Raw genomic sequence first — 288,358 nt, forward strand, 5'->3', positions numbered from 1 at the left:
GCACGTAAGTACAGAACACGAGGGTGTCCTCCCCGGCCAGGTCACACTGGAACAAGAGGGTTTATGTTCTCTCCAGGTCCAGGGCTTGGTGCAAAGGCTGTCAGGCCACTCCTGGCACGGAGACTCCTTAGAAACACCAAGGCGACCTCACCGTCTGTAATAACGTGTCTGACTCCATTTCGATCTTGGATGCTTCCCAGAAGTCCCTTCCTCACACCCAGCCATTCTGCCCTTAAGAGAAAGAATCTAAGAGCACTTGGCTCTGGTGGGGAGTTGGAAGCCTGATGACCTAGCCAGGGTGCAAGAACTCTTAGTCTAACCACAGGGTGTGAGATGTGTTAATTATATCTTTAGCTGTACATTTTACACTGGTAGGAAATTTAATTTACTTTTTGCCTGTGTCTCTAGAGATCTCTGAAATGTAAACGACTAAATATCCCGAAGACAATTGATTTTTCCATGTTCACTGACAAAAGAAAAACAATAAATGGTTATGTAAATTTGGGACGCATCTGGAAACTTTCTCCTCTCTTCCAGTTTTATTAAGGTATAATTAACAAATCAAATTGTCTATATTTAAAGATCACAACATGATAATTTGATATATGTATACTAGACTGTATATTTGAAATTTGCTAAGTGGATTAAGCTTTCTCATCACACACATATAGACAAAGTAACTGTAAAACAATGGATATTTTAATTAATCTGGAAGCACTTATATGCCTAAATGATTGGATTGCAAAACTTTTAATGCATTTACTTATTTATATGAACAGCTATATGATATATAATGCACATATTATACAGTGCAACCCACGTAAAATGTACAATTCAACAGGTTTTAGTATATTCCCAGGTGTGTGCAATCATCCCCACAGTTAGTTTTTAAACATTTGGCCTCTCCAAAACAAACTCCTCTGCACTATACTCCCAACATCCCCATCTTCCTCTTCCAATCCCCATCTTTAGAAACCCCTAATCTACTTTCTGTCTCTAAGTATTATTAACTTATTCGGGTACTCAAATGAACAGAATTATATACTATATGATCTTGTGATTGACTTCATTCACTCAGCATACTTTTTTTCAAGGGACAACCATGTTGTAGCATGTACCAACACTTCATTTGTTTTTATGGCTAAATAATATTCCATTGTATAGGTAAAACACTTTGTTTATCTGTTCATCTGTTAAGAGACATTTTGTTTTTACTTTTTGGCTACTATTTAATAACATTGCTCATTGCAAGGACAGTGGTAAGAAAAATATGCAGTTTCAACTGTCTCTTTTTATATAAAAAGCTATAATAGGATGCTCAAGAAATTCAACACTGGTTATTAAGGGTGGTTGAAGCAAGAGCACTGGAGGGGGACCAGGATACTCCTGTGGTAAGTCTACTTTAAACCTTATCTAACAGATATTTGCTGACCTTTTCATAAATTGTTATTTAAAACTAGAGGCCTGGTGCACGAATCCATGCACCAGTGGGGGTCCCTCGGCCTGGCCTGTGGGATCAGGCTGAAACCGGCTCTCCGACATCCCCAGAGAGGTCCTAGATTGCAAGAGGGTACAGGCCAGGCCGAGGGACCCCACCAGTGCACAATCAGCTGGGGAGGGACGCGGGAGGTTGGCCAGCCAGGGAGGGGCTGCGGGAGGGCTCCAGGGCATGTCTGGCCCATCTCTCTCAGTCCTGATTGGCCAGAGTCCAGCAGCAAGCTAACCTATTGGTCAGAGCGTCTGCCCCCTGGTAGTGAGTGGTTGAGTGGCCTTAACATATCATTAGCATATTATGCTTTGATTGGTTGAATGGCTGGCCGGACAACCGGACACTTAGCATATTAGGCCTTTATTATATAGGATAAACTGAGTAATCAATAAAGTAGATCACAACCAAAACTGGAATAGGAGGGGCCTGTAGGGGGAGCTCTCACACCCTATGTAGATTGAGAAGCTAAACAGGAAGAATTGTTTTATAATAACACTACTAACTTTCTCTTTCCGTTTATAAAAGTTTCCTCTTCATTGTTTTAGCAACCTTGAATATGACTCACCATGGTTTCTTATGATGAATTGCAATTCTTTGTTGTTTCCCAAATAAACTTATTTTGTTGGGAAAATATCTGGCTTTTTGTTTAAGGTCAACACATTTGGTGTCCAGGACAGGCATTCAAGGAAGATCCCTGATAACTCCAAAGCTGATGAACAAACAGGTGTGATGCCCACAGAGCCCACTGCACACACTGCTTTCTCATCAATCAGCTGCCTTCTGCACAACCCCGTGCCCCCCCGCCCCCTCCTCCCACATCCTCCTACTGGGGATCAAGCCTGCAACCCGTGCATGTGCCCTGACCAGGAATCGAACCAGCAACCAGTGCCCAGGACAACGCCCAACCAACTGAGCCACCCCAGCCAGAGCTAGGAAATCCTTTTAACTGCTTCTAACGTAACTCTCACATTGTAATAACCTTAACCCTACTAACTTTTCTCCCCTCCATTAGCCACAAAGCTCCCTCATGACTGCTTAACACTGCTGATCACCTCCTGAACCCTCGTAGTAATCCGAATCTGCAGGAAACTCCTCTGGGTAAGCAGACTCCTTGTGGTTCACTGATGGTTCTTATGTAAAAGGGGGCAATGGCAAGATTGTGTTGGATATATAATATCAGCACCCTCTGATGTTACTGAAGCACTCCTTCACTTGTCCCACTTGTCCAAAGTACAACCCAGAGAGACCTTTTCGCACTACTAATAGACTTTTTATTTTTTTGTTAATCCTCACCTGAGGATATTTTTTCCATTGATTTTTAAAGAGTGGAAGGAAGGGAGAGAGAAAAAAAAAAATAAAACACCACATTGATGTGATTGATTGGATGCTTCCTGTACATGCCCTTGACTAGGAATCGAACCCTCGACCCTTCAGTGCACCAGCCAACACTCTAACCACTGAGCAACACCAGCCAGGATGGCTCCCAGACATTTTAAAGTACCTAATGGACCATTGGAGGTTTAGCAAATGAATTTCATACAGTTTCCCTGTCTCACGGACATAAGTATGTTTTAGTCATGATCTGCATGTGTTCTCACTGGACTGGAGCTTTCCCTTGTAGACAGGCTACTGGGAATTCATTTTCCTCAGAAATAGTATAGACTTTTCTTTCTTTCTTTTTTAAATTGATTTTAGAGAGGAAGGGAGAAAGAGATAGAAACATCAATGATGAGAGAGAATCATTGATTGGCTGCCTCCTGCACTCCCCACACTGGGGATCTAGCCCACAACCTGGGCATGTGCCCTTGACCGGAATCGAATCTGTGACCCTTCAATCCTCAGGCTGATGCTCTATCCACGGAGCCAAACCAGCTAGGGCCGGTATAGCCTTTTAAATGTCAAAGTTTACTAGAGACACAGATATATAAAAATTGAGCTAAAGTGAAAAATGCACATCAAAACTAAAATACAGACAGACAAACTCAAATACACCCATCTCACACCTTGGGTTTTCTAGTACCTACACATATGGAACCAAAATTCAATTTGGTTCCACATTTTTCTTGCCTTACTCAGACCTTATCTCTCAATCAAGTTACATATTAAAAGTTCAAGTGCTAATGGAAACTAGAATTAAAGGGCTGCAATATTCAAGGAAGAAGGAATTCAATGAGAAAAACCCCCACAAATATTAGGATGAAAGCAGAGAATAGCTTCCTTAACTACAGTGCAGACAGAAAACCGACATTCAAAAAGGTAAACATATTCCTGAACTTAGGGTTTAGATCAGTGGCTCCCAACCTCTTTTTTGGCCATGCCCCACCTAAGCATCTCTAAAATCCTGATGCCCCCCTGTGACATATAATTCTTATTATTCAAAACGTGAACTCCTTATTCACGTGGAGGAAGCCTAAAAGGCCATTAACTTGGTCTAAACAAGCTTCCAAAGAACATGGCATCCATGAAAGAAAAAAATAAAAGAATGAAAGTACTGAGGCAGAAATCACTAAGAAATTATTAATAATAATATGAAGTGATATAAAAAATAGCAAATGAAGTTTCAAAACATATACTAGAGAACTGAAATGCATAAACTCTGTCACACTACATATTTATATACTGTATACGAGGTCCCTAGAACCATAAGAAATGCAAAAAAATCACTGTTAATAACTCATTCTCGAGTTATTCAAAATCAAATTGCCCCCTTAAAAATCAAATTGCCCCCCTGTGAGCGTGTGACCCACACTGGGAACCACTAGTTTAGACCCTCCCAGTTGAGACAGAATGCTTAGAGTGGTCAGTCCTGGGAAAAGGGGGGCGGGGCACCTGAGCAGCTGCTGGAAAGAACTCGGGGAGCTCCACACACCCTCCCCTCTCCTGTGAGCATGGAAGTGCTCCCACCCCCAGGCTTCCATTCTCATGAGTGAGGAGACTCTCCGCCTGGCTTGGTTTAAGCTTCTGACCCAAATGAACTTTCATAAACCCATTGCCCACAACACAGAACATCTGATCTTTACAGACTTTCTCCACATGCAAAAATTACACCCGAATGCACCGTACACTGTCGGTGCAAGACTCAAACATAAGATCTAAGCATGTCTATACCTAAAAAAACCACAACCAACCTCAGAAAGGGCATCATCACCCTCTTTCCTTGTGCACCTGCACCCCCAGCGTTCCAGGGCTGTAGCTTCTCTCCGTGTAAAGACTCCTTCCACGGTGGGTGTGAGCAGGTAGGACACCTGCAGGGGGAGGCTCCCCAGGAAGGTCAGTGGGCCTTCAGGTACTTCCCTGCTAGTGACCCAAGAGCGCTTTATCTTGGAGGGTCTAAACTAGTGGTTCCCAGTGTGGGTCACATGCTCACAGGGGGGCAATTTGATTTTTAAGGGGGCAAGAGCGCTTTATCTTGGGTCACTGGCCACAGACTTCTCCACACTGGAGTTACTTAGAATCAGTATAAATAATCATTTAAAACCAGCATTTATGTGGAAAATAAGAAAACAGTAGGGCACTTTTACCAGTTCAAACAACAACAAAAAACACCCACAAGGACATATTCTTTTCAGAAAATAGGATGTCAGTTAATCATTATTTTCAGGAACAAAAAGAACTTGGTTCAGAAATAATTAACCGTACTAGAACATTTCTGCCCTGCAAGTCCAAGACCTTGGATTTATAAAAGAAAGATTCTGTAAAAAATGAAATGTAGCCCTAACCGGTTTGGCTCAGTGCAGTGGTCGGCAAACTCATTAGTCAACAGAGCCAAATATCAACAGTACAACGATTGAAATTTCTCTTGAGAGCCAAAAACCGACTTCTGCGCATGGGCCACGAAGTTTCAATCGCAATGTACGTGCGCGCCCGCACGTGGTATTTTGTGGAAGAGCCACACTCAAGGGGCCAAAGAGCCACATGTGGCTCGCGAGCCGCAATTTGCCGACCACTGGCTCAGTGGCTAGAGCGTCAGCCTGCAGACTGAAAGGTCCCAGGTTCGATTCCGGTCAAGGGCATGTACCTTGATTGCGGGCACTTCCCCAGTAGGGGGTGTGCAGGAGGCAGCTGATGGATGTTTCGCTCTCATCTGATGTTTTTCACTCTCTATCCCTCCCCCTTCCTCTCTGTAAAAAAAAATCAATAAAACATAATATTTTTAAAAATGAAATGTAAAACCGGAGGGTTTTTTCCCTCTGAGACCCACCACTTTCTGGCGTGTTTGGAACTATTTTATACTGTCTTTCAGACTCTCATGGTTAAACATCTTTTACCCCTTTGAAAAAAGGAGATTTTAAATAAGTGGAAAAAAAATCAGACCTGAGGGAGGGGCTGTGCTGAGCGGAAAGGTCAGCCAGATAAGTTTCCAAACAGGAACCTCCACCAAAGGACTTCCCATGGGCTGTCTCCTTAGAGGAAAGATGCTGGGGGAGAGGAACTCGGATTTCACACAACATTCCAGGTGGCTGTCCTCAGCTTTCTCCTATGTAAAACAGCCACAACAAATGTAAATGTTGAGACCAAAAAGCCACCCATGACATAAAAACACATTAAAAATTAAAATACCGGGTCTGTTTGAAATGCACCATAAAGGACTAATTGTTGATAACGATGCTGTGAATCAGAGAGGAAGCTGGTTTGGGAATTCGGGAAGGATTTAGACATTTAGAGCTTTATTGACAGTTTCAGGAAGAGAGACGCTGGGGGACAGGGTTCGTTGACTTGAGACCCCGCTCCTCGAACATTTGGGAAATTCAGAAGATAGCAGGTGCCTCCGATGAGACAGGAGGGATGGGGGGGACCCCAGAGACCACAGCTCCTCACAGGCAGGAACCCCAGAGGCCGAATCACCTTGGCCCCTGATGAGCCTCCCGGTGGTCACCGCACAATTTGGGGGAAATGAAGCCTCTCGCAGTGACGGGACAGGACGCCCGGGGTCCGGTCCAGCCGCTACGGTTGCAGGGCCTGAGGTCGGAAGACTCCGGAGTTGACCGGGGGAAGGCGGGTCCAGTGCAGCCAGTGGGACCAGCCCCGCCTCCCCGTCTCCGCCCCTGCACACTCACCACGACTAGGTTTCCTGGGCCCCCTGAGTCCTTCCTATGACTCCCACGGCCCGTGCAGGTCACGGCGTGACAGGAGCTGCCACGGAACCACCGGGGACTGTGAAGGGCAGGCGACAGGCACCCCCAGAGGAGGCAGAATAAGGCAGAGACCTCCACGCCGTCTCCGTGCGTTGCCACACCCACCTGCCCCAGCGGCGCCCCTGATTGGACAGTTTGCAAGGCTCCTGCTTGAGTGATAGCCGGTGGGAGGACGCTTTTTCTCAGCAAACCCAGCTGGAGCTGGTGGGCGGGAACCTGACCCAGCTGGCACATTTGACTTTATTTACTTTTTTAATATATATTTTTATTTATTTCAGAGAGGAAGAGAGAGAGAGAGAGAGAGAGAGAGAGAGAGAGAGAGAGAGAGAGAGAGAGAGAGAGAGAGAGAGAGAGAGAGAGAAAGCATCAATGATGAGAGAGAATCATTGATCAGCTGCCTCCTGCATGCATGCCCCCTGCTGGGAATTGAGCCTGCAACCTGGGCATGTGCCCTTGACGGGAATGGAACCGGGGACTCTTCAGTCTGCAGGCTGACGCTCTATCCACTGAGCCAAGCCGACTTTAAACAGCAGTTTTCCCTGGCCTGGGGTTGCCCTTGCTTCCCCCCCCCCCCCCCCCCCCAGCTCTTTGTGAAGGCCAGGGCACCAGGGCACAGGGAATTCAGTTTCCAGATGCAGCGAGTAAGTACAGACAAGAGGGTGGCCCAGGCTAAAACTGATGGAAACCGAGGAAAAGAGTGAAGATAGGGAGAATACATATTGGAATCACTTTCACCAAGCTGCTAAATTATTAACATTATGAAGGTGGAGGCATGAGGAAATGATCTTTTTTCTTGTTTTAACTTGCCGGGGAACTTAAACTTTTGAACTTTTCAGACCTGTGTCAATACCCGGACATTAATCTACCGGCAGATAACCTTCTGACTATCCCCTGAAGGTCTCCGACGTCACCAGACCTCCTGGCGCCCATCCTCCAGCCCACCTGGCTTCCATCATCCAGACCCCCTGACATCGGCCTGATAAGCCTCCTGGACCAATCCTAGAGCTAAGAATGCAGCACAGATTTTTCTCCAACATGTGACTGTACTCTGCCAGCTCTTACTTGTATGTCTTCTTTGGAACACATTTGCCTTGCCTAGCTGTGTTTCCAGTTTGCAAACTATAAGATCCTTGAATAAGGACATAAAAATAGTACCTATCTTATAGGATTGTGTGAGGATTAAATGACTTAAAGTAGTGGCATTAGTGTTTTAAAAATTAATAAATATCTACCATCACACACACACACAAAGCTCCTTGAATAAACCTTTATTAATTTCTAGCCAAAGCCTCCTTTACACTTAGTTGACAGAACAAGAGTCGTATGTCCTCAAGGGGTCAAGAGCTTGGCCTAGAGCTGCAAAGTCACTCCTGTGAGCCTTGAGTGACTCTTCATGTGACACAGACACTTAATGTGACCTCATCATCTGTAATAGAGTGTCTGGCTTCTTTTCAATCTTTGTTCCTTGACAGCCCTGAGCCTTCTACCAATCCCATCCCCATCTCCTCTCATTTTGTCCTTTTAGGAAGTATCCCAGCCCTGGCTGGTTTGGATCAGTGGATAGAGCATTGGCCTGTGGACTGAAGGGTCCCAGGTTCGATTCCCATCAAGGACACATGCCCAGGTTGTGGGCTCCACCCCTAGTAAGGGGCGTGTGGGAGGCAGCCAATCTCTCTCATCATTGATGTTTTTATCTCTCCCTCTCCCTTCCTCTTTGGAATCAATATAAGTACAATTTTTATAAAACACACAAACGAATCCCAGAGCACTGGTCTCTTGTGGGAAGTTGGAACCCTGAAGCCCTGGCCTGGGTGCAAGGACTCTTCTCAGCCTAACCACAGGGTGCGAGATGTGTGCGTTACATTCTCAGCCATACATTTTACACTAAAAGGAAATCTAACTTAGACTAGTTTTTGCTGTGTCCCTAGAGAACTTTGAAATGTAAACTGCTAAGATATTCTTATTTTTAATAATATAAGAAAAACAATAAATTAGTATGCAAATTTTAGATGTAACTGGAAACAGCATCCCAGCTATCTTAGGGTATAATTGCCTAATAAAATTGTATTTCAAGATTGCAACATGATGATTTGAAATATCTCACTATATATATATATATATATATATATATATATATATATATATATATATTACATTGTATAATTAAAATTTGATGAGAGTAGATCTTAAGCATTTTCGCTACACACACACACACACACACACACATATATATACAAACACATCCCAAAATTGATGGAGCTGTTAATTAACCTGAAAACTCTTATATGTCTCAGAGCTGGATGGCAAAACTCTTTTGCGTTGTGTATTGAAATTTAGATTGCATTTAAATTTAAATGCCTACCTTACACAATATTTTTGAACTATTGCTACTCCTCATTGCTTTTCTTATCTTAATCAACCTACTAAACAGGTTCACTTTATTAATTGGTGATTTTGCAATGTATCCTAAAGAACTCTTCCTTTGTAAAATACATTACAACTACAATACTAGTTACTGGGTTTCCTCTCTTTTCTTTTTTTCTTCTTTTTTCTTCTTTGCATATATTTTGAACAGTCCCCTTTTATCTCGTGAATAAGGAGTAAAAAGATAATAAAATGGGGAGCCAAAAACCTGCTATCATAGTTCTCCTTTCTTTCTTAGGTTGCTGGAGCTTATTTCCATCCTACCCTCAGGCTCACAATCCCATCCAACATCATTTTGAACCAAGCAGATATTTTGAACCAATAGATATCCCTTCTATTAACTCACATTTTATTATTTTATTATTTCACTCATTCCCCGGCATAACCCCTTTCTCTTTAGCTTGTTCTCTATGTGTATGGTTCTGTTTTTCTTTTATTTGTTTTGTATTTTTTGGATTCCAACATAAGTGAAATCACATGGTATTTGTCTTTCTCTGTTTGAGTTATTTCACATAGCAAAATACACTCTGAGTCCATCCATGTTGTTACAAATAGCAAAAATTTATTCTTTTTGCTATTTGCGGAGTAATATTTCATTGTATTTATGGAGCACTTCTTCTTTATTCATTTATCTATTTGATGGACGCCTAAGTTGCTTCCATATCTTGGCCATTGTAAATAATGCCGAAATGATAATAGGGGTACATATATATTTTCAGATTAGTGTTTTAGTTTGCTTCAGATAAATACCCAAAAGTGGAATTGCTAGGTGATATGGCAACTCTGTTTTTAACTTCCTGAGAAATCTCCATAGATTACATAGTGGCTGCACCAAATTACAATCCTGCCAACAATGGATAAGAGTTCCCTTTTCTCCACATCCTCACCAGCATTTGTTTTTTGTTGATTTTTTTTTTAAGATAGTTATTCTGACAGGTGTAGTTTTGATTTGCATTTCCCTGGTGGTTAGTGATGTTGAGCATCTTTTCATATGTCCGTTTGCCATTTGTGTGTGCTCTTTGGAGAAATGTCTATTCAGGTCCTCTGCCCATTTTTTAATTGGATTGTTTGTTGTTGTTGTCGTCAAGTTATCTAAGTGACTTACATATTTTGGATATTAACTCCTCAACAGATGTATTATTTGCAGATCTCTCCTCCCGTTCAGTAGGTTGTCTTTTCATTTTGCTGATTGCTTCCTTTGCAGTACCCTACCTTTTTAAGTTGTGGTTCCATATGTTTATTTTTGCTTTAGTTGCATTTTGTTTGCCCAAGGAGACACATTAAAAAATATATTACTGAGACTAATATCAAAGAGTCTACTCTCTATGTTTTCTTCTAGAATTTTTATGGTTTTAGGTTTTACATTTATTTAAGTTTTTAATCCACTTTAAGTTTATTTCTGCACATGGTGTAACAAAGTGGTTTATTTATTTATTTATTTATTTGCCTGCATCTGTCCTAACAGAACTTATTGAAGAGAGACTGTCTTGCCTCCTTTGTCATTGATTAGTTGACCATATAAGTAAGAATTTATTTCTGGGTTCTCTAGTCTGTTGCATTGATCTATATATCTGGTTTCATGCCAGTACCATACTGTTTTGATTATTCTATCTTTGTAGTATGGTTTAAGGTCAGGAAGCATGATACCTCCCACTTTGCTCTTTCTCCAGGTTTCTTTGGCTACTCAGGGTCTTTTCTGGTTCCATTTAAATTTTAGGTTTAGTTGTTTTACTTCTGAGAAGAATGCTATTGATAATTTAATAGTTATTGCATTGAATCGATATAGTGCTTCAGGTAATAAAAATATTTTAATGATATTAACCCTTCCAGTCCATGAGCACAGTATAGCCTTTCATTTATTTGTATCCTCTTCAATTTTCTTCTTCAATGTCTTATATTTTTTAGGGAGGTCTTTCACCCCTTTGGTTAAATTTATTCCTAGGTATTCTATGTTTATTGATGTAATTGTAAATGATTTTGTTTTCATATTTTTTCTTCTGATAATTTATTATAGATACATAGAAACACAACAGATGTCTGTATATTGATTTTGCATTCTGCAACATTACTGAATTCACTTATTAGGTCTAATAGTTTTTTGGTAATGTCTTTAAGGTTTTCTATATGTAGTATCATGTCATCTGCAAATAGTGACAGTTTTACTTCTTCCTTTCTAATTTGGATGCCTTTCATTACTCTTTCTTGTCTGATTGCTATGACTAGGACTGCCATTCCAGTGTGGCATGAAAGTGGGGATAAGTGGGCATCCTTGTCATGTTCCTGACCTTAGAGGTAAAGCTTGCAGTTGTTCACCATTGACTGTGATATTAGCTATGGATATGTCATATGCAGAGCTTATTATGTTGAGGTATGTCCATTCCATACCCACTTTGTTGAGAGTTTTTATTATAAAACTAGAGGCCCAGTGCAGGAAATTCATGCATTTGGGGGGGGGGGGGTTGTCCCTCAGCCCAGCTTGTGCCCTCGCAAAGTCCGGGACCCCTCGCTCCTTACCACCCGCCTGCTTGCTGATTCTTACCACTCGGCTCACTGCTCCTTAGCGCTGCTGTGGAGGCGGGAGAGGCTCCTGCCACTGCGACTGCGCTTACCAGCTCACCAGTCATGAGCCTGGCTTCTGGCTGAGCGGTACTCCCCCTGTGGGAGAGCACTGACCACCAGGGGGAAGCTCCTGCATTGAGCATCTGCCCCCTGGTGGTCAGTGCTCATCATAGTAACAGGTCATTTTGCTGTTCAGTAGATTTGCATATTAGCCTTTTATTATATAGGATGATGTTGAATTTTGTCAAATCATGTTTTAATCTATTGAGGTTATCATATAATTTTAAATTATTTTTATTTTTCAATTGCAGTTATCATATAATACTATATTCGCTTCATATGTACCACATAATTATTACACATTTAAAAAAATGATTTTAGAGAAGGAAAGAGAGAAACATCAATGTGAGAGAGATACATTGATTGGTTGCCTCCCATCTGCACCCCCATTGAGGCTTGAACCCACAACGTAGGTATGTACCCTGATCAGGAATCGAATTGGTGACTTTCTGGTGCACAGTATGATACTCCAACCAAATGAGCCACCCTGGCCAGGACTATCATATGATTTTTATCCTTCATTTTGTTCACATTGTGAGATATCACATTGATTCAATTATAGAGGTTAAAAGAGTTTTACATCCATGAAATAAATCCCACTTGGTCATGGTGTATAATCCTTTTAATGTATTGTTGAATACAGTTTGCTAATATTTTACTGAGAATTTTTGTATCTATGTTCATCAAGGATATTGGCCTATAATTTTCTTTATGTATAATATCTGTCTGGTGTTGGTATTGGTAATGCTGGCTTCATGAAATGCGTTTGGCAGCATTTCTTCCTCTTTAATTTTTTGAAATATTTAAGAAGGACAGGTATTATTAATTCTTAATGTTTGGCAGAATTCACCTGTGAAGTCATCTAGTCCTAGACTTTTATTTGTTGAGATTTTTAAAAATTATTGCTTAAATTTCATTGCTAGTAATTGGTCTGTTTATATTTTCTATTTCTTTCTGGTTCAATCTTGAAAGATTACATGCTTTCAGAAATTATCCATTTCTCCTCGATTGTCAAGTTTGTTGGCATATAATTATTCACAGTATTCTTTAATAATTATTTGTATTTTTTTAGTATTACTTATAACTTGTCCTCTTTCATTTATGATTTTTTTATATGGGGGTCTCTCTCTTTTGAATGAATTTGGCTAAGATTTTGCCTAATTTTTTAAATCTTTTTTCAAGAACCAGCTCTTAGTTTTATTGATCTTTTCTATTGTTTTTAAAATTTCTATTTTGTTCATTTCTGCTCAGATCTTAATTGTTTCCTTCCTACTGTTTACTTTGAGATTTGTTTGTTCTCTTTTTCCTGGTTTCTTTAGGTGTAAAATTAAATTGTTTTATTTATAATTTTCACTGTTTCTTTAACTAAGCCTCTATAGCTAAGCCCACGCATTTTGAAAAAGTTGTGTTTTCCTTTTCATTTGTCTCAAGGTAGTTTGTGATTTTCTCTTTGATCTATTGGTTGTTTATTAGCATGTTGTTTAATCTCCACATATTTGTGTGTTTTTTCTAGTTTTCTTTCTGTAGTTTATTTCTAGTTTCAAATAAACTCCAGAAAATATTATTGATATGATTTTAATCTTGAATTTATTGAGACTTGTTTTGTGGCCTATGACATTCTTTTTCTTTCTCATATTTTCTTATTTCTGGTTATGGATTTTTATTTCCTGCTTAAAGAAAAACCTTTAATGTTTCTGCTTAAAGAATACACTTTAACATTTATTAAATATTTATTTATTTGTTTGTTTACTTGTTTATTTATTTATTTATTTTATTTCAGAGAGGAAGGGAGAGGGAGAGGGAGAGAGAGAATCATTGATTGGCTGCCTCCTGTACTGCCTTACACTGGGGATTGAACCCACACCTGGGCATGTGCCCTTGACCAGAATCAAACCCAGGACCTTTCAGTCCTCAGGCTGACACTCTATCCACTGAGCCAAACTGGCTAGGGCAACTTGTAATTTTTTTGTTTTTGCTGTTCTGATTGGTTGATTTCTACTAGTCCATCTTCCAGATCACTAATTTGTTCTTCTGCATTATAAAATTTGTTATTGGTTCCTTCTAATGTATTTTTTTCATTTTAGTTATTGTATTCTTCAGCTCTGCTTCATTCTTTATTATTCTTTCTTTTTGTTGAAATTTTTCTACATTCCCTATTTTACTCTCAAATCTTATAAGTATCCTTATGACCATTTTTTAAAAATTCTTTATTAGACAAATTACTTATCTTAATTTCAATAGGGGTGTTTTTCTTTTTCTGGGAATTTTTCTTGTTCCTTTATTTGAGTTATTCTTCTGTCTTTTCATTTTGATTGACTTTCTATGTTTGTTTTTATGAATTATACAAAATATCTATTTCTCTCAGTCTTCAAAAAATGGCCTTATGTAGAAGCCACCTCTGTGTAAAGTGTGTGTGCTGGGTGGTTTTGGCAGGCTGATTGAACCCAGGCATGCACCTTGGGTTCTGACATGCCAGGCTAAAGCAGCTGCAAGCAGAAATTCCAGGTGTGTGTGTGATGATGCCCTGTTGATCCTACTTGCTTCCTTTGTTCAAAGCTGAAATGGGCTCTGGGAAGTGAGGCTGGGAACACACTGTGGTGATCTTGCATGCAGGCCAGAGCATCCAGATAGAGCTCCCACCCAACCTATGAAGGTGGAGGGGGATATAAACAATGGCAATCACCAGAACCTTTAATCTCAGAATCCCCATGGTTTCCCAGCCTTCTCTATTTAGTCTTTTTTTCTCATTGGCTGTTTAAAAGCTGTTCCATCAAGACTGATGAATCTCAGAGGGAAGGGGTTTACAGGATGGGAAGAGATTAGTCAAGGAATTTATATGCATACATGCGTTACCTATGGACACAGACAACAAATAGGGTGATGAGGGCCTGGGGTAGGGCAGGATCCAGGTGGAGTGGGACAATGGGGGAAAGGGGGAAGAGGGACATCTGTAATACTCTCAACAATAAAGAGTTAAAAAAACTAAAGCTGTTCAATCAGCCTTCAGTTGTCTCTCTGGAATAACTTCTACATAAAGGTATACATTTCAATGTTCTCACGGGAGAGGGTGAGTTCTTTGTCTCCCTACTGCTGCCATCGTGGACCTCTCTATCCTTCTTCCTCTTAGTTTCTCCTGGAAGGATGTAACCATTGTCCTCATATCCTAGGTAAGCACAAACACAAGATCGTCATGGGACAGCTGTGATTGCTGCAGCTGAAGAGCACGTGCCCATGACATGGGTTCTGCTGCTGCTTCTTCCACTCTCAGCTCACAGCCCCAGGTGGGCCACAGGGAAATTTTCCAGGTTAGGGCCGGTGTGGATTTCTAAGATGTTTGCCAGTCGGCGGACACGGAGCAGGCTTGAGCTCGGGAAACGCACCTGGAAACAGACTCAGGACTACCATGGGAAGGCATGAGGCTGATGCCTATGAATTAGTTAGATTCCCCTTGGGGAGAACTGTGAGCTACACCTTTGTCTTTCAGAACCACAGTATTTCTTGACTGAGGGTGGTTTCTCAGTCAAGACAGGGTAGCAAGAAAAGTCTGTTGGGGCCTGAGTCCTTTTTTTAGTCCCCTTTCTCCCTAAGAAGAATCGCAAGTTGGAAGGAAGAAATGTTGCACACATAAAAATCAAGGTTCAAGAGAATTTAACATTTTCCTGAAATATAAAAGAACTCTTGTTACCTATTAATTATTTTGAATATACACGCATACTATTGTAAGTGTAGTTGTGAGTTTTCACACATACATAGTAACAGTACCATTAAAAGGTGGAGAAAACACCATCACCCCAAAAGGCCACTCTTGTGATGCCCATTTCTACTAACCCCCTCCAAAACATAAGTAACCACTTCAAAAAAAGTGGAAGTGATTGCATTTCTGTTGCTCCTTATTAAAACTCAAAGCAGTTAGTTACTTTTCTTTGCCCCTCTCCATAAGATGTGCTAGAAGTCCAAGGATATAGAAATGTACCTGTGACCAGGAAAAGGGCTATGGGTATTTGTGGATCCATGAAGCAAAAATATTCTGGCTACTCCTGCTATAGAAAGACATTAAAATTGTTTTCATATCTCCTTTTACACTACATTAAGATATTACTCAAAATGATACAGTCTGTGTGCAGTTCACCTCAATTATTCCTCGGATGATTGCTTTCTAAATACCCATACCTCTTTTGGGGATTTTTAGTGAGAAATCACACTGGGCATGCTTAGTTATCACCTTACTCAGAGAATAATAAACTCAGGAAGGGTTAGAATAGTGCAGGTGAATGTAATTTTATCTAATTTGGAGGAACTGCATAGTTTAATGGGATATATATTGCATCAATCTGAATAGCAGCACAAAAAAAAACGCCAATTACATTAAAAATCTTTAATTAAACATATATTAAAATCCCCTTAAATGATGTTAAACACAAAAAGATAACCACAAATATCTGTGGCTCAAATCAGGAGTGATCTTGAGTGTCAGATAACCATCTTGAAGTGCATCGTCACATATTATATACAGAAAAGAGTTAACAACAGTAAAAATGAACCATGTGACAAAAATCTTACACCTGTGGATGAAGACAGTGGCGGGGGGGGGGGGTGGGTAAGGGTATGGGGTGGGGTGGGGAATCAGGTGGAGGGGAGCTATGGGGGGGAGGAAAGAGGAACACCTGTAATAATCATCTGAACAATAAAGATTTATAAAAATTTGAAAAAAAAATGAACCATGTGTGTACAGCTATCTTTATGGGGAATCTTTACTGTGAATCACAGGAAAGGAAGACTTCAGTTATTTCTGCCCTCTATTTATGTGCACAGCCAAACAATTCCTGAAACTGTGGATTAGACTGTGATGAGAAAACAGCTATTTTAAGTTGCTGCCCTGGCATATTACCGTGTGATGACCCTGCCCACACCCAATGTCTCCACACTTAGATAAAGACCTGAGGTTAGGTCCTAACTGGTTTGGCTCAGTGGATAGAGCGTCGGCCTGTGGACTGAAAGGTCCCAGGTTCGATACCAGTCAAGGGCATGTACCTTGGTTGCGGGCACATCCCCAGCAGGAGGTGTGCAAGAGGCAGCTGATTGATGTTTCTCTCTCATTGATGTTTCTAGCTCTCTATCCCTCTCCCTTCCTCTCTGTAAAAAAATCAATAAAATATGTATTTTAAAAAAGACCTGAGGTTAGGTTCCCACCCCAAGTTACCGTTTTGCTTTATTTATTTTTTTTTTTTTTGGGGGGGGGGGGATTTAAAAAGCTCCTTCCCATGGCTGAAACCGGTTTGGCTCAGTGGATAGAGTGTCAGCCTGCGGACTCAGGGGTCCCAGGTTCGATTCCGGTCGGGGGCATGTGCCTTGGTTGCGGGCACATCCCCAGTGGGGGGGGGGTGCAGGAGGCGGCTGATCGATGATTCTCTCTCATCGATGTTTCTAACTCTCTATCCCTCTCTCTTCCTCTCTGTAAAAAATCAATAAAATATGTTTAAAAAATAAATAAAAATAAATAAAAAGCTCCTTCCCAACTATCTAATACGTAATGGTGCTTGCTACCCTGCTCTCTACTCGTATCTCCTGCTCGCCGATGACTTAGGTGTCAGGACTGCTTCCCCCCAGCCCTCCAACCTCCGGTTCATTGCGCCTCCCACACACCTTTGTTTCTGGTATCTGTAAGTAATAAACCTTGCAACTATACTTCCGTGAGTGTACCGACGCCACGCCTTTAATCAAAATGACTCTGGAATTTGACTCCCACAATGTGGGAGAGGGGATGCTGCGGAAGCTACCTGCTGCCCCTGTGTGGCTGGCTGGTGCTTTTTCACTCAGCAGGCCGTAATCTGGCTACTGTGAACTTAATACACAAGCTCTGGCTTCTCGGCACAGGGGTAGATAGATTTCACTGAAAGGATCCAGGCAGTCACTGAACAAATAAATAAGCAAATTGCAATAAAAATCCCCAGAAGTAAGGGGTCCAGTACCTAGAGTTACTGCAATATATTACCTAAAATGTCTAGTTTTTTTAAAATAGATTTTTAATTGATTTTTTACAGAGAGAAAGGGAGAGGGATAGAGAGTTAGAAACATCAATGAGAGAGAAATATCGACCAGCTGCCTCCTGCACAACCTCCTAATGGGGATGTGCCCGTAACCAAGGTACATGCCCTTGACCAGAATCGAACCTGGGACCCTTCAGTCTACAGGTCGACACTCTATCCACTGAGCCAAACCGGTCAGGGCTAAAATGTCTAGTTTTTAACAAAAGTAGGGGCCATAAGAAGAAAGTAGGAACCATAATGTAAGCGGGGAAAGCAATTAGAAAATGACTCAATTCTTTTTTTTTTTGACTCAATTCTTAATGGAAACTGCAGTAAAATTAACATGTGACATCTCAGCAGAAATATAAAAGGAGGTCAGAAGGCAGAGGATAACATATTCAATGGGTATTGTGTGTGTGTGGGGGGGGAGGGTAGGTATCCATTAACAATCCTATATTCACTAAAACTATCTTGTTAAAAATGAAGGCAAAAGCAAGACCTTCCAAGAGCAACAAAAACTGAGAGGATATATTGGATTACTGGAAAAATTCTTCAGGCTGAAAGCAAGGGACTCCAGATGGAAATTCATATCCAGAAAAAGAAACAAAAACACTGGAGGCCCTAGCCAGTTTGGCTCAGTGGATAGAGCATTGGCGGACTGAAGGGGCCTAGGTTCCATTCAGTTGCAGGCTTGATCCCCAGCCAGTGGGCAGGAGTGCCTAAGGGAGACAACCAAGACACACCAATGTTTGTCTCTGTCTCTCCTCCAGGCAAGCATTCCCCCACTGCCTGCTCTCAGTGGCCGCCCCCCACCCCCCACCAAGGACTGGGGGACTCCGGCGGGGCTGAGAGGACTGGGCACCGCCATCTTTGTGACAGAGTGACAGTTAATTTGCAAATTACCCTTTTATTAGATAGGATAGGATTATAACCCTCATTGACTACATGTGCAATCCTGGGAGTCACCAGCAGAGGGCACTAAAAAAACCCATGATTAAAGATTTTCATGTTAAGAATGAATTGAGACATGAACTAGACTGAATCTCAGAGAGTAGGGGAGGAAGAGGCAGAAAGAAATTAACCAAAGGATTTATATGCATAATACATAGACGTGAGCAGAGCAAGGACAATGGGCCAGGCACAGAAGGCCATCAGGGTGGAAAAGCCCCAGGTGCTAGTGACAGACAATCAGTTGCAGGGTGGAATCTCCCCCTCAGGGTGACTTTTCCTCCTCTAGCATGTGGCTGGTCCTGAGGTTTGGACCCTGACCTTTCCTCCCTAGAGATAACATCTAGACCTTAAGTTGTATTTCTTTTGTTAAATATTTTTTCTTTCTATTTTTGTTTGTTTGTTTGTTTGTTGTTGTTTTTTAAGAAAACTCTTGGCTTTTTTTTTTTAATGTATTTTTATTGATTCCAGAGAGGAAGGGAGAGAGCTAGAGAGCTAGAAACATCAATAATGAGAGAGAATCATTGATTGTCTGCCTCCTGCACGCCCCCCACTGGGGGGGGATCAAGCCCACAAACTGGGCATGTGCCCTTGGCCAGAATCAAACCTGGAACCCTTTATTCTGCAGGCTGATGCTCTATCCACTGAGCCAAACTGGCTAGAGCCTCAAGTTGTATTTTAGTTCCAGGCCCAGATAAGCAACAAAACCAGCCATGGCAAGGACCAGCTGCATGGAATAATGACCTCCTTCGTAGGGAGGGGGAAAAGGGTGTAAGCCAATCAATCATTGGAGACCACAACCCTGAATGGACACATCTGGAAAACGGCTGAATATTCTTTTGAGATCTTCCCCTGGGACCTCCCCTAAAATCTCCACCCTTAAAACCCTTAGGAAGGAGGACCCAGTGCGCTCTCCCTTCCAAGAGCATGCCCTGGCCTTTCCCTTCCCTTCCTACTCCCCCTCCCCCTCCTGGCCCCAGGCAGGTTACCATTAGCTTCCTCGCTCCCAAGCTCCTAGGGCCCTCCCTTTACCTCTAGAACTTGTTTCCTGAGCCCATTTCTTCTAGAAATTACTTTTCCGACCTCTAATGTACCCAGTAACTGTTCTCTTACAGTTTGGGTCTTGCTCTGAATTCTTCCCTAGCCAGAACCTAAGTTCTGAGGTTGCTGAACCCAGGTTTGGTCTGACCCCACAGGTCAGACACTTGATATAGCCAATAGTGGGGTGACAGCCTGGGGGCTAAGTGGTGGGAGAGGGGCTCAATGGGGGAAAAGCAGAGGGCATCTATAATGCTTTCAAAAATAAAGATTTTTTTTTTAAAAAAAATGAGTAAGAAATGAGTTTCATGACAAAAGTTCTAACTATAAAAGAATAAAAATTGTTAAGGAAAAAAATGCCTGAATATATATTTGATACAAGATGTAATCGACTCAATGTATAATGAATAAAGAAAATTGCCAAGTTTATCTGACAATCTAATTATATTGAAATAATTTAATGTATCCTCTCAATAAAATAGACTATTAGCATTCAACATCTTCAAAAACATTAATAAAATATTTCTATATAACAACTATAGAAGTATTCGTTTGACCAAAAATAAAAAAAATGCATGTACTTTTAAGCATATACAATCAAACATAACAAACCATATTGAAGTTTTGCTTCCATTGAGATTTTGCTTCCCAGCATTGACAGTTTGGCTCAAATAAACTCACAAAAGTTCTCTATAGGTTTGAATGAGACAATGCTTCAGATAATGGCAGTTTTGCACCTTATTTTATACATTACACTCAAAACAGAAGACGTGTTACCTGAAATCCATTGGTGATAGATTAGGGAGATGGGAGAAAGCAAAGTGGGGAAACGTCTGGGATTGGACAAAAGTAAAATGGTAGGTACACACACATCTTTTATGTAGGTGGGTACAGGATAGAGAACAGTCAGCAATTAACGTGACGACACTAACTATGAGAGAAAGTATGGTCTCCACCTGGGGGCATTGGTTGTGCCCCAAGGGGCCTGGAAAAAGGGGAAGTACCTGACATTCCAAAGGTCTGTTATCATAGATGCAAAAGACAACCGACAGTTAAGGGTAAAGATGGACTTTTCTCAGGGAAGATTCTAGCCTAGGACATGGCTACCTGTCATAAACTATTTATAATTTTAAAAAGTTTTCATTTTAGACCATCCTTTGTGGTTACTTCAGGTCTCTGAGTGTGCAAGGGAGCGTGCAGGCAGCAGACCTTCCCTGCGTTTGAGCATGTGGCCCCTTTTCATCCACTCCACCTATAGCCAGGGGAGAGGGGGGGGGGGGGTTGAGGGGGGGAAGGGAAGGGGAGGGTGATACAGGCAAAAACGGACTAAAATAAATTTCCTTCTAGAGTAAAATATGTACCTAATTCATGAACACATCTCATCGTAATTAGACTGAGAAGAGTCCTTTCGACGAGGTGAAGCAGGAATTTTAGGGGGACATAGGCAGGCTTAGGGACTTTTTAGAATTGGGGTCCAGGGGGAAAAGCACGGGGCTGCAGGCTGGGAGAAGGTACATTTGCATAACACATGGAAACTAGGTGCAGTTATATCTCCATAAGACAAGGAGGCAGCCACAGGTATATTTCCATAAGACAAGGGAACTGGAAGTAGCCAAGAAAGGTCTATATTTACAAAATAAAGAGAAGGAAGCCCTTCATTCAGAAGGAGAAGAAAGCCCAACGGGAATAGGGAAACAATTAAGAAAGAGGGGAGGGACGTGTGAGGTTCGACCTTTGAGCCCAGGAGTTACTATAGTAACCAGTCTAAGGGAATAGTGACCAATCAGAGGGGATATCAAGGCTCCAGGATCTGCAGCCTTTATAAGCCACCGGGAAGAGGAAACCAGTGGACCCTTTTCCCCTCCCTACGTGGGAGTCAGTTCTATGGGAGTCTGTACTCATTCTTCAATAAGTCTCCACCCTTGCTATACCACTTTCTGTCCGTGGACTCAATCTTTGATTCCGGTGGACAAAGAATTCGGGTTCCAGTCCAAAAAATTCGGTATCACAGGCTAGGACTTCGGGCCAGAACCCAGTGCTCTGGGATTCTTTCTCTGAAGGACAGAATGGCTGGGGGTGAGGAAGGGATGGGTGGAAGGTGTCAAGGCTGGGCCTCAGCAAAGACGGCAATGGAGCCAGAGTCTATTAAAGATGTCCCCGTCACATTCCATTGTCTGTGTTTCTAAACAAGGGTCACAGTTTCCTAAGTGGACTCCCAACTCTGGGGTTAAGACCTTGACCCCCTCGAGGCATAAGACCCTCTCATTCCAGCCTGGCCCTGCCTGCTGAGTCACCCTCAGGTTCTTCGGAATTCAGTTCGAAATTCCCCGTGCCCAGGTGATGGCCAAGAGCTGCGCACGGCCAGCCCAAACCCAGAAAAAGGATCTATGAGAATGCAAATAGCTGAAACCGGTTTGGCTCAGTGGATAGAGCGTCGCTCTGTGGACTGAGGGGTCCCAGGTTCGATTCCGGTCACAGGCATGTGCGTTGGTTGCGGGCACGTCCCCGGTGGGGGGTGTGCAGGAGGCAGCTGGTTGATGTTTCTCATCGATGTTTCTAGCTCTCTGTCCCTCTCCCTTCCTCTCTGTAAAAAATCAATAAAATATATTAAAAAAAAAAAAGAGAGAGAGAGAGAGAATGCAAATATACCAGGCGCAGCCAGGTTCCGCGGAGTTCAGGGTAGTCAGGCTCATCCTCCCGCCTACTGTCACTCAGACACGAGGGGGCGGGGTCTAGGGAAAGTACCCAATCAAGGACGCCGCTGGGGCAGGTGGGTGGGGTGAGGCGCTGAGGGGCGTGCCCGTGCCTTCCGGCTCCAAGCCTGGCTGGGGTTGGCAAATCCTCTCCTGCTAAACAGTCCCCGGTGGCTCAGCTGCACCCCTTGTGCGGTCTGCACGGGTCGTGGGATTCGTAGGAAGGACTCGGGGCGACCCCGGAAACCCCGAAATGGTGAGTGTGCGGGGGGCCGGATCAGAAGACCCAGCCGAGGGGCTGGTGGAACCATGGGCGGGACGGCCTCCCCTCGTTCAAGTGCGGAGTCTTCGGACCCGAGTCCCCCCCCCCCCCCCCCCCCCCGGGGGCGCCGCTAGGACCTGCGTCCCCTCCGGCTCGCGGCGTGGGGGCTGAGCCGGCAGCCCCGCCGGGCGCCCTGTCCCGTGCCCGCGCGGGCACTTCCACCCGGCTCTGGTCAGCTCTGCGCACACAGCCCAGCATCTTTGCAGATGGTGAGGTGACCACGTGGAGGGTGTCGTGGGGGCCACAGTACTCGGCCTCCCGGAATTCCGACGTGGGGAGGAGCTGTGGTCCATGAGATCCCCGGTCCCAACTTTCACCTCCGGAGTGCCTGTTTTCTCCGGGGTCTTCCAAACGTTTGAGAAGCAGAGGCTGAAATTCACGACCCTTGCCCACCCGCTACTCCCCAGCCTCCGCCTAATTCTAACTGGGACTGCCAATAAGTCCCTAAAATTAAGATTCTCCCCCGCCCCATTCCCAAGCGCCTCCTTCCCCTCGGCTTCTCACATCACTATCAACTATTTTTTCTCGCCGGTGTATTTCAAACAGACCCAGTATTTTTAACTTGATCAATTTCCCCGGAGGCATGGATGGCTCATTTTTAAAGATGATATTTTACAAGAGAGGAAACAGGAAATTCAGCACGTGGAACTAATTTCCATGAAGTCCTTGTGCCTACCCACCCAGGACCTTCCCTGGGCACAGGCATGCTATAAGAAGTCTTTTGGGCCGTAGCCTGTTTGCTCAGTGGGTAGAGCGTCAGCCTGCCGACTGAGGGGTCCCGGGTTCGATTCCGGTCAAGGGCACATGCATGGGTTGTGGGCTGGATCCCCAGTGGGGGGCGTGCAGGAGGCAGCCGATCAATGATTCTCTCTAATCATTGATGTTCCTATCTCTCTCTCTCCCTCTGAAAATCAATTAAAATTTTTTTTAAAAAGTCTTGGGGGAGGGAGGGGTTCCTCCTGGATTAGTTACCCTTAAAAGCTTTGTTCACTTCTGTAAGCCCCCGTTTTTCAGTAAGGGTAAAATGTATTTACTTAATAGTTTTAAAGACAGTTTAAAATAGTTCTGAAAGGTTAAAGTCGGTGGTGCGTGGTCAGGCTAAATAGCCATCTCATATGGGGGATAGAGAAAAATTGAATTTATTTAAGGAAAGGGGTTGGGGGATCGGGATATACAAAGGGAAGGGCTACACAGCGCCGAGCCAAAGGGTGTTGGGTCCATGATGGCAGCAAAAATATACGTAGGAGAGTGGACAGGGAAGAGCTTAGGAGCAACAGGAAAGCCTAGGCGGGGCGCTTTGGCTCACTGAGAAGTCTGAGAGGGTTCTTGATGAGCTGCTGCTGCCCTTTTGTTCTCGGGGTTGCAAGTCTCCAGGGGACCGGGTAGAAGTTGGAGGAAACCTGCCTGTGGGGGAAGGGAACAGCACCAGCGATGGGTGGGGTCTCTGGAGGAAGAGCATTCCCCGGGTCCTTTGTCCTGAGCTTATTTATCTCTTTCTTGCTGGTGGAAATCTTAGGAGAGTCATCAGGGGAGGTCTTCATAGAATATTCTTCAGCTTTCCAGGAGGGCTCTTTCTGGGTCAGGGTCTCCACTGATTGGTCCGTGCCAGGGCGGGGCGGTGGGGGGGTCATTAGACAATGTAACTAGTCCTGAGGGACACTTGTGTGGTTTTGCTGCTTTTCTGAGCCTGGAGCTGAAATGTAATTAAGACCTAGATGTTATCTTTCTTGTTTTTAAATACATTTTATTGGTTTTTTAGAGATAGGAAGGGAGAGAGGGATAGAGAGATAGAAACATCTATGAGAGAGAAACATCCATCAACTGCCCCTGCACACACCCTACTGGTTATGTGCCCTCAACCAAGGTACATGTATGCCTTTGAGCGGAATTGTACCTGGGACCCTTGAGTCCGCAGGCTGACCCTCTAGCCACTGAGCCAAACCAGTTAGGGCATATGCGATACTTTCAACAATAAATATTTATTTAAAAAAAAAAAAAGCGATACTTTCAACAATAAATATTTATTTAAAAAAAAAAAAAAGATGCCCTAACTGGTTTGGCTCAGTGGATAGAGCTTCGGCCTGCAGACTGAAGGGTCCCAGGTTCAATTCCAGTCAAAGGCATGTACCTTGGTTGTGGGCACATCTCCAGTAGGGGGTGTGCAGGAGGCAGCTGATCGATGTTTCTCTCTCATCAATGTTTCTAACTCTCTCCCTCTCCCTTCCTCTCTGTAAAAAATCAATTAAAAAAAAGAAAGTATCACATATGTCTTCCCCTTCACTTCCCTCCCCCAATTGACCCCTTCTAGTCCCCACCCCTTCCCAGGCCTCCTGCACCCTATTGTCTGTGTCCATGGGTTATGCGTGTATGCATACAAATTCTTTGGTTGATCTCTTCCCAACCACCCTCCCCCACCTTCCTTCTGAAATTCCACTGTCTGTTCCATGCTTTCACATCTCAATCTATTGTGAGAATAAACAAGTCATCTTTTCTGTCAAAGAACAGTTTAGACAGCCGCCATTTTGGACTTCATGACTTGGCAGCTGCCATATTGGCCACATGGCTTGCAGCTCCCCTGTCGGGTGCCATCTTGAAACTGCAAAGGCCAACCCCTGAGCTCCAATCAAGAGCAAAGGGCAGGTCAGGTGCATCAGGGATTATACAGTTGAGACCACCTGCTCCGTGTGCAAGGGCTTCCAGACCATGTGTGATCACCCTTCTACGTAGAAGTAAATATGTTTGCCTTGCTGCCTGGCTCCCGAGTGTTTTGTATTCTACCCTGACTTGGGGGGGCTGGCCTTATTTCTAACAATTCTATTTTGTTCATCAGTTGATTTTGTTCATTAGATTCCACATATGAGTGAGATCATGTGATACTTGTCTTTCTCTGACTGGCTTATTTAAGGCTTAGCATAATACTCTCCAAGTCTCTCCATAATACTCTCCAAGTCTCTACCACAGCTTTTTTATCTACTCATCTACTGACTAGAGGCCTGGTGCATGACATTCATGCACTGCGGGGAGGGGGAAAGGGAGGTCCCTCAGCCTGGCCTTCACCCTCTCGCACTCCGGGACCCTTGGGGGATGTCCGCAGGCCTGCTGGGGAGTCTAAGCCGGCAGGTGGACATCCTCCGAGGGGTCCTTAGTGCTGCTGTGGAAGCAGGAGAGGCTCCTGCCACCACCGCCGTGGTCACCAGCCGTGAGCCTGGCTCTGGCTGAGCAGCGCTCCCTCTGTGGGAGCGCACTGACCACTGGGAGACAGCTCCTGCATTGAGCATCTGCACCCTGGTGGTCAGTGCGTGTCATAGTGACCAGTCCTTCTGCCTTTTGGTCAATTTACATATTAGCCTTTTATTATATAGGATGGGCACTGCACTGTTTCCAGATCTTAGCTATTGTAAATTGTGCTGCTATGAACATAGGGGTGCAATTCTTTCTGATTGGTGTTTCTAGTTTCTTAGGATATATTCCTAGAAGTGGGATCACTGGGTCAAATGGCATATCTATATTTAATTTTTTGAGGAAACTTCATACTGTTTTCCATAACGGCTGCATCAGTCTGCATTCACACCTGCAGTGTACTAGGGTTCCCTTTTCTCCACATCCTCACCAACACTTGCATTTGTTGATGGTAGCCATTCTAACAGCAGTGAGGTGATACCTCATTGTCATTTTATTTATTTGTTTATTTTATTATTATTATTATTATATTTTATTGATTTTTTTACAGAGTGGAAGGGAGAAGGATAGAGTTAGAAACATTGAGAGAGAAACATTGATCAGCTGCCTCCTGCACACCTACTGGGGATGTGCTCCCAACCAAGGTACATGCCCTTGACTGGAATCAAACGTGGGACCCTTCAGTCCACAGGCTGACGCTCTATCCACTGAGCCAAACCAGACACGGCCCTCATTGTCATTTTAATTTGCAACTCTGATGATCATTGACTGTCTTAACTCCATTGTATGCTCTTGCCTCCTTTGTTAAATATTAATTGAGCATAATGGCTTCAGTCAATTTCTGGGTTCTCTGTTCTGTTCCATTGATCTGTATGCCTGTTCTTGTGCCAGTAGCAGGCTATTTTGATTATGGTGGCTTTCCTATTTAATAAAAGAGTAATATGCAAATTGACCATCACTCCAACACAAGATGGGCACCCCCCATGTGGACACAAGATGGCCGGCAGTTGTGGGAAATCAGGCCTGCAGGGGAGGGCAGTTAGGGGCAATCAGGCTGGCAGGCAGAAGCAGTTAAGGGCATGATCAGGCAGGCAGGCAGGCAAGTGGTTGGGTGAGTCAGCAGTCCTGGATTGTGAGAGGAATGTCCAACTGACATCCCTCGATGGGTCCCAGATTAGAAAGGGTGCAGTCTGGGCTGAGGGACACTGGGCCTCTAGTATAGTATAATTTGATATCTGGTATTGTGATTCTTCCAACGTTGTTCTTCTTTCTCAAGATTGTTGAAGTATTTGTTCTAGTTCTGTGAAATATGCTGTTGGTATTTTAATAGGGATTGCATTGAATCTATAGATTGCCTTGGGTAGTATGGACATTTTAATATGTTGAACCTACCAATCCATGAACACAGTATATTCTTCCACTTGTTTATATCTTCCTCTATATTTTTTCAAGGTCCTGTAGATTTCCAAGTACAAGTCTTTTACGTCCTTGGTTAAAGTTTATTCCTAAGTATTAATTTTTTGGTTGCGATGGTAAATGGTTTTTTGTTTGTTTGTTTTTTTAGTGTCTTTCTGAGAATTCATTATTGGTGTATCAAAAGCCATTGATTTTTGGTTAATTTTGTATCCTGCTATTTTGCCTAATTTATTTATTAAATCTAGTAGTTTTTTGGTGGAGTCTTTAGGGTTTTCTATGTACAATACCATGTCATCTGTGAATAATGAGTTTTACTTCCTCCTTTTATTTCTTCTTGGATGCCTTTTATTTCTTGTCTGATTGCTGTGTCTAGGACTTCCAGTACTGTATTAAAGTAGAGTGGTGAAAGGGGACCTCCCTGTCTTGTTCCTGTTCTTAGGGGAAATGCTTTTAGTTTTTGCCCATTGAGTATAATGTTCACTGTACATTTGTCATATATGGCCTTTATCATGTTGATATATGCTCCCTCTATTCCCACCTTGCTGTGAGGGTGTTGAATTTTTATCAAAAGGTTTTTCCTGTGTCTATTGACCAGTTAACTATTCCAAAACGGAAACCATCCCCATTTCTTCCATATGCGCTGTAATATTTACAAATTTACATTACCATGATTTTCTTTACAAACCCAGAGATGTCACTAACAAGTCTGATTTTAAAATTGGGCGACCAGAGTTGATATGTGAGGTTTGTGGCTATAGATGCATGTGGCATGTGGGGGAGGTCCGCTGCTTGCATTTATAGATGCTTATGACATACAAAGGGTTGATATGATCATGTGATATTTGTCTTTCAATTTGTTTATCTGATGTGTCACATTTATTGATTTGCAAATATTGTACCAGCCTTGGATTCCTGGAATAAATCCCACTTGGTCATGGGGTGTAATATGTTTAATATATTGCTGGATCCGATTTACTAATATTTTATTGAGGATTTAGCATCTATGTTCATCGGGGATATTGGTCTGTTAGTCTCTTTCTTTGTAGTGTCTTTATCTGGTTTTGTAATTAGGATAATGCTGGCCTCATAAAAAAGAGCTTGGAAGTGTTCCTTCCTCTTGGATTTTCTGAAATAGTTTGAGTATAGGTGTTCCTTCTTTGAATGCTTGGTAAAACTCCCCTGTGAAGCCATCTGGACCCAGGCTTTTGTTTGCTGGGAGTTTTTTGATTACTGCTTCTATTACATCAGTTGTTATTGGCCTATTCCAGTTTTCTCCCTGATTCAGTTTTGGGAGATTGTATTTTTTCAGGAATTTGTCCCTTTCATCCTCATTGTCCACCTTGTTGGCATAGAGTTGTTCAGAATATTTTCTTACAACCTTTTGTATTTCTGTGATGTCAGTGGTTACTTCTCCACTTTCATTTTTGATTTTATAGATTTGACTCCTCTCTCTTTGTTTCTTGATAAATCTGGCTAATGGTCCATCAATCTTGTTTATCCTTTCAAAGAACCAGCTCTTGGTTTCATTGATTTTTTTTTTAATATATATTTTTAGTCTCTATGTCACTTATTTCTGCTCTAATCTTTATTATTTCCTTCCTTCTACTTACTCTGGACTTTTCTTGTTCTCTTTCTAGTTCTTTAAGTTGTGGGGTTGAATAGTTTATTATTAATTTTTCTTGTTTTGTGAGGTAGTGCTATGAACATCCTTCTCAGGACTGCTTTTGCTGTGTACCAGAGATTTGGGGTTGTTGAGTATTCATTTTCATTTGTTTCCAGGAAGTTTATTATTTATTCCTGATTTTTATTGATTTCAGAGAGGAAGGGAGAGGGAGATAGAAACATTGATGATGAGAGAGAACCACTAATTGGCTGCCTCCTGCATGCCCCCCACTAGGGACCGAGCCCGCAACCTGGGCATGTGCTCTTGACCGGGATCAAACCCGGGCTGCTTCAGTCCGCAGGCTGACACTATCCACTGAGCCAAACCAGCTAGGGCTGCCCAGGAAGCTCTTTATTCACCATCTATTTTGAATGATAGCCTTGCTGGATATAGTAATCTTGGTTCCAGAACCTTGGTTTTTATTACCTTGAGTACTTCATGCCTACCTGACATTAAGAAATAGCCACAGTCCCACTCAGCAACCGCAATATCTACTTGATTTTTTGGTGTTGGGGAGGCCACAATTTCCTTATTGACAAATTCACTTTAGCCTATTTATGTCACAGAAGTTCTAGATTACTTAAATTGCCATACAATTGGCACTCCTATTAGTGATCTTGGAGTCTCCTTCACTGAAGAGGTTTTAGTGATGGTCTTTCATGCCTCCTGGAGTTAATTATGAAGGTCCATTAGCTTCTGATGCAAGAATCTTCCCTAGGCCACACACTATATGCCATTAGAACTATAATCATTATGTATTAGGATCTCTTGTAATAGAGGTGCTCATACTGAGCATGTGGTCCTAAACTGAGCTGGCCATTGTGCCTTTAGGCTAGGAAACCACACCAGGTATGGACACCTACTGATACCTTGGTTCTATGGCTTATGCCACCTGCAGGATGGTTGCCCCTTCTATATTCAGTCTATTGAAGGAGACTATGGCATTGGGATTCACTGATTGGACAGCACTGGGGACTTGCACATGCTTTCAGGATGAGAATACACATAATGATGGATCTTAGTGGAGAGTTGTTGTTCTTTATCCCTTAATTGGTTCATTTCTGATAGAGAACCAAACCCCAAGAGTCACCACCGCTAACCAAGCATCAGGCAGTCACCTTACTACTGGTCCACAGTTGGCCCCATCTGCATGTGTTCACAGACCCTTGGACTGTTGTCTAAGAGTTGCCCCTTTGTGGTAACAGAACTCTGGGAATGTAGTTAATCAGATACCCAAAATATAAAGCTAGGTAACACTTGTCTGTCCATTACCAAGTCTACACTATCAGGACTCACCAGGAAACTGCTGATCCATGTTGGAGTTCCAGACATTGATCGTAACCATGGCATTTCTCATACAGTCCTAGGTTCTCCAACAATGTATTCCGTGGGAGTTTCACCTCCCTTACTGGTCTCAGGCTCATAGAGCTCCATGCTAGGTTGTTGAAATAAGTTTAAATCAGTTGAATGATAAATGGTGTGTTTCATCCACGTCAGTCATCAGGGGTGAATTGTAACAAATCTGTTCTTTCTTTCCCCTGATGTGCTTTTTAAAAAAGCAATTCTAGGTTCATAGAAAAGGTGATCAGAACATGCAGAGAGATCTGTGATGAATATTAAACAAGTTAAAAGCAATATTTCCCAACAAGAATGTTTTCATTCTGCCAGCTGCATTGACTACTAAAGTCCTGGAGTACTTTAGGGACAATATAGCCAGCTGGACCTTATTAAAAGTTGTATTTCCACAGCTTTCATGGACTCTCGTGTGTGGTGATGGGAATGGAAGAAAAAGAGTCTAGTTCTTCATTTTGTTTTTATTGATTAAATTCTGCCTCATGGAGAACTGTATAAGGAAGGGAATGAAAGTTTCTCTCACAAAGAATTGATGGTCTTAAAAATGATAATATTTGGTGTGGCGTAGTGGTTACGTGTCAATCTATGAACCAGAAGGTCACAGTTCCATTCCAGTCAAGGCACATGAGCTCATGCCTGGTTTGTGGCCTCGATCCCCAGGGGGCGGGGGCGTTTAGGTGGCAACCGATCGATGATGTTATTTCTCAACTTGCTGTGGACTCTGCCATTACAGAGCAATAACATCCTATCTAATAAAGAGTGAATATGCTAATTGACTGCTACGCCCTCAAAGATGAAGGCACTCAGCCCCCCAGGTGTCCAGAGCAGGCCCAAGGCTCAGATAACAAGGGCTGGCCGAGGCTTACGCAGCTGGCAGTGGCAGCAGCAGAGGTGTGATGGGGCATCGCCTTCCCCTGATCGCCAGGTCACCTCCCAGACTGTGAGAGGGGACAGGCTGGGTTGAGGGGACCCCCCCCTCCAGTGCATGAATTTTCATGCACCAGGCCTCTAGTGTAATGTTATAACAGTAAAGGTGCACAAATAATTTCCAAGAAGTAAGTGGACAAGGGAGTAAGTTTATGATGATCAGTCATAGAATAAATGTTTGGAGACAACAGAATCATATGTAACCTTCCTATAAATGGAGTCTGGGTATCCAGGGCTGTCAGTCTCACACATCCTACTCTTATACATATCTGGGGTGTTTTAGGACTCAGTGGCCATTGAGGATGTGGTTGTGACCTTCACCCTAGAAGAGTGGGCCTTACTGGATTCTTCGCAAAAGAAACTTTACAGAAATGTAATGCGACAAACTTTCAAGAACCTGGCCTCAATAGGTAAGGATGTGTGCTTTCATTTCATCAATTAGGTAAGTGTTTCTTGGTGATTGCTTCCCCCCCAATATTTGAATTGTGAAAAGATAGGACATTGGTAAATAAAAACTAGGCATGGTCACAGCTAAAAATGGACCCATAATCTAATATTTCTCTAATATAAGTATTTTGGATTTGTTTTGTTTTGTTTGCATTTCAGGAAAAAAATGGGATGATCATGATATTGAAGAACTGTATAAAAACCAGGGGAGAAAACTAAGGTGAGTCCTATTTATAATAGAAAGTAGTGGCTGATTTGAAAGATTTGATTATGTTATGAAATTTTGAAAAAAGGAAATAAAAGAAATAATCCCTGCTTCAATTTTTACTTATATAGAAAATTTTTACCAGAATGACCTTTTTATTAGACATGGATAGAAGAAGCTTACTTCAAAATAGTATTGTTACATTTTATATATGATGATTACTGTTTTAGTAATAGGAAGGTTGAAATCCTCTTTCAGAACATTGTTTCATTTTCTTAAGTAATTCTTTATTGTTGAAAGTATTACATGTGTCCCCCTTCTAACCCCATTGAGAACATTTCTTATATTGAACTTTAAACAAATCAGACAGAAAGCCTACCCCTTTTTAACTTATTATTATTGATTTTAGAGAGAGAGAAACATCAATCAGTTGCTTCCTGCACACACTCCAACCAACTGAACCACTCTGGCCAGGGCAAAAACCCTACCCCTTTGATACAAGCCATAAAAATGCAGTTCCAATACCCTAAAAAAACGAAACTGTTAATAAACAAATTATTAATACCGTACTTCTTGTTTTTTACAGAAATCATATGGCAGAGAGACTCTGTGAAACTAAAGAGGGTAGTCAATGTGAAGACAACTTCAATCTTATTTCAGAAATGACTTTGAACAAGAAGACCACTGCAGTAAAACGACATGAATGCAGTGCACGTGGAAAAGTCTTTACGCATCATTCAGCCCTTGATAGGCACATCAGATGTCACACTGGACACAAACCATACGAGTGTGACAAATACAGAGAGAAGCCTTATACATTTAGGACATGTAATAAAACCAGTTATCACCATTTTTTTTATAAACATAAAAGAAATCACAGTGTAGAGAAATCTTACAAACGTAAGGAATGTGGGGAATCCTTTAGGCATCACCAGTCTGTTCACAAACATGAACAGATTCACACTGGAGAGAAATGGTATCAATGTAAACAATGTGGAAGAGTCTTTAGATCTCATCAAGCCTTCCAAAAACATAAAAAAATTCACACAGAAGAGAACCCCTATGAATGTAAGCAATGTGGTAAAGCTTTCAATTGTTCCAGTTCTTATCAAAGTCATGAAAAAACTCATACTGGCGAGAAACCTTATGAATGTAAGGCGTGTGGGAAGGCCTTCAGTTATCACTCTTCCTTTCTACTACATGAGAGAACTCATACTGGAGAGAAACACTATACATGCAAGGAATGTGGTAGAAGCTTTCGTCGTTACCGAACCTTAAAACGGCACATGAGACTGCACACTGGAAAGAAACTCTATGAATGTAAACAATGTGGTAAAGCCTTCAGATGTTTTGTTTGGTTTGAGAAGCATGAAAGAAGTCATACTTGAAACACTGAATGTGAGGAATGAGAAAAGGCCTTCTCATATTAACAAACCTTAAAAGTACACACTAGACTGCACACAGCAGAGAAACCCTATGAAATGAGCAATGTGGTAAAGCCTTTAGACATTCCTCTTTCTTTAAAAGTCATTAAAGAAATCATGAGAAAAATCCTATGAATGTAAGTAGTTTGGTAAAGCCTACAGACCTTACAGTTTCTTAGAAACACAAGAGAATTCATGAAGAAAGCTTAATAGAAATTCATGTATAGTCTAGTGTTCCAGACAACAGCACAGTTACTGATAAATGTGTAGCTCTAGCCAGGTTGGCACAGTGGCTAGTGGGTCTTCTGGTCAGGGTCATATACCTCAGTTACAATTTCCCCTGCCTTGGTCAGATGCATGCAGGAGGCAACCAACTGATGTTTTTCCCTCTCCTTTCCACTATCATGTTGAAGCCTATTGGGATTGTTGGGTGAGTTGAAGACTTTTTTTTTTTTTTTTAATTTCTATTTTTATTTCAGGGAGGAAGAGATAGAGATAGGCACATCAATGGTGAGAATCATTAATTGGCTACCTCCTGCACAAGCCCAAAACCCGGGCATGGGGCATGACTAGGAATTGAACCACAACTTGATTCATAGTTCTACACTCAACCACCCAGCCACACCAGTTGGGCAAAGTTTACTTCTAATATGCAATTAAGGTTAATTTGTTATAATATTGTATTTGGTTTGTGCTAAGAAGCTATTGAAATCTGACTGGTATTTATTGGGATTTTTTTTCAGAACAGGATATATTTTCAAGTAACTGCAAGTAGGAAACCAGAGGGAGGGGCCTAGGCTGGGACAAATAATGGCTACCTCCTCCCTGGCAGAACAGGGGGAGAAGGTGGCCCTACACTCCCGCTGTCAACACAGGCCCTCCCCTGCTCACTCTGCTGCAGCAGCGTAGGGGCAGAGCCCCAACTTCCCTGGGACTGGTGCAGTTGATTCCCAGCCTGCTTTGCCCCTGGCTCCTTCCCAAGAGCGTCTTGGAGGGGAGTGTGGGCAGAACAGGAAGCAGTGAGGGTGAACATTTGGCACTGGTAGCAGTAGCAATGACATATCTTAAGAATGAAACATGGAACAAAAAACAACTGTCCAGAGGTAGTTTGTGAACAGAGGAAAGATGGAACCAGAATTGTGGGGGTTGGAGGTGTGGGGGACAAGACTCACTCCTTGTTAGTACCCCATGTGAGGAGGAAACAGGAGGCCTAGAGTGGAAGCAGATGGAGTCAGGGGCTCACAACCCTCCTGCCTTCCCTCCTGTGCCCCAGGGGGCGCTGGTCAACCTAGTGCAGGGCTAGGCACCTCATGGAAGGAAGGAAAGTGGGTGTGAGCCACACCTGGTGAGGCACAGGTTCGTTGGGTCATCTTGGGGCTCTATCCACTGAGCCAAACCGGTTTCGGCCTACTTCTAGTCTTTATGCACATCAGGGCAATCCCCCAATGCACCCTCCTTTCTTAGTTCCTTTGAACTCATGTATGGAAAACCCTTCTCATTAGGAAACTTCCTTTCCACAGGGACCCCTTAGGAGTCTGTGTCCCCATTTTAAATCTCATCTGACAATTACTGAGAGAGCGTGCTGATCAGGTCCTCCCTCGACCTTTTACAGGAGACAATCCCTCTGCTCCTCTACAGCCAGGGGACTGGGTCCTCCTAAAGGAAATCCATCCATCAGTAATTTACAGCCCTGATGGCAAGGCCTTTATCAGGAACTCTTAACTGCCCCAGTTGCAGTTAAACTATCAGGGCATACCCCATGGTTCCTCCTTGCTAGATTAAAACCCATCCCCGAACACCTTCTTCCCCTGAGTATTACAGCCACAGATAGGGCCCACCAGACTCGGTCTTACCCACATCCCAGAGGAAGAGAACGAATGAGTGAGCACTCCTGCACGTGCCCCCTCTGTACTGACCCTACCAACCCTGACTTCCCGGGAAGCCCACCTCCTCCCCCAATACAAATCCTACAGGTCCTAGCTACTGCCCCTCTCCCTTTGCATCAGGATTCTCGCCTTTCTATGGGGCACCCCTCTACAAGGGGATTTAGATTATCATGAGATGAGATTTCCTTCTTTCTAGGTCCCAAACATACCCTTTCCCCTCTTTGAGACAATCCATGCCCTGGAAGTGAGGATTAGCTCTCCTTCTCATCCTATTCCAACCCTCCTCTCCTACTCCCTTAAGGAAATTTCTCACCTCCACTCATCTCGAATAAACATGTACCCATCCCCTCCTAAACCAGATCAACCCAACCTTTGCCAGGGTTTGCTGGCTCTGCCTTTCCCTCTCCTCTTCAGCCTATACCACCACCCCTATCCCAATCAAGAGATGGAATCAGCCAAAAATCACTCTAGCTTATAAAAAGGAAAAAGGAATTTTATTTCTCAAAAAGGCAGACACCCTTCTAGGTAATTATCCTACAGCCCAGGTAAATCAGGCCTCCCTTCTTTCCCGTACTTATATTCTATCTCTTACTAAGGTAGCTCCTTCCTCCCTCCCAGTCACAGGTCCTATCACTCTACCCACCTCACTAATCGCCCAAGCCCCTATATGCTTTACAAGGTCACAGGGCAGTATAATAATAGGCCATCTCCCATTATCACCTTGCAATAGCACAGTTAACCTAGAACTACCAAATGGCCATTGGTCCCAGTGGGTTGACTACCAGGTCTCCCCGGAAGCCAATGGTTATTTCCTATAGCCGGTGTGTTTTACTTCTTATCCAACCTTCCAGGCCACAGGCTTCAACTGCTCCTTTCCTTCCCTCTTGTTTTTCCCTTGGATAATAGCCCATTCTCACATTCCTGCCACTTTCACTGCAATAGACTCTCAACCACTCACCTGTCACCCCTTATTGGTAATGCCATGGCGACTAACCTCTCGACTTGGAGCTCAGAACCAGGAAAAGGAACCTTATATCCTTTAGTCCACCTTTTCTCTCCATACCTTTCAGCTTGTCTCCATGATCAGGGATTTCTCTTCCTCTGTGGGGAAAACACACACATACATCTGCCTCCTGATCAACTGGACAGGAACCTGTACTCTCATCTATCTCTCACCCAATGTGGATGTGGCCCTCAATAATCAGTCTTTACTTGTCCCGGTAGCCCATCATATCTGACACAAAAGGGCAGTCTGTATAATCCCTCTCCTCCTAACCCTCAGCATCACAGCAGTGCCTGGAACTGCCATAGGGAGTTTAACCACTGCTCTACCTATTTTGAAATCCTGTCTCAGGAGCTATCAGAAAGCTGTGGATGCACAGCAAGGGGCAAAACTGGGAAAGCAAGAACCTCGCCCCCAGGGTAACCTATCCTCCCCTTTCCTATCACTAGTCAGGCAACTTAGTCCCCTGAGCTTTCCCTCCCTAAAGATAACATTTAGGCCTCAGGTGTATTTCAGCTCCAGGCCCAGAAAAGCAGCAAAACCAAACAAGTGAGGCTGTGGCAACCTCGGGACCTGCTTTTACCTCCCAAGTCACTTAACCGGACTGTTTTAGAGCCTTCACCAACCAGTCTCAGGAAAATCATGGTGCTGTGACTTCTCATCCAATCCACCACTACCAAAGTCCATTCCCCAGTGATATCAAAGTCTCCTATCAGCAGGAAGTCAATATGGAAGATATGACCTTCCTCCCTCTTCCATAGAACAAAAGGCTGGAATGTTAGGTCTGATCAAATAATTGAATCAATATCCTCTCCCCTGGTTATTGACCTTTAGGCCACTTCACAATGGACATTCCACTTGCTTAGACCACATTACACTTGCTAAGACCATATCTCTCCCCTCCAGCGTTTCCCAGAATACGGACGTGCACAGAGAATTCTCCGCCCAGAAAAAGCCCGCCTAGAGTCCTTTAAAAACCTCTGATTCTTAGGGGGCTGGCATCATTTGGGGGCTCGGCCCATCTGGTCTCCAGATGACCTTATAAATGTATAATCCCTTACCACTTTGGCCTCATGTGTTCCTCCTTCGGCAACCCTAACATGGTGTCCCCAGAAACAGGCCTACCTTAGCATCTCGGTCATGTTTGGCCGTTGAGCTGTGAAAGCAGCAAGGCCTTGGCACAGGTGCAGGGCTGCACTTCAGAGCACGCAGCTGGGCTCCTGGGTCAATTAAGCTCCTTGTTGTGCGGGTCGTGAGGTGCAGTCTCAGAGCCACCTCATCACCCAGCCAGGGGCAGAGCTGGAATTCAGACAGGTCCTTTGGTTCCAGAGACTAGAGCACAACCACTGCACTAAGAAGGCATCTCTCAGGGCTACAGAGGTTGCAGCAAGTGCTCCTCTCTCATGTGGGCGATGGATATGGAGGTTGGCCAGACTGGTAAGAGCCAACTGGCTCCTCTAAGGAGTGGGCTCTTCCTTCTCCAGCAAGTAGTGTTCAGTAAACACACTGCAGTGACTGAGTCTGCTTTTCAGGCTACGGCAGGCACAGGCTAGGTCCAAGTAGCTTTGAAACCATCATCCAACTTTTCAAAGAAGAAGAAAACAACTGCTTGACTTTGGGTGGTTTGTGGGGACCAAGGCCGTTCTTGCCGACCCTCTTTGGTCCGAGTTTCCAGGGGCCCTAGACCTCCCCCACCGGGGCTCTCCACCCCTGGCTCCAGCAGGGGTGGGGCAGTTCCTGGCATGGCAGCAAAGGTAGAGGCACTTCGAGGTCCCAGACCTGAGCTCAGAGCCTGTCCCATCCCGTGTCCTCACCTGTCAACCCCCTCCCCCAAACTGTATCCCCAGCCGTGCCTTGGAAACACAGGTTCCAGGCCCCATGAGGAAAAGACACAGCTGAAAATTGGCCCTTTAAAATATTTTTATTTAATTAATTATTTAATTTTTGTGTTTGTGGGTTTGTTACTAGTATATATGGTTCTTATTAGGTTCTGGTACATTCCCTCTAACCTCACTTCGCTGTTAATTTTACTCATAAATGAATGCTGAATTTTGTCAAATGCTTTTTTTGTATTTATTGATATGATTATATGATTTGTTATTGCTGTTCATATGGTGTATCAGGTGACTGATTTGAGAATGTTGAAGCTACCTTGCATCTGGGGAATAAATCCCACTTGATTATGGCATATGATCTTGTTAACTTATTGCTGGATTGGTTTGCTAATATTTTGTTGAAGATTTTTGCATCTATGTTCATCAGAGATATTGGCCTGTCTATTTTGCAATCAGGGTAATGCCGGCCTCATAAGTAGAGTTTGACAGCCATTCCTTCTCTTGAATTTTATGGAATAGTTTGAGAAGGATAGGTATTAATTCTTTTTTCAAACTTGGTGAGATTTACCTGTGAAGCCATTCAGTCCAGGGTTTTTGTTTGTTGGGAGTTTTTGGTTAAGGATTCAATTTTATTAGCAATTAGAGGCCCGGTGCACAAAATTTGTGCACGAGGGGGGGGGGGGTTTGACCCTCAGCCCAGCCTGCACTCTCTCCAATCTGGAACCCCTCAGGGGATGTCCACAGGGATCGGGCCCAAACCAGCAGACGGACATCCCTCTCACAACCTGGGACTGCTGGCTCCCAACCACTCACCTGCCTGCCAGCTTGATAACCCCCTAACCTCTCCCCTGCCAGCCTGATTGACACCTAACTGCTCCCCTACCATCCCAATTGCCCCCAACTGCCCTCCTCTGCTGGCCCATTAACCCCCAATTGCCCTCCCCTGCTGGCCTGGTCACCCCCAACTGCCCTCCCCTGTAGGCCTGGTCGCCCCCAACTCCCCTCCCCTGCTGGCTTGGTCACCCCCCAACTGCCCTCCCCTGCCGGCCATCTTATGGTGGTCATCTTTGACCACATGGGGGCAGCCATATTGCTTGAGGGTGTGAGGGTCAATTTGCATATTACCTCTTTATCTATACTAATAAAAGGGTAATATGCTAATTAGACCAGACGTCTTCCAGACATCCTTCCTGACAAAGCTGGGAGCATGGCCAGCCTGCAAACTGCCCCAGGCCCCTCACCCAGGCCAGCACTGCCCCCCAGGGGGGACCCCCACCCCAATCGGGAGTGTGGTTTGCCTGCACACTGACGGCCCCTCGCCCAGGCAGGCCCCGTCACAGCAAGGACCCCTACCCTGATTGGGAGCATGGCCAGCCTGCAAACCCTGAGGCCCCTTCCCTGGCAGCCCCACCCCTTAGCGGGACCCCCCCACCCCAATCCTGGGCCCCCTTCAGGGCAGGCCAGCTGGCCCCCACCCATGCACCAGGCCTCTATCCTATATAAGGGTAATATGCAAATTGACCCTAACAGCAGAAGGACCACGACCGCTGGACCAGTTACTATGAGGCACACTGCCCACCTCTTGGTCCCTTTCCCTGGCTGTCAGGCACCGATCACCCAATGGCAAATGGGGAACCGGGGGTGGGTGTTGGCGGGGGGAGGGGGTTGGGGGCAGGGCCACCTGCAGGCAGCTAGGGAAGATGGTCCTGATCACAGGCCAGGCCTAGGGACTGTACCCGTGCACAAATTTTGTGCGCCAGGCCTCTAGTTATATAGGATTATATGTCTATTCAGATTTTCTGTTCTTTCTCAGTCTTGGAAGATTATATGTTTTTTGGAATTTATCCTTTTTTCTAAATTTTCAAATTTGTTGGCATATCATTATTCATAGTATTGTCTTCTAAGTTTTTGGATTTCTCTGGTGTCATTGTCACTTAAATTCTTTCATTTCTAATTTTATGTATTTTGGTCCTATCCTTTTTTTTATGAACCTAGTTAAAATTTTATTAATTTTGTGTATTTTTTTCAAAGAACTAGCTTTTGTTTTCATTGATCTTTTATATATTTTTAGATCCTACTTTATTGTTGCTTATTTATTTTTTAAAATACGTTTTTATTGATTTTAGAGAGTGGGGAAGAGACAGGGAGAGAGAGAGAGAGGGAGAGAAACATAGATCTGCTGCCTCCTGCATGCCCCCTGCTGGGGTTCAAGCCCTAGAAACCTGGACACCCTGGCATGTGCCCACATTAGGAATAGAACCAGGGTCCTCTTGGTACATGGGTTGATGCTCAAACATTGAGTCACAGTGGCTGGGCTACTCATGTCTTTATTATATCCTTTATTTGGGCTTTATTTGTTGTTGTTTTTCTAGTTTCTTTAGGTGTAAGGTTTGATTTTTTTTCTTCTAGAGTTAAATTTTTTAATTGAGATTTACTTGTTTATTAGCTTTGCCTATAGTGCTATAAATTTTTCTATTATAACTGCTTTAGCTGTGTCCCATAGATTTGGGGTCATTGTCTTTTCATTTTCATTTGCCTTAAGGTATCTTTTGATTTTTTTCCCTTGATCTCTTCGTTAACCCTACATTGTTTAGTAGAGTACTATTTAGCTTTCATGTATTTGTGGTTTTCAGTTTTTTCTTGTAATTGGTTTATTCTTTTATCCCATTGTGATTTGTGAACATTTTCGATATGATTTCAAATTCCATAATTTATGGAGACTTATTTTGTGTCCCAACAGCTGGTGTGTCCTGGAACATGTTCTGCTGGGGTCTTTTCTGCATCTACAAGGGTTCAGGAATCTGGAGAAGGGCTGCAACATAAATTAAATAAACTAGACATGAAATATAAATTTGGGAGGCATTTTGGGGGTGCCAGACAGAAACTTGGTTCTAGCGACTAAGCTCTCCGAATCTCTGGACCCAGGGCATTTAAAAAAATATATTTTATTGATTTTTTATAGAGAGGAAGGGAGAGGGAGAGAGAGTTAGAAACATCGATGAGAGAGAAACAATCAGCTGCCTCCTGCACACCCCCTACTGGGGATGTGCCCGCAACCAAGAAACATGCCCTTGACCGGAATCGAACCTGGGACCCTTGAGTCTGCAGGAGGACACTCTATCCACTGAGCCAAACCGGCTAGGGCTGGACCCATGGCATTTTATTCCCACATTTTTCCCTATAGCAAAACAGATATACATATCAAAGGTAAGGGTTGGTAAACAATAAAGGACCGGTCTGGTTGGGGAACTGCCTTCAGGTGCTCCAGCAGCAGGTAATAACATGCAGATTTTCAGCCCTGCTGAAAGAGACCATTCAACCTTTTGAGCACTTCTCGAATTTATTATGACCCTGCTGAAATTCGCCTCCAGCAATGTTCCATATGCAAATGAAAAGGATGTATATTCTATTGCTTTGGGGTAAAATGTTCTATGTAAATCCATTAAAACTATGGGATCTAATGTGTTATTAGAGATCTCTGTTTCCCTGTTGATTTTCTGTCTGGGTGATTTATCCATTGATTTCCATGGAATGTTAAAGTACCTTACTAATACAGTCTTACTGTCAGAATCTTAATTTATGCTCCCCGCTGCTCCCTCCAATACTCACTTCCGATAGTATTTAGGTGCTTCTATGTTAGATGCATAAAAGTTTCCAAGGGTTATATTTTCTTGTTGGATTAATCACTTTATCATTATGAAATGTCATTCTTTTTTTCTTGTTATAACCTTTGTAGTAAAATCTATTTTGTCTGATATAAGTATTACTGGACCAGCTTTTCTTTCATCTCCAGTTGCATAAAATATCCTTTTTTATCTTTTTACTTTTAGGTAGTGTGTGTTACTTACAATCTCAAGTGGGTCTCTAGTAGGAAAAAAATATATATGTTTTTTTAAAAAATCCATTTAGCCCTGACCGGTTTGGCTCAGTGGATAGAGCGTCAGCCTGTGGACTCAGGGGTCCCAGGTTCGATTCCGGTCGAGGGCATGTACCTGGGTTGCGGGCACATCCCCAGTAGGGGGTGTGCAAGAGGCACCTGATCAATATTTCTCTCCCATCCATGTTTCTAGCTCTCTATCCCTCTCCCTTCCTCTCTGTAAAAAAATCAATTAAAAATATATTAAAACAAACAAATCCATTTAGCCATTCTATGTCTTTTGATTGTTGCATTCAAAACATTTACATTTAAAAGTAATTATTAATAGGAATGTCATTATTACCACTTTTTATTCATATTTTTATTTTTTTCTCTCTCTCTTTTTTAAAGGAAGTCTCTTTAACTTTTCTTGTAAAACTGGTTTAATGGCACTGAATATTTTTAGCTTTTTCTTGTATGGGAAAGTCTTTATCTGCTTTGTTTTTGTTTTTTTAAAGTCTGAATTATAGTGTCACTGGGTAGTGTAATCTTGGTTATAGGTCCTTTCTTATCATTACTAGGAATATTCCATGCTGGCCCTAGCCAGTGTGGCTAAGTTGGTTAGACATTGTCCTGCCCATGGAAAGGTTGTCAGTTTGAGACCTTGTCAGGGCACATATCCATGTTGTTGGTTCCATCCCTGGTTGGGATGGGTGTAGGAGGCAACCCATTGATGTTTTTCTCCCACCTCTCTCTCTCTCTCTCTCTCTCTCTCTCTCATCAATAAAAATATTCCAGGCCAAATCCTCCTGGCCTACAAAGTTGCTAATTAAGGACTTGTATGCATGCATATAAACATAACCAATGGACGCAAAACTCTGGGGGGTGAGGGCATATATGGGAGTGGGGTGGGGGGGCAATGGTAAGATATGTACACATATAATACCTTAATAAAAAAAATTGAAGAAAAAAAAAAGAATCCAGCTGACACTTTTATGGGATTTCCCTTGTATGTAACCAGCTGGTTTTCTCTTATTGCCTCTAAGATGATCTTTGTCTTTGATCTGTGGCAATTTAATTATGATGTGTCTTAAAATGAACCTTTGGTAAATCTTGCTTGGGACTGTCTGTACTTCCTGGACTTGTGCCTTCACTGGGTCACCTGGTCAGATGGCATTAGCAACACATTGTTCTCTCAAACCTCCGTCCTTGAAATGGCCCTTAGTTCTCCAGCAGTGGGCAGAACAGGGACACCCCAAGGACAGGGGTGGGAGGAAGGAATCTGATTGCCCAGTTATAGCTCATTGGTTGACCAGCTGTGGCATCTACTCAATGACCCTCCCACAGAGCAGCTGCTTGAACCATGTGTAACACTTTCCATTAGGGCCATATGCCAAGGCTACGGGGAAAATCTATACATACAAGGAACTCCTTGTGCCTTCTCAGTGGAGCTCTTTGGCTGAAAAGATCATCTTGTAGGGTGAGTCTTGAAATCTCATGGTTTCCATGGTGCTGGTGGATGCAGCAACACTAAGTCTATTCTGGCCCTTTTGTTTGTCATGATGGAGACTACAGGAACCACCTGCTCTTACCCCCTAATGTATCACCAATGGATTTCATGTAATCCACTTGGATCTTCTCTTCTGATTGTGATATATAACACTAGAGGACCGATGCACGAAATTCATGCAAGAGTAGGACTTCCTTTCCCCGCTACCTGCACCAGCTTCCCTCTGCACCCGGCACCCGGGCTTCCCTCTCAGCCCCAGCTTTGTCTGAAAGGACACCTGGTCTAATTAATATATTACACTTTTATTATTATAGACTAGATGCCCAGTGCATGAAATTCATGCACTTGGGGGAGGGGAGGTGGCCCTAAGCCCAGGCTGCACCCTCTCCAATCTGGGACTCTTCGGGGGATGATCTTGGGGGGCGAGATCAGGCTGGCAGTTGGACATCCCTCTCACAATCCGGGACTGCTGGCTCCTAACCACTCACCTGCCTGCCTGCCTGATTGCCCATAACCACTTCTGCCCATCTGCCTGATCACCCCTTAACTGCTCCCCAGCTGACCTAATTAAATCTAACTGCTCCCCTGCCGGCACGATCGCCCACAACAGCCTTCCCCTGCTGGCCTGGTCACCCCCACTTCCCTCCCCTGCAAACCTGGTCCCCCTCAACTGCCCTCCCCTGCTGGCCTGATGGTCCCCAACTGCCCTCCCCTGCCAGCCTGATCTCACCCCCAATTGCCCTCCTCTGCCTGCCAATTTGGTTCTGATTGGTCAGTTTCTATGCCAGTCAGCATCAAAAGCTTTGCCTCCTAGGCAGCCATTGGCTCCTCACAGTTGACCCAAATTTAATTCTGATTGGTTGATTTCTATGCCAGTCAGTATCTATGGGCCTATCAACAGGGCCTGATCAGAAAGGCAGGGCTGATCACCAGCCCTGGTGGAGGCCTGGAGAGAAATGGAGGTGCAGCTGCTGACTAGGCCCAGAGCTAAAGAAAGAGGCAAGTGCTGATCAACAACTGCTACAGAGCCGAAACCGGTCTGGCTCAGTGGATAGAGCGTCGGCCTGCGGACTCAAGGGTCCCGGGTTCGATTCCGGTCAAGGGCATGTACCTTGGTTGCGGGCACATCCCCAGTAGGGGGTGTGCAAGAGGCAGCTGATCGATGTTTCTCTCTCATTGATGTTTCTAACTCTCTATCCCTCTCTCTTCCTCTCTGTAAAAAAAATCAATAAAAATATATTAAAAAAACAAAAAAACAAAAAAACAAAAAAAACAACTGCTACAGAGGCTACGGGTCACACCCTGCTTCTCTCTTAAGGCCTCTCTCTGGGCGTGATTCCCAGCCCCCTGAGCAGTCAGTACTGGGTCACCTTGCCTGCAGCCATAGCAGTCAGCGCTGGGTCACCATGGCAACCCAGTGCTGACTGCAGGACTAACTTCCTGTTGGTAGATCCTCCTGGTCATTTTGGATGTGACAGACCCAGAGTTTTTATATATTAGGATAAGGTACAAAACTGCCATTCTCTGGAACAATATATCAATCCATTGATATTTTACTTCCTGACAATAATTCACAAAAATTCTCTTTAGGTTTGAATGATTCTTACATTGACAGATGAAACCCAGTTTTCTGATAAATCTCATTATTGCTGGATTAAACAGTGTAACTGTGGTAGGCAACAGGAATGGCACCAGGTGTCTGTTTGGGCTCAGATCAAACATGGATTCAGCAGCCTGGGTACTTGGGTTCTGGCTAAGAAAGAATTCAGAGCAAGACCCAAAGTGTAAGAGAACATTTACTGGGTAAATTACAGAGGTGTGAGAAGTAAGTCTTAGAAGAAATGGGCTTAGGATAGGAGTTAAGGAGGTAACGGAAGGGCCCTTGGAGCTTGAGAGTACAAGCTAATGGTAACCTGCCTGGGGGAGGAGATGGAAGGGAAGGGAAAGGTACAGGTGTGCTCCAGGGAGAGAGACCACACTGGGTCCTCCTTCCTAAAGGTTTTAGGGTGGAGATTTCAGGGGAGGTCCCAGGGGAAGATGTGAATGGAATATTCTGTAGCTTTCCAGTTGTGTCCATTCAGGGATGTGGCCTCCACTGATGGATTGGCCGGCACCAGGGCAGGGGTCATTATTCAATGCAGCTGGTCCTGATGTCAGCCCTGGCATTTTGATGCTTATTTGGGCCCTGAACTAGAGGAGGAAAAGTCACCCTGGGGACAAGGTCCCACCCTACAATTGACTGCCCATTGCTGGACACCTGGGCTCTCCACCCTGGTGACCTCTGTACCTGGCCCATCTCCTTGCTCTGCGTGGGTCTGTGGAACTGCCCACAAGATAACCACAAGTAAGGGGTGGCTCATGACCTCGGAGGACCGTGACTGAATCACCAGTGGGAACACATCTTTTCATGTGAAAAACCTTTTCTAAAGGTAACCAGTCTAAATACGCAGAAGTCACTTTTCAAGCTTGACATGATGGCTTGTTTCTGGTCTCAATGCTCTTTTTGGGAATCTGACTGCAGTTCTAGAAGGATTCCACCCTAAGGCATCCCTGGTCCCTGAGCCTGTGCACCTTTTTGGCAAATGCACACGTCAGACTCCAGTTGTCAAAAAAGATCAAAATGAAGCCAGATTCATTAGGTGCCTTTTCAGTGTGTGTGTTTGCAAGGAAGGAACACTGTTCCCTGGGGACTCTCAGCCCTGCCTATCAGTGCAAACGTCCCTGGACAGGAGACCTGGCCGCTTTGGGCTCAGGTTCCCCAGGCGCTAGGGGGCGATGTCTGCGAACTGAATGTCAGCCGAGCTGGGCGCCTGGTGGGTGGAGCTGCGGTGGGGGCGGGTGTCTACTACCAACCGGAAGTTCACTCAGATCGCATTTCCTTTGCACTTCCGTCTTTCGTCCACCTGCGGTCTGTAAGGTGGAGGGAGCCGCAGGCGGGACTCAGGGGGCCCAGGAAACCAGAAATGGTGAGTGTGCGGCCGGGCGCGGACACGGGGAGGAGGGGCGGGTGGAGCCGCCGGGGCGGGACCGTCTCTCCTCGGTCAGGTCCGGGCCTGCGGACCCCAGGCGCCCGGGGGCTCCGCTGAAACCGCAGGCCCCTCGGGCTCGCAGTGTGGGCCCAGCCGGGACCCGGGGTCCGGTTTGTCCCCGCGGCAGGGCCTTCGGCTGCGGAGCGAGTCTGGGCAGCTCTGCACCCACATCCCGCGGCTCCGCAGTTGGTGCGGTGACCGCGTGGAGGGTCAGTGGGGACAATGGTGACCCGGTCTCCGCGGTTCGTGCCTGGGAGGAGCTGTGGTCTGTGGGGCCCCCTGTCCCTCCTTTCTCCCCAGAAGGATCCCGTTTTCTCCTGAGTTTTGATGTTTGTGGAGCAGGCTCTCAAGTCCACCCCCTGTCCCCCAGGCCCTGCTCTGCAGCCAATGCCTGCATTTCCAGTCTCTCCTCCGGATCCTAAACCCCATCTTCCCTTCTCTGAGTCACAGCATCTTTATCAGCTGTTTGTTTTGTGGTGATTTTCAAACGGTTAAAAACAAAATTCAGCTGAGTAAGTGGAAGGTCTAACTGGCTTGATTCCCATTCACGAATCAGGCCGCATCCCATCTAGTAAATAGAATCGCAGAGGAGCTGTTCAAAATGGAAGGCGTTTACAATAGGCAGAAACGAAGTGGCTTTGACAGTTTATTAGCAAAAGAAAAGAGGGGATTGCTTCAGACAGGGTCACCTTCCTAGGGGAAGGAACAGCAGGAGGCTTTTAGACAGATTAGTGTTGAACAGCAAGTTGCAGAGTGACTGGGTTAGAATTTTACTCCTGGGAGAGGTGAAACTGCAGGTACATACAGGCATGCACCCCTGAACCTGGGGAGTCCATCTTGAGGCTGTTTTGTTGTTTTCAGTTCTCCTACACACACCTGCATGGTGTAGCCTGCTACACACCTAGGCCATATGGTGTAGCCTGTGAGTCCTAGGCAGCAAACCTGTACAACATGCTACTGTACTGAATACTGTAGGCAATTGTAATGCAGTGGTAGTAAGCATTTATGAAAAGGTGCAGTAAAAATGTGGTGTGCAAGGTAGAAAATGGTACATCCGTGTGGGCACTGACCCTGAATGGGCTACAGGACTGGAGGCTGCTCTGCAGGAGTCAGTGATTGGTGAGTGAATATGAAGGCCTAGGACGTTACTGTGCACGACTGTAGACTTTATCACATTGTACACTTAGGCCAGGAAATGTACAAAACACAGATTCTATCAAGTCCAGGAGGCAATGATGCAATCAAAAGGCACAGTCAACACAAGACCTCTGAGGCTGCTGCCCGCATCAAACAGCATACTGCTTCACAGCAAAGTTTTCTTTCACTAAGTAGAAAGCTCACAAAGATAAAGAGGATAGTACAGCAAATACAGGAACCAGTTTCTCATCATCAGGTTTCTATGTAGTGAGCGTAACTGTATGTGCTGGACTTTCACAGGACTGGCCGCACAGGAAGCTTGTTTACACCAGCATCATCATAAACATCTGAGCAATGCATTTCCCGATGACATTGTGATGGGTATGACATCACTAGGTGATTGCAATTTTTCAAAGCCACTGTAATCTTTTAGTTTTATAGAAGGGATTTTATTTTTTATTAAGTTACTATTAACATACAACATTATATTAGTTTAAGGTGTACAGCATCATCCTACATAATGCAAATTGACTATCACCCTCGCACAAGATGGCCACCCCCCATGTGGTTACAAGATGGCCGCCACAAGATGGCCAGCAGGGGAGGGCAGTTGTGGGCAATCAGGCCAGCAGGGGAGGAAAGTTGGGTGTGAATGGGCCTGCAGGAGAGGGAGGACAGTTGCGGGGGACCAGGCCTGCAGGGGTGGAGAGTTGGGGGGGACCAGGCCTACAGGGGAGGGCAGTTGGGGGCAACCAGGCTTGCAGGGGAGGGCAGTTAGGGGTGCAGGCTGGCAGGGGAGGGGCAGTTAGGGGCAATCGGGCCTACAGGGGAGCAGTTAGGTGTCAATTAGGCTGGCAGGAGAGTGGTTAGAGGCAATGAAGCAGGCAGGCAGGCAGGCAAGTGGTTGGGAGCCAGAAGTCCTGGATTATGAGGGGGATGTCTCAGATTGGAGAGGGTGTAGGCTGGGCTGAGGGACACACAACTCCCCCCCCCCCCCCCCCCGAGCAGGAATTTCGTGCACCAGACCTCAAGTGATTTGATATTTGTATGTAATGTGAAGTGATCATCACAATAAGTCTAGTTAGCATCAGTCATCATACATACTTACAGAATTTTTTTTCCTGTAAAAAGAACTTTTTTTTTTTTTTTTAATAATTTTATTGATTTCAGGGAGTTAGGGAGAGGGAGAGAGAGACAGAAACATCAATGATGGGAGAGGATCATGGATCGGCTGCCTCCTGCAGGCCCCCTACTGGGGATCGAGTCCATCACCCGAGCATGTGCCCTGACCGGGAATCGAACCTGGGACCTCCTGGTTCATAGGTCGATGCTCAACCACTGAGCCACACTGGCCGGGCTAAAAAGAACTTTTAAGATTTACTCTTAGGAACTTTCACATCTGAAATATGGTATTACTAACTGCTGTCACCATGCTGTACACTGCATTTCCATGACTTATTTTATAACTGGAAGTTTGTGCCTTTTGACACCTTTCATCCATTTGACCCCCACCTCACCCCTATACACCACTCCTGCAACCTCTAGCAACCATCAGTCTGCTCTGTATCTATGGAGTTGTTTTTTAAAGGTTCCACAGATAAGTGAGAACACATGGCATTTCTCTTTTTCTGACTTATTTCACAAAGCATCCTGCCCTCAAGGTCCATGAATGTGTTGTTAAAAGTGGCAGAATTTCTTTTTCTAATGGCTGAATAATACAATAATACTCCTCATGTGTGTATGCACCATTTTCCTTTTCTTTATGTTTTGTTTAAAGTATTACATATATCTCCTTTTCTCCTGATTGACCCCGCCCCTGCCACTCTCTCCCTCCTGGACAAGCCCCCACAGCCCCAGTGTCCATGTCCATTGGCTGTGCTAATATGCATGCATAGAATTCCTTTGGTTGATCTCTCCTCTCCCCTGCCTTCTCTCGGAGGTTGGACTGTCTGTTCAGTGTTTCTTAGTCTCTGGATTAATATTTGTTTATCATTTTTGTTCATTATTTACTGCGTATGAGTGTGATCATGTGATACTTATCTTTCTCCGACTGGCTTATTTTGCTTAATATAATGCTCTCCAGGTCCATCCATGCTGTTGCAAATAGTAAAAGTTCCTTCTTTTTTATAGCAGGGTAGTAGTCCATTGTGTAGATGTACCACAGTTTTTTAATCCACTCGTCTACTGATGGGCACTTAGGTTGTCTCCAAGTCATGTACCATTTTCTTTAAAAAAATGATGCAAATTCACACCCGAGGATATTTTTCCATTGATTTTTGGAGAGAGTGGAAGAGAGAGGCAAAGACAGAGAGGAACATTGATGTGGGAGAGAAACACATCAATTGGTTGTCTCCTGCAGGAGCCCCAAGCAGAGCTGGGCTGGGGAGGAGCCTGCAACCAAGGTACATGCCCCTGACCAGAATCGAACCTGGGACCTTTTGGTCTGCATGGTGATGTTCCATGCACTGAGCCAAACCGGCTAGGGTGTGTACTTCCGTTCAAAAAAAAATTTCTTTTTTTGAAATTATTACATATGTCGCCTTTTTTCTCCCATTGATCCTCTCCAGCCCTCTCTCTCCTCCCCCTCCCTCCTTCTCGTCCCCCGCCCCAGGTGTTCAGCAACTTACTGTCTGTGTCCATGGGTTATGCATATATGCATTTAAGGCCTTTGGTTGATTTCATCCCACCCACCCTCCCCCGCCTTCCCTCTGAGATTCCACACTCTCTTCCATGCTTCCATGTCTCTGAATCCACTCCTATCATCAGTTTATTTTCTGTTACTTAGATTCCACATATGAGTGAGATCATGTGATACTTGTCTTTCTCTGACTGACTTATGTCACTTATGATGATACTCTCCAGGTTCCTCCATGTTGTCTCAAAGGGTAAGAGATTGTTCTTTTTACTGCTGCATAGTTTTCCATGGTCTAAATGTACCACAGCTTTTTTATCCACTCATCTACTGATGGGCACTTGGGCTGTTTCCAGACCTTAGCTATTGTAAATGGTGCTACTATGAACATAGGGGTGCCTACATTGTTTCTGATAGATATTTCTGGGTTTCTTAGGGTATATTCCTCAAAGTGGGATGACTGGGTCAAACGGCGGATCCATATTTAATTTTTTAGGAAACTCCATACTGTTTTCCATAAAGTTTGTACCATCTGCATTCCCACCTGCCGTGTAGTAGGGTTCCCTTTTCTCCACCTCTGGCTTTGTGTCGCTTGAAACATCAGTGGTGGCCCAGAGCAACGTCAGGGGGGAGCAGAGGCCTGAGGCCAGGTGCTTTAAGCTAAGGAAGCCCCCATGCCCTTGAGCCTGCCAAGGGAAGTACCTGAAGGCCCACTGACCTTCCTGGGGAGCCTCCCCCTGCAGGTGTCCTACCTGCTCACACCCACCATGGAGGGAGCCTTTACAGTGAGAGAGGCTACAGCCCTGGAGAGCTGGGGAACTAGTGCACCTGCAGGAGGGGGTGATGCCCTTCTGAGGTTTTAGTTGTGGTCCCCCTGGGCCTGTTCCTAGGCATCGGTTGAAGTTTTATATCCAGGGTGTGGGTGCACATTGAGAAAATCTGTGAAAGTCAGGAGTGTGTGTCCTGGGTTAGGGATTGTGAGATTGGGAGTTCATTTGGGTCAGAACCTTACACTGAATCCAGCTGAGCACCCCCCTCACTGTGAGCTGAAGCCTGAGGGAGGGAGCACGTCTGTTGGTGGTGGAATGGTGGGAGCAGCACCTCGTGTTAGACCCAAGAGGTTGGACCGGATCTGGGTTCAGCAGCATAGGTGCTTGAATTCTGGCTGGGGATGAATTCAGAGCCAAGACTCAAACTATAAGAGAACATTTATTTGGGAAATCACAGAGGTAGAAGAAGAAATTCTTAGAAGGGCCGAAACCGGTTTGGCTCAGTGGATAGAGCGTCGGCCTGCGGACTCAAAGGTCCCAGGTTCGATTCTGGTCAAGGGCATGTACCTTGGTTGCGGGCACATCCCCAGTAGGGGGTGTGCAGGAGGCAGCTGATCGATGTTTCTCTCTCATCGATGTTTCTAACTCTCTATCCCTCTCCCTTCCTCTCTGTAAAAAATCAATAAAATATATTTTTTAAAAAAAAGAAAAAAAAAAAAGAAATTCTTAGAAGGCATGGGCTTAGGAAACAAGTTATAGAGGTAATGGCAGGGCCCCTGGCTCTTAGACGTGAGAAAGGTAGCTGTTACATGCCTGGGAGATGGGTGGGTGAGGAGAGGTTGGGACATGCTCCCAGGAAGGAGAGCAAGCTGGGTTCTCTGTCCTAAGGAGTTTAAGGGTGGAGATTTTAAGGGAGGTTGCGGGGAAAATCTCAGTGAAATATTCAGCAGCTTTCCAGATGTGCCCCTTCACGGTCTGGGTCTCCACCGATTGATTGGTTGTGTCCAGGGCCCAGGTCATCATTCAATGCAGTTGGTCCTGAGGTCAGCCCGGCATCGCTTTTCTGGTTTTGCTGCTTTTCTGGGCCTGCAGCTAAAATACAAGGGTGGCCTAGAGGTTATTTCTAGGGGGAAAAGGTCCGGGTTCTAAACTGCATGACCAGCAATATGCTACGGGATGAAAGGTCACCCTGGGGATGAGGTCCCAGCCTACAGATGTCTGCTGCTAGGCATGACCTTCTGCCCCTGGCCCATTCTCCTTGCTCTGCTCATGTGTGTCTGACTGCCCAGCACATTTCCATTGTTCCCCAGGGAGAGGAGAGTATGGGAGGTCCCAGACTTCATTCCTGGGGTGGCTGCTCAGGTGTCACTCCTTTGCTTCCCCAGGGACTGTAACACTCGAGGGGTTCTGTCTCAGCCAGGAGAGTCTAGAATGTGGCACCTTCTGAAAGTGGCTTTCCTCTGTCCTGTGGGAAGCAGGCTGCTGAATCCAATGTATGTGGTTCTTTCCTTCAGAGCCTTTATGCATCACCTAGGGAAGCCCTTTCACTCTAGTTTCCCAGAGAATGAAAATGTCCATTGACTGAATGTACCAGGTAGAAAAAAAAGGGAAAGATTGAGACATCCCAGCAGGGTGGCTCAGTGGGTGAGCGTCAACCTATAAAACAGGAGGTCGCTGTTCCATTCTGGTCAGGGCACATGCGTGAGTTGCACATGCTTGATCCCCAGTAGGGAGCATGCAGGAGGCAGCCAATCAATGATTCTTCTCATCACTGATGTTTCTCTCTATCTCACTCTTCTTTTCTCTCTGGAATATATTACAAATATATATATATACAGAGAGAGAGACAGAACGAGAGCAAGAGAGACGGCCCTAGCTGGTTTAGCTCAGTGAATCAACGAGTCCTGGGTTTGATTGTGAACAAGGGCACATACTTGATTGCTGGCTCCTCCCTGGCCCAGGCCCTGGTCTGGCCATGTGCAGGAGGCAACCAATCTATGTGTTTCTCCTACATAGGTATTATCTCTGTCTTTTCCTCTCTCTTCCACTCTCTCTAAAAATCAGTGGAAAAATATCCTTGGATGACCATTAAAAAGAGAGAGGGAGTTAAGATGAATAAAGCAAGGAAATTTGTGAAAGCAAACAGATTTTTCTTTTCCCTTTTATGCCAGAGAAACTCCAAATATGGAAGGCAGCTATGCTCACCACTATACCACCAACGCCCTGAAACTCCAAATATGAAATGAATATATTTAAATTTTTAGGCACATATTTATTTTTATTTTTTTAAATATATTTTTATTGATTTCAGAGAGGAAAGAGAGGGAGAGACACAAACATCAATGGTGAGAGAGAATCATGGATTGCCTGCCTCCTGCACGCCCCCCTTCTGGGAATCAAGCCTGCCAAAAACTCAGGCTTGTCCTTGAGTGGGAATCTAACCATGATCTCCTGGTTCATGGGTCAACATTCCACCACTTAGCCACACCTACAGGGCACATTTTTTATTTTTAGATCACTGTTTATATGGCATGTCTCTGGAGCAAGCATCTCAAACTTACTGCCCGCGGGCCCCATGCAGCCCAAAACGAATATTTTTGCAGCCCAACCAATATTATGGCATGTAAGAAATGTTTTAATAAAAATTTCGCAACTTAATTTTACAATATCCTGTCATAATCTATATCCTACATAATAAAATGGTAATATGTAAATTACCATCACTCCGCTACGCCCACGATTGGGCCAGCAGGAGGCGCAGGGGGCGGGACTCAGGGTGGCCGGGGTAGCTGATTGGGCCAGAAGGACGCTGAGCTCGCGGCGCCTCTGGCACCGCGAGCTCAGCGTCTGTACCATGGATGCCGGAGGCTTTCGGAAGGCCTGGGGTGCCTGCGGACAGCCAGCCGGACAGGTCCCCCGCGATCAAAGGCCAAAGCGGGGGACCTGGCTGCCTGTCTGCTCCGGCGCAAGGCCTTTCGAAAGCCTCCGCAGCGCCGGAGGCTTTCGGAAGGCCTGGGGCGCCTGCGGACAGCCAGCCGGACAGGTCCCCCGCGATCAAAGGCCAAAGCGGGGGACCTGGCCGCCTGTCTGCTCCGGCGCAAGGCCTTTCGAAAGCCTCCGCAGCGCCGGAGGCTTTCGGAAGGCCTGGGGCGCCTGCGGACAGCCAGCCGGACAGGTCCCCCGCGATCAAAGGCCAAAGCGGGGGACCTGGCCGCCTGTCTGCTCCGGCGCAAGGCCTTTCGAAAGCCTCCGCAGCGCCGGAGGCTTTCGGAAGGCCTGGGGCGCCTGCGGACAGCCAGCCGGACAGGTCCCCCGCGATCAAAGGCCAAAGCGGGGGACCTGGCCGCCTGTCTGCTCCGGCGCAAGGCCTTTCGAAAGCCTCCGCAGCGCCGGAGGCTTTCGGAAGGCCTGGGGCACCGGCGGACAGCCAGCCGGACAGGTCCCCCGCGATCAAAGGCCAAAGCGGGGGACCTGGCCGGCTGTCTGCTCCGGCGCAAGGCCTTTCGAAAGCCTTTCGGAAGGCCTGGGGCACCGGCGGACAGCCCGCTGGTGCACCAGGTGCATGATTAAATCATGCACTGGGCCTCTAGTATATATATAAAAGACTAATATGCAAATTGTCCGCTTAGGAGTTCTACCAGGAGAGCGGCAGTTCATTCGCTCGCTCGCTATGACATGCGCTGACCACCAGGGGGTGGTGTGGAACATAGCAGATGGCAGCAGGGCGCTGAGGGAGCAAAGGAAAAAGGAGGCCAGGAGGTGGGGATGCCAGGTCTAGGGAGCCTACCCATGCATGAATTTTGTGCACCAGGCCTCTATTAATAACGAACTACAACATTTGCTAATCAGTGATTACTGTAATCGTGTTGCATTCATTTCCCTTAGTGCCTTACGTGCAGGTGCGTCATTTCTCTCCTCTAATACTAGCAGTGAATATTTTAGCAGCCGGTTGCCATGTCATTAGTCTTGGACTGACTGACTTGGGCTGCATGGGGCCCGCGGGCTTCAGGAAGTATTTTGCTTTCAGAGAACAAGAAAGATAGTTTTATTTGCGTTATGCTTATTAATTTGTGCAGTGATTCAATGTCTGGTAAGTTAATCTTCAAGAAAAAATAGTAACTGTTATTAAAATGTTCTATTATTTGCCCTGACTGGTTTGGCTCAGTGGATAGAATGTCGGCCTGTGGACTGAAGGGTCCCGGGTTCTATTCCGGTCAAGGGCATGTACCTTGGTTGTGGGCACAACCCAGTAGGGGGTGTGAAGGAGGCAGCTGATTGATGTTTCTCTCTCATCGATGTTTCTAGCTCTCTATCCCTCTCCCTTCCTCTCTGTAAAAAAATCAATAAAGTATATATTTTTTAAAATGTTCTATTTTATGTTAACAATTAGTCATTTATTTCAGCCCTTCGTATTCAGAATGTCTCTATCAAAATAAACATACGTTTCTATGAAAATTGAAGCTTTTGTTTTTTTGCAGCCCACATAAACTTAAGTGAGCGAGAATCATTGATGGCTGCCTCCTGCATGCCTCCTACTGGGAATCAAGCCTTTGAGTTTGACATGCTTGCTCTAGAGAATCTTAAAAATAGTTACATCATTGAATATTTATTGTAGTTGATGTGAGAACTATGAGGTCATTATGTAAATGTCTGAAAATTCATTACATTTTAGGAGTTAAACTGTTATTATTTAAAGAAATTAAATTCTAGAATGGTTAAAAATAGAGTGTAAATTTTTGCATCTTTTGCAATACACCTGTGAAATAGAAAAGTGCAACTTAAAACTCACTGCCCACATATGCTGGTCCCTCCAGCACTGTTTCTCCAGTTACCCCTAAATAGTGTTTTGATCATTTCTTAGCAAATGTCCCAGTGTATACCAAGTCTTGCCACTACCACTGGATGCTCCACACGTTTGTGGTGGGGCAGGGCCTCAGGAAGTCCTCAGGATGAGGAAAGCAGAGTTTATCAGATGCAAAAACAACCCAAAATTTGACCATGTGAGGGAGGACTCTGCACAGGTGGTGCCTGGGAAGGAAAAATGGCTCCAGACCTAGCGCCACACAGCTCAGTCTGTGCCAGATTCTCCAGGAACCTGATCTCTGCAGGACAGGTCCACTAAGTGTGAGGCAGGTGGGGCTCTTGGTCTCCCTTGAGGGGGAGCTGCCCGCCAGGCTTGGGGGAAGGTGGATGGAGTGGCACTCAGCCTTGAGCACCCAACTGTGTCTGTCCTGGATTCTGCCCTCACCTCAGCATGGTGGAGCCACCAGGAGGACCATGCTCGTGGGAGTCCAGAGGTGGGACTAGGGCATCTCTCCTGAGGGGAGGCACCAGTGAGGGTCATAGAAAAATTTGGGGAATGACCTCTGTCCCAGAGGCATACAGCTCAGTCACTGACACCTTAGAGTCTGCCCACACTCAATCCCAGGCAGGTGACTCCTTAGCAAAGCACAAGATCCGAGGGTTTTTCTTACCTTGTAATTAGCACTTGGACTGTTCATTTAAAAAAATATATATCTTTATTGGTTTTAGAGAGGAAGGGAGAGGGAGAGACAGATAGAAATATCTATGATGAAAGAGAATAATCCGCCGAAACCGGTTTGGCTCAGTGGATAGAGCGTCGGCCTGCGGACTGAAAGGTCCCAGGTTCGATTCCGGTCAAGGGCATGTACCTTGGTTGCGGGCATGTCCCCAGTGGGGGGTGTGCAGGAGGCAGCTGGTCGATGTTTCTCTCCCATTGATGTTTCTAGCTCTCTGTCCCTCTCCCTTCCTCTCTGTAAAAAATCAATAGAATACATTTTTTTTAAAAAAGAAAGAGAATAATCCATAGACTGCCTCCTGCTGCCCCTCTTCCCCCTGGGGATCTTACCTGCAACTGGTCATCTGTCCTGAACAGGGATGGAACTATGACCTCCTGGTTCATAGGTGGATGCTCAAGCACTGAGCCAGGCGGTTTGGGCAAACTATACATTTTTTGATGGTTGCCTCCTGACAGCTTGAGCCTCAGCCGCTCTTGTCCCTATTGCCTCCCACTTGAACAAGCTGATAAGAAAGCCTGGGTGGTGTCTCCTATAGAGCAGCAGGTGATTCAAACCACAGAATCCCTGCCTGTGCAGAACTCTTGCCCAGGACCCATCTTCGAAGCCCCCCATGACCACACCAGGCTCCATTTCTGGCTCTGAAGCCAGGTCTCAGCTGCTGGAGAGGCCAGCCCGGCCCTCCTTTGAGACCTCTATGTGAGTCCTAAGGCTTTTCCTGCTCTCTTGGTGTGGGTGTGAGGGGTGACACACCAGCATCACTCTCATCCACACCTCTGCAGGTGACCATACACTTGAACTTGCTGCCAGGAACAGCACATCCCAACATCCAGCCGTGTGGGTCTGTCTTCTGTTTCTCAGACTTGCTCACCTGTGGCTGCTGGGAGCCGGGCGGATGGTGCCGGGAGCTGTGCTGCCCCATGTGGCATTGCTGAGCCTGTTGCGCCTCATTTCTATGTACCAGAGTGGACAGTTTCATGTGTTTCTAGGCAATTGGCAGGCAGAGTATGGTATTGGGCCCTCTTTAAATGGTTCTGGAATCATTTGCTCTGCCTCTGCCAGTTCAATAAATGTGTGACCAAAGATAGCAGGCCAATTATTAAGTTGATGATATTGTATGGCCCGTGAATGATGTTATAACTATCCAGATGGCCCTTGGCAGAAAAAAGGTTCCTAACCCCTGCTCTGTAGAAAAAATAATCAGGGCTCAACTGGGAGCTTGTCCTACTCATTCCTCTCCCTGGACCTAAGACAAGAGAGGTTTCCCTATTTTGTCATTGCTCTACTGAATAGATCATTGGGTTTTCTGGCATCACAAGTGGTGAGTGGGAACCTTTCTGTGTTCCCTACACACAGACATCAGTGGGTATGCTGTCTCTCTGGGAGCGGCATTGAGGGGAATTATGCTGTGGGCAGGTCCTATGCCTGGGATAGACTTTCCTGCTGCTGGGACTCAAAGGAGAGCTCAGAAATGAGACCAGTTGGGAGAAGAGCCCCTAGAGTAGCATCAAGTTTTTGGAGAAAATCACTTTTGTAAATTTTATGTCTTCAAATTGAAGAATATTTTAAACTATTGGGATGACATTGGTTAATAAAATTATATAAGTTTCAAGTGTACAATTCTGTAACATGTCATGTGTACACTGTATTGTGTGTTCCCCACCCAAAGTCTCCTTCCGTCACCATTTATTCTTCCCCTTTACCCTCTTCTACCTCTGGTACCCCATGCTGTTGTCTGAGTCTAAGTGTTTATTTTGCTTAATCCCGCGCCCTTTTTTCATTCCTCCCCTTTCACAGCTGTCAGTCTGTTCTCTGTATCTATGAGTGTCTGTATACTTCGTTAGTTTCTCTTCTTTACATTCCAAATATTAATGCAATCAAGTGATATTTGTGTTTCTCTTACTGGTTTTCTTCACTTACCATAATGCACTCCAGGTCTATTCATACTGTCATGGAGGGTAAGATTTCCTTCATTTTTACCGCTGAGTAATATTCAATTGGGTTGAACCATGGCTTTTTTATCCACTCACCTCCTGATGGGCACTTGTGCTTCTTCCAAATTGGGGCTATTGTAAATAATGTTACAATGAAGGCAGAGGTGCATATTTTCTTTTGCATTAGTGTTTTGAGGGTTTTTTTTTGTTTTTTTTTTTTTTGGCGGGGGGATATATTTCCAGAAGTGAAATGGCTGGGTCATTGCCAGGCTGACTGCAGACCCTGAACGACAGATGAATGGATTACTCTGACACAAAGTTTGCTGTGAAAGAGAGGCCTAAGGTACTGCCTGGCTAAAGGAACCCAGGCAAACTAGATTGTCTGCCTCGTTAGGCTTTTATTGTAACAGCAGTTGAAGATAAAGTTTATCTTTCAGATACAATCAGTAAGGTAAGTAATTTTGGGAGCAAACTTGTGTTTGTAATATCCTTTAAGCAAGGACACTCAAAGATTAAGTATAAGGATTGCAGTAAACACCCGGTGTCTGTACGTGCACAGAATTGTTTGGAAAGGTCAAGGAATAATTACTGGCACTGCTTTTAGCACTCCCTAAGTCAGAATTTCCATAAAAGGCAGGCAGCCTTCCACATACTTCTTTTTTCTCGGAATGTCCTTCAAACTTTCCAATCAAGTCTCGGGTGCACCCCAGCATCTCCCCCCCCCCCTTTTTTAAAAATATATTTTATTGATTTCTTACAGAGAGGAAGGGAGAGGGACAGAGAGCTAGAAACATCGATGAGAGAGAAACATCGACCAGCTTCCCCCTGCACACCCCCCACCGGGGATGTGCCCACAACCAAGGCACATGCCCCTGACCGGAATCGAACCCGGGACCTTTCAGTCTGCAGGCCGACGCTCTATCCACTGAGCCAAACCGGTTTTGGCGCATCTTCCCCTTTTTTGTTTTGCTGAATGTACTGGTAGAAGACAGAGGGAGGCGACGAACCTTCTGCTTTGGAATATCGGATTCTGCGAATTGCATTTACTGCTCCAGTTCCGATTTTACAAGCTATGAAAAAAACAAAAAGAGGAATGGTTAGTTATCTGAAATGTGTAGAGTGTGAGTACACTCCAACAATTGCTCAGCCCCTACCATCAGCTTCATCATCATCCCCCAGGTTATTCCCTGGGCCATTTGGGTCCAGGGAAGGTGCATCATTTGGGGCTGTGGAGTCTCCAGGCCCAAATTCTTTATTTTTGGAAGAGGATTGGTCCCATGCTGTGCCACGGCAGGGTTTAATCTGGCCAGCTGGAATCCACAGTATCCTATGGAGGTAGAAATGCACGCATACCCTCTCCGCCATGTTAATAATTCCTTACAACCTTTCCAACCAAGTCTCATGTGCTCCCCAACAGGTTATGAGTCAGTTGTATTTTTAAGTTTAGAGGAAACTCCATACTGACACTTGTACTTTGTGCCTTTATTGATGACTAGAAGCCCAGTGCCTGAAAATGGGGGGGGGGGGGGGGGGAGTGGCGGAGTCCGTCAGCCTGGCCTGCCCTCTCTCACAGTCTGGGAGCCCTCAGGGGCAGGAGCCAACCCAGCGATCAGGGGAAGGCGATGCCCCTATCACACTTCTGCTGCTGCCACTGCCAGCAGCTCAAGCCTCAGCCAGCCCTGCTTACTTGAGCCTTGGGTGGCCCTGGGCGGCTGGGTAGCTGCCATGCAAGGCTTGCCTGTGCCTTGGTCCGGCCCTGGGCAGCTGGGAAGCTGACATTTGATGCTTGCCTGCACCTCAAGCATCGGCTGGGCAGCCGCCATCCAAGGCTTGCAAGCACCTAGGGCCAGCCCTGTGTGACTGGGCTGCCAACATCTGTGGCTTTCCTGTGTCTCGGGCCAGCCCTGGGTGGCTAGGGGGCTGAGGAGACTGGTGGACTCTGGAGGCAGGTGCGGCATGGCAGGGCCCGCCCTCGAGACCTACCTGTGGGCGGACCCAGATGTGCTGCATGCCTGCTGCCCCAGCTGGGCTGAAGGGGCTGGGTACCGCCATCTTGTGGCTGTGGGTGATGCCATCTTTGAGGACGTGGTAGTCAATTAGCATATTCCCTCTTTATTGGCTGTAGGTGCTGCCATTTTGTGAGGTTGTGGTGGTCAATTAGCATATTCCCTCTTTATGAGATAGGATAGCCATTCTGACAAGTTTGAGGTGATTTTTCAGTGTGGGTTTAATTTCATTTTTCATATGTGTATTGGCCATCTGTATGTCCTCTTTGGGGAAGTATCTGTTCAGGTCCTTTGCCCATTTTTCTTTTTTTAAAAAAAATATATTTTATTGATTTTTTACAGAGAGGAAAGAGAGAGGGATAGAGAGCTAGAAACATCGATCAGCTGCCTCCTGCACACCCCCCACAGGGGATATGCCTGCAACCAAGGTACATGCCCTTGACCGGAATCGAACCTGGGACCCTTGAGGAACCTGGGACCTTTAAGTCCGCAGGCCGATGCTCTATCCACTGAGCCAAACCGGTTAGAGCTGCCCATTTTTCTTTTTATAGAAGCTGTTTTCTTTGCTGTTTTTTATTTAATGTTTTTAAATCAGCACTGTTGGGTATATTTTTTATTGATGTTAGAGAGAGCTAGGGGGGAGAGAGAGGTAGAGAAAAACATCTATTGGTTGACTCCCATTCACACCCCAATTGGGAATCAAACACAAAACTGGGCATGTGTCCTGATCGGGAACTGAACCCACCACCTTTTTTAAATTATTTTTTTTGGTGTTGAATTGTATAAATTCTTTATAAATTTTGGGTAATAACCCCTTACCAGAGGTTTCATTGGTGAATATGTTCTCTCACTGGGTTGTTTGCCTTTTTATTTTGTTGACTGTTTCCTTTTAGTTTGATGCAGTCCCATTTGTTTATTTTTTCTTTTGTTTCTCTTTCCTGGGGAGACATATCAGAAAAAGTATTGATAGGAGTAATGTCCACAATTTTATTGCCAGTTTTTTCGGGTAGGATTTTTATGGTTTTGTGTTTTACATTTAAGTATTTTATGCATTTTTAGTTTATTCTTGTGTATGGTGTAAGAAACTGTTCTAGTTTCCTTTTTTTGGCATTTTCCCAGCATCATTGATTGGATGTGTTATCTTTATTGTGTATTCTCCTTTGTCAAGTATTCTGTGACCATAAAGGCATGGGATTATTTCTGGGCTCTCTGTTCTGTTCCACTAATTTATATGCTGCTTTTATGCCAGGACCATGCTGTTTTAATTACTATAGCCTTGTAGTACAGTTGGATATTAGGTAGTGTGATTCATCTACATTTATGCTTCTATCTCAAGATTGCTGTTGCTATTCAGGGTGTTTTGTGGTCCCATATAATATTTTTGAATATTTGCTCTAGTTATGTGAGATTCAGCATTGGTATCTTTTTAAAAAAATATATTTTTATTGATTTCAGAGAGCAAGGGAGAGGGAGAGATAGAAACATCAATGATGAGAGAGAATCATTGATCGGCTGCCTCCTGCATGCCCCCTTCTGGTGATCGAGCCCACAACCCAGGCATATGCCCTTGACCGGAATCAAATGTGGGACCTTTCAGTCCACAGGTCATGGTCTATCCACTGAGCTGAGCCAGCTAGGGCCAGCATTGGCATCTTGATAGGAATTGGATTGAAGCTATAGATTGCTTTGGGTAGTGTGGACATTTTAATGATATTAATTTTTTCTATCCATAAACACCACATATGCTTGCATTTATAGTTTACATTCCAATTACAGTTTACATTTGATTTTATTTTGTATTAGTTTCAGGAGTAGAACATAGTGTTGAGACAAATTTTACAGAGTTTTATAACTGATATTTTCGTTTCCCCCTGACCTCTTATGCACTTTGTAAGCATGTGCTTTTTCAACATGAAAATATTCCAGGCTTCAATAAATACCCTATACATGCCAAGTCTTAAATTTTTCCTGAACGTCCAGGCCACAGTTACCGTGTTACAGTTCTGCCAGAATTTTGAGTGTGATCTTATGATTTCAATATACGTGTCTATGTATTCTAAAAATCAGTATGAAGTAACCCTCAGGCTCATGAGTAGAGGACTTCTGTAGAGGGCTAAATTGCCCTGTCTTGCTCATGCCTGAGCTCTAATTCTCATGTCCTATCTTCATGAAATGAGAGAGGCAAAAAAAGTCAACCTGAGTTACTAACAAATATTATAAAAAACAAATGACCATCATACTCCTCCACAAGAATATTTTCATTCATTTAGTTGTATCTCCCTACTTCTAATAATCTGGAGTACTTCAGGACAATATGGCCACGTACATTTTGTTCTCATTGGAATTTCCACACACTGCCTGGTCTCTCCTGTTTGGTGATGAGAATAGAAGAGAAAGCTACCAGGCCTTTATTGTAGTTACTAAAACTTTATGCAGATGTGACAGTATGCTTTCATGGACTGTTGCATCAAATGGTGGTTATAGTAGAGATGAATTTTCTCACAGGGAATCGATGGGCTTAAAATAGAAGTATTGTAATTTATTAATATAGAAGTTGTTCAAGGTGCTCTTTACCCTGACATTAGAGAGCAAAGAAGACTTGAAGTGATCACAGTAAAATCATATCAATAAATTTCATGTGTTCTTGGGAAAATGAGTGCAGCAAATTAATAACTTGATTGTCTTACAATCAAGTTATAGAGTGAATGTTGGGGACCATGTGTCCTATGTGAACTTCCTATGAATTTTATATAGATCCCCAGTTCTGTCTGTCTCACCCATTCTCCTATATGTATATGTGGGAGGTTTTAGGACTCAGTGGCCTTTGAGGATGTTAATGTGGAGTTCACCATGGAGGAATGGGCTTTCCTGGATCCCACCCAGAAGAAACTCTACACAGATGTGATGCTGGAAACCTTCTGGAACCTGGCATCAGTAGGTAGTTATCACAAATTCTTTTTTTTTTTTTTAATATGTGTTTATTGATTTTAGAGAGGAAGGAGTTGGGGAGAATGCTAGCATCCTACATAATAAAATGGTAATATGTAAATTACCATCACTCCGCTACGCCCACGATTGGGTCAGCAGGAGGCGCAGGGGGCGGGACTCAGGGTGGCCGGGGTAGCTGATTGGGCCAGCAGGACGCTGAGCTCGCGGCGCCAGTGGCGCCGCGAGCTCAGCGTCTATGCCATGGCTGCCGGAGGCTTTCGGAAGGCCTGGGGCACCGGCGGACAGCCGGACGGGTCCCCCGCCATCAAAGGCCAAAGCGGGGGACCCGGCCGGCTGTCTGCTCCGGCGCAAGGCCTTTCGAAAGCCTCCGCAGCGCCGGAGGCTTTCGGAAGGCCTGGGGCACCGGCGGACAGCCGGCCGGGTCCCCCGCGATCAAAGGCCAAAGCGGGGAACCCGGCCGGCTGTCTGCTCCGGCGCAAGGCCTTTCGAAAGCCTCCGCAGCGCCGGAGGTTTTCGGAAGGCCTGGGGCACCGGCGGACAGCCGGCCGGGTCCCCCGCGATCAAAGGCCAAAGCGGGGGACCCGGCCGGCTGTCTGCTCCGGCGCAAGGCCTTTCGAAAGCCTCCGCAGCACCGGAGGCTTTCGGAAGGCCTGGGGCACCCGCGGACAGCCAGCCCGCTGGTGCACCAGGTGCATGATTAAATCATGCACTGGGCCTCTAGTAATCAATAATGAGAGAGAATCACTGATTGACTACCTCCTGTGCGCCTCACACTGGGGACCTAGCCTGCAAATGGATCCCACTGGGAATTGACCTGTTACCTCCTGGTTCATACTGGTCCATAGGTTGACGGTCAACCACAGAGTGACTCTGGCCTACACCAACTTGTTATTTATTTAATCAATTAGAAAACTACTATTGCTTGCTCATTAATGCTGTTTCAATAACTGAAATACAGAAAGGGAATACATTGGTAATTAAATTAGGAATATCACAGCTCATTGTGTACCTAAAATCTAACCATTTTTTATATTCTTTTTTTTTTTTAATATATTTTATTGATTTTCTACAGAGAGGAAGGGAGAGGGATAGAGAGTTAGAAACATCGATGGGAGAGAAACATTGATCAGCCAACTCCTGCACACCCTCTACTGGGGATGTGCTGGCAACCAAGGTACATGCCCTTGACCGGAATCGAACCCGGGACCTTTCAGTCCGCAGGCCGACGCTCTATCCACTGAGCCAAACCGGTTTCGGCCATTTTTTTATATTCTTTAACACATTAAGTTCCCAGCCTGTTTTGTATTCCGGACGGAAAGTATAGTGTCAGTCACTGGTGACTGACCAGGCATTTAAGGTGTTAATAGTTTACAATGCTTTTTCTAGCAGGTATTTTAGAAGAAAAAGGTGAAGACCATGACACTGAAGATAAGTATGAATATCATGGGATGAATCTTAGGTGAGTCACTTTGACATGAGAAAGCATTAAGAGCACCTTTGTTTTTTTAAATAGGTTTTTATATATTTTATTTACTTATTCATTTAATATTTTAAATTTATTTCAGAGAGGTAGAGAGAGGGAGAAAGAGAGAGAAACATCAATGATGAGAGAGAATTATGAAGGCTGCCTCCTGCATACCCCACACTCGGTATTAAGAACAGAACCTCGGCATTTGCCCTGACCAGGAATTCATCTGTGACCTTGTTCAGAGGTCTGTGCTCAACCACTTGGCCATGCAGGTGGTGAGAAAATATCTTTTTATTGATTTTAGAGTGTGGAGGTGTGAGGGAGATGTAGAAAAATCGATTGGTTGCCTCCTGCATGCACTGTACTGGGGTTAATAAATCTACAGTCTGTCCATGTTCCCTTTTGGGGAATTGAACTGGCAACCCCATGGGTCCATGCTAAATCACTGAGCCACAAAACAATCTTAAAAACAGGTAATCCAATTGTATCAGCCCAGTTTTAAATTTATTGTCTCTTAGAATAATCTCATCAAAATGTTTTTTTCTGAAATGTGACCTAAAGTTTAGTGTATAAAAACTAATTATACTTGGAAACAATATACAGATGTTCCATTAGTGAATATAAGTGTTTTCATAATGTCTATGATCCAGCCTATATCAGAGGTTTTAGGATATGCAATTTCAAAAATCAGAATGTACAGAAATCCTGCACTTTCCTTGAAAATGGTAAAAATGTCATCGTCGTACTATTAATAAATATTAAATTATTGACAGAGTATTAATAATATGCTTCTGATTTTTACAGCAGTCATACGGTAGAGAGAGTCTGTACCAGGAAGGATGGTATTCGATGCAGAGAAAACTTCAGCCAGATTCCAAGTCATAATGAAAAGAGGGAAACTCCTATTGAAATAAAACAACCTAAAGTCACCTTGTGTAGGCAAATATTCATGCTTTACTTATCCTTGAATAATCACCTGAGCTCTCATATTGGACCCAACCTATACCTGTGTCAAGAATATGACGAAAACCCTTATGAAGGTAAGGAAGCTGAGGAAGCTTTCAGGCATCACCACAATATTCGAAGCAATGAAGGCAGCCCCTGTGGGAAAGCTTTCTACTATTCAACATCCCTTAGAAATCATGAAAGAACTCATACTGGGGAAAGACGCTATGAATGTAAAGTTTGTGGTAAAGTTTTCTCTTATTCAACTTCCCTCCAAAATCATAAAAGAACTCATACTGGGGAAAAACCGTATGATTGTAAACAGTGTGGAAAAGCCTTCTTTACTCTGCGTGCCTTCCGATATCATGAAAGAATTCATACTGGGGTAAAACCCTATGAATGTAAGCAATGTGGGAAAGCTTTCATGGTTCTAAGTACCCTCCAACGTCACGAAAGAATTCATACTGGGGAAAAACCCTATAAATGTAAACATTGTGGCAAAACTTTCACTAATGTATCTTCTGTCCATTGTCATGAAAGAATTCATACTGGGGAAAAACCCTATGAATGTAAGCAATGTGGGAAAGCTTTCCTTGCTCTAGGTGCCCTCCGACATCATGAAAGAATTCATACTGGGGAAAAACCTTATAAATGTAACCATTGTGGTAAAGCTTTCTCTTCTGCATCTTCTCGCCGATGTCATGAAAAAACTCATACTGGAACAAAACCCTATGAATGTAAGCAATGTGGGAAAGCTTTCTTTGCTCTAGCTTCCCTCCAACGTCATGAAAGAATTCATACAGGGGAAAAACCCTATGAATGTAAGCATTGTGGCAAAACTTTCGCTAATGTATCTTCTGTCCATTGTCATGAAAGAATTCATACTGGGGAAAAACCCTATGAATGTAAGCAATGTGGGAAAGCTTTTGTCACTCTAGGTAACCTCCGACATCATGAAAGAATTCATACTGGGGAAAAACCCTATAAATGTAAGCATTGTGACAAATGTTTTGCTAATGTAACTTCCCTTCGATGTCATGTAGGAATTCATACTGGGGAAGAACCCTATAAATGTAAGTATTGTGGTAAAGCTTTCTCTTCTGTAACTTACCTCCAATGTCATGAAAGAATTCATACTGGGGAAAAACCCTATGAATGTCAGCAATGTGGAGAGGCTTTTTGTCTTTCCCAATCTCTTAGAAGTCATAAAAATATGCATAGTGGGGGCAAATCCTATGAATGTAAGCAATGTGGGAAAGCTTTCGTTGCTCTAGATACCCTCCAACATCATGAAAGAACTCATACTGGGGAAAAACCCAATGAATGTCAGCAATGTGGGAAAGACTTCAGTTGTGCCTCACATCTTCGAAGACATAAAAGAACTCACAATGGAAAGAGGACTCATGAATAAGAAATGAGGTAAAATGCCCTAGCTGGTTTGGCTCAGTGGGTAGAGCGTCGACCTGCAGACTGAAAGGCCCCAGGTTCGAATCCGGTCAAGGGCATGTACCTTGGTTGCGGGCACATCTCCAGTAGGGGGTGTGCAGGAGGTGGCTGATCAATGTTTCTCTCCCATCGATGTTTCTAACTCTCCCTCTCCCTTCCTCTCTGTAAAAAATCAATAAAAATATTTTTTAAAAAAATAAATGAGGTGAACTGTTCTGCCAACACTTTTCTCTTAGATACCATGGAATGTATGCATGGAAGAAATCCTATGAGTGCAAGCAATGTGAGAAAGCCAGTTGTCATTCCAGTTCCTTATTAATGCACAAAAATTCTCATAGTGGAGAGAAACCACATCAATGCAAGGAATGTGTTAAAGCCTTCAGCTTCCCAACTCGTTTTTACAGACATGTGAAAATAAAATGTATTGATAAACTATTAATGTAAAGAATAGCCAAGAGCCTTCATTTATCTCTCAGTTGTGCCATCATGTATGGTTATCCATATTGGGGATGAACACTAGAAGTGTAAGAGTGTTAGAAAGCATTCGTTTCTTCCATTTTGTAAAGGATGAAAGAACTCACTGAAGAGAAGGTCTGTCATATAAAGATTGTAGAAGAGCCTTTGGCCATCCTAGTTCTTTACAAAATCATGAAGGGGCTCACACCCAACAATAAGTGTACGAACATAAGGAATGTCAGTGAGCCTTTCTTGGACTTGTGAGAATGCACCTGGAGAAATAGTGTATATGTATAGAGAAGGTGGGAAAGCCTTCAGCTGTCCCTTTTTCTTTCTTTTTTTAAATATATTTTATTGATTTTTTTACAGAGAGGAAGGGTGAGGGATAGAGAGAAACAACGATGAGAGAGAGACATCGATGAGCTGCCTCCTGCACACCTCCTATTGGGGATGTGCCCGCAACCAAGGTACATGCCCTTGACCGGAATCGAACCTGGGACCCCTCAGTCCGCAGGCCGACGCTCTATCCACTGAGCCAAACCGGTTAGGGCTGTCCCTTTTTCTTGGAAAGGTCATTAAAAAAACTCAAAGTTGAGAATTGTATTTAATGTAAAAATGGAGGAAAACCTTCATGTTGCCTTATGTCCCTGCAATAATACAATGTGAAAATATACACTGGATAGATACTGTATAATTGCCTATTTTAAAAAATAACTTTAAATTTTAACAAATACTTTCAGAGTATCTTGAAAATTTCACTGGAAGGAAATCCTATTAGTGTAACTAACTGGTACATGTAAGCCTGTTCCACATTAAGTCATATACTTCCCAAAACTCACAGCATTAAACAAGTTTTATGAACTTTTGACAAATTTGGTCATGATCAGTACTCATTGTTTTTTGGTTAGTTTCTTTAAATCGATGCTTTAGATTGAGGAAGGCAGAGTGGAAATGGAGAGAAACATCAATGTGAGAGAGAAACATCAATGGGTTGTCTTCCCATGTGCCCTGACAAGTAATGTGCCCAGATGGGTATTGGATGAATAGGACCTACATACATAAATATTCTTTTTCAATTTTCAGTTGCACTTGAAATTCACTATTCTTTTAGTCAATAAGTATTTGCCATATATTTGTACATATTACTGTTCACTGTAGAGTCCCCCTGTGTAATATTGTCATGTATTTTTGTGTGTGTTGCTTTTTGCTGGGAAGTGTGCTATGGAGTTCACATTAAGAAGATAATATTTTAGTTTGTTATTTTCAATCTTTTCCCTGCCAGCCAAGAATATCCTCAAAACTGCCAGCCACTGCTTTACTTCCATTGATGTTGGGTGTAAACTTTACAGATGTTCACAATTCAACATTAAAGATCCAGCATATGCCAAAACCGGTTTGGCTAGGTGGATAGAGCGTCAGCCTGCAGACTGAAAGGTCCCAGGTTCGATTCCGGTCAAGGGCATGTACCTTGGTTGCGGGCACATCCCCAGTGGGAGGTGTGCAGGAGGCAGCTGATCGATGTTTCTCTCTCATTGATGTTTCTGGCTCTCTATCCCTCTCCCTTCCTCTCTGTAAAAAATCAATAAAATATATTAAAAAAAAAAAAGATCCAGCATAGGTTGGCTTTTCCTGCAAGCCCATAGGTGTCCACCAGGTAATAAACGTAAACTGTCATGGTTGAGGCTGTTTTCTGAAGGGTATGCTCTCTTCTGTAGATTGCATTTGCTTGAGGTCTAATTTGACTAGTAATCATCTTGTCCTGTTGATACTACTACTGACTGTGATTCAGATCCCACTGTGACAGCTACAATGGTGCAGTGCCAAGGAGCCCTGTGAGTTAGGCCCCCAACTCCTTCCCATCACCCACTCAGCCCCTGCCCAGGAGCCCCCAGGCTCAGGCCCTTCCCAGGCTGCTCAGGACCCACACGGGGCCTACCTCGGAGTGACCTGGATGCTGAGGATGTTCTCGGGACCCATGCTGCTGGGCGCCTACTTTTGCAAATTAACCGCTGCTTTTGTTGGGTTAATTTGCATACTCACTCTGATTGGCTGTGGGCGTTACAGAGGTATGGTCAATTTACATGTTTGTCTATTATTAGGTAAGATACTTTTGAAATGTCTGGGTAACTTATAACTTCCCTTTTTCTGGACCCTTGGGAGCACAACCAAATGTGCTGGGTGCCAGGACACATACCACAAATTCCTTCATTATCATGTTAATTGTTTCTGCACCCACCTAAGTATGTGTCTATCATTTTACTTTGTATTCAATCCTAAGAGGTTTCCCACTTTGCTTCCTCCTGCCTCTCTAGTCTATCATCAATGGGTTTCCTGTAATCCACCTACATTCCTTTCCTTTGATTGCAATGTGTAAATACAGATGTAACCCCGCATTCTCCGGAGCATTATCTCAATTCATTGAGGTTCTGCTTCCCAGCATATGTTGACAGTTTGGCTCAAATAAACTCACAAAAATTCTTTACAGGTGTCAATGTTTTTTTTTCATTAACAGGTAGTGGGCCCAATCCCTGGTGGGGGGCATGCAGGAGGCAGCTGATCAAAGATTCTCTCTCCTCATTGATGTTTCTATCTCTGTCCCTCTCCCTTCATCTCTGAAATCAATAAAAATACATTAAATACGATATTATATTAACTTTTACTAAGCCATAATGCTAACTGATATTGTGTTTTCAAATGCAGAGAGGATATATAAAATATTCCATTCTAATATGGCTTTTCAGATAAACGTTGTTACCCTTATTTAATTATACATTATGAATCATTATCCTGAACATACAAGATTTGATATCTTTTTCTTCAACCAAATTTTATTTTTTATCATTTTTCTAGATGATATTTTAATATCATATATGAGCATTTATCCCAATACTAGAGGCCCAGTGCATGACATTCATGCACTGGGGGGGAGGGGTCCCTCAGCCTGGCCTGTGCCTTCTCACAGTCTGGGACCCCTTAGGGGATGTCCGCCTGCAGGCTTAGGCCTGCTCCCTGAGTCATTAGTGCTGCTGCAGAGGCGGGAGAGGCTCCTGCCACCGCTGTTGCGCTTGTCTGGCTTCTGGCTGAGCGATGCTTCCCCTGTGGGAGCGCACTGACAACCAGAGGGCAGTTCCTGCATTGAGTGTCTTCCCCCTAGTGGTCAGTGCACGTCATAGCAACCAGTTCTGCTGTTCTGTAGATTTGCACATTAGAGTTTTAGTATATAGGATTGACAGCAGTATGGGAGAGCAGCAGGTCAGCCATAAAAAAATCTCTGCAGCCCCTCATAAGCCAGCTGCTTATATAGGGTAAGGCAAAGATTATACCCGGAAATATGGATTACAGGCATGGGGAAGTAGGAGGCTGGTGTGGGACTCTATTGTTTGAGCAACAAGGTTGTTAATCCATCCATGGGAATGGAACACATTCCAAGGTTGACTCCCAGGACTAAGGTTGAGACTCCCAGGTCCCGGGGGCATACAACTCCCAGCCCGGTTAGAATGTCCTTTCTTTAACCCACACAAGGCAATCCTAGTTAACAGAGCATGATTAAGGTTTTCCATTAGCATAGCTAGTCCCCAATATTTGAATCTTTCCCCTAACATTTCCCCACTGCTATTTTATGATCTCATATCTGTGAGGTTAGTTTTAGATGAAAAGACTCATCCTGCTGGACTGCATCTGCTTCTGCCTTGAAAGCAGTTTCCAGGGATGGAATATGCCAAATGTAGGATCTTGGATGTGTTTTCTATCAACTGAGAATTGTTGGAAACATTCCTTTAAAGCCCTCATAACCATGGTTATGCTGCAATGGCAAATAATCTATTGCTTCCCGATTTTCTAGAACTGCCTCCCTGACCTGGCTCAGCTCTGGATTTATCCCAGGTATAGCCCTGGAGGTGGCATTCAGGGCTTTACCATGCTACAAGCCAGTCGGGTCACTTCTACATTAAGGGGGCCTCCCAATGACCGGCATAACAAAAATGGTCAAAGCAATGTATGCAGCAGGGTCTAGATGATTTTGAGAGCAAATTAATTAAAGCTGAGGACAGTGGAACAAGGAAGGGAGTAGGATAGAAGCAGCAGGAGAGAGCCTGGGCAGGGCTGCGTTGGCTCACTGGGAAGCCAGAGGAAAGGGGCCCTTGGCACAGGATCAGGGGGTTAGCCTTGGATGACCAGCCACTGCCCATGGCTCCCTGGCTGCAAGTTTCATGGGAACCTTAGAATTTAGGAGATGCTTGTGTGTGGGGGAAGAACAAGGGGGAGTGAAAGGCAGACGCATGCACCTGGAAGGGGGAGGGCGCTACCACATCTTTATTTACTCATCCCTCTGTGCACCCGTAGGTTGTTTCCATATCTTAGTGATTGTAAATAATCCTCCAGTGAAAATAGGGGTGCATATTTATTTTCAAGATACGGTTTTCTTTTTATATTTTTGTCAAATAAATACACAGAAGTGGAATTGTTGAATTATATGGTATCTCCATTTTTCAATTCTTAGCGATAACATCCATAGTTTTTTTCATAGTGGCTTCACCAATTTACATTCCCACCAACAATGCACAAGGATTCTGTTATCTCTACATTCTCACCCATATTTGTTATTTCATAATTGTGGATCTTTTTTTAAGTTTTAATAATGTTTGGCACTTTTCAGAGTATTTATTTTCTACTTTTATTAATTTAGTTCCATTTGATTCTATTGCAGATAGGTTTCTTTTGTTAATTTTGTTATCAGATTGTTCACTGCAGTGCATAGAAACACAGTTTATTTTTATATACTGATCTTGTATCATACCAATTTGCTGTACTAAGTCATCAGTTCTAATAGCTATTTTCAGTGGGCTCCTTAGAGTTTTCTGTATACAAGATAAGTCATAGCAAGTGAAGGGAGTTTTACTACTTTCTATTCAATCTGAATACATTTTATTTCCTTTATTGTCTAAATTGTTCAAGCTAAAATCAGTAATTGCCAAATAGAAGTGGAAAGGCTGGCATGTTGGTTTTATTCCTCATTTTCCAGAGAAAACATCCAGACGTTTCCCATTAAGCGTAGAATTACCTGTGGATGTCCCGTATTCACTCATTCTCATATTCAGGAAAATCTCGAGTCCTGATTTGCTGAGTATTTCTATCATGAAAGGACGTTGGGTTTTGTCAAGAATTTCCTCTGAGTCTCTTAAGATGACCATGATATTTTCACTTTTTACTCTATTAGTCTGATGTATTATATTAGTTGATTTTGAGATGTAACCCACGCCCACATATCTACCTGGTCATGGTGCAGGGTGATGTGAGGTTCAGTTCTGTCTCCTTGGTACCCTATGCCCCCGTGGCCTCCATGCCCAGCACCTGCCTTGGGATCCCCTCGCCTGCTGGCAGGGCCCCAGCACTGATCACATATCTTGGGAAACCCGGGTTTCTTCTCCAGGGAGGGCCCAGCTCGCCCCACTGGGTGAGAGACAGATCCATGGTATCAGTCATCATGAGGCTTCAACCTTGACATGAAAGAAAGCTCAGGCAACAGCTGTGGGCAATTGGATTATGAGAAGAGGGTCCCTCTTGGCCAAAAGGGCAAGAGGGACCAATATAGAATGCTCAAGTGCCTTCCCAGGAGGCCCTCTACACAATGGAAGGGATTAAATCCTTTCATGTCCTTTTTAAATTGCTGCCAGACATTCAAAGAATTAGTTTGTAAGTTTGCTTGGGATAATTGTATATTATGCTGTTGTAATTCTAAAATATCAAGAGATGTGTTACCTTTGTCTCCAAGCACCAAAAAGATGATTTTTTATTGATCCCCAAGGGTGTGAGGTACTATTATAAGTAATGGGGGTAACACAAATCTGGGAAAAATTTTAATGACATTGTAGAATAATACCATGTAAGGATATTCTTTGCTCTAGGCCATGGGAATTCCATTTCAAATTGGCTGTCCATTTCTTTTCTTTCTTTCTTTCTTTCTTTCTTTCTTTTTTTTTTTGTATAGACAAGGTCTTAGTTACATTTTTTGCACTTCTCCCAGGGGCAAGTAGTGATAGTAGTGACACCCTTTCTTTGGTGTCCACACAAGCCAGAGATCTCTCTTTAATTTTATACACAAAGGAGCAGTGTTTTGATTTTGTGTCATACAAAAGGGAAGCTGGGTGGATACCCCTGTGTAATTATACTTTCTTGCCCCACCCATGGTCCTCCTGGTTGACCAAGGTGTTTCATATTATTGGTGACTACATTAGGCAGGGGATCAGCCCATGTAAGAGGTCTTACCCATGAAGGGTCAGGAGCATAAGTCCAAAATACTTCCCCATTTGCCCCAGGTAATATTACTGTACATCTGATGATTGCTAGCATGGCCAGAGAGGCGTTCTCAGGCATTCTTGGGTTTCTGGTTACCTAACAATTTCTTCCCTGAGATTTGATGTTCTGATTTATGTTTCTCTGTCTCTGGATCTATTTTTTTTTCCCCCCATCAGTTTACGTTGTTCATTATATTCCACAAATGAGTGAGATCATGTGATATTTATCTTTCTCTGCCTGGCTTATTTCACTAAGCATAATGTTCTCCATCTCCATCCATGTGGTTGCAAATGGTAAGAGCTTTTTCTTTTTTACTGCAGCGTAGTATTCAATTGTGTAGATGTACCACAGTTTTTTAATCCACTCATCTGCTGATGGGCACTTAGGCTGTTTCCAAATCTTGGCTATGGTGAATTGTGCTGCTATGAACATAGGAGTGCATATATCCTTTTTGATTGATGTTTCTAGTTTCTTGGGATATATTCCTAGAAGTGGAATCACTGGGTCAAATGGGAGTTCCATTTTTAGTTTTTTGAGGAAACTCCATACTGTTCTCCACAGTGGCTGCACCAGTCTGCATTCCCACCAGCAGTGCATGAGGGTTCCTTTTTCTCCCCATCCTTGCCAGAACTTGTCATTTGTTGACTTGTTGATAATAGCCATTCTGACAGGTGTGAGATGGTACCGCATTGTTGTTTTGATTTGCATCTCTCTGATGATTAGTGACTTTGAGCAGGTTTTCATGTCTCTTGGCCTTCCTTCTGTCTTCTTTCAAAAAGTGTCTATTTAGATCAGTTGCTCATTTTTTTATTGGGTTGTTTATCTTCTTTTTGTTAAGCTGCATGAGTTCCCTGTAAATGTTGGAGATTAAACCCTTATTATTGATATCATTGGCAAATATGTTCTCCCATGCAGTGGGCTTTGTTGTTGTTTTATTGATGGTTTCCTTTGCTGTACAAAAGCGTTTTATTTTGATGTAGTCCAATTTGTTTATTTTCTCTTTAGCTTCCAGTGCCCTAGGAGCAGTATCAGTGAAGAAGTTCTTTCGGCATATGTCAGAGATTTTTCTGCCTATAGATTCCTCTAGTATTTTTATGGTTTCCCGTCTTATGTTTAAGTCCTTGATCCATTTTGAGTTTATTTTTGTGTATGGTGTAAGTTGGTGGTCTAGTTTCATTTTTTTGTATGTATCTGTCCAATTTTCGCAACACCATTTATTGAAGAGACTGTCTTTATTTATTTATTTATTTACTTATTCCAATTTTTTTATTAAGGTATTATATGTGTACATATCTTACCATTGCCCCCCTCACTCCACTTCCATATATGCCCTCACCCCCCAGAGTTTTGCGTCCATTGGTTATGTTTATATGCATGCATACAAGTCCTTTGATTAATCTCTTATCTTCCCCACCGCTCCCTAACCTTCCTGCTGTAATTTGACAGACTGTTTGATTCTTTACTGACTCCATTGTATGTTCATGACTCTTTTGTCAAATATTAATTGAGCATAGCGATTTGGATCAATTTCTGGGTTCTCTATTCTATTCCATTGATCTATATGTCTGTTCTTGTGCCAATACCAGGCAGTTTTGCGAACAGTGGCTTTGTAATATAGCTTGATATCTGGTATTGAGATCCCTCCTATTTTGTTCTTCTTTCTCAGGATTGCTGTAGCTATTCGGGGCCTTTTTTATTCCAGATGAATTTTTGGAAAGTTCATTCTAGGTCTGTGAAATATGCCGTTGGTATTTTAATGGGAAGTGCATTGAATTTATAGATTGCTTTGAGTAGTATGGACATTTTGATTATGTTGATTCTGCTAATCCATGAACATGGTATGTTCTTCCATCTGTTTATGTCTTCCTCTATCTCTTTTTTCAGTGTTGTGTAGTTTTCCACATATAGGTCTTTTACCTCCTTAGTTACGTTTATTCCTCGGTATCTTAATTTTTTTGGTGTGATGGTAAATGGGATTGCTTTTATAGTCTCTCTTTCTGTAAGTTCATTATTGGTGTATAGAAATGCCATAGATTTCTTGGCATTAATTTTGTATCCTGCTACTCTGCCAAATTCATTTATTAATTCTAATAATTTTTTGATGGAGTCTTTAGGGTTTTCTATGTACAGTATCATGTCATCTGCAAATAAGGACAGTTTTACTTCTTTTCCAATTTGGATGCCTTTTATTTCTTCTTCTTGTCTGATTGCAATGGCTAGTATTTCCAGCACTATGTTGAACAGGAGTGGTGAGAGTGGGCATCCCTGTCTTGTTTCTGTTCTTAGGGGAAATGGTTTTAGTTTTCACCCATTGAGTATGATGTTGGCTGTGGGTTTGTCATATATGGCTTTTATTATGTTGAGGTATGATCCTTCTATACCCACCTTGCTGAGAGTGTTGGATTTTGTCAAATGCTTTTTCTGCATCAATTGATATGACTACGTGATTTTTATCTCTCAATTTGTTTATGTGATGTATCACATTTATTGATTTGTGAATATTGTACCATCCTTGCATCCCCGGGATAAATCCTACTTGGTCATGGTGTATGATCTTTCTGATGTACTGCTGGATCCGATTTGCTAGAATTTTGTTGAGGATTTTGGCATCTATGTTCATGAGGGATATTGGCCTGTAATTCTCTTTCATTGTGTTATCTTTATCTGGTTTTGGTATTAGGGTGATGCTGGCTTCATAGACGGAGCTTGGAAGTGTTCCTTCCTCTTGAATTTTTTGGAATAGTCTGAGGAGGATAGGTTTTATTTCTTCCTTGAATGTTTGGTAAAACTCCCCTGTGAAGCCATCTGGCCCTGGGCTTTTGTTTGCTGGACGCTTTTTGATGACTGCTTCAATTTCTTCCATAGTTATCAGCCTATTGAGATATTTAGTATCTTCCTGAGTAAGTTTTGGAAGGTTTTATTTTTCCTGGAATGTGTCCATTTCCTCCAGGTTGTCTAGTTTGTTAGAATAGAGTTGTTCATAGTATTTTTTAAATAATCCTTTGTATTTCTGTGGGGTCTATTGTTATTTCTCCTCTTTCTTTTCTGATTTTGTTTATTTGGGTCCTCTCTCTTTGCTTTTTGGTGAGCCTGGCTAGAGGTTCATCAATCTTGTTTATCCTTTCAAAGAACCAGCTCTTGGTTTTATTGATCTTTTGTATTGTTTTTTTGGTCTCTATGTCATTCATTTCTGCTCTGATCTTTATTATTTCCTTCCTTCTGCTCACTGTGGGTTTTTCTTGTTGCTCTCTTTCTAATTATTTGAGTTGTTGAGTTAGATGATTTATTACCATTTTTTCTTGTTTTTTGAAGTAGGCCTGTAGAGCTATAAATTTTCCTCTCAGGACTGCTTCCATTGTGTCCCATAGTATTTGCATTGTTGTGTTTTTATTGTCAGTAGTCTCCAGGATGTTTTTAATTTCTTCTTTGATCTCATTGTTAACCCAATCATTGTTTAATAACATGCTATTCAGCTTCCAAGTGTTTGAATTTTTTGGAATGTTTTTATTATAGTTTATGTATAATAATATGCCATTGTGGTCTGAGAAAATGCTTGATATGATTTCAATCTTTTTGAATTTGGGGAGACTTTGTTTGTGACCCAATATGTGGTCTATTTTTGAAAATGTCCCATGTGCACTTGAGAAGAATGTATATTCCGTGGCTTTGGGGTGAAATGCTCTGAAGATGTCAATTAGGTCCATCTGATCTAGTGAGTCATTTAGAATTGCTGTTTCTTTGCTGATTTTTTGTCTAGATGATTAATCCAGTGATGTCAGTGGTGTATTAAAGTCCCCTACTATTATTGTATTGTTGTCAATCTCTCCCTTGATATCTTCCAGGAGTTTTTTTTTTTTTTATGTATTTGGGTGCTCCTGCATTGGGTGCATATATGTTTATCAGGGTTATCCTCTTGTTGTATCGATCCCTTTATTATTATGAAATGGCCTTCCTTATCTTTTGTTATGGCTTTTACTTTGAGGTGTTTTTTTTCTTCAGAAATAAGTACTGCTATCTTTTTTTTTCATTTCCATTTGCCTGAAAGATGTTTTTCCATCCCTTCACTTTCAATCTGTATGAGTCCTTTTTTCTGAGGTGGGTCTCTTGTAGACAGCATATATATGGGTTGTGTTTTTTTACCTATTCAGCCACTCGATGTCTTTTGATTGAAGCATTTAGTCCATTTACGTTTAAAGTTATTATTGAAAGGTACTTGTTTGTAGCCATTTTTATTTTTTGAGACTGTGTTCCTTCTTATCTTTTTATCTCTTCTTTTTACACCAGTCCCTTTAGCATTTCTTGCATTGCTGGCTTGGTAGTGATAAACTCCCTTAGCATTTTTTTAAATCTGTGAAGCTCCTTATTTTCCCTTCAATTTTGAATGATAACCTTGCTGGATAGAGTATTCTTGGATTCAGTCCCTTGGTTTGCATCACTTTGTAGATTTCCTTCCATTCTTTTCTGGCCTGATGTGTTTCTGTTGAGAAATCATTTGATAATCTAATGGGAGTTCCCTTGTATGTAACTTTCTGACTATCTCTTGCAGCCTTTAAGATTCTCTCTTCGTCCTGAATATTTGCCATCATAATTATGATGTGTCTTGGTATGGGTCTTTTCGAGTTCATCCTGTTTGGGACTCTCTGAGGTTGTGTGACTTTTTTCTTTGTCACATCAGGGAAGTTTTCTGACATTATTTCTTCAAATAGTTCTTCTAACCCTTGTTCTTCTTCCTGTTGTTCTGGCACCCCTATTATTCATATGTTGTTTCATTTCATGTTGTCCCATAGCTCCCTTAGGCTCTCCTCCTGTCTTTTAATTTTTTTCTCCAATTGCAATTCAGTTTGGCTATGTTTTGTTTCCCTGTCTTCTAGTTCAGTAATTCGGTCCTCCTCTTCTAGTCTACTGTTGAAACTTTCCATGGTGTTTTATATTGTAGCTATATCACTCTTCATTTCTTCTTCTTCTTTTTTTTTTTTCCAATTTTTTTATTAAGGTATTATATGTGTACATATCTTACCATTGCCCTCCCCACACCCCACTCCCATATATGCCCCCACCCCCCAGAGTTTTGCATCCATTGGTTATGCTTATATGCATGCATACAAGTCCTTTGATTGATCTCTTATCTCCCCCACCTCTCCCTAACCTTCCCCTTGTAATTTGACAGTCTGTTTGATGCTTTACTGTCTCTGTATCTATCTTTTTGTTCAAGTTTATAATGTTCTTTATTATCCATAAATGAGTGAGATCATGTGGTATTTTTCTTTCATTGACTGACTTATTTCACTTAACATAATGTTCTCCAATTCCTCCCAGGTTGCTGCAAATGATGAGAATTCCTTCTTTTTTATGGCAGCATAGTATTCCATTGTGTAGATGTACCACAGTTTTCTGATCCAGTCATCTGCTGACGGGCACCTAGGCTGTTTCCAAATCTTAGCTATGGTGAATTGCGCTGCTATGAACATAGGGGTGCATATATCCTTTCTAATTGGTGTTTCTAGTTTCTTCGGATATATTCCCAGGAGTGGGATTACTGGGTCAAATGGGAGTTCCATTTTCAGTTTTTTGAGGAAACTCCATACTGTTCTCCACAGTGGCTGCACCAGTCTGCAATCCCACCAGCAGTGCACGAGGGTTCCTTTTTCTCCGCATCCTCGCCAACACTTGTCGTTTGTTGATTTGTTGATGATAGCCATTCTGACAGGTGTGAGATGGTACCGCATTGTTGTTTTGATTTGCATCTCTCGGATAATTAGTGACGTTGAGCATGTTTTCAGGTGTCTCTTGGCCTTCCTTCTGTCTTCTTTTGAAAAGATTCTATTTAGGTCTGTTGCCCATTTTTTTATTGGATCATTTATCTTCCTTTTATTAAGTTGTATAAGCTGCCTGTAGATGTTGGAGATTAAACCTTTATCAGTGATGCCATTTGCAAATATGTTCTCCCATGCAGTGGGCCTTCTTGTTGTTTTGTTGATGGTTTCTTTTGCTGTGAAAAAGCTTTTTATTTTGATGTAGTCCCATTTGTTAATTTTCTCTTTAGCTTCCATTGCCCTAGGGGCAGTGTCAGTGAAGAATTTCTTTTGGCATATGTCTGACATTTTGCTGCCTGTGGATTGCTCTAGTATTTTTATGGTTTCCCGTCTTATGTTTAAGTCCTGTATCCATTTTGAGTTTATTTTTGTGTATGGCGTAAGTTGGTGATCAAGCTTCATTTTTTTGCATGTATCTGTCCAATTTTCCCAACACCATTTATTGAAGAGACTGTCTTTATTCCATTGTATGTTCATGCCTCCTTTGTCAAATATTAATTGAGCATAGTGGTTTGGGTCAATATCTGGATTCTCTATTCTGTTCCATTGATCTATATGTCTGTTCTTGTGCCAGTACCAGGCTGTTTTGAGAACAGTGGCTTTGTAATACAGCTTGAAATCTGGTATTGAGATCCCTCCTACTTTATTCTTCTTTCTCAGGATTGCTGTGGCTATTCGGGGTCTTTTTTTATTCCAGATGAATTTTTGGAGAGTTCTTTCAAGGTCTGTGAAATATGCCGTTGGTATTTTAATGGGGAGTGCATTGAATCTATAGATTGCTTTGGGTAGTATGGACATTTTAATGATGTTGATTCTACCAATCCATGAACATGGTATGTTCTTCCATCTGTTTACGTCTTCCTCTATCTCTTTTTTCAGTGTCCTGTAGTTTTCCGTGTATAGGTCTTTTACCTCCTTAGTTAAGTTTATTCCTAGGTATCTTAATTTTTTTGGTGCGATGGTAAATGGGATTGCCTTTTTAGTCTCTCTGTCTGTAAGTTCACTATTGGTGTATAGAAAGGCCATAGATTTCTTGGCGTTAATTTTGTATCCTGCTACATTGCCGAATTCATTTATTAAGTCTATTAGTTTTTTGACGGAGTCTTTCGGATTTTTTATGTACAATATCATGTCGTCTGCAAATAAAGACAGCTTTACTTGTTCTTTTCCAATCTGGATGCCTTTTATTTCTTCTTCTTGTCTAATTGCAATGGCTAATACTTCCAGTACTATGTCAAACAGGAGTGGTGAGAGTGGGCATCCCTGTCTTGTTCCTGTTCTTAGGGGAAATGTCTTTAGTTTTTGTCCATTGAGTATGATGTTTGCTGTGGGTTTATCATATATAGCTTTTATTATGTTGAGGTATGAGCCATCTATTCCCACCTTGTTGAGAGCTTTTATCAAGAAAGGGTGTTGGATTTTGTCAAATGCTTTTTCTGCATCAATTGATATGACTATGTGATTTTTATCTTTCAATTTGTTTATGTGATGTATCACGTTTATTGATTTGCGGATATTGTACCATCCTTGCATTCCTGGGATAAATCCTACTTGGTCATGGTGTATGATCTTTCTGATGTACTGCTGGAGCCGATTTGCTAGAATTTTGTTGAGGATTTTGGCATCTATGTTCATGAGGGATATTGGTCTGTAATTCTCTTTCATTGTGTTGTCTTTATCTGGTTTTGGTATTAGGGTGATGCTGGCTTCATAGAAGGAGCTTGGAAGTGTTCCTTCCACTTGAATTTTTTGGAATAGTCTGAGGAGGATAGGTTTTAGTTCTTCCTTGAATGTTTGGTAAAACTCTCCTGTGAAGCCATCAGGCCCCGGGCTTTTGTTTGCCGGAAGCTTTTTGATGACTGCTTCAATTTCGTCCATAGTTATTGGCCTATTGAGCTGTTTAGATTCTTCTTGATTGATTTTTGGAAGGTTATATTTTTCTAGGAATATGTCCATTTCCTCCAGATTGTCCAGTTTGTTGGAATAGAGTTGTTCGTAGTATTTTGTAACAATCCTTTGTATCTCAGCAGGGTCTGTTGTTATTTCACCTCTTTCATTTCTGATTTTGTTTATTTGGGTCCTCTCTCTTTGCTTCTTGGTGAGCCTGGCTAGAGGTCCATCAATCTTGTTTATCCTTTCAAAGAACCAGCTCTTGGTTTTGTTGATCTTATGTATTGTTTCTTTGGTCTCTATGTCATTTATCTCCGCTCTGATCTTTGTTATTTCCTTCCTTCTGGTTACACTGGGCTTTTCTTGCTGCTCTTTTTCTAGCTCTTTGAGTTGTAGGGTTAAGTAATTTATTACCATTGTTTCTTGTTTTTTGCAATAGGCCTGTAGAGCTATGAACTTCCCTCTCAAGACTGCTTTCGCTGTGTCCCATAGATTTTGGATTGTTGTGTTTTCATTGTCATTTGTTGCCATGATGTTTTTTATTTCTTCCTTGATCTCTCTGGTGACCCAGTCCTTGTTTAATAGCATGCTGTTTAGTCTCCATGTGTTTGATTTCTTTGGATTGTATTTATTGTAGTTGATTTCCAGTTTTATGCCACTGTGATCTGAGAAGATGCTTGATATAATTTCTATCTTCTTGAATTTGAAGAGACTTTGCCTGTGACCCAGCATATGGTCTATCTTTGAAAATGACCCATGTGCACTTGAGAAGAATGTATATTCTGTGGCTTTGGGGTGAAATGTTCTGAAGATGTCAATTAATTCCATCTGGTCTATTGAGTCATTTAGGATTGCTGTTTCTTTGCTGATTTTTTGTTTAGAGGATTTGTCCAGTGGTGATAGTGGGGTATTAAAGTCTCCTACTATGATTGTGTTGCTATTAATCTCTCCCTTGATATCCTCCAGGAGTTTTTTTATGTATTTGGGTGCTCCTATATTGGGAGCGTATATGTTTACCAGAATTATTTCTTCTTGTTGGATTTCTCCCTTTAGTATTATGAAGTGGCCTTCCTTATCTCTTGTTATGGCATTTACTTTGAGGTCTATTTTGTCAGATATAAGTATTGCTACCCCAGCTTTTTTTTCATTTCCATTTGCCTGAAAGATATTTTTCCATCCCTTCACTTTCAATCTGTGTGAGTCTCTTGTTCTGAGGTGGGTCTCTTGTAGACAGCATATATATGGGTCGTGTTTTTTGATCCATTCAGCTACTCGATGTCTTTTGATTGGAGCATTTAGTCCGTTTACATTTAAAGTTATTACTGAAAGGTATTTGTTTGCAGTCATATCTATTTTTGTGTCTGTATTCCTTCTTACCTGTTTATTTCTTCTTTTTACAGTATTCCCTTTAGCAATTCTTGCATTGCTGGTTTGGTGGTGATAAACTCCCTGAGGCTTTTTTTGTCTGCAAAGCTCCTGATTTCCCCTTCAATTTTGATTGATAGTCTTGCTGGATATAGTATTCTTGGATTCAGTCCTTTGCTTTGCAACACTTTGTATACCTCCTTCCATTCACTTCTAGCTTGTTGTGTTTCTGATGAGTAATCATTTGACAATCTGATGGGTGTTCCTTTGTAGGTAACTCTCTGTCTCTCTCTTGCCGCCTTTAGGATTCTCTCTTTATCATTTATATTTGCCATTGAAATTATGACATGTCTTGGTGTGGGTCTTTTGGGGTTGATCCTGCTTGGGACTCTCTTTACTTGCGTAACTTTTATCTTTCCCATATCCGGGAAGTTTTCTGTCATTATTTCTTCAAATAGATTTTCTAATCCCTGCTGCTCTTCTTGTCCTTCTGGCAGCCCTATTATACGCATGTTACTTCGTTTCATGTTGTCCCGAAGTTCCCTTAGGCTTTCCTCCTGCTTTTTAATTTTTTTCTCCAATTGCTGTTCAGCTTGAGCTTGTTTCTGTACCTGATCTTCTAACTCACTAATTCGGTCCTCTGCTTCTTGTAATCTACTGTTGAAACTTTCCATGGTGTTTTTGATTGTAGCTATATCACTTTTCATTTCTTCCTGATTCTTGCATAAGTTGTTGATTTTCTCATCCATCCGATGTATAAATTCCATGACCATTACTCTGAACTCCTTTTCGGTCATGTTGCAAGCTTCATTTTCACTAATTTCCTTTCTTGGCGACTCCACATTTTCTTTCCTCTGTGAGTTATTTCGTTTCCCCATTCTGGCTATTACCAGAAAGCTCAAGCTTCTGTTTGCGTGGACCTGGGCCGTGTGCTGTGGGAACTTCGCTCCACCCTAGTTTCACTGAAGTGCACTGACACTAGGACGTGTGGCTGTCTTTGGTTGGTGGGAACCAGACTTGCCCAGGATCAGTGTCCCCAGTGTTCCGTGTGGTCTCGTGTGCACATTTAGAATCAGGGGCCCTGTCTGCACCACACTGTTGGTATGTGCCGAGAATGAGATCCTTAGCATGTGCCAGGAGTCAGAGTTTCCCTGTGTCTGCACCAAGACTCGAGTGTCAAAGTCTCTGTTGCCTTGTGCGGTTTCTCGTTGAGAATCAGGGTCCCTGTGTGTGCACGCACCAACAATTGGGGTCGCTGGCTCTTAGTGTGAATGCGCTGTGAGTCAGGGATCCCAGGCAGCTGTGTCCGGCGTGCCAAATTCCCTGAAGTGGGGCTGCGTCCTGTGTGTGCTCTCTCTACTGAGCCAAACCGGCTAGAGCGCACATTCTTAAGAACCTGAAGGTGAGCCGGCTCAGTGCACTCTCCCAAAGTCCCAGCAGGGGGGCGGAGTCCGTCCTGCGCGCCAAATTCCCCAAAGGGAAGCCCCTCTTAAGAATCTCCGAAGGGGGAGCTGTGACCCGCGAGCCAAATTCCCCGAAGGGGAGCCCTCTGTGCGCACTGACAGATTTCCCCGACGGGGAGCTGCTTCTGTCCCGTGCGCCAAATTCCCTAAGAGGGAGCGCGTCCCTGAGCAAAGCTCGGCAGCTTGGGCCAGGGGCGGGTCTATCAGTTACTATGGCGCTGTCTGTGCACACGCCTGTGAGCAGCTTGGGGGAGGGGCGGGTCTATCAGTTACTCTGGTGCTATCAGCGCCTGCGAGGAGGGGGATAGGCTCTTTGACTCACGGAACTCTGCTGGGAAGTCTGGATTCTTGTTGTTTGTCTGAAGCTGTGATAGCAGTTCTCTGTCCCCAGTGGCTGCAGGGTCCTGGTTTGTGTTAGAAGCCAGGATCCGAGTCTCAGGCAGCTCTGTTTCCCAAGATGGCGTGGTCTCTGCGTCCGCACCAACCGCCGAGAAGTGTCCGCTTTGTGCGCGGGGCTCCGCCGTCTAGGGCTGCCCTGTTCGGGAGCCCCTTGGAAGACCTGCAGAATCTAACTGACCCTATCTCATACACACACACACACACCACACACATCTACACTCTCCTCTATGGGTTCCTCACTCACACTCTCTCTCTCCCTACCTTCCTGCCGGTCGCCATCTTTTTTCTGCCCTTCATTTCTTCTTGATTCTTACATAAGTTGTTGATTTTTTCATCCATTTCTTCTTCACTCTTGCATAAGGTGTTAATTTTTTCTTCCATCCGATTTATGAACTCTATGACCCTTATTCTGAATTCTTTTTCTGACATAGTGCATGCCTCTGTTTCACTTAGCTGTTTTTCTGGCGTTTCCTCCTTTTCTTTCCTTTGGGGGTATCTTTTTTTACCCATTTTTGGTCTCACCGACTGATCTAGATGTCGAGTTGTGCAGGGGCTACTCCTTGGGTGGCAGTAGCTTCTCTGGCTGCAGTTGCTCCTCGGGCGGTTACGATAGCAGCTGCTTCTCAGTTGGCAGCGGTTCCTTTGGTGGGTGCTGTTCATAGCAGTGGTGCCTCCTCTGGCTGGTGGGGGAGGCTGCTCGTATAGCTGCTGTTTCTTGGACGGTGGTTGACTGATTATGAGGTTGCTGTGGAGCTGCTGCTCCCACAGCTGCTGCTCCTTGGACAGTGGCAGACCACGTGAAGCTGCTGCTCTTAGGCCTGTGGCGGGTTGCTCATGGGTCTGCTGCTCCTTGGACAGGAGCAGGCTGCTCACGTGTCTGCTGTTCACGTGGTTGCAGTGCCCTGGGCTAAAGCGTTTGGCCGGTCATAGGGGAACCTGCTTCTGAACTCACAAGAGCCTGCACCCTGGGCACCTGGAGCCTCGTTGACCATGGGATCACAGCCTAAGTAGTGTGTCCCTGGCAGGGGTGGCTGTAGAGTCCCAGGTGTTATCTGAGGGCACTCTGGTTGGAGTTGAGGTTGGGAACCCGGTTACAGCAGCTCTCTCCTTCAAAAATCTAGGCCCCTTAGGACAAGCTGGCCTTCCAGTACTGTTTGCAATGGTAGCAGAAGCTTCCTAGTTAGGCAAGCCTGATTAGCCTGCCCCTGAAGGTCCTGTGGGATATAACTGTGCCTCACTCACTCACTTACACACACATACCCCACCTGACCTCACACTCCTCTTTTACTCCCTCACTCGCTCATGCTCTTTCCCTCACTTCTGCGTTCTTCCTGCCTCTGTAGTTGGGTCTTGGGTGTTGTTGACCCTTTCGTGGATGGAGTTTCCTCTCCAGGTGTCTGGTTATGTGGCTTGCTCTCAAGCCCCTTGGCCTGACTGGATAAAATTCAGCTCAACAAGACACAACACCGAGGGAACTAAGCACAAATGTACTCACGACACCAATAACCCCAATATAAGTGACCACCTGAGAAAAGAGAGATAGGGCAGAGAAAAGAGAGCACAAATGGTATGGAAGAGAGAGAAAAAGATATGGAATACAAGACAAAGGAATAAGAGGATTGGGACAGAATCTGTAGAGCCTGAGCTTAAATAGTGAAAATGAGATTAAGAATTTGATGAATATGAGGAGGACCTCAATTTAGTATTGAGGAAGTAGAAATGGAATAAGTGGATGAGACAAAAGAGAATGAGAAGAAAAAATAATAAATTTACCAAAAAATTGATTTAAAAATGGTATAAAAAATTAAAAATAGCAAATAAAAATAGTGATGTGAACAGAAATAAAATAAAATAAAAAGCAACAACACAAAACAGGAAAATAAAGAAGAAAAGAAGAAATAAAGAAAGGGAAAAAAAAGAAAGAAAAAAGGGATAATAAAAATAAAAGTGAAAAAAAAGTGGAGTGTCTTCCTTTGGCTGGCTTATGATTCCATTTGTCTGTACCGTTCTGTTTGTCAGTTTCACGTTGCTGGGGCTAAGGATTACTCTTTAGGCCCGTCCTATGTCCTCAGGGAGTATTCAGATTCCTTGTATTACTCAAGTTGTGGTCTGGGTGTGGCTATATTGGATGCCTGGAGACTGGAGGGAGGGGCTATCTCTCAGGAGAAAATGGCCACCGGGGTTAGATGACTCAGCACTAGACCCGCCACCACCTCCCCTGGACTGCTGCCCACTCTCCCCAGATTCCACAAGCCCACACCTCCTCCCGCACCTCAGCCAGGAACCAGGTTCAGTGGGGAAAGAAAGGCACAGGCCCCAGCGCGAGGAGGGACCGCGTCCCCGCGAGCTCCTCTCTTGCCAGCACTGCGTGGTCCGGCCAGCCCTTCAGAGCTGCCTCTGAGCTCAGATCCAAAATCCAGACTCCAAGGTCCAAAATCCCCTACCTCCCGCAGTCCTGTGGTCCCTTTTTTTTTTTTTTTTTTCCCACAGACTGATGCCTTGCCTGTCCTCAGGGACGCGGCCCGGCACCCTGTAGATTCCCCCTGCCCCTCTGGTCACAGAGTCTCAGCAGATTCTCCTGCCTAGAACCTTGATTTTACCTTTTTCCAGGGACTTCTGCCCTTCCCGGGTGCAAACGATCTCACCAGCTGCGTCTCCTCGCCAAATTCGGGCTGAATTCCACTCGTTTCAGCTGCTCCCTCCACCCGATCTGGGACAAGGCCAAGGACACGTCCGTCTATTCCGCCGCCATCTTTCCTCCTTACTCCTCGTTTTTAAAACGTGAATCGAAACTGGCCGGTACAATAACTATGAAGTAATGCTTTTAGTATAATTCTGTGATGACTGTTTTGATTTCATCTATGGATGGTTATTTTTCCTCCTCTGAAATCTTCAAAATACATGCTGTGATTAGGATGTATTGCCTTCTTAACCAGATAGAAAAATGTCATTGATTCTTCCACTACTGCTTCAAACACCATGTCTATATTTCAGTCAGACCACAAGGAAAAATATTTTTAAGTACAAACAAATATCTGTTCTTCTTCCGTTTAAAGGTCCTTCATGCTTTCTACCCCCAAAAGGATCCATTGCTTCCTTATTTTCACTCAGATATAAGAGATGCTGGAGTGCAACTTGGGAGTTCTCCAGTGAACACTGAGACTGGCCCCCACACATGAAGGAGAAGGAAAGACCAAAGAAAGAGACAGACCACTCCAGATTTTTAAGTGGCCGTTCTAATAAGCAAAGGAACTTGCAGACCAGGGAGGTCTTGGGTGGCCATGAGAGCAGTAGACCTCCACACGGGCCACCAGAATCTTCAAAGCTTCCCACCCTGGTGACCTCTGTGCCTGGCCCATCTCCTTGCTCTGCGTGGGTCTGTGGAACTGCCCACAAGATAACCACAAGTAAGGGGTGGCTCATGACCTCGGAGGACCGTGACTGGATCACCAGTGGGAACACATATTTTTCATGTGAAAAACATTTTCTAAAGGTAACCATTCTAAATACGCAGAAGTCACTTTTCCCGCTGGACACGATGGCTTGTTTCTGGTTTCAATGCTCTTTCTGGGAACCTGGCTGTAGTTCTGGAAGGACACCACCCTAAGGCATTCCTGGTCCCTGAGCCTGTGCACCTTTTTGGCAAATGCACACGTCAGACTCCAGTTGTCAACAAAGATCAAAATGGAGCCAGATTCATTAGGTGCCTTTTCAGTGTGTGTTTGCAAGGAAGGAACACTGTTCCCTGGGGATTCTCAGCCCTGCCTCTCAGTGCAAAGGTCCTGGACAGGAGTTGTGGCTGCTTTGGGCTCAGGCCTGTGCACCTCGGGCGCTAGGGGGCGATGTCTGCGAAGTGTCTGTCATCTGAGCTGGGCGCCAGGGGGGTGGAGCTGCGGTGGTGTTTGCTACCACGCGGAAGTTCACTCAGATGGCATCTTCCTCGCACTTCCGTCATTCGTCCACCTGTGATCTGTGAGGTGGTGGGAGCCGCAGGCGGGACTCAGGGGGCCCAGGAAACCAGAAATGGTGAGTGTGCGGCCGGGCGCGGAGACGGGGAGGAGGGGCGGGTGGAGCCGCCGGGGCGGGACCGTCTCTCCTCGGTCAGGTCCGGGGCCTGCGGACCCCAGGCGCCCGGGGGCTCCGCTGAAACCGCAGGCCCCTCGGGCTCGCAGTGTGGGGCCCAGCCGGGACCCGGGGTCCGGTTTGTCCCCGCGGCAGGGCCTTCGGCTGCGGAGCGAGTCTGGGCAGCTCTGCACCCACATCCCCGGCTCCGCAGTTGGTGCGGTGACCGCGTGGAGGGTCAGTGGGGACAATGGTGACTCGGTCTCCGCGGTTCGTGCCTGGGAGGAGCTGTGGTCTGTGGGGCCCCTGTCCCTCCTTTCTCCCCAGAAGGATCCCGTTTTCTCCTGAGTTTTGATGTTTGTGGAGCAGGCTCTCAAGTCCACCCCCTGTCCCCCAGGCCCTGCTCTGCAGCAAATGCCTGCATTTCCAGTCTCTCCCCCGGATCCTAAACGCCATGTTCCCTTCTCTGAGTCACAGCATCTTTATCAGCTATTTGTTTTGTGGTGAAAGCAAACTTCAGCTGAGTAAGTGGAAGGTCTAACTGGCTTGATTCCCATTCACAAAAGGGGCCTCATCCCATCTAATAAATAGATTCTGAGGAGCTGTTCAAAGTGGAAGGCGTTTATAATAGGCAGAAAACAAGTGGCTTTGACAGTTTATTAGCAAAAGAAAAGAGGGGATTGCTTCAGACAGGATCACCCTTCCTTAGGGGAAGAAACAGCAGGAGGCTTTTAGACAGATTAGTGTTGAACAGCAAGTTGCAGAGTGACTGGGTTAGAATTTTACTCCTGGGAGAGGTGAAACTGCAGGTACATACAGACATGCACCCTGAACCTGTGGAGTCCGTCTTGAGGCTGTTTTGTTGTTTTCAGTTCTCTTACACACACCTGCATGGTGTTTCCTACTACACCCCTAGGCCATATGGTGTAGCCTGTGGGTCCTAGGCAGCAAACCTGTACAACATGCTACTGTACTGAATACTGTAGGCCAGTGGTCGGCAAACTCATTAGTCAACAGAGCCAAATATCAAGAGTACAACGATTGAAATTTCTTTTGAGAGCCAAATTTTTTAAACTTAAACTTCTTCTAACGCCACTTCTTCAAAATAGACTCGCCCAGGCCGCCGGGGTATTTTGTGGAAGAGCCACACTCCAGGGGCCAAAGAGCCGCATGTGTCTCGCGAGTCGCAGTTTGCCGACCACGGCTGTAGGCAATTGTAATGCAGTGGTAGTAAGCATTTATGAAAAGGTGCAGTAAAAATGTGGTGTGCAAGATAGAAAATGGTACATCCGTGTGGGCACTGACCCTGAATGGGCTACAGGACTGGAGGCTGCTCTGCAGGAGTCAGTGATTGGTGAGTGAATATGAAGGCCTAGGACGTTACTGTACTCGACTGTAGACTTTATCACACTGTACACTTAGGCCAGGAAATTTACAAAAAACAGGTTCAATCAAGCCCAGGAGGCAGTGATGCAATCAAAAGGCACAGTCAACACAAGACCTCTGAGGCTGCTGCCCGCATCAAACAGCATACTGCTTCACAGCAAAGTTTTCTTTCACTAAGTAGAAAGCTCACAAAGATAAAGAGGATAGTATAGCAAATACAGGAACCAGTTTCTTTTTTTTTTTTTTATTGGTAAGTTCATTTCTTTTTTTTTTTTAATTTTTTTTATTGAGGTATTATATGTGTACATATCTTACCATTACCCCCCCCCACCCCACACCCACACATGCCCTCACCCCCCAGAGTTTTGCGTCCATTGTTTATGCTTATATGCATGCATACAAGTCCTTCGTTTGATTTCTTATCTACCCCCCCTCTCCCTAACTTTCCCCCTGTAATTTGAAAGTCTGTTTGTTGCTTTAATGTCTCTGTAACTATCTTTTTGTTCATCAGTTTATAATGTTCTTTATTATCCATAAATGAGTGAGATCATGTGGTATTTTTCTTTCATTGACTGGCTTATTTCACTTAGTATAATATTCTCCAATTCCATCCAGGTTGCTGCAAATGATGAGAATTCCTTCTTTTTTATGGCAGCATAGTATTCCATTGTGTAGATGTACCACAGTTTTCTGATCCAGTCATCTGCTGACGGGCACCTAGGCTGTTTCCAAATCTTAGCTATTGTAAATTGTGCTGCTATGAACATGGGGGTGCATATATCCTTTCTGATTGGTGTTTCTAGTTTCTTTGGATATATTCCCAGGAGTGGGATTACTGGGTCAAATGGGAGTTCCATTTTCAGTTTTTTGAGGAAACTCCATACTGTTCTCCACAGTGGCTGCACCAGTCTGCATTCCCACCAGCAGTGCACGAGGGTTCCTTTTTCTCCGCATCCTCGCCAACACTTGTCGTTTGTTGATTTGTTGATGATAGCCATTCTGACAGGTGTGAGATGGTACCTCATTGTTGTTTTGATTTGCATCTCTCGGATAATAAGTGACTTTGAGCATGTTTTCATGTGTCTCTTGGCCTTCCTTCTGTCTTCTTTTGAAAATATTCTGTTTAGGTCCGTTGCCCATTTTTTTATTGGATCATTTATCTTCCTTTTATTAAGTTGCATAAGCTGCCTGTAGATGTTGGAGATTAAACCTTTATCAGTGCTAGCATTTGCAAATATGTTCTCCCATGCAGTGGGCTTTCTTGTTTTGTTGATGTTTTCTTTTGCTGTAAAAAAGCTTTTTATTTTGATGTAGTCCCATTTGTTTATTTTCTCTTTAGCTTCCATTGCCCTAGGGGCAGTGTCAGTGAAAAAGTTCTTTTGGCATATGTCTGAGATTTTGTTGCCTGTGGATTCCTCTAGTATTTTTATGGTTTCCCGTCTTATGTTTAAGTCCTGTATCCATTTTGAGTTTATTTTTGTGTATGGTGTAAGTTGGTGATCTAGTTTCATTTTTTTGCATGTGTGTGTCCAATTTTCCCAACACCATTTATTGAAGAGACTGTCTTGATTCCATTGTATGTTCATGCCTCCTTTGTCAAATATTAATTGAGCATAGTGGTTTGGGTCGATATCTGGATTCTCTATTCTGTTCCATTGATCTATATGTCTGTTCTTGTGCCAGTACCAGGCAGTTTTGAGAACAGTGGCTTTGTAATACAGCTTGAAATCTGGTATGGATATCCCTCCTACTTTATTCTTCTTTCTAAGGATTGCTGCGGCTATTCGGGGTCTTTTTTTATTCCAGATGAATTTTTGGAGAGTTCTTTCTAGGTCTGTGAAATATGCTGTTGGTATTTTGATGGGGAGTGCATTGAATCTGTAGATTGCTTTGGGTAGTATGGACATTTTAATGATGTTGATTCTACCAATCCATGAACATGGTATGTTCTTCTATCTGTTTACGTCTTCCTCTATCTCTTTTTTCAGTGTCCTGTAGTTTTCCGCGTATAGGTCTTTTAGGAACCAGTTTCTCATCATCAGGTTTCTATGTAGTGACCGTAACTGTATGTGCTGGACTTTCATAGGACTGGCCGCACAGGAAGCTTGTTTACACCAGCATCATCATAAACATCTGAGCAATGCATTTCCCGATGACATTGTGATGGGTATGACATCACTAGGTGATTGCAATTTTTCAAAGCCACTGTAATCTTTTTGTTTTATAGAAGGGATTTTATTTTTCATTAAGTTACTATTGTCATACAACATTATATTAGTTTAAGTTGTACAGCATAATCCTACATAATAAAGAGGTAATATGCAAATTGACTGTCACACCCTTGCACAAGATGGCCACCCCCATGTGGTCACAAGATGGCTGCCACAAGATGGCCGGCAGGGGAGGGTAGTTGTGGGTGATCAGGTCAGCAGGGGAGGGCACTTATGGGCAACCAGGCCAACAGGGGAGGACAGTTGGGGGAAAACAGGCCTGCAGGAGAGGGAGGACAGTTGTGGGGGACCAGGTCTGCAGGGGAGGACAGTTGGGGTGACCAGGACTGCAGGGGAGGGCAGTTAGGGGTGTAGGCTGGCAGGGGGGGGGCAGTTAGGGGCAATTGGGCCAACAGGGGAGCAGATAGGTATCAACCAGGTTGGCAGGGGAGCAGAGAGGGGGTGAACAGGCTGGCAGGCAGAAGTGGTTAGGGGCAATCAGGCAGGCAGGCAGGCAAGTGGTTGGGATCCAGAAGTCCTGGATTGTGAGAGGGATGTCCCAGATTGGAGAGGGTGTAGGCTGGGCTGAGGGACACATACCTCCCCCCTTCCCCCCCCCCCCCCCCCCCCCCCGTGCAGGAATTTCATGCACCGGACCTCTAGTGATTAGATATTTGTATGTAATGTGAAGTGATCATCACAATAAGTCTAGTTAGCATCAGTCATCATATATACTTACAGAATATTTTTTTCTTGTAAAGAGAACTTTTAAGATTTACTCTTAGGAACTTTCACCTCTGAAATATGGTATTACTACCTGCAGTCTCTGTGCTGTAAGCTCCATTTCCATGACTATTTAATAACTGGAAGTTTGTGCCTTTTGACACCTTTCATCCATTTGACCCCCACCTCACCCCTGTACACCACTCCTGCAACCTCTAGCAACCATCAGTCTGCTCTGTATCTATGGAGTTGTTGTTTTTTTTACAGGTTCCACAGATAAGTGAGAACATGTGGCATTTCTCTTTTTCTGACTTATTTCACAAAGCATCCTTCCCTCAAGGTCCAGGAATGTGTTGTTACAAGTGGCAGAATTTATTTTTCTAATGGCTGAATAATACAATAACAGTCCTCCTTGTGTGTATATGCACCATTTTCCTTTTCTTTTTGTTTCGTTTAAAGCAGTGGTCGGCAAACTCAACAGAGTCAAATATCAACAGTACAACGATTGAAATTTCTTTTGAGAGCCAAAAACTGACTTCTGCGCCTGGGCCACGAAGTTTCAATCGCACTGAAAGTGTGCGCCCGCACGTGGTATTTTGTGGAAGAGCCACACTAAAGGGGCCAGAGTGCCTCATGTGGCTAGTGAGCCGCAGTTTGCCGACCACTGGTTTAAAGTATTACATATATCTCCTTTTCTCCCGATTGACCCCGCCCCTGCCACTCTCTCCCTCCTGGACAAGCCCCCACAGCCCCAGTGTCCATGTCCATTGGTTATGCTAATACGCATGCATAGAATTCCTTTGGTTGATCTCTTAACCCTCCCCCCTCCCCTGCCTTCTCTCTGAGGTTGGACTGTCTGTTCAGTGTTTCTTAGTCTCTGGATTAATATCTGTTCATCATTTTTTGTTCATTATTTACTGCATATGAGTGCGATCATGTGATATTTATCTTTCTCCGACTGGCTTATTTTGCTTAATATAATGCTCTCCAGGTCCATCCATGCTGTTGCAAATAGTAAAAGTTCCTTCTTTTTTATAGCAGTATAGATGTAGCACAGTTTTTTAATCCACTCATCTACTGATGGGCACTTAGGTTGTCTCCAAATCATGTACCATTTTCTTTAAAAAAATGATGCAAATTCACACCCGAGGATATTTTTCCATTGATTTTTGGAGAGAGTGGAAGAGAGAGGCAAAGACAGAGAGGAACATTGATGTGGGAGAGAAACACATCAATTGGTTGTCTCCTGCAGGAGCCCCAAGCAGAGCTGGGCCGGGGAGGAGCCTGCAACCAAGGTACATGCTCCTGACCAGAATCAAACCTGGGACCTTTTGGTCTGCATGGTGATGTTCCATGCACTGAGCCAAACCGGCTAGGGTGTGTACTTCCGTTCAAAAAAAAATTTCTTATTTTTGAAATTATTACATATGTCGCCTTTTTTCTCCCATTGATCCTCTCCAGCCCTCTCTCTCCTCCCCCTCCCTCCTTCTCCTCCCCCATCCCGGGTGTTCAGCAACTTACTGTCTGTGTCCGTGCGTTATACATATATGCATTTAAGGCCTTTGGTTGATTTCATCCCACCCACCCTCCCCCGCCTTCCCTCTGAGATTCCACACTCTCTTCCATGCTTCCATGTCTCTGGATCCACTCCTATCATCAGTTTATTTTCTGTTACTTAGATTCCACATATGAGTGAGATCATGTGATACTTGTCTTTCTCTGACTGACTTATGTCACTTATGATGATACTCTCCAGGTTCCTCCATGTTGTCTCAAAGGGTAAGAGATTGTTCTTTTTTACTGCTGCATAGTATTCCATGGTCTAAATGTACCACAGTTTTTTTATCCACTCATCTGCTGATGGGCACATGGGCTGTTTCCAGATCTTAGCTATTGTAAATGGTGCTACTATGAATATAGGGGTGCCTACATTGTTTCTGATAGATATTTCTGGGTTTCTTAGGATATATTCCTCAAAGTGGGATGACTGGGTCAAACGGCGGATCCATATTTAATTTTTTAGGAAACCATACTGTTTTCCATAAAGTTTGCACCAATCTGCATTCCCACCTGCCGTGTAGTAGGGTTCCCATTTCTCCACCTCTGGCTTTGTGTCGCTTGAAATATCAGTGGTGGCCCAGAGCAACGTCAGGGGGGAGCAGAGGCCTGAGGCCAGGAGCTTTAAGCTAAGGAAGCCCCCATGCCCTTGAGCCTGCCAAGGGAAGTACCTGAAGGCCCACTGACCTTCCTGGGGAGCCTCTCCCAGCAGGTGTCCTACCTGCTCACACCCACCATGGAGGGAGCCTTTACAGTGAGAGAAGCTACAGCCCTGGAGAGCTGGGGGAACTAGTGCACCTGCGGGAGGGGGTGATGCCCTTCTGAGGTCTTAGTTGTGGTCCCCCTGGGCCTGTTTCTAGGCATCGGTTGAAGTTTTGCATCCAGGGTATGGGTGCACATTGAGAAAATCTGGGAAAGTCAGAAGGGTGTGTCCTGGGTTAGTGATTGTGAGATTGGGAGTTCATTTGGGTCAGAACCTTATGCTGAATCCAGCTGAGCACCCCCTCACTGTGAGCTGAAGCCTGAGAGAGGGAGCATGTCTGTTGGAGGTGGCATGGTGGGAGCAGCACCTCGTGTTAGACCCAAGAGGTTGGACCGGTTCTGGGTTCAGTAACAGGTGCTTGAATTCTGGCTGGGAATGAATTCAGAGCCAAGACTCAAACTATGAGAGAACATTTATTTGGGAAATCACAGAAATAGAAGAAGAAATTCTTAGAAGGCATGGGCTTAGGAAACAAGTTATAGAGGTAATGGAAGGGCCCTTGGCAGTTAGAAGTGAGAAAGGTAGCTGTCTGCCTCGTTAGGCTTTTATTGTAACAGCAGTTGAAAATAAAGTTTATCTTTCAGATACAATCAGTAAGGTAAGTAATTTTGGGAGCAAACTTGTGTTTGTAATATCCTTTAAGCAAGGACACCCTAAGATTAAGTATAAGGATTCCAGTAAACACCCGGTGTCTGTACATGCACAGAATTGTTTGGAAAGGTCAAGGAATAATTACTGGCCCTGCTTTTAGCACTCCCTAAGTCGGAATTTCCATAAAAGGCAGGCAGCCTTCCACACACTTCTTTTTTCTCGGAATGTCCTTACAAACTTTCCAATCAAGTCTCGGGTGCTCCCAAGGTCGTCCCCTCTTTTGTTTTGCTGAATGTACTGGTAGAAGACAGAGGGAGGCAGCGAACTTTCTGCTTTGGAATATCGGATTCTGTGAATTGCATTTACTGCTCCAGTTCCGATTTTACAAGCTATGAAAAAAACAAAACAAAAAGAGGAATGGTTAGTTATCTGGAATGTGTAGAGTGTGAGTACACTCCAATAATTGCTCAGCTTCAGCATCATCCCCCAGGTTATTCCCTGAGCCATTTGGGTCCAGGGAAGGTGCATCATTTGGGGCTGTGGAGTCTCCAGGCCCAAATTCTTTATTTCTGGAAGAGGATTGGTCCCATGCTGTGCCATGGCAGGGTTTAATCTGGCCAGCTGGAATCCACAGTGTTCTATGGAGGTAGAAATGCACGCATACCCTCTCCCCCATGTTAATAATTCCTTACAACCTTTCCAACCAAGTCTCATGTGCTCCCCAACAGGTTATGAGTCAGTTGTATTTTTAAGTTTAGAGGAAACTCCATACTGACACTTGTACTTTGTGCCTTTATTGATGGCTAGAGGCCCAGTGCCTGAAAATGGGCGGGGGGCGGGCCTCAACCCGGCCTGCCCTCTCTCATAGTCTGGGAGCCCTCAGGGGCCGGCGCCAACCCAGCGATCAGGGGAAGGCGATGCCCCCATCACACTTCTGCTGCTGCCACTGCCAGCAGCTCAAACCTCAGCCGGCTCTGCTTACCTGAGCCTTGGGTGGCCCTGGGCGGCTGGGTAGCTGCCATGCAAGGCTTGCCTGTGTCTTGGGCTGGCCCTGGGCACCTGGGAAGCTGACATTTGATGCTTGCCTGCACCTCAAGCATCGGCTGGGCAGCCACCATCCAAGGTTTGCCTGCGCCTCGGGCCAGCCCTGTGTGACTGGGCAGCCAACATCTGTGGCTTTCCTGTGTCTCGGGCCAGCCCTGGGCGGCTGGGGGGCTGAGGGGACTGGGGTACTCTGGAGGCAGGTGCGGCATGGCTGGGCCTGCTCCCCAGACCCGCTTGGGGGCGGGTCCAGCTGTGCTGCATGCCTGCTGCCCCAGCTGGGATGAGGGGGCTGGGCACCGCCATCTGGTGGCTGTGCGTGATGCCATCTTTGAGGGTGTGGTAGTCAATTAGCATATTCCCTCTTTATTAGCTAGGATAGCCATTCTGACAAGTTTGAGGTGATTTTTCAGTGTGGGTTTAATTTCATTTTTCATATGTGTATTGGCCATCTGTATGTCCTCTTTGGGGAAGTATCTGTTCAGGTCCTTTGCCCATTTTTCTTTAAAAAAATACATATTTTATTGATTGTTTACAGAGAGGAAGAGAGAGGGATATAGAGCTAGAAACATGGATGAGAGAGAAACATCGATCAGTTGCCTCCTGCACACCCCCCACTGGGGATATGCCCGCAACCAAGGTACATGCCCTTGACCAAAATCGAACCTGGGACCTTTAAGTCCGCAGGCCGATTCTCTGATTCTCTATCCACTGAGCCAAACTGTGCTGCCCATTTTTCTTTTTGTATAAGCTGTTTTCTTTGCTGTTATTTATTTCATGTTTTTAAATCAGCACTGTTGGGTATGTTTTTTACTGATTTTGGAGAGATAGATAGGGGAGGAGAGAGAGGTAGAGAAAAACATCTATTGGTTGACTCCCATTCACACCCCAGTTGGGAATCAAACATAAAACTGGGCATGTGCCCTGATCAGGAACTTAACCCACCACCTTTTTTAAATTATTTTTTTAGTGTTAAATTGTATAAATTCTTTTTTTTAAAATAAATCTTTATTGTTCAGATTATTACAGGTGTTCCTCTCCCCCCCCATAGCTCCCCTCCACCCAATTCCCCACCTCACCGCATGCCCTTACCCCCCACTACTGTCTTCATCAATAGGTGTAAGACTTTTGTCCAATCTCTTCCCACACCCCTCAGACCCCCTTCCCCCTGAGAATTGTCAGTCCACTCCCTTTCTATGTCCCTGATTCCATTATATTCACCAGTCCATTCTGTTCTTCAGACTTTTTATTCACTTGATTTTTAGATTCACTTGTTGGTAGGTATGTATTTGATGTCTTTTTGTTGTTCATAATTTTTATCTTTACCTTTTTCTTCTTCCTCTTCTTAAAGAATACCCTTCAGTATTTCATGTAATCTTGGTTTGGTGGTGATGAACTCCTTTAGCTTTTTCTTGTCTGTGAAGCTCTTTGTTTGACCTTCAATTTTGAATGATAGCTTTGCTGGGTAGAGCAATCTTGGTTGTAGGTTCTTGCTGTTCATCACTTTGAAGATTTCTTGCCACTCCCTTCTGGCCTGCATAGTTTCTGTTGAGAAATCAGCTGACATTCGTATGGGTACTCCCTTGTAGGTAACTAACTGTTTTTCTCTTGCTGCTTTCAAGATTCCTTCTTTGTCTTTTGCCCTTGGCATTTTAATTATGATGTGTCTTGGTGTGGTCCTCTTTGGATACCTTTTGTTTGGGGTTCTGTGCGCTTCCTGAACTTGTAAGTCTATTTCTTTCACCAGGTGGGGAAAGTTTTCTGTCATTATTTCTTCTAATAGGTTTCAATATTTTGCTTTCTATCTTCTTCTGGCACCCCAAAAATTCAGATGTTGGTACGCTTAAAGTTGTCCCAGGGGCTCCTTACATTATCTTCATATTTTTGGATCCTTTTTTCTTTTTGTTTTTCTGGTTGGGTGTTTTTTGTTTCCTCATATTTCAGATCTTTGGTTTGATTCTTGGGGTACATTGATCTACAGTTGAGTTTCTGTATATTCTTTATTTCAGACAGTGTATGCTTAATTTCTGACTGGTCCTTTTCCTTTTTTTTTTTTGGCATTCTCATTAAGGTCCTTGAAGGTCTCATCAAGTTTCTCAGCAGTTTTTAGAAGATTCTTGAGTAACCTTATAAATGTGTTCCTGAACTCCATGTTGTCCCATAGTTTGCTTTCCTCCATTGCCCCCTTTCACAACATGCCTCTGTGTCTCCACATTTTGGCTGCTTCCCTGTGTTGATGGAGCGGCTTTGTGTGGTAGGTGACCCACAGGGGCCAGTAGCTCAGCCTCCCCAATCACCCGAGGTGATCGCTCTTGGTACACCCCTTTGTTGGCTGAGTGCAAAGTCTTGGTGTAGTTAAGCCCTGATTGCTGTTGGTATCCTGGGAGGAATTGTCCTCCAGGCCAATTGGCTCTGGGAACCCGCTGTGTTTATAATGGAAGAACTGCTGCGCTGGAGACAGGCTTATGGTACAGGACTTGTTTCAGTGGGGCTTTGGTGCTCATTGAGTCTGCCTCATGAATGTGTCACTTATGGATGTGAGGAGTTGAAATATGTGTCTCACACTGACCACTAGGTACACTGGCTCTGGATCTCTAATGGGGTGCAGGTCAACTACTGTCTGAGGTCACCCTGCAGGAGCTACAGCAAGAACTACAGTCCTCTCCTCCCTGCTTGGGATTTGTAGATTATGGAGCTGTCTGAACCAGTTTGCAAGTTAGCAGCGATAGTGAAGGCCATTCATATGCAAAAGCCACTGCTTGGAGCTTGGGTGAGTTTGTAGGTTGTGTGGGGCAGGGTCTCAGGGCGTCACTAGGCTAGGGTGTGGCAAACAGCTATGGTTGGCAGCCAGCCGTCCAGCGCCTCCAACCATGTCCCTGCATCTTGCGCCCCAGCGCAGCAAACAATTATTCCTCCACGCAGCTCTACAAGCAAGCCACCCTCACTTTCCGACCCGATGGCAGACAGTCCAGCTTCTCCCCGTAGGAGTTTGGGTCTCGTGCGAGACCCTTCGGGTTGAAGAAAGCAACCCCTGCTGCCAGCCGGAATCCGCTGCTAGCCAGTATCGCGTGCGCGCCACCGTACCTCAGCTTTTCAGCGTTTGTGCACTGAATGCTCCCCTCTCTTTCCGTCTAGTTGTAGAACTTCCACTCAGCCAGCCCTCCCGTGGCTCTGGGTGATAGATGTTTTGTCTTTTAGTTGTAGTTTTGAAAGTGTTGTGCACGGCCACAGTTTAGGTGTGTTTACCTATGCCGCCATCTTGGGTTCCTTGTATAAATTCTTTATAAATTTTGGGTAATAACCCCTTACCAGAGGTTTCATTGGTGAATATGTTCTCCCACTGTTTTTTTTTTTTTTTTTGCCTTTTTATTTTGTTGATGGTTTCCTTTTAGTTTGATGCAGTCCCATTTGTTTATTTTTTCTTTTGTTTCTCTTTCCTGGGGAGACATATCAGAAAAAGTATTGATAGGAGTAATGTCCACAACTTTATTGCCAGTTTTTTCAGCTAGGATATTTATTGTTTTGAGTCTTACATTTAAGTATTTTATGCATTTTTAGTTTATTCTTGTGTATGGTGTAAGAAACTGTTCTAGTTTCCTTTTTTTGGCATTTTCCCAGCATCATTGATTGGATGTGTTATCTTTACTTTATTGTGTATTCTTGCCTCCTTTGTCAAGTATTCCGTGACCATAAAGGCATGGGATTATTTCTGGGCTCTCTGTTCTGTTCCACTGATTTATATGCTGCTTTTATGCCAGGACCATGCTGTTTTAATTACTATAGCCTTTGTAGTACAGTTGGATATTAGGTAGTGTGATTCATCTACATTTGTGCTTCTATCTCAAGATTGCTGTTGCTATTCAGGTTGTTTTGTGGTCCCATATAATATTTTTGAATATTTGCTCTAGTTATGTGAGATTCAGCATTGGTATCTTTTTAAAAAATATATTTTTATTGATTTCAGAGCGCAAGGGAGAGGAAGAGATAGAAACATCAATGATGAGAGAGAATCATTGATCGGCTGCCTCCTGCATGCCCCCTTCTGGGGATCGAGCCCACAACCCAGGCATATGCCCTTGACCGGAATCAAATGTGGGACCTTTCAGTCCACAGGTCATGGTCTATCCACTGAGCTGAGCCAGCTAGGGCCAGCATTGGTATCTTGATAGGAATTGGATTGAAGCTATAGATTGCTTTGTGTAGTGTGGACATTTTAATGATATTAATTTTTTCTATCCATAAACACTACATATGCTTGCATTTATAGTTTACATTCCAATTACAGTTTACATTTAATTTTATTTTGTATTAGTTTCAGGAGTAGAACATAGTGTTGAGACAAATTTTACAGAGTTTTCTACCTGATATTTTCATTACCCCCCTGACCTCTTATGTACTTTGTAAGCATGTGCCATTTCAACATGAAAATATTCCAGGCTTCAATAAAGACCCTGTACATGCCAAGTGTTAAATTGTTCCTGAACGTCCAGGCCACAATTACTGTGTTACAATTCTGCCAGAATTTTGAGTGTGATCTTATGATTTCAATATACGTGTCTATGTGTCCTAAAAATCAATATGAAATAACTCTCAGGTTCATGAGTAGAGGAATTCTGTAGAGGGCTAAGTTTCCCTGTCTTGCTCATGCCTGAGCTCTAACTCTAACTTCTTATTTCCATGAAATGAGAGATGCAAAAATAAGTCAACCTGAGTTACTAACAAATATTATAAAAACAAATGACCATTCATACTCCTCCACAAGAATATTTTCATTCATTTGGGTGTATCTCCCTACTTCTAATAATTTGGAGTACTTCAGCACAATATGGCCAAGTATATTTTGTTCTCATTGGAATTTCCACACACTGCCTGGCCTCTCCTGTTCAGTGATGAGAATAGAAGAGAAAGCTACCAGACCTTTATTGTAGTCACTAAAACTTTATGCAGATGTGACAGTATGCTTTCATGGACTGCTGCATCAAATGGTGGTTATAGTAGAGATGAATTTTCTCACAGAAAATTGATGGGCTTAAAATAGAAGTATTGTAATTTATTAATATAGAAGTTGTTCAAGGTTCTCTTTACCCTGACATTAGAGAGCAAAGAAGACTTGAAGTGATCACAGTAAAATCATATCAATAAATTTCATGTGTTCTTGAGAAAGTGAGTGCAGCAAATTAATAATAGTCTTACAGTCAAGTCATAGAGTGAATGTTGGGGACCATGTGTCCTATGTGAACTTCCTATGAATTATATATAGGTCCCCAGTTCTGTCTGTCTAACCCATTCTCCTATATGTGCATGTGGGATGTTTTAGGACTCAGTGGCCTTTGAGGATGTTAATATGGAGTTCACCATGGAGGAGTGGGCTTTCCTGAATCCCACCCAGAAGAAACTCTATGCAGATGTGATGTTGGAAACCTTCTGGAACCTGGCATCAGTAGGTATGTTTCACAATTTTTTTTTTTTAAATATGTGTTTATTGATTTTAGAGAGGAAGGAGTTGGGGAGAATGCTAGCATAATCAATGATGAGAGAGAATCACTGATTGGCTACCTCCTGTGCGCCTCACACTGGGGACCTAGCCTACAAATGGGTCCCACTGGGAATTGACCTTTCCTCCCAGTTCATACCGGTCCATAGGTTGACGGTTAACCACAGAGTGACTCTGGCCTACACCAACTTGTTACTTATTTAATCAATTAGAAAAGTACTATTGCTTGCTAATCAATGCCGTTTCAAGAACTGACATACAGAAAGGGAATACATTGGTAATTAAACTAGGAACATCACAGCTTATTGTGTACCTAAAATCTAACCATTTTTTATATTCTTTAACACATTAAGCTCCCAGCCTGTTTTGTCTTCCAGACGAAAAGTATAGTGTCACTCACTGGTGACTGACTGGGCGCTTAATGTGTTAATAGTTTACAATGCTTTTTCTAGCATGTATTTTAGAAGAAAAAGGTGAAGACCATGACACTGAAGATAAGTATGAATATCATGGGATGAATCTTAGGTGAGTCACTTTGACACGAGAAAGCATTAAGAGCATCTTTGTTTTTTTAAATAGGTTTTTATATATTTTATTTACTTATTCATTTAATATTTTAAATTTATTTCAGAGAGGTAGAGAGAGGGAGAAAGAGAGAGAAACATCAATGATGAGAGAGAATTATGAAGGCTGCCTCCTGCATATCCCACACTCGGTATTAAGACCAGAACCTTGGCATTTGCCCTGACCGGGAATTGATCTGTGACCTTGTTCAGAGGTCTGTGCTCAACCACTTGGCCATGGAGGTGGTGAGAATATATCTTTTTATTGATTTTAGAGTGTGGAGGTGTGAGGGAGATGTAGAAAAATCAATTGGTTGCCTCCTGCATGCACTGTACTGGGGTTAATAAATCTACAGTCTGTCCATGTTCCCTTTTGGGGAATTGAACTGGCAACCCCATGGGTCCATGCTAAATCACTGAGCCACAAAACAATCTTAAAAACAGGTAATCCAATTGTATCAGCCCAGTTTTAAATTTATTGTCTCTTAGAATAATCTCATCAAAATGTTTTTTTCTGAAATGTGACCTAAAGTTTAGTGTATAAAAACTAATTATACTTGGAAACAATATACAGATGTTCCATTAGTGAATATAAGTGTTTTCATAATGTCTATGATCCAGCCTATATCAGAGGCTTTAGGATATGCAATTTCAAAAATCAGAATGTACAGAAATCCTGCACTTTCCTTGAAAACGGTAAAAATGTCATCATCATACTATTAATACATATTAAAATATTAACAGAGTATTAATAATATGCTTCTGATTTTTACAGCAGTCATACGGTAGAGAGAGTCTGTACCAGGAAGGATGGTATTCGATGCAGAGAAAACTTCAGCCAGATTCCAAGTCATAATGAAAAGAGGGAAACTCCTACTGAAATAAAACAACCTAAAGTCACCTTGGGTAGGCAAATATTCATGCTTTACTTATCCTTGAATAATCACCTGAGCTCTCACATTGGACCCAACCTATACCTATGTCAAGAATATGAAGAAAACCCTTATGAATGTAAGGAACCTGGGAAAGCTTTCAGGCATCACCACAATATTCGAAGCAATGAAGGCAGCCCCTGTGGGAAAGCTTTCTACTATTCAACCTCCCTTAGAAATCATGAAAGAACTCATACTGGGGAAAGACGCTATGAATGTAAAGTTTGTGGTAAAGTTTTCTCTTATTCAACTTCCCTCCAAAATCATAAAAGAACTCATACTGGGGAAAAACCGTATGATTGTAAACAATGTGGAAAAGACTTCTTTACTCTGCGTACCTTCCGATACCATGAAAAAATTCATACTGGGGTAAAACCCTATGAATGTAAGCAATGTGGGAAAGCTTTCATGGTTCTAAGTACCCTCCAACGTCACGAAATAATTCATAGTGGGGAAAAACCCTATAAATGTAAGCATTGTGGCAAAGCTTTCTCTTATCCCACTTACCTCCAATGTCATGAAAGAACTCATACGGGGGAAAAACCTTATAAATGTAACCATTGTAGTAAAGCTTTCTCTTATGCATCTTCTCTCCGATGTCATGAAAGAACTCATACTGGGACAAAACCCTATGAATGTAAGCAATGTGGGAAAGCTTTCTTTGCTCTAGCTTCCCTCCAACGTCATGAAAGAATTCATACTGGGGAAAAACCCTATGAATGTAAGCATTGTGGCAAAACTTTCGCTAATGTATCTTCTGTCCATTGTCATGAAAGAATTCATACTGGGGAAAAACCCTATGAATGTAAGCAATGTGGGAAAGCTTTCGTTGCTCTAGGTAACCTCCGACATCATGAAAGAAGTCATACTGGGGAAAAACCCTATAAATGTAAGCATTGTGGCAAATCTTTCGCTAATGTAACTTCCCTTCGATGTCATGTAGGAATTCATACTGGGGAAGAACCCTATAAATGTAAGTATTGTGGTAAAGCTTTCTCTTCTGTAACTTACCTCCAATGTCATGAAAAAATTCATACTGGGGAAAAACCCTATGAATGTCAGCAATGTGGAAAGGCTTTTTGTCTTTCCCAATCTCTTAGAAGTCATAAAAAAATGCATAGTGGGGGGAAATTCTATGAATGTAAGCAATGTGGGAAAGCTTTCGTTGCTCTAGATATCCTCCAACATCATGAAAGAACTCATACTGGGGAAAATCCCTATGAATGTCAGAAGTGTGGGAAAGACTTCAGTTGTGCCTCACATCTTCGAAGACATAAAAGAACTCACAACGGAAAGAAGACTCATGAATAGGAAATGAGTTAAACTGTTTTGCCAACCCTTTTCTCTTAGATACCATGGAATGCATAATTGGAAGAAACCCTAAAAATGCAAGCAATGTGAGAAAGCCAATTGTCATTCCAGTTCCTTATTAATGCACAAAAATTCTCATAGTAGAGAGAAACCACATCAATGCAAGGAATGTGGTAAAACCTTCAGCTTCCCAACTCGTTTTTACAGACAAGTGAAAATAAAATATATTGGTAAACACTGTAAAGAATTGGTAAAGAATAGCCAAGAGCCTTCATTTATCTCTCAGCTGTGCCATCATGTATGATTTTTCATATTGGGGATGGACCCTAGAAATGTAAGAGTGTTAAAAAGCATTCGTTTCTTAAATTTTATTGTAAAGGATGAAAGAATTCACTGAAGAGAAGGCCTGTCATGTAAAGATTGTAGAAGAGCCTTTGGCTATCCTAGTTCTTTACCAAATCATGAAGGGACTCACACCCAACAATAAGTGTACAAACATAAGGAATGTCGCTGAGCCTTTCTTGGACATGTGAGAATGCACCTGGAGAAATAGTGTATATGTATAGAGAAGGTGGGAAAACCTTCAGCTGTCCTTTTTCCTTGGAAAGATCATTAAAAAAACTCAAAGTTGAGAACTGTATTTAATGTAAAAATGTAGGAAAACCTTCATGTTGCCTTATTGCCCCTGCAATAATACAATGTGAAAATATACACTGGATAGATACTGTATAATTTCCTATTTTTAAAAATAACTTTAAATTTTAACAAATACTTTCAGAGTATCTTGAAAATTTCACAGGAAGGAAATCCTATTAGTGTAACTAACTGGTACATATAAGCCTGTTCCAAATTAAGTCATATACTTCCCAAAACTCACAGCATTGAAGTTTTATGAACTTTGACAAATTTGGTCATTATTAGTACTCATTGCTTTTTTGTTAGTTTCTTTAAATTGATGCTTTAAAGTGAGGAAGGCAGAGGGAGAAATTGAAGGAAACATCGATGTGAGAGAGAAACATCAATGGGTTGCCTTCCCATGTGCCCTGACCAGTAATGCTCCCAGATGGGTATTGAATGACTAGGCCCTACAGAGATAAATATTCTTTTTTAATATTAAGTTGCTCTTGAAATTCACTATTCCTTTAGTCAATAAGTATTTGCCATATATTTGTACATATTACTGTTCACTGTAGAGTCCCCCTGTGTAATATTGTCATATATTTTTGTGTGTGTTGCTTTTTGCTGGGAATTGTGCTATAGAGTTCACATTAAGAAGATAATATTTTAGTTTGTTATTTTCAATCTTTGCCCTGCCAGCCAAGAATATCCTCAAAACTGCCAGCCACTGCTTTACTTCCATTGATGTCAGGTGTAAGCCTTACAAATGTTCACAATTCAACATTAAAGATCCAGCATAGGTTGGCTTTTCCTGCAAGCCCATAGGTGTCCACCAAGTAACAAATGTAGACTGTCATGGTTGAGGCTGTTTTTGTACGCACTGTTCTCTAGATTACATTTGCCTGAGGTCTAATTTGACTGGTAAATTATTAGTAGTATCTTGTTGATACTACTAATGACTGTGATTCAGATCCCACTGTGACAGCTGCAATGGTGCAGTGCCAAGGAGCCTTGTGATAGTTGTTCTTGTACCACCCTCTGCAGTGAGGATCTGAGCCAGTCATTCCATGTGAAAATTGGCACTTTCCTCATTTCAGGCAGACTCTGATGTGTGCTGTCACTCAGAGCTGAGCCTAATCTCTCAATGTTTTCAGTTACCTTGGGTTGTATGTGATTAAAATTATGTGCATTTTTTCCTAATAAATGCTTCTGTAATTTTTAAAAATATTTTTAATTGATTTCAGAGAGCAAGGGAGAGAGAGAGAGAAAGATAGAAACATCAATGATGAGAACCATTGATCAGCTGCCTCCTGCACGCTGCCTGCTGGGGATTGAGCCTGGAACCTGGGATCCTTCAGTGTGCAGGCTTACACTATCCACTGAGCAAAACCATCTAGGGCAATGCTTCTGTAATTTTTAATGAAAAATTAACTGTTTCCCAACCAGTCTTATGCTAAGCTTACTTACCCTACTGACTGTATCTTAAAGATAAACTTTATCTCAAACTGTTGTTACAATAAAAGCCTAAAGAGGCAGGCAATCGGGGATGTCTGGTTTCTTTATCCAGGCAGTCCCTTAGTCCTCCCTTTCACAGCAATCCTGTGTCACAGCAATCATACCTCTGTCACTCTGGGCCTGCTAGTCAGTACCGGCAGATTTGGGCTTTATTTGTTGTTGTTTTTCAAGTTTCTTTATGTGTAAGGTTAGATTTTTTTCTTCTTCTTCTAAGGTTAGATTTTTAAATTGAGATTAACTTGTTTATTAGCTTTGCCTATAGTGCTGTAAATTTTTTTTCTATTAGAACTGCTCTGGCTGTGTCCCATAGATTTGGGGTCCTTGTCTTTTCATTTGCCTTAAGGTATCTTTTGATTTTTCCCCCTTGATCTCTTTGTTAACCCTTCATTGTTTAGGGTACTACTTAACCTTCATGTGTTTGTGGTTTTCAGTTTTTTTTTTCTTGTAATTGATTTCTACTTTTATCCCATTGTCATTGTTGAACATTCTTGATGTGATTTCAAATTTTGTAAATTTATGGAGACTTCTTTTGTGACCCAACAGGTGGTGTGTCCTGGAACATGTTCCATGTGCACATGAAAAAATGTATATTCTGTTGCTTTAGGGTAAAATGTTCTATGTAAATCAATTAAAATTATGGGATCTCTTGTGTCGTTTAAGACTTCTGTTTCCCTGTTGATTTTCTGTCTGGGTGATTTATCCATTGATTTCAATTGAATGTAAAGTACCTTACTAATACTGTCTTACTGTCAATATCTCAATTTATGCCCCACTTCTATACTCACTTTCAATAGCATTTAGGTGCTTCTATGTTAGATGCATATAAGTTTCCAAGGGTTATATTTTCTTGTTGGATTGGTCACTTTATCATTATGAAATGTCATTCTTTGTCTTGTTGTAAAATTGATTTTTTCTGATATAAGTATTACTGGACCAGCTTTTCTTTCATCTCCAGTTGCATAAAATATCCTTTTTCATCTTCTTACTTTTAGGTAGTGTGTGTTTCTTTCAATCTCAAGTGGTTCTCTTGTCGGTGGCACTTATATATATATATTCCATTTAGCCATCCTATGTCTCTTTTTTTTTTTTAATATATTTTATTGATCTTTCTACAGAGAGGAAGAGAGAGGGATAGAGAGCTAGAAACATCGATGAGAGAGAAACATCGATCAGCCGCCTCCTGCACACCCCCTATCCGGGATGTGCCCGCAACCAAGGCACATGCCCCCGACCGGAATCGAACCCGGGACCCTTGAGTCCGCAGGCCGACGCTCTATCCATTGAGCCAAACCGGCTTCGGCAATCCTATGTCTCTTGATTGGAGCATTCAAACCATTTACATTTAAAGTAACTATTGATAGGAATGTTGTTATTATCCAGCAAAACTATCATTTAGAATTGAAGGTCAGATAAAGAGTTTCAGAGACAAGAAAAAGCTAAAGGAGTTCATCACCACCAAACCAGGATTATATGAAATGCTGAAAGGTATTCTTTAAGAAGAGGAAGAAGAAGAAAAATGTAAAGATAAAAATTATGAACAACAAAGTGACAACAAATACATATCTATCAACAAATAATCTAAAAATTAAGTCAATAAAAAATCTGATGAACAGAATAAACTGCTGAATATAATAGAATCAGGGGCATAGAAAGGTAGTGGACTGACAATACTTGGGGGGAAGCGGGTGTGAAGGGTGCAGGAAGAGATTGGGCAAAAATCTTACACCTATGGATGAAGACAGTGGCAGGGGGTAAGGGCATGGGGTGGCGTGGGGAATCAGGTGGAGGGGAGCTATGTGGGGGGGGGGGGGGAGAAACATCTGTAATAATCTGAACAATAAAGATTTATTTAAAAAAAAAAAAGAATCCACCTGAGCCCTAACTGGTTTGGCTCAGTGGATAGAGCCTCGGCCTGTGGACTGAAGGGTCCCAGGTTCGATTCCGGTCAAGGGCATGTACCTTGGTTGCAGGCACATCCCCAGTAGAGGGTGTGCAGGAGACAGCTGGTCAATGTTTCTCTCTCATCCAGTGTTTCTAGCTCTCTATCCCTCTCCCTTCCTCTCTGTAAAAAAAATCAATAAAAATATATTTAAAAAAAAAAGAATCCAGCTGATATATATTTTTTTAAAATATATTTTATTGATTTTTTACAGAGAAGAAGGGAGAGGGACAGAGAGTTAGAAACATCGATGAGAGAGAAACATGGATCAGCTGCCTCCTGCACACCCCCCACTGGGGATGTGCCCGCAAACAAGGTACATGCCCTTGACCGGAATCGAACCTGGGACCCTTCAGTCCGCAGGCCGACGCTCTATCCACTGAGCCAAACCGGTTTTGGCTCCAGCTGATATTTTAATGGGATTTCCCTTGTATGTAACCAGCTGGTTTTCTCTTACTGTCTCTAAGATTATCTTTGATCTGTGGCAATTTAATTATGATGTGTCTTAAAACAGGCTTTTGGTTCATCTTGTTTGGGACTGTCTGTACTTCCTGGACTTGTGCCTCTTTTCTTTTGCGAGATTATGGAAGTTTTGAGTAATTATTATTTTTAAAAGTGTTCCAATTCTCTGCTTCCTTTCTTCTCTTCTGCTATCCCTATGACACAAATGTTGTTTTGCCTGAAGTCATCGTACAGCTCCCTTAAACTATTTTCACTTTTCAAATATTGATTTTAGAGAGAGAAAGACAACATTGATTTGTTATTTCACTCATCTATGCATTCATTGATTGCCTCTTGCATGTTGGGGCTCTCACCTGCAACCTTGGAATAGCGCGACAACTCTAACTAGCTGAGCTACTTGATGAGGGCTACATGTAAATTTTTCTAATAAAGGAACGCTTTTCCTGTTTTATAAAAATATTTTATTGCCCTAGCTGGATTGCTCAGTGGATAGAGCATGGGCTGTAGACTGAAGGGACCCGAGTTCAATGCTGCTTAAGGGCACATGCGTGGTTTGTGGACGAAAGGGGCCACATGCTAATCTCACAAACTCAGGGGAGGCCTGCATGGCAGTCTTGCAAGCTCAGAGACCTAAAGTAACCACAAAGGATGGTCTGAAATTAAACTTTAACTAAAAGCAGTTATGGTGGGTAGTTATATCCTAGGCAGGTATCTTCACTGACAAGGTCAACCTTTACCTTAACTGAGCTTATCTGTCTTTTTGCATCTATGATAACATACCCTTTGAAATGTCTGGGTAACTTGTAACTTCCCTTTTCCTGGACCCCTTGAAACACAACCTAATGTGGTGGGCACCAGGACAGATACCACAAATTCCTTCATTATCATGTTAATTGTTCCTGCACCCACCTAAGTATGTGTCTATCATTTTACTTTTTATCCAACCCCAGGGGGTCCCCACTTTGCTTTCTCCTGACTCTCTAGTCTATCACCAGTGGATTTCCTGTAACCCACCTATGTCCCTTTCCTTTTATTGCAATGTATAAATACAGATGTAGCCTGCCATTCTCCAGAGCATTATCTAAATTCATTGAGGTTCTGCTTCCCAACATATGTCGACAGTTTGGCTCAAATAAACTCAAAAAATTCTTTACAGGTTTCAATGGTTTTTTTCATTAACAGGTTGTGGGGTCAATCCCTAGTGGGGGGCATGCAGGAAGCAGCTGATCAATGATTCTCTGTCATCATTGATGTCTCTATCTCTCTCCCTCTCCCTTCATCTCTGAAATCAATAAAAATATATTAAATAGGATATTTTATTAACTTTTACTAAGCCATAATGGTAACATATTGTGTTTTCACATGAGGAGAGGATATATAAAATAATCCATTCTAATACGGCTTTTCAGATAAACATTGTTGTTACCCTTATTTAATTATACATTCTGAATCATTATTATCATGAACATATAAGATTCAATATATTTTTCTTCAACCAAATTTTATTTTTTATAATTTTTCTAGATGATTTTTAAAATCACATATGAGTGTTTATTCCAATACTAGAGGCCCGATGCACGAAATTCATGCAAGAGTAGGCCTTCCTTTCCCTGGATGCCAGCACCATCTTCCCTCTGGCACCCAGGACCCAGGCTTCCCTCGCAGTGCCATCTTCATCTGGAAGGCTGTCCGGAAGGACATCCAGTCTAATTAGCATATTATGCTTTTATTATTATAGATTGCCAGCGGTATGGGAGAGCAGCAGGTCAGCCACAAAAAAATCTGCTCTGCAGCCCCTCACAAGCCAGCTGCTTATATAGGGTAAGACAAAGATTACACGGGGAAATATGGATTACAGGCATGGGGAAGTAGAGATTACAGGCATGGGGAAGTAGGAGGCTGGGGTGGGACTACATTGTTTGGGCAACAAGGTTGTTAATCCATCCATGGGAATGTACCACATTCCAAGGTTGACTCCCAGGTCCAAGGCTGACTCCCAGGTCCTGAGGGCATACGCTCAACCAGGTCAGAATGTCCTTTCTTTAACCAATACAAGGCAATCCTAGTTAACAGAGCATGATCAATGTTTCCCATAACCATAGCTAGTCCCCAATATTCTATTTTTGCCCCTAACATTTCCCCACTGCTATTTCTATCATCTCATATCTGTGAGGTTACTTTTAGATGAAAAGTCTCTCCTGCTGCACTGCATCTGCTTCTGCCTTGAAAGCAGTTCCCAGGGATGGAATGCACCAAGTGCAGGATCTTGGATGTGTTTTCTATCAACTGAGAATTGTCAGAAACGTTCCTTTAAAGCCCTCATAACCATGGTTATGCTGCAATGGCAAATAATCTATTGCTGCCCCATTTTCTAGAACTGCCTCCCTGACCTGGCTCAGCTCTGGATTTATCCCAGGTATAGCCCTGGAGGAGGCATTCAGGGCTTTATCATGCTACAAGCCAGTCGGGTCACTTCTACATTAAGGGGGCCTTCCAATGACCGGCATAACAAAAATGGTCAAAGCAATGTATGCAGCAGGGTCTAGATGATTTTGAGAGCAAATTAATTAAAGCTGAGGACAGTGGAACAAGGAAGGGAGTAGGGTAGAAGAAGCAGCAGGAGAGAGCCTGGGCAGGGCTGCGTTGGCTCACTGGAAAGCCGGAGGGAAGGGGCCCTTGGCACAGGATCAGGGGGTTAGCCTTGGATGACCAGCCACTGCCCATGGCTCCCTGGCTGCAAGTCTCATGGGAACCTTAGAATTTAGGAGACGCTTGCTTGTGGGGGAAGAACAAGGGGGAGTGAAAGGCAGAGGCATATACCCGGAAGGGGGAGGGCACTACCACATCTTTATTTACTCATCCCTCTGTGCACCCTTAGGTTGTTTCCATATCTTGGTGATTGTAAATAATCCTGCAGTGAACATGGGGGTGCATATATCTTCCCAAGACATGTTTTCTTTCCTTTTCTTCTTCTTTTTTTGTCAAATAAATACACAGAAGTGGAATTGTTGAATCATATGGTATCTCCATTTTTAAAATTTAAACACTAATATCCATAGTTTTTTTCATAGTGGCTTCACCAATTTACATTCCCACCAAAAGTGCACTAGGGTTCTGTTATCTCTACATTCTCACCCACATTGGTTATTTCATGGTTGTGGATCTTTATTAAAGTTTTAATAATGTTTGGCACTTTTCAGAGTATTTTCTACTTTTATTAAATTTGGTCCCATTTGTTCCATTTGATTCTATTGCAAATAGATTTATTTTTTAATGCTGTTATCAGATTGTTCATTGCAGTGCATAGAAACACAGTTTATTTTTATATACTGATCTTGTATCATACCAATTTGCTGTACTAAATCATCAGTTCTAATAGCTATTTTCAGTGGGTTCCTTAGAATTTTCGGTACACAAGTTAAGTCATAGCAAGTGAAGGTAGTTTTACTACTTTCTATTCAATATGGATACATTTTATTTCCTTTATTGTCTAAATTGTTCAGGCTAAAATCAGTAATTGCCAAATAGAAGTGGAAAGGCTGGCATGTTGGTTTTATTCCTCATTTTCCAGAGAAAACATCCAGACGTTTCCCATTAAGCGTAGAATTACCTGTGGATGTCCCATATTCGCTCATTCTCATGTTCAGGAAAATCTCGAGTCCTGATTTGCTGAGTATTTCTATCATGAAAGGACGTTGGGTTTTGTCAAGAATTTCTTCTGAGTCTCTTAAAATAACCATGATATTTTCGCTTTTTACTCTGTTAATCTGATGTATTACATTAGTTGATTTTGAGATGTAACCCACCCTCACATATCTGCATACTTCTTTTCGGATGTTGCTGGATTAAGTCCTACTATTGGTTAAGGTATTTTCTTTTTTATAATCTACTAGAGGCCCAGGAGCATGAAATTAGTGCACGGTTGGGGTCCCTAGCCCTGGCGGGCGATCAGGGCTAATCAGGGTCTGGCAGATCAGGGCCCGAAGGCCCTGGTGGGGTGTGAAAGGAGGTGATGGTGGCCAGGCGGGGTGCGGAATGAACAGAAGCTGGATACCAACACTGCCCTCGGCACCCCGTCACCAACGGTTCCCCGCCATCCGATCCCACTCCTTCTCTCAGTGCAGACGCCACCACTGGAGGCCTGCTGGCCAGGGGAGGGATGGGAGAAGGGGCCAAGGGAGGTTTTGATCCCCAGTTTCGAACCTGCAGGAGGCAGCCAATCAATGATTCTCTAGTATCATTGATGTTTCTATCTCTATTTCCCTCTCCGAAATCAATCAAATATATGTTTTTTAAATGCAAGGTTTTTAGAGAAAGAAAGGTAGGGCAAGGGAGCTATTGATAGGGGGGCATTTGAGATCTGCTCACATTTCAGATAGGATAACATAAGGTGGTCCTCAGGGGTGACATGTGGGGAGTGGCAGTGGGTGGAACAGGACACTGTGGCTGAGGAAGGGCCTGTAATGACTGGGAATGTCTGTGAAAGTGACCCTGAGCCTGTGTTGGGGTCATGTCTGGAATCATTCATCTCCAAGAGGTTTTGATTCCGGAAGGGAGGAGAAACATGGAGATCAGCAGGCCTTTCTTAGCCTAGAAGGTGATGCAGGCGGCAGGATCGGCTGCCCTGCTTCCCTACAAATGTAAACACACAGTGTCACTGCACATGGACGTGAGTCATAGGCCAAATCAATTCCCTACCAGAGCTGGTGGCTGTGTCCTGCCATTCTCTGGCTGTGCTGCGGTGCTATTGGCTGGAAGAGGGAGGGGAGGGGGGTGCTGAAGCCATGCCCCCAAGCGCATGTAGTATGCGAAGGGGCAGGCAGGAAGCCAGAAGCTGGAAGTCCAAGCTGAGGCGGCCGGCAGCGCTGCATCTGCCATGGAGCTGGACAGGGAGTAGCTGTCAGTGCGACCGGCTTTGGAGTCGGAGGGGCTGCACTTTCTGCACATCACTGGTGAGTCCCTGTGAGCCCACAGCACGCCAGCTGGGCTGGGTCGGGCCTGGCGAGGTCTTTCCCTCCTGGAGCCGTTCTTCCCAGGGTGGCAGCGTCAGCCGTTTTTATGTCCCCCCCCCCCAAAAAAAAAATAATTATTTTTTTATTGGAAAGCAAGCTCTGGGCTTGCGGTTCCTGGTATCCCTGAGCGATAGCATGCACCTCCAAGTCTCACTGCGCCCTACGCCCATCCTGCATTGAGCGTCTGGCTCCTGGTGGTCAGTGCACTTCATAGTGACTGGTCCACCAGTCGTTCTGGTCATTATGCCGTTATGGTCGCTGGAGTTTTATTATGTAGGATAGGATATTCACAGAAAAAATATGTCTGCTCTTGGTTTGTTTTTGTGGTGATGCATCTGAGCTGCCCTACTGACTGCCTATGTAAGTGAGACAAGTCATTTAGCTCCCGAAGTCTCAGTTGCCTCTCTAACCAAAGGTGCTCAGATTAGTGCTTCCATGTTTGGGAGTCTGTGAAGGTGAAAAGTACTGAGCCAATCCTCCCGTGGTGCTGAGTGCCTTACCCTTAGTAAGCCTCTATCAGTGCATTTATTTTAAGTATTCATTTTTATATATTGGTTTTGGGTGTACTGCTCAGTGGTTAGATGTGGAGAAGCAAGGACTTGGTTGGAATGTCTGTAAGGAGGATTCTCCGAAAGGTTGGGGGGCCTCTGAGGGGACCTTGCTGAAGGCGGCGGCCCCTACCTGGACTTTTCCATACAAGGCCGATTCCCCGGGCTGTTTTGCTAGAATCTCTATGTTTAGTCATTTAGACCCTTCCTTGTAGAAGCATATGCTTTCCCAAGGATGCTCACCTTGCTGATTGTATCTAGAGGTTAATTTTAGTTCAAGCTGTTATGACAATAAGCGCCAAAGGAGGCAGGCGAACGGGGCTACTTGCCGGTGATAGCCAAGTAGTGCCTTAGCCCTCTCTTTCACAGAAATGTGGGTTAGAGCAATCGTTCATCCCTCACTCAGGGTCTGCTCGGTCCGCCCTGGCAGTTAGACAGTCATATACTATACAAGTGTTTGCGTCGTAAAGTGTCTTGATTATTAGTGTTAGCATTCCTGTTCCTATTTTCATTATCCTTGTCGTCATTATCTTATAAACACTAAAACAGTTGTCCAGACAGTGTGGCTCAGTGGTTGAACATCAACCCTTGCACCAAGAGACTGCTGTTTTGATTCCTGGTCAAGGCACATGCCCGGGTTATAGACACAGTCCCCAGTGCAGGAGGCAGCATACCTATGTTTCTTTCTCATTGATGTTTATATCTCTCCCTCTCCTTTATTTTCTGAAATAAATAAAATATGTATATACAAGTATATAGACATATAGACATATCATTTTTAAAACGTAAATCGAAACTGGCCGGTAAAATAACTATGAAGTAATGCTTTTTTTTTAAATTTTTATTTTTTTAAAACACATACTTTATTGATTTTTTACAGAGAGGGAGAGGGATAGAGAGTTAGAAACATCGATGAGAGAGAAACATAGATCAGCTGCCTCGTGCACACCCCCTACTGGGGATGTGCTTGCAACCAAGGTACATGTCCTTGACCGGAATTGAACCTGGGACCCTTCAGTCCGCAGGCCAATGCTCTCTCCACTGAGCCAAAGCAGCTAGGGCTGAAGTAATGCCTTTAATATAATTCTGTGATGACTGTTTTGATTTCATCTATGGGTGGTTATTTTTCCTCCTCTGAAATCTTCAGAATACATGCTGTGATTAGGATGTATTGCCTTCTTAACTAGATAGAAAAATGTCATTGATTCTTCCACTACTGCTTCAAACACCATGTCTATATTTCAGTCAGACCACAAGGAAAAATATTATTAAGTACAAACAAATATCTGTTCTTCTGCCATTTAAAGGTACTTCATGCTTTCTACCCCAAAAAGGATCCATTGCTTCCTTATTTTCACTCAGATATAAGAGATGCTGGAGTGCAACTTGGGAGTTCTCCAGTGAACACTGAGACTGGCCCCCACACATGAAGGAAAAGGAAAGACCAAAGGAAGAGACAGACCACTCCAGATTTTTAAGTGGCCGTTCTAATAAGCAAAGGAACTTGCATACCAGGGAGGTCTTGGGTGGCCATGAGAGCAGTAGACCCCCAAACTGCCCACCAGAATCTTCAAAGTTTACCTAGAAGCCTTCACTGGGTCACCCGGTCAGATGGGGTCGGCAACACATTGTTCTCTCAAACCTCCATCCTTGAAATGGCCCTTAGTTCTCCATCAGTGGGCAGAACATATATCCCAAGGACAGGGGTGGGAGGAAGGAATCTGATTGCCCAGTTATATCTCATTGGTTGACCAGCTGTGGCATCTTCTCAGTGACCCTTCCACAGAGCAGCTGCTTGAACCGTGTGTAACTCTTTCCATTAGGGCCATATGCCAAGGCTACAGGGAAAATCTCTCTATACATACAAGGAACTCCTTGTGCCTTTTCAGTGGAGCTGTTTGATGAAAAGATCATCTTGTAGGGTGAGTCTTAAGACCTCATGGTTTCCATGGTGCAGGTGGATGCAGCAACACTAAGTCTATTCTGGCCCTTGTGTTTACCATGATGCTCTTACCCCCTAATGTATCACCAATGGATTTCATGTAACCCACTTGGATCTTCTCTTCTGATTGTAGTATATAAATCTAGAGGACTGATGCACGAAATTTGCGCAAGAGTAGGCCTTCCTTCCCCCGGCTACTGACCCCGGCTTCCCTCTGGCACCCAGGACCCAGGCTTCCCTCTGGCCGCCTGCAGGCACCCGGGACCTGGGCTTCCCTCACAGCCCCAGCTTCATCTGGAAAGATGTCTGGTCTAATTAGCACATTACACTGTTATTATTATAGATAAGGTACAAAACTGTCATTCCCCTGAACAATATCTCAATTCATTGACATTTTGCTTCCTGACAATAAACTCACAAAAATTCTGGTGAGGTTTGAATGATTCTTGCATTGACAAATGGAACCCAGATTTATGATGAATCTCATCATTACTGGATTAAACAGTGTAACTGTGGTAGGCAACAGGAATGGCACCAGGTGTCTGACTGGGCTCAGACCAAACGTGGGTTCAGCAACCTGGATACTTGGGTTCTGGCTAGGAAAGAATTCAGAGCAAGACCCAATGTGTAAGAGCACAGTTACTGGGTAAATTACAGAGGTGTGAGAAGTAATTCTTAGAGGAAATGGGCTTAGGAAAGGAGATATGGAGGTAACGGAAGGGCCCTTGGAGATTGGAGTGCAAGCTAATGGTAACCTGCCTGGGGGAGGAGATGGAAGGGAAGGGAAAGGTACAGGTGTGCTCCAGGGAGGGAGAGTGTTGGGTCCTCCTTCCTAAAGGTTTTAGGGTGGAGATTTCAGGGGAGGTCCCAGGGGAAGAGCTGAATGGAATATTCTGTAGCTTTCCAGGTGTGTCCATTCAGGGATGTGGCCTCCAGTGATGGATTGGCTGGCACCAGAGCAGGTGTCATTATTCAATGCAGCTGGTCCTGATGTCAGCCCTGGCATTTTGTTGCTTATCTGGGCCTGGAGCTAGAGGAGGAAAAGTCTCCCTGGGGACAAGGTCCCACCCTACAATTGACTGCCCATTGCTGGACACCTGGGCTCTCCACCCTGGTGACCTCTGTACCTGGCCCATCTCCTTGCTCTGCGTGGGTCTGTGGAACTGCCCACAAGATAACCACAAGTAAGGGGTGGCTCATGACCTCGGAGGACCGTGACTGAATCACCAGCGGGAACACATTTTTTCATGTGGAAAACATTTTCTGAAGGTAACCATTCTAAATACGCAGAAGTCACTTTTCCCGCTGGACATGATGGCCTGTTTCTGGTCTCAATGCTCTTTCTGGGAATCTGGCTGTAGTTCTGGAAGGACACCACCCTAAGGCATCCCTGGTCCCTGAGCCTGTGCACCTTTTTGGCAAATGCACACGTCAGACTCCAGTTGTCAACAAAGATCAAAATGGAGCCAGATTCATTAGGTGCCTTTTCAGTGTGTGTGTTTGCAAGGAAGGACCACTGTTCCCTGGGGACTCTCAGCCCTGCCTCTCAGTGCAAACGTCCTGGACAGGGGTTGTGGCTGCTTTGGGCTCAGGCCTGTGCACCTCAGGCGCTAGGGGGCGATGTCTGCGAAGTGTGCGTCCTCTGAGTAGTGGGGGCGGGGGGTAGTGGTGGTGGTGGGCGCGGGTGGGTGGGGCTAAGCTCTGCTTCCACCCTTTTGTTCCTCTCCCTTCAGCTGCTCTGGGATCGCATCTCCCTTGTTCTGTCCTCATCTGTGGAGCTGCGGTCTGTAAGGTGGTGGGAGCCGCAGGCGGGACTCAGGGGGCCCAGGAAACCAGAAATGGTGAGTGTGCGGCCGGGCGCGGACACGGGGAGGAGGGGCGGGTGGAGCCGCCGGGGCGGGACCGTCTCTCCTCGGTCAGGTCCGGGGCCTGCGGACCCCAGGCGCCCGGGGGCTCCGCTGAAACCGCAGGCCCCTCGGGCTCGCAGTGTGGGGCCCAGCCGGGACCCGGGGTCCGGTTTGTCCCCGCGGCAGGGCCTTCGGCTGCGGAGCGAGTCTGGGCAGCTCTGCACCCACATCCCGCGGCTCCGCAGTTGGTGCGGTGACCGCGTGGAGGGTCAGTGGGGACAGTGGTGACCCGGTCTCCGCGGTTCGTGCCTGGGAGGAGCTGTGGTCTGTGGGGTCCCCTGTCCCTCCTTTCTCCCCAGAAGGATCCCGTTTTCTCCTGGGTTTTGATGTTTGTGGAGCAGGCTCTCAAGTCCACCTCCTGTCCCCCAGGCCCTGCTCTGCAGCCAATGCCTGCATTTCCAGTCTCTCCCCCGAATCCTACACCCCATCTTCCCTTCTCTGAGTCACAGCATCTTTATCAGCTGTTTGTTTTGTGTTGCTTTTCAAACGGTTAAAAACAAAATTCAGCTGAGTAAGTGGAAGGTCTTATTGGCTTGATTCCCATTCACAAAAGGGGCCGCATCCCATCTTGTAAATAGAATCTGAGGAGCTGTTCAAAATGGAAGGTGTTTACAATAGGCAGAAAGAAGTGGCTTTGAGAGGTTATTAGCTAAAGAAAAGAGGGATTGCTACAGGCAGGGTCACCTTCCTTAGGGGAAGGAACAGCAGGAGGCTTTTAGACAGATTAGTGTTGGACAGCAAGTTGCAGAGTGACTGGGTTAGAATTTTACTCCTGGGAGAGGTGAAACTGCAGGTACATACAGACATGCACCCCTGAACCTGGGGAGTCCACCTTGAGGCAGTTTTGTTGTTTTCAGTTCTCTACACACACCTGCATGGTGTTTCCTACTACACACCTAGGCCATATGGTGTAGCCCAGAGATGGGCAACCTTTTCAGCTTGGTGTGTCAAACTTCGCCAGAAAACTGAGCATAACTCGGGTAGTGTGTCACTTTGAGGAAAAAACATTATTTCGCAAATGTTTCATCCTCGGCATGCGGCCGCCTCAGCGGCTGCGTGTCATCAGAAATGGCTACGCGTGTCAGTGCTGACACGCGTGTCATAGGTTCGCCATCACTGGTAGCCTCTGGGTCCTAGGCAGCAAACCTGTACAACATGCTACTGTACTGAATACTGTCAGCAATTGTAATGCAGTGGTAGTAAGCATTTATGAAAAGGTGCAGTAAAAATGTGGTGTGCAAGGTAGAAAATGGTACATCCGTGTGGGCACTGACCCTGAATGGGCTCCAGGACTGGAGGCTGCTCTGCAGGAGTCAGTGGTTGGTGAGTGAATATGAAGGCCTAGGACGTTACTGTGCACGACTGTAGACTTTATCACACTGTACACTCAGGCCAGGAAATTTACAAAACACAGATTCAATCAAGCCCAGGAGGCAATGATGCAATCAAAAGGCACAGTCAACACAAGACCTCTGAGGCTGCTGCCCGCATAAAACAGCATACTGCTTCACAGCCCAGTTTTCTTTCACTAAGTAGAAAGCACACAAAGATAAAGAGGATAGTACAGCAAATACAGGAACCAGTTTCTCATCATCAGGTTTCTATGTAGTGAGTGTAACTGTATGTGCTGGACTTTCACAGGACTGGCCGCACAGGAAGCTTGTTTACACCAGCATCATCATAAACATCTGAGCAATGCATTTCCCGATGACATTGTGATGGGTATGACATCACTAGGTGACTGCAGTTTTTCAAATCCACTGTAATCTTTTTGTTTTATAGAAGGGATTTTATTTTTCATTAAGTTACAATTGACATACATTATATTAGTTTAAGATGTACAGCATAATTATTTGATATGTGTATGTATTGTGAAGTGATCATGGCAATAAGTCTAGTTAACATCTGTCATCATATATACTTACAGAATATTTTTTTCTTGAAAAGAGAACTTTTAAGATTTACTCTTAGGAACTTTCACATCTGAAATATGGTATTACTATCTGCAGTCACCGTGCTGTAAGCTGTATTTCCATGACTTATTTTATAACTGGAAGTTTGTACCTTTTGACACCTTTCATCCATTTGACCCCCACTGCACCCCCGTATACCACTCCTGCAACCTCTAGCAACCATCAAGTCTGTGCTCTATCTATGGAGTTTCTTTTTTAAAGGTTCCACAGATAATTGAGAACACGTGGTATTTCTCATTTTCTGACTTTTTTCACAAAGCATCCTGCCCTCAGGGTCCATGAATGTGTTGTTACAAGTGGCAGAATTTATTTTTCTGATGGCTGAACAATACAATAATATTCCTCTGAGTGTGTGTGTGTGTGTATGGATGCACCATTTTCTTTAAAATTTTTTATTTTTCATTGGTTTTTGGAGAAAGTGGAAGAGAAAGGGAAAGACAGAGAGAAATATCGATGTGAGAGAAACACATCACTGGTGGCCTCCTGCACATACCCCGACCCGGGCTCAGGCCAGCGAGGGACAGTTGCATCCAAGGTGCTTGCCCTTGATCGGAATCAAACCTGGGACCCTTTAGTCCACAGGCTGATGCTAATATTTTGTGGAGGATTTTAGCATCTATGTTCATCAGGGATATTGGCCTGTAATTCTCCTTCTTTATAGTGTCTTTATCTGATTTTGGAATTAGAATAATGCTGGCCTCATAAAAAGAGTTTGGAAGTGTTCCTTCCTCTTGGAGTTTCTGAAATAGTTTGAGGAATAAAGGTGTAAGTTCTTCTTTGAATGAAGAAGAACTCCCCTCTGAAGCCATCCGGACCTAGACTTTTGTTTGCTGGGAGTTTTTAAATAACTGCTTCTCTTTCATCAGTTGTTATTGCCCCATTCAGGTTTTCTGATTCCTTCTGATTCAGTTTTAGGAGGTGGTATTTTTCTAGGAATTTGTCCATTTCATCCACATTGTCCAGCTTGTTGGCATATAGTTGTTCATAGTGTTTTCTTACAATCCTTTGTATTTCTGTGGTGTTGGTAGTTACTTCTCCACTTTTGTTTGGTTTTACTTATTTGGGACCTCTCTCTTTGTTTCTTAATAAGTGTGACTAACAGTTTATCATTTTTTTTTTATCCTTTCAAAGAACCAGATCTTGGTTTCATTCGATTTTTTTGTGTATTGTTTTTTTAGTCTCGTTATTTCTGCTGTAATCTTTATTATTTCCTTCCTTCTACTTACTCTGTTCTCTTTCTAGTTCTTTAAATTGTAGGGTTCAATAATTTATTGTTGATTTTCCTTGTATTTTGAGATATTCCTGTAATGCTATGAATCTTCCTCTCAGAACTGCTTTTGATGTGTCCCAGAGATTTTGGGTTGTTGTGTGTTCATTTTCATTTGTTTCCAGGAATTTTTTGATGTCTTTCTTGATCTCTTTGGTAACCCCTTCATTCTTTGATATGCTCTTTAGCCTCCATGTGTTTAAATGTTTTGGATATGTTTTCTGTAGTTGATTTCTAATTTCATTCTACTGTGATCTAAGAAGATGCTTGATATGATTTCAATCTTCCTGACATTCTAGAGACTTGTTTTGTGTCCTAATGTTGTCTATCTTTGTGAATGATCTGTGTGCACTTGAGAAGAATGTATATTCTGCTGCTTTGGGCTCAGATGTTCTATAAATATCAATTAAATCCATCTGATCCAGTGTGTCCTTTAGAGTCACTGTCTCCTTGTTAAGTTTTTGTCTGAAAGATCTATCCATTGTCGTCAGCGGGTTGTTGAAGTCTCGGACTATGATTGTATTGTTGTTTATCTCTCCGTTAAAGTTCTCTAGAAGTTATATAATGTATTTAGGTGCTCATATATTGGGTGCATATGTGTTTAGCAGGGTTATATCCCCTTGTTGGATTGATCCCTTTGTTGTCTCTAGTGATGGTCTTCATTTTAAAGTCTATTTTGTTGGGTATGAGTATTGATACTCCAGTTGTGTGTGTGTGTGTGTGTGTGTGTGTGTGTGTGTTTTCCATTTGCATGGAAAAATTGATTCCATCCCGTCACTCTCATCATGTGTGTGTCTTTTGTTTTGAGGTGGGTCTCTTGTAGACAGCATATAGTTGGGTAATATTTTTTATCCATTCAGCTACCCAGTGCTTTTAGATTGCAGCATTAAACTCATTTACATTTAGGGTTATTATTGGTAGGTAGTTATTGCCATTTTAATTCTGTATGCCTAGGTTTCTCTCTCTGTTTCTTTTCATTACAGCAGTCCCTTTAGCATTTATTCTTTTTTTAATTTAAATTCTTTATTGTTTAAAGTATTACATATATCTCCTTTTTGCCCCATTGACTTCTCCCCAGCTACTCCCACCCCCAGCACATGCCCTCACCCACTCCTTCCTCTGTCCATTGGTTATGCTTATATGCATGGATACAAGTCCTTTGGTTGACCTTTTATCCTGCCTTCCTCCCCTGCCTTCCCTCTGAGGTTTGATGGTCTGTTTGATGCTTCTATGTCTATGAATCTATTTTTATTGATCAGTTTGTGTTGTTTATTATATTCCACAATGAGTGAGGTAATATGATATTTATCTTTCTCCAACTGGCTTATTTCGCTTAGCATCATGCTCTCCAGGTCCATTCATTCTGATGCAAATGGTAAGAATTCTTTCTTTTTTTATAGCAGCATAGTATTCCATTGTATAGATGCACCACAGGTTTTTAATCCACTCATCTGCTGATGGACATTTAGGCTGTTTCTAACTCTTAGCTATTGTAAATTATTCTACTATGAACATAGAGGTGTATATATCCTTTTTGATTGGTGTTTCTGATTTCTTGGGATATGTTCATACAAGTGGGATTACTAGGTCAAATGGGAGTTCCATTTTTAAATATATATATATACTAGAGGCCAGGTGCACGAAATTTGTGCACTGTGGGGTGTTGTCCCTCAGCCTAGCCTGCACCCTCTCCAATCTGGGACCCCTCGGGGGACTGCTGGTTTAGGCCCGATCCCTGTGGGACATCCCTCTCATAATCTGAAACTGCTGGCTCCCAACTGCTTGCCTGCCTGATTGCCCCTAATCACTTCTGCTTGCCAGTCTGATCACCCCCTAACCGCTCCCCTGCCAACCTGATCAACGCACTGCGCCCCTGCTGGCCCGATTGTCCCCAGCTGCCCTTCCCTGCTGGCCCGATCGCCCCCAACTGCCCTCCCCTGCTGGCCCGATTGCCCCAACTGCCCTCCCCTGCTGGCCTGGTCTCCCCCAACTACCCTCCCCTGCTGGCATGGTTGCTCCTAACTGCCTTCTCCTGCTGGCCTGGTCGCCCCCAACTGCCCTCCCCTCCAGGCCTGGTTGTCCCTAACTGCCCTCCCCTGCAGGCCTGGTCATCCCCAACTGCCCTCCCTGCATGCCTGGTCGCCCCAACTGCCCTCCCCTGAAGACCTGGTCCCCCCAACTGCCCTTTCCTGCCAGCCTGGTTGCCCCTAACTGCCCTCCCCTGCCGGCCTGCTTGCCCCTAACTTCCCTCCCCTGAAGGCCTGGTTGCCCCTAACTGCCTTCCCCTGCTGGCCCGGTCACCCCTAACTGCCCTCCCCTGCTGGCTTGGTCACCCCTAACTGCCCTTCCCTGCTGACCTGATCACCCACAACTACCCTCCCCTGCCAGTCATCTTGTGGTGGCCATCTTAGACCACATGTGGACGGTGATCTTTGACAACATGGGGGCCACCATCTTGTGTGAGGGTCAATTTGCATATTACCTCTTTATTATATAAGATTTTATTGATTTTTAACAGAGAGGAAGGGAGAGGGATAGAGAGTTAGAAACATCAGATGAGAGAGAAACATCGATCAGCTGCCTCCTGCACACCCCTACTGGGGATGTGCCCATAACCAAGGTACATGGCCTTGACCAGAATTGAACCCGGGACCCTTTAGTCCGCAGGCCAACGCTCTATCCACTGAGCCAAACCGGTTAGGGCTAGGGAGTTCTATTTTTAATTTTTTGAGGAAACTCCATACTGTTTTCAACAGTGGCTGTACCAATCTGCATTCCTAGCAGCAGTGCACCAGGGTACCTTTTCTCCACATCCTTGCCAGCACTTGTCATTTTTTGAATTGTTGATGATAGCCATTCTGTGATGGTACCTCATTGTCGTTTTGATTTGCATCTCTCAGATGATTAGTGACTTTGAGCATGTTTTCATATGGCCTTCTGTATGTCCATTTTGGAAAGTGTCTATTTAAGTCCTTTGCCCCCTTAAGCATTTTCTGTAATGCTGGCTTGGTGGTGATGCACACCTTTAGGCTTTTTTTTTTTTGGTCTGGGAAGCTATTTATTTGACTGTCTATTTTGAATGATAGCCTTGCTGGATATAGTAATCTTGGTCTCAGATCCTTGCTTTCCATTACCTTGAGTACTTCATGCCATTCCCTTCTGGCCTGTGAGTTTCTGATGAGAAATCATGTGTCAGCCTTATGGGAACTCCTTTGTAGGTAACAGTTTGCTTTTCTCTTTAAGATTCTTTGTCTCTAATTTTTTGCATTTTTATTATGATGTGTCTGGGTGTGGGTCTGTTTGGGTTCTTCTTGCTTAGGGTTCTCTGTGCCTCCTGAACTTGTGTGACTTTTTCCTTTGCCAGGTTAGGGAAGTTTGCCATTATTTCTTCCAAAAAGTTCCCTATCCATTTCTTCCTTTCTGGCACACCTGCTATTCTATTATTGTTAATTTTCACATTGTTTCACAGCTCCGTTAAGCTATTTTCATGTTTTTAAATTGGTCTTTTCTCTGATTGAGTGGTATTTTCAATTCTGTCTTCTAATTCACTGATTTGATCCTCAGTTTTTCCTAATCTGCAGTGTATTCCTTCCAATGTTTGCTTTATTAGTGTTTTGTCATTCTTTATTTCAAACTGTTCTTTTTTTCATAGCTACTGTAACTTTTCATGCTGTTGAGCATCTTTAACATCATACTCTGAACTCTGTTACAGATAAATTTCTTATCTCTGCTTCACTTATCTTTTTCTGGAGAATTCTCTTGTTCTTTCATTTGGGGGTTGTTTCTTTTTCTCCTCATTTTTACTATCTGTTTGGGTTTGTGACTGTGCACTAGGTGGAATCTCTACGCCTGTCAAACTCAAATGCAGGACAGTGTCAAATACTGTTCTGACTAATTCAATGAGACAAAGACTCAAAGTCTGAGAAGTCCACCTCTACCTACACCAGTGATGGCGAACCTATGACACGCGTATCAGCACTGACATGCGTAGCCATTTCTGATGACAGGCGGCCGCTGAGGCGGCCGCATGCCGAGGATGAAACATTTGCTGCTCCTGAGGATGAAACATTTGCGAAATAATGACATTTTTTATGAAACATTTGCAAAATAATAAAACATTTTTCCTCAAAGTGACACACTACCCGAGTTATGCTCAGTTTTTTTGGCGAAGTTTGACACACCAAGCTCAAAAGGTTGCCCATCATTGACCTACACACTGATAGGATTCTGACTTCAATTGTCCCCCCAGGCAATGGTCCTGAGTTATGGCAAGAGTTTTTTTCAACAGGATGGGGCAGTTCCTTCTGCCTAGAGGCTAATTGTTATTTTTAATCTCCTAAGTGGCCTCAGGGCAAGGTGTTTTCCAATAGGGTGTGTCAACTGCCTTCTCCATAGGCAAGGCAAATGTCTATGTGGGATAGATGTCCTCTGCTGTGTGAGGGAATGACTCAGCCCAGGAAATTGGGGATGTCTGCCTTCTGAGCTCTACCCACGGAGTCTCCATTTCTGGCTTCTGCTCACACAGCTCCAGTTCATTCCACTCTCCCTCTGCCGGAGCACAAGGCGGGTGGCTGCACAGAATTTTTTGCATTGGACCTTTAAGAGGGTGGCTTAATTTTCAGCTGTCACTCCCTGGCAGACAACAACTCTGTTACATTTCACAGCCAGATGTTATGTGCGTACCCTTCTCAGTTGTGTTCTCTCAGGGGGGCCCAGCTTGGGGATTCAATCTCAGAAGAGCCCCTAGAGTAGCATCAAGTTTTTGGAGAAAATCACTAGTTTTATGTTTTCAGGTTGAAAATTTTTTAACATATTGGGATTTATCCACATTCGTTCTTCTTCCTCAAGATTGCTGTTGCTGTTCAGGGTGTTTTTTGGTCCCATATAAAATTTTTGTATATTTGTCCTAGTTATGTGAAATACACCATTGATAGCATGATAGGAATTGCATTTACTGGCTAATAAAATTATATAAGTTTCAATTGTACAATTGTATAATACATCACCTGTATATTTTATTGTGTGTTCCCCACCCAAAGTCTCCATCCATCACCATTTAATCCTCCCCTTTTCTACCTCCTCACAGCCCCGTCCCCTCTGCTACCCCATGCTGTTGTCTGAGTCTAAGAGTTTGTTTGTGTTGCTTAATCCCTCCCCCTTTTTTCATCCAGTCTCCCAACCTCCTGGCTCTCTGACAGCTGTTAGTGTGTTCTGTGTATCTATGAGTCACTGTAGACTTTGTTAGTTTCACTTCTTTACATTCCAAATAAAAATTAAATGTGATATTTGTGTTTTTCTTACTGGTTTACTTCACTCAGCATAATGCTCTCCAGGCACATCTATTCTGTCATGGAGGGTACGATTTCCTTCATTTTTATGGCTGAGTAATATTCATTTGAGTTGTACCATGGCTTTTTTATCCACTCACCTACTGAGGGGCACTTGAGCTTCCTCCAAATCAGGGCTGTTGTAAATAATGCTACAATGAAAGCAAGGGTGCATATTTTCTTTTGCATTAGTATTTTGAGTTTTTCAGATATATTTCCAGAAGTGATATTGCTGGGTCATTGTCAGGGCTGAACTGCAGACCCTGAATGACGGAAGAATGGATTTGTCCAACACAACATTTGCAGTGAAAGAAAGGGCTAAGGGAATACCCGGCTAAAGGAACCAGGCAGCCTTGATTGCCTGCCTTGTTAGGCTTTTATTGTAACAGCAGTTTGAGATAAAGTTTATCTTTCAGATAAAATCAGTAGGGTCAGTAATTTTGGAGGACACATGTGTTTGTAATGTCCTTTAAGTAAGGACACCCAAAGATTAAGTATAAGGATTCCATTAAACAGCCAGGGGTCTGCACGTGCACAGACTTGTTTGGAAAGATCAAGGAATAATTAGGGGCACAGCCTTCAGCACTCCCCTAAGTTGAAATTCTGATAAACAGGGCAGGCAGCCATCCACACACTTTCTTTTTGTTGGGATGTCCTCCTTACAAACAAGTCTTGTGTGCTCCCCAACAGGTCATGAGTCAGTTGTATTTTTAAATTTAGAGGAATCTCCATACTGACACTTGTCCTTTGTGCCTTTATTGATAATAGCCATTCTGACAGGTTTGAGGTGATTTTTCAGTGTGGTTTTAATTTCATTTTTCACATGTGTATTGGCTATCTGTATGTCCTCTTTGGGGAAGTATCTATTCAGGTCCTTTGCCCTTTTTTCTTTTTATATAAGCTGTTTCCTTTGCTGTTTTTTATTTCATGTTTTTAAATCCTCACCGGTAGATATGTTTTTTATTGACTTTAGAAGATAGCAAGGGGGCAGAGAGAAGTAGAGAAAAACATCTATTGGCCACCTCCCATTCACACCTCAGTTGGGAATCAAACAAAAACCTGGGGCATATGCCTTGATCAGGAACTGAACTCATGACCTCCTTTTTGTTGTTTTGTGTGTGTGTGTGTGTGTGTGTGTGTGTGTGTGTTTGATTGTATAAATTCTTTATAAACTTTGGGTAATAACCCCTTACCAAATGTTTCCTTGGTGAATATGTTCTGCATTTGGGTTGTTTGCCTTTTTATTTTGTTGATGATTTCCTTTTAGTTTGATGTAGTCCCATTTTTTATTTTTTATTTTGTTTCTCTTTCCCGGAGAGATATATTAGAAAAAGTATTGCTTGGAGAAATGTCCATGATTTTATTGCCAGTTTTTTCAGGTAGGATTTTTATGAGTTTGAGTCTTACATTTAAGTCTTTTATGTATTTTTAGTTTATTCTTATGTATGGTGTAAGAAGCTATTCTGGTTTCTTTTCTTTCTTTCTTTCTTTTTTTTTTTTTTTTGGCATTTTCCCAGCATCATTGATTGAATATATAATCTTTACTTTATTGTGTATTCTTGCCTCCTTTGTCAAATATTCCGTGACCATAAAGACATGGGTTTATTTCTGGGCTCTCTGTTTCATTCCACTGATTTATATGCTGTTTTTAGGCCAGGACCATGCTGTTTTGATTACTATAGCCTTGTAATATAGTTGGATATTAGGTAGTATGATTCATCCACATTTGTTCTTCTTCCTCAAGATTGCTGTTGCTATTCAGGGTGTTTTTTGGTTCCATATAAAATTTTTGTGTATTTTTTCTAGTTATATGAAACACATGATTGGTATCTTGATAGGAATTGCATTGAATCTATAGATTGCTTTGGGTAGTATGGACACTTTAATGATATTAATTTTTCATGTCAATAAACACTATATATACTTCCATTTATAGTTTAAATTCCAATTACATTGACATTTAATTTTATTTTGTGTTAGTTTCCGGTGTAGAACATAGTGTTTATTCAAGTTTTACAGAGTTTTCTCCCATATATTTTCAGTACTCACAAGACACCTTTTGTATTTTGGAATCATGTGCCACGTCAACATGAAAATATTGCAGATTTCAATAAAGGGCCTTGTACATGCCAAGTCTTAAATTATTCCTCAAGGTCCAGGCCCCAGTTAAAGTGTCACAATTCTGCCGGAAAGACTTCTTTTTGAGTGTGATCTGATGATTTCAATATACGTGTCTATGTGTCCTAAAAATCAGTATGAAGTAACTCTCAGGCTCATAAATAGAAGACTTCTGTAGAGGGCTAAGTTGCCCTGTCTTGCTCATGCCTGAACTCTAACTCTCATGTCCTATCTCCATGAAATGAGAGAGGCAAAAGTTCAAACTGAGTTACTAATAAATATTATAAAAACAAATGATCATTCATACTCCTCCATAAGAATATTTTCATCCATTCAGGTGTATCTAACTACTTCTAATAATCTGGAGTACTTCAGGACAATATGGTCAAGTACATTTTGTTCCAAGTTAAATATCCATACATTGCCTGGTCTCTCCTGTTTGGTGATTAGTATGGAAGAGAAAGCTACAAGGCCCTTATTGTATTCATAGTCATTAAAACTTTATGCAGACATGACAGTATGTTTCATGGACTGCTCCATCAAATGGTGGTTATAATGGAGATGACTTTTCTCATAAAATAGAAGTATTTTAATTTATTAAAATAGAAGTTGTTCAAGGTGCTTTTTACCCTGACATTTGAGAGCAATAAAGACTTGAAGTGATTACAGTAAAATCAAATCATTAAATCCCATGTGTTCTAGAGAAAGTGAGTGTAGCAAATTAATAATAGTCTTGTTTTTTTTGTGTTTTTTTTTTCAGAGAGGAACAGAGAGGGAAAGAGAGTTAAAAACATCTATGAGAGAGAAACATTGATCAGCTGCTTCCTGCACACCTCCTACTGGGGATGTGCCCGCAACCAAGGTACATGCCCTAGACCAGAATCGAACCTGGGACCTTTTAGTCTGCAGGCCGACGCTCTATCCACTGAGCCAAACCGGTCAGGGCTAATAATAGTCTTACAATCAAGTCATACACTGAATGTTGGGGACAAGGTGGCCTATGTGAACTTCTTGTGAATTATATATAAATCCCCAGTGCAGAATGTCTCACCCATTCTCCTCTATGCATATGTGGGATATTTTAGGACTCAGTGACCTTTGAGGATGTTAATGTGGAGTTCACCATGGAGGAGTGGGCTTTCCTGGATCCCACCCAGAAGAAACTCTACACAGATGTGATGCTGGAAACCTTCTGGAAGTTGGCATCAGCAGGTAGTTATGACAATTTCCTTTTTTAAAAAAATTATTTTAGAGAGGAAGGAGTTGGGAGAGAACAAGAGAAAAATCAATGATGAGAAAGAATCACTGATTGGCTACCTTCTCCTCGCCTCACACTGGGGATCTAGCCTGCAAACCAGTCCTACTGGGAATTGACCTGTGACCTCCCAGTTCATAGGTTGACAGGCAACCACAGAGTGACTCTGGCCTGCAACAACTTGTTACTTATTTAGTCAATTGGAAAACTAGTATTGCTTGCTTATTAATGCTGTTTCAGAAATTGAAATATGGAAAGGGAATACATTGGTAATTAAACTAGGAATGATCACAGCTCATTGTGTACTTAAAATCTAACCATTTTTTATATTCTTTAATAGTTTATAATGCTTTTTCTAGCATGTATTTTAGAAGAAAAATGTGAAGACTGTGACAGTGAAGATCAGTATGAAAATCATGGGATGAATCTTAGGTGAGTCACATTGACATGAGAAAGGATTAAGAGCATCTTTGTTTTTCCCCAAAATATGATTTTATATATTTATAGAGGCCCAATGTATGAAATTTGTGCATGGGGGTGGGGGGATTCCCTCAGCCTGACCTGTGCCCTTTCACAATTCGTGACCCCTTGGAGGATGTTTCACTGCTGGTATAGGCCCAAGCAGACCTATGTTGACAGTCAGACATCCGTCTTGCAATCCGAATCCCTTGTTCCTAACCACCCGCCTGCTCGCTCCTTACCACTTGCCACGCTGCTCCTTAGTGCTGCCATGAAGTGGGAGAAGCTCTAGCCACAGCTGCTGCTCTCGCAAGCCATGAACCTGGCTTCAGCCTGAGCAGCACTCCAGCGGTAGGAGCACACTGATCACCAGGGGGCAGCTCCTGCATTGAGTGTCTACCCCCTGGTGGTCACTGCACATCATAGCAAATGGTTGAGCAGCCTTACCATATCATTAGCATATTATGCTTTGATTGGTTGAATGGCAGACCGGACAACCAGACACTTAACATAGTAGGCTTTTATTATATAGGATATTTCCCTTTTTGTTTTTTATTTCAGAGAGCTATGGAGAGGAAGAAAGAGAGAGAAACATCAATGATGAGAGATAATTATTGACAGCTGCCTCCTGAATGCCCCACACTCAAAATCCAGTCCAGAACCTGGGCATATGTTCTGACTGGGAATTGAACTGTGACCTCCTAGTTCAGAGGTCGGCTCTCAATCAATGAGCCTCGCTGGTGGTGGGCAAATATGTTTTTATTGATTTTAGTGTGTAGAGGTGAGAGGGAGAGATAGAAAAATTGATTGGCTGCCTCTTGCATGCCTGTACTGGAGTTAATAAGTCTGAATTCTTGCAATGTTGCCTTTCGGGGAATTGAACCCGCTACCCCCTGGTGTGTGGGTCCATGTTGAACCACTGAGCCACATGGGCCCATTCCACAACATAATATTAAAAACAGGTAATCCAATTATATTGGCCCAGTTTTAAATTTGATTCTTTGAATAATCTCATCAAAATGTTTTTTCTTAAATATGAGATAGATGTTTAGTGTATAAAAAATAATTACACTTGGAAACAATATACAGAAGTATGATTAATGACTAAGTGTTTTCTTAATATCCATAATGCAACCTATTTCAGAGATTTTAGGATATGCATTTTTAAAAATTGGAATGTACAGACCTAACCAGTTTGGCTCAGTGGATAGAGCATCGGCCTGTAGACTCAAGGGTCCCAGGTTCGATTCCAGTCAAGGGCATGTACCTTGGTTGCGGGCACATCCCCAGTAGGGGGTGTGCAGGAGGCATCTGATTGATGTTTCTCTCTCATCGATGTTTCTAACTCTCCCTTTCCCTTCCTCTCTGTAAAAAAGCAATAAAATATATTAAAAATAAATAAATAAAAATTGGAATGTACAGAAACTTGACCCTTTCTCTGAAAATGGTAAAAATGTCATTGTCATATTATTAATCAATATTAAATAGTTAACAGAGTATTAATAATATGCTTCTAATTTATACAGCAGTGATATGGTAGAGAGACTCTGTACAAGGAAGGATGATGGTCAATGCAGAGAAAACCTCAGCCAGATTCCAAATCATAATGAAAAGAAAAAAACTCCTACTGAAAAGAAACAATCTAAATCCAGGTTGTGTAGGCAAATCTTCATGCGTTACTTATCCTTAAATAGCCACCTGAGTTCTCACATTGGACCCAAACTATACCTGTGTCAGGAATATGAAGAAAGCCCTTATAAATGTAAGGAACCTGAGAAAGCTTTAAAGCTTCACCAACATATTCAAAAACATGAAGGCAGCCCCAGTGGGAAAGCTTTCCACTATTCAACTTCCCTTAGAAATCATGAAAGGACGCATATTCCTGGGAAACCGTATGAGTGTGAGCAATGTGGGAAAGGCTTTAGTCGTCTCATTTCCTTTAAACGTCACAAAAGCACTCATAGTGGAGAGAAACCATATCAAAGTAAGCAATGTGGCAAAGCTTTCAGTTCTCCCAAGTACTCTGGAGAAAATGAAAGAACACACACTGGAGAAAAGCCCTATCAATGTAAGAAATCTGGTAAAGCTCTCAGTTCCACTTCTCTTAGAAATGGTGAAAGAACACATACTGGCAAGAAACATGAATGTAAGCAATGTGGGAAGGTCTTCAATTGGCTCAGCTCTCTTAGAAAACATAAAAGAAGTCATGACGAAAAGAAGCCTCATGAATGTAAGGAATGTGGTAAAACATTTCTTCGTCGCTACTCTCTTAGAGATCATGAAAGGACCCATACTGGGCAAAAACCTTATGAATGTAAGCATTGTGGCAAAGGTTTCTATTCTCTACCTGCCGTCCAACGCCATGAAATAACTCATACCGGGGTAAAATGCTATAAATGTAAGCATTGTGGTAAAGGTTTCTATTATCATACTTCTCTCCAAGATCATGAAAGAACTCATACTGGGGAAAAACCCTATGAATGTAAGCTTTGTGGTAAAGTTTTCTCTTATTCAACTTCCCTCCAATATCATAAAAGAACTCATACTGGGGAAAAGCCCTATGAATGTAAGCAATGTGGGAAAGCCTTCAGTTCCAGCAGCTCTCTTGCAAATCATAAAAGAAGTCACGATGAAAAGAAGTCTCATGAATGTAAGGAATGTGGTAAAACATTCCATCATCACTATTCCCTTAGAAATCATGAAAATACTCATACTGGGACAAAACCCTATGAATGTAAGCAATGTGGGAAAGTCTTCAGTTGGCTTAGCTCTCTTGGAAAACATAAAAGAAGTCATGATGGAAAGAAGCCTCATGAATGTAAGAAATGTGGTAAAACATTCCCTGATCAATATCACTTCCGAATTCATGAAAGTATTCATACTGGGGAAAAACCTTATGAATGTAGCCATTGTGGTAAAGCTTTCTCTTATCCAACTTCCCTTCAGCGTCATGAAAGAACTCATAATAAGGAAAAAATCCTATGAATGTAAGTAATGGGAGAAAGCCTTTATTCATCCCAGTTCCCTTCAAATCCACAAAAACACTCATTGTGGAGAGAAATCATAATGAATAAAAGAACTCACACTAAGAATAAGCCCTATTATGTAAAGATTGTAGAAAAGCCTTTGACCGTCCTAATTCTTTTTTTTTTTTTTTTTAATATATATCCTCACCTAAGGATATTTTTCCATTGAGAGAGTGGAAATCAGAGAGAAGGATAGACAGCATTATTGATGTGAGAGAAACACATCAATTGTTTGCCTCCTGCATGCTCCCAGACATGAAAACACACACAGTGGAGAAAAGCTCTAAGAATGTAAAGAATTTGGTAAAACTTCCCATTTCTCCAAGTCTCTTAGAACACATGGAAGAACACATACTGGGAAAAATTGTCATAGTGGAGAGAAACCATATCAATTTAAGGACTGTGGTAAAGCCTTCAGCTTCCCAACTGGTTTTTACAGACATGTGAAAACAAAATCTATTGATAAACACTGTTGATGTAAAGAATAGCGAAGAGCCTTCATTTATTGCTCAGCTGTGCCATCATGTATGATTATCCATATTGGGGATGGAACCTAGAAACGTAAACGTGTTAGAAAGCATTCATTTCTTCCAGTTTATTGAAAGGATGAAAGAACTCACTGAACAGAAGCCCTGTCATGTAAAAATGGTAGAATAGCCTTTGGCCATCCTAGTTCTTTACAAAATCATGAAGGGACTCACACCCAAGAATAAGTGTATGAACATAAGGAATGTGGGAGAGCCTTTCTTGGACATGTGAGAATGCACCTGGAGAAATAGCGTATACATACAGAGAAGGAGGGAAAACCTTCAGCTGTCCCTTTTCCTTGGAAAGGTCATGAAAAAACAAAGTGGATAGTTGTATTGAATGTAAAAAGGTAGGAAAAACTTCATCTTTCCTAATATCCCTACAATACCATGTGAGAATGTACGCTGTATAATTGACAACTAAAAAAAAAAAACTTTAAAATTTAACAAATACTTTCAGAGTAGCTTGAAAACTGCACTGGTAGGAAATCTTGTTAGTGTAATTAACTGGTACATGTAAGCCTGTTGCAAATTAAGTCATATACTCCCCAAAACTCATAGCATTAAAGAAGTTCTATAAACTTTTGACATATTTGGTCATTATTAGTACTCATTCTTATTTTTGTTCGTTTCTTTAAATTGATGCTTTAGAGTGAGGAAGGCAGAGAGAAGTAGAGGGAAACATCAATGTGAGAGAGAAACATTGATGGGTTGTCTTGCCATGTTCCCTGACAGGTATTGAATCAATAGGCCCTACACACATACATATATATTCTTTTTAATTTTTCAATAGCACTTGAAATTCACTATTTCAGTCAATAAGTATTGTCATATATTCATACATACTTACTGTTCACTGTAGAGTACACCTGTGTGTTGTTTTCATGTGTGTGTGTGTGTTGCTTTTGGCTGGGAATTGTGTTATGGAGTTGACATTAAGAAGAGAATATTTTAGTTTGTTTTTCTCAATCTTTGCCCTGCCAGCCAAGACTTTCCTCAAAACAGCCAACCACTGCTTCATTTCCCTTGATGTCAGGTGTAAGTAAGCTTACAGTTGTTCAGAATTCAACATTTAAAATCTAACGTAAGTTGGCTTTTCCTGCAAACCCATAGGTGTCCACCAGGCAACAATATAGACTGTCATGGTTGAGACTGTTTTCAGAAGCGTACACACTGTTCTCTAGATTGCATTTGCATGAGGTCTAATTTGACTAGTAATCATCTTGTCCTGTTGATACTACTACTGTCTGTGATTCAGATCCCACTGTGACAGCTGCAATGGTGCAGTGCCAAGGAGCCCCATGACAGTTTGTTCTTGTACCACCCTCTGCAGTGAGGGCTCTGAGCCAGTCCTTCCATGTGAGAATCGGCACTTTCCTCATTTCAGGCAGACTCTGATGTGTGCTTTCACTCAGAACTGAGCCTAATATCTCAAGGTTTTCAGTTATCTTTGGTTGTATGTGATTAAAGTTATGTGCATTTTTCCCTAATAAATGCATCTATACTTTTTTTTTAAATATTTTTTTTATTGATTTCAGAGAGCAAGGGAGAGGGAGAGAGAGATAGAAATATCAATGATGAGAATCATTGATCAGCTGCCTCCCACACACCCTCACTGGGAATCAAGTCTGGAACACAGGCATGTACCCTTGACCAGAATCAACCCAGGATCCTTCAGTTCACAGGCTTACGCTCTATCCACCGAGCCAAACCATCTAGGACAATGCTTCCGCAATTTTTAATGAAATATTAACTGTTTCCCAAACATTTATGCTAAGACATCTTATGGTGTTTCCTAAGGATGTATTTTAATTATCCCATAGTAATTATGTATTTTCAGATCAATTTGTCATTTTGTTCCATTTAATCATTATACATTCTGAGTCACAAGTATCATGTGTGTACAAATTCCAACATGGTTTCCTCAGGGAAAACATATTTTTTTCTTATGTGTATACTTACAGTGCTTAGCACAGACTAGTTTCTTATTTGTTCAAAGTATTAAAGCTTTAGTCATGTATTTTTTAGTCCCCTACAACCAAAAACCAACACATTCACATCTGTAGTAAAAGAGAAATGAGATGGAATGAATTGAAATAATAAGCATGATCAAAAACCATAAATGCCTGAGATGTAACAGTAGCAGCAGCCTTCAAAGAATTTTTTGTTATATTGTGCCTTGTGATAGACAATTTGATTTCCATTCAAGGAAGCAATACATTTTTCTGCATTGAATTCTGGGTGGAAATGAACTTCATTCTATCTTGCATAATAAAAATCATTTTTCTTCAGAAAGCAGAAAAATTAATGCTAAACCAAAATTGTAAGAAGCCCAAATCATAGTCGTGAGAAAAGCAATATTTGTTATTTTTATTCCTTTAAAACCTTTTCTTCTTGATCACATGTGCAGATATGAATGCCTTTGCTTTTGTGTTGATTCATTGTGGTCATGGTGTAGCTCTGTGTGATGATGGACGTGTGACATTTTCTTTTCAACAGGGAGTACAAGGCCAGCAACCAGTTGTCAAATAGTGTTTGCCTTTCTTGTTACCTAAATACTAAAATATTTACTTTGCTGTATTGAGCACATTTCCAAAAAGTACCTCAGTTAAGTATATATATTACGTATATCTTAATATAAAAGCACATACTTCTTAACAAGATATGTAACTTGTTAACTCCTTTATGAGTCAACTGAGGTTTATAAATTTAGGAATATTGTCAAAGAACACAAACCTAGCAAGAAAACAAAGTTAGGGTCTCTCTTTCAAGAAGCTGTTCTTGCTGACAGAATTTCACTTTCCCCCCCCCCCCACCTTTTAAAAAAAGGTGATTTGAGAGACTGAAAGAGAGAAACATCTATCTGTTTATGTAATCACTAGAGACCCGGTGCATGAAATTCGTGCACAGGGGGTTGGGGAGTGTGTCCCTCAGCCCAGCCTGCATGCTCTCCAATCTGGGATCCCTCTCACAATCCAGGACTGTTGGCTCCCAACTGCTCGCCTGCCTGCCTTCCTGATTGCCCCTAACCGCTTCTGCCTGCCAGCCTGATCACCCTCTAACTACTCCTCTGCCAGCCTGATTACCCCTAACTGCCCTCCCCTGCAGGCCTGGTCACCTCAACTGCTCTCCCCTGCAGGCCTGGGTCCTCCCCAACTGCCCTTCCCTGCAGGCCTGGTTGCCCCCAACTTCCCTCCTCTGCCAGCCTGGTCACCCCTAACTGCCCTCCCTTGCAGGCCTGGTCCCTCCCCTGCTGGCCATCTTGTGTCCACCTGGGGGCAGCCATCTTTAACCACATGCGGCAGCCATCTTTTCTGTTGGAGTGATGGTCAATTTGCATATTACGCTTATTAGATAGGATTGGCTGCTTCTAGTGTATGACCTGTGAATGAACCCACAAGCCTGGCATATTGGGCCAACTCTTCAATCAACTGAGTTACCTGGCCAATGTGAAAGTATGATCATGATGATAATGTCAATGTTCTGTATGTGCCAGGCAATTTACATGGAAAACATGCCCAATTTAGCATACCTGTCCAAGTCATGATATACAGGCATGAAAGAAAAATTTTCTTGTATTGTTGGTGCTTATGTTTTTGTGGGAAAGGAGATGATGGTTAAATAAAGCTTTGCTGTCTTAGAAAATGAAGTTGTTGCCAGGTGAGTGTGGCTCTGTAGTTGAGCATCAGCCCATAAACCAGGAGGTCATGGTTTGATTGATGGACAGGGCACATGCCCAGGTTGGGGGCTCAATCCCCAGTGAGCTGTGTGCTGGAGGCACCTGATGTATGTTCATTCTCATTGATGTTTCTGTCTCACTGTCCATCTAGAAACACAAAAAAAGAGATACTTTTAAAAGAAAAGAAAATAAGTTGAAAGTAAGCGCAAACACTGACAGGTGAGATAATTGTTAACTGGGATGGATTATATATCTTCATTATGGAGGGTAGGGGCCTCAGTAAATGGGAGTGTCATCATTGATCATCTTTCCTCCCATGTAATACTTCTTAAAGTCTTGTGGATCTGCTAGAGTGTGGATTTAAACAATGGACAAACATCCCCAAAGTTCTGCCTTCCTGGGATTCACAGCAATGGGTTTCCAGAAAGCTGTAGACGTGGTTCTAAGTTTCAGAGCATGTGCTACTTGATTAAGAATATGGACATGGGTATGTGACATGAGGGACTTCTCACTGCTTTAGGCCATGGTGTTTCTATTTAAAACCAATGGAAATAATTTGAAAGTCACTTCTGAAATGGCATATCATTTTGCCGCTATTCAAACGGAGTGACACTATTTGTGTGTGTACCTTTTGAAACTTTTGAGTTCCTCCCAGTTGAAGAAAGTTCTGGTCATCTGCACAGTTGTACCTGTCATGGGTTTTCTGTAAGTAGAGTGATTCCTGTGCAAGTTCAAGGTGGTTTTCTGGTTAAAACACCAGGAATCCATTGATGTTTAGAGGACAATGTTCTCTGGAAAAATTGAGGTGAACTGCAGACAGAGTATCAGCAAAGCAGGTACATTTGATATCATGGAAGTGGGACACTTTCTGTGCCTTTGATAACAAGAGTAGCCTGGGGTTTTTGTTTCAGCAGAAGGTACCAAGCCGTCCTGCTCATTTTTGCTGTTTTCAGGGATCGTTTCCATGTTTACACTTCCAGGAGATGTTATGAAACATGGGGTGGGGGGGGGCGGGGGGAGAAAGGTGTTGCTTTTATTTCTTTGAAGAACCAAGGATGTCCAGACTTGGTCCCTCTTCTCCTTTCAGTGTTTTCTTAGCGGTGTAGATATTTTGTGATTTTGCTAGGAGCCTAGCACGTGAATTCACATGGCCCTGCCCACCCACCTGCAGCCCTGCCTGGACACCCAAACCTGTCCACACAGAGCTGCAGCATGCCTGGCCCAGCCCCCATACCTTCTGGCCACTTCAAGCCCTGCCCTGGGTCCCTCCAGTAGCCTCAGGCTAGTCCCGCCTTCTCTGGGCGCCTCCCTGCTTCCGTCCCATCTCCAGAGCAATGCAGCAGCTCCGCACCTTCATGGCACTGGAGAAGAGCGTGGAAGCCTCCTGCCTGCTGCGCTGTGCTTCTTCCCCTGGCAGGTGGGCCATGGGGCACTCAGAGTGTGAGCAGTGGTTGGCGAAGGACTGGTGAGGGGGAGGCGTTATGGGCTCTCACCCCTGCCCTCCCTGGCACGTGATGGTCCTGCCTCCTCCGGGCGCCTCCCCACTCCCGCCCCGTCTCCGGAGCAACGCCCCAGCTAATATACTAATGACCTGGTCATTACCCGTTATGGTGTCCTGACCATTAGCATATAGCTGTTTATTAGTATAGATAATCATTGGTATCTCCTATGACCCCCTCCTCCCATCATTCCTCCCACCATGCAAATGAAGAAAGGCAAGCAAAAATCCTGTCCCAATTTACATAACTCATAATAGTAGAATCTCCATTTTGAAGTCCTGATGTGTGCCGTATTGTCCAAAGTCAAAAACTTGAACTCAGAAGAATGCTGCTAGACTTGTATAATTTTGTACCATTGCAAACGCAGTGTCAAAGTTTCTAAATAGGACTTTAAAGACAACATGGTGATTCACTGCATGACATTGCAGAAAAGGTCCAGGGTTGGAGGACTGTGTTCCTTTGTGTTGATGAAGTGTTTTCCGTCTTGATGGTGGTGTAACTGCATTCGTGAAAACTCATAACTGCTCTTGAAACAGTATGTGCAAATATTAAAAACAATATGAAACAACAAAAATGGTAAGCTTGTTCTACATGTGTAACACTTCCTTCCACCACCTTGGCGTTCTTCTGATGAAGAACTGAGAGGTCTGGAGAAGAACACAGGCCACAACAGGACGTTCTTGATACTGAGTTTGACTTTAGGAAACACCCTTTCAGGCAACCTCTGCCCTCATTCACACACCTGCTGAGACAGGGATAGGGCTCCTGGTCCCCACCTTTGAGGTGACACCAGGGTTCTCGAGTCCTGTTCAGGAAATGCTATGATCTGAAATGGGGAATCTAACTGGTCTGCACAAGGGAGGTCAGCCTGGGAATGTCCTAACCTAATCCTTGGGCATCAGCCTCATGTCTTCCCAGGGCAGGTCTCCACAGGCCTCAAGACTCTTCCAATCCTTACATTTCCCATCTCAAGCCAACTCTGTGCCTGCTCTCTGGGAAACGTTTAAATGCAACACTTATATCACTTTGTCAATTTTCTGCTATGGGATCAGTTAGGTGGAAATAGCCAAATCTAATGTAAAAATAAACACAGGTGGTCCCTTTAGTTTAATATTCATCCTTTTTCCTAAGTGGAAAGAATCAGAGTTGGCAAAATGTAGCCCCAGTGACTGAGGTGAAGCAGGGACAGACCCCAGAGCCCATGTCATGAAGAACACGCCCCTGAAACCATAACCCCCCTGTGCCAGGAAGCACATTTCACAACAGTCTCCAATCCTCCAGCAATGTCAAAGGGGATGCCCTGCCTTTTCCTAGCCTCTAGGAGTCCCCCAGGAGCCTACCGGTCCCTAAAGAGCCTTCCCCGAGTCCTGTGCACACTCCCCTGTGTTTTCACAAGTGCATGTGCTGACCACACTGGGCCTTCACAGCGCAGCCCACCCACCGAAGTTGGTGCCTTCTGTGGAATAACACTACAGGATTCCATCTCCTTGGCTGGTGGCAAATGACATCTCAGCACCCCTGGGGTCACTCTCACCTCACTTGTCTCCCAGAATGCAGTGCAGCACCACACCTCACTAAGGGGCTCAAAATGCTAGTGATTTCCCCTTCCCTGGAGTGCACAGGTGAGGGAGGTGGTGCCCTGTCCCCTTGTTGGAGCCACGCCCCCTGTACTTGAAGAGTCAGAAATGAGCCACACCTCCTCCCATAATCTTGCAACAGCTTCCACTCTTTTCTTGGGTCACCAAGGTGACCTGTCTGTGGTTCAAGGTCCCTAGGCTGCCCCCCTTTTTAAGAAACATTTAGTGAACAGAAACAGATCATCAAATTAATGAGTTATGGTTGAAAGGACACCATCAACACTATTTGGAACCCAGTGTGGTACTCCTGGGTATATGCTATTTTGCCATGGTATGAAAAACAAGATAGCAATTACTTAAAAATTCCAAACTGATGAGCAGTTCTAATTCTCAGACTAGAAGTAGAATAGAAGGCTGGGACATACACAGATTGCAGGTGACGCTCTGTCCACCGAGCCAAACCAGCTCAGGCACAATCTAATTATTCAAAATGAAATAAATCTAAATATCCTAAAGTATCTGTGTATCCATTTTGCCAAAGAAGATATGCAAATGGTCAAGAGCATATGAAGAAATGCTGGACATCATTCGTCACCAAGGAAATAGAAATCAAAACAGTGAGACATCCCTTTCCATTTTAACACGTTGCACAATTTAGAAAATTGCTGTCACCCCAGTGGAAAATGGTCAGAGGTTTCCTACGCCCAGGCCTTTTCACCTCCAGTCTCCACACTCTCTGTCATTCCTGCTCTACCCATCAGATTCTTCTCCTTCACACAAAACATCATACCCCTAAGACTTCTGATTCTGAATCTACTTTGGACCCAGCAGACCACCGACCTTCACCCCCTTACACATCCCCTCCATCACCTACAGTAGATTCCTGTGGGGAATCTCCGAAAGGTCAGGGGGACCTTACCAGAGGCAGCATTCCCTGCCTTGACTTTTCCAGACAAGTGTAATCCTCTAGATGTTTTAATGGAATCTATGCTTAACCTTTAGGTGTCCTTGCTTAAAGGTCACTGTAGACACATGTGTCCTCCCAAGATTACTTACCCTCCTGACTATCTAAAAGATAAACTTTATGTCATATTGCTGTTACAATAAAAGCCTGAAGAGGCAGGCGGTCTAGGCTGTCTGGTTCCTGTAGCCAGGCAGTCCTTAGTCCTCCCTTTCACAGCAATCCTGTGTCACAGTAATCATACCTCTGTCACTCTGGGTCTGCTAGTCAGCCCCGGCAGATTCCCAGAAACCCAGACCCTCCTAACCAACAACCAATTTTCCCCTGGCCCCCGAGATCCCAAATCCCAAGAACAAAAACACCCTTTTCCCACCTAACACAGGCTCTCAGGCCACCCAAAGATCACCCTCCTCACAGCTTCTTCTAGTCCCATGTCCATTCTACCGCTGAGGGAGTAGGAGGAACTGAGGGTATTATCTGGGTACACATGCCATTGTCCATGTATGACACCACACAGATTGAGAGGCATCTCAGGTCTTTTTCCACTGACCTGACCACCTTTACTAAGGAATTTGACAAACTTGATAAAATCACTCAGCGCCCTGACGAAAACCCCAGCTGTCTTCCTCTACCGCCTCATGGAGGCCTTACAGATATTTACCACCTTATACTCCACCTCCCCAGAGGGATCCCTTCTTCTGAACACCCATTTTATATCCCAATGAGCCCCCAACATACGCCACAAATTTCGAAAAATAGACACAGGTCCATAAATCCCTCCAAAAGACCTCGTTAACCTGACCATTAAGGGCTTTAATAATAGAGACGAGGAGACGCAAATCCAAAAACAGGTGAGATCAAGCCAAGGCTGAGGCCCAGAAGGAGGCCTTTGAGCTCCTAGCCACCACTCTCATGAACCCCAAACAAAATGCCGGTCCTCCAACGGAGGGTAAGCCAGGGCCTAAAACTACTCCGGGCCCATGATTCAAATGCAACAAGGGAGGGCACTGCACCAAGTCCTGCTCAAACCCTAGACCCCAATGTGCAAAAGGGAAGGCCATTGGAAATGAGACTGTAGTCTGGCCCCACCAGGTTGGACCTCAGCAAGTCCACCCTCTGGATCCAGTATGGGGATCCCATACCTCCTGGGACTGGCCACTGAACACTGAAGCTGCCCAAGCCCTGACAAGGCCCCACAGACTTACATCACCAGGACACAGCCTCAGGAAGGATTGTGGCAGCAGGTAAGCCAATCTCCTTTTAATTGACACTGGGGCCACTTGTCCCTGCCTCAGTCTCTATTATCGGGGTTGACAGACTAATCTCACAGCCATAGCCACCTCACTCTACACTGCATCTTAGTAAAGACCCCCTTTATTGATTCTTTTCTCATCGTAGTTCAGTGCCCAACCAGGGCTACCTGGCATCCCCCCATAAAGCCCAGTATCCCTAACAACAGTCACCTACCTCAGTTTCACTCTCACCCCACAAAGCCGAGTCATTACTGTGGACCCTAAACGTCTTATCTCCTCCATGACTGTCCCCTCCTCTAGATAAGAAATATTCTCCTTTCTTGGGCTGGTTGGGAACTCTCCCCTCTGGTTCCCAACTTTACTCATCTCACAAATCCCCTCTAATGATGCAGCGAAGGGATCCTTCACTGAGCCATTAGATCGCAAGGCCAGCATTCTCACCCCCTTAAATGCTCTGAAAACTGCTCTCACCTCAGCACCTTCTCACAACACCACCCCCTTTTTTCTTTACTGCAAAACTGCACTTAGTTAACAGTCCTGCTTCTATCAGAAGCTGAACTCATTATCACCCAAACCTTAGCACGTTATCTCTAAGGAAAAATGTGGCAGTTTTAAATCCAAGCGGCTAGAGGCCTGGAAACAGCTGCTGAGCCTGCTCCCTCCCCTCACCACACACCAGCCTTTTCTCCAGCCTCATATGCCTATGCATAATTTTCCAAAGTCTTCGGTAACTTAAAGACTTTGAAGCATTGCTGGGCTAAATGACAAACATCTAAATATTTTTAAATAGCATAAAATGCTGAAACATTCATTGCTAGATAAGCTTTAATTCACTGCTCTTACTTTTTATTACAGAAGGTCTCTTGTACTTTGATAAATATTTATTTTCTTGACAGTAAGACTGTATTTAAAGTGTGTTTGTTGTTGTTTTTTTTGTTGTTTTTTTTTTTTTTTGGTGGTATAGCAAAGGTGGAAATTTATTGAAGAACAAGTACAGACTCGCGCGTGGGGAGAGGGAAAGAATCTCACAGCATAGACTCCCACGTGGGGAGGGGGAAAGGGTCCCCTAAAGTGTGTTCTTAAATGTAAATGCTGGTTGCTTACTTTTTTTTGCTATAGCTGGTTACTTGGGAATGGGTAGAAGTTTTGTGTTGTCCAGTGAGCCAGAACTTGATCACCCTTGATGTCCCAAGGGACCCCTTCTCTCCTAGGAAGCTAAAGCAGTTCCAGCAGGCTCTCTCCTGTTGCTTAAGTCCTTATAACTGAGCCTAGACTTTCTTTATTTCCACCGCTCATTCACAGTCCTTGACACTATCATTGAAACCTCAACAGGTCTTCCTGCTTGGTATTCAGGCACTTCTCTCCCCTTTTCTAGCCTTCTTAAAAGTCATACACTGCAGCCCTAACTGGTTTTGCTAAGTGGATCGAGTGTCAGCCTGCAGACTGAAGGGTCCCAGGTTCGCTTCTGGTCAAGGGCATGTACCAGGTTGTGGGCACATCCACAGTAGTGGGTGTGCAGGAGGCAGCTGATCTATGTTTCTCTCTCATGGATGTTTCTAACTCTGTATCTCTCTCCCTTCCTCTCTGTAAAAAATCAATAAAAAATATTTTTAAAAAGTCATACACACGTAAAGGACACCAAGTCGGGAATGATCCCGTAATACAGGGAAATTACGAAGCAGACCAGGAGGCCAAGGCAGTGGCTCAGAGGAAGCCTCCATCTCCCCAACTCTTAACTATACCCTATCTAACACCCTAATACACTCCAGAGGAACCTCAGTCTCTACTAGATCTTGGGGCTCCTCAGGAATATTCAGGGTTAAAATTTCAGGGACAATATATCCTTCCCCAGGAATAGGCCCTTGATACCTTATGGGCTATCTACAATTCTCTACCTATAGGATACATTTACAACTCCTAAAACCCCACATCACATGTCCTAGCCTACTGCAAGGTATCACCAAAACCTGTTCTACTTTTTACTCGGTATCTCCCCAAGGACAGGTTAGTTAGACCTACTTTCCCCACTCATTAGTCAAGGGGCCAAATCCCTGGACCAGACTGGCAGATTGACTTCACTCACAGGTTGCTATTAAAAAAACACACAAATATCTCTTAACCTTAGATACATCTCAGGCTGGGTAGAAGCATTCCCCTCACTAGGTCTGAAAAGTCCTCCGAGGTCACTCCAACTCTCATTCAGCATATCATTCCCAGATTCAGCCTACCCACCTCATTACAACCAGATAATGGGCCGGCTTTCCTATCTCCAATGACTCAACAGGACTCCTCCACTCTAAACATCTAGTGGAACTTACACACCCGCCCCCCTCCCACCCAGCCCAAATCTTCAGGCAAGGTACAACAGGCAAATTCCTTAATTAAGTCACAACTAACTAAATTAACTCTCCAAACTAAAGAACCTTAAACTACTCTCCTACCTCTAGCCTTTATGTACTTCAGGTCAATGCCCCACACACACTCCTTTCTTAGTCCCTTTGAACTCATGTATGAAAGACCCTTCTCATTAGGAAACTTCCCTTCCACAGGGACCCCTAGGAGACTGTGTCCCCATTTTTTAAAAATATATTTTTATTGATTTCAGAGAGGAAGGGAGAGGGGAGAGAGAGCTAGAAACATCAATGATGAAAGAGAATCATGGATCAGCTGTCTCCTGCAGGCCCCCGACTGGGGATTGAACTAGCAACCCCGGGCATGTGCCCTTGACCGAAATTGAACCTGGGACCATGCAGTCCACAGGCTAAAGCTCTAGCCACTGAGCCAAACAAGCTAGGGCTGTGTCCCCATTTTAAATCTCATCTGACAATTACTGAGAGAGCGTGCTGATCAGGTCCTCCCTCGACCTTTTACAGGAGACAGTCCCCCTGCTCTTCTACAGCCAGGGGACTGGGACCTCCTAAAGGAAATCCATCCATCAGTAATTTACAGCCCTGATGGCAAAGCCGTTATCAGGTACTCTTAACTGCCCCAGTTGCAGTTAAACTATCAGGGCATACCCCATGGTTCCTCCTTTCCCAGATCACCTCCATCCCCTAAGTATTACAGCCACCAGATGGGGCCCAGCAAACTCCATCTTACCAACATCCCAAAGGAAGAGGACAAATGAGTGAGCACCCCTGCACGTGCCCCCTCTGTACTGACCCAACCAACCCTGACTTCCCGGGAAGCCCACCTCCTCTCCCAGTACAAATCCTACAGGTCCTAGCTATTGCCCCTCTCCCTTTGCATCAGGATTCTCGCCTTTCTATGGGACACCCCTCTACAAGGGGACTTCCATTCCTATGAGATGAGATTTCCTTCTTTCTAGGTCCCAAACATACCCTTTCCCCTCCTTGGGACAATCCTGGCCCTAGAAGTGGGGATTAGCTCTCCTTCTCATCCTATTCCAACCCTTCTCTCCTACTCCTATAAGGAACTTTATCATCTCCACTCATCTCCAATGAACACTTACCCATTCCCTCCTAAACCAGACCAATCCAACCTTTGCCAGGGTTTGCTGGCTCTGCCTTTCCCTCTCCTCTTCAGCGTATACCACCACCCCTATCCCAATCAAAAGATGGAATCAGGCAAAAATCACTCTAGCTTATCAGAAGGAAAAGGAAACTATCTTTCTCAAAAAGGCAGACCCCCTTCTAGGTAATTATCCTACAGCCCAGGCAAATCAGGCCTCCCTTCTTTTCCGTGCTTATATTCTATCTCTTACTAAGGTAGCTCCTTCCTCCTTCCCAGTCACAGGTCCTATCACTCCACACACCCCACTAATCGCCCAAGCCCCTATATGCTTTACAAGGCAGTATAACAATAGGCCATCTCCCATCATCAGCTTGCAACACCACAGTTAACCTAGAACTACCAAATGGCCATTGGTCCCAGTGGGTTGACTACCAGGTCTCCCTGGAAGCCAATGGTTATTTCCTATAGCCGGACTGTTTTACTTCTTATCCAACCATCCAGGCCACAGGCTTCTAACTGCTTCTTTCCTTCCCTTTCCCTTTTTCATTGGATAACAGCCCATTCTAGCATTCCTGCCACTTTCACTGCAATAGACTCAACCACTCACCTGTCACCCCTTATTGGTAATGCCCTGGTGACTACCCTCTCAGCTTGGTACTCAGAACTGGGAAAAGGAACCTCATATCCTTTAGTCCACCTCTTATCTCTATACCTTTCAGCTTGTCTCCATGATCAGGGATTTTTCTTCCTCTGTGGGGAAAACACACACATACATCTGCCTCCTGATCAACTGCACAGGAACCTGTACTCTCCTCTATCTCTCACCCAATGTGAATGTGGCCCCCAATAATCAGTCTGTAGCCCATCGTATCCTACACAAAAGGGCAGCCCAGATAATCCCTCTCCTCCTAACCCTCGGCATCCCAGAAGGGGCTGGAACTGCCATAGGGAGCTTAACCACTGCTCTACCTATTTTGAAATCTTGTCTCAGGACCTATCAGAAAGCTGTGGATGCACAGCAAGGGGCAAAACTGGGAAAGCAAGAACCTCACCCACAGGGTAACCTATCCTCCCCTTTCATATTACTGGTCAGGCAACTTAGTCCCCTGAGCTTTCCCTCCCTAAAGATAACATTTAGGCCTCAGCTGTATTTCAGCTCCAGGCCCAGAAGCAGCCAAACCAGACAAGTGAGGCTGTGGCAACCCCAGGACCAGCTTTTTCCTCCCAAGTCACTCAACAGGACCATTTTGAGCCTTCAAACTACTCATCAGTTTGGAATTTTTTATCGTTTTTGGGCAGCTTGGGATTTGGGATGAAGGTGATCTGGGAAAGGTGGTATATGTTGAAGAGGAGAGGGAATCATTGACCAGTCATTGACCAGTATCTCAGGGAAATCATGCTACTGTGACCCCTCGTCCAGCCAACGCCTATCAAAGTCTATTCCCCTGTGATCTCGACGTCCCCCCTCAGCAGGAAGTCAAAATGGAAGATAGGACCTCCCTCCCTATTCCATAAAACAAAAAGGCTGGAATGTTAGGTCTGATCAAATAATTGAATCAATACCCTCTCCCTTGGTTACTGACCTTTAGGCCACGTCACACTGGGCCTTCCACTTGCTTAGACTACATTACACTTGCTAAGACCATTATCTCTCCCCTCCAGAGTTTCCCCGAATCTGTACTGCACAGAGAATTCTCCACCCAAAAAAGCCCACCTGGAGTCCTTTAAAAACCTCTGACTCCCCGTCTTTTAGGGCTGGCGCCATTTGGGGGCTCAGCCCATTTGGTCTCCAGATGATCTTATCCTATCTAATAAAAGAGTAATATGCAAATTGACCATCACTCCAACATACAAGATGGCTGCCCCATGTGGTCAAATATAGCTGCCCCCATGTGGACACAAGATGGCCACCACAAGATGGCCAGCAGGGGAGGGCAGTTGGGAGGGACCAGGCCTGCAAGGGAGGGCAGTTGGGGGCGATCAAGCCTGCAGGGGAGGGCAGTTAGGGGTGACCAGGCTGGCAGTGGAAGAAAGTTGGGGGAGACCGGTTGTGCAGGGAAGGGCAGTTGAGGGGGACCAAGGCCTGCAGGGAAGAGCAGTTGAGGGGGAACAGGCCTGCAGGGGAGGGCAGTTGGGGGGCCAGGCCCCCAGGGTAGGTCAGTTGGGGGGGACCAGGCCTTCAGGGGAGGACATTTGGGGGGACCCAGGCCTGCAGGGAGGGCAGTTGGAGGGGGACCAGACTAGCAGGGAAGAGCAGTTAGGGGTGATGAGGCTGGCAGGGAAGGGCAGTTAGAGGTGACAGGGTTGGCAAGGGAGGGTAGTTGGGGTGGACCAGGCCTCCAGGGGAGGGCAGTTGGGGGCAACCAAGCTGGCAGGGGAGGGCAGTTAGGGTTAACCAGGTCGGCAGGGAAGGGCAGTTAGGGGCTATCGGGCTTGCAGGGGAACAGTTAGGCATCAATGAGGCTGTCAGGGGAGTGGTTAGGGGGTGATCAGGCTGGCAGGCAGAAGCAATTAGGGGCAATCAGGAAGGTAGGCAGGTAAGCAGTTGGGAGCCAGCAGTCCTGGATTGTGAGAGGGATGTCCCAGATTGAAGAGGGTGCAGGCTGGGCTGAGGGACACACTCCCTGTACACAAATTTCATGCACTGGGCCTCTAGCCTATTTATATATCTATATCTATATCTATATCTATATCTATATCTATATCTATATCTATATCTATCTCTATCTCTATCTCTATCTCTATCTCTATCTCTATCTATCTATCTATCTATCTATCTATCTATCTATCTAAGGCTAAGCAACCATCGCATCCAAAACCACCAAACGGATGACCAAACAGGCTGCTTGGGGCAACCTGGCCAGCAGAGGGTTAGTGAGGGGCAACAAAATGACCTAGCAGTAGGCTGCGTGGGGCAACCTGGACGACAGGGTGGGCAGTGAGGGGTGACCAGGCTGGCAGAGGGGGGCAGTGAGGAGCAACCAGACCAGCAGGGAGTGCAGTTGGGGGCAACCAGGCTGGCAGAGGGGGGCAATTTCGGGCAACCAGGCTGGCAGGGGGGGCATTTGGGGGTAACCAAGCAGGCGGGGGGGGGCATTTCAGGGTGACCTGGTTGGCAGGGGTGGGCAGTGAGAGATGACCAGGCTGGCAGAGGGGGGCAGTGAGGGGCAACCAGACCAGCAGGGGGGCAGTCGGGGGCAACCGGGCTGGCAGGGGGGCAGTTAGGGGTAATCAGGCTTGCAGGCAGAGGCAGGGTTGATCAGGCTGGCAGGGGGGGCAGTTAGAGGCCATCAGGCAGGCGTGCAGGTGAGCATTTAGGAGCCAGCAGTCCCAGATTGTGAGGGGGATGTCTGATTGCCGGTTTCGGCCTGATCGGGTCGAAACCGGCAGTCGGACATCCCCCGAGGGGTCCCGGATTGAGAGGGTGCAGGCTGGGCTGTGGGGACCCCCTCCCGCCATGCACGAATTTCATGCATCGGGCCTCTAGTAAATTTATAATCCCTTACCACTTTGGCCTCATGTGTTCCTCCTGCGGCAACCTTAACATGGTGTCTCCCAGAAACAGGCCTACCTTACCATCTCTGTCATGTTTGGTCGCTGAGCTGTGAAAGCAGCAAGGCCTTGGCACAGGTGCAGGGCTGCACTTCAGAGCACGCAGCTGGGCTCCTGGGTCAATTAAGCTCCTTGTTGTGCGGGTCGTGAGGTGCAGTCTCAGAGCCACCTCATCACCCAGCCAGGGGCAGAGCTGGAATTCAGACAGGTCCTTTGGTTCCAGAGGCTAGAGCACAACCACTGCACTAAGAAGGCATCTCTCAGGGCTGCAGAGGCTGCAGCAAGTGCTCCTCTCTCATGTGGGCGATGGATATGGAGGTTGGCCAGACTGGTAAGAGCCATCAGGCTCCTCTAAGGAGTGGGCTCTTCCTTCTCCAGCAGGTAGTGTTCAGTAAACACACTGCAGTGACGGAGTCTGCTTTTCTGGCTACGGCAGGCACAGGCTAGGTCCAAGTAGCTTTGAAACCATCATCCATGTTTTCAAACAAGAATAAGAAAATAACTGCTTGACTTGGGCGGTTTGTGGGGACCAACCCCATTCTTGCCACCCCTCTTTGGTCCGAGTTTCCAGGGGCCCTAGACCTCCCCCACCGGGGCCTCCACCACTGGCTCCAGCAGAGTTGGGGCTGTTCCCAGCCTCAGGGACAAAGGTAGAGGCACTTAGAGGTCCCAGACCCATTCCTGGGGCCTGTCCCACCTGTGGACCCTCACCTGCTGCCTTCCCCTACCCTGCTCCCCCCCCCCCCTGACCCTCCCTGCTTCTCCCGCCCTGTGCCCTGGAAGCCCAGGTCCCGGGCCCCACCCGGCAGCAGCACAGCAGGGAAACTGTATCTCCCCTTTTGCAAAGAACTTAAATAATTAATTCATTTGTCGTAGGTTTGTTATATATGGCTCCCATTAGGTTCATGTACATTCCCTCTAATCCCACTTCGCTGTTAATTTTATTCATAAATGAATGCTGAATTTTGTCAATTGCTTTTTTTGTATTCATTGTGATGATTGTGGGATTTTTTTGGTTATTGTTCATGTGGTGTATCAGGTGATTGATTTGAGAATATTGAACCTATCTTGCACCTGGGAATAAATCCCAGTTGACCATGATATATGATATTTTTAATATATTGCTGGATTGGTTTGTTACTATTTTGTTGACAATTTTAGCATTTATGTTCATTAGAGATATTGGCCTATTTTGCAATCAGGCTAATGCTGACCTCATAAATGGAGTTTGGGATCAATCCATCCATTCTCTTGAATTTTATGGAATAGTTTGAGAAGGATAGGTATTAATTCTTTTTTTATTTTTTTAAAATATATTTTATTGATTTTTCACAGAGAGGAAGGGAGAGGGACAAGAGTTAGAAACATTGATGGGAGAGAAACATCGATCAGCTGCCTCCTGCACGCCCCGCACTGGGGATGTGCCCGCAACCAAGGTACATGCCCTTGACCGGAATCGAACCTGGGACCCTTCAGTACGCAGGCCGATGCCCCATCCACTGAGCCCCATCCAAAAAAGACTTAATTCTTTTCTTAAATTTGGTGACTTTACCTGTGAAGCCATTCAGTCCAGGGCTTTTGTTTGTTGGGACTATTTTTAAAAATATATTTTATTGATTTTTTATAGAGAGGAAAGGAGAGGGAGAGGGATAGAGAGTTAGAAGCATCAATGAGAGAGAAACATAGATTCAGCTGCCTCCTACACACTCCCTACTGGGGATGTGCCTGCAACCAAGATACATGCCCTTGACCGGAATCGAACCTGGGACCCTTCAGTCTGCAGGCCAACGCTCTATCTACTAAGCCAAACCGGTTAGGGCTGTTGGGACTTTTTGATTACTGATTCAATTTTATTAGTAATTATATGTCTATTCAGATTTCATGTTTCTTCTTACTCAGTCTTGTAAGATTGTATGTTTCTTGGAATTTATCCTTTTTTTCTAATTTTCAAATTTGTTGGCATATCATTATTCATGGTATTTTCTTATAAAATTTTTTGTATTTCTGCGGCTTCATTGACACTTACCTTCTTTCATTTCTGATTTTATGTATTTGGGTCCTAACCTTTTTTTTTATGACCGTAGTTAAAATTTCATTAATTTTGTGTATGTTTTTCCCCCAAAACCTAGCTCTTGGTTTCATTGATCTTTTAAAAAATATATTTTCTTCTTCTTCTTTTATTTTTTTAAAGTATTTTTTTTATTGATTTCAGATAAGGAGAGAGAGCTAGAAACATCAATGATGAGCCTTAGCTGGTTGGGCTCAGTGGATAGAGCATCGGACTGTGGACCAAAGGGTCCGGGGTTCGATTCTGGTCAGGGGCAAATACCTTGGTTACAGGCTACTCCCCGGCCCAGGCCCTGGTCAGAGCTTGTGCAGGAGGCAACCAATTAATATGTTTCTCTCTCATTGATATTTCTCTCTGTCTTTCACTCTCTCTTCCACTCTCCCTAAAAATCATGGGAAAGATATCTTCAGGTGAGGATTGAAAGAACAAGGCAAAAAATGGGACACATGTAATACTTTCAACAACAAAGAATTACTATTATTAAAAAAAAAAAAAGAAACATCAATGATGAGAGAGAATCATTGATTGGCTGCCTCCTGCATGCCCCCTACTGGGAATCAAGCCTGCAACCTAGGCATGTGCCCTTGTTCAGAATCTTACCTGGGACCCTTTAGTCCTCAGGCTGACAGTCTACCAACTGAGCAAAACCGGCTAGGGTTCATTGACCTTTTATATTTTTTTAGACCCTCTTTTATTGTTCCTTATTTATTTATTTATTATTTAAAATATATTTTTATTGATTTTAGAAAGAAAGGAGAGGGAGAGATTGAAACATCAATGATGAGTGAGAATCATTGACCGGCTGCCTCCTGCAACCCCCCTGCTCCAGATCGAGCCCATAACCCATGTATGTGCCCTTGACCGGAATCAATCCTGGGACCCTTCAGTCCCCACGCCGACGCTCTATCCACTGAGCCAAACCGGCTAAGACACTCATTTATTTTTTAAAGTAAGATTTATTGAGGAAGAGATAGGGGAAGAGAGAGAGGGAGAAACATAGATCTGCTACCTCCTGCATGCCCCCGCTTGGGTTCAAGACCCAGCAACCTGGCATGTGCCCTGATTGGGAATCGAACCAGGGACCTCTTGGTATATGGATTGATGCTTAAACATTGAGTCACAGTGGCTGGGCTACTCATTTCTTTACTATGTCCTTTAATTGTGCTTAATTTGTTGTTATTTTTCTAGTTTCTTTAGGTGTAAGGTTAGATTTTTAAATTGAGATTTACTTGTTTATTAGCTTTGCCTATAGTGCTATAAATTTTTCTATTAGAACTGCTTTGGCTGTATACCCTAGATATGGGGTCATTGTCTTCTCATTTTCATTTGCCTTAAGGTGTCTTTTGATTTTTTCCCTTGATCTCTGTGTTAACCGTTCATTGTTTAGTAGAGTACTATTTAGCCTTCATGTGTTTGTTGTTTTCAGTTTTTTTTCCTGTAGTTGATTTCTACTTTTATCCCATTGTCATTTGTGAACATTCTTGATATGATTTCAAATTTTGTAAATTTATGAAGACTTATTTTGTGGCCCAACAGGTGGTATGTCCTGGAAAATGTTCCATATGCCCGTGAAAAGAATGTATACTCTGTTGCTTTGGGGTAAAATGTTCTATGTAAATCAATTAAAACTATCGCATCTATTGTGTCACTTAAGACCTCTGTTTCCCTGTTTACTTTCTGTCTGGGTGATTTATCCATTGATTTCAATGGAATGTAAAGTATCTTACTAATACTGTCTTACTGTCAATATCTCAATTTATGCGCCCCCCCCCTTCCTCGCTTTCTATAGCATTTAGGTGCTTCTATGTTAGCTGCATAAAAGTTTCCAAGGGTTATATTTTTTGTTGTTGGATTGATCACTTTATCATTATGAAATGTCATTCTTGGTCTCTTGTGGTAAAATCTATTTTGTCTGATATAAGTATTACTATCCTTTTCCATCTCTTTACTTTTAGGTAGTGTGTTTCTTTCAATCTCAAGTGAGTCTCTTGTAGGTAGCATATATATGTTTTTTTAAAAATTCATTTAGCCATCCTATGCCTTTTGATAGGAGCATTCAAAACATTTACATTTAAAGTAATTATTGATAGGAATGTTGTTATTACCATTTTGTTATTCGTATTTTTATTTATTTTTTAAAGGAAGTCCCTTTGAAGCATAGTGGACCCTCCTTTGGAAAAACTGCTGTTTGAACTACTCTGTTATTCTTAGTCTCTTATTCTGTAGGTCAACTCTGTTATTTTTTAGGCTGTAAAATAACTTTGTTTTTGGCTTGAATAATAGAAAAGATAAACTTGACTATCTGACTTTGCAAGCTAGCCATCTAAAGGGGCTGATACACTGATACTGATAATAATTCCCATATTCTGCCAAGTGTTTGTTCATTCAAGGTTACAGGTGTCTACATAGATATGATATGTACTCAAAGTTACAAGTGGTCTGTATAGATATGACAGGTGTTTGTTAGTTATGATATATACTCAAGGTTACAAGCTGTCATTGATTCTTCCACTACTGCTTCAAACACCATGTCTATATTTCAGTCAGACCACAAGGAAAAATATTTTTAGGTACAAACAAATATCTGTCTTTCCGCCATTTAAAGGTATGTCATGCTTTCTACCCCAAAAAGGATCCATTGCTTCCTTATTTTCACTCAGATATAAGAGATGCTGGAGTGCAACTTGGGAGTTCTCCAGTGAACACTGAGACTGGCTCCCACACATGAAGGAAAAGGAAAGACCAAAGGAAGAGACAGACCACTCCAGATTTTTAAGTGGCCGTTCTAATAAGCAAAGGAACTTGCATTCCAGGGAGGTCTTGGGTGGCTATTAGAGCAGCAGACCACCACACTGCCCCCCAGAATCTTCAAAGTTTACCTAGAAGCCTTCACTGGGTCACCCAGTCAGATGGGGTCAGCAACACCTTCTTCTCTCAAACTTCCGTCCTTGAAATGGCCCTTAGTTCTCCATCAGTGGGCAGAACATATATCCCAAGGACAGGGGTGGGAGGAAGGAATCTGATTGCCCAGTTATATCTCATTGGTTGACCAGCTGTGGCATCTTCTCAGTGACCCTCCCACAGAGCAGCTGCTTGACCCATGTGTAACTCTTTCCATTAGAGCCATATGCCAAGGCTACGGGGAAAATCTCTCTTTACATACAAGGAACTCCTTGTGCCTTCTCAGTGGAGCTCTTTGATGAAAAGATCATCTTGTAGGGTGAGTCTGGAGACCTCATGGTTTCCATGGTGCAGGTGGATACAGCAACACTAAGTCTATTCCGGCCCTTGTGTTTGCCATGATGGAGACTACAGGAACCACCTCCTCTTACCCCCTAATGTATCACCAATGGATTTCATGTAACCCACTTGGATCTTCTCTTCTGATTGTGATATATAAAACTAGAGGACTGATGCATGAAATTCCTGCAAGAGTAGGCCTTCCTTTCCCCGGCTGCCTGCACCAGCTTCCCTCTGCACCCAGCACCCGGGATCTGGGCTTCCCTCTGGTTGCCTGCAGGACCTAGGATCTGGGCTTCCCTCTCAGCCCCAGCTTCCTACTGAAGGACATCTGGTCTTATTAGCATATTACACTTTTATTATTATTACTAATGGCCTGGTTCACGAATTCGTGCAGGGGGGGGGGTTCCTTAGCCCAGCCGTCACCCTCTCCAATCTGGGACCCCTTGAAGGATGTCCTACTGCCAGTTTACAGGGATCGGGCCTAAACTGGCAGTCAGACATCCCTCTCGCAATCCGGGACTGCTGGCTCCTAACCGTTCACCTGCCTGCCTGCCTGCCTGATTGCCCCTAACCACTCTGCCTGCCAGTCTGCTCGCCCCCCCTTGACCTCCCTGACAGCCTGATAACCCACAACTGCCCCCCGTACCAGTGTACTTGCCCCCAACTGCCTCTCCTCCCAGCCTGCTCACTCCCAACTGCCCCCTCTGCTGGCCTGCTTGCCCCCACCTTCCCTCCCCACTTGCCTGCTCACCCCCACCTGTCCCCTGCTGTCCTGCTCACTCCAACCTGCCCCCCCCCGCTGTCCTGATCACCTCCAACTGACCTCTACTGATGGCCTGCTCACCCCCAACTGGCCCCCCTGCTGGTCTGCTTACCCCCAATGGCCCCGCCCCCCACCAGCCTGATCACCCACAACTGCCCTCCCCTCTTGGCCTCTAACTGCCTCTATCTCAGCCCCGCCACCATGGCTTTGACCAGAAGAACGTCCAGAAGGTCTCCTGGAAGGTCTCCCAGTCTAATTAGCATATTACCCTTTTATTAGTATAGATAGAGGCCTGGTGCACAGGTGGGGCCGGCTGGTTTGCCCTGAGGGTGTCCTGGATCAGGGTTGAGGTTCCCTTGGGGCATGGGGAGGCCTGGGCGAGGGGCCTGTGGTGGCTTGCAGGCCAGCCACGCCCCCATGGGTTGAGGGTCCCAGGTGTGGGGGCATGGCCAGCCTGGGTGAGGGGCTGATGGCTGTTTGCAGGCTGGCCATGCCCCCGAGCGACCCAAGCTCCCAGCCCCTACTTTTTTTTTTTTTTTAATCATAGCCATTTTTAAAATATATTTTATTGATTTTAGAGAGAAAGGGAGAGGGAGAGATAGAAACATCAATGATGAGAGAGAATCATTGATCAGCTGCCTCCTGCACGCCCCCTACTGGGGATCGAGCCTGCAACCCAGGCATGTGCCCCTGGCTGGAATCGAACCGGGACCCTTCAGTCCACAGGCCAACGCTCTATCCACTGATCCAAACCAGCTAGGGCATCCCAGCCCCTACTTTTTTTCAGCTCCTTGAGCAGAGGCCAGAGCCACCTGGAAGCAGCTATCTGGGATTTATTTATCTTCTATAATTGAAACTTTGTAGCCTTGAGCCGAGCAGGAAGTTTGGCTTCCTCCAATTGTTGGGGGCAACCCAAGCCTCCTGCTTGCTCCAGTTCTGTAGCTGCCGCCATCTTTGTTGGGTTAATTTGCATACTCGTTCTGATTGGCTGGTGGGCATAGCAGAGGTAAGGTCAATTTGCATGTTTCTCTTTTATTACATAGGATAGATAAGGTACAAAACTGCTATTCTCCAGAACAATATCTCAATCCATTGACATTTTGCTTCCTGATAATAAACTCACAAAAATTCTGGTGAGGTTTGAATGATTCTTATATTGACAGATGAAACCCAGTTTTATGATGCATCTCATTATTGCTGGATTAAACAGTGTAACTGTGGTAGACAACAGGAATGGCACCAGGTGTCTGACTGGGCTCAGACCAAACGTGGGTTCCGCAACCTGGGTACTTGGGTTCAGCAACCTGGGTACTTGGTTCTGGCTGGGTAAGAATTCAGAGCAAGACCCAAAGTGTAAGAGAACATTTACTGCGTAAATTACAGAGGTGTGAGAAGTAATTCTTAGAAGAAATGGGCTTAGGAAAGGAGTTAAGGAGGTAACGGAAGGGCCAGTGGAGATTGGGAGTGCAAGCTAATGGTAACCTGCCTGGGGAGGAGATGGAAGGGAAGGGAAAGGTACAGGTGTGCTCCAGGGAGGGAGAGCGCACTGGGTCCTCCTTCCTGAAGGTTTTAGGGTGGAGATTTCAGGGGAGGTCCCAGGGGAAGTTGTGAATGGAATATTCTGTAGCTTTCCAGGTGTGTCCATTCAGGGATGTGGCCTCCACTGATGGATTGGCCGGACCCAGGGCAGGGGGTCATTATTCAATGCAGCTGGTCCTGATGTCAGCTCTGGCATTTTGTTGCTTATCCGGGACTGGAGCTAGAGGAGGAAAAGTCACCCTGGGTACAAGGTCCCACCCTACAATTGACTGCCCATTGCTGGACACCTGGGCTCTCCACCCTGGTGACCTCTGTACCTGGCCCATCTCCTTGCTCTGCGTGGGTCTGTGGAACTGCCCACAAGATAACCACAAGTAAGGGGTGGCTCATGACCTCAGAGGAGGGTGGTTGAATCACCAGCAGGAACACATATTTTCATGTGAAAAACATTTTCTAAAGGTAACCATTCTAAATACGCAGAAGTCACTTTTCCCGCTGGACATGATGGCTTGTTTCTGGTCTCAATGCTGTTTCTGGGAATCTGGCTGTAGTTCTGGAAGGACACCACCCTAAGGCATCCCTGGTCCCTGAGCCTGGGCACCTTTTTGGCAAATGCACACGTCAGACTCCAGTTGTCAACAAAGATCAAAATGGAGCCAGATTCATTAGGTGCCTTTTCAGTGTGTGTTTGCAAGGAAGGACCACTGTTCCCTGGGGACTCTCAGCCCTGCCTCTCAGTGCAAAGGTCCCTGGACAGGAGATCTGGCTGCTTTGGGCTCAGGCCTGCGCACCTCAGACTCTAGGCAGCATGTGGTGCGAAGTGTCTGCCATCTGAGCTGGGCGCCAGGTGGGTGGAGCAGCTGTGGGGCCGGTGGGTGGGGCTGCGGTGGGGGTGGGTGGTTGGGGCTATTTGAGGAGCAGGTGGGTGGGGCTACGCTCTGCTACCGCCCTGAAGTTCCCTGGGATCTCTCTCCCTTCTTCTGTCCTCATCTGTGGAGCTGCGGTCTGTAAGGTGGTGGGAGCCGCAGGCGGGACTCAGGGGGCCCAGGAAACCAGAAATGGTGAGTGTGCGGCCGGGCGCGGAGACGGGGAGGAGGGGCGGGTGGAGCCGCCGGGGCGGGACCGTCTCTCCTCGGTCAGGTCCGGGGCCTGCGGACCCCAGGCGCCCGGGGGCTCCGCTGAAACCGCAGGCCCCTCGGGCTCGCAGTGTGGGCCCAGCCGGGACCCGGGGTCCGGTTTGTCCCCGCGGCAGGGCCTTCGGCCGCGGAGCGAGTCTGGGCAGCTCTGCACCCACATCCCCGGCTCCGCAGTTGGTGCGGTGACCGCGTGGAGGGTCAGTGGGGACAATGGTGACTCGGTCTCCGCGGTTCGTGCCTGGGAGGAGCTGTGGTCTGTGGGGCCCCCTGTCCCTCCTTTCTCCCCAGAAGGATCCCGCTTTCTCCTGGGTTTTGATGTTTGTGGAGCAGGCTCTCAAGTCCACCCCCTGTCCCCCAGGCCTAGCTCTGCAGCCAATGCCTGCATTTCCAGTCTCTCCACGGAATCCTAACCAACTTTCCTTCTGAGTCACATCATCTTTATCAGCTATTTGTTTTGTGTTTCTTTTCAAACGGTTAAAAACAAATTCAGCTTTATAAATTGGAAGGTCTTATTGGCTTGATTCCCTATTCAACAATTGGGCCGCATCCCATCTGGCAAATAGAATCTCAGAGGAGCTGTTCAAAGTGGAAGGCGTTTACAATAGGCAGAAAGGAAGTGGCTTTGAGAGGTTATTAGCAAAGGAAAAGAGGGGATTGCTTCAGGCAGGGTCACCTTCCTTAGGGGAAGGAACAGCAGAAGGCTTTTAGACAGATTAGTGTTGGACAGCAAGTTGCAGAGTGACTGGGTTAGAATTTTACTCCTGGGAGAGGTGAAACTGCAGGTACATACAGGCATGCACCCTGAACCTGGGGAGTATATCTAGAGGCAGTTTTGTTGTTTTCAGTTCTCTTACACACACCTGCATGGTGTTTCCTACTACACACCTAGGCCATATGGTGTAGCCTGTGGGTCCTAGGCAGCAAACCTGTACAACGTGCTACTGTACTGAATACTGTAGGCAATTGTAATGCAGTGGTAGTAAGCATTTATGAAAAGGTGCAGTAAAAATGTGGTGTGCAAGGTAGAAAATGGTACATCCGTGTGGGCACTGACCCTGAATGGGCTCCAGGACTGGAGGCTGCTCTGCAGGAGTCAGTGGTTGGTGAGTGAATATGAAGGCCTAGGACGTTACTGTGCACGACTGTAGACTTTATCACACTGTACACTTAGGCCAGGAAATGTACAAAAATCAGGTTCAATCAAACCCAAGAGGCAATGATGTAATCAAACGCTTAGTCAGCACAAGACCTCTGAGGCTGCTGCCCGCATCAAACAGCATACTGCTTCACAGCAAAGTTTTCTTTCACTAAGTAGAAAGCTCACAAAGATAAAGAGGATAGTACAGCAAATACAGGAACCAGTTTCTCATCATCAGGTTTCTATGTAGTGAGCGTAACTGTATGTGCTGGACTTTCACAGGACTGGCCGCACAGGAAGCTTGTTTACACCAGCATCATCATAAACATCTGAGCAATGCATTTCCCTATGACACTGTGATGGATATGACATCACTAGGTGATGGCAGTTTTTCAAATCCACTGTAATCTTTTTGTTTTATAGAAGGGATTTTATTTTTCATTAAGTTACAATTGTCATATATTAGTTTAAGGTGTACAGCATAATGATTTGATATGTGTATGTATTGTGAAGTGACCATCACAATAAGTCTTGTTATCATCTGTCATCATACAGACTTATAGAATACTTTTTCTTGTAAAGAGAACTTTTAAGATTTACTCTTCACAACTTTCACATCTGAAATATGGTATTACTCACTGTAGTCACCATGCTATAAGCTGCATTTTCATGACTTATTTAATAACTGGAAGTTTGTACCTTTTGACACCTTTCATCCATTTGACCCCGACCTCACCCCTGTACACCACTCCTGCAACCTCTAGCAACCATCAGTCTGTGCTGTGTATCTATGGAGTTGTTTTTTTAAAGGTTCCACAGATAAGTGAGAACACATGGCATTTCTCTCTTTTTGACTTTTTTCACAAAGCATCCTGCCCTCGAGGTCCATGAATGTGTTGTTACAAGTGGCAGAAAATCTTTTTCTAATGGCTGAGTAATACAGTAATAGTCCTCTGTTTGTGTGTGCACCATTTTTTTTATTGTTTAAGGTACTATATATATCTTCTTTTTCCCCTATTGACACCCCCTGCTGCCCACACGAAGAGCCCCCATCACCCCAGTGTCCATGTCCATTGGCTATGCTAATATGCATGCATACAAGTCCTTTGGTTGATCTCTTACCCCTCTCCCCTCCCTTCTTTCTGAGGTTGGACTGTCTGTTCAGTGTTTTTTAGTCTCTGGATCTATTTTTGTTCATCAGTTTATGTTCATTATATCCCACATATGATTGAGATCATGTGATATTTATCTTTCTCTGACTGGCTTATTTCACTTAGCATAATGCTCTGCAGGTCCATCCATGCTGTTGTAAATGGCAAAAGTTCCTTCTTTTCTTTTAAAGCAGCGTAGTATTTCATTGTGTAGATGTACCACAGTTTTTTAATCCACTCATCTACTGATGGGCACTTAGAATATTTCCAAATCATGCACCATTTTCTTAAAAATATATTTTTTTTAACTCTCACAGGAGGATACTTTTCCATTGAATTTTGGAGAGAGGGGAAGAGAAAGGGAAAGACAGAAAGAAATATTGACGTGAAAGAAACACATCGACTAGTTACCTCCTGCACTTGCCCCAACCAGGGCCCAGGCTGGGAGGGGTGTTTGCATCCAAGGTGTGTGCCCTTGACCGGAATCAAACCCGGGACCCTTCAGTCCACATGCTGACACTCTATTCACTGAGTGATACTGACTAGGGCTTGCACTTTTTTTTTTTTCAATAAGTTGACACAATACATTAGTTTCAGGTGTCAACATAGTGATTAGACAGTTACATAACTTAATAAGTTGAATACCCACCTGATATCACACATGGTTAATAGAATATTATTGACTTCATTTCCTATGCTATACCTGACATGCCCCTGACTCTTTTGTATCTACCATTTTGTGCTTCCTTTCTATTGTTTTTCTTTGTTAATCCTTACTTGAGGATATTTTTCATTGATTTTCTTCAGGGAGAGTGGCAGAGGCAAAGGCAGAGAGAAACATTGATGTGAGAGAGAAACACATGGATCGGTTGCCTCCTGCAGGAGCCCTGACCAGAGCCCAGGCCAGGGAGGAGCCTGCAACCAAGGTACATGCCCTTGACCGGAATGGAACCTGGGACCTTTTCATCTGCAAGCTGATGCTCTATCCACTGAGCCAAACCAGCTAGGGCATGTACTTCCTTTTAAAAAAAAATTCCTTATTGTTGAAAGTATTACATATATCGCCTTTTTTTCTCCAATTACCCCCCCCCCCACCCGTTCTGCCCCCTACCCTAGGAGTTCAGCACCTTTTTGTCTGTGCCCATGGATTATGCATATATGCATGCAAGGCCTTTAGTGGATTAGCTCCCAACCCACCCATCCTCCCCCTCCCTCTGAGATTCTGCACTCTCTTCCAGGCTCTCATGTCTCTGGATCCACTCCTTTTATCAGTTGATTTTTTGTTACTTAGATTCCACATATGAGAGAGACCATGTGATACTTGTCTTTTTCTGACTGATTTATTTCACTTAGCATGATATAGTCCAGGTTCCTTCATGTTGTCTCAAATGGAAAGAGATTGTTCTTTTTTACTGCTGCATAGTATTCTGTGGTATAAATAAACCACAGCTTTCTTATGCACTCATCTGCTGATGGGCACTTGGGCTGTTTGCAGATCTTAGCTATTGTAAATTGTGCTGCTTTGAACATAGGGGTGCATACATTGTTTCTGATTGGTATTTCAGGTTTTCTTAGCATATATTTCTTGAAGTGGGATCACTGAGTCAAATGACAGTTCCATATTTAATTTTTTAGGAAACTCCATACTGTTTTCCATAATGGTTGCACCAGTCTGCATTCCCACATGCAGTGTACTAGGGTTCCCTTTTCTCTCCATGCTCACCAGCACTTGTCATTTGTTGATTTGTTGATGGCAGCCATTCTGACAAGGTGTGAAGTGATACCTCAGTGTCCTGTTGATTTGCATCTCTCGGATGATTAGTGACTTTGAGCATATTTTTATCTGTCTCTTGGCCATCTTTTTATATTGGATTGTTTGTCTTCCTTGTGTTAAGTTGTATGAATTTTTTATATATTTTGGATACTAACCCTTTATTAGATGTATTATTGCTAAATATGTTTTCCCATACAGTGGGCTCCCTTTTCGTTTTATTGATGGTTTCTTTGGCTGTGCAGAAGATTTATATTTTGATGTAGTCCCATTTGTTAATTTTTTCCTTTGTTTCCTTTGCCTTAGGAGATGTGTCTATAAACATTCTGCTATGAGAAATGTCTCAGATTTTGCTGCCTATGGTTTCTTCTAGGATTTCTATGGTTTCACGACTTAACATTGAATTTAAGTCTTTTATCCATTTTGAGTTTATTCTTGTGTATGGTGTAAGTTGGTGGTTTAGTTTCATTTCTTTTGCATGTACCTGTCCAATTTTCCTAACAACATTTATTGAAGAGACTCTCTTGACTCCATTGTATGCTCTGGCCACCTTTGTCAAATGTTAATGGAGTGTAATGGCTTGGTTCGATTTCTTGGTTCTCTGTTATATTCTCTGTTATGTTATGAGCTTCATCATCATTCCCCAGATAATTCTGGTTGTGGGGAAGGCACATCGTTTGGGGCTGTAAGTCCCCAGGCCCAAATTTTTCACTTCTGGAAGAGGATTGGTCCCATGCCATGCCATGGCAGGGTTTAATCTGGCGAGTTGGAATCCACAGCGGCCCTGTGGGGCTAGAAACACATGCATATCTTCTCCCCCATGTTAATAATTCATTGGTCCCACCCAGTGTTTAGTGTCTATATCTCCCCCCAGACTTGTGGTTTCTGATACGGGGTCATTGAGGTCAAGTACTGTTTCACAGAGGATTAAAAATGATCATTCAGATTCAAAAAATGAAGGATAAAGAATGCTTTATATAGTAGTATAGCAGGGTTCTTCAGTCCCATATTCCCCCCCCCCCCTTTTTTTTACTAACATACCCTTCAGGGTACCGAGGGCACGTTCATTGGTGGCCTGCCCTTGTGGATTGTAAGGGATTCCCATGGAATGCTGGATGGACAGAGGTCTGCAAAAGGCAGTGAAGCCAAGGCTGCTATAAGCAGGCCCATTGTCAGTTTTCCTTGGTTAATATAGCTACAATTGGAACAGGTCTTATTGAATTCATGCAAAGAACTTTATTGCTACTTAATAAAAATTATCAATTACTGGAGGGACAAGTAGGGAGAGAAATATATAATTTACCAAGTTGCTTTAAAAGTGCTTCCTTATATCTAAAAAACAAAAAGTCTTAAGAATCAGTGATACTTGCAAATGACATGGAATATTGTCCTTTCTACAAAACACAATATTCCTGAATAACAGAGCTATAAATAAAAGCATAATATAGTTATTACTTGACAAAGCTTCTTCCCATGTGCTTTAAGCAGACAATTTTCCTTCATGAGAGAGGAAACAAATACTTGAGGCATTCCAGAGCCAATTGGAGTGATCTAAAGGCAATTCTCGGTCAAGAAAAAGTTTCTTAAAATTCAAACCCTGGAAGGATTGTCAAATTTATTTTACCAAAAGTTCATATATCAAAGTGTATTAAGCACAAACATAGGCTAGCAAACTTAAGTTCCCATGATGAAAAGATGGCTTTAAAAGAAATTCCTCATTAATATAACCATTTTAATAATTTATAGAACTTTTGCTTCCTGGGTAGAAAAATAGGAAAGATCTTTTCCCTTTTACCAGACCAGAAAAGGACTACCCTAAATAAGGTTTTTTCTCTAACTTCATTTGTCCTTGGATGTGGTCAGCAAATGACACTAATTGGATTTCTGTTTGTCTCTCTGAGTACATTGATATAAAGTATTTACCTTCTGGTTATACCCTCTGGTTAGGGAGGCAAAATGCAAATCATTTCCTCTTAAGTGTCCTTGGTTAGGGAAGATGGGATTTACTAGATGGCTCCAAATTGCTGTTTTACCATCTCAGTTTCCCTATTCCCCTGGTCCTGGCTTACTGGCCTGTGCCATTTATACAATTTCCTTTCAACATTTCTCATCACAAAAATCCCACAACTTCCACAAACTTTCTACCACTTTCACAAATCTTTCTCAGACACCTTATTAACTCAAAATAACCAGCTTTAGATTCCACTTTCTTCTTCCTTCAAAATGCATATTTATGCCTCATGCCTTCCATTACACCAAAGCAATACTTTCTTTCCAATTAGTTAGTATTCTTAACCCTTAAAAATGTTAACTTTTAGGTAGCATGTAAGTAATTGTCTTTCCTCAGATGAGCAATACATTCACATTTTAAGAGCTGCTTCAAATAAAATACAAGACTTACTCATTAACAGATTCAAATCCATCCTTTAGATTCTCCATATGAGGCAAATTCAGATTAATATTTCAGTATCCTGTAATTTCAAAATACCTAGATATTTAATAATTTTTACTATTTAATCCAGCAAACTCCAAAGTTTTAAGTTACCAAAGACTTTGGAAAACTGTTTAGGCATATATAATTACCCCTGATAAAGCTTTATCATATACCCTTCATTTTAGTTATATTTATTTTCCTTTTACTACCTTTGAGATTTTTAAAGCCAATCATTATTACCCAAGGCACTATCTTGTCAAATTTTGTAACAGGGATAAATCACTGGCCTTTAATTGTTTTTTCTTTTTGATAAAATGGGAGTGGCCCCCTACTGCTATTTTTGCAGCCTTGTGGAAGGCACTTCTACAGGTCTAATCCTCCTAGGAAAAAGACTTGTGGGGTTTAGATAATTATTTCCCATATTTTTTTTTTCTTTTTGAGTAGTCTAACAACATGAAATCTTACCTATAAGAAGAGCTATTGTCCTAGCCAGTTTGGCTTAGTGGATTGAGCATCGGCCTGTGGACCAGAGTCCCAGGTTTGATTCTGGTCAAGGGCACATGCCTAGGTTGTGGGCTCCGTCTAACGTGCAGAAGGCAGCCAATCAATGATTCCCTCTTGTCATTGATGCTTGTATCTGTGTCTTCCTTTCTTTTCTTCTCTGAAATAAATAAAAAGGTATTTAAAAAATAGAAGAGATGTTAAAAACAGAAACAGAAAAAAATCCTACAGTAAATAAATGGTTACTCATAAAAGAGTGGACTGGGACATTAGCCTTAGAATCTTATCTCTAGGCTCTCTGTTCCATTCCACTGATTTATATGCTGTTTTTAGGCCAAGACCATGCTGTTTTGATTACTGTGGCCTTGTAGTACAGTTCAATATTAGGTAGTGTGATTCATCCACATTTGTTCTTCTTTCTCAAGATTGTTGTTGCTATTCAGGGTGTTTTGTGGTCTATGTAAAATTTTTGAATATTCTAGTTATGTGAGTTTCATCATGGGTATCTTAATAGGAATTGCGTTGAAGCTACAGATTGCTTTGGGTACTATGGACATTTTAATTATATTAATTTTTCCTCTCCATAAACACCATATACTGTGTACTTCCAATTACAGTTTACATTCCAATTACAGTTTACATTTAATTTTATTTTATATTAGTTTCAGGTAAAACTAATTCCAACATGAAAATATTACAGATCTCAATAAAGACCCTTGTACATGCCAAGTCTTAAATTGTTCCTCAAGGTCCAGGCCCCAGTTAGTGTCACAGTTCTGCCAGAAAGACTTCTTTTGAGTGTGATCTTATGATTTCAATATATGTGTCTATGTGTCCTATAAATCAGTATGAAGTAACCCTCAGGTTCATGAGTAGAGGACTTTTGTAGAGGACTAAGTTCCCCTGTCTTGCCCATGCCTGATTTCTAACTGTAACATCCTATCTCTATGAAATGAGAGAGGCAAAAGAAGGTCAAACTGAGTTACTAACAAATAATATAAAAACAAATGATCGTTCATTCTCCTCTGTAAGAATATTTACATTCATTCAGGTGTATCTAACTATTTCTAATAATCTGGTGTACTTCAGGACAATATCGCCAAGTACATTTTGTTCCCATTTGAATTTCCACACACGGCCTGGCCTCTCCTGTTTGGTGATGAGAATAGAAGAGCAAGCTACCAGGCCTTTACTGTGTTCACAGACTCTATTACTTTATGCAGACACGACAGTATGTTTCATGGACGGCTGCATCAAATGGTGGTTATAATGGAGGTTTTCTCACAAGGAATGGATGGGCTTAAAATTGTAGTATTTAAATGTATTACTATAGAAGTTGTTCAAGGTGCTCTTTTCCCTGGCATTAGAGAGCAATGAAGACTTGAAGTGATCCCAGTAAATCCTATCAATAAGTTCCATGTGGTCTTGAGGAAGTGAGTGAAGCAAATTAATAATAATCTTACTATAATCAAGTCATAGACTGAGAGTTGGGGACCATGTGTCCTATGTGAACTTCTTATGAATTACGTATAAGTTGCCAGTGCTGTCTATCTCACCCATTCTCCCATATGCATATGTGGGATGTTTTAGGACTCAGTGGCCTTTGAGGATGTTAATGTGGAGTTCACCATGGGGGAGTGGGCTTTCCTGGATCCCACCCAGAAGGAACTCTACACAGATGTGATGCTGGAAACCTTCTGGAACCTGGCATCTGTAGGTAGGTATCATAAAGTATTTTTTAAAATATATATTTTTTATTTTAGAGAGGAAGGAGAGGGAGAGAATGAGAGAAAAATTAACGATGAGAGAATCACTGATTGGGTATCTCCTGTGAGACTCACATTGGGGATCTAGCCTACATACTGGTCCTACTGGAAATTGACCTGTGACCTCCCAGTTCATACCGATTCATAGGTTGATGGTCAACCATAGAGCAACTTTGGCCTGCAACAACTTGTTACTTAATTAGTCAGTTAGAAAACTAGTGTTGCTTGCTCATTAATGCTGTTTGAAGAACTGAAATATGGAAAAGGAGTACATTGATAATTAAACTAGGAATGATCACAGCTTATTGTGTCCCTAAAATCTAGCCATTTTTTATATTCTTTAATAGTTTATAATACTTTTTCTAGCATGTATTTTAGAAGAACAATGTGATGACCATGACAGTGAAGATCAGTATGAAAATCATAGGAGGAATCTTAGGTGAGTCGCATTGACATGACAAAGCATTAAGAGCATCTTTGTGTGTTTTCTTAAATATGTTTTTATATATTTTATTTATTTATTTAATATTTTAAAATTTTATTTCAGAGAGGTAGGAAGAGGGAGAATGAGAAAGAAACATCAATGATGAGAGAGAATTATTGATGGCTGCCTCCTGCATGCCCCACATTTGGAATCATGTCCAGAACCTGGGAATGTGCCCTGACCAGAAATTGAACTATGACCACATGGTTCAGAAGTCAGGGCTCAACCACTGAGCCTCGCTGGTGGTGCAAAAATATGTTTTTGATTTTAGTATGTGGAGGTGAGAGGGAGAGATAGAAAAACCAATAGGCTGCCTTCTGTATGCCCTGTACTGGGTTAAATAAGTCTGCAGTCTGCCCATGTTCCCTTTCAGAGAATTGAACCAGTAAGCCCCTGTGGGTGGGTCCATCCTGAACGACTGAGCCATATGGGCCCGGTCCACAAAAGAATCTTAAAAACAGATAATCCAATTGTATCAGTCCAGTTTTAAATGTATTGATTTTTAGAATATTCTCATCAAAATGTTATTTCTTAAATATGACCTATATGTTCAGTGTATAAAATATAATTCCACTTGGAACCAATATACAGAAGTACCATTAATGAATATAAGTGTTTTCAGAAGATCTATGATACAGCTTATATCAGGAGTTTTAAGATATCCACTTTCAAAAAATGGAATGTTCAGAAACCCCACTCTTTCTTTGTAAATGGTAAAAATGTAATTGTGATTCTATTAATAAATATTAAATCATTAATAGAGTATTAATATGCTTCTGATTTTTACAGCAGTCATATAATAAAGAGAATCTGGACAAGGAAGGATGGTAGTCAATGCAGAGAAAACTTCTGCCAAATTCCAAATCATAATGAAAAGAAGGAAATTCCTGAAATAAAACAACCTAAATTCAGTTTGTGTAGGCAACTCTTCATACGTTATTTATCCTTGAATAATCACCTGAGCTCTCACATTAGATGCAAACTGTACCCGTGTCAGGAATATGAAGAAAAACCTTATAAGTATAAGGAGCCTGAGAAAGCTTTAAAGCCTCACCGACATATTCAGAGCCATGAAGGCAGCCCCAATGGGAAAACTTTCTACTATTCAGCTTCCCTTAGAAATCATGAAAGGATGCATGTTCCTGGGAAACCTTATGAGTGTGAGCAATGTGGGAAAGGCTATAATCGTCTCATTTACTTTAAACTTCACAAAAATACTCATAGGAGAGAGAAACCATATCAAAGTAAGCAACGTGGCAAAGCTTTCAGTTCTCCCAAGTACTCTGGAGAAAATGAAGGAGCGCTCACTGCAGTAAAGCCCTATCAATATAAGAAATCTGGAAAAGCCTTCAGTTCCACTTCTCTTAGAAATCCTGAAAGAACTCGTACTGGTGAGAAACCTTATGAATGTGGGAATGTCTTCAGTTGGCTCAGCTCTCTTGGAAAACATAAAAGAAGTCATGCCGGAAAGAAGCCTCATGAATGTAAGGAATGTGGTAAAACTTTCCTTTATCCCTCTTTCCTTAAAATTCATGAAAGAACTCATACTGGGGAAAAACCCTATGAATGTAAGCAATGTGAGATAGCTTTCAAACATCCCAGTTCTCTTAGAAATCATGAAAGAATGCATACTAGGGAGAAACCCTTTGAATGTAAACAATGTGGGAAAGCTTTCATACATTCCACTTTTCTTAGAAATCATGAAAGGATCCATACTGGAGAGAAACCCTATAAATGTAAACAATGTGGGAAAGCCTTCCATTATAGCAGCTCTCTTGTTAAACATAAAAAAAATCATGACAGCAAGAAGCCTCATGAATGTAAGGAATGTGGTAAAACTTTCCCTTATCCCTCTTTCCTTAAAAATCATGAAAGAATGCATACTGGGGAGAAACCCTTTGAATGTAAACAATGTGGGAAAGCTTTCATACATTCCACTTTTCTTAGAAATCATGAAAGGATCCATACTGGAGAGAAACCCTATAAATGTAAACAATGTGGGAAAGCCTTCCATTCTAGCAGCTCTCTTAAAAAACATAAAAAAAATCATGACGGAAAGAAGCCTCATGAATGTAAGGAATGTGGTAAAACATTCCGTCGGCCCTATTCCCTTAGAGAGCATGAAAGAACTCATACTCCGGTAAAACGCTATGAATGTAAGCATTGTGGTAAAGGTTTCTATTATCAATCTTCTCTTCAAAATCATGAAAGAACCCATACTGGGGAAAAACCCTATAAATGTAAGGTTTGTGGGAAACTTTTTTCTGGTTCAGCTTCCCTTAAATATCACAAAGGAATGCATACTGGGGAAAAACCTTATCAATGTAAGCAATGTGGGAAAGCCTTCTTTTTCCCCAGCTCTCTTGGAAATCATAAAAAAAAGTCATGCCGGAAAGAAGCCTCATGAATGTACACAATGTGGTAAAACATTTTATGATCAATATCACCTCCATCTTCATGAAAGTACTCATACTGGCACAAAACATTATGAATGTAATCATTGTGATAAAGATTTCTCTTATCTATTTTTCCTGCAAAGTCATGAAAGGACTCATAATAAGGAAAAACGCTATAAATGTAAGCAACGTAGGAAAGTCTTCAGTTTGCACAGCTCTCTTGGATATCACAAAAGAATTCATGATGGAAAGAAGCCTTCTGAATGTAAGGAATGTGGTAGAACATTCAATCATCTCTGTTCCCTTAGAAGTTATCAACTAATTCTGGGTAAAAACCCTATGAACGTAAGCTATGTGGTAAATTTTGGTCTTCAACTTTCCTTCGATATTATGAAAGAATGCAAACGGGGAAAACCCTATCAATGTAAACGATATGGGAAAGCCTTCCATTGTAGCAGCTCTCTTGGAAAACAAAAGAAATCATGACAGAAAGAAGCCTCATGAATGAAGCAATGTGGTAAAACCTTTCCTTATCCCTCTTTACTTAGAAGGCATGAAAAAATTCATATTGTATCAAAACCCTAAGAATGTAAGCATAATGGTAAAGGTATATCTTTTGCAGCTTCCCTCCAATATCATGAAGGAACATACCCTGGAAAAAAGCCCCATGTATGTCAGCAATGTGGTAAGGCTTTTAGTCTTTCTGCATCTTCTTAGGAATCATGAAAAAATGCATACTGGGGAGAAACCATATGAATGTCAGAAATTTAGGAAAACTTTCATATATTCCGCTTCTCTTCGAAATCATGAAAGAGTGCATACTGGGAAGAAACTCTATGACTGTAGTAATGTGAGAAAGCCTTCTTTTCTGCCAGACATCTTAGAGAACATAAAATAACTCATCATGGAAAGATGCCTCATGAATGTAAGGAATGTAGTAAAACTTTCCTACATCCATCTTTGCTTAAAAATCATGAAAAAATTCATACTTGGGAAAAACACTATGAATGTAACGATAGTGGTAAAATTTCCTCTTGTCCAAGATCCCTCCACCATCATGAAAGAACTCATAATGAGGGAAAACCCTATGAATGTAAGGAATGTGCTAAAACTTTCTCTTCTTCAAGTTACCTCTTATATCATGGAAGAACTCATAATAAGGAAAAACCCTATGAATGTAAGCCATGGAGGAAAGTGTTTATTCATCCCAGTTCCCTTCAAAATCACAAAAACACTAATAGTGGAGAGAAATCATAATGAATGCAAGAACTCTCACTGAAAATAAGCCCTATCGTGTAGAGTATAGAAAAGCCTTTGACCATCCTAGTTCTTTTTTTTTAATCCTCACCTGAGGATATTTTTCCATTGAGAGAGTGGAAGTCAGAGGGAAAGACAGTGATATTGGTGTGAGAGAAACAAATCAATTGGTTGCCTCCGGCACATTTAAGCATACACAGTGGAAAAAGGCTCTATGAATGTAATGAATGTGGTTAAGTTTTCAGTTTCTCCGTCTCATAGAAAGCATGGAAGAACACATCCTGGGGGAAAACCTTATGAATGTAAACAATGTGGGAAAACCTTCCGATGGGTCACACATCTTAGAAGATGTAATGAAAGGAAGCCTCATGAGTGGGCCTGGCCCACAGCGCGGGGTTGCATGAGGATGCACCAGTGTGGGGTAGGATCCCTGACACATAGGTTTTGGCCTTATTTTCCTGGTTCCCCACCAGGGTGTGCTGCTGTGTGGGGGCTGGGTCCCAGGAAGACGCCTAGCCCATGTACAGTGCGCTTCTGCTCCTGGAACGGAGCATTGCGCCTGTCCTCACAGTCCAGGCTCCGTGCGTGGCCTGGGGGCCCAGCTTCTGTACTCTGCTATATCCCACTGGCATGTGCAGGGCAAATCTCCCCTCCTTACAGGTCCCCTCTCTTGGCTCTGAAGGGCTGTGGGATCTGGAGTGGCTGCAACACGCAGGCCAGCTGCCAGCATCCTACGGGAAGACCCGTGGCTCTCATCCCCAGGAAACCGACTTTCGAGAAAAACAATGGATGTTTTGAATTTAGGCAGGCATGGTAGGAATGAAAGGATTTTTGAGTCTCCTTTCATAGATGGATCCAAAGCAGATTACTAGTTTACAGTGTACGTAGTGATAGCATAATTGCAGAAAATCTTTTCTTAAGTATATTGCAACATTTTAAAGGGAAACATTTGACCTAGAGTCAACTGAGTTACCCTACTGGCACAAAATAAGATGACCTTTGAATATACAAAGTTGAGAGACATTAAAGCACTAATTTGTATTAATAAATTAATAGAAATATTACTATGATCTTATCACTGAATAAGGTCCATTAGGCAAGACCTATGAAACACAGTTCCAGTTTTACAAGAGCTTAGATGGTAGTTACCATCGTTAAATTAATCTAGACAAATAATAAACACTTTCTAATAAGACTAAAAATTCCTCCTTTTTTACCTGGAAGTATATTTGAGACTCATATTTAAAGACAGTTTGGCCCTGGCCAATTTGGCTCAGTGGATAGAGCATTGGACTTGATAGAAGCATCCCTGGTTCAATTCCAGTCAAGGGGATATGCCTGGATTGTTGGCTCAATGCGTGGTAGGGGGTGACAAGGAGGCAGCCAATCATTGATATTCTCACATCATTGATGTTTCTATCTCTCCCTCTCTGAAATTAATAAAAATGTTAGTTTAAAAATATATATCTTGTAGAGAATGAAATAAACTTTAAGAACAATTTAATTCTAAATTTTTAAGGGTGGTGTTCATGAACTGACAACGTATGGAAATAAAATGAATAAGTAAAATGAGAGACTTGGAAAAATGCATGCAGTGAATGGTTTTTTTTGTGTGTGTGTGTGTGTTGTTTTTTGGTAAATGCTTTTTGGTTGATGCTTAGCTACCCCTGAGTCCTTGGATCTGTAGCTTTTAGCTTTACAATGAGTACAATTCTAGAAATCTGTTTCAACATAGCTAAATCACTGTCAATCTGAGCAAGTTGCCTGCTTTGGTATTTTGTGGATATCAATGTTACCATTCAGTAAAAAGCTAAACATGATCTTCCATGTCATAGGCCCAGACACTTCAGCGACTTCAAAAAGGTGAAGGCTTTTTAGTTGAAGTTAATTGTTTGCAAGCAGTAAAAGGAACTCTGTCTAACTGAAGGAAGGCAGGCATTTCTCTGAAATGGGGCAGATGAACACAGGCCTCTGAAAGGACCCAACAAGGGCAGCTCAAGTCCTGTCAGGGTCTGCCCTGGAATGGATCCCTGTTAACCAGGGTCTCCCTTGGCTCTACTGCCCACAGAGTTGAATTGCCCAGATCTCTTTAGTCCCATGACCACCCCTAGGCCAGAGGAGGGGGAAGAGTATTGAAAGATGTTCCCATTGAGACTTAATGCAGAGGTAGATGGTGGGTCCCAAACGAAAATAGAGTTACTGTCACAAGAGAGAAGAGATATGTTCTACAGGTAGCAATGTAGTTATTAATGGTGAAAATGAAGAGATTATTTGTATAAGGATGCATCTTCCCTTTCACTTGCAGATGTGAATTAGAGAAGGATGGGTGCTATTTGTATGGATTTATTATATTTCCTGTGCGATCCATTGGACAGTATTGGATATAGACATTATGTATTTCTTGAGCATCAAATGCGAGACAGGGAAAAGACACTATTGTAGGCCCAACCCCTTCAATGTAGTCTTGCAAAATAATACAAGGCAGCATGAGAAATATTGCAACTAAATATTAAGGGTAGTATGTTTCTTTTTTCTTTTTTTAAAAAGTATATTTTATTGATTTTTTACAGAGAGGAAAGGAGAGGGAGAGAGAGTTAGAAACATCGATCAGCTGCCTCCTGCACACCTCCTACTGGGGATGTGCCCGCAACCAAGGTACATGCCCTTGACCGGAATCGAACCTGGGACCCTTCAGTCCGCAGGCCGATGCTCTTATCCACTGAGCCACACCGGTCAGGGCAAGGAGTAGTATGTTTCATAGGAGTTTTCAAGTAGCTAGAAAAGACTTGTCTGGACAAGTTTTACAGAGAACAAGTTTTGTTTGGCTGGGATCTTGAAAGATGAGTTGGATTCTGAAAGGGAATAAGAGTGTATTTGTGGGGCATTTCAGAAAGCTCATTCATGCTAGAGTAGAAGGAGCATGAAATGGAAGTCGTGGGATATAACAAAACAGCCATTCCACTTCCCTCAGCACAGTGCACTCTTCTACCTTACTCAGTAGGTCTTTGGATGTGGAATTGTACTTTGAAAATGGGGTTATATTAATGCTGAGTTTCTTTTCAAGAGCCTTTTCTTCATCAGCTAATCTTGAAAGATGTGCTTCTTGATCATGTTCTAATATCCGCCTCAGGTGCTTAAATTCAGAGAGTAATTCCAGCCTTTGGTTTTCCACCTTCTCTACATTCTAAGAGTATTTTTGCTTTGAATGATTATTAATTTCTGAACATCTGTCACCTGCTTCTTCAGGGGCTCAATGTAACTGCTGAGCCTTTTGCCTGTGATGACGGGCAGCCTCCTCCATGGGCCTCTCCTGGTGGTCAGAGGGCTGAGTGCACAGGGGACAGAACAACTGTAGGTCCTCTCAGAAGAGGGTCATGACCTTGTGCTTGTCTCACAAGCACCCCTCTTCCTGCCTCTTGCCCCTGGTGGTCTGGAGGAGCTTGGTGATGTCAACCATCCTTCCTGCTGGGTGTTGCTCCTCTCTTCGCATGGGTGACGGCACACAGGGCAAGAGAACCTGTCCTGTAGATCAGTCCAGGACTGCTGGATGCAGGAGTGACAGACGTTGTGCCCACCTTCGATGGTGACAGGGCCTCTCAGGTCATCCAGACAGATGGGATAGTTGATTTCTGCTGGGAGTCCTGCCAGAGCTGCTTCAACTGCCAGTGGGCCCTGAATGAAGGACTGGACTGAGGTGGGTTTCTTCGGGAAGCTGGGCTCTGCAGTGAGAAGTGGATGCCCCGGAAATCTCAGTCCTCACTTAGATGGTGGCCTATGAGTCCTGCGAGTCCCATGGCCTTTTAATTCCAGCTGCCAAGAGAAGCCCTCCCCCAAACTTTAGCCAGTCACAGCTCAGCTGGACAACTGCTCCAGATTTAGAAGCTAAAAATAAATAAATAATTAAAGCCAGCTACGCAGCTTCTTGTCAGAACAGTTGTTACCTGAAATCATTAGTTGCTATGTGTGAGAAAATATTTCTTCCTTCAATACCTGAGTTTATTTCAAGTGTTTCCAGTCAAACAGATTTTTCTCTCCTAAACCCAATCTTTCATTCTCGTGCTTTTATCATGAAGCTCATCTACTTCCACTGGGCGCCACCGTCCATGAGTCCCATCTACTTTACATTCACCCACCAGGGCCTATGGGAACTGCACAGGCTCTGTGACAGAGGGATGGACCACACCCAAATTACAATGCAGCCTTGGTCACCTCTCCATGTAACCTGGGAGAATTTATTTTACATCCTGAAGGGGTTCAGAACATGCCACCTCAAAATATGCCATTGAAACGTGAAAATTGGACTGGAAAGTGTGGTGGTCTTCTGGGCAGGATGATTCCCGGGTCCTTGTCCAGGTGGAGTTGAAGGAGGAAACCATGGACAAAGGGTGGTATAGTTTAGGATGAAAATTTATTGAGAAACAAGCACAGAATCCCATGTGGGGAGGGGAAGAAAATCCCACTGTCCCTTTTTTCTACGGTTCATAAAGTTTGTGGTTCTTTGTGCCTCGATATCCCCTCTGATTAGTCACTATAGCAACTCGAGAGCTCAAACCACTGGTGAGGTACCTGAGGTTCTCCTCTTTTCCCTTACTGTCTTCCTATTCCCTTTGGGCTTTGCTCTTCCCTCTCTGAAGGAGTGGCTCCCTTCCCTTTATTTTGTAACTGTAGACCTGCAGCTCTCGGCTCCCTTATCCTATGGAAATGTGTACCTTCTGGCAGCTCCCTTATTCTGTGAATATATTCTCTTTGTAGCCCTGTGCTTTCCCTATGGACCCCTTATTTTTTTTTAAATTTCTTAAATCTGCCCACTTTGCCCCCAAAAGCTCCTTTCACCATTTTGGATGTGGCTTATTTTGAGTTGAAGGCAATCAAAACGCAGTAGACTTAGGAAAAGCCCTTAACTCTTCCTGCACTGCTCCCCACCCCCCAAAATTTTAACATCTCCCACTTGTGAGATAATCAGCAATTATAAAGGAAATTTATATTAGAAAAGGGTCCTTTGTACCTAGAAGAGAACTATTGTCAGAGACTAGAGGCCCGGTGCACAAATTTGTGCACCAGTGGCTCCCTCTGGGTGGCTTGTGGTGATCGGCACCCATGCTCTCACCCCCAGCTTGCACCCGCAGCCCCACCTAACTCCATCATTGCCTGGTAGCTGGGTGCCAGCCTCACCCTCCGCTGCCGCCGCTGGTCTCCATCTACAGGGTGATTGGGTGCCTGCTCGCACCCGCTTTGGCATGGCGCTGCCTGCTCACCTGCTCCACCATGCCACCATGGTCCCACTCTCATCAGGGCCCATTGCGGTCAGCAGTGCCTCCACTGCCACCCTCTGCCAGTGCCGCATCACCTATGCCCGTCATGTTCCGTGCTGCCCCCTGGTGGTCAGCGCATGTCATAGTGAGCAGTCAGACTCCCAGTTGAACTCCTTCATAGGGGACAATTTGCATATTTGGCTTTTATTACTTAGTGTACGTTTTTCACCTAAGAGACTTACTTATTAACTGGACCACCTTTGCTTAACAAACATTTCTTCCTCTCACCTTCCAGTGAATTGTCTCCCACAACGCCAGAAGATCCAGACCTCTAGCCTTTCCTCACCTCCAGATGGCATAGAAGTCTCACTTCTCTGACCACTAGTTGAGTTTCAACTCTTTGTGAAATTCCTGCATATAAAAAATGCTAATTAAAAAGTTTTTGTTTCTTGTTAACCCGTGTTAGGCAGTTAGACAGCCATAAGCGGACCAAGGAAAAAAGGCTAGTACAGAAGGTCACCAGGGTGGAAAAGCCCCAGGTGCCTAGCAAGGAACAATCCATTATAGGGTGGGACCCTTCCCCCAGCCCAGGGTGACTTCCTCACTCTGCATATCCACAGAGTAGGCCCCCTGACCTTTCCTCCCTGTAGACAACTTCTATTCCTCAGTATTATTTGAGCTCCAGGCCCAGGTAAGCAATAAAATCAGCCTCAGGACCAGCTGCATTGAATAATGAGCCCTTGCCCTGGTGCCTGCCAATCAATCAGTGGCGACCTCAACCCTGAAAGGACACACCTGGGAAACTGCAGAATATTCTATTGAGCTCTTTCCCTGGGACCTCCCCTAAAATCTCCACCCTCACCCTAGCCAGTTTGGCTCAGTGGGTAGAGCGTCGGCCTGTGGACTAAAGGGTCCCAGGTTTGATTCTAGTCAAGGGCACATGCCTGGGTTGTGGGTTCAACCTCCAGTAGGCAGTGTGCTGGAGGCAGCTAGTCAATGATTCTTTCATCATTGGTGTTTCTATCTCTCTCCCCCTTCCCCTCTCTGAAATCAATAAAAACATATTTTTTAAAAATCTCTACCTTTAAAACCCTTTGGTCTGAGAAACCTTCTGAGAGCACCCCTATCCCTTTTCCTTCATCCTTCCTTGCCCCCTCTCCCGCCCCGCCCAGGCATGTTACCATTAGCTTGCTCACTCCCAAGATCCAAGGGATCTTCCTTTACCTCTATAATTCGTTTTCTAAGCCCATTTGTTCTAAGAATTCTTCTATCTCTGTGATTTACCAAATAAATGTTCTCTTACAGTTTGGGGTCTTGGCCCCTAATTCTTTCCTAGCCAGAACCCAAGTACCGAGGTTGCTGAACCCAGGTTTGGTCTGAGCCTACTGGTCAGACATCTGTTGCTGTTCCCATCGCCTGCAACAAATGTGTTTAATGTTAATTTAATTCTTAGACCAGACTAGAATGGTATATGGGAAATTTGTTCCTCCCATACAATGCCAAACTTTTGGAGTCAGGTGTATAAGAATAATAATATCACTATAATTTTTTAAGAGGATATAGAAATTTAAGAAAGCCCTGGTGTTGAGACAGTATTTATAATGGCTACAAATTCACATTTACCAAATTTAATTTGCTTTTTCAACCTTACTCCTCTACAGTATCCTATATAATAAAAGACTAATATGCAAATCAACCAAACAGTGGAACAACCGGTTGCTACGACATGCACTGACCATCAGGGGGCAGACGCTCAATGCAGAAGCTGCCCCCTGATGGTCAGTGCGTTCCCACAGGGGAAGCGCCACTCAGCCAGAAGCCAGGCTCATAGCTGGCCAGCACAGTGATGGAGGCGGGAGCCTCTCCTGCCTCCGCAGCAGCACTAAAGAAGTCCAACTGCCAGGGAGCGGGCCTAAGCCGTGAGTCGGGCATCCCCCAAGGGCTCTCCAGCTGTGAGAGGGCACACAGGCTGAAGCCCCGCCCCCCCAGTGCAATAATCTCATGCACCGGGCCTCTAGTATTGCATAAGGAAATACAATTGTCCCTCTACCTTCCTAGGTTCTGAGCTGAAAAATTGCTGTAATAAAAAGACATACTAAGCCCTAGCCAGTTTTGTTGAGTGGATAGAGCATCAGCCTGGGGACTGAAGGGTCCCAGGTTTCTATATCTCTCTCCCTCTCCCTTCCTATTTGAAATCTACAAAAATATATTTAAAAGCTATAAGACAACCCTAGCCGATTTGGCTCAAGGATTAGAGTGTCGGCCTACAGACTAAAGGTCCTGGATTTGATTCCAGTCAAGGGCAGGTACCTTGGTTGCAGGCTCTTCTCTAGCTGGGCCATGGTCAAGGCTCGTGCAGGAGGCAACCAATTGATATCTTTCTCTCATATCGATGTTCTCTTTTTTTCCCCTCTCTCTCTTCCTTTCTCTAAGAAATCAATGGAAAAATAAGAAAAACATTACTTTGGTATTTCTTCATTTTGTCCTATTGGCCTCCCATGGCAAGCATTGAATCAATGTGCCTCACTCATATATATATATATATTCTACCTTAACAGAAAAGTGCCTTTTCAGTGCCCAGAAGAGGCTTACTCCATTTTCTTGTCAATAAATGTTTTTGTAATATTTCAATTGCAGGTGACATTCAGTATTAATTTACTCAATAAATATTTGCCATATATGTGTAAGTATGCAAAGTGCACTGTAGAGTCCCATGTGAGTTATTTTCATCTACATCCTTTGCTTGTTGTCATTGCTGTTGGCTGGGTTTGGACTATGAAGTTTGCATTAAGAGGAGAATACCTGTGATTGGACAATAAGATCTAGAGGCAGAGATGACCCTTCCTGACTCTGTTAGGTCAACGTGAGGAATGTTGTGAACTACATTTTCCACAATCTGGTGCCTTTATGGTTCCGTGTTAGAAATCAGCAAGGCCTCACTTCCATGAAACTTGAATGTAGACGTGAAATAGGATTAGATTGGTTTTGAATCCACTTGTATAAAGGAGATGAACAGAAGCATTGAGCTTTTGTGTATATTTGCTTTGAGTTTGTGTTCTCAATCTTTGCCCTGCCAGCCAAGAATATCTTCAATACCGCCAGCAACTGCTTCACTTCCCTTGATGTCGGGTGTAGCCTTTACAGATGTTCAAAATTCAACAGTAATGACCAACATAGGTTGGCTTTTCCTGCAAGCCCATAGGTGTCCACCAGGCAACAAATGTAGACTGTCATGGTTGAGGCTGTTTTCTGAATCTCTTCTCTAGATTGCATTTGCATGAGGTCTAATTTGACTAGTAATCATCTTGTCCTGTTGGTTCTACTACTGACTGTGATTCAGATCCCACTGTGACAGCTGCAATGGTGCAGTGCCAAGGAGCCCCGTGACAGTTTGTTCTTGTGCCACCCTCTGCAGTGAGGGCTCTGAGCCAGTCCTTCCATGTGAGAATCCGCACTTTCCTCATTTCAGGCAGACTCTGGATGTGTGCTGTCACTCAGAGGTGAGCCTAATCTCTCACTGTTTTCAGTTATCTTGGGTTGTATGTGATTAAAATTATGTGCATTTTTCCTCTCTAATCAATGTTTCTGTACTTTTTAAAGAAATATTAACTGTTTGCCAAGCACTCTTACGCTAATAGCTATTGTATTTTGTTGTTTCCTGAGGATATATTTAAATATCCTGTTGTAATTATGTATTTTCAGAACAACACGTAATCTCTTCCACTTAATCATACAATCTGAGTCACAATTATCATGGGTGTATAAACTCAGACATGTTTTCTCAGATAAATTTTTATTTTTTATATTTAGTTGGCACAGACTGCTTTCTTACTCATTAAAATATTAAAAACTTCAATCATGTTTTTTTTTAGTCCCTTCCAGCCAAATACTTTCTGTGGTGAAAGAGACATGGAATGGAATGAATTAGAATAGTAACAATGACCACAAACCATAAATGGCTGTGGGGTGTGACAGTAACAACACACTGAAAAGGGTTTCTTGTTGTATTTTGCGTGGTGATATATCATTTATTTGACATTCAGGGAAGCCAGACATTTTTCTGCATTGGATTATGTGATATTCTTTGGAAACCTGTTCTCTTTCATCGGGTATACAGACATGAATGCCTTTTTGTTTTGGTCTTGATTCATTGTGGTCATGGAGTAGGTCTGTGTGATGATGGACATGTGTGACCTTTTCTTTTCTACCAGGCATGTCTAGGGCTGGCAGGGAGTGCAAGGCCTGCACCTCCTCTGGAACAGTTTTTGCCTTTCTTGTTATCTGAATACTGAAATATTTCCTTTTATTGAGTAGGGTAATATGCAAATTAACCATCACTCTGTCACAAAGATGGTGGTGCCCATAGCTACAAGATGGCAGTGCCCAGTCCTCTCAGCCCCACCGGAGTCGTGGTGGCCGCTGAGAGCAGACAGTATGAGCGGCCTGGCGGAATTCTTGCTTCGTCGCCGTGGCAATGAGGCAAGCGTTCCATGCCCAGCTGTGGATGGGCCTCTGGCCAGGCCGGGGCCCGGAATGCTTGCGTCATGGAGAGCCTCTGGGCCCCGGGCGCAGAGCAGCCAGGCCCCACAGAAAGCTCCTGGAGCACGGGTTCATGCGCAGGGCTACTAGTATATATATAATTTCTAAGCATTTACTCCTTGAAAAGTTATCTCTTCTATGAGTCAACTGAAGTTCATAAATTAGGAATATTGTCAAAGCATACAAATTAAGCAAGAAAACAGAGTTAGAGTCTCTCTTCTAAAGAAGCTGTTCTTAGTGATAGAGTATGACTTTCTTTTACTGTTTATTTTTAAATATATTTTTATTGATTTCAAAGAGGAAAGGGAGGGTGAGAGAGATAGAAACATCAATGATGACAGAGAATCATTGATCAGCTGCCTTCTGCACACCCACTATTGGGGATCAAGCTTGCAACCTGGATATGTGCCCTTAACCGGAATCTTACCAGGGACCCTTTAATCAGCAGGCAGATGCTCTATCTACTAATCCAAACCAGCTAGAACTCTCTTTTACTTTTTTTTTTTTTTAATTTCTTTATTGATTAAGGTGTCACATATTTGTCCTCATCCCCCCATTCCCATCCCACACCCCTCCCCATGGATGCCCCAACCCCCTGTTGAACTCAACCATTGGTTAGGCTCTTATGCATGCACATAAGACCTTTGGTTGATCTCTCCCTTCTCCCCCCACCCTCCCCTATCCTCCCTCTGAGGCCCGATAGTCCGATCGGTGCCTCCTTGTTTCTGGTTCTGTTCTTGTTCATCAGTCCATGTTGTTCATCATTTCCCCTAGATGAGCGAACTCATGTGTCACTAGAGATATACTTATAAGAATTGAATGTGCGACGAGCAATAATAGTTATGCTGACAGGCAAATGAATCAGTCTGTAGTGAGTTTCTTTCTGGACCCACAGTTCTTTTGAGACCCAATATCAATGTCCACCAGTTCCTTATGAGTACATGTCGGCACTGACCCCTCAGCTCTGGATGGTGGACAAATGGTGGTAATGCAGGTCCGACTCCCTCTGGTTTGGTCTCGGCCGGACCCAGGGGCACGGCTTCACCCGGACCCGGGGCCAGGCTCACCCGGCTCCAGGGGCCCGCGGCCTCACCCGGACCCGGGGCCAGGCTCACCCGGCTCCAGGGGCCCGCGGCCTCACCCGGACCCGGGGCCAGGCTCACCCGGCTCCAGGGGCCCGCGGCCTCACCCGGACCCGGGGCCAGGCTCACCCGGCTCCAGGGGCCCGCGGCCTCACCCGGACCCGGGGCCAGGCTCACCCGGCTCCAGGGGCCCGCGGCCTCACCCGGACCCGGGGCCAGGCTCACCCGGCTCCAGGGGCCCGCGGCCGGACCCGGGGCCAGGCTCACCCGGCTCCAGGGGCCTGTGGCCTCACCCGGACCCGGGGCCAGGCTCACCCGGATCCAGGGGCCCGCGGCCTCACCCGGACCCGGGGCCAGGCTCACCCGGATCCAGGGGCCCGCGGCCTCACCCGGACCCGGGACCCAGGCTCACCCGGCTCCAGGGGCCCGCGGCCTCACCCGGACCCGGGGCCCAGGCTCACCCGGCTCCAGGGGCCCGCGGCCTCACCCGGACCCGGGGCCCAGGCTCACCCGGCTCCAGGGGCCCGCGGCCTCACCCGGACCCGGGGCCCAGGCTCACCCGGCTCCAGGGGCCCGCGGCCTCACCCGGACCCGGGGCCAGGCTCACCCGGCTCCAGGGGCCCGCGGCCTCACCCGGCTCCAGGGGCCCGCGGCCTCACCCGGTCCCGGGACCCAGGCTCACCCGGATCCAGGGGCCCGCAGCCTCGCCCGGACCCGGGGCCCAGGCTCACCCGGATCCAGGGGCCCGCGGCCTCGCCCGGACCCGGGGCCCAGGCTCACCTGGATCCAGGAGCCCGCGGCCTCGCCCGGACCCGGGGCCCAGGCTCACCCGGATCCAGGGGCCCGCGGCCTCGCCCGGACCCGGGGCCCAGGCTCACCCGGATCCAGGGGCCCGCGGCCTCGCCCGGACCCGGGGCCCAGGCTCACCCGGATCCAGGGGCCCGCGGCCTCGCCCGGACCCGGGGCCCAGGCTCACCCGGATCCAGGGGCCCGCGGCCTCGCCCGGACCCGGGGCCCAGGCTCACCTGGATCCAGGGACCCGTGGCCTCGCCCGGACCCGGGGCCCAGGCTCACCCGGATCCAGGGGTCCACGGCCTCACCCGGACCCGGGACCCAGACTCACCCTGACCCAGTTCCCAGCCTCACCCGGACCCAGGGGCGCGCAGCTTCACCCGGATCCGGGACCCAGCGGGGTTTCGTCTTCTTGATCCCATTTCCTGTTGGTCAATTCCATCTCAGTAATTCCTTCGGCCATTTTCTCAGAGCTCCAGGGCAGCCGCCGCAGAACTCACTGGGCGGCGGGGTCGGCAAAGCTCCGGTGTGCCCGGTGCGCGGCAGCGGGCTGGTCCGGGGTGGCTGCGTCGGCCCTTGGGTCTGCAGCGGTGGCCAGTCACCGAGCGTGCGCACCTGGCCGCTTCCGGGGCGTTGAGATTCTTGAAGGACTCGGAGGTCAGCAAGCGCGGAGTCTCCCACCCCATGTCTCCCAGGGGCTCGTCTGTCCGTGCTCGGCAGCGAGTGGGGCCTTCCCCTCAGCCGGAGACCGCCGGGGGAACTGCGCCGAGCACGTTCCAGGCCGCCACTGTGTCGTCTGAGCCGTAGTTCTTAAAGTGTGATCTTTGGGTCACCGGCATCAGCATCATCCCGAGTACCCCTCTCTTTTATTCTAGTTGTAGAGCATCTGCTCAGTCAGCCCTCCGGTGGTTCTGGATGGTGTCTGCTCTGCTCTCCCGTCGTAGACTCAAAATTGTTGTGGTAGGCAGCAATCAGGCTTCTGCCCTATGCCTCCATCTTGGTCTTCCTTTGTATAGTTAAGTCTTGATTGTTGTTGGAGTCGCTGGGAGGAATTGTCCTCCAGGCCAATTGGCCGTGCAGATCCTCTGTGTCTATAAAGGAAGAGTTGCTGTGTAGGAGACAGATTTTTGGGCCGGGTCTTGGTGCAGCAAGGCTTTGGCGCTCACTGAGTCTGCCTCTGGAATGTGTCCTTTATGCGAGTGGTTGAAATCTGGTGTCATCTCACACCGACCACTAGATGCCCTCGTTTCTGGGTCTCCAATGGTGTATAGGTCAGCTACTACCTGAGACCACTCAGCAGGACTTACGGCAAAAACTGCAGTTTCCTCCTCCTGTCTGAGCGTCCCTAGAGCAGTCCGACTAGAACCGCAGTTTATCTGGTCAAGCTGCCATAGGGCAGGCCACCCACATGCAAAAGCCGTTGCTTGGAGCCCAGGTGTGCCTGCAAGACGTGCGTGGCGGACCTGCAAAACGAGCGGGGCGGGTCCCAGGGCGGAGCGAGTCTCAGGGCGGGGCGGGGCCTCAGGGCGCCACCAGGCCATGGCGTGGCGAACCGCACTGGCTGCAAGTCTGCTGTTTCTGCTTTCCACGTTTCCAAGCCCCCTCATTCCGCACTCCAGCGCAGCAAACACTGATTGCTGGGCGCACCTCCGCAAGGAAGTCACTCCCACTCTCCGACAGGAAGGCCGAGAGTCCAGCCTCTTCCCGCAGGCGTCTGGGGAGCTAATCTCCCCTAGGGTTGGAACAAAAGCCACAAGTCCCTTCCCCCGACCCACGCGCCTCCGCACCTCAGCTCCTCCAGAGTTCGCTCTTTCCTCTTCTCTCTTAGCTGTAAATCCACCATTCAGCCAGCTCTCCTGTGGTTCTGGGTGGCAGACGCTCTGTGCGCGGCGAAGTTCCTTTGTTTAACTTTGAAATTGCTGTGCGCGAAGTTCCTTTGTTTGACTTCGCTGCCTTCTTAGTTCTCCTCTCTCAAAATGGCTAGAGGACTTGAGTGTAAGACAGGAAGTCTTAAGAATCCTCTAAGTCGGTGTTGGCGGTCTCCGGGGCCCCGAGGATCTCAGTGGGGAGCTGGGCCAGGTCGGTGACGCGGGTGGGCCCGTCTCGCAGAAAGATGGTCTCTTCCTTCACCGAGAGCCGCTGCGCCGAGTCCGCGGCCGCCGCCACAGCAGCTGCCGCGGCGCCCACGAGCTCATGGCCCCGGCTGCGGTGCTGGCTGAGAGTAGCAGCCGCCCGGCCTGGGGAGACGCGAGCAGGAGTCGCCGCGCTCACCAGTCCATCTTTTAGTTGTTTTTCCGAAACTGCCATGTGAGGCAACAGATCAGCCGTTCACCTCCGCCGCCATCTTGGCTCCTCTACTTTTTTTTTAAAAAAAAAAAATATTTTATTGATTTTTTTCAGAGAGAAAGGGAGAGGGATAGAGAGTTAGAAACATCGATGAGAGAGAAACATCCATCAGCTGCCTCCTGCACACCCCCTACTGGGGATATGCCTGCAACCGGATATATGCCCTAGACCAGAATTAAACCTGGGACCTTTCAGTCCGCAGGCCAACACTCTATCCACTGAGCCAAACCAGTTACGGCTTACTTATGTGTGTGTGTGTGTGTGTGTGTGTGTGTGTGTGTGTGTGTATATATATATATATATATATATATATATATATATATATATATAATTTGAGAGATACAGAGAAACATCAATCTGTTCTCTTATTTCTACATTCATTGGTTGATTTTTGTGTGTGACCTGGGATTTAACCTGCTATCTTGGCACATTGGGATGATGCTCTAATCATCTGAGCTTTGCGGCAAGGTTGAAAAACAACATGGTGATCCACTACATGACATTCTGGCAAAGGCAAAGGTTTGGTTTTGCTGGTGTCCCTCAGTGGTTGAGTGTCGACCTATGAAGCAGGAGGTCATTGTTCTATTTCTAGTCATGACACACACCTGGGTTGCAGACTTGATCCCCAGTAGGGGGCGTGCAGGAGGCAGCCAATTAATGATTCTCATCATTGATATTTCTATTTCTCCCTTTCCCTTCCTCTCTGAAATCAATAAAAAAAATTTAAATAAGAAAAGAAAAAAGGTAAAGGTTTAGAGAAAGCTCTAACAAATCCAGTATAAACAGCCACCACAATTGTGTTTCTTTGGGTCAGTGGAGAGTTCTCAGTCATGGTGGTGGTGTAACTGCATTCCTAAAAACTCAGAATTGTTCTTTAAACAGTGTGTGCAAATATTAAAAACAACATAAAATAACAAAAGTGGTCCTAGCTGGTTTGGCTCAGTGACGAGAACATTGATCTGCGACTGAGGGGTCCTGGGTTCAATTCTGGTCAAGGGCACATGCCCGAAGTGGGCTCGATCCACATAGGTGGCGTGCCAGAGGCAGTCTATCAATGATTCTCTCTCATCATTGATGTTTCTATCTCTCCCTCTCCCATCCTCTCTGAAATCAATAAAAATAAACAAACAAACAAACAAATAAAATGATAAAAGTGTTTTCTCCTGCTGGGAGGATGCTGAAACATCCTGAACTTGGAGCGCTACATGTGCAACACTTCCTTCCCCCACCTTGGGGTTCTTATAAAGAACTGAGAGGTCTGGGGGAGGACACAACAGGATTGAATTTCAGGAAATACCCTCTCAGGCAACCTCTGCCCTCATTCACACAACTGCTGAGACAGTGATAGGGCTCCTGGCCCCCACCTTTGAGGTGACAGCAGGTTCTGGAGTCCTGTTCAGGAAATGCTATGATAACTGGTATGTACAGGTAAGGTCAGCCTTGGAATGTCCTAATCTTATCCTTGGGCATAAGCAGGTCTTGAGACTGTTTCCAACTCTTTTTTTTTTTTAAATATTTTATTGATTTTTTACAGAGAGGAAGGGAGAGGGATAGAGTGTTAGAAACATCGATGAGAGAGAAACATCGATCAGCTGCATCCTGCACACTCCCCTACTGGGGATGTGCCCGCAACCAAGGTACATGCCCTTTGACCGGAATCGAACCTGGGACCCTTGAGTCCGAAGGCCGATGCTCTATCCACTGAGCCAAACCGGTTAAGGCTGTTTTCAAGTCTTAAGTTTCCCATCTCAAGCCAACTCTGCCTGCTCTCTGGGAAACATGTTTAAAGGCAACATCGGTCCAAGTCTAGAAATTTTCTATTGCAACCAAGGTGACTGTGGTGAAACAGTGATAGAACCAGAGCCCATGTCATGAGGAGCAGGCCCCTCAGATTCAGTGATCCCCACTGTTGTGTGACCATCACTCCTGTACCAAGAAGCACATTTCACAGGAGTCTCAAACCCACCTACAATGTCAAAAGAAGATGCCCTGCCTGTCCTAGCTCTAAGAGTCCCTCAGGAGCCGGCTGTCCCTAAAGCGCCTTCCCTGAGTCCTGCGGGCCATCCCACCCTGTGGTTTCAGAAGCTGACCACACCCAGGCCCCTCTCCTCAGAGCTGCCTCCAGAGTGAGTGGAGCCCACCCACCAAGTCTGGTGCCTACTCTTCTGGAACAGGACTCCCCCTGCAGAAGGTCAGCCCCAGGGGCTGTGGGAAATAACATCCCAGCCAGGAACACAGCATCCCTGTGGGGTTCCCCCTCACCTCATGTGGCTCCCAGAATGCGGTGCAGCATGACACCTCATAAGGGGCTGAGAATGCCAAGTATTTTGCCTTTTCCCTAAAGTGAGCAGGAGCCACGCCCCTGTTCTTGCAGGAAAAGTAAGAAATGAGCCAAAACTCCTCCCAGGGTCTTGCAACAGCTTCCCGTGTCTTCCTGGGTCCCCAAGGTCACCTGTCTGTGGTTCAAGGTCCCCAGGCTACCACCCATCCCCATCAAGGCACATTGAGTGAGGGGCAGAGGTGAAAGGCTGGGTGAGGACAGGCTCAGGGGGGCTGACCCAGGGAGGCCTGTGCACAGGGGAGACTTCAGGGAGGTGGGGGACACCTTGCCCATGAACCTGCAGCTGAGGACTTGGCAGCTGAGTGAGGACAGGCGACTCTTTGTTGTCCTCCCTGAGCTTCCAGTGGGGAAGCAAAGTGAGGAGGGGCCCGTGCTTTGTATCAATTGAGATGACTGTAGTTTTGAGGTTTATTCTATTAACGGTATGTTACATTAATTCATTTTCAACCCTTCTTTCCTGGGTTAAATCTCACTTGGTCAGGGTGTATAGGTCGTGTTATATATTCCTCAGTTCAGTTTGTTCATATTTTGTTAAGGCTTTTGCATCTATATTAAAAGTGGTCTCTGATCCTAGCCAGTTTGGCTCAGTGGGTAGAGGATCGGCCTGTGGACTGAAGGGTCCTGGGTTCGATTCTAGTCAAGGACACATGCCCGGGTTGTAGACTTGATTCCCAGTGGGGGGTGTGCAGGAGGAAGCTGATCAATGATTCACTTTCATCATTGATCTTTCTATCTCTCTCTCCCTCTTCCTTCCTCTCTAAAATCAATAAAAATATATAAAAATAAAAAAATAAAGTGGTCTCTGTGTAATGAATTATAATGTGCTGGTGGCCCAGTGCATGGATTTGTGCACATTGCAAGGAAATTAATTAGAATAAATATTTTAATATTGTTATTCACCCTTTCTATATAATATTAGTGTCAAAGATGAAAGAAAAATAGTAAAATGTAGTGTATTATTTTCATATACTATATAAGTTGATTAATATATAAACAATAACAACATGATATAACAACAACAAGACATGATATTAAAACAACATTTATAAAAACAAGGACTGATAAATTGATTAAACTTATTCTACTAGCTTCCTGTATACCACATTAATAATAAAAACACTTTCAGAGTGCTTGACTAATTTCCCTTGTGATGAAGTATTTACAACTTTATTGTCACATGCTCTTTGAACTCAACAGAAAGCAACATATAAGTGACCAGGTCCAAAAATGGGTCCAGGTAGCAATATTCCTAATCTGCCTAGAGTTTGTTCTGGTGATTTACTAATAGTCATCGCAGATGCTGGCATCACAGGAAACTGTCTTTGAATTAATTTAAATGGGAGGCCAGCGTCAGATGGGGACAAATCAATTTTTGGAATCTGAACAACCTCTCCTTCTGCAGATCCTGTTAATACTTCAGCTTCAATTTGTTAGGTTGCAATCTATTGGTAATAAATCTAGTACCATTACAAAGACCCATTTACTATTAAGATTTCTCAGTAGTATGATGATTGCACCTACTTTCAATTTTAATTTATGACACAGCATTCCCGAAGGAATAATACTATTAAAAAAATCGATGGGAACATTTTCCTTTTGGCACCAGCCATTGAATCGATGGAATCATCATTCAAACAGGTATGAAAATTTCCATCGAGTATATCCAATATTTCTTCATTTAATTTATGAACATGCTCATTTTTAGGACAAAGAACAGCACATTTACATATATTTTTAATATTATCTATAGATATACAATTTCCAAAGGTAGCTTCAATAATAGATCCATTGCAAATCATTTCATGGGGGATTTCAATAATATTCATTCCTAAATGAAAACTGTTATAAAGTTTGCCATCTCCAAGTTTTACTAACCATTCACTATAAGCAGAATCCTCTGATCTCAAATTTGTTTTAAGAGATAACTGTGTGGAACATCCCCAGACACTACAGTACTTAAACTCATTGACAATTACAGATCAAAACACAGGCATGCGATTGGTGCCAGTGAGAGCTTTATATGTATCATGCCTATAAACTAGAGGCCCGATGAATGAACATTCGTGCTAGAGTAGGCCTTCCTTCCCCTGGCTGCTGGCACCAGCTTCCCTCTGGCACCCAGGACCCGTGATTTGCTTTGGCCACCGCAGGCAGGCTCCTGGGACCCGGGCTGCTTCCCTCCAGCCCTTGCCACTAGGCATCTGCACCCAGGCTTCACTCCAGCTCCAACTTTGTCTGGAATGACGTCCGTAATGATGCCCAGAAGGATGTTCAGTCTAATTAGCATATTACCCTTTTATTATTATAGACTAGTGGCCCGATGCACGAAGATTTGTGCAAGAATGGGCCTTCCTTCCACTGGCTGCCTGCACCTCCTTTGCTCTGGCCAGAGCCATGTTTTCGCTCCAGCCTGGAGCTGCCTTTCTGCCTTCCCACGCTACCCAGAGGCGCGGAGCGGCTGGGGTGGTGCAGAACGCCTGCGTCATCGCCATGGCGACTACACAAGCATCCCACCCCACCCCCGGCTGCTTGGCGCTTGAATATGCAAATTAACCCACCATCTTCGTTGGTTTGATTTGCCTACTTGTTCCTGATTGGCTGATGTGTGTCACGGAGGTGCAGTCAATTTGCATCTTACTCTTTTAGTAGTGTAGATTGCTTGTGTGCATCATGTGTACCAGATGGTTGGATGGACGGACGGATGGATGGTCAATTAGCCTTTTATATGTAGACTAGAGGCCCGGTGCACAGAATCATGCACAGGTGTGGGGGTGGGCCTAAACCTGCAGTCGGACATCCCTCTCACAATCCGGGACTGCTCGCTCCTAACTGCTCACCTGCCTGCCTGCCTGATTACCCCTAACCATCTGCCTGCCTACCTGATGCCCCTAACTGATCCTCTGCCTGCTGGCCTGGTCGCCCCTAACTGGCTCAGCCTCAGCCCCCGCCACCATGGCTTTGTCTCAAGGGATATCTAGTCTAATTAGCTTGTTACCCTTTTATTAGTATAGATGGTTACTGAGCAGTGCATTCTGGGGAACACTGGGAAGCGGCCCTATGACTCAGAGACCAGGGACTTGACAGGAAGCTGGGAGGTCCGGTCTCAGTCAGCAGAGGATGGGCCTTGGATCATAGGAGAGGCCTAGACTGTGTTAAGTCTGAGGAGCCTACCTCCTCCAGGCACCACTTGCTCAATGGCCTCCCACATACACCCTGACCCAGGTTCAAACCCGCAACCTTTCAATGTACAGGACAAAGCTCCAACCAATGGAGCCACCCTGCCAGGGCAGTTATTCTTGGCTTTTCTTTTCTTTTACTTTTTTCTTTTCTTTTATTTTTTACTCTTTATTAAATCTTTATTTTTGAATTCTTTACATAGGTCCCCTTTCCCCCCATTAATCTTTTCCAGTCTACTTCCCGCCCCCCCCCCAGGCCCTCACCACCCCATTGCCTGTGTCCAGGGGTGATGCATATATGCACATAAGGCCATTAGTTGATCTCTTCTCCTCCTCCCCCTCACTCTCCCCCCTGAGGTTGCACAGTCTGTTCATACATCTGTGTCTCTGGGTCTATTTTTGTTCATCAGTGTACTTGGCTCATTAGGTGTTAAAAGTGCTCTGGTTGTGATCACTTGGGTTTTCTAAAGATGCAGTCATATCATGTACAAATCTTTTTTCTTTTTCCAAATGTTCTTGTGGGCACATTGGGAATATAGATACCAGAAATAGAAGTCTTTGAATAAGTTTGGAATTAGGATGCTTTTTCTTTCATGATGTTTTGTACATGATCCTATGCTCCCACTGTGTTGAAAACACCTAGTATTGTGGCTGCAGGGAGGCTCTCATTGGCAACTCATCCACATAGAGGCATAGCCTCCCTCTCCATCAGCTGCAGCTCCCAGGATAGACGCGTGCACCCCTCAGCAGAGGTGGGGGCACTTGGCCACCTCCCGCAGGCTTGCCTCCTGTCATCACCTGGTGGGGCCCACCTTCTGCATATCACCCTCTTGTTCCTACTCCCAGGCCTTTGCATGCACTTCCTCTCACCCAGCCCTCTCCCTCCTCCCATCATGTCTGGAGCCCCAGGTGCTATCACTGCGAGGTGTGTGACACTCCCTACCAGACCTTTCATCTTATTCATCCATGGCGTCTTTAACTTGGTTTGAATCTGAATGGAAACGGCTCCATCTTCTATTCCTTTTGTGTCCTTTCCACCCCTAAGTTAATGCCGTGTCCTTAGTATGTGGCTATGAGATGTCTCTGTGACTGAGCTGGGAAACCTTTTACGTTTCTCTTTTCTTTTCTTTCATCTCAGGATAACTGAGCTCTGCAGTTTGTGTGGGACCAAGGGCCCTGGGAATACAATGCTGAGCCCTCTGAACTCATTTTATTCTTTATTGTATTATTTAATTCCTGGGGTTGAATTAAACATAAAAACAGAAGAAAATATATCCTTAGATATACAATCTGAGTCATTACCCAGAGATTTCCGTGGGAGTTGACACTGAGGCATGAGACACATGTGTTTATTGGTCAGTTTCCTCAACTATGGAACAAAGGTTGAACCTGCCCCTCAGAACCTTTGGAGGTTGGATATGATGCATCCAGAGGGATTAACTTGGGCAGTGGTGGGCAAACTCATTAGTCAACAGAGCCAAATATCAACAGTACAACAATTGAAATTTCTTTTGAGAGCCAAATTTTTTAAACTTAAACTATATAGGTAGGTACATTGTTATTAACTTAATTAGGGTACTCCTAAGCTGGCCTTTGCTAAAAACTCAAGGGGCCAAAGAGCCGCATGTGGCTCTCGAGCCACAGTTTGCCAACCACTGAACTAGGGGCTGGGAGAGTAAGATCAGAAGTCAACAGACAATTGTTTCCTTTACTCAAACAGAGTTAGAAAAACACAACTCTTGCCCTAACCGGTATGGCTCAGTGGATAGAGCGTTGGCCTTCGGACTGAAGGGTCCCAAGTTCGACCCCGGTCAAGGGCATGTACCTTGGTTGCGGGCACATCCCCAGTGGGGAGTGTGCAGGAGGCAGCTGATCGATGTTTCTCTCTCATTGATGTTTCTAACCCTCTGTCCCTCTCCCTTCCTCTCTGTAAAAAATCAATAAAAAATATTTAAAAAAAGAAAAACACAACTCTTTTTATCATAATACCAGGAAGGGCATAGCCTATGGGAGGAGGTGCAGGGAACCAGGGCTACCCCCTTGCTCCTGCCCTGCCCTCCCTCGCTCCATCCCTGCACTGGCCCAGCCACCTGGCTCAGCCCCTCCCCCCTGACAGAACCACTCAACTCAGGCTCTGTACCCGCCCATCCCACAGGGAGGAGCATGCACAGTTTATTGCAGATACGGAAGCAGCTGTGGAGTAGGGAGGTGGCGGTTTTTCCCGAGAAGGGTGTTTGTGCTTTAAAGCTGATGCTCTCCATCCACCACCCTGCAGTAAAGGCTCAGGGTTGCTGCAGGCGCTGAAGTCCTTGTTGAAGTCTCCGCTCCAGAGCCTCTCACAGTAGTGAGTCCAAGTCCTGGGAGGCTGCACAGTGGAGGCACCACATTCCTTTCAGAAGAAACTGAGGATTGATTGAAGCCTGCCGGCTGGGGGGAGGGACCAGGAGGTCTGCCTTGTGCCTGCTCGCCAGTCCCCAGTCCCGCTCCGCTGCCACCCAGCCTGGTTCCCCTTGGTTCCCTGTTGGCCATCCAGCGATGGGAGCCTGGGGGCGAGGGAGGAGGGACCTAGAGGTGCTCCATGCACTTCCTGGTGTTTGGTCATCTGTTCGGTCATTTTGGATGTTACTAACCCTGGGCTTTTATAATGTGGATATAGAAGATAATTATATAGCACAAAATTATTTTATATAGTGTGTATCTGTGTATGTGTGTATGTATATATGATATAGAATGTATGTATGTAGTAGATTTGTATAGTATTGGTAGTATGTAGTTCAGTTGTATATCATAGCATACATTTTTGGATAATTAGAATATATTGTATAATTAACATATAATTTACTTTACAGGGTGACGTATAGCATAATTTTACAGAACAGTATTGCAGTCTTCTCAGCCTACAGTGTAGCGGGGATCATTTCCATGTCTGTGCACAAAAGTATTAAAGACCCTAATACATCCTTCCATGAAGCACAGGGACACCTCGGTCTTGATACTACAACCTCAGGTTCCCTCATCCCTGTTTTTCTCTCTGCTTCTGAGTGTACCTGAAGTGACGGTATGTTTCAGAAACTTGCACTAATTTATCCGGCTGTGATTGAAATGAAGCCCTGTGGTTTCATTTGTCCCATGTGCAGAGACGTGTGACGTTCTCTTCTTTTTGAGTAATTGTGAGCAGGGTTATTCCAGAGTGCTTTATCCCAAAGGGTGATCTTCAATGACAAGTTCTTGCTCTTGGTGCCAGAGAGCTAGACCATTGGCAATGGCCTAAAAGTTGTAAACATGTACAGATGAGGTCAACTATTAGCCAGGGCATCCTGTGGCATGATTGCCTGGTGGTGACTCATCTTGCAGTCATTGGGTCCCATTTCAGAGCAGGGATGGCCGGGTTAGGGACAGTGGCAGCAGCTCTCCAGGGTTCTCTTCTCCATCACGTGTGCTGGTGGCACAGCACCATGGACATGAAAATTAGAGCAGGATTAATTTTAAATTAATGGAAGAGGAAAAGCATATTTCAAAACATCTCCTGTGCTTGTCAAAGAGGAGAGAGAACAGAATACTTTACAACGTGTCCTTTTTGCATGAACACTGAAAAGATTGAAAAGAAACAAACTACATTGCTTTCTATAGGGAAACTAGCCCCCTTTGTTCAAGGACAAGCTAGAAGTGTTTCCTCAGGCACACTTCTCCTTCTCAGCTTTAGTTTTTGACACTTGATCTTCAAATAAACAATTTATGATGAAAAATGTTGTATTACCCATACTGTACTTCTGATTCATGGGTTGACGCTCAACCACAGAGCCAGACCACTCCTGAGTTTTAAGTTTCAGTTTTAAAAAGCAAACAGGGTGGTCTTGGGTGGACAGAAGAGGAGTAGACCTCCACACTGCCCACCAGATAATTCAAAGTTTACCTAGAAGCCTTCACTGGGTTATGTACATGGTTCAGATGGGGTCAGCAACACATTGTTCTCTCAAAGCTGTGTCCTTGAAATGGCTCTTAGTTCTCCATCCGTGGGCAGAACATATTGTTTATATATCCCAAGGACAGGGGTTGGAGGAAGGAATCTCATTGCCCAGCTCATGGGTTGACCAGCAGGCACATTTTCTCAGTGACCCTCCCACAGAGCAGCTGCTTAAACCATGTGTAACTCTTTCCATTAGAGCCATATGTCAAGGCTACAGGGAAAATCTCTCTATCCATACAAGGAACTCCTTGTGCCTTTTCAGTGGAGCTCTTTGTCTGAAGAGATCATCTTGTAGGGTGAGTCTCGAGACCTGATGGTTTCCATGGTGCAGGTGGATGCAGCAACACTAAGTCTATTCTGGCGCTTGTGTGTGTCATGGTGGACATCACAGGAACCACATCCTCTTACTAAACACAACCCAGTAATTCAAGCACCTTGGAGAGCAGCATGAAGCAGCCTCAGCAAAGCCACCAGCTCTCCCTATTTTTACCTGTGAGAGGCAGAGCGTTTTCTGCCCAGATGGGGCCACAGCTGGATCTATACAATTCCCACAGGTGCAAGGACCAGCAGGGTGTGGAAGGGGAGGGATGCAATGTAATTTCCGCAGCAGCAGTTTCCTGAAGTTCAATCGTGTGAGGGAAGAGACCAAACATGTGCATCTTCCCCAGTGAACATGCATTCTTAGTTACTTGAGGGTGAGATGAGAGAGAAAACAAAACAGAAATCCAGAGGTATTCCAGACTAGAAAATCAGAATGATTTCTAGAAAAAGTTATTGGAGCCTATTGTTTTCCAGATCGATGTGAAAAGGAAGGTGAAAAAAAGATGATGAAATGCAAATATATTCTCCATCTCTCAGTACTTCATGGTGAATGCCCACAGACCTCTCTTCTGCTGTGTATGGTGACTGATGCTGCTCCTGACCGTGGTGGGGAGAAATGGAGGAAGAAGGGAAAGGTACAGGTGTGCTCCAGGGCGGGAGAGTGCTGGGTCCTCCTTCCTAAAGGTTTTAGGGTGGAGATTTCAGGGGAGGTCCCAGGGGAAGAGCTGAATGGAATATTCTGTAGCTTTCCAGGTGTGTCCATTCAGGGATGTGGCCGCCACTGATTGATTGGCCGGCACCAGAGCAGGTGTCATTATTCAATGCAGCTGGTCCTGATGTCAGCCCTGGCATTTTGTTGATTATCTGGGCCTGGAGCTAGAGGAGGAAAAGTCACCCTGGGGACAAGGTCCCACCCTACAATTGACTGCCCATTGCAGGACACCTGGGCTTCCCACCCTGGTGACCGCTGTACCTGGCCCATCTCCTTGCTCTGCGTGGGTCTGTGGAACTGCCCACAAGATAACCACAAGTAAGGGGTGGCTCATGACCTCAGAGGACCGTGACTGGATCACCAGTGGGAACACATCTTTTAAAGGTAACCATTGTAAATACGCAGAAGTCACTTTTCCCGCTGGACAAGATGGCTTGTTTCTGGTTTCAATGCTCTTTCTGGGAATCTGGCTGTAGTTCTGGAAGGACACCACCCTAAGGCATCCCTGGTCCCTGAGCCTGTGCACCTTTTTGGCAAATGCACACGTCAGACTCCAGTTGTCAACAAAGATCAAAATGGAGCCAGATTCATTAGGTGCCTTTTCAGTGTGTGTGTTTGCAAGGAAGGAACACTGTTCCCTGGGGACTCTCAGCGCTGCCTCTCAGTGCAAACGTCCCTGGACAGGAGTTGTGGCTGCTTTGGGCTCAGGCCTGTGCACCTCAGGCGCCAGAGGGCGATGTCGTGCAAAGTGTGCGTCCTCTGAGTAGAGGTGGGAGCGGGTGGGTGGGGCTACGCTCAGCTTCCACCCTGTTGTTCCTCTCCCTTCAGCTGCACTGGGATCGCATCTCCCTTGTTCTGTCCTCATCTGTGCAGCTGCGGTCTGTAAGGTGGAGGGAGCCGCAGGCGGGACTCAGGGGGCCCAGGAAACCAGAAATGGTGAGTGTGCGGCCGGGCGCGGACACGGGGAGGAGGGGCGGGTGGAGCCGCCGGGGCGGGACCGTCTCTCCTCGGTCAGGTCCGGGGCCTGCGGACCCCAGGCGCCCGGGGGCTCCGCTGAAACCGCAGGCCCCTCGGGCTCGCAGTGTGGGGCCCAGCCGGGACCCGGGGTCCGGTTTGTCCCCGCGGCAGGGCCTTCGGCTGCGGAGCGAGTCTGGGCAGCTCTGCACCCACATCCCGCGGCTCCGCAGTTGGTGCGGTGACCGCGTGGAGGGTCAGTGGGGACAGTGGGGACTCGGTCTCCGCGGTTCGTGCCTGGGAGGAGCTGTGGTCTGTGGGTCCCCTGTCCCTCCTTTCTCCCCAGAAGGATCCCGTTTTCTCCTGGGTTTTGATGTTTGTGGAGCAGGCTCTCTAGTCCACCCCCTGTCCCCCAGGCCCTGCTCTGCAGCCAATGCCTGCATTTCCAGTCTCTCCCCCGAATCCTGAACGCCACCTTCCCTTCTCTGAGTCACAGCATCTTTATCAGCTGTTTGTTTTGTGGTGCTTTTCAAACGGTTAAAAACAAAATTCAGCTGAGTAAGTGGAAGGTCTAATTGGCTTGATTCCCAATCACGAATCGGGCCGCATCCCATCTAGTAAATAGAATCTCAGAGGAGCTGTTCAAAATGGAAGGCGTTTACAATAGGCAGAAAGAAGTGGCTTTGACAGTTTATTAGCAAAAGAAAAGAGGGGATTGCTTCAGACAGGGTCACCTTTCCTTAGGGGAAGGAACAGCAGGAGGCTTTTAGACAGATTAACGTTGAACAGCAAGTTGCAGAGTGACTGGGTTAGAATTTTACTCCTGGGAGAGGTGAAACTGCAGGTACATACAGTCATGCACCCCTGAACCTGGGAGTCCATCTTGAGGCAGTTTTGTTGTTTTCAGTTCTCTACACACACCTGCATGGTGTTTCCTACTACACACCTAGGCCATATGGTGTAGCCTCTGGGTCCTAGGCAGCAAACCTGTGCAACATGCTACTGTACTGAGTACTGTCGGCAATTGTAATGCAGTGGTAGTAAGCATTGATGAAAAGGTGCAGTAAAAATGTGGTGTGCAAGGTAGAAAATGGTACATCCGTGTGGGCACTGACCCTGAATGGGCTACAGGACTGGAGGCTGCTCTGCAGGAGTCAGTGGTTGGTGAGTGAATATGAAGGCCTAGGACGTTACTGTGCACGACTGTAGACTTTATCACACTGTACACTTAGGCCAGGAAATGTACAAAACACCGATTCTATCAAGCCCAGGAGGCAATGATGCAATCAAAAGGCACAGTCAGCACAAGACCTCTGAGGCTGCTGCCCGCATAAAACTTTGTTTCACAGCAAAGTTTTCTTTCACTAAGTAGAAAGCTCACAAAGATAAAGAGGATAGTATAGCAAATACAGGAACCAGTTTCTCATCATCAGGTTTCTATGTAGCGAATGTAACTGTATGTGCTGGACTTTCATAGGACTGGCCGCACAGGAAGCTTGTTTACACCAGCATCATCATAAACATTTGAGCAATGCATTTCCCTATGACATTGTGATGGGTATGACATCACTAGGTGATTGCAGTTTTTCAAATCCACTGTAATCTTTTTGTTTTATAGAAGGGATTTTATTTTTCATTAAGTTACAATTGACATACATTATATTAGTTTCAGGTGTACAGCATAATGATTTGATATGTGCATGTATTGTGAAGTGATCACAATAAGTCTAGTTAACATCTGTCATCATACAGACTTACAGAATATTTTTTTCTTAAAATGGGAACTTTTAAAATTTACTCTTAGCAACTTTCACATCTGAAATATGGTATTACTACCTGCAGTCACCGTACTGTAAGCTGCATTTCCATGACTTATTTAATAACTGGAAGTTTGTACCTTTTGACACCTTTCATCCATTTGACCCCCACCTCACCCCCGTACACCACTCCTGCAACCTCTAGCAACCATCAGCCTGTGCTCTGTATCTATGGAGTTGATTTTTTAAAGATTCCACAGATAAGTGAGAACACATGGTATTTCTCTTTTTCTGACTTATTTCACAAAGCATCCTGCCCTTATGGTCCATGAATGTGTTGTTACAAGTGGCAGAATTTCTTTTTCTAATGGCTGAGTAATACAGTAATAGTCCTCTGTGTGTGTTTATGCAACATTTTCTTTAAAAAAATTTTTATTTTTCATTGTTTTTTGGAGACAGTGGAAGAGAAAGGGAAAGACAGAGAGAAATATCAATGTGAGAGAAGCACATCACTGGTGGCTCCTGCACGTAACCCGACCAGGGCTCATGCCAGTGAGGGGCAGTTGCATCCAAGGTGCGTGCCCTTGACCGGAATCAAACCTGGGACCCTTTAGTCCAGAGGCCGATGCTCTATTCACTGAGCAAAACTGGCTAGGATTCAAAGTTTGGTTTTGTTTTTTTCCAATAAGTTGACACAATATATTAGTTTCTGATGTCACCATAATGACTAGACATGTACATAATTTATAAAGTCCAATACCCATCAGATACCACACATAGTTAATAGAATATTATTGACTACTAGAGGACGGTGCATGACATTGTTGCACTGGGGGGTGGGGAGGGTTCCCATGATCCTCCTGCAATGTGTTAAGTTTTGCTTTTGGTGATGTGACTTTACTCAAGTGATTCATTGTGCGCCCGTTGTTCCCTTTTTTAATAGAACAGACTCAAAATTTGAATTATTTATTATTTTCCCACTAGAGGCCCACTGTACGAAATTTGTGCAGGGGTGCGGGTGGTCCCTCAGCCCGGCCTGCACCCTCTCGCAATCTGGGATCACTGGCTCCTAACCATTCGCCTGCCTGCCTGCCTGCCTGCCTGCCTCATCACACCTAATCACTCGCCTGCCTGCCTGATTGCCCCTAACTACTCTACCTGCCTCCCTGATCACCCTTAACCCCTCTTCCTGCCTGTCTCATCTCCCCTAACCCCTTTTGCCTGCCTGCCTGATCACCCCTAACTGCCTCTGCCTGCATGCCTGATTGCCCCTAACTGCATCTGCCTTGCCCTCACTGCTGCAGCTTCGTCCAGATATCCGGAATGATATCTGGAAGGTCGTTGGGCTGTCCAGTCTAATTAGCATATTATGCTTTTATTATTATAGATAAGAAGTCTTACTGATGATTACCTTTATTCTAAGAAAATTCAAATGGGAGCAGATCACCTAGAGATGGAAATAATGACTGATGAGGTCTTGTGCCTCTCTTTTGGGAAAGTGACAGCATCTTCAATTATTTAAGGGGTATTTGTGTGACCCTGCTATTGTTCATGGAAGTTTAATATAGGATAAAGGGTGAGAATAAATGCCGAAAAGGCAAAGGGTAGGTTTTGTCTGTTGGCTCAGAGCTCCATCTATGCCCTTCTGTGCTTTCCTGTAGTTCAGGGGAAACTGCGTTTCCTAGATGCCCTGGCAGCTACCTTTTCACTGCGGAGCATGGACGCAGTGGAGAAGCTCCACTCTCTTCTCTCACTGGGCTCAGCTGGGGTGGGGGCGGGGGCAGGGGCAGGGGCAGGGGCAGTGGCAGTGCAGTCCGCAGGCTGCTGTCCTCCTTGGCAGCACCATTCCAATGGCAGCTGCAAGTTCTCAGCAGCCTCAGCAGGGCATGGTCTGGCTCCTTCATCCATGAGAGTGAGAATGGCTTCCTGTAGCTATTAATCTCTTAACTTCACTTTTCTCTCTCTCTTCTAGCCTTTCCTTTCCAACCCTTTGGTAACCAGTTCCCAATATTAAATTCTATCTGTTTGAAATACCTAGTGGGGGCTCTATTTCTCCACTGATGCAGGTGAACCCACGGGCCAGCCTATGCAAAGAATAATATGAACGGGGAGGAGGAGGAGGAGATCATTGATAGGCCAGGAAAAAAAAAATCATATAATAGGACATCAGGGACAACATGCTATGATTTATTTTTTTGTTTGTTAATCCTCCCTAGAGAATATTTTTCCATTGATTTTGAGAGAGAGAGAGAGAGAGAGAGAGAGAGAGAGAGAGAGAGAGAGAGAGACATCGATGTGAGAGAGACACATAAATTGGTTGTCTCCTGCATCTGCCCTGAAAAAGGCTGAGGATCAAACCTGCAACCCAGGTTTGTGCCCTTGAACCTGAGATCCTTCAGTGGGCAGGTGGACGCTGTAACCACTGAGCAACGCTGGCCAGGGCCATGCTCTGATTTCTGATGTGAGCAGTTGCAGGTGGGATAAGGCTCAGAGTACAGCCTTGGAAATAGTGGCTGAGATGAAGTGAAAGTGTAGTTTCACTGTAATTGATGATCTTTTAACTGGGATGTGATGGTGCTACTTTGTTCACTCAAGTGACTGTCAAAATAAGGAACGATAATTCCAGGATATGAGAGAGGGAGAAGGACGAGGCCATGTCAGACTGTGCCGCGGAGGCTCGGAGCAGGCGCTGTGTGTGTGTGTGTGTGTGTGTGTGTGTGTGTCCGTCCGTGTTCGCTAGGGGCCTGCCCCCAGCTGCATGCAGAGGCTCAGAGCAGGTGCCCCTGTGTGTTCTTCTCTCAGGTTCGGGCTGCACCAGGCCCCTCCTCCTGAGATGGTGGTGACCATTACGGCATCCTGACCTAATTTGCATATTTCTCTATTTTATACACACACACACACACACACACACACACACACACACACACACACAATGATTGGCTGTCTTTAAAAAGTGTATTTTGTATGTGTGTATTTCCAGGTAGCTAGTAACCACCTGGGAGTGATTTGCATCAAAGCTTTGTGCCTCTCTTTCCAGGATCTTTCCTGGGGCACAGAAATCCCCTGAGAAATCCTTTGGGTGGTTGCTCTTGGGTAACTTTCTGGGTGTTGTACATCAGCCCTGCCTTTCCCCTAGTTTGTGACCTTTAAACATGTTTTCACGTTATTTTAGCCTCAGGTTTTAAATTAATAAAAATGTATACAATCATTGCAACTTAAAACAAAGTGTAAAATATTTTAAGCTTTCCTGACACAAGTGCTTCTCAGAGAAATAAAATACTTTATTGTTACACTAGGGGCCCAGTGCACGCATTTGTGGACCTTGAAAGGAACTGTGGGCCGTGAGGCTCCAGTGGGCACAGGGGCGGGTCTCAGCCCATACACTGCGCCCTCGTCAAGCCCCTCCCTCTGCATCCCCCTCCAGCCCCCACCCCCGTCCCCCGTCTGCTGGCAGCCCTGCTCCTCCTGCCGCCGCTCCCAGCTCTGATGGTGCAGCCCCGCTCACACCTGCTGATGGGCAGAGCCACTGGGGTCAGCACCAGCAGCGGGTGCCATTTGCAGCTGCTGCCGATGCCGAGATGTTCCGCACACGCCCCTTGGTGCTCAGCCACTCATCAGAGCGACCAGTGGTTCGGTTGTTTGGTGGTTCCGCCGTTTGGTCTATTTGCATATCTGGATTTTATATATACAGATTGCATGTATTAAATTATTGTTTGGCCCGTTTCCTCCCAGTGTGGGTAGAAATATTTTAAGGTCTATTATTTTGATAAGGCAAAAGGATTTTTAGAGCTTAGACTGGAGGTGTTGAAGTATGATTAGTAGTTTATAAAACATATTCTTGCTATGGGAACAATAATTAGCATCTTTTTTTAATGCAATAATAGATACTTGTGGATTTTCTTGTTGAGCTAGCAAAGTGTCTTACCATATTAATACCTTCTTTACACATGAACACTGGGTTTAAGCCTGATTGCTGATTGTTCAAACACTGGCTTTGAGTCATTTTAAACATCAGTGGTGGGTCAGAGCAACATCAGGGGGGAGCTGAGGCCTGAGGCCAGGTGGTTTAAGCTAAGGAAGCCCCCCATGCCCGTGAGCCTGCCAAGGGAAGTACCTGAAGGCCCACTGACCTTCCTGGGGAGCCTCCCCCTGCAGGTGTCCTACCTGCTCACACCCACCATGGAAGGGGCCTTTACAGTGAGAGAAGCTACAGCCCTGGAGAGCTGGGGAACTAGTGCACCTGCGGGAGGGGGTGATGCCCTTCTGAGGTCTTAGTTGTGGTCCCCCCGGGCCTGTTCCTAGGCATCGGTTGAAGTTTTATATCCAGGGTGTGGGTGCACATTGAGAAAATCTGGGAAAGTCAGGAGGGTGTATCCTGAGTTAGGGATTGTGAGATTGGGAGTTCATTTGGGTCAGAACCTTACACTGAATCCAGCTGAGCACCCCCTCACTGTGAGCTGAAGCCTGAGGGAGGGAGCACGTCTGTTGGAGGTGGCATGGTGGGAGCAGCACCTCGTGTTAGACCCAAGAGGTTGGAGCAGATCTGGGTTCAGCAGCATAGGTGCTTGAATTCTGGCTGGGAATGAATTCAGAGCCAAGACTCAAACTATAAGAGAACATTTATTTGAGAAATCACAGAAGTAGAAGAAGAAGTTCTTAAAGGAATGGAAATTCATAGAAGGAATAAGTTATAGAGGTAATGGAAGGGCCCTTAGCAGTTAGAAGTGAGAAAGGTAGCTGTTACATGCCTGGGGGGATGGGTGGGTGAAGAGAGGTTGGGACATGCTCCCAGGAAGGAGAGCAAGCTGGGTTCTCTGTCCTAAAGGTTTTAAGGATGGAGATTTTAAGGAAGGTCCTGGGAAAATCTCAGTAAAATATTCAGCAGCTTTCCAGATGTGCCCCTTCAAGTCTGGGTCTCCACCGATTGATTGGTTGTGGCCAGGACCCAGGTCATCATTCAGTGCAGCTGGTCCTGAGGTCAGCCCTGCATCCCTTTTCTGTTTTAGATGCTTTTCTGGGCCTGCAGCTAAAATAGAAGTGTGGCCTAGAGGTTATTTCTAGGGGGAAAAGGTCCGGGGTCTAAACTGCATGACCAGCAATATGCTACGGGATGAAAGGTCACCCTGGGGATGAGGTCCCAGCCTACAGTTGTCTGCTGCTAGGCATGACCTTCTGCCCCTGGCCCATTCTCCTTGCTCTGCTCATGTCTGTCTAACTGCCCAGCACATTTCCATTATTCCCCAGGGAGAGGAGGGTATGGGAGGTCCCAGACTTCATTCCTGGGGTGGCTGCTTAGGTGTCCCTCCTCTGCTTCCCCAGGGACTATAACACCCCAGGGGTTCTGTCTCAGTCAGGAGAGTCTAGAATGTGGAACCTTCTGAAATTGGCTTTCCTCTGTCCTGTGGGAAGCAGGCTGCTCATCTGAGCTGAATCCAATGTATGTGTTTCTGTCCTTCAGAGCCTTTATGCATCACCTAGGGAAGCCCTTTCACTCTAGTTTCCCTGAGAATGAAAACGTCCATTGATTGAATGTACCAGGTAGAAAAAAAGAGAGAGAAATATTGATACTTCCCAGCAGAGTTGCTCAGTGGGTGAGCGTCAACCTACGAAGCAGGAGGTCACTGTTCCATTCCAGTCAGGGCACATGCTGGAGTTGCAGGCTTGATCCCCAGTAGGGGGCATGCAGGAGGCAGCCGATCAATGATTCTCTCATCACGGATTTTTCTATCTCCCTCTCCTTTCTTCTCTCAAATATATTTAAATATATATATATATATATATATATATATATATATATATATATATATATATTATATATGTGTGTGTATGTATGATGTATATACACACACACAGTATGTGTATATACAGTATATATATATATACATATATAGTATATACATACATATATATATCCTATCTAATAAAAGAGTAATAGGCAAATGACCATCACTCCACCACACCCACCAGCCACGCCCACCAGCCAATCAGGAGCAAGTATGCAAATTAACCCAAGATGGCTGCAGCCACAGAGAGCAGGAGGGAGGCTTGGGTTTCCCCAGCAATGAAGGAAGCCAAGCTTTCCGTACACCCTGGCAGGCCCAGGCCTCTGCTTAAGGCTACAAAGTTTCAATTATAGAAGATAAATAAATCCCAACAGAAATGGCTGCCACCATGGAGCTAGCAGAAGGCTTGGCTCCGCTCCAGGCTACAAAGTTTCAATTGTAGAAGATAAATCCCAGATACCAGGGCCTCCTCTTGAGTCGCTGGGGGGCGTGGCCAGCCTGCAAACCACCACAGGCCCCTCTCCCAGGCCGCCCCATGCCCCAAGGGAACCCCCACCCTGATCCAGGACACCCTTCAGGGCAAACCAGCTGGCCCCCACTCATGCACCAGGCCTCTATATAATAAAAGAATAATATGCAAATTGACCATCTCCAACACACAAGATGGGTGCCCCATGTGGTCAAAGATCCTGCCCCCATGTGGACACAAGATAGCCACCACAAGATGGCCAGCAGGGGAGGGCAGTTGGGAGGGACCAGGCCTGCAAGGGAGGGCAGTTGGGGGCGATCAGGCCTGCAGGGGAGGGCAGTTAGGAGTGACCAGGCCAGCAGAGGAGGGAAGTTGGGGGTGACCGGGCCTGCAGGGAAGTGCAGTTGGGGATACCCAGGCCTGCAGGGGAGAGCAGTTGCGGGGGACCAGGCCTGCAGGGGAGGGCAGTTAGGGGTGACCAGGCCTGCAGGGGAGGGCAGTTTGGGGTGACCAGGCCTGCAGGAGAGGGCAGTTAGGGGCAAACAGGCTGGCAGGGGAGCAATTAGGCATCAATCAGGCTGGCAGGAGAGTGGTTATGGGGTGATCAGGCTGGCAGGCAGAAGCGGTTAGGGGCAATCAGGAAGAGCAGTTGGGAGCCAGCAGTCCTTTATTGTGAGTCGGACATCCTTCGAGGGGTCCCAGATTGAAGAGGGTGTAGGCTGGACTGAGGGACACCTCCCTCCTCCGTGCACAAATTTCATGCACCGGGCCTCTAGTGTGTGTGTGTGTGTGTGTGTGTGTGTGTGTGTGTGTGTGTGTGTATATATATATATATATATATATATATATATATATATATATATATAGAGAGAGAGAGAGAGAGAGAGAGAGATACAGCAATACAGCCCTAGCTGTTTTACCTGAGTGGATACAGCATCTTCCTGTGAATCAATGTGTCTGAGTTTGATTTTTATTCTGAACAAGGGCACATACTTGGTTGCAGACTCTTCCCTGGCCCAGGCCCTGGCCTGGCCATGTGCAGGAGGCAGTCAATGGATGTGTTTGTCCTACATAGATATTTATCTCTGTCTTTCCCTCTCTATTCCACTTTCTAAAAATAAGTGGAAAAATATCCTTGGATGACATTAAAGAGAAAGAGAGAGAAGATGAAAAAAGCAAGGAAATTTGTGAAAGCAAAGAGATTTTTCTTTTCCTTTTATGCAAGAGAAACTCCAAATGTGAAATGAATGTATTTAAGTTTTCAGGCACATTTTAATTTTTTAAAATACATTTTTATTGATTTCAGAGGGGAAAGAGAGGGAGAGACAGAAACATCAATGGTGAGAGAGAATCATGGATTGGCTCCCTCCTGCATGCCCCCTACTGGGAATCAAGCCTGCCCAAAACTCAGGCTTGTCCCTGAGTGGGAATCTAACCATGATCTCCTGGTTCATGGGTCAACACTCCACCACTGAGCCACAGCTACCGGGCACAGTTTTTATTTTTAGATCACTGTTTGTATGGCACGTTTCTAGAGCAAGCACCTCAAACTCGGGGCCCCGGCCGCATACGGCCCACAAAATATTTTTGTCCCTTAGCCAAAATAACGGTATATAAGAACCGTTCTAATAAAAATTTCATAACTTAATTTTTACAATATCCTGTTTTACATAATTATTAATAATGAACTGCAATGTTTGCTAATGACTGATTACTATAATCATGTTGCATTCATCTCCCTTACACTCCTTACATGCAGGCGCACCATTTCTCTCCACTAATACTAGCAGGGAATACTTTAGCAGCTGATTGCCACGTCATTAGTCTCTGACTGACGTGTTTGGTGTGCAAAACAGGAAATATTTCGCGTTTGGAGAATAAGAAAAATAGGTGTATTTGAATTATGCTTATTAATTTGTGCAGTTATTCAGTATCTGGTAAGTTAATGTTCAAGAAAATATATTAACTTCTAAAATATTCTATTATTTTATGTTAACGATTCTTCATTTATTGCAGCCCTTTGTATTCAGCATGTCTCTATCAAATTAAATGTACGTTTCTATGAAAATTGAAGCTTTTGTTTTTTTGTGGCCCACATAAACTTAAACCTTGTTTATTTGGCCCGTGTTAGCCTTTGAGTTTGACATGCTTGTTCTAGAGCATAGGTCGTCAACCTTTCGGATCTCATGGGCCCCCAATGGTCCGTGGACCGCCCGTTGCCGACCGCTGTTCTAGAGAACCTTAGAAATGGTTACATCATTGACTTTTTATTTTATTTTATTTTTTTAAAATATATTTTATTGATTTTTTTACAGAGAGGAAGAGTGAGGGATAGAGAGTTAGAAACATCGATGAGAGAGAATCATCGATCAGCTGCCTCCTGCACACCCCCTACTGGGGATGTGCCCGCAACCAAGGTACATGTCCCTGACTGGAATCGAACCTGGGACCTTTCAGTCCACAGGCCGACGCTCTATCCACTGAGCCAAACCGGTTTTGGCCATTGACTTTTTATTGTAGTTGATGTGACAACTATGAGAACAGTATGTAAATTTCTGAAAATTGAATACATTTTAGGAGTTAAACTGTTATTATTTAAAGAAATGAAATTCTAGAATGGTTAAAAATAGAGCATGTAAATTTCTGCATTTATTTGCAGTACACCTGTAAAATAAAATAAAAAATGCACCTTAAGACTCACTGCCCACATATGCTGGTCCCTCCAGCACTGTTTCTCCAGTTACCCCTAAATAGAGTTTTGATCATTTCTTAGCAAATGTCCCAGTGTATACCAAGTCTGGCCACTACCACTGGATGCTCCACACCTTTGTGGTGGGGCAGGGCCTCGGGAAGTCCTTAGGATGAGGCCAGCAGTTTATCAGGCGCAAACAAACCAAAATTTGGCCATGTGAGCGAGGACTCTGTACAGGTGGTGCCTGGGAAGGAAAAATGGCCCCAGACCTAGAGCCACACAGCTCAGTCTGTGCCAGATTCTCCAGGAACCTGATCTCTGCAGGACAGGCCCACTAAGTGTGAGGCAGGCGGGGCTCTTGGTCTCCCTTGAGGGGGAGCTGCCCGTCAGGCTTGGGGGAAGGTGGGTGGAGTGGCACTCAGCCTTGAGCACCCAACTATGTCTATCCTGGATTCTGCCCTCACCTCAGTATGGTGGAGCCACCAGGAGGGGCGTGCTGCTGGGAGTCCAGAGGTGGGACTAGGGCAGTGGTCGGCAAACTGCGGCTCGCGAGCCACATGCGGCTCTTTGGCCCCTTGAGTGTGGCTCTTCCACAAAATACCACATATCCTAATTAAGTTAATAACAATGTACCTACCTATATAGTTTAAGTTTAAAAAATTTGGCTCTCAAAAGAAACTTCAATCGTTGTACTGTTGATATTTGGCTCTGTTGACTAATGAGTTTGCTGACCACTGGACTAGGGCATCTCTCTTGAGGGGGAGGCACCAGTCAGGTTCACGGGAAACTTTGGGGAATGACCCCTTCCCCGGAGGCACAGAACTCAGTCAGTGACACCTTAGAGTCTGCCCACACTCAGGCTCACGCAGCTGACTCCCCAGCAGAGCACAAGCTCCGAGGGGTTTTTCTTACCTTGTAATTAGCACTCAGACTGTTCATTTAAAAAAAATATATCTTTATTGGTTTCAGAGAGGAAGGGAGAGGGAGAGGAGAGAAAGATAGAAATATCTATGATGGAAGAGAATAATCCATAGACTGCCTCCTGCCGCCCCCCTCCTCCCTGGGGATTGAACCTGCAACTGGTCATCTGTCCTGAACAGGGATGGAACTCTGACCTCCTGGTTCATGTGGTTCGGACAAACTATGTATTTTTTCATGGTTGCCTGCTGACAGCTTGAGCCTCAGCCGCTCTTGTCCCTATTGCCTCCCACTTGAACAAGCTGATAAGAAAGCCTGGGTGGTGTCTCCTATAGAGCAGCAGGTGATTCAAACCACAGAATCCCTGTCTGTGCAGAACTCTTGCCCAGGACCCATCTTCGAAGCCCCACATGACCACACCAGGCTCCATTTCTGGCTCTGAAGCCAGGTCTCAGCTGCTGGAGAGGCCAGCCCGCCCTCCTTTGAGACCTCTATGTGAGTCCTAAGGCTCTTCCTGCTCTCTTGGTGTGGGTGTGAGGGGTGACACACCAGCATCACTCTCATCCACTCCTCTGCAGTGACCATAACACTTGAACTTGCTGCCAGGAACAGCACATCCCAACATCCAGCCGTGTGGGTCTGTCTTCTGTTTCTCAGACCTGCTCACCTGTGGCCGCTGGGAGCCGGGCGGATGGTGCCGGGAGCTGTGCTGCCCCATGTGGCATTGCTGAGCCTGTTGCGCCTCACCTCTTTGTACCAGAGTGGGCAGTTTCATGTGTTTCTAGGCAATTGGCAGGCAGAGTATGGTATTGGGCCCACTTTAAATCGTTCTGGAATCATTTGCTCTGGCTCTGCCAGTTCAATAAATGTGTGACCAAATATAGCAGGCTAATTTTTAAGTTGATGATATTGTATGGCCCGTGAATGATGTTATAACTACCCAGATGGCCCTTTGCAGAAAAAAGGTTCCCAGCCCTGCTAGATCTATCTATCTATATCATAGATCATATGCTAATTAGCTGGGACACTGTAACATCACGACCTGGCCTCTGGACACTCATCCACAGCTTCACGGATACTGACTCTACCAGGCCGCCCCGAGGCCATGTGGCTGGGCCGCAGGGTGCCCGTTCAAGATGTGAAACAGAGAGGAGGTGCGGGAGGAAATCCAGAGAATGGGATGTGGGGGTTCAAGACTCACTTCCTTTGGGCTTTGTCCTTCTTGGCCTTGGTCCTTTTCTTTCGGGCCTGGAGCGCAAGCAGTGCAGGAGAGAGGGATGGATGAAGGGCAAATGTGGAATAAAGGAGGTGACCAAGGTGAAGATCTAGCAGCTGTGAGAGGCCCAGCTGCAGGGCCACCTGAGGGGTGGTTCCGGGCAGATTCAGTGAAGCGGCCAGCCAGGAGGTCTGCGGCCCAAGGGGCGCAGAGCGGCACTGATGTGGAGTGTACTGGAGGGGGCACTGGCCGGGGCAGAGGGCCAGCAGGGGGTATCTGCCTCGCCCATGGAGAGTGAGGTTCTAACAGTGGCCCCAAGACGCGGGTAGGCCTGGTGGGGAACAAAGTGGAAGGATGCCTGGGCAGAGGGGTGGGGATCCGTAGCCCTCAGTGGGGTTGAGGGGCAGTGCCACCTCAGTTGAGGGGCACCGAACTGCCGGGTACCCTACTGCTGCGGCTCGGAGAAGCTCCTGGCACTAACTGGGCCTCGCCCCAGTGGCCTGTGCACTTGACAGGCAGCGACTCCTGCTCCCACCTCGGCCCAAAAGCATGCCATGCCCGCCGTGCCCCACAGCGGTGCACACCTGCACGATGAGTGCAGAGCCTACCACCTGCTCTGGAGAAGGGCAGGGGGCAGTAAAGAATGGGGGTGGCGGGCAGGGGAGAGGGAAGAATGGGGGGTGTCTTCGATGAAGGGGTGCTTGAGAATGAGGCTCAGAAGACTGACAGGGAGGTTTGCTCTGTTTGCCCTGTGGCTGCCCCTTAGGAAGGGCAGAGGTAGCACGGCCGTGAAGGCTCCCTGTGTGCTGAGTCATGCAGCCAACTGGAATTGGCCTCAGTTTCCTGGTCTATAAAATGGATGAAGCGTTTCCCAGTGCCTTCGCTGAGCTTTGAGGGGCAATTGAGATACTATATAAAGAAAATGAGGGAAGAAATGAGAAAGAAAAGGAAGGGCAAGCAACACAAAAGATTGGAAGGAACCTGTAAACCTATTGTCACTTAAATAGGGAATATGGTCAATAGGGTTGTAATGATGGTATGATGCTAGGTGGGTACTGGAAATATCGGGGAACACTTTGTAAAATATATGATTGTCTACCCACTATTCTGTAACTAATATAAAACCTGAAACTAATACAAAATAATATTGAAGGTAAAGAAATGAAAATAGGAGTGAAAATTATATAAATTTTAAAGTTTAAATAAAGGTTGTAAAGGAAGGAAGGGGGAGAATACAAATAGTGTTTTTCATTTTACCACTTTATTGTCTTTTCAGTACATGAAAAAGACAGTTGTCTTTATATGGTGCTTTTATACTTTTCTAAGTCATTATCTCATTTGATGTTCAGGGCAACCTAAAGACAGGATAATTATTCCCTCCACTATTCAAAGAAAGGAAATCTTGGTGTCTGTCCTCAATGATTCAATTGCCAAGCCCTTATTGTAAAACAGGGTTAGTGAAATTCTCTGTGAAGGGTCATATCTATACTAATAAAAGCCTTGGGGGTGATTAGGCCAGCAGGGGAGCCGTTAGACATCAATCAGGTTGGCAGAGGAGCAATAAGGGGGCGATCAGGTTGGCAGGCAGAAGTGGTTAGGGGCAATCAGGCAGGCGAGCAGTTAGGAGCCAGCGGACCCGGATTGTGAGAGGAATTGGGCCCAAACCAGCAGTCTGACATCCCCTGAGGGGTCTCAGATTGGAGAGGGTGCAGGCCGGGCTGAGGGACAACCCCAACCCGTGCATGAATTTCATGAACCGGGCCACTTCTAGTAAAAATAATCAGGGCTCAACCGGGAGCTTGTCTTACTCCTTCCTCTCCCTGGACCTAAGACAAGAGAGGTTTCCCTATTTGGTCATTGCTCTACTGAATAGATCATTGGGTTTTCTGGCATCACAAGTGGTGAGTGGGAACCATTTCTCTGTTCCCTACACACAGACATCAGTGGGTATGCTGTCTCTCTGGGAGCGGCATTGAGGGGAATTATGCTGTGGGCAGGTCCTATGCCTGGGATAGACTGTCCTGCTGCTGGAACTCACAGGAGAGCTCAGAAATGAGACCAGTTGGGAGAAGAGCACCTAGAGTAGCATCAAGTTTTTGGAGAAAATCACTTTTGTAAGTTTTATGTCTTTAAGTTGAAAAAATATTTTTATTTTTATTTTTTTAATTTTCTTTATTAAGATATTACATATTTGTCCTCATCCCCCATTACCTTCCCAACCGTGCCCCCAATCATGCCCCCACCCCCCTGTTTTCTGTGACCACTGGCCAGGCCTATATGTATGCATACAAGTCCTTTGGTTGATCTCTCTCCTTTACCCCCACCTTCCCCTACCTTCCCTCTGAGGTTTGACAGTCTGATAGATGCTTCCCTGTCTCTGGATCTGTTTTTTGTCCATTAGTTTATGTTGTTCATTATTTGCCATAGATGAGTGAGATCATGTGATATTTATCTTTCTCTGACTGACTTATTTTACTTTGCATAATGCTCTCCAGTTCCATCCATATTGTTGCAATTGGTAGGAATTCCTTCTTTTTTAGCGCAGCATAGTATTCCATTGTGTAGATGTACCACAGTTTTTTAATCCACTCATCTGCTGATGGGCACTTAGGCTGTTTCCAAATCTTAGCTATGGTGAATTGTGCTGCTATGAACATAGGGGTGCATATATCCTTTCTGATTGGTGTTTCTGGTTTCTTGGGATATAGTCCTAGAAATGGGATCACTGGGTCAAATGGGAGTTCCATTTTTAGTTTTTTGAGGAAACTCCATACTGTTCTCCACAGTGGCTGCACCAGTCTGCATTCCCACCAGCAGTGCACGAGAGTTCCTTTTTCTCCTCATCCTCGCCAGTACTTGTCGTTTGTTGATTTGTTGATGATAGCCATTCTGACAGGTGTGAGATGGTACCGCATTGTCGTTTTGATTTGCATCTCTTGGATAATTAGTGACTTTGAGCATGTTTTCATATGTTTTTTGGCCTTCCTTCTGTCTTCTTTGGAAAAGTTTCTATTTAGGTCCATTGCCCATTTTTTGATTGGGTTATCTTCCTTTTGTTAAGTTGTATGAGTTCCCTGTAAATGTTGGAGAATATGTTCTCCCATGTAGTGGGCTTTCTTATTGTTTTGTTGATGGTTTCTTTTGCTGTGCAAAAGCTTTTTATTTTGATGTAGTCCTATTTGTTTATTTTCTCTTTATTTTCCATTGCCTTAGGAACAGTATCAGTAAAGAAGTTCCTTCGGCATATGTCTGAGATTTTGCTGCCTGTGGATTCCTCTAGTGTTTTTATGGTTTCCCATCTTACGTTTAAGTCCTTTATCCATTTTGAGTTTATTTTTGTGTATGGTGTAAGTTGGTGGTCTAGTTTCATTTTTTTGCATGTATCTGTCCAATTTTCGCAACACCATTTATTGAAGAGACTGTCTTGACTCCATTGTATATTCATGCCTCCTTTGTCGAATATTAATTGGGCATAGTGGTTTGGGTCGATATCTGGGTTCTCTATTCCTTTGATCTATATGTCTGTTCTTTTGCCAGTACCAGGTTGTTTTGAGAACAGTGGCTTTGTAATACAGCTTGATATATGGTATTGAGATCCCAGCTACTTTGTTCTTTTTTCTCAGGATTGCTGCAGGTATTTGGGGTCTTTTTTTATTCCAGATGAAATTTTGGAGAGAGCTTTCTAGGTCTGTGAAATATGCCGTTGGTATTTTAATGGGGATTGCATTGAACCTACAGATTGCTTTGGGTAGTACGGACATTTTGATGATATTGATTCTACCAATCCATGAACACGGTATGTTCTTCCATCTGTTTATGTCTTCCTCTGTTCTTCAAGATGGCGTGGTCTCTGTGCCGCCAGTGTCCTCCCTGGAGTGTTTGTGGCGGCTGCGGGGTTTTGCCATCTAAGACTACCCGGATTGGCAGCTCCTTGGAGGACCTGCAGGGTCTAACTGTCCCTATTTCACTCACACACACACTCACTCAGGTCCACACACTGCTGTATCGCTCCTTCACTCTCTCACACACTCTCCCTCCCTACCTTCCTGCCAGTCGCCACTTTTCGAAAAAATATTTTTAACCTATTGGGATGACATTGACTAGGAAACTTATATAAGATTCAAGTGTACAATTCTGTACATTTTATTGTGTGTTCCCCACCCAAAGTCTCCTTCCATCACCATTTAATCCTCCCCTTTACCCCCCTGACACTCCCCTTTCCCTTTGGTACCCCATGCTGTTGTCTAAGAGTTTGTTTGTATTGCAACCCTCCGCCCCTCAGACAGCTGTCAGTCTGTTCTCTGTATCTATGAGTCTCTATAGACTTAGTTAGTTTATCTTCTTTACATTTCAAATATAAATGCAATCATGTGATATTTGTGTTTTTCTTACGGGTTTTCTTCACTTACCATAATCCAGGTCCATTCATGCTGTCATGGAGGGTAAGATTTCCTTCATTTTTATGGCTGAGTTTGATTGAGTTGGACCATGGCTTTTTATCCACTCACCTACTGAAGCACACTTGTGCTTCTTTCAAATCTGGGCTATTGTAAATAATGCTACAATGAACACAGGGGTGCATATTTTCTTTTGCTTTAGTGTTTTGAGGTGTTTTTTTTTTATATATTCCCAGAAGTGAATTGGCTAGGTCATTGCCAAGCTGATGCGACAGATGAATGGATTACTCTGACAAAAAGTTTGCTGTGAAAGAGAGGCTTAAGGTACTGCCTGGCTAAAGGAACCCAGGCAGCCTCGATTGCCTGCCTTGTTAGGCTTTTATTGTAACAGCAGTTTAAGATAAAGTTTCTCTTTCAGGTAAGTAATTTTGGGAGGAAACTTGGGTTTGTAATATCCTTTAAGCAAGCACACCCAATGATTAAGTATAAGGATTCCAGTAAACACCCGGTGTCTGCACGTACACAGAATTGTTTGGAAAGGTCAAGGAATGACTAGGGGTACCACCTTCCACACACCCCTACGTCAAAATTTCAATAAACAAGGCATGCAGCCTTCCGCACACTTCCCTTTCTTCAGAATGTTCTCTTTACAAACTTTCCAACCGAGTCTCGGGTGCTCCCCAACATCTTCCCCTTTTTTGTTTTGCTGAATGTACTGGTAGAAGACAGAGAGAGGCAACAAACTTTCTGCTTTGGAATATTGGAGTCTATGAATTGCATTTACTGTTCCAGTTTCGATTTTATAGGCTCTGAGAAAAACAAAAGGAGGAATGTTTAGTTATCTGGAATGTGTAGAGTGTGAGTACACTCCAATAATTGCTTAGCCTTTGCCATCAGCTTCATCATCATTCCCCAGGTTATTCTGGGGGCCATCTGGGTCTGGGGAAGGCACGTTGTTCGGGGTTGTGGAGTCCCTAGGCCCAAACTCCTAACTTCTGGAAGAGGATTGGTCCCATGCCATGCCATGGCAGGGTGTAATCTGGCGAGCTGGAATCCACAGTGGCCCTGTGGGGCTAGAAACACACACATATCCTCTCCCCCATGTTAATAATTCCTTGGGTCCCATCCAGTGTTTAGTGTCTACATCTCGCCACAAGACTTATGGTTTCTGAGATTCGGTTATTTAGATCAAGTGCTGTTCTACAGAGGATTGAAAATGATCATTCAGATTCAAAAAATTAAGGATAAAGAATGCTTTAGATAGTAGTATAGCAGGGTTCTTCAGTCCCATATTCCCCCCCTTTTTTCACTAGCATACCCTTCCGGGCACCATGGGCACATTCAATGGTGACCTGCCCTTGTGGATTGTAAGGGATTCCCGTGGAATGCTGGGTGGACAAAGGTCTGCAAAAGGCAGTGAAGCCAAGGCTGCTATAAGCAGGCCCATTATCAGTTTTTCTTGGTTAATATAGCTAATATTCAAACAGGTCTTATTGAATTCATGCAAAGAACTTAATTGTTACTTATTAAAAATTGCCAATTACTGGACGGACAGGTAGGGAGAGAAATATATAATTTATCAAATTGCTTTAACCCTTTGCACTCGCTTGCTTTTTTCTCGATTCTTTTATTCTACTCGGGATTTAATTTTTTAAATACCCCAGATTTTACAAAGCGTGGCAGTAGAATAAAAACTGGAGTTCCTTTTCATACAAACTTATTTATTTGGATTTTTTTATATTTCAAATTATTGATACATTCAATACAATTCGACATACGAGCTGCTACCAATGCTAACCGTGTCGAGTCACACTTGACATCCGAGTGCAAAAGGTTAAATATGCTTTCTTATATCTAAAAACCAAAAAGTTTGCCCTAACCAGTTTGGCTAGAACGTCGGTCCTGGGTTCGATTCTGGTCAAAGGCATGTACCTTGGTTGCAGGCACATCCCCAGTGGGGGGTGGGGTGTGCAGGAGGCAACTGATTGATGTTTCTCTCTCATCGATGTTTCTGGCTTTATCTCCCTCTCCCTTCCTCTCTGTAAAAAATCAATAAAATATATTCAAAAATAAATAAAAATCAAAATAAAAAAGTTTAAGAATCAGCTATACTTGCAAATGACATGTAATATTGTCCTTTCTGCAAAACACAATATTCCTGAATAACAGAGCTGTAAATGAAATCATAATGTAGTTATTATTTGACAAAGCTTCCCATGTGCTATAAGTAGAAAATTTTCCTTCATGAGAGAGGAAATAAATACTTGAGGCATTCCAGAGACTATTGGAGTGATCTAAAGGCAATTCTAGGTCAAGAAAAAGTTTCTTAAAATCAAAACCCTGAAAGAATTGTCAAATTTATTCTGCCATCTTTGTTGGGTTAATTTGCATACTCACTCTGCTTGGCTGGTGGGTGTAGCAAAGGTACGGTCAATTTGCATGTTTCTCTTTTATTTATTTGCATGTTTCTCAGGTGAAACTAATTTCAACATGAAAGTATTGTAGATCTCAATAAAGGCACTTGTACATGCCAAGTCTTAAATTGTTCCATAAAGTCCAGGCCCCAATTATCATGTCACAATTCTGCCGGGAAGACTTCTTTTGAGTGTGATCTTATGATTTCAATATACGTGTCTATGTGTCCTATAATTCAGCATGAAGTAACCCTCAGGCTCATTAGTAGAGAACTTTTGTAGTGGGCTAAGTTGCCCTGTCTTGCTCATGCCTTAGCTCTGATTCTAACATCTTATCTCCATGAAATGAGAGAGGCAAAAGAAGGTCAAACTGAGTTACTAACAAATAATATAAAAACAAATGATCATTCATACTCCTCCACAAGAATATTTTTATTCATTCAGGTGTATCTGACTACTTCTAATAATCTGGAGTACTTCAGGACAATATGGCCAATTACATTTTGTTCTAACTTGAATTTTCACACACTGCCTGGCCTCTCCTGTTTGGTGATAAGAATAGAAGAGAAAGCTACCAGGCATTTATTGTATTCACAGTCAGTAAAACTTTATACAGACATGAGAGTATGTTTCATGGACAGCTGCATCAAATGGTGGTTATAATGGAGATGAGTTTTCTCACAAGGAATGGATGGGCATAAAGTAGAAGTATTTTAATGTATTAACCCTTTGCACTCGCTCGTTTTTCTCGATTCCTTTATTCTAATGCTAACCATGTCGAATCACACTCGACATCCGAGTGCAAAAGGTTAATATAGAAGTTGTTCAAGGTGTTCTTTACCCTGACCTTAGAGAGCAATGAAGACTTGAAGTGATCACAGTAAAATCATATCCATAAATTTCATGTGTTTTTGAGGAAGTGAGTGTGGTGAATGAATAATAGTCTTCCTACAATCAAGTCATAGACTGAATGTTGGAGACCACATGTCTTATGTGAACTTATTAAGAATTATGTATAGATCCCCAGTACTGTCATAACCATTCTCCTATATGCATATGTGGGATGTTTTAGGACTCAGTGGCCTTTGAGGATGTTAATGTGGAGTTCACCATGGAGGAGTGGGCTTTCCTGGATCCCACCCAGAAGAAACTCTACACAGATGTGATGCTGGAAACCTTCTGGAACCTGGCATCAGTAGGTAGGTATCACAAGTTATTTTTTTAAAATATATTTTTGTTGATTTTAGAGAGGAAGGAGAGGGAGAGAACAAGAGAAAAATCAATGATGAGAGAGAATCACTGATTGGGTATCTCCTGCATGACTCACACTGGGGATCAAGCCTGCAAACTGGTCCTACTGGAAATTGACCTGTGACCTCCCTGTTCATATAGTTCATAGGTTGATGGTCAACCACAGAGCAACTCTGGCCTGCAACAACTTGTTACTTACGTAGACAATTAGAAAACTAGTATAGCTTGCTCATTAATGCTGTTTCAAGAACTGAAATATGCAAAGGGAGTACATTGGTAATTAAACTAGGAATGATCACAGCTCATTGTGTCCCTAAAATCTTACCATTTTTTATATTCTTTAACACTTTATAATGCTTTTTCTAGCATGTATTTTAGAAGAACAATGTGATGACCATGACAGGGAAGATCAGTATGAATATCACGGGAGGAATCTTAGGTGAGTCACATTGACATGACAAAGTATTAAGAGCATCTTTGTGTATTTTTAAAAATAGGTTTTTATATATTTTGTTTATTAATTTATATATTTAATATATTTTTAATGTATTTCATAGAGGTAGGAAGAGGAAGAAAGAGAAACATCAATGATGAGAGAGAATTATTGATGGCTGCCTCCTGCATGCCCCACATTTGGAATCATATCCAAAACCTGGGAATGTGCCCTGACCAGAAATTGAACTATGGGCCACCTGGTTCAGAGGTCAGTGCTCAACCACTGAGCCTCGCTGGTGGTGCAAAAATATGTATTTATTGATTTTAATATGTGGTTTTGAGAGTGAGAGATAAAAAAAATCAATAGAATGCCTACTGCATGCTCTGTACTGGGTTTAATAAGTCTGCAGTTTGGCCATGTTTCCTTTCAGGGAATTTAACTGGGAAGCCACTGGTGCGTGGGTCCATCCAGAACCACTGAGCCATATGGGCCCGGTTCACAAAAGAATCTTAAAAACAGATAATCCAATTGTATCAGCCCAGTTTTAAATGTATTGATTTTTAGAAGAATATCATCAAAATGTTTTTTTCTGAAATATGATCTAGATGTTTAGTGTATAAAAAATAATTACACTTGGAAACAATACACAAAAGTACTATTAATGAATATAAGTGTTTTCATAATATCCATGATCCAGCTTATATCAGAAGTTTTAAGATATACACTTTCAAAAAATGGAATGTTCAGAAACCCCACCCTTTTTTGAAAATGGTAAAAATGTCATTGTCATGCTATTAATAAATATTAAATTGTTAAGAGAGTATTAATATGCTTCTGATTTTTACAGCAGTCATATGGTAGAGAGACTCTGTACAAGAAAGGATGGTCGTCAATGCAGAGAAAACTTCAGCCAGATTCCAAATCATAATGAAAAGAAGGAAATTCCTGAAATAACACAACCTAAATCCAGGTTGTGCAGGCAAATCTTCATACGTTATTTATCATTGAGTAACCACCTGAGTTCTCACATTGGACCCAAACTATACCTGTGTCAGGAATATGAAGAATACCCTTATAAATGTAAGGAACCTGAGAAAGCTTTCAAGCCATACCAACATATTCAGAGCCATGAAGGCACCCCCACTGGGAAAACTTTCCACTATTCAAGTTCCCTTAGAAATCATGAAAGAATGCATATTGCTGGGAAATCGTATGAGTGTGAGCAATGTGGGAAAAGCTTTAATCATCTCATTTACTTTAAACTTCACAAAAATACTCATAGTGGAGAGAATACATGTCAAAGTAAGCAATGTGGCAAAGCTTCCAGTTCTCCCAAGTACTCTGGAGAAAATGAAAGTACACACACTGTAGAAAAGCCCTATCAATGTAAGGAATCTGGAAAAGTTTTCAGTTCCACTTCTCTCAGTAATCCGGAAAGAACACCCACTGGTGAGAAACCCTATGAATGTGGGAACATCTTCCATTGTCTCAGCTCTCTTGGAAAACATAAAAGTAGTCATGCCGGAAAGAAGCCTCATGAATGTAAGGAATGTGGTAAAACATTCTGTCGTCGCTATTCCCTTATAATTCATCAAAGAGTGCATACTGGGGAAAAACCGTATGAATGCAAGCTTTGTGGTAAAGTTTTCTCTTATTCAACTTCCCTCCAAAATCATAAAAGAACTCATACCGGGGAAAAACCCTATGGTTGTAAGCAATGTGGAAAAGCCTTCAGTTGTCCAAAGTATTATCGAGAGCATCAACGAACACAATGTGGAGAAAAGCCCTATGAATGTAAGCAATGTGGGAAAGCCTTCAGTTGTCAAAAGTATTATCGAGAGCATCAACGGACACAATGTGGAGAAAAGCCCTATGAATGTAAGCAATGTGGGAAAGCTTTAGGATATTCCACTGCTCTTCGAAATCATGAAAGAATGCATACTGGGGAGAAACCCTATAAGTGTAAGCAATGTGGGAAAGCCTTCCATTGTAGCAACTCTCTTCGAAAACATAAACGATGTCATGACAGAAAGAAGCCTCATGAATGTAAGGAATGTGGGAAAACATTCCATCATCCCTGTTCCCTTAGAAATCATGAAAGAACTCATACTGGGGAAAAACCCTATGAATGTAAGCATTGTGGCAAAGCTTTCTATTTTCTGTCTGCCCTCCAACGTCACGAAAGAACTCATACTCGGGTAAATCGCTATGAATGTAAGCATTGTGGTAAAGGTTTCTATTACCAATCTTCTCTCCAAGATCATGAAAGAACTCATACTGGGGAAAAACCCTATAAATGTAAGGTTTGTGGTAAAGGTTTCTATTATTCAACTTCCCTTCATTATCATGAAAGAATGCATACTGGGGAAAAACCCTATCAATGTAACGAATGTGGGAAAGCCTTCATTTCTCCCAGCTCTCTTGAAAAACATAAAAGAAGTCATGTCGGAAAGAAGCCTCATGAATGTAAGGAATGTGGTAAAACATTCTATGATCCATATTACCTCCGATTTCATGAAAGTATTCATACTGGAGTAAAACGGTATGAATGTAAGTATTGTGGTAAAGCTTTTTCTTATCCATCTTCCCTCCGATATCATGAAAGAAGTCGTCATAAGGGGAAACCCTATGAATGTAAGCAATGTGGGAAAGCTTTCTTTGCTCTAGGTGGCCTCCGACGTCATGAAAGAATTCATACTGGGGAAAAACCCTATAAGTGTAAGCAATGTGACAAAACTTTCTCTAATTTAACTTCCCTCCAACGTCATGAAAGAACTCATACCTTGGAAAAACCCTATGAATGTCAGCAATGTGGTAGAACTTTTAGTTTTTCCAAATCTCTTAAAAATCATGAAAAAATGCATACTGTGGAGAAACTCTATGAATGTAAGCAATGTGGGAAAGCTTTCAGACATTCCAAATATCTTAGAAATCATGAAAAAATTCATACTGTGGAGAAACCATATGAATGTAAGCAATGTGGGAAAGCTTTCAGACATTCCAAATACCTTAGAAATCATGAAAAAATTCATACTGTGGAGAAACCTTATGAATGTAAGCAATGTGGGAAAGCTTTCAGATGTCCTACATATTTTAGAAATCATGAAAGAATGCATACTGGGGAGAAATCCTATGAATGTAAGCAATGTGGGAAATTTTTCAGTAATCCCAGTTCTCTTGGGACACACAAAAGAAATCATGACGGAAAGAAGCCTCATGAATGTAAGGAATGTGGTAAAACATTCCTTTATCCCTCTTTCCTTAGAATTCATGAAAGAATGCATACTGGGGAAAAACCCTATGAATGTAACCATTGTGGTAAAGCATTCTCTTATCCAAGTAACCTCCGATGTCATGAAAGAACTCATAATAAGGAAAAACCGTATGAATGTAAGCAATGTGGGAAAGGCTTTATTCATCCCAGTTTCCTTGAAATTCACCTAAACACTCATAATGGAGAGAAATCATAATGAATAAAAGAACTCACACTGAAAATAAGCCGTATCCTGTAACGATTGTAGAAAAGCCTTTGACAAACCCAGTTCTTTTTTTTTCTTTATCCTCACCTGCAGGTATTTTTCCATTGAGAGAGTGGAAGTCAGAAAGGCAGAGAGCAATATTGATGTGAGAGAAACATGAATTGGTTGCCTCCTGCAAATGCCCAGACATGAAAGCACACACAGTGGAGAAAAGCTCTATGAATGTGGTAAAGCTTTCAGATTCTCCAAGTCTCTTAGAAAGCATGGAAGAACACATACCAGGGAAAAACCTTTATGAATGTAAGCAATGTGTAAAAACCTTCAGTTTTGTCACACATCTTAGAAGACATAAAAGAAGTCATGATGGAAACAAGCCTTATGAATAAGGAATGAGTTAAACCTCTTTGCCATCCCTTTTATCTTAGATACCATGAAATGTATACTGGGGAGAAACCCTATGAATTCAAGCGATGTGGGATAAACTATAGTCAGCCCCAATCCTTTGAAATGCACAAAAATTCTCATAGTGGAGAGAAACTACATTATTGGAAGGAATGTGGTAAAGCCTTCAGGTTCCCAACTAGTTTTTACAGACATGTGAAAACAAAATGTATTGATAAACTGTTAATGTAAAGAATAGGGAAGAGCCTTCATTTATCTCTCAGCTGTACCATTCATGTATGATAATCCATATTGGGGATGGACCCTAGAAATGTAAGAGGGTTACACAGCATTCATTTCTTCCAGTTTATTGTAAAGGATGAAAGAACTCACTGAAGAGAAGCCCTGACATGTAAAGATGGAAGGAGAGCCTTTGGCTATTCTAGTTTTTTACAAAATCATGAAGGAACTCACACCCCAAAGTAAGTGTATGAACATAAGGAATGTGGGAGAGCCTTTCTTGGACATGTGAGAATGCACCTGGAGAAATAGTGAATACATATGGAGAAGGTTGGAAAGCCTTCAGCTGTCCCTTTTCCTTGGAAAGGTCATGAAAAAAACTCAAAGTGGAGAAGTTTATTGAATGTAAAAATGTAGGAAAACCTTCATGTTGCCTCATATTTGTACAATATCATGTGAGAATGTATGCTGTATAATTGACAACGAAAACAAACTTTAAAATTTTAAATACTTTCAAAGTAGCTTGAAAATTTCACTTAAAAGAAATCCTATTAGTATAACTAATTAGTACATGTAAGCCTGTTGCAAATAAAGTAATATACTTCCCAAAACTCACACCATTAAAGAAGCTCTATAAAATTTTGACATATTTGTTCATTATCAGTACTCATTCTTTGTTAGTTTTTTAAAATTGCTTTTTGGATGTGAGGAAATTGAGAGAGAGAGAGAGAGTAGTAGAGAGAAACATCCAGGTGAGAGAGAAACATAGATGGGTTGTCTTCCCATGTGCCTGACCAGGGATCGACTCAGCTACCCAGTAATGTGCCCTGACAGGTTTTGAATGAATAGGCCCTACAAACATATGTATTCTTTTTTAATTTTTCAATTGCACTTGACATTCACTATTATTTTAGTTAAGTATTTGCCATATATTTGTACTTTTGCACAGTTCATTGTAGTCATGTGAATTATTTTCATGTTTGGTTTTTGTGTTGATTTTGGCTGGGAACTGTGTTATGCAGTTCACATTAAGAAGAGAATATTTTCATTTGTTTTTCTCACTCTTTGCCCTACCAGCCAAGAATATCCTCAAAACTGCCAACCACTGCTTTACTTCCCTTGATGTTGGGTGTAGGCTTTATAATTGTTCACAATTCAACATTAAAGATGTAACATAGGATGGCTTTTCCTGATAGCAGTGCCTCTCAAAGAATAAAATATTTTATTGTTATGCAAGAGACTCGGTGCACGGATATGTGCACCAGTGGGGTCCCTCGGCCTGGCCTTCAGGGATCAGGCCAAAACCAGCTCTCTGACATCCCCCAAGGGGTCCCCGATTGTGAGAGGCCGGTCTCAGTTGAGGCACCCCAGAATCAGGCTCCCTCCTCTCTGGTTCCAGTGCGTCACCAAAGAACTGCAGCTGCCAAGTCACCTCAGCTCGGCAGCTCTTGCATTGAATATCCACCCCTGGTAGTCAGTGCATGTCATAGCTACCGGTTGGACCATCTGCCCCCTGCTGGTAATTGAACATCATAGCTACTGGCCACTCAGCCAGTTGGCCAGGCGCTTAGGCTTTTATATATATAGATTGCATGTATTACATCATTGTTTGGCTTGTTTCCTCCCAGTGTGAGTAAGAATATTTCAAGGCCTATTATTTTGAGTGAGTCAAATGGATTTTTAGAGCTTAGACTGGAGGTGTTGAAGTATTATTAGTAGTTTTTAAAACAAATTCTTGCCATGGGAACAATAGTAAATTAGCATCTTATTTATTTATTTATTTTTGGAAATACAATTATAGATAATTGTGGATTTTTTTGTTGAAATAGCAAAGTGCCTTAACTATTTTAATACCTTCTTTACACATGAACATTGGGTTTAAACAAATTTGTTGATTGTTCCAAACTGGCTTTGTATCATTTTAAACATCAGTGGTGGCCCAGAGCAATGTCAGGGGGGAGCAGAGGCCTGAGGCCAGCTGCTTTAAGCTAAGGAAGCCCCCCATGCCCTTGAGCCTGCGAAGGGAAGTACTTGAAGGCCCACTGATCTTCCTGGGGAGCCTCTCCCTGCAGGTGTCCTACCTGCTCACACCCACCATGGAGGGAGCCTTTACACTGAGAGAAGCTACAGCCCTGAAGAGCTGGGGAACTAGTGCACCTGCAGGAGGGGGTGATGCCCCTTCTGAGGTTTTAGTTGAGGTCCCCCTGGGCCTGTTTCTAGGCATAGGTTGAAGTTTTGCATCCAGGGTGTGGGTGCACATTGAGAAAATCTGGGAAAGTCAGAAGGGTGTGTCCTGGGTTAGGGACTGTGAGATTGGGAGTTCATTTGGGTCAGAATCTTACACTGAATCCAGCTGAGCACCCGTCACTGTGAGCTGAAGCCTAAGAGAGGAAGCACGTCTGTTGGCGGTGGCATGGTGGGAGCAGCACCTCGTGTTAGACCCATGGGGTCGGACTGGATCTGGGTTCAGCAACATAGGTGCTTAAATTCTGGCTGGGAATGAATTCAGAGCCAAGACTCAAACTATAAGAGAACGTTTATTTGGGAAATCACAGAAGTAGAAGAAGTAATTCATAGGATAAAAGGAATTAGGAAACAAGTTACAGAGGTGATGGAAGGGCCCTTGGCTCTTAAATGTGATAAAGGTGGCTGTTACATGCCTGGGGGATGGGTGCGTGAAGAGAGGTTGGTTCATGCTCCCAGGAAGGAGAGCAAGCTGGGTTCTCTGTCCTAAGGGTTCAAGGGTGGGGATTTTAAGGGAGATCCCAGGGGAAATCTCAGAATATTCAGCAGCTTTCCAGAGGTGTCCCTTCATGGCTGGGTCTCCACTGATAGATTGGTAATGGCCAAGGCCCAAGTCATCATTCAATGCAGCTGGTCCTGAGGTCAGCCCTGGCATCGCTTTTCTGGTTTTGCTGCTTTTCTCGGCCTGCAGCTAAAATAGAAATGTGGCCTAGAGGTTCTTTCTAGGGGGAAAAGGTTCGGGTCCTAAACTGCATGACCAGCAATATGCTACGGGATGAAAGGTCACCCTGGGTATGAGGTCCCAGCCTACAGATGTCTGCTGCTAGGCATGACCTTCTGCCCCTGGCCCATTCTCCCTGCTCTGCTCATGTCTGTCTAACTGCCCAGCACATTTCCATTATTCCCCAGAGAGAGGAGGGAATTGGTGCTCCCAGACTTCATCCCTGGGGTGGCTGCTCAGGTGTACCTCCTCTGCTCACTTAGGGACTGTGACACTCCAGGGGTTCTGTCTCAGCCGGGAGAGTCTGGAATGTGGAACCTTCTGAAAGTGGCTTTCCTTCTGTCTTGTGGGAAGCAGGCTGCTCATCTGAGCTGAATCCAATGTATGTGTTTCTTTCCTTCAGAGCCTTTATGCATCACCTAGGGAAGTCCTTTCACTCTAGTTTTCCTGAGAATGAAAATGTCAATTGATTGAATGTACCAAGTAGAAAAAAAAAAGAGAAAGACTATTACAACCCAGCAGAGTAGCTCAGTGGGTGAGCATCAACCTATGAAGCAGGAGGTCACTGTTCCATTCCAGTCAGGGCACATGCCCTAGTTGCAGGCTTGATCCCCAGTAGCGGGTATGTAGGAGGCAGCCAATCAATGATTCTTTCATCACGGATTTTTCTCTCTCTCTCTACTTTCCACTCTGAAATATATATATATATATATATATATATATATATATATATATATATATATATATATATATATATATATATGAATGAGAGAGAGATACAGCCCTAGCTGGTTTTCTTCAGTGTATAGAGCGTCTGCCTGTGAATTGATATGTCCCAGGTTCGATTCTGAAGAAGGGGGCATACTTGGTTGTAGGCTCCTCCCCGGTCTGGCCATGTGCAGGAGGCAACTAGTTGATGTATTTCTGTCACGTTGATATTTATCTCTGTCTTACCCTCTCTTTTCCACTCTCACTAAATGTCAGTGGAAAAATATACTCAGGTGAGCATTAAAAAAAAAAAAAAAAAGGGATACTAGATGAAAAAAGCATGGACATTTGTGAAAGCAAACAGAGTTTTCTTTTCCCTTTTATCCAGCAAAACTCCAAATGTGAAATGACTGTATTTAAGTTTTCTGGCACATTTTTGTTTTTAGTGTTTTAAACATATTTTTATTGATTTCATAGATGAAAGAGAGGGAGAGACAGAAACATCAATGATGAGAGAAAATCATGAATTGGCTGCCTTCTGCATGCACCCTACTGGGAATCCAGCCCAAAACAGGCTTGTCCCTGACTGAGAATCTAACATTGATCTCCTGGTTCATGGGTCAACAATCCAAACTGGACCACACCTACCGGGCACATTTTTTATTTTTAGATCCCTGTTTGTATGGCATTTTTATAGAGCAAGCATGTGAAACTCGCAGCCCGCTGGCTGCATGTGGACCACAATGAATATTTTTGTGTCCCATCCAATATAATGGTATGTAAGACACGTTCTAATAAAACTTTTGTAACTTAATTTTTACACTATCCTGTTATATATAATCCTACCTAATAAAAGAATAATATGCAAATTGACCCTAACTCTGCTACACCCACCAGCCACACCCACCTGCCAATCAGAGCGAGTATGCAAATTAACCTAACCAAGATGGCTACAGCCACGGAAAAAGTAGGAGGGAGGCTTGGGTTTCCCTGGTAACAAAAGAAGCCAAGCTTTCCCCTGCCCTGGCTGGCCTAAGCCTCCACTCAAGGCTACAAAGTTTCAATTATAGAAGGTGAATTAACTCCAACAGAAATGGCTGCTGGCCATGGAGTGAGCAGGAGGCTTGGCTCCGCTCCAGGATACAAAGTTTCAATTGTAGAAGGTAAATAAATTCCAGATACCAGGGCCTCCACTTGGGTCGCCAGGGGGCATGGCTGGCCTGCAAACCACCACAGGCCCCTCGCTCAGGCCACCCCACGCCCCAAGGGAACCCCAACCCTGATCCGGGACACCAGGGCAAACAAGCTGGCCCTCACCCATGCAGCAGGCCTCTATCCTATCTAATAAAAGAGTAATATGCAGATTGACTATCACTTCAACACAATATAGATGCCCCCATGTGGTCAAAGATCCTGCCCTATGTGGACATAAGATGGCCACCACAAGATGGCCAGCAGGGGAGGGCAGTTGGGAGGCACCCGGCCTGCAAGGGAGGGCAGTTGGAGGTGACCAATCCTGCAGGGGAGGGCAGTTAGTGGTGACCAGGCTGGCAGAGGAGGGAAGTTGGGGGCAAACAGGCTGGTAGGGGAGCAGTTAGACATCAATCAGGCAGTCATGGGAGTGGTTAGGGGGTGATCAGGCTGGCAGGCAGGCGAGCAGTTGGGAGCCAGCAGTCCTGGATTGTGAGAGGGATCCCAGATTGGAGAGGGTGCAGGCTGGGCTGAGGGACACCCCCCTCCCCGCCCCCCCGTGCACGAATTTCGTGCACCGGGCCTCTAGTCCTATATAATAAAGAGATAATAAGCAAATGGTCGTCATGCCCTCAAGCCGTCGTGCCAGAACTGTTCAGACACTCAACACTGGGGAGAGAGGAATGGAGACCAGTCAGGCACAAATGAGCTCGGGAGAGAGGAATGGGGACGTGCCAGGCACAAATGAGCTTGCGAGAGAAAAATGGGGACTTTCCAGGCACAAATGAGCTTGCCAGAATGGAATGGGGACCAGCCAGGCTGCTGCCTGGGAAAGGGGCAAGCCACCTGCCCTGCAGTCCCGGATGCCAGCGGCCCGGGAGAGGAACAAGCCGCTCGCCCCACGGTCCTGGGAGCCAGTGGCCGTGCCTGCACCTGTGGCCTGGGAGAGGGACAAGCCACTTGCCCTATGATTCCAGGTGCCTGCAGCTGCGGCCTGGGTAATGCCGCCCACCCACGGTCCCCTGCAGGCGAAGCTGGCCTGGGTCCTGGGTGCCTGTGGCCAGCTAGAGGGAGGGAAGCCCGGGTCCGGGGTGCCTGTGACCACCCGGAGGAGGGAATCCTGGGTCCCAGGTGTGGGCTGAGTCAGAGGCAGTTAGGGGCAATCAGGCTGGTAGGGAAGCAGTTAGGCTGATCAGGCAGGCAGAGTGGTTAGGAGCAATCAGGCAGGCAGGTTAGGAGCCAGTGGTCCTGGATTGGCAGAGGCAGTCAGACATCCCCCAAAGGGTCCCAGATTGGAGAAGGTGCAGGCCAGGCTGAGGGACACCCCCACCCTTGTGCAGGAATTTCGTGCACCAGGCCTCTAGTCCTATATAAAAAAAGGCTAATATGTAAATTGTCCCTTGGGGAATTTGACTGACCAGATAAACCACTCACTATGACATGCACTGACCACCAGGGGGTGGCATGAAATGAAAGAAGGCCCTGGTTAGCAGCTGGCAGCCAGGAAAGGAAGGCCCTGGCTGGCCCTGATCGCCCACCAGGCCTAGGGACCCTGCCCGTTCACCAATTTTGTGCACTGGGCCTCCATTATTAATAATGAACTACAGCCCTGGCTGGTTTGGCTCAGTGGATAGAGTGTCGGTCTGCAGACTGAAGGGTCCCAGGTTCGATTCCAGTCAAGGGCACATGCCCGGACAGTGGGCTCGATCCCCAGTGGGGGACATGCAGGAGGCAGCCGATCAATGATTCTCTCTTCATTGATATTTCTCTCTCTCTCTCCCTCTCCCTTCTTCTCTGAAATAAATAAAAATATAAATAAAAATAACAAACTACAATGTTCACTAATGACTGATTACTTAAATCTTGGTGTATTCATTTCCCTTAAGCTCAGGTGTACCATTTATCTCCACTAATACTGGCAGCGAATATTTTAGTAGCTGATTGCCTTATCAATAGTCTTAGACTGACTTATTTGGTGTGTGCAACAGGAAATATTTCACTTTTGGAGAACAAAAAAAAATAGGTTCATTTGTGTTAATGTTTATTAATTTGTGCAATTATTCAGTGTCTGCTAAGTTAATGTTCAAGAAAAAACATTTTATTAAAATATTCTTTTATTTTATGTTAATGATTACTCATTTATTAAAGCCCTCTGTATTCAGCATGTATCTATCAAAATAAACCTACATTTCTTTTTTTTCTTTTTGTTGTTTAATATATTTTATTGATTTTTTACAGAGAGGAAGGTAGAGGGATAGAGAGCTAGAAACATCGATGAGAGAGAACCATCGACCAGCTACCTCCTGCACAACCCCCACCGGGGATGTGCCCGCAACCAATGTATATGCCCTTGACCGGAATCGAACCTGGGACCTTTCAGTCCGCAGACCGACGCTCTATCTGCTGAGCCAAACCGGCTTCGGCATAAACCTACATTTCTATGAAAATTGAAGCTTTTTTTCCTTTGTGGCCCACATAAATTTAAACCTTGTTTATTCGACCTGTGTTAGCCTTTGAGTTTGACATGCTTGCTCTAGAGAACCTTAAAAATGGTTGAGGTTGTTGTAAAATTTCTCATTGATATTTATCTCTGTCTTACCCTCTCTCTTCCACTCTCATTAAAAATTAGTGGAAATATATACTCAGGTGAGCATAGAAAAAAAGAGAGTAGATGAAAAAAGCAAGGAAATTTGTGAAAGCAAACAGATTTTTTAAAATTAAAATGTGCCCGAAAACTTAAATACATTCATTTCACATTTGGAGTTTCTCTTGCAAAAGAAAATGGTTGATCTACATCATTGAATTTTTATTGTAGTTGAACTGTATGTAACTATTAGAACAGTATGTAAATTTCTGAAAATTCAATACATTTTCAGAGTTAAACTTATTATTTAAAGGAATTAAATTCTAGAATGGTTAAAAATAGAGTGTATAAATTTCTGCATGTATTTGCAGCACACCTGTGAAATAGAAAAGTGCCACTTTAGACTCACTGCCCACATATGCTGGTCACTCCAGCACTGTTTCTCCTGTTACCCCCATATACAGTGTTCATCATTTCTTAGCAAATGTCCCAACATATACCAAGTCTAGCCACTACCACTGGATGCTCCACACTATTATGGCGGGGCAGAGCCTCAGGAAGTCCTTAGGATGAGGCCAGCAGCTCATCAGGCGCAAACAAAACAAAATCTGACCATGTGAAGGGAGGACTCTGTACAGGTGGTGCCTGGGAAGGAAAAATGGCCCCAGACCTAGAGCCACACAGCTCAGTCTGTGCCAGATTCTCCAGGAACCTGATCTCTGCAGGACAGGCCCACTAAGTGTGAGGAAGGTGGGACTCGGGGTCTCCCTTGAGGGGAAGGTGACTGTCAGGCTTGGGGGAAGGTGGGTGGAGTGGCACTCAGCCTTGAGCACCCAACTCAGTCTGTCCTGGACTGTGCCCACACCTCAGCATGGTGGAGTCACCAGGAGGGCCTGCTCCTGGGAGTCCAGAGGTGGGACTAGGGCATCTCTCTTTAGGGGGAGGCACCATTCAGGTTCACGGGAAACTTTGGGGAATGACCCCTTCCCCGGAGGCACATAACTCAGTCACTGACACCTTAGAGTCTGCCCACACTCAGGCCCAGGCAGCTGACTCCCCAGCAGAGCACAAGCTCCGAGGGGTTTTTCTTACCTTGTAATTAGCACTCAGACTACTCATTTTTAAATATGTATATATCTTTATTGATTTCTGAGTGGATGGGAGAGAGATATACAAACATGAATAATTATAATATTCCATCGACTGCCTCCTGCACTCCCCTTGGCCCCCCACACCCCACCACTAGAGATCAACCCTACAACTGGGACATGTGCCCTGAACAGGGATGGAACTGTGACCTCCCTGGTTCATAGGTGTACGCTCAGCCACTGAGCCATGCGGTTCAGGTAAACTATGCATTTTTTGATGATTGCCTGCTGACAGCTTGAGCCTCAGCTGCTCTTGTTCCTATTGCCTCCCACTTGAACAAGCTGATAAGAAAGCCTGGGTGGTGTCTCCTATACAGCAGGCAGGTGATTCAAACCACAGAATCCCTGCCTGTGCAGAACTCTTGCCCAGGACCCATCTTCAAACCCCCACATGACCACACCAGGCTCCATTTCTGGCTCTGAAGCCAGGTCTCAGCGGCTAGAGAGGCCAGCCTGGCCCTCCTTTGAGACCTCTATGTGAGTCCTAAGGCTTTTCCTGCTCTCCTGGCGCTAGGGACCGGGGGGGCAGGCGGCTTCTCCCTCTCACAGGCCGCAGCCTGGCTGGTCCCCATTCCTCTCTGGCAAGCTCATTTGTGCCTGGCGAGTCCCCATTCCTCTCTCCTGAGCTCTTTTGTGCCTGGCTGGTGTCCATTCCTCTCTCCCCAGTGGTGAGTGTCTGAACAGTTCTGGCACAAGAGCCTGAGGGCATGATGACCATTTGCATATTAGCTCTTTATTATATAGAATTATATAGGATAGTGTAAAAATTAAGTTACAAAAGTTTTATTAGAACGTGTCTTACATACCATTATATTAGTTGGGCCACAAAAATATTAATTGTGGGTCACATGCAGCCAGCTGGCTGCGAGTTTCATGTGCTTGCTCTAGAGACATGCCATACAAATAATGATCTAAAAATGTGCCCGGTAGGTGTGGTTCAGTGGTGGAGTGTTGACCCATGAACCAGGAGATCCTGTTAGATTCTCAGTCAGGAACAAGCCTGAGTTTTTGGCTGGATTCCCAGTAGGGGGCATGCAGGAGGCAGCCAATCCATGATTCTCTATCACCACTGATATTTCTGTCTCTCCTCTACCCTCTCTGAAATCAATAAAAATATATATTAAAAAATTTAAATGTGCCCCAAAACTTAAATACATTCATTTCACATTTGGAGTTTCTCTTGCATAAAAAGAAAAAGAAAAATCTGTTTGCTTTCACAAATTTCCTTGCTTTTTTCATCTACTCTCTTTTTTTCTATGCTCACCTGAGTATATATTTCCACTAATTTTTAATGAGAGTGGAAGAGAAAGGGTAAGACAGAGATAAATATCAATGTGAGAGAAACACATCAATTAGTTGCCTCCCGCACATGGCCAGACCAGGGCCAGAGCCAGGGAGGAGCCTACAACCAAGTATGTCCTCTTGTTCAGAATCAAATCCTGGACATGTTGGGGAGAAACCAAGATGGTGTCATAGGTAAACACCTGAACTGCTGCCTCGCACAACAAATTCAAAACTACAACTAAAGGACAAAACGGACATCATCCAGAACCACAGGAAGGCTGGCTGAGTGGAAATTTTACAACGAGAAGGAAAGAGGAAAGCACACTGAGACTCACAGGAGCTGTGGAAGTATAGACGTACCGAGGCGCATGCGTGGAGAAGGCTGGCAACTGAGTACTGAAAACCTATTTGAAGAAATAATGACAGAAAACTTCCCCCACCTGGTGAAAGAAATAGACTTACAAGTCCAGGAAGTGCACAGAACCCCAAACAAAAGGAATCCAAAGAGGACCACACCAAGACACATCATAATTAAAATGCCAAGAGCAAAAGACAAAGAGAGAATATTAAAAGCAGCAAGAGAAAAACAGTGAGTTACCTACAAGGGAGCACCCATACGATTGTCAGCTGATTTCTCAACAGAAACTATGCAGGCCAGACGGGAGTGGCAAGAAATATTCAAAGTGATGAATAGCAAGAACCTACAACCAAGATTACTCTATCCAGCAAAGCTATCATTCAGAATTGAATGTCAGATAAAGAGCTTCACAGATTAAGAAAAAGCTAAAGAAGTTCATCACTGCCAAACCAGTATTATATGAAATGCTGAAAGGTATTCTTTAAGAAGAGGAAGAAGAAAAAGGTAAAGATAAAAATTATGAACAACAAATACATATCTATCTACAAGTGAATCTAAAAGTCAAGTGAATAAAGTCAGAGATACCACATTACCTGATATCAAACTATACTACAAAACTATAGTAATCAAACCAGCATGGTACCAGCATAAAAACAGACAAATGGAAGAGAACAGAGAGCCCACAAATACATCCAAACTTATATGTTAAGTTAATATATGACACAGGAGACAAGTGCATATAATAAAGACAGTCTATTCAATAAATGGTTTGGGAAAATGCGTGCAAACAAATGAAACCTAGACCTTGTTCTTACACCATATACAAGAATTAACTCAAGTGGATTAAAGACTTAAATGTAAAACTTCTACAGTAAAATCTCTTAATATTTCTTTTTTTCTTTTAATAAATGTTTATTGTTCAGATTATTACAGTTGTTCCTCTTTTCCCCCCATAGCTCCCCTCCACCCAGTTCCCAACCCACCCCATGCCCTTACCGCACCCCCCCCCCCCCCGCCACTGTCCTCATCCATAGGTGTACGATTTTTTTTTGTGTGTGTACGATTTTTGTACAAACTCTTCCCACAACCCCACATCCCCTTCCCCCGAGAATTGTCAGTCCATTCCCTTTCTACGCCCCTGATTCTATTATATTCACCAGTTTATTTTGTTCATCCGATTTTTTATTTACTTAAGTTTTAGATTCACTTGTTGAATAGATATGTATTTTTAGATTCACTTGTTGAATAGATATGTATTTTTGTCACTTTCTTGTTCATAATTTTTATCTTTACCTTTGTCTTCCTCTTAGAAAATACCCTTCTGCATTTTATGTAATACTGGTTCGGTGGTGATGAACTCTTTAGTTGTTTTTGTGTGTCTGTGAAGCTGTTTATCTGACATTCAATTTACTCAGCTGAATTTTGTTTTTAACCGTTTGAAAATCACCACAAAACAAACAGCTGATAAAGATGCTGTGACTCAGAGAAGGGAAGATGGGGTTTAGGATTCGGGGAGAGAGACTGGAAATGCAGGCATTTGCTGCAGAGCAGGGCCTGGGGGACAGGGGGTGGACTTGAGAGCCTGCTCCACAAACATCAAAACTCGGGAGAAAACGGGATCCTTCTGGGGAGAAAGGAGGGACAGGGGGCCCCACAGACCACAGCTCCTCCCAGGCACGAACCGCGGAGACCCAGTCACCACTGTCCCCACTGACCCTCCACGCGGTCACCGCACCAACTGCGGAGCCGCGGGATGTGGGTGCAGAGCTGCCCAGACTCGCTCCGCAGCCGAAGGCCCTGCCGCGGGGACAAACCGGACCCCGGGTCCCGGCTGGGCCCCACACTGCGAGCCCGAGGGGCCTGCGGTTTCAGCGGAGCCCCCGGGCGCCTGGGGTCCGCAGGCCCCGGACCTGACCGAGGAGAGACGGTCCCGCCCCGGCGGCTCCACCCGCCCCTCCTCCCCGTGTCCGCGCCCGGCCGCACACTCACCATTTCTGGTTTCCTGGGCCTCCTGAGTCCCGCCTGCGGCTCCCACCACCTTACAGACCGCAGGTGGACGAAAGACGGAAGTGCGAGGGAGAAGTGATCTGAGTGAACTTTCACGTAGTAGCAGAGCGTAGACCCACCCACCTGCTCGCCAAATAGCCCACCCACCCGCCCCCACCGTAGTCCCACCCACCGGCCCCTCAGCAGCTCCACCCACCAGGCGCCCAGCTCAGACAACACTCTCCTCACCGCATTCCCCTTAGTGCCTGAGGTGCGCAGGCCTGAGCCCAAAGCAGCCACAACTCCTGTCCAGGGACGTTTGCACTGAGAGGCAGGGCTGAGAGTCCCCAGGGAACAGTGTTCCTTCCTTGCAAACACACACACGGAAAAGGCACCTAATGAATCTGGCTCCATTTTGATCTTTGTTGACAACTGGAGTCTGACGTGTGCATTTGCCAAAAAGGTGCCCAGGCTCAGGGACCAGGGATGCCTTAGGGTGGTGTCCTTCCAGAACTACAGCCAGATTCCCAGAAAGAGCATTGAAACCAGAAACAAGACATCATGTACAGCGGGAAAAGTGACTTCTGCGTATTTAGAATGGTTAACTTTAGAAAATGTTTTTGACATGAAAAATATGTGTTCCTGCTGGTGATTCAACCACCCTCCTCTGAGGTCATGAGCCACCCCTTACTTGTGGTTATCTTGTGGGCAGTTCCACAGACCCACGCAGAGCAAGGAGATGGGCCAGGTACAGCGGTCACACCAGGGTGGAGAGCCCAGATGTCCAGCAATGGGCAACCAATTGTAGGGTGGGACCTGGTCCCCAGGATGACTTTTTCTCCTCTAGCACCAGGCCCAGATAAGCAACAAAATGCCAGGGCTGACATCAGGAGCAGCTGTATTAAATAACTAGAGGCCCGTTGCACGAAATTCGTGCAAAGGGGGTGGGGGGGTGTCCTTCAGCCCAGCCTGCACCCTCTCCAATCTGGGACATCCCTCTCAAAATCCAGAACTGCTGACTCCCAACCACTTGCCTGCCTGCCTGCCTGCTGATTGCCTCTAACCGCTTCTGCCTGCCAGCCTGGTCACCCCCAACTACCCTTCCCCACAGGCCTGGTTGCCCCTAACTTCCCTCCCCTGCAGGCCTGGTCCCTCCCAACTGCCCTGCTCTGCAGGCCCGGTCACCCCTAACTGCCCTCCCTTGCAGGTCTGGTCTCTCCCAACTGCCCTCCCCTGCTGGCCTGGTTGCCCACAACTGCCCTTCTCTGCAGACCATCTTGTGGTGGCCATCTTGTGTCCAAATGGGGGCAGCCATCTTTGACTACATGGGGGCGGCCATCTTGTGTGCTGGAGTGATGGTCAATTTGCATATTACCTCTTTATTATATAGGATTATATAGGATGACCGCTACTCTGGTGCCAGCTAATCAATCAGTAGAAGTCGCTTCCCTGAATGGACACACCTGGAAAGCTACAGAGTATTCCATACACATCTTCGCCTGGGACCTCCCCTGAAATCTCCACCCTTAAAACCTTTAGTAAGGAGGACCCAGTGCCCACTCCCTCCCTGGAGCACACTTGTACCTTTCCCTTCCCTTCCATCTCCTCCCGCAGGCAGGTTACCATTAGCTTGTACTCCCAAGCTCCAAGGGCCCTTCCGTTACCTCCCTAACTCCTTTCCTAAGCCCATTTCCTCTAAGAATTACTTCTCACACCTCTGTAACTTACCCAGTAAATGTTCTCTTACACTTTGGGTCTTGCTCTGAATTCTTTCCTAGCCAGAACCCAAGTACCCAGGTTGCTGAACTCATGTTTGGTCTGAGCCCAGTCAGACACCTGGTGCTATTCCTGCTGCCTACCACAGTTACACTGTTTAATCCAGCAATAATGAGATGGATCAGAAAACTGGGTTCCATCTGTCAATGTAAGAATCACTCAAACCTCACGAGAATTTTTGTGAGTTTATTGTCAGGAAGCAAAATGTCAATGGATTGAGATATTGTTCCGGGAAATGGTAGTTTTGTACCTTATCTATCCTATATAATAAAGAGGTAATATGAAAGAGAAACAGTGAATGGCTACCATCAACAAATCAACAAACGACAAGTGCTGGCGAGGATTCGGAGAAAAAGGAACCCTCGTGCACTGCTCGTGGGAATGCAAACTGTTGTAGCCACTGTGGAGAATAGTATGGAGTTTCCTCAAAAAACTAAAAATGGAACTCCCATTTGACCCAGTAATCCCACTTCTAGGAACATATCCCAAGAAACTAGAAACACCAATCAGAAAGGATATATGCACCCCTGTGTTCATAGCAGCACAATTCACCATAGCTAAGATTTGGAAACAGCCTAAATGCCCATCAGCAGATGAATGGATTAGAAAACTATAGTACATCTACACAATGGAATACTATGCTGCTATAAAAAAAGAAGGAATTCTTATCATTTGCAGCAGCATGGATGGATTTGGAGAGCATTATGTTAAGTGAAATAAGCCAGGCAATGAAAGAAAAATACCGCATGACCTCACTCATTTATGGAAAATAAAGAACATTATAACCTGATGAACAAAAAGATAGATACAGAGGCAGTCAAGCACCGAACAGACTGTTAAATTCCAGCGGGAAGGCTGGGGAGTGTTGGGGAGTCGGGGGGAAGAGATCAACTGAAGGACTTGTATGTCTGCATATAAGCACACCAATGGACACAAGACACTGGGGTGGGGGGTGGGATGAGGGCATGCGACAGTGGGTAGGGGAGGCTGGGGAAAGGTCAATGCGGGGGGGGGAAAAAGGAGATATATGTACTACTATATGTAATACTTTAAACAATAAAAAAAGAAAAAGGGTAGAAATCTCTTAGGTCTTGTTAAGCTACTGTACAGCAAAAAATGGCTGTGCTTGATGTTGTTTGAGAAAGTAACTTTTATTTCTGGCCTAGATTGTAAGCTCTTGCGGCAGTTGCATTGTTTCTGGGCTTTGGTTATTTCTGTTTGCACGACCTGAAAGCTCCCTGGAACTTTAGGTCCAGACTCAGAGTTGGAGGTCTCCAGCTCTGCAGGACCGCGGGCTCCTCGTTTCCATGAGCAGTGGCTGAGGAAAGAAGCTGAGGAAGGGACCCGACTTCCACCAGCTCGGATGGGGCTGATTTGACTGGGACTAGAGCAGGCTCAGTCCCAAAGCCAACCGTCCAAGCAGCCGGATCCAGGGGACCAGCCTTGCATCGATGACATCTTTACATCGGCTGCATCTTACTACGCAAGGGACCAAGGTATCAACGTGGAGTCAGCTGAAGAAGATGACGACTGAGGCCAAGGAGATGGTAAAAAAGCAGAGTGAAAGTTACTCAAAGTCTTGCACAGCCAAATCTAAGGACTCTGAGTAAGATATACTTCAGCAGCAAAAGGAACTTTCATTTTGGAGAAATAATTCTGAAAATGTTAACATGTTTGTAGTTTGTTTTTGCAATGGCTTTGTTTTATTAATAGCCAGAGTTTTGTTCTCTCTTGCTGTGTTAACATTGCTGTGTTTATGATGTTGTCAATAGCCAGACATTTGTTTTGATGTTCTGATTATGCTGAATAATTTGTTTAGAGTTTTTTTTTGATAATGTAAATAGATGTGTTTAAAAAAAAGGGGGGGGGTGAGATTTGTGGGGCGCGGCTACAGTGTTTGGATAGGTTTAGGCCTTGGACTGATGAGAGGGCACAGTCTTCTCGTGTCCACGTGCAAGTCCCAGCTTGGAGAGCAGAGCCCTCCCAGCACAATTGTAGCCAACAGCTATAGTTGTAAGCTTGAACCTATGGTCCGAACACGTGGCCCCACGTGCCTAAGTAATATAGGCTGCAAGTAAACAAAGCTTGATCAGGTGCATGGAATTGAGTAAAATTGAAACCCACGAGAATGTTGTAAACATCTTGACCACGCCCTCACTTTGCCTCGTGGCATCGGCTATAAAATAAAGACACGGCTTGTAGTCCCCATCAGGAAAGTAGCGTCCCACCAAGAAAAAAAAAAAAAGAAAAAGAAAGAGACAGACCACTCCAGATTTTTAAGTGGCCGTTCTAATAAGCAAAGGAACTTGCAGACCAGGGAGGTCTTGGGTGGCCATTAGAGCAGTAGACCTCCACACTGCCCCCCAGAATCTTCAAAGTTCACCTAGAAGCCTTCACTGGGTCACCCGGTCAGATGGGGTCAGCAACACATTGTTCTCTCAAACCTCCGTCCTTGAAATGGCCCTTAGTTCTCCATCAGTGGGCAGAACATATATCCCAAGGACAGGGGTGGGAGGAAGGAATCTGATTGCCCAGTTATAGCTCATTGGTTGACCAGCAGTGGCATCTTCTCAGTGACCCTCTCACAGAGCAGCTGCTTGAACCATGTGTGACTCATTCTATTAGGGTCATATGCCAAGGCTACGGGGAAAATATCTCTTTACATACAAGGAACTCCTTGTGCCTTCTCAGTGGAGCTCTTTGATGAAAAGATCATCTTGTAGGGTGAGTCTTGAGACCTCATGGTTTCCATGGTGCAGGTGGATGCAACAACACTAATTCTATTCTGGCCCTTGTTTTTGCCATGATGGAGACTACAGGAACCACCTGCTTGTAACCCCTAATATATCACCAATGGGTTTCATGTAACCCAGTTGGATCTTCTCTTCTGATTGTGATATATAAAACTAGAGGCCCAATTAATAAAATTGGTGCAAGAGTAGGCCTTCCTTCCCCTGGCTGCTGGCACCAACTTCCCTCTGGAACCTGGGTCCTGGGCTTCCCCCTGGCCTCCTGCAGGACCTAGGATCCCGGCTTTCCTCTCAGCACCAGCTTCCTCCAGAAGGACATCTGGTCTAATTAGCATATTATGCTTTTATTATTATAGATAAGGTACAAAATTGCCATTCCCTGGAACAATATCTCAATCCATTGACGTTTTGCTTCCTGACAATAAACTCACAAATATTCATTTAGATTTGAATGATTCTTACATTGACAGATGGAACCCAGTTTTCTGATAAATCTTGTTATTTCTGGATTAAACAGTGTAACTGTGGTAGGCAACAGGAATGGCACCAGGTGTCTGACTGGGCTCAGACCAAACATGGGTTCAGCAACTGGGGTACTTGGATTCTGGCTCGAAAACAATTCAGAGCAAGACCCAAAGTGTAAGAGAACATTTACTGGGTAAGTTACAGAGGTGTGAGAAGTAATTCTTAGAGGAAATGGGCTTAGGAAATGAGTTAAGGAGGTAACGGAAGGGCCCTTGGAGCTTGGGAGTGTAAGCTAATGGTAACCTGCCTGCGGGAGGAGATGGAAGGGAAGGGAAAGGTACAGGTGTGCTCCAGGGAGGGAGAGTGTTGGGTCCTCCTTCCTGAAGGTTTTAGGGTGGAGATTTCAGGGGAGCTCCCAGGGGAAGAGCTGAATGGAATATTCTGTGGCTTTCCAGGTGTGTCCATTCAGGGATGTGGCCTCCACTGATGGATTGGCCGGCACCAGAACAGGGGTCATTATTCAATGCAGCTGGTCCTGATGTCAGCCCTGGCATTTTGTTGCTTAACTGGGCCTGGAGCTACAGGAGGAAAAGTCACCCTGGGGACAAGGTCCCACCCTACAATTGACTGCCCATTGCTGGACACCTGGGCTTCCCACCCTGGTGACCTCTGTACCTGGCCCATCTCCTTGCTCTGCATAGATCTGTGGAACTGCCTACAAGATAACCACAAGTAAGGGGTGGCTCTGTTGTATGGTTAGTCAACAAATGAGATACAAGACGCCTTAATAAGCCAATTAATTAGGAGTGGTTTATTTCATGCAGCCCAGAGGCAGGTGTCTCTTCCAAATCTCTGAGCACCACATATAGGAAGTTTCCCATATTTATACTTTTTGAGCCTCTTTGTTTGCAGATATTACAAAGAACACTGTGAGAATTATTGTTACAGACAGTTGTAACCTTGAATACATAATGAACCAGTACTTGGCATAAAAATATGGGAATTATTATCTATATTATTTTATTACATTTGATGGCTAGCCTGTAAGGTCAGACAGTTTATCTTTTTCTATTATTTGAACTAAAATATTCATTTTACAGAATAACAGACTGTCTTAAAGTGACAGAGTTTATAATGACAGAATTTACAGAACAAGGGTTTATCTAACAATAGCAGAGAATTTCAAACAGCAGTTTTTTATATACAAGATGGAAGTTACTATAACTTCAGCTCAAGTTACTATCTTCACCTCAGAGCGTGGTTGAATCACCAGCGGGAACACATTTATTCATGTGAAAAACATTTTCTGAAGTTAACCATTCTAAATACGCAGAAGTCACTTTTCCCGCTGGACACGATGGCTTGTTTCTGGTTTCAATGCTCTTTCTGGGAATCTGGCTGTAGTTCTGGAAGGACACCACCCTAAGGCATCCCTGGTCCCTGAGCCTGTGCACCTTTTTGGCAAATGCACACGTCAGACTCCAGGTGTCAACAAAGATCAAAATGGAGCCAGATTCATTAGGTGCCTTTTCAGTGTGTGTGTTTGCTAGGAAGGACCACTGTTCCCTGGGAGACGTCCCTGGACAGATCTGGCTGCTTTGGGCTCAGACCTGTGTATCTCGGACGCTAGGAGGCGATGTCTGCCAAGTGTCTGTCATCTGAACTGGGCTCCAGTGGGTGGAGCTGCTGTGGGGTCGGTGGGTGGGGCTGCGGTGGGGGTGGGAGTTTGGGGCTATTTGAGGAGCAGGTGGGTGGGGCTACGCTCAGCTTCCACCCTGTTGTTCCTCTCCCTTCAGCTGCACTGGGATCTCTCTCCCTTGTTCTGTCCTCATCTGTGGAGCTGCGGTCTGTGAGGTGGTGGGAGCCGCAGGCGGGACTCAGGGGGCCCAGGAAACCAGAAATGGTGAGTGTGCGGCCGGGCGCGGAGACGGGGAGGAGGGGCGGGTGGAGCCGCCGGGGCGGGACCGTCTCTCCTCGGTCAGGTCCGGGGCCTGCGGACCCCAGGCGCCTGGGGGCTCCGCTGAAACCGCAGGCCCCTTGGGCTCGCAGTGCGGGGCCCAGCCGGGACCCGGGGTCCGGTTTGTCCCCGCGGCAGGGCCTTCGGCTGCGGAGCGAGTCTGGGCAGCTCTGCACCCACATCCCGCGGCTCCGCAGTTGGTGCGGTGACCGCGTGGAGGGTCAGTGGGGACAGTGGGGACTCGGTCTCCGCGGTTCGTGCCTGGGAGGAGCTGTGGTCTGTGGGTCCCCTGTCCCTCCTTTCTCCCCAGAAGAATCCCGTTTTCTCCTGGGTTTTGATGTTTGTGGAGCAGGCTCTCAAGTCCACCCCCTGTCCCCCAGGCCCTGCTCTGCAGCCAATGCCTGCATTTCCAGTCTCTCCCCTGAACACTAAACGCCATGTTCCCTTCTCTGCGTCACAGCATCTTTATCAGCTGTTTGTTTTGTGGTGCTTTTCAAACCGTTAAAAACAAAATTCAGCTGAGTAAGTTGAAGGTTAACTGGCTTGATTCCCAATCACGAATCAGGCCGCATCCCATCTAGTAAATAGAATCTCAGAGGAGCTGTTCAAAATGGAAGGTGTTTACAATAGGCAGAAAGAAGTGGCTTTGACAGTTTATTAGTAAAAGAAAAGAGGGATTGCTTCAGGCAGGGTCACCTTCCTTAGGGGAAGGAACAGCAGGAGGCTTTTAGACAGATTAACGTTGAACATCAAGTTGCAGAGTGACTGGGTTAGAATTTTACTCCTGGAAGAGGTGGAACTGCAGTTACATACAGGCATGCACCCCTGAACCTGGGGAGTCCATCTTGAGGCAGTTTTGTTGTTTTCAGTTCTCTACACACACCTGCATGGTGTTTCCTACTACACACCTAGGCCATATGGTGTAGCCTGTGGGTCCTAGGCAGCAAACCTGTACAACGTGCTACTGTACCGAATACTGTCGGCATTTGTAATGCAGTGGTAGTAAGCATTTATGAAAAGGTGCAGTAAAAATGTGGTGTGCAAGGTAGAAAATGGTACATCTGTGTGGGCACTGACCCTGAATGGGCTACAGGACTGGAGGCTGCTCTGCAGGAGTCAGTGGTTGGTGAGTGACTATGAAGGCCTAGGACGTTACTGTGCACGACTGTAGACTTTATCACACTGTACACTCAGGCCAGGAAATGTACAAAACACAGATTCAATCAAGCCCAGGAGGCAATGATGCAATCAAAAGGCTCAGTCAACACAAGACCTCTGAGGCTGCTGTCCGCATAAAACAGCATACTGCTTCACAGCAAAGTTTTCTTTCACTAAGTAGAAAGCACACAACGATAAAGAGGATAATACAGCAAATACATAAACTAGCTCATCATCATCAGGTTTCTTTGTAGTGAAAGTAACTGTATGTGCTGGACTTTCACAGGACTGGCCGCACAGGAAGCTTGTTTACACCAGCATCATCATAAACATCTGAGCAATGCATTTCCCTATGACATTGTGATGGGTATGACATCACTAGGTGATTGCAGTTTTTCAAATCCATTGTAATCTTTTTTTTATAGAAGGGATTTTATTTTTCATTAAGTTACAATTGACATACAACATTATATTAGTTTAAGGTGTACAGCATAATGATTTGATATGTGTTTGTAATGTGAAGTGATCATGGCAATAAGTCTAGTTAACATCTGTCATCATAGACTTACAGAATATTATTTTTCTTGAAAAGAGAACTTTTATGATTTACTCTTAGCAACTTTCAAATTTGAAATATAGTATTTCACTAAGGCAGTTTTGTTGTTGACTGTATGTAACTGCAGTTTCACCTCTCCCAGGAGTAAAATTTTACTGCGCTGTAAGCTGCATTTCCATGACTTATTTCATAACTGGAAGTTTGTACCTTTTGACATCCTTCATCCATTAGACCCCCACCCCACTCCTGCAACCTCTAGCAACCATCAATCTGCTGTGTATCTATGGAGTTGCTTTTTTCAAAGTATATATATATATATATATATATATATATATATATATATATATTATTGATTTTTTTTATAGAGAGGAAGGGAGAGATATAGAGTCAGAAACATCATGAGAGAGAAACATCAATCAGCTGCCTCCTGCACACTTCCCACTGGGTATGTGCTTGCAAACAAGGTACATGCCCTTGACTGGAACCAAACCCCCGGACGCTGACTCTGAAGGCCAATGCTCTATCAGCTTAGCCAAACCAGTTAGGGCTGGAGTTGCTTTTTTAAAGGTTCCACAGATAAGTGAGAACACATGGCATTTCTTTTTCTGACATTTCACAAGCATCCTGCCCTCAAGGTCCATTAATGTGTTGTTACAAGTGGCAGAATATCTTTTTCTAATGGCTGAGTAATACAATAATAGTCCTCTGTGTGTGTGCGCACCATTTTTTTTGTTTTTGTTTAAAGTACTGCATATATCGCCTTTTTCCCAATTAACACCCCTCCCCCCGCCCCCAGGACAAGCCTCCATCACCCCAGTGTCCATGTCCATTGGCTATGCTAATACGCATGCATACAAGTCCTTTGGTAGATCTCTTACCCCTCTCCCCTCCCTTCTTTCTGAGGTTGGACTGTCCAGCGTTTCTTAGTCTCTGGATCTATTTTTGTTCATCAGTTTATGTTCATTATATCCCACATATGAGTGAGATCATGTGATATTTAGCTTTCTCAGACTGGCTTATTTTGCTTAGCACAGTGGTCGGCAAACTGCGGCTCGCGAGCCACATGCGGCTCTTTGGCCCCTTGAGTTTTTAGCAAAGGCCAGATTAGGAGTACCCTAATTAAGTTAATAACAATGTACCTACCGTATTTTCCGGCATATAAGACGACTTTTTAACCCAGGAAAATCTTCTATACGCCCAGCCGTCTTATACGCCGGAAAATACAGTACCTATATAGTTTAAGTGTAAAAAATTTGGCTCTCAAAAGAAATTTCAATCATTGTACTGTTGATATTTGGCTCTGTTGACTAATGAGTTTGCCGACCACTGGCTTAGCATAATGCTCTCCAGGTCCATCCATGCTTTTGCAAATGGTAAAAGTTCCTCCTTGTTTATAGCAGCATCATATTCCATTGTGTAGTTGTACGACAGTTTTCTAATCCACTCATCTACTGATGGGCACTTAGGATATTTCCAAATCATGCACCATTTTCTTTAAAAAAATTTTTTTTTAAACTCTCACCAGAGGATATTTTTCCATTGATTTTTGGAGAGAGCGGAAGAAAAAGGGAAAGACAGAGAGAAATATTGATGTGAAAGAAATGCATCAACTAGTTGCCTCCTGCACGTGCCCGACCAGGGCATGCAGGGAGGGGTGCTTGCATCCAAGGTGTGTGCCCTTGACTGGAATAAAACCCGGGACCCTTCAGTCCACAGGCTGACACTCTGTTCACTGAGTGATACTAGCTAGGGCTTAAACTTTTTTTTTCCCCCATAAGTTGACACAATAAATTAGTTTCAGGTGCCAACATAGTGGTTAGACATGTACAAACTTACAAAGTCTAATACCCATCAGATACCACACATGGTTAACAGAATATTATTGACTGTATTTCCTATGCTCTACTTTACATCCTCCTGACTATTTTGTAACTACCAATTTGTACTTCCTTTTTGTTGTTGTTTTTGTTTGTTAATCCTCACTTGAGGATATTTTTCTATTGGTTTTTTAGGGAGAGTGGAAGAGAGAGGGAAAGACAGAGAGAAATATTGATGTGAGAGAGAAACACATCGATTGGTTGCCTCCTGCATGAGCCCTGACCAGAGCTGGGCTGGGGAGGAGCCTGCAACCACGGTACATGCCCTTGACTGGAATCAAACCTGGGACCTTTTCGTCTGCATGCTGATGCTCTATCCACTGAGCCAAACCAGCTAGGACGTGTGTTTTCTTTAAAAATAAAATTCCTTATTGTTGAATGTATTATATATGTCGCTTTTTTTCTCCTATTACCCCCCCCCCCCGGCCTGCCCCCTAGGTGTTCAGCACCTTTTTGTCTGTGTCCTTGGGTTATGCATATATGCATGCAAGGTCTTTAGTTAATTAGTTCCCACACCCACCCTCCCCCGCCTTACCCCTCTGAGATTCTGCACTCTTTTCCAGGCTCTCATGTCTCTGGATCCACTCCTTTTATCAATTTATTTTTTGTTACTTAGATTCCACATATGAGAGAGACCATGTGATACTTGTCTTTTTCTGACTGATTTATTTCACTTAGCATGATATAGTCCAGGTCCCTTCATGTTGCCTCAAATGGTAAGAGATTGTTCTTCTTTTACTGCTGCATAGTATTCCGTGGTATAAACAAACCACAGCTTTTTTATCCACTCATCTACTGATGGGCCCTTGGGCTGTTTCCAGATCTTAGCTATTGTAAATTGTGCTGCGGTGAACATAGGGGTGCCTACATTGTTTCTAATTGGTGTTTCAAGTTTTCTTAGGATATACTAGAGGCCCGGTGCATGAAATTCGTGTGCGGGAGGTGGGGGTGTTCCTCAGCCCAACCTGCAACTACGCCAGCATCCCTCACCCCGGCCTCTAGCCAGAGGCTCCTCCCCTCCTTCCGAGCAGCCTCTGGGAAATGCTTGTCCTGGGGCTTCCTCAGGGCCCCGGCCCACGATGCTCGGCAGCTCGGGTACTCAGGGGCTTGGGCTCCCAGGTCCTGCTTCCCCACCAGCGTGGTGCGCATCAGCTGCCATGGGAGCCATGCCTCAGGAGTCGCCCCCTTGGACCGTACTACTACTTGCAAGCGTGTGTGTGTGTGTGGGGGGGGGGGTTGGCTGTGGCAGCAGTGATTTGATGTCTGTAGCATGCCCACTGGACCCCCTCCCCCGCCATGGTGCCACACTGGCTGCATCCGCACTGCGGGCAGGGGGCTTCCAGTGGGGGCTGCAGGCGGAGGGCCCCGGCACCCATAGGGCTCCGTCAGCATCGGGAACCGGGAAGATCTATTTTTCTGGGCCCTCCTCTCCCTCCGCATGGCTGGGGCGGGGATGCTGGGCTCGCCCTGGCCTCTGGCCAGAGGCCCCTTCCCTCCCTTCGTGCAGCTCAGCGTCCCGTGCCCAGTCCTCTGGCCAGAGACCCCTCCCCTCCCTCCGAGGCCCAGGAGCGGACACTGGGCTCACATTGCCGGGGCGACACCGCCAGCGTCTTCCCTGGCCACTATGGGCGCCACCATTTTTGTCGCGGAGGGACGGTTAATTTGCCTATTACTCTTTTATCAGATAGGATTCCTAGAAGTGGGAATCAAATGGCAGATCCTTATTTAATTTTTTAGGAAACTCCATACTGTTTTCCCATAATGGTTGCACCAGTCTGCATTCCCACATGCAGTGTACTAGGGTTCCCCTGTTCTCCCCATGCTCACCAGCACTTGTCATTTGTTGATTTGTTGATGACAGCCATTCTGACAAGGTGTGAGGTGATACCTCATTGTCCTGTTGATTTGCATCTCTCGAATGATTAGTGACTTGGAGCATTTTTTTATATGTCTCTTGGCCATCTTTTTATATCGGACTAGAGGCCCGTTGCACGAAGAGATTCATGCAATAGGCCTGCCTTCCCTTGGCTTCCAGCACCAGTTTTCCTCTGGCACCTGGGACCCAGGCCTTCATTCCGGCCACCTTTGCTGTAGATTCTGGCCAGAGTCTGTCTTCTTTGTCTTCGCTGCGGACTCCAGCCAGAGTCTGCCATCTTTGTCTTTGCTGCAGACTCTGGCTGGAGTCTGCCATCTTCGTCTTTGCTGCAGACTCTGGCTGGAGTCTGCCATCTTCGTCTTTGCTGCAGACTCTGGCCAGAGTCTGCAGTCTTAGTCTTCACTGTGGCCAGAGTGCCGCTTCTGTAGATCTCTTCGCCCCTCCCGCCCTCCTTCTCATAGCAGGCGTCCTGTCCCTCCCGGCCACTCTGCACCTGGAGTAGCTGGGCGGCCGCCATCTTTATCCTAATTTGCATATTCCCTCCTGATTGGCTGGTGGGCATAGCAGAGTGATGGTTAATTTGCATGTTTCTCTTTTATTAGTGTAGATTGTCTTCCTTCTGTTAACTTGTATGTGTTCCTTATATATTTTGGATACAAACCCTTTATTAGATGTATTATTGCTAAATATGTTCTCCCATACAGTGGGTTCCCTTTTTGTTTTATTGACGGTTTCTTTGGCTGTGCAGAAGATTTATGTTTTGATGTAGTCCCATTTGTTAATTTTTTCCTTTGTTTCCTTTGCCTTAGATGTGTCTATAAACATACTGCTATGAGAGATGTCTGAGATTTTGCTGCCTATGGTTTCTTATAGGATTTCTATGGTTTCACGACTTAACATTGAATTTAAGTCTTTTATCCATTTTGAGTTTATTCTTGTGTATGGTGTAAGTTGGTGGTCTAGTTTCATTTCTTTTGCATGTACCTGTCCAATTTTCCTAACATTTATTGAAGAGACTCTCTTGACTCTATTTTATGCTCTTACTTCCTTTGTAAAATATTAATGAAGCGTAATGATTTCTGTGTTCTCTGTTCTGTTCCATTGATCTATATGCCCGTTCTTGTGCCACTACCAGGCTGTTTTCATTTTGGTGGCTTTGTAGTATAACTTGAAATCTCATGTTGTGATTCCTCTGACTTTTTCTTTCTCAAAATTGCTGCAGCTATTCAGGGTCTTTTTTGATTCCATATAAATTTTTGGAGTATTTGTTCTAGCTCTATGAAAGATGACATTGGTATTCTAATGGGATTTCATTGACTCTGTGGATTGCCTTGGATAGTAGGGACATTTTAATGATGTTGATTCTACTAATCCATGAACACAGTATATTCTTCCACTTGTTATATCTTCTTCTACCTTTTTATTCCACGTCCTGTAGTTTTCCAAGTACAGGTCTTTTGCCTGCTTGGTTAAGTTTATTCCTAAGTATCTTAGTTTCTTTTGTTGCCAAGGTAAATGGGATTGTTTAGTTTCTCTTTCTGAGAATTCATTGTTGGTGTATAAACAAACCATTGATTTTTGGGTATTAATTTTGTATCCTGGTACCTTGCCAAATTCATTGATTAAATCTAGTAGTGTTTTGGTGGAGTCTTTAGGGTTTTCTGTGTACAATATCACGTCTTCTGTGAATAATGAGAGTTATACTTCCTCCTTTCCAATTTGGATGCTTTTTATTTCTTCTACTTGTCTGAACTCTGTGGCTAGGACTTCCAATACTATATTGAATAAGAGTAGTGGAAGCGGACATCCCTGTCTTGTTGCAGGTCAATTTGAACCACGCTTTGATTATAAAACAATTTATTTTTGCCCATTGAGTATGATGTTGGCTGTAGGTGTGTCATATATGGCCTTTTCATGTTGAGATATGCTCTCTCTATTCCCACTTTGCTGAGAGTTTTTATCAAAACTGGGTGTTGAATTTTGTGAAATGCTTTTTTTCTGCATCTATTGATCATGTGAGTTTTGTCTTTCAATTTGCTTGTGTGATGTATCACGTTTATTGATTTTCGAACATTGTACCAGCCAGAATAAATCCCACTTGGTCATGGTGTATGATCTTTTTAAGATATTGCTGGATGCAATTTGCTGATATTTTGTTGAGGATTTATCATCTATGTTCATCAGGGATATTGGCCTGTAATTCCCTTTCTTTGTAGTGTCTTTATCTGCTTTTGGAATTAGAATAAAGAGTTTGAAGTGTTCCTTCCTCTTGGATTTTCTGAAATAGTTTGAGGAGTAAAAGTGTTAGTTCTTTTTTGAAGAACTCCCTTGTGAAGCCGTCCAGACATGGGCTTTTGTTAGCTGGGAGTTTTTTAATTACTGCTTCTATTTCATCAGTTGTTATGGGCCTATTCAGGTTTTATGATTCCTTCTGATTCAGTTTGAGGAGATTGTATTTTTCTAGGAATTTGTCCATTTCATCCACACTGTCCAGCTTGTTGGCATATAGTTGTCCATAGTATTTTCTTACAATCCTTTGTATTTCTGTGTGACGTTGGTTACTTCTCCACTTTTGTTTCTGGTTTTAGTTATTTAGGTCCTCTATCTTTGTTTCTTGTTAAGTCTGGCTAACAGTTTACCAATTTTGTTAATCCTTTCAAAGAACAAGCTCTTGGTTTTATTCAAATTTTTTTGTATTGTTTTTGTTTGTTTTGCCTCATGTAATTTGTTTCTGCTGTAATCTTTATTATTTCCTTCCTTCTACTTACTCTGGACTTTTCTTACTGTACTCTTTCTAGTTCTTTAAGTTGTAGGGTTAAATAATATATTGTTGATTTTTCTTGTTTTTTGAGGTATGTCTGTAGTGCTATGAACTTCCTTCTCAGGACTGCTTTTGCTGTGTCCCAGAGACTTCGGGTTGTTGTGTGTTCATTTTCATTTGTTTCTAGGAAGTTTTTTATTTCTTTCTTGATCTCATTGGTAACCCATTCATTGTTTAATATTATGCTCTTTAGCCTCCATGTGTTTGAATGTTTTTTGGTGTTTTTCCTGTAGTTGATTTCTAATTTCATTCCACTGTGATATGAGAAGATGCTTGATATGATTTCAATCTTCTTGACATTCTAGAGACATGTTTTGTGTCCTAATGTGATCTTTTTTTGTGTGAATGATCTGTGTGCACTTGAGAAGAATATATTTTTCTCTTTGGGGTAAAATGTTTTATAAATGTCAGTAAAGTCTGTCTGATCCAGTGTGTCCTTTAGAGTTACTATCTCCTTGTTAAGTGTTTGTCTGAAATATCTATCCAGTGAAGTGAATGGGGTGTTGAAGTCTTGTTCTATGACTGTATTGTTGTTGATCTCTCCATTCAAGTTCTCTAGAAGTTATGTACTGGTATTTGGGTGCTACTATATTGGGTGCATACATGTTGACCAGAGTTATATCCCCTTGTTGGATCGATCCATTTGTTTCTGTTGTGATGGCCTTCATTTTAAAGTCTATTTTGTTGGCTATGGGTATTGCTACTCCTGACTTTTTTTTCTTTCCCATTTGCATGAAAAATTGATTCTATCCCTTCACTTTCATCCTGTGTGTGTCTTTTGTTCTGAGGTGGGTCTCTTGTAGACAGCATGTAGTTGGGTCATGTTTTGTATCCCTTCAGCTAACCTGTGCCTTTGGATTGGAGCATTTAATCAATTTACATTAGGATTATTATTGCTAGGTACTTATTTATTACCATTTTAATTCTGTATGCCTAGGTTTCTCTCTGGTTCTTGTTCTCATTACAGCAGTCTCTTTAGCATTTCTTCTTTTTTTTAAATTTAAATTCTTTATTGTTTACAGTATTACATATATCTCCATTATCTCCCATTGACCTCTCCCTAGCTACTCCCACCCCCAGGACATGCCCTCACCCTCCTCTGTCTGTGTCCACTGGTTTTGCATTTATGCATGCATACAAGTCCTTTGGTTGATCTTTTATCCCGCACCCCACCCCTGCCTTCCCTCTGAGGTTTCACGATCTGTATGATGCTTCTATGTCTATGGATCTATTTTTGTTGATCAGTTTATGTTATTCATTATATTCCACAAATGAGTAAGATCATGTGATATTTATCTTTCTCCAACTGGCTTATTTCGCTTAGCATCTTGCTCTCCAGGTCCATCCATGCTGATGCAAATGGTAAGAATGCTTTCTTTTTCACAGCAGCATAGTATTCCTTTGTATGGGTGTACCACAGATTGGTTTGTTTTAATCCACTCATCTGCTGATGGACACTTAGGCTGTTTTCAACTCTTAATATTATAAATTGTGCTGCTATAAACATAAAGGTGCATATATCCTTTTTATTTGGTGTTTCTGATTTCTTGGGCTATATTCCTAGAAGTGGGATCACTGGGTCAAATGGGAGTTCCATTTTTAATTTTTTGAGGAAACTCCATACTGTTTTCAACAGTGACTGCACCAGTCTGCATTCCACCAGCAGTTGCCCAGGGTACCTTTTTCTCTGCATCCTTGCCAGCACTTGTCATTTGTTGATTTGTTGATGACAGCTGTTCTGACAGATGTGAGATGGTACCTCATTGTCATTTTGATTTGCATCTCTCAGATGATTAGTGACTTTGAGCATGTTTTCATATGTCTCTTGGCCTTCGGTATGTCCACTTTGGAAAAGTGTTTATTTAGGTCCTTTGCCCCCTTTAGCATTTCTTGTAATGCTGGCTTGGTGGTGATGCACACCTTTAGCCTTTATTTGTCTGTGAAGCTCTTTATTTGATGGTTGATTTTGAAAGATAGCCTTGCTGGATATAGTAATCTTGGTTTCAGATCCTTGCTTTCCATTACCTTGAGTACTTCATGCCATTCCCTTCTGACCTGTAAGTTTCTGATGAGAAATCTATGTCAGCTTTATGGGAACTCCTTTCTAGATAACAGTTTCCTTTTCTCTTACTGCCTTTAAGAGTCTCTCTTTGTCTTTAATTTTTGGCATTTTAATTATGATGTGTCTGGGTCTGATTCCTTTTGGGTTCTTCTTGCTTGGTGTTCTCTGTGCCTCCTGAACTTGTGAGACTTTTTCCTTTACCAGATTACAGAAGTTTTCTTCCATTATTTCTTCAAACAAGTTCATTTCTCCCTTTCTGCCTCTTCTGCCCCACCTGCTATTCTAATATGGTTACATTTCACATTGTTTCACAGCTCTGGTAAGCTATTTTCATCTTTTTTATTGATTTTTCTTTTTGGTTCTCTGATTGAGTGATATTTTCAATTCAGTCTTGTAATTCACTGATTTGATCCTCAGTTTCCCCTAATCTGCTGTGTTCCTTCCAATGTGTTAGTAGTGTTATATCATTCTTTATTTCCAACTCTTTTTTTTTTCATAGTTACTCTATCATTTTTCATACTGTTGAGAATTTTTAACATCATACTCTGAACTCTGTTATAGATAAATTTCTTTTCTCTGGTCCATTTATCTCTTTTCTTTGGAGAATTTTCTTGTTCTTTCATTTGTGCGTTGTTTCGTTGTCTCCTCATTTTGGCTATCTGTTAGGGTTTGGGACTATATGCTAGGTAGATCCTCTATGCCTCTCAAACTTTAGTGCAGGACAGTATCAAATGCTGTTTCTGACTAATTAGATCAGGCAAAGACTCGGTATCCAGAGACCACCTCTACCTACACACTGATAGGATTCAGACTTGAATTTTCCCCTCAGGCAATGGTCCTGAGTTATGTCAAGAGTTTTTTCAACAGTGTGGGGCAGTTGCTTCTGCCTAGAGGCTAATAGTAATTTTTAGTCTCCTACGTGGCCTCAGGGCAAGGTGATTTCCAATAGGGTGTGTCAACTGCCTTCCCCTCCAAAACAAGGCAAATGTCTATGTGAGAAAGATGTCCTCTGCTGTGTGAGGGAATGAAACTGTGGATGTCTGCCCAGGAATCTGGGGATGTCTGTCTTCTGATCTCTATTCTTGAGTCTCCAATGCTTCTGCTCATACAGCTCCAGTCTGCTCCGCCCTCCCTCTGCTGGAGCACCAGGTGGTTGGCTCCAAGGGAATTTTGTGTGTTGGCCCTTTAAGATGGTGGCTTAATTTTCAGCTGTCACTCCCTGAGAAACAGCAACTACATTGCTTTTCACAGCCTGATGATATGTGGGTACCCTTCTCGGTTGTGTTCTCTGCTGGGATGCCCAGCTTGGGAATTAGATCCCAGAGTTCTCTGTGGCAACTCCCCACAGCTGAGATATCTCTCTGGAGATTCAATTGCTGTCTTTGGCTGCAATGGCAGCCCTTCGAGCCTCTGCCCTGTCTACCATTCTCTATGGGGTCTCCACTTTCAGTCCTTGGGTATCAGGGTTCTCTCCAGTGAATCTTCCATTGATTATTCAGGAAGTTTTTCTGTGTATTAGTTGTACTTCCAGTTTGTTCCCAGGAGCATGTCCATGCAATATTATCTTACTCTGTTGCCATTTTTAATCACCCCAATTTGTACTTCTTAACCATTTCGCCCATCCCCCAAACCTCTTCCCCTCTGGCATCCATCAGTCTGATCTCTATAATGTACGTTTTCCCATTCTGTAGGATGTCTTTTTGTTTTGTGGGTGGTTTCCTTTCCTCTCTATGAGTCGTTCTATTTTATTTGTTCATTGACTTATTTCTTTAGATTTCACAAGTAAGTGGAATCATATGGTAATTATCTTTCTGTCTGACTTATTTCACTGAGATAAACCTCTAAGTCCATCAATGATGTTGCAAAAGGTAAGGTTTCATTATTTATTGTGGCCAAGTAATATTCCATTGTGTGTGTGTGTGTGTGTGTGTGTGTGTGTGTGTGTGTGTGTGTGTATCTTTATCCACTTGTCTATTGATAGGCACTTGGGTTGCTTCCATATATTAGCTATTATAAATGATGCTGTAATGAACATATATTCTTTTGAATTAGTTTTTTGGGTATTTACCCAGAAGTGGAATTGCTGGGTCACAAGGCACTTCCTTTTTTAATTTTTTGAAGAACCTCCATACTGTTTTTCCGTAGTAGCTTCACCAATCTTCATTCTCACCTATAATGCATGAAGGTTCCCTTTTCTCCACATCCTCAGCAGCATTTATTTGTTTGTTGATTTTTTTTATGATAGCCATTCTGACAGGTGTGAGTTGATAGCTCATTTTGTTTTTTCCTTGTAATCCTCAAACAAGGATTTGTTTATTGATTTGAAAGAAAGAGAGAAAGAAACTGGTCGGGTGCCTCCCATACCATCAACTGGGAATTGAACCCACAACCAAGGTATGTGCCCTGACCATAATTGAACCTGCACCCTTTTGGTAATGATGCTCCAACCAGTGGAATCAATTGTGATTTTAATTTGTATTTCTCTGATAAATAGTGACACTGAACATCTTTTCATATGTCTGTTGGCCATCTGTAATGTACGTCTTCTTTGAATATGTAGCTATTCAGGTCCTCTGCCCATCTTTTAATTGGATTGTTTCTTGTGTTGGTGTTGACTTGTATGAATTCTTTACATATTTGGGATATTAACCCCTTATCAGATGCATCATTGCCAAATACGTTTTCCCCTTCTGTAGGATGTCTTTTTGTTTTGTGGATGGTTTCCTTTGCCCAGCAAATTTTTTTTAGTTTGGGGTGGTCTCATTTGTTTATTTTTTCTTTTGTTTGCCTTGCTCAAAGGGACATGTCATAAATATATTAAGAGATTTTACTGTAGAAGTTTTACATTTAAGTCTTTAATCCACTTGAGTTAATTCTTGCATATGGTGTAAAAATAAGGTCTAGGTTTCATTTGTTTGCATGCATTTTCCCAAACCATTTATTGAATAGACTGTCTTTATTGTATGCACTTGTCTCCTTTGTCATATATTAACTTAACATATAAGTTTGGATTTATTTGTGGGCTGTTTCTTCCATTGGTCTATACGTTTGTTTTTATGCTGGTACCATGCTGGTTTGATTACTGTAGCTTTGTAGTATAGTTTGGTATCAGCCAATGTGGTGTCTGTGACTTTGTTCTTCTTCATCAAGATAGCTATGGATATATAGGGTCTTTTGTGGATTCATATGAAATGTTGGATTACTTGTTCTAGTCCTGTGACAAACATCATTGGTATTTTGATAGGAATTGCACTGAATGTATAGATCATTTTGGGTAGTATGGACATTTTAATGATGTTAATTTTTCTTATTTATGAGTAAGATATTTGCTTCCATTTATTTGTATCTTCAATTTCTTTCTTCAGTGTCTTATAACTTTCTGAATACAGGTCTTTTACCTCCTTGTTTAAATATATTCTAGGTAATTTATTTTTTATGCCAAATTTATTATACTCTGACTAGGGGCCTGGTGCACAAAATTTGTGCACAGGTAGGGTCCCTAGGCCTGGCCAGCAATCAGGGCTGATCTGTGGGGTGACTGGTGGGGCGGTCAGGGGGCCCACACTGGCACCCACCTTGGCTAGCCTGGTGCCACCTGCTCGCTGGCCCTGACCCACACTGCCGCCGCTATTCAGGCCTGCGGACTGGGGGCAGCTCCTGCATTGAGTGTCTGACCCCCAGTGGTCAATGCACGTCATAGCGACTGGTTGTTCCTCTGGTCATCCCACCATTTGGTTGATTTGCACATTAGGCTTATATAGGATGGGACTACCATCCTATATGATGTCTGTTGTTGATGATAGGTTATGTGGCTCATGACTGTATTAACACATTGAGGACCAGTAGTGTTATTGCTAGCTTTACCCAGTGGCCAAATAAGTTTCTATTGAATAAGTACAAAAAATGTTTTAGAAAGTATCATATTTTCAAAAGATATTAGCTTGTAAGAACATGTAATAAATAACTTCAAAATGCAATGGGTATTTAATTTTAAGGCGTGCCTTTAACATTTACTAGTATGGAAAACACTGTGTCATACGAAAACACCAGAATGCTCATGATCTGCCTGCAGTGTGTTAAGTTTTGCTTTTGATGATGTGACTTGACATAAGTGGTTCATTGTGTGCCCGTTGTCCCTTTTTTTAATAGAACAGAATCAAAATTTGAATTGTTTATTATTTTCCCATAGCCAATGAATGGCTGTCTTTAAAAAGTGTATTTTGTATGTGTGTATTTCCAGGTAGCTGATAACCACCTGGGAGTAATTTGCATCAAAGCTTTGTGCCTCTCTTTCCAGGATCTTTCCTGGGGCACAGAAATCCCCTGAGAAATCCTTTGGGTGGTTTCTCTTGGGTAACTTTCTGGATGTTGTACATCAGCCCTGCCTCTCCCCTAGTTTGTGACCTTTAAACATGTTTTCACGTTATTTTAGTCTCAGGTTTTAAATGAATAAAAATGTGTGCAATCGCAACTTAAAACAAAGTATAAAATATTTTAAGTTTTCCTGACACAAGTGCCTCTCAGAGAAATAAAATACTTTATTGTTACACTAGGGGCCCAGTGCATGAATTTGTGGACCCTGAAAGGAACTGAGGGCCACCAGGCTGCAGTGGGCACAGAGGCGGGTCTTGGCCCATACTCTGCGGCCCTGCAACTTCGGGGTGGCGGGGGGGTCTGAGGCCAGGTGCTTTAAGCTAAGCAACCCCCCCGCCACACGCCTTGAGCCTGCCAAGGGAAGTACTTGAAGGCCCACTGACCTTCCTGGGGAGCCTCCCCCTGCAGGTGTCCTACCTGCTCACACCCACCATGGAGGGAGCCTTTACAGTGAGAGAACCTACAGCCCTGGAGAGCTGGGGAAGGAAGTGCACCTGCGGGAGGGGGTGATGCCCCTTCTAAGGTTTTAGTTGAGGTCCCCCCCGGGCCTGTTTCTAGGCATCGGTTGAAGTTTTACATCCAGGGTGTGGGTGCACATTGAGAAAATCTGGGAAAGTCAGGAGGGTGTGTCCTGGGTTAGGGATTGTGAAATTAGGAGTTCATCTGGGTCAGAACCTTACACTGAATCCAGCTGAGCACCCGTCACTGTGAGCTGAAGCCTAAGAGAGGGAGCATGTCTGTTGGCCGTGGCATGGTGGGAACAGCACCTTGTGTTAGACCCAAGAGGTTGGACCGGATCTGGGTTCAGCAACAGGGGGGCTTGAATTCTGGCTGGGAATGAATTCAGAGTGAAGACTCAAACTATAAGAGAACATTTATTTGGGAAATCACAGAGGTAGAAGAATAAATTCTTAGAAGGCATGGGCTTAGGAAACAAGTTATAGAGGTAATGGAAGGGCCCTTGGCTCTTAGAAGTGAGAAAGGTAGCTGTTACATGCCTGGGAGATGGGTGGGTGAGGAGAGGTTGGGACATGCTCCCAGGAAGGAGAGCAAGCTGGGTTCTCTGTCCTAAGGGGCTTAAGGGTGGAGATTTTAAGGGAGGTCCCAGAGGAAATCTCAGAATATTCAGCAGATGTGCCCCTTCACGGTCTGGGTCTCCACTGATCGATTGGTTGTGGCCAAGGCCCAGGTCATCATTCAGTGCAGCTGGTCCTGAGATCAGCCCTGCATCCCTTTTCTGGTTTTGCTGCTTTTCTGGGCCTGCAGCTAAAATAGAAGTGTGGCCTAGAGGTTATTTCTAGGGGGAAAAGGTCCGGGTTCTAAACTGCATGACCAGCATTATGCTACGGGCTGAAAGGTCACCCTGGGGATGAGGTCCCAGCCTACAGTTGTCTGCTGCTAGGTATGACCTTCTGCCCCTGGCCCCTTCTCCTTGCTCTGCTCATGTCTGTCTAACTGCCCAGCACATTTCCATTATTCCCCAGGGAGAGGAGGGTGTGGGAGGTCCCAGACTTCATTCCTAGGGTGGCTGCTCAGGTGTCCCTCCTCTGCTTCCCCAGGGACTGTAACACTCGAGGCGTTCTGTCTCAGCCAGGAGAGTCTAGAATGTGGCACCTTCTGAAAGTGGCTTTCTTCTGTCCTGTGGGAAGCAGGCTGCTCATCTGAACTGAATCCAATGTATGTGTTTCTTTCCTTCAGAGCCTTTATACACTGACTAAGGAAGCCCTTTCACTCTAGTTTCCCTGAGAATGAAAACGTCCATTGATTGAATGTACCAGGTAGGAAAAAAGAGAGAGAAATATTGATACTTCCCAGCAGAGTTGCTCAGTGGGTGAGCGTCAACCTACGAAGCAGGAGGTCACTGTTCCATTTCAGTCAGGGCACATGCCCTAGTTGCAGGCTTGATCCCCAGTAGGGTACATGCAGGAGACAGCCGATCAATGATTCTCTCATCACGGATGTATCTATCTCCTTTCCTCTCTGAAATATATTAATATATATATATATATACACACACACACACACACACATATATATGTATATATGTGTATATATACGTATATATGTATATATGTGTATATATGTGTATATATGTATATATATGTATATATGTATATATGTGTGTATATATATATATATATATATATATATATATATATATATATGAGAGAGAGAGAGGATGAAAAAAGCAAGGAAATTTGAGATAGAAAACAGATTTTTCTCTTCCCTTTTAAGAGATACACCGAATGTGAAATGAATGTATTTAAATTTTTAGGAACATTTTAATTTTTTAAAATATATTTTTATTGTAGTTGATGTGACAACTATGAGAACAGTATATAAATTTCTGAAAATTCAATACATTTTAGGAGTGAAATGTTATTATTTAAAGAAGTTAAATTCTAGAATGGTTAAAAACAGAGTGTATAAATTTCTGCATTATTTGCAGTACACCTGTGGAATAGAAAAGTGTCACTTAAGACTCACTGCCCACATATGCTGGTCCCTCCAGCACTGTTTCTCCAGTTACCCCTAAATAGAGTTTTGATCATTTCTTAGCAAATGTCCCAGTGTATACCAAGTCTGGCCACTACCACTGGATGCTCCACACCATTTTGGTGGGGCAGAGCCTCAGGAAGTCCTCAGGATGAGGCCAGCAGTTTATCAGGCGCAAACAAACCAAAATTTGGCCATGTGAGGGAGGACTCTGTACAGGTGGTGCCTGGGAAGGAAAAATGGCTCCAGACGTAGAGCCACACAACTCAGTCTGTGCCAGATTCTTCAGGAACCTGATCTCTGCAGGACAGGCCCACTAAGTGTAAGGAAGGTAAGGTTCGGGGACTCCCTTGAGGGGGAGGTACCCATCATGCTTGGGGGAAGGTGGGCAGAGGGGCACTCAGCCTTGAGCACCCAACTCAGTCTGTCCTGGATTCTGCCCTCACCTCAGCATGGTGGAGACACCAGGAGGGGCATGCTGCTGGAAAACCAGAGGTGGGACTAGGGCATCTCTCTTGAGGGGGAGCCACCAGTCAGGTTCACAAGAAACTTTGGGGAATGACCCCTTCCCTGGAGGCACACAACTCAGTCACTGACACCTTAGACCAGTGATGGCGAACCTAGGACACGCGTGTTAGCACTGACACGCGGCCGCTGAGGCGGCCGCATGCCAAGGATGAAACATTTGCAAAATAATGTTTTTTCCTCAAAGTGACACACTACCCGAGTTATGCTCAGGTTTTGGTGAAGTTTGACACACCAAGCTCAAAAGGTTGCCCATCACTGCCTTAGACAGAGTCTGCCCACACTCAGGTCCAGGCAGCTGATTCCCCAGCAGAGTACAATATCTGAGGGTTTTAATTACCTTGTAATTAGCACTTGGACTATTCAATTTAAAATATATATATATCTTTATTGGTTTCAGAGAGGAAGGGAGAGAGACAGATAGAAATATCTATGATGAAAGAGAATAATCCATAAGCTGCCTCCTGCCGTCCTCCTCGACCTGGGGATCGAACCTGGACATCTGTGCTGAACAGAGAGGGAACTGTGACCTCCTGGTTCATAGGTGGATGCTCAACCACTGAGCCAGGCGGTTCGGGCAAACTATGCATTTTTTTGACGGTTGCCTGCTCACAGCTTGAGCCTCAGCCGCTCTTGTCCCTATTGCCTCCCACTTGAACAAGCTGATTAGAAAGCCTGGGTGGTGTCTCCTATACAGCAGGCAGGTGATTCAAACCACAGAATCCCTGTCTGTGCAGAACTCTTGCCCAGGATCCATCTTTGAAGCCCCATATGACCACACCAGGCTCCATTTCTGGCTCTGAAGCCAGGTCTCAGCTGCTTGAGAGGCTAGCCCGGCCCTCCTTTGAGACCTCTGTGTGAGTCCTAAGGCTTTTCCTGCTCTCTTGGTGTGGGTGTGAGAGGTGACACACCAGCATCACTCTCATCTACACCTCTGCAGGTGACCATAACACTTGAACTTGCTGCCAGGAACAGCACATCCCAACATCCAGCCATGTGGGTCTGTCTTCTGTTTCTCAGACTTGCTCACCTGTGGCTGCTGGGAGCCGGGCTGATGGTACTGGGAGCTGTGCTGCCCCATGTGGCATTGCGAGCCTGTTGTCCTCACTTCTATGTACCAGAGTGGACAGTTTCATACATTTCTAGGCAATTGGCAGGCAGAGTATGGTATTGGGCCCACTTTGAAGTGGTCCTGGAATCATTTGCTCTGTCTCTACCAGTTCAATAAATGTGTCACCACATATACCATGCTAATTTTTAAGTTAATGATATTGTTTGGCCCATGAATGATGTTATAACTGTCCAGATGGCCCTTGGCAGAAAAAAGGTTCCCAACCCCTCCTCTGTAGAAAAAATAATCAGGGTTCCACCAGGAGCTTGTCTTACTCCTTACTCTCCCTGGACTTAAGACAAGAGAGGTTTCCCTATTTGGTCATTGCTCTACTGAATAGATCATTGTGTTTTCTGCCATCACAAGTGGTGAGTGGGAACCTTTTCTCTGTTCCCTACACACAGACATCAGTGGGTGTGCTGTCTCTCTGGAGCGGCATTGAGGGGAATTATGCTGTGGGCAGGTCCTATGCCTGGGATAGACTGTCCTGCTGCTGGGACTCACAGGAGAGCTCAGAAATGAGACCAGTTTGGAGAAGAGCCCCTAGAGTAGCATCAAGTTTTTGGAGAAAATCACTTTTGTAAGTTTTATGTCTTCAAATTGAAGAATTTTTTGAACTATTGGGATGACATTGGCTAATAAAATTATATAAGTTTCAAGTGTACAATTCTATAACACATCATGTGTACACTGTATTGTGTGTTCCCCACCCAAAGTCTCCTTTCATCACCATTTATTCCTCTCCTTTACCCTCTTCTACCTCCTCACACCCTCTTTCCCTCTGGTACCTCATGCATAATTTCTGACTGGTCCTTTTCCATTTTTTTTTTTTTTTTGGTATTCTCATTAAGGTCCTTGAAGGTCTCTTCAAGTTTCTCAGCGGTTTTTAGAAGATTCTTGAGTAACCTTATAAATGTGGTTCTGAACACTGTGTCGTCCATTATTTTACTTTCCTCCATCTCTTCTATTCGTGACATACTTCGGTGTCTTCGCATTTTGGCTGCCTCCCTGTGTTGATGGAGTGGCTTTGTGTGGTCAGTGACCTATAGGGGCTGGTAGCTCAGCTTCCCCAATCACTCTAGGTGGTCGCTCTTGGTACACCCCTTTGTGGGCTGAGTGGAAGGTCTTGGTGTAGTTAAAAGCCTTGATTGCTGTTGGTACACTGGGAGGAATTGACCTCCAGGCCAATTGGCTGTGAGGACCCGCTGTGTCTATAATGGAAGCACTCCTGCGCTGGAGACACACTTGTGGTACAGGGCTTGTTTGAGTGGGGCTTTGGTGCTCACTGAGTCCGCCTCCCGAGTGTGTCACTTATGGATGTGAGTAGTTGAAATCTGGTGCCTCACACTAGCCACTAGGTGCATTGGCTTCTGGATCTCCAATGGGGTGCAGTTCAGCTGCTGTCTGAGGCTACCCTGCAGGAGCTACAGCTAGAACCGCGGTCCTCTCCTCCGTGCTTGGAGCTTGGAGGCCTTGGAGCTGTCTGTATCGGGTTGCAAGTTTACTAGTTTAAACTGCAATAGAGAAGGCCATTCATATGCAAAAGCCGCTGCTAGGAGCTTGGGTGTGTTTGTAGATTGTGCAGGGAGGAGTCTCAGGGCGTCACTAGGCTAGGGCATGTCAAACAGCAATGGCTGGCAGTGAGCCGCCTCCAACCGCATTCCGCAATCACGTCCCCGCCGTCTCACGCACGCCAGCGCAGCCAACAATTCTACCTCCACACAGCTCTGCTAGTAGCCACCCTCACTCCAACCCGATGGCAGACAGCCCAGTCTCTCCCCAGAAACTGGATTTCAGAGAGATTGGGGGCTTGTCTCTCTTCAGGTTGAAGAAAGCAACGCCCGCCTCTAGCTGGGCTCTGCTGCCAGCTCGTAATGCGCACGTGCTCCCCTGTAGCTCAGTTTTTCAACATTTGTGTCCTGATTGCGCCCGTCTCTTTCGGTCTAGTTGTAGAGGTTCCGCTCAGCCAGCTTTCCTGTGGTTCTGGGTGATAGACGTTCTGTCTTTTAGTTGTAGTTTTGGAAATTTTTGTGGAAGGCAGCAGCCCAGATGTTTATCTACGCCACCATCTTCAAGGTGCTCTTTATTCTGACATTAGAGAGCAATGAAGACTTGAGGTGATCACAGTAAAATCATATCAATAAGTTCCATGTGTTCTTCGGGCACTGAGTTTGGCAAATTAATAATAGTCTGTGGAATCCCTTGTCACGTCCCACGTGTTTCAGAGTTCCAGTTCAGGTCCGGTTTCTAGAGAAGGCCGCAATCAAAATGAAAAGAGACTGGAAAAGAGTTAATTTGGGTAAATGAGGGGCCAGGTGGGAGTCCACCTCTAGGGGGAGGACTGCCTCTGCTCTGGCCTTGCTATCCCTTTTATTGAGGTTCTGAGATACAATAGACAATCAGCAAAAATTTACATATGATTAACAGGTGAGAGTTGCTTTAACTACCAATGTCTCAACTAAACAATGAGTGACTAGCTCTGACCATTCAGAGCGATTAAGGTTGACCAAAGCATTCCGGATTCCCTTTTCACATTTAACTTCCAATGTCTCAATGTTCGGTTTCTGGCAATAGTCTTACTACAATCAAGTCATAGACTGAATTTTGGGGACCATGTGTCCTATGTGAACTTATGAATTATGAATAAGTCTCCAGTTCTGTCATCTCACCCATTCTTTATGCATATGTGGTATGTTATAGGACTCAGTGGCCTTTGAGGATGTTAATGTGGAGTTCACCACGGAGGAGTGGGCTTTCCTGGATCTCACCCAGAAGAAACTCTACACAGATGTGATGCTGGAAACCTTCTGGAACCTGGCATCAGTAGGTAGGTATCACAAATTCTTTTTTAAAAAAATAAAATATTGATTTTAGAGAGGAAGGAAAGGGAGAGAATGAGAGCAAAAAAAAATCAATGTTGAGAGAGAATCACTGATTGGCTACCTCCTGCCTGCCTCACACTGGGGATCTTTTTTTTTTTTTAATATATTTTATTGATTTTTTACAGAGAGGAAGAGAGAGGGATAGAGAGTTAGAAACATCGATGATAGAGAAACATCGATCAGCTGCCTCTTGAACACTCCCTACTGGGGATGTGCCCGCAACCAAGGTACATGCCCCTGACTGGACTCGAACCTGGGACCTTTTAGTCCGCAGGCCGATGCTCTATCCACTGAGCCAAACCGGTTTCGGCCACACTGGGGATCTTGCCTGCAAACCTGTCCTACTGGGAACTGACCTGTGACCTGGTTCATACGGGTTCATAGGTTGACAGTCAACGACAGCAACTCTGGCCTGCAACAACTTGTTGCTTAACTAGTCAGTTAGAAAACTAGTGTTGTTTGCTCATCAAGAACTGAAATATGGAAAGGGAACACATTCGTAATTAAGAGTGATCACAGCTCATTGTGTCCCTAAAATCTAGCCATTTTATATATTCTTTAATAGTTTATAATGCTTTTTCTAGCATGTATTTTAGAAGAACAATGTGACGACCATGACAGTGAAGATCAGTATGAAAATCACGGGAGGAATCTTAGGTGAGTCGTATTGACATGACAAAGCATTAAGAGCATCTTTGTGTTTTATTAAAATAGGTTTTTCTATATTTTATTTATTTATATATTTAATATTTTTAAAATTTATTTCAGGGAGATAGGAAGAGGGAGAAGGAGAAAGAAACATCAATGATGAGAGAGAATTATTGATGGCTGCCTCCTGCATGCCCCACATTCAGAATCATATCCAGAACCTGGGAATGTGCCCTGATCAGAAATTGAACTATGACCACCTGGTTCAGAGGTCAGTGCTCAACCACTGAGCCTCGCTGGTGTTGCAAAAATATTTATGTGGAGGAGAGAGGGAGAGATAGAAAAACCAATAGACTGCCTCCTGCATGCCCTGCACTGCGTTTAATAAGTCTGCAGTCTGGGCATGTTCCCTTTCAGAGAATTGAACCAGTAAGCCCCTGTGGGTGGGTTCATCCTGAACCACTGAGCCATATGGGCCCGATTCACAAAATAATCTTCAAAACAAATAATACAATTGTATCAGCCCAGTTTTAAATGTATTGATTTTTAGAATAATCTCATCAAAATGTTTTTTCTGAACTATGACCTAGAGGTGTAGTGTATAAAAAATAATTACACTTGGAAACAATATACAGAAATACCATTAATGAATATAAGTGTTTTTCATAATATCTATGATTCAGCCTGTATTGGAAGTTTTACGATATCCACTTTTAAATATGGATGTTCAGAAACCCCACCCTTTCTTTGAAAATGGTAAAAATGTCATTGTCATGCTACTAATAAATATTAAATTATTCACAGAGAAGTAATAATATGCTTCTGATTCTTACAGCAGTCATATGGTAGAGAGACTCTGTACAAGAAAGGATGGTCGTCAATGCAGAGAAAACTTCAGCCAGATTCCAAATCATAATGAAAAGAAGGAAATTCCTGAAATAAAACAGCCTAAATGCAGGTTGTGTAGGCAATTCTTCATAAGTTATTTATCCTTGAATAACTACCTAAGCGCTCACATTGGAGCCAAACTATACCTGTGTCAAGAATATGAAGAAAGCCCTTATAAATGTAAGGAACCTGAGGAAGCTTTCAGGCATCACCAACATATTCAAAGCCATGAAGGCAGCCCCAGTGGGAAAACTTTCCAATATTCAACTTCCCTTAGAAATCATGAAAGAACACATATTGCTGGGAAACTGTATGAGTGTACACAATATGGGAAAGACTTTAGTCGTCTCATTTACTTTAAACTTCGCAAAAACACTCATAGTGGAGAGAAACCATATCAAAGTAAGCAACGTGGCAAAACTTTCAGTTCTCCCAAGTACTCTGGTGAAAATGAAAGAACACACACTGCAGAAAAGACCTATCAATGTAAGGAATCTGGAAAAGCTTTCAGTTCCACTTCTCTTAGAAATCATGAAAGAACATACACTGGTGAGAAACCTTATGAATGTGGGAATGTCTTCAGTTGGCTCAGTTCTCTTGGAAAACATAAAAGAAGTCATGCTGGAAAGAAGCCTCATGAATGTAAGGAATGTGGTAAAACATTCCATCATCGCTATTCCCTTAGAAATCATGAAAGAACTCATACCGGGGTAAAAAGCTATGAATGTAAGCATTGTGGTAAAGGCTTCTATTATCAATCTTCTCTCCAAAGTCATGAAAGAACTCATACTGGGGAAAAACCCTATCAATGTAAGAAATGTGGGAAATCCTTTAGTTCCAGCAGCTCTCTTGCAAATCATAAAATAAGTCATGACGAAAAGAAGCCTCATGAATGTAAGGAATGTGGTAAAACTTTCCTTTATCACTGTTACCTTAGAATTCATGAAAAAACTCATACTGGGAAAAAACCCTATGAATGTAAGCAATGTGGTAAAGATTTCTTTTATCGAACTTCCCTATATCGTCATGAAAAAACTCATACTGGGGTAAAACCCTATAAATGTAAGCAATGTGGGAAAGCTTTCTTTTATACACATTCCCTCCAAAGTCATGAAAGAACTCATTATAAGGAAAAACGCTATGAATGTAAGCAATGTGGGAAAGCTTTCAGATATTCCATATCTCTTAGAAATCATGAAAAAAATCATACTGTGGAGAAACCTTATGAATGTAAGCAATGTGGTAAGACTTTTAGTTTTTCCAAATCTCTTAGAAATCATGAAAGAATGCATATTGCTGAGAAAACGGATGAGTGTGAGCAAAGTATGAAAGGCTTTAGTCGTCTAATTTACTTTAAACTTCGCAAAAACACTCAGAGTGGAGAGAAACCATATCAAAGTAAGCAATGTGGCAAAGCTTTAAGTTCTCCCAAGTACTCTGGAGAAAACGAAAGAACACACACTGCAGAAAAGACCTATCAATGTAAGGAATCTGGAAAAGCTTTCAGTTCCACTTCTCTTGGTAATCATGAAAGAACACACACTGGTGAGAAACCTTATGAATGTGGGAATGTCTTCAGTTGGCTCAGCTCTCTTGGAAAACATAAAAGAAGTCATGCTGGAAAGAAGCCTCATGAATGTAAGAAATGTGGTAAAACATTCCATCATCGCTATTCCCTTAGAAATCATGAAAGAACTCATACTGGGGAAAAACCCTATCAATGTAAGAAATGTGGGAAAGCCTTCCGTTCCAGCAGCTCTCTTGCAAATCATAAAATAAGTCATGACGAAAAGAAGCCTCATAAATGTAAGGAATGTGGTAAAACTTACCTTTATCACTGTTACCTTAGAATTCATGAAAAAACTCATACTGGGAAAAAACCCTATGAATGTAAGCAATGTGGTAAAGATTTCTTTTATCGAACTTCCCTATATCGTCATGAAAAAACTCATACTGGGGTAAAACCCTATAAATGTAAGCAATGTGGGAAAGCTTTCTTTTATACACATTCCCTCCAAAGTCATGAAAGAACTCATTATAAGGAAAAACGCTATGAATATAAGCAATGTGGGAAAGCTTTCAGACATTCCACTTTTCTTAGAAATCATGAAAAGATGCATACTGGGAAGAAACCCTATGGATGTAAGCAATGTGGGAAAGCTTTCAGATATTCCATATCTCTTAAAAATCATGAAAAAATTCATACCGTGGAGAAACCTTATGAATGTAAGCAATGTGGTAAGACTTTTAGTTTTTCCAAATCTCTTAGAAATCATGAAAGAGTGCATGTTGTGGGGAAACCATATGAATGTAAGCAATGTGGGAAAGCTTTCAGATATTCTGCATATTTTAGAAACCATGAAAGAATGCATATTGGGGAGAAATCCTATGAATATAAGCAATGTCGGAAAACCTTCAGTTCTCCCAGTTCTCTTGCAACACATAAAAGAAATCATGAAAGACAGAAGCCTCATGAATGTAAGGAATGTGGTAAAGATTTCTTTCATCGAACTTCCCTATATCGTCATGAAAGAACTCATACTGGGGTAAAACCCTATGAATGTAAGCAATGTGGCAAAGCTTTCTTTTATACAAATTCCCTCCAAAGTCATGAAAGCACTCATAATAAGGAAAAACGCTATGAATGTAAGCAATGTGGTAAGACTTTTAGTTTTCCCAAATCTCTTAGAGATCATGAAAGAATGCATATTGTGGGGAAACCATATGAATGTAAGCAATGTGGGAAAGCTTTCAGCTATTCTATATATCTTAGAAATCATGAAAGAATGCATACTGGGGAAAAACCCTATGAATGTAACCGTTGTGGTAAAGCTTTCTCTTATCCAAATTCCCTCCAATATCATAAAAGAACTCATAATAAGGAAAAGCCCTATGAATGTAAGCAATGTGGGAAAGCTTTCAGAGATTCCACTTTTCTTAGAAATCATGAAAGGATGCATACTGGGGAGAAACCCTATGAATGTAAGCAATGTGGGAAAACCTTCTGTTATAACAGCTCTCTGGTAACACATAAAGGATGTCATGATGGAAAGAAGCCTCATGAATGTAAAGAGTGTGGTAAAACTTTCCTTTACCCCTGTTTCCTTAGAGTTCATGAAAGAATGCATACTGGGGAAAGACCCTATGAATGTAAGCATTGTGGTAAAGATTTCTCTCATCTAAGCTCTCTTCGTCGTCATGAAAGAACTCATGCTGGGATAAAATGCTAATGAATATAAGCATTGTGAAAAGGTTTCTATTATCTATTTTCTCTCTAACATCATGAAAGAACTCTTACTGGGGAAAAACCCTATGAAAATAAGCAATGTGGGGAAGCTTTCTCTTATACACATTCCCTCGAAAGTCATGAAAGAACTCATAATAAGGAAAAACCCTATGAATGTAAGCAATGTGGATAAAACCTTCAGTTTGCTCACACATTTTCAAAGACATGAAAATCTTCCATTGTACCTCACATCTTCAAAGATATAAAAGAACTAATGGAAAGAAGCCTCATGAATAAGCAATGAGGTAAACCTTTTTGTTATCCCCTTTTCTCTTAGATATCCTGAAATGTATACTGGGGAGAAACCCTATGAATGCAAGCAATGTGAGAAAGCCTACAGTCTTCCCAGATCCTTTCTTTTTTCTTTTTTTCAGTGCTAAACTCACATTTTATTTAGTCTCATTTCTAAAGTGATCAGTTTAAACACGAGCTGAGTGAGGTAAGGAGAGGAGAAAGAATATGAAACCTAACAGACAGACAGACAGGAGGGCGGTGTGTGCAGGGCGGGGACCCTCATGTCAGATCTTCTCCATCTTGGAAATGAGGTCATCACAGATTCTGGTCAGCTCGTCGTTTTCTTTCGTCTTCTGCTCCACGGCCTTCTCCAGCGACTGGACACGCATCTGCTCCTTCCTCAGGCTCGCCTGGAAGGCCAGCGCCTCCGCCTGGGCCTTGCTCCGGACCTGGGCGATCTCCTCGCTGGCCAGCCGGAGCTTCTCCTCCGTGGGGGCCTTCAGCGCCTGGTACCGCTGGCCTTCCTTCTGGACCCTGACAATGTAGTCCTCCACACACTTCTTCAGCGACTCTTCGTCCGTTAGCCCTCGATCGCCTCCTTCTGCTTCTCAAACCGCTTGAAGAGGTCGGAGAAGGACTTCTCCATGGAGCTCAGATATGTGCTCAGCTGGTCGTTTTCTGTCAGAACCTTCTGGATCTCGGCTTTGGCAAGTTCCTGCTGTTTCTGAGCCTCCTCCATCGCCTGGTACAGGAAGCTCTCGTACCCGTCCATGACCTTCCCCATCTCCAGGTTTTCCTGGTGCAGCTCCTCACACTGGCTCCTCAGCTGCAGGACCTCCTTCTGTGCTGCCTCCACCGCAGCGTCCAGGACCCTCTGGGTGTACTGTAGCACGTCCACGAGGGGGCCCTCGGGCCTGAGCACACACGGAGGTGGGGGGACAGCAAGGCCCGGCCCCGCCGCAAAGTCCAGGTCCACCAGCGGGCCCTCGGGCGGGGCCCCCACCGGAAGGCGCCTCGGCGGCCGGCGCACTGCTGGTCACGGGGGCCGCGGGCGCAGGCCTCTCAGGGCTGTCCAGGAGCGGGTCGAACTTGAGGTACAGGGACTGTTTCCGCAGGGCTGACTCCTTAAACTGGGATGTCCCGAACCGCTCCAGGTAGTCCACGTCGACCCCCATGCCTAGAACTTCAGCTGCGTCTTGGAAGTGCTCCTCCCTCGGGTCCCAGGCAGGCTCGGGCCCCTGCAGAGAGTGTGTGTGTGTGGGGGGGGGGGGGGGGGGGGAGGGGGGCGCTGGGTCGGCGGCAGGGGCTGTGGGCTCAGTGCCCGGACGGCTGGGGGCAGCTGCCGGCTCTGGAGGAGTCGCGGTTCCCTCCTCGCCCACCGGTCCCCCGTCCCCGCCGTGGTCTGCATCACAGGTGTGCCCTCTGCTGAGGCTGGAGGCACCTGCCTGCTGGGAGGCGAGTCCCCTGCAGCCCCAGGCCCCGCCGGCCTGCCCTGGGGGCTTCCCGGGGCACAAGGCTCTCCGTGGCCCCCGAACGGGTTGAAGTTTGGGTCTTCCAGCTTGTCCCAGTGCAGGCTGTAAGCCCCCCGGGGAGGAGGACCGGGACCCTCGCCCGCCTCCACGAGGGGCGCTTCCTGCCTCGCCTCTGGTCTCCTCCCCAGTTTCCTGTGTGGGCGTGGCCTTTTGCTGGTGGCATCGTCAGAAAAGTCCAACTCTAGCCTTACGGCGGGGGGTGGGGGGGGGCCTCTTGCCCGAAGAGCCGGCCGTTTGGCCACTGGTCTCCTCCCGAGGAGCCTCCAGAGGGGCGGCCGGGGCCGTGCGCTCAGGACCAGAAGCGTCCTCGGGGCTGGCCAGGGCCCCAGGCAGGTCTGTGGCGGGGTCTCCTCCGAGGGCTACTTGGGGGTGAGCAGCAGGGGGCGAGGCGGCCTCGGCTGAGGAGGCAGGGGTTCCGGTTGAGCTCTCTCCTGCGGCTCTGGGAGGGTCCTCTGTTCGGTCTGGGGATGCGACCCTGGGAGGATCTTCTAGAACTTCAGGGGTGGGTGCAATGGTTTTCTCCAGGGAGTAAGAACCATTGTTTTCCTCCAAGCCTCGCCCAGGGCCATCAGCCATTCCATGTGGAGATGGGGGCTGGGGACAGCCGGAGGGAGCCGGGCGGGCCTGGGGGGTGGGGGCAGGCTGGCAGCGATGCCCGTCTTCGGAGGCTGGTCTCGCGTCCTCCGGAGGCGGGTGGGCGGCAGCCACTGCAGGTCTCTGTAGAGTTTCATCGGTGGGTTTGGTGTCCACGTCCTTGGTGAACTGTTGGTCCTCTCGGAGGGTCCAGGCTCGAGGGGAGCTCTCTGCTCCGATGGCGTCACCCGGGGCACAGCAGGCCTCGAGGTTGCTGCTCATGCTGGAGGTCAAGATCCTGTGTGTGTGCGGGCCCCGCAGAGGCGTCTGGAAAGTCGCCTTCAGAGCCCTGGCCGTGCTCCTGGGTGGCACCTTCTCCTTCTGTGACGGCCGGAGCACGGGCGATCTTCCGCTGAGGTCGGGTGGTGCAAACAGGAAGTCGCAGCTTTCTGCGGTGACATTCTCGTCACTGGGGATCAGCAGACTCATCCTGCCGGCCGCCAGCAGAGCCCAGGATGGAACGGGAGGCGCCAGGCCCTTCCCAGATCCTTTCGAATGAACAAAAGCTCTCATCGTGGAGAGAAACCATAGCAATGCAAGGAATGTGGTAAAACCTTCAGCTTCTAAAGTAGTTTTAATAGACGTGTGAAAACAAATCCTATCGATAAACTGTTAATGTAGAGAATAGGGAAGTGCCTTCATTTATCTCAGCTGTGCCATCATGAACGATGATCCAGATTGGGGATGGACCCTAGAAATGTAAGAGGGTTAGAAATCATTCATTTCTTCTAGTTTATGGTAAAGGATGAAAGAACTCACTGAAGAGAAGCCCTGTCATGTAAAGACGGTCGAAGAGCCTTTGGCCATCCTGGTTCTTCACAAAATCATGAAGGGCCTCACACCCAAGAATAAGTGTACGAACATAAGGAATGTGGGAGAGCCTTTCTTGGACATGTGAGAATGCACCTGGAGAAATAGTGAATACATATAGAGAAGGAGGGAAAGTCTTTGGCTGTACCTCTTCCTTGGAACGGTCATGGAGAAATTCAAAGTGAAGAATTGTATTGGATGTAAAAATGTATGAAACCTTCCTGTTGCCTCATATCCCTACAATACCATGTGAGAATGTACACTGTGTAATTGACAACTAAAACAAACTTAAAAATTTTAACGTACTTTCAAAGTAGCTTGAAAACCACTGGAAGGAAATCCTATTAGTGTAACTGGTACATGTAAGCCTGTTGCAAATTAAGTCATATACTCCCCAAAACTGACAGCATTAAAGGAGTTCTATAAACTTTTGACGTATTTGTTCATTATCGGTACTCATTCTTTTTTTTGTTGGTTTTTTAAAATTGTTTTTTTGGAGTGAGGAAGGAAGAAAGAGTAGAGAGAAACATCCATGTGAGAGAGAAACATAGATGGGTTGTCTTCCCATGTGCCTGACCAACCCAGTAATGTGTTCAACCCAGTAAGGGATCAACCCAGCTACCCAGTAATGTGCCCTGACAGGTATTGAATGAATAGGCCCTACACCTATATGTATTTTTTTTTATTTTTTTTTAAATTTTTCAATTGCACTTGACATTCACTTTTATTTTAGTTCATAAGTATTTGCCATATATTTGTACTTACACACAGTTCATTGTAGAGGCCCATGTGAATTATTTTCATGTTTGGTTTTTGTGTTTCCTTTGGCTGGGAATTGTGCTATGAAGTTTACATTAAGAAGAGAATATTTTAGTTTGTTTTTCTCAATCTTTGCCCTGACAGCCAAGAAAATCCTCAAAACTCAGCCACTGCTTTACTTCTATTGATGGTTGGGTATAAGCTTTACGGTTGTTCACAATTTTCTCATTTCAGGCAGACTCTGGATGATTGCTGTCACTCAGATTTGAGACTTTTCTCTCAGTGTTTTCAGTTACCTTGTAAAGGTGATTAAAATGATGTGCATTTTAAGTGTATGTGATTAAAGTGTATGTGATTAAAATTCAGTGTATGTGAATGTGAGTGTATGTGATTAAAATTATGTGCATTTTGAGTATGTGATTAAAATTATGTGCATTTTTCCATAATAAATGCTTCTATAATTTTTAAGGAAGTATTAACTGTTTCCTAAGTACTCTTTTTTAAATAAACAAATCATTTTTTATTTACTTTTAATATATTTTATTGATTTTTTACAGAGCGGAAGGGAGAGGGATAGAGAGTTAGAAACATCGATGAGAGAGAAACATCAATTCAGCTGCCTCCTGCACACGCCCTACTGGGGATGTGCCCACAACCAAGGTACATGCCCTTGACTGGAATCGAACCTGAGATCCTCCACTGAGCCAAACTGGTTAGGGCTCCTAAGTACTCTTATGTGAAGAACTATTATTGTGGTTTTTATTTCCTAAGGATATATTTAAGTATTTTTGTAATTATGTAATTTCAGATTAATTTGTAATTTTGTCCTTTTAATCATTATACACTGAGTGGCTAGATTATTATGATCTCTGAATGCATAATAATCTGGCCACTCAGTGTATATACCATATATATATATATATATATATATATATATATATATATATATATATATATATATATACCTCAGTGAAATTACATATAAAATCACGTACTCCTTAACAAAATATATGACACTTGCCTCCTTTATGAGTCACCTGAGGTTTATAAATTTAGGAATATTCTCAACACAAACCTAGCACGAGAAAAAGTATTTCTCTTATAATGAAGCTATTCCTGCTGAGTGAGTATGATCCTTTTTATTTTTATTTTTTTAATATTTATTTAGAGAGAGTACCCTGGCTTGTTTGGGTCAATGGTTAGAGTGTTGGCTTGAGGACTGAATATTTGCTGCTTCGTTTCTGGTCAAGGGCACATATCTTGGTTGTGGGTTACATTCCTGGCCCCCGGTGTGGTGAGTGCCGGAGGTTCCTAATCAACATCTCTCTCACTTGTTTCTCTCACACACTTTAACCTCTGCTCCTTCCAAACTGTGTGAAAATCAGAGATGAAAATATCCTCGGGTGAGGAAAAAAACAAAATTGGAAAATGAAAAAGAAAAACCAGTGAGTTTTCCCACTTATTTATGCATTCATTGGTTGATTCTTGTGTGTGCCCTGACCCAGGACTGAGCCTGCAACCTTGGCTTTTGGGGATGGCACTCTAACCAACTGACCTATCTGGCAAGGACAATAGTATGATCTTGATGTTAATTTTCAACATCCTGCTCAGGCCAGGCAGTTTAAATGGAAAATATACCTAATTTAGCACAAGGAATGTTATGAAATGTGGGATAAAAAGTGAGGGCTTTTATTTCATTGAAGATCCAAAGAAATCCAGACTTCATCCCTGTCCAAGTCATTCTAGGCTGTGATATATAGGCATGAAATAAAAAAGTTCTTGCACTCCTGGTGATTATGTTTTTGTGGGGTAAGAGTGATGGTTCAATGAGAAAGCTTTGGTTTTTAACAAAATAAAGGTGTTGAAGGTAGGGAATCAGGGACAGGCGAGATAATAGGGAACTGTGGAGGATGATATATCTTCATTACGGGGGTTAGGGGCCTCAGTGAATGGGAAAGTCATCACTGATCATCTTCTCCACCTAAAACATCTTAAATAGTTGTGGATCTGCTTGAATGTGGATTTAAACAATGGATAACATTACCCAAAGTTCTGTCTCCCTGGGATTGACAGCAATGGTTTTCCAGAAAGGTATGGATATGTTTGTAAGTTTCTGAGCATGTGCTCTTTGATTAAGAATATGGACATGGGTATGTGACATGAGGGACTTACTGCTTGAGGACATAATACTTTTTGGTACTGATTTTCTATTTAATAGCAATGGAAATAATTGGAAATTTTCTTTGGAATGATATATCATTTTGCTACTATTCAAACTTAGTGACCAACTTGTGTTCCTTATGAAACCGTTTGAGTTCCTCCCAGTTGAAAAAAAAATTCTGGTCATCTGCACAGTTGTAGCCCATCATGGGTTTTTTGTGAGTAGAGTGGTTCCTGTGTATGCCAAGGTGATTTCATGGTTAACCATGGCAGAAAACTATTGTTGTTTAGAGGACAATGATCTAAGGAAAAATTGAGGTGAACTGCAGACAGGCAGTATCAGCAAAGCAGGTAGATTTTCTGTGCCTTTTATAAGAGGAGTAGCTGGAAGTTTTTTGTATCCAGCTACAGGTGACTTGTAAATTCAAAAGGGACTATGTAGTAAACCTGAGAAGCTCACCTAACTGGGCATGTCATAGTGCATTGTCACACCTCAGGCCTATATCTTCCTTAGTAAATGGTTTATCTTTGCCCTAAGCAAGCCCTGTACAATATTCTTACAGGTCTAGGTTAGCACACTTAAAAAATATATGTATTTTTTATTGATGTCAGAGAGGGAGAGACAGAAACATCAATGATGAGATAGGATTATTGATTGGCTGCCTCCTGCAAGCCCCCCACTGGGGATCAAGCCCACATCCTGGCATGTGCCCTTGATCAGAATCAAACTGGGGACTCTTCAGTTCACAGGCCCATGCTCTATCCACTGAGCCAGACTGGCTAGGGCATGAAAACGCTTTAATACACCTTTGAGATTCCAGAATAATCCTCTTTTCCAGACTCCTCAGAATGAGCATGTGATTTTGTTGCCTATATACCATCCCTATTATCTATAAACTAGAAGCCTGATGCACAAAGATTTGTGCTAGAATGGGCTTTCCTTTCCCTGGCTGCCGGCACCTTTCCACTCAGGCCCTGGACCCGCTCTGGGAGCCGCCTCTTTCTGCTCTGGCCCTGCCTTCCCACGCTGCCCAGAGGCCCTGAGAGACCAGGGGTGGGCAGAACGCCTGTGTATGCAAATTAACTGCATCTTTGTTGGGTTAATTTGCATATCACTCCTGATAGGCTGGTGGCATAGCAGAGGTACAGTCAATTTACATGTTTGTCTATTAGGTAAGATGTTAATTTTTAATACAATCAGAGATATCCCTACCTTACTTTTTCCCACCTCCTTAACCTCCTTCCAACAGTGGGTTTCATGTAATCTTATGTTCCCTTTGATTCAAAATGCATAAAAAGAAACAACTGCAAAACTGCCCTTCTCTGGACCATTTTCTCTCTCCATTGAGAACTTATTTCCAGGCATGTCTTCATTTTGCCTCAAACTTTTTTTTCTTTTCTTTCAAAAATATTGTTATTTTAATACTCCTGAGAATATGTTTATTGATTTTTTGTTTTATTAATACAATTTTTCCCATTGGTTTTTAGAGAGTGGAAGGGAGGGAAGGAGAGAGAGAAACATCAATGTGAATGAGAGAGACACATTGGTTGCTCCCTCCTGCACAGGGATCCAACCTGCAACCCATGTATACTCCCTTGACTGAAAGTCAAACCTGAGCCCCTTCGGTGCATGGGTCAAAGCTCTAATCACTGATCTATGCCAGTATGTAATGTTAAGGGTTTTTTTCCTCTATTTTTTTTTTTTTACAATATACAAAATAAATGTATTACCAGATTGTAGATGAAAATAGCCATTTACATGCAATAAACATTAATATTTCAAGAAAAAAAATTTAAATATAATATTACCAAAACTGTACTAACATAGTATAATATCACAAAAGTTGTAGGAGATATTAAAAGTCTACAAATAACAGGATTACTTCTAAAATATTTTCTCCTCTGGCTCTATTTTTGTTCATCAGTTTATGTTCATTATATTCCACAAATGAGTGAGATCACATGATATTTATCTTTCTCCGACGGGCTTATTTCGCTTAGCATAATGCTCTTCAGGTCCATCCATGCTGTTGCAAATGGTAAGAGTTCCTTCTTTTTTACAGCAGCATAATCCATTGTGTAGCTGTACCACAGTTTTCTAATCCACTCATCTGCTGATGGGCACTTAGGCTGTTTCCAAGTCTTAGCTATGGTAAATTGTGCTGCTATGAACATAGGGTTGCATATATCCTTTCTGATTGGTGTGTGTTGTTGATTTTTGAGAGAGAAAGGGAGAAAGATAGGGAGAACATCGATGTGAGAAAGAAACATCAATCTGTTTCCTCTTTTACGTGCCCAGATATGCAATGGAACCCCCAACCTAGGTACGTGCCCTGACCAGGAAGTGAATCTACAACCTTTTTGGTATATAGGATGCCAGGCCATAAATTCCTATATAATAAAAGGGTAATATGCAAATTAACCCTAATGGAACCACCAGGATGACCACTTGATCAGTCACTACGAGGCGCACTGACCACCTCTCTCCCTTCCCCTGGCTGGCAGGCTCCCATCGCCCAATGGTGAATGAAGAACTGGGGGTGGGTGGCAGGGGACACAGTGGTGCCAGAGCAAGGCCCCCACCCCGCCATTGCCCCCAACACAGGGCAACCCACAGTGGGGGTGGGGGGGCTGGCGAGTGGGCAGGAATGGCTGACTTCTCGGTCCCTCCCCCCGGCTGGCAGGCTCTGATCACCTGATGGCGAATGGGGAACTGGGGGTAGAGGGTGACGCCAGCTTCTGGCAGCCCAGGAAGATGACCCTGATCACAGGCCAGACCTAGGGACCATACGCATGAATTTCATACACCAGGCCTCTAATATTTTAATAAAAATTGGCCATTTCCAATAAACAATGTATACCCATCAATAAAAGAGCACCATTAACAAACTAAATTTGCCATATGGCTATGATTTAAAAGGAAAAAAAACAACTAGTAGGCACTCAAGCACATCAATAAACTCCAATATTAAAATCACACTCCTTATACGGATTCTGAATTGACACTGAAATAAAACAACACGAATGCCAATCTATTTAGGTCACAGGACTTCTATAGAAACATCTGTCCTCAAAGCCATTCCAGTTTGAGACTCAATTTCAGAATAAGGCATAACAAACAGGCGGAAGTTATACAAGGTGAACAGGGATTCTAAAATTCCCAACATACTCTGAACCAGAAAAAAAAAATTTAGACTTTTAAAAAAATTATTTTTTCTTTAAATAATTGCCAAGACTGGAATCAAAGATGAATGAAGGCGCAACAGTTTTGCTCTGGTTTTGTGGTGCATGTTCTTTGATTTTGTATTTTTTGTTTTGTTTTTTACAAATACAAATTAAACATGAAAAGCACTGTACTTCCAAAAAACCCCTAATAACTCAAGAAAAGCTTATCCAGTTGCATTATAAATATGTAAAGCCTCTCAGAACTTAAATTTCAATAGTAAAAACAGTCGGTTTTAGATTGTATTGTGGTCACATATCAGAAGAAAGAATTCCACTGATACCTTTTATTCAGTTTTTAACCATGCAAGCAAGAATTAAAGTTCTCAATTTTTTCAATGCCAGTTTCTGCACACCAGAAGTTAGTCATGAGTCAAAAGAAGAAACAATTTGGATGATTCCTCCCTTCAAAATATTTATTAAATTCTGTATTTTTCAAAGGTATTTGATACATATCCTATATAATAAAAGCCTAATATGCAAATTGTCCCCTCTGGTGGTCATTCAACTGGGAGTTTGAGTGGGAGACTGGGAGTTTGACTGCCCACTATGACGTGCACTGACCACCAGAGGTGGCACAGAACATGACAGGTGTTGGCAACATGGCGCTGGCAGCAATGAAGGCACTGCCGGTCCTGATGGGCCCCGATGAGCGGCGGGATGGTGGAGCAGGTGAGCAGGTGGCACCAAGCCAAGGTGGGTGTGAGTGGGCCTGATTGCCCCACCGATTACCTGGCAGATGGCGACTAGCCGCGGTGGTGGGGAGCGGGGCTGCCACCCAGCTCCCAGGCACTGAGGGAGAAAGGGCAAATAGCAATATTAAAATATTTCTTCGAATTATTTTCCTTTCAATGTGTATGAATCTGTGCACCAGGCCACTAATATCTACAGCAGTGATGGGCAACCTTTTGAGCTTGGTGTGTCAAACTTCACCAAAAAACTGAGCGTAACTTGGGTAGTGTGTCACTTTGAGGAAAAAACATTATTTCGCAAATGTTTCATCCTCAGGAGCAGCAAATGTTTCATCCTCGGCATGCGGCCGCCTCAGCGGCCGCGTGTCATCAGAAATGGCTACACGTGTCAGTGCTGACATGCGTGTCATAGGTTCGCCATCACTGATCTACAGTAATAAAACCGAAAGATTCAAATTGACTGTACCTCTGCAACACCCACCAGCCAATCAGGAGAGAGTATGCAAATTAACCCAACAAAATGGCCAGTTAATTTGCATGTGCAGGCACGGAGCAAAGACTGAAGACTGAAGGCTCCACTGCGGCCATAGCCAAGCCTGAAGGCTGAAGGCTTGGCTCCGCTGCAGCCACCTGGGCTCACAGCTGCCCTGTGGCTTTGTCTGGATAGATGTCTGGTCTAATTAGCATATTATCCTTTTATTGTATAGATTAATCATACTTCTACACTTTTGGTCTCAGCCCTGAAAATCCATTTGACTTACTCAAAATAATAGAATAGGCCTTTTACTATTCCTACCCACACTCAAGGTAAAAAAGGAAACAGGACTTTATTATTTCTTTTTATTAATCCTCACCCGAGGATATTTTTCCATTGATTTTTAGAGAGAGTAGAAGAGAGAGGGAGAGACTGAGAGGGGAAAACATTGATGTGAGAGAGATACTATCTATTGCTTGCCTCCTGCAAGTACCCCTGGGGTTTGAGCCTGCAACTGAGACACATGCCCTGATCCAGAATCAACCCCAAAACCCTTCAGTCCACAGGCCCATGCTCTACTCACTGAACCAAACCGGCTAGGGAACAAGACTTTACTATATGAGATGTAACAATGAATATCTTATTTCTCCTAAAGCCACTTGTCTCTAGCATATTTTAAAATATTTTCTACTGTGTTTCAAGTTGCAGTGATGAAATACATTTTATTTCATTATAAACCTCAGACTAGCATAAAATGAATAAATGTTTAAAGGTGACAAACTCAGGGTGAGGCAGCAGTGACCTAGGACACATAGAAAAGTTACCCAAGAGGAACCTCCACTCAAAGGGCTTCCCATAGGATGTCTGTGCCCAGGAAAGGTTCTCGAAAGAGGCACAAAGACTTTATGCAAAGTAGGTCCAGGTGGTTATCAGCTACTATTCTCTCATGTAAAATATCCACACACATGCAATAAACCTTTTAAACATAGCCATTCATTGATTGTGGGAAAATCATAAACATTTAAAATACTAAGTCTGTTTTATTAAAAAGGAGAGAACAGGGAGAATCAACATGGCGGGGTAGGTAAACGGCGGTACTTGCCATCTCCCACAACCACATCAAAATTACAACTAAAATACAGAACAACCATCATTCAGAACCACCTGAAAGGTGGCTGAATGGAAGTCCTACAACTAGGGAAGTAAAGAAGAAAGCAAATTGAGACTAGTAGGAGGGGTGGAGGCGCGGAATGGGCTGGTCTGACACCCACATGTGCCATTGTTTTAATCAGGAGGGACATCCTCTCTGGAGAGACTGCATGTGAGGAGCAAGGGGTCACACCCCTACACCAGACCCCCCAGCCGAGGGTTCCAGAGCTGGGAAGAGAAGTCCCCACAACTACAGGCTGAAAAAACCAGCAGGGATTGTGGCTGAGTGACATGGAGGTTGCTGGAATCCCAGGTGTTCCTATTTTTTAATATATTTTTATTGATTTCAAAGAGGGAGAGAGAGATAGAAACATCAATGATGAGAGAGAATCATTGATTGGCTGCCTCCTGCATGCCCCCAACTGGGGACTGAGCCTGCAACCTGGGCGTGTGCCCTTGACTGGAATTGAACTTGGGACCTTTCAGTTCGCAGTCCAACACTCTATCTACTGAGCCAAACCAGCTAGGGCCCAGGTGTTGCTCTTAAAGGGCCCATGCACAAACTTACACAGTCCCGCTTCTTCCAAGCTCCAGTGCTGGGGGACCTAGACACGTGTGGGAAGGAACTGGATTGTCTGGCATCAGGGCAGGAACTTGGCGGTGGTTTTCTCCCAGATGGGGTGCTAGCAGGGGTCATTGTTCCTGTGCTGGGACCTCCCCTGTGGCAGGGCTGACTGGCAGCCATATCTGAGTCTCCATCTGCCCCAACCAATTTGCAGCTCCACTCAAGCTGTGTGCAGCACCTTTTATCACTAATAGAGATATGTGAACAGGGAATCCGGAAGGCTGGTCAACCTTAATTGCTCTGAAAGGTCAGAGCTAATCACTCATTGTTCAGTTGAGACATTGGTAGTTGAAGCAGCCTCCACCTGTTACTCTTTTGTAAATTCTTGCTGATTGGATATTATTGGAATTTCCTGCCTAAAGGATATGGGTGTATCTCATAACCTTAATAAAAGGGATAGCAAAGCCAGAGCGGGGTGTAGTCCTCTCTTGGGCTCCTGCCTGGCCCCCAATATTACCAAATTAATACTCTTCTAGTCTCTTTCATTTGTGTGCGGCCTTCTCCAGAACCCGAACCCTGAAGCAGAACCCTGAACCACGCGGGATGTGAAAGGGGCTCCCACAATAAATCATGTTGATATTATAAAAAAAAAAAAAAAAAAGTCAGTGGTCTTAAAATGACAATATATGTTTCATCTCTATCAATGTTTCATCTCTTAAAATGACAATATATGTTTCAGTTATTTTCCTACATGCTCAGGACCCTAACAGTGGAGATAAATAAGATGTAAAGTGACCACAGGAAAAAGGTGTAATTTCCATGTGTTAATGATGGTATTAAATTTATGAGAAAGTAAGCGTGGACACAGAATATGTTTTTGATGATCAAATCATAAATGAGATGTTTGCAGATGAGTCATACATAACCTTCCTATAAATGGAGTCTAGGTGTCCAATTCTGTTGGTCTCACTCATCCTACTGTACACATATTGGGATGTTTTAGGTCTCAGTGGCCTTTGAGGATGTGGCTGTGAACTTCAGTCTGGAGGAGTGGGCCTTACTGGAGCCTTCACAGAAGAAACTCTATAGAGATGTGATGAGGGAAACCTTTAGGAACCTGGCCTCCATAGGTAAGGATGAGGACATTTCTTCAATTGTCAAGTAGAGAACAAGTGTTTCTTGTTCATCAGCATAATTCCATGATGTGTAATGTGTAAGGGAAGATGGTAAGTAAACTGAGCATGGTCACTGCTCATCATAGATCTAGAAGCTAATAAATTTGTTATAATTATAATGATTTGGAATAATTTTTCTGGTTCTGAATTTTAGGGGGGAAATGGAAAGATCCGTACATTGAGGATCAGTACAAAAACCTGGGAAGAAAACTAAGGTGAGTTGAAAAATAGAAAGCAGTGTCTCATGTGAGAATTCTCATTTGTTGTGAAATTTTTAAAAGAAGCAAATGAAACTAAACAAATCCTGTTTAAAATGTCTTTCTTAGAAAGGCTTTACCATAACTACTTTCTTAAATGTAACATACATGTTCAGTTTGCAAATTTTATCACTTGGAATCTGTATTAGTAAACTGTATATATGAATATCACAGTTTGATAATAGCATGGGTGAGGTTTTCTTGGAGAGCATTCAATACATTCAATTTTAGACAATTTACACAAGACAGAATACCTAAACTTTTCCTATAAATCATAATAAATATAATGAATATGAAATCAATTATGTGCTTCTTGTTTTTTATAGAAGTTATATGGCAGAGAAATCCAGTGAAAGTAAAGAGAATAGTGAATGTGAAGAAAACTTCAACTTTATTTCAAATTTTAATCAAAAAAAGAAGAAGAATACTGGAGTAAAACCATATGAGCACAGTCCATGTGGAAAAGCCTTTGTGTGTCATTCATTCATTGATAGACTTACTAGATGTCACACTGGACAATATGAGTACCTGAAATACGGAGAGAAGCCATATAAATGTAAAGTATGTGCGAGAGCCTTTAGTTATCTACAGTGCTTTGAACAACATGAAAGAAATCACAATGGAGGGAAAACCTGTAAATGTAAGGAATGTGGGAGAGTCTTTGTGTGCTTCAAAACCCTTCGAAAACACATGATAACACACGCTACAGATTCTTCTTATAAATGTAAGGAACCTGGAAGAGTCTTCAGTTGTTCAAATTCACTTCTATTATGTGAAAGAATGTACCCAGGAGAGAAACCCTATAAGTGTAAGCAATGTGGGAAAGCGTTCAGTATTTCTAGCTCTCTTCAAATGCATGAAATAACTCACATTGAACAGAAACCCTATGAATGTAAGGAATGTAGAAAAGCCTTCAGATATTATCGAAGTTTTCAAACACATGAAAGAAATCACACTGGAGAGAAACCCTATGAATGTAAAAAATGTAGTAAAGCATTTATTTGTCTCAGTTATCTTAGAAAGCATGAAAGAATTCACATTGTAGAAAAACCCTATGAATGTAAAATATGTAATAAAGCATTCGGGTATCCTAGTTATCTTCACATACATGAAAGAACTCACACTGCAGAGAAACCCTATGAATGTAAAATATGTAGTAAAGAATTTAGTTGTCTCTGTTATCTCCAAAAACACAAAAGAACTCATAGTGGAGAGAAACCATATAGATGTAAGGAATGTGGAAAAGCCTTCAGGTGCTATCAAAGTCTTCAAACACATGAAAGAAGTCACACTGGAGAGAAACCCTATACATGTAAAATATGTACTAAAGCATTCAGGTGTCTGAGTGATCTTCGAAGACATGAAAGAACTCACAATGCACAGAAACCCTATGAATGTAAAATATGCAGTAAAGCATTATCTTCAAACACATGAAAGAAATCACCCAAGAGAGAAACCTTATGTATGTAAAATATGTAATAAAGCATTCATGTATCCCAGTTATCTTCACAGACATGAACGAACTCATACTACAGAGAAACCCTATGAATGTAAAATATGTAGTAAAGCATTTAGGTGTCTCAGTTATCTTCAGATACATGAAAGAAATCACACAGGAAAGAAACCCTATGGATGTAAAATATGTAGTAAAAAATTCATGTATTCCAGTTATCTTCAAAGACATGAAAGAACTCATACTGTAGAGAAACCCTAGGAATGTAAGGAATATGGAAAATCCTTCAGTTATCACACAAGCTTTCAAAGACACCTGACAGTGCACACAGGAGAGAATCCATATAAAAGTGTAGAATGTGATATAAGCTTCAGTTATCCCAGTTCCTTTCAAACACATGAAGGAACTCGCTGGATAAAAGCTCTTGAATGTAAACAGCATGGAAAAGACTTCAATTGGCCCTCATCCTTACATGTGAAAATTCCCATGGGGAGAAATAAACATGTAAGTAACATGAGACAGCTTAATAGAAATTAATCCATGTATAAGGTGCCAGGAAACTTTCAACATGAAGAAGTTTTTCTTGAGGTTGTAAATACATTGTATTTATTAAACCTCTTTTTGAAGTGCATTATTGGACCTTGGATTTCTACTAATTGCTTTCAGAAATGAACATTCAGGTGAGATCATTCTAAGAGTTATCGTTCAACAATAGTACATAAGATTAATAGAGCTTTTCTATTAAGCCCTAGCCAGTTTGGCTCAGTGGATAGAGCATCAGCCTGTGGACTGAAGGGTCCTGGGTTCAATTCCTGTCACGGGCAGGTGCCCAGGTTACGGACTCGGTCCCCGGTAGCGGGTATACAGGAGGCAGCCAATCAATGATTCTCTCTCATCATTGATGTTTCTATCTCTCCCTCTTCCTCTCTGAAATCAATAAAAATATATATTTAAAAAGTAGTACTTTTCCCTTAAAATGTTTAATATTTTTCTCCATGTTGAAGTCTTTTAGATCCATAGATATTCGAAGTATATTCCTTTTATGCAGTTAGGTTAATTTTTTGTTTACAGTGTTTCATTGTTCTGTGTTAAGGAGCCATTTTAAAAAGAATAGTTTGCTAATTTGATTTTCTTAGTGGTCTTGTGGCAATCCTTTATATTCCTAGATTATTATTATATAAATTATATTTTTCCCTCAGACAAAGCTCCTTTTTGGAGGTGATGGGTATAAGAGCCTTTCCCATTTTTATACTAATAAATATTTAGAATAAATTTTATGTATCACAATTTTATTAAATAAAGTGGTTTTATGTGAATACTATTTTTGTATTTGTGCCTTTGATTTTTTTAAATTGCTGTTTAAAGTATTACATGAGTCTCCTCCCTCCCCCCCAATTGACCTCTCCCCAGCCCCTCCCAATCCCCCAGCACATGCCCTCACCCCCCTACTGTCTGTGTCCATTGGTTATGCTCATATGCATGCATACAAGTCCTTTGATTGATCTCTTACCCCACCCCCGCCCTACCCTGCCTTCCCTCATAGGTTGGACAGTCTATTGAATGCTTCTATGTCTCTGGTTCTATTTTGTTCATCAGTTTATGTTGTTCATTATATTCCACAAATGAGTGAGATCATGTGATATTTTTCTTTCTCTGACTGGCTTATTTTGCTTAGCACAATGTTCTCCAGTCCCATCCATGCTGTTGCAAATGGTAAGAATTCCTTCTTTTTTACTGCAGTGTAGTATTCCATTGTGTAGATGTACCAAAGTTTTCTAATCCACTCATCTATTGATGGGCATTTAGGCTGTTTCCAAGTCTTAGCTATTGTAAATTGTGCTGCTATGAACATAGGGGTGCATATATCCTTTCTGATTGGTGTTTCTGATTTCTTAGGATATATTCCTAGGAGTGGGATTACTGGGTCAAATGGGAGTTCCATTTTTAATTTTTTGAGGAAACTCCATACTATTTTCCACAGTGGTTGCACTATTCTGCTTTCCCACCAGCTGTGCACGAGGGTTCCTTTTTCTCTGCATCCTCACCAGCACTTGTTTGTAGATTTGTTGATGATAGCCATTCTGACAGGTGTGAGATGGTACCTTATTGTTGTTTTGATTTTCATCTCTCAGATGATTAGTGACTTTGAGCATGTTTTCATAGGTCTCTTGGCCTTCTGTATGTCCTCTTTTGAAAAATGTCTATTTAGGTCCTTTGCTGATTTTTTTACTGGATTGTTTATCTTCCTTTTTGTTAAGTTGTATGAGTTCCCTGTAAATTTCAGAGATTAAGCCCTTATTGGAGATAACATAGGCAAATATGTTCTCCCATGCAATGGGCTTTCTTGTTGTTTTGTTAATGGCTTCTTTTGTTATGCAGAAGCTTTTTATTTTGATGTAGTCTCATTTGTTTATTTTCTCCTTAGTTTCCATTGTCCTAGGAGCTGTGTCGGTAAAGATATTGCTACGGTGTGTCTCCTATTTTGCTCCTATGGTGTCTTCTAAGTTTTTTATGATTTCCTGACTTACATTTAAGTCCTTGATCCATTTTTAGTTTATTTTTGTGTATGGTGTAAGTTGGTGGTCTAGTTTCATTTTTTTGCATGTATCTGTCCAGTTTTCCCAACATCATTTATTCAAGAGACTGTCTTGACTACGTTGTATGCTCTTGCCTCCTTTGTCAAATATTGATTGTGCATATGTGCCTTTTTTTCCTACCTTCAGACTGGTATTTGGTGAATTGACTTTAAGAAGATGGACCTATAATAGAGCAACAACATCTAGAATTGGAAATATTCCCCTTGTGGGTAATGTTAGGAACTTGATTTTCCATAATCCATCTCCTTTATAATTCCATGTTAGAATTTGTTAATAGCCTCACTTGTATTGATTTGGAAGGCAAAAACAAAGGAGGCATTAGTCAGATTTTGGAGAACCAATTGGACAAATAAGTACATAGAAGCTTCAAGAACACCATCTTCCAGACCATTTTTTAAAATTCTTTGATTTGTCAAGACTATCATCAAGCCCAGCCAGTATGGCTCAGTGGTTGAGCATCAATCTATGAACCAGGAGGTCATGGTTTGATTCCTGGTCTGGGCACATATATATATTTTAAGGAAAACACAGAATTACCATATTTTCAAGCAATTCACTCCTTAGGTATATGCTCCCCAAAATGAAAATATATATCCAAACAAAAACTTGTACATGTAGGTTTATTGCAACATTATTCAGAATAACTAAGGGCTGGAAACAAACTAAATGCCCATTAATAAAGGAATAAACACAATGTGCATTGTTCATAAAATGAAATGATATTTGCCCATAAAAAAGAAATGAAGTATTTATGAATACTACTACATGGATATTCCTTGAAAAAAAATATGCTAAATTACTGAAGTCAGTTACAAAGACAACATAAATCAAGAATAGGAAAATCTATAAAGACAGAAAGATTAGAGGTTGCCTAAGACTGCGGCTTGGAGGAGGAA

General features: G+C 44.0%; 4 protein-coding genes across 4 annotated transcripts; 3 read left to right on the plus strand and 1 right to left on the minus strand.

The window, feature by feature from the left end:
- Positions 1-46,292: 46,292 nt before the first annotated feature.
- On the plus strand, positions 46,293-173,506 carry LOC307100248 (uncharacterized protein; the record flags this gene model as incomplete). The annotated part of the gene is made up of 14 exons (XM_079772636.1): positions 46,293-46,365; positions 102,583-102,709; positions 103,212-103,284; positions 104,098-104,228; positions 111,838-111,920; positions 131,279-131,405; positions 131,808-131,880; positions 133,434-134,821; positions 143,963-144,027; positions 168,790-168,916; positions 169,332-169,404; positions 170,425-171,017; positions 172,468-172,530; positions 173,364-173,506. Exons 1-14 carry the CDS (start codon positions 46,363-46,365, stop codon positions 173,504-173,506), a joined length of 3,069 nt encoding a protein of 1,022 aa, XP_079628762.1. The 5' UTR covers positions 46,293-46,362.
- Positions 173,507-198,212: 24,706 nt separating this feature from the next.
- Positions 198,213-227,495, plus strand: LOC307099186 (uncharacterized protein). Its single transcript, XM_079770383.1, has 4 exons — positions 198,213-198,566; positions 219,303-219,429; positions 219,848-219,920; positions 220,765-227,495. The coding sequence occupies exons 1-4, from the start codon at positions 198,564-198,566 to the stop codon at positions 223,385-223,387; spliced, it is 2,826 nt and encodes a 941-aa protein (XP_079626509.1). The 5' UTR covers positions 198,213-198,563; the 3' UTR covers positions 223,388-227,495.
- Positions 227,496-243,012: 15,517 nt separating this feature from the next.
- On the plus strand, positions 243,013-269,695 carry LOC307099185 (uncharacterized protein). Its single transcript, XM_079770382.1, has 4 exons — positions 243,013-243,135; positions 264,746-264,872; positions 265,512-265,584; positions 266,411-269,695. The coding sequence occupies exons 1-4, from the start codon at positions 243,133-243,135 to the stop codon at positions 269,691-269,693; spliced, it is 3,486 nt and encodes a 1,161-aa protein (XP_079626508.1). The 5' UTR covers positions 243,013-243,132; the 3' UTR covers positions 269,694-269,695.
- Positions 269,696-270,251: 556 nt separating this feature from the next.
- Positions 270,252-274,411, minus strand: LOC307099188 (transforming acidic coiled-coil-containing protein 3-like). The gene is given in 5 exon segments (XM_079770385.1): positions 270,252-270,566; positions 270,569-270,983; positions 270,985-271,370; positions 271,373-271,727; positions 271,729-274,411. Coding segments are annotated over 5 exon segments (2,388 nt in total). The 5' UTR covers positions 272,662-274,411; the 3' UTR covers positions 270,252-270,267.
- Between the last annotated feature and the right edge of the window lie 13,947 nt (positions 274,412-288,358).

Source organism: Cnephaeus nilssonii (assembly GCF_951640355.1).
Source record: "Cnephaeus nilssonii genome assembly, chromosome: 5".
Classification (NCBI taxonomy): Eukaryota; Metazoa; Chordata; class Mammalia; order Chiroptera; family Vespertilionidae; genus Cnephaeus; species Cnephaeus nilssonii.

Coding starts and splice junctions, on each gene's coding strand:
- LOC307099186 (XM_079770383.1), top strand. Junction 219,430..219,847: donor CTGGAACCTGGCATCAGTAG/GTAGGTATCACA, acceptor TGCTTTTTCTAG/CATGTATTTTAGAAGAACAA. Junction 219,921..220,764: donor TATCACGGGAGGAATCTTAG/GTGAGTCACATT, acceptor TGATTTTTACAG/CAGTCATATGGTAGAGAGAC.
- LOC307099185 (XM_079770382.1), top strand. Junction 264,873..265,511: donor CTGGAACCTGGCATCAGTAG/GTAGGTATCACA, acceptor TGCTTTTTCTAG/CATGTATTTTAGAAGAACAA. Junction 265,585..266,410: donor AATCACGGGAGGAATCTTAG/GTGAGTCGTATT, acceptor TGATTCTTACAG/CAGTCATATGGTAGAGAGAC.